General features: G+C 35.7%; 7 protein-coding genes across 13 annotated transcripts; 5 read left to right on the forward strand and 2 right to left on the reverse strand.

Annotated features, from left to right (window-relative positions):
• Positions 1-11,455: 11,455 nt before the first annotated feature.
• Positions 11,456-21,000, forward strand: LOC129002879 (prostatic acid phosphatase-like). The gene is made up of 8 exons (XM_054430989.1): positions 11,456-11,543; positions 12,411-12,541; positions 13,425-13,526; positions 14,292-14,528; positions 17,310-17,519; positions 18,043-18,178; positions 18,532-18,776; positions 20,685-21,000. The coding sequence occupies exons 1-8, from the start codon at positions 11,528-11,530 to the stop codon at positions 20,952-20,954; spliced, it is 1,347 nt and encodes a 448-aa protein (XP_054286964.1). The 5' UTR covers positions 11,456-11,527; the 3' UTR covers positions 20,955-21,000.
• Positions 21,001-35,676: 14,676 nt separating this feature from the next.
• Positions 35,677-49,551, forward strand: LOC129002933 (tubulin polyglutamylase TTLL13-like). 2 transcript variants are annotated; one of them, XM_054431064.1, is made up of 16 exons: positions 35,677-35,883; positions 36,381-36,522; positions 37,957-38,113; positions 39,221-39,351; positions 40,854-41,010; positions 41,307-41,407; positions 42,099-42,227; positions 42,990-43,215; positions 44,168-44,358; positions 45,364-45,559; positions 45,737-45,838; positions 46,169-46,291; positions 46,741-46,911; positions 47,074-47,143; positions 47,670-47,786; positions 49,287-49,551. In XM_054431064.1, the coding sequence occupies exons 1-16, from the start codon at positions 35,703-35,705 to the stop codon at positions 49,466-49,468; spliced, it is 2,376 nt and encodes a 791-aa protein (XP_054287039.1). In that variant the 5' UTR covers positions 35,677-35,702; the 3' UTR covers positions 49,469-49,551. The 2 variants fall into 2 exon arrangements, with proteins under 2 accessions (XP_054287039.1, XP_054287040.1); XM_054431065.1 differs by lacking the exons at positions 37,957-38,113; positions 39,221-39,351.
• Positions 49,552-50,926: 1,375 nt separating this feature from the next.
• Positions 50,927-69,803, forward strand: LOC129002726 (solute carrier family 2, facilitated glucose transporter member 5-like). Its single transcript, XM_054430740.1, has 13 exons — positions 50,927-50,982; positions 51,884-51,967; positions 52,399-52,503; positions 52,692-52,801; positions 54,395-54,519; positions 55,261-55,401; positions 55,856-55,993; positions 56,808-56,965; positions 57,307-57,510; positions 58,107-58,209; positions 67,923-68,079; positions 68,950-69,043; positions 69,483-69,803. Exons 1-12 carry the CDS (start codon positions 50,944-50,946, stop codon positions 69,029-69,031), a joined length of 1,446 nt encoding a protein of 481 aa, XP_054286715.1. The 5' UTR covers positions 50,927-50,943; the 3' UTR covers positions 69,032-69,043; positions 69,483-69,803.
• Positions 69,777-82,816, reverse strand: LOC129002727 (arrestin domain-containing protein 17-like). 2 transcript variants are annotated; one of them, XM_054430742.1, is made up of 7 exons: positions 82,435-82,816; positions 81,269-81,424; positions 79,950-80,158; positions 79,236-79,418; positions 77,915-78,103; positions 77,070-77,271; positions 69,777-72,996 (listed from the first exon to the last, which is right to left on the reverse strand). In XM_054430742.1, exons 1-7 carry the CDS (start codon positions 82,547-82,549, stop codon positions 72,953-72,955), a joined length of 1,098 nt encoding a protein of 365 aa, XP_054286717.1. In that variant the 5' UTR covers positions 82,550-82,816; the 3' UTR covers positions 69,777-72,952. The 2 variants fall into 2 exon arrangements, with proteins under 2 accessions (XP_054286717.1, XP_054286716.1); XM_054430741.1 differs by lacking the exon at positions 69,777-72,996 and adding an exon at positions 75,806-75,970.
• Positions 82,817-85,735: 2,919 nt separating this feature from the next.
• On the forward strand, positions 85,736-185,465 carry LOC129002291 (formin-like protein). 4 transcript variants are annotated; one of them, XM_054429977.1, is made up of 21 exons: positions 85,736-86,126; positions 110,212-110,295; positions 149,591-149,677; positions 153,268-153,362; positions 155,295-155,434; positions 156,242-156,435; positions 162,678-162,754; positions 163,593-163,764; positions 164,214-164,357; positions 166,382-166,498; positions 166,749-166,977; positions 167,553-167,815; positions 169,270-169,492; positions 172,968-173,095; positions 173,834-173,998; positions 174,796-174,903; positions 175,386-175,557; positions 175,983-176,251; positions 176,516-176,635; positions 180,023-180,236; positions 183,849-185,465. In XM_054429977.1, the coding sequence occupies exons 1-20, from the start codon at positions 85,980-85,982 to the stop codon at positions 180,233-180,235; spliced, it is 3,147 nt and encodes a 1,048-aa protein (XP_054285952.1). In that variant the 5' UTR covers positions 85,736-85,979; the 3' UTR covers position 180,236; positions 183,849-185,465. The 4 variants fall into 4 exon arrangements, with proteins under 4 accessions (XP_054285952.1, XP_054285955.1, XP_054285954.1 ...); XM_054429980.1 differs by having other exon boundaries at positions 180,068-180,236; XM_054429979.1 differs by having other exon boundaries at positions 153,283-153,362.
• A 2,060-nt stretch (positions 185,466-187,525) lies between these two features.
• LOC129002984 (uncharacterized) lies at positions 187,526-193,291 on the forward strand. 2 transcript variants are annotated; one of them, XM_054431147.1, is made up of 5 exons: positions 187,526-187,599; positions 189,315-189,430; positions 190,383-190,449; positions 191,249-191,299; positions 192,028-193,291. In XM_054431147.1, the coding sequence occupies exons 1-5, from the start codon at positions 187,569-187,571 to the stop codon at positions 193,233-193,235; spliced, it is 1,473 nt and encodes a 490-aa protein (XP_054287122.1). In that variant the 5' UTR covers positions 187,526-187,568; the 3' UTR covers positions 193,236-193,291. The 2 variants fall into 2 exon arrangements, with proteins under 2 accessions (XP_054287122.1, XP_054287123.1); XM_054431148.1 differs by lacking the exon at positions 191,249-191,299.
• Positions 193,292-198,816: 5,525 nt separating this feature from the next.
• Positions 198,817-209,716, reverse strand: LOC129004156 (ras-related protein M-Ras-like). Its single transcript, XM_054432599.1, has 5 exons — positions 209,599-209,716; positions 207,879-208,129; positions 205,137-205,290; positions 204,528-204,693; positions 198,817-202,251 (listed from the first exon to the last, which is right to left on the reverse strand). Exons 2-5 carry the CDS (start codon positions 208,066-208,068, stop codon positions 202,165-202,167), a joined length of 597 nt encoding a protein of 198 aa, XP_054288574.1. The 5' UTR covers positions 208,069-208,129; positions 209,599-209,716; the 3' UTR covers positions 198,817-202,164.
• Positions 209,717-273,272: the final 63,556 nt, after the last annotated feature.

The raw sequence follows: 273,272 nt of genomic DNA on the forward strand, positions 1-273,272 counted from the left end.
TCCTCACAATTTGCAATAAGTAGACAAAGAAACATAAATCCAAAACTACTCAAACAGTTAAATCTTGTTAGTGTTGAAAGCTTTCCAACAAAATTACTTAATTCAAAACCTGTTACATCTTGGAAATGTGTCTGAGATTCGAAGCTGTTTGAATCCAAGTGTTCCGTAGAAGGCTGGACGTCGTAAGCAGATACAATTATTGTGTTTACAGCCGCAATAACAATTGAGGCCGGGTTGATCCATTAGAAGAAAGGTTCAATTTGAGTTGTAAAAGGTTGTGTGATCGTTAGCACTCGGTTTTTCATATTGTACAGCGAGGTTAAGCCACACAAATGAACTATTTATGGGTTGGACGACAAGTTAAACATATTCTCTAATAGATATAATGTAACATCATTATGGAATAGTTTAAGTTACATGTATCATAAGCTAAATAAAACCCTCTAACTCATAGTTTATTTGAGGATTCGGTAAACGAATGAATCGATTCTTGCGACACATTTTAACAAAAAATTATCCAACAAAAACAAACATGATCATGGGTAGTCGTGATTTCTCTTCTACAAGACCATGGCGAGACAAAAGTGGCAACGTCGCAGCCCCGGCCTAAACAGCTGTTACAATAATGCACAAAGGAGCTTCTGCGCAATGTTTACACCTTTGTTATTACTATTATTACCAAGGCGAAGGCAATATAGGCCGGTGCGACGTTGCCATACACCAACGCCTGGTTTAATAAAAAATAAGGCCTATTGTAAGGTCCCTTAAATCTCTATGTTTTGTGGGGGGAAATAGGGATTGTGGATCTTCAACTCCGCCTCTTTTACATACTCGTACATTGTTAAAAAAATGTATTATTAGATGCCATATTTATTTAGGCATGCAAATAAATTGTAATGACAATCTGATGAGGAATATTGACAAAAAATGAATCATTTGTATAGAAAACTAGTGCAGAAATTCTATAAAAAAAGGTGAAAACGAGAGTCTTATGTCCTGAAATCCTTGGTTCAAATTCGGAAAATAATCAATTACTTTTGTATGTGATACCATAACCCAGTGGTTCGGGGCCCACCCCTGTATTTCCACCTATCTAGAAAACAGCAAAGAGGCCTCTCAAGCCATGAGAACCTTCTCTGGATCGGAGAAAAGACAAAATATATCAAACTAGTATACACTTTAAGACTTTAGTCTGCGGGTGTGGTGGTAGACAGTATACAGTAGACGTTAGATATATGGGGTGGTTTGCATGGCAAAGAGTCAATCCCATCAAGTAGGAACCCTAATGGTCGGTTTATACAGTGTGATTTGCATGTGTGCTCCTTGCTCCGTCTCAGACTCTTCTCTTTTGTTACAAAAGTAGTTCAACTGAAGGAATTTAATTGTTTGATGGTTGTTTGTGTAAATTTTAATATTTTTGCAAACGTGGACGAATGACGTTTGAATGATACTTTAAGATTACTATCGACACAGTTTACTTATTACAATAAGGGTTATCTCGGTTACACACCTTTTTCAGTAGCCCTACTTAACCGATTTTTTTCGGAGTGACGAATTGCAACTAAAAACATAATTTCTTTAAAGACTTTGTCCACATAGAGCTTTATTTATATCTAGAGTTCACTTTCAGAGATTCCAAGTCTGTGATCAACTTTCTTTACATGACTGAATGTGAATTTAAATTTGTACAGCTGATCATTCAGTTCAGTCGTATGGTAATATTCTTAAAATATGGAGCAATCCCAAAAACTCTAAAAGAAATTTAGGGAACTGCCCCATAAAAGTTAATTGTCCTTCACATGATAAAAATTTAGCTATTGCCACACTAACTTTAGCTGGTTCACCCTCAATAAAACGTATTAAGTTCTATCTAAAACTATGTAACTGCTGGCATAATCAACTAAATTTTAAATCCCTTATACATTTTTATCTACCTCAATACGCCCCAATTTACGTAAACAAGCGATAAAAAAAAACCACCCCAACACTTTAACTGACAAGTTCACTCTACTATGACTGATGTCAACACTTGCCTGGACGATTACTTAAAGGGAACTGAGGGAATTAAGTCATTATACTGCAAATCCCCGCGAAAAACTGTCAAGTGAAACGTCTAGGGTGAGTTACAACCCTCTTAACAAGAATTATAAATGTGTCGGGTTAAAAAAGTCTTGCTGGGGGTGGGTAATGGCGTGAGAGTCGCGTCACGTCGTTCAAAACGGGGCGCTTTTCAATAATTTCGAACTGACAGGGTTGTTTCTCGTGGGTAAACAAGTGTGTTGTTTGTGTAAAACTTGACGTATTTGTGTATATTCGTTGCTGATGTTGGATTTGGAGTATGGGAAGTGACGTTTGAGCAAAATGTTAAGCAGAGAAAATGGTCGTGCATTAGTTGCGCCAAGCCCTCAAAGGGTCCCAAAAAATATTCCCTAATTGCGGCCGGCAGAAGGAATGTCCTTGTTTACGTATCATCCTAACCTAACCTATCCTAACCTAACCTCTACCCTAGCCTAAACTATTCTAACCTAAACCAACCTAACCTAACCTACTCAATTATACAGTCAAAGAGGGCCACCACTTGGTGCAGTGAACGTATGGGGTGGCTCCCTGGAGTAGTTGGCGCAATTCAGGAATACCCGACTACCTGACTCAGGTCAGTTGGCGCAATTAGTAGCCCGAGGAAATAGTAGGAACGTGCATCATGTTGACGCGTTTTGCTTTTCATTGAAAGTAAATTTGGGTTCGGGGGTTGGTTGGGACCACTCGAAACCCTCGACGAATAGAAAATATACATCGATGCCCGACTCCAACTCGAAATTTTGACAACATTATTTCTCCATATACAGTGGAAGAATTCAGCTTTGATGCTTATATATCCTCAATGTGATAAATATATACTGTATGCCCCCATGTCAGTGCATAGATACTACATCGTGTCTTGTCACGTGTTGTGTCGTGTCGCGTGTCGAGCGTGTCGTGTCGCGTGTCACGTGACGTGAACGTGTTCCAACACGCGTGCGATATCTTGTAAGACACTTCCTCTGCTGACAGCCGAAACATACAACCTTCACAATCGTCCGTTGCCACGAACATTTGATATCTATCTTAATTTGTATTAGCCTGTATCTACCGTTGAGAATCTTAAGTGGGTGTGCTGTGTGTTTGTCGGATATGCTTGATTTGTTATGCATACGTATCTGTTATTATTTTAGGGGATGATTAGATTTTTGCTTTATCGCATGATTTTTATACATATTAAATGACGAAATTATTGTTTTCATAAAATTGTCAAGTTTGAATTTTGGGTGGTAATATACGTTTTTGTTCCCCTAAATTGATACCTGTGTGACTGTATGTTTGTGTAGATGTGTACCGAGATACAAACTACACCTATGGCCCGATGTTGGTTAAATTTTGTTTTTGTTGGTGTCCCCAGGTGTTTTTTTTTAACTTTTAATTTAACGGTGATTTAAAAAAATAAACTCATATCATAACGGAAATATTAGATTTTTACAGAAACGGTTAAACAAATGTTGATTAAAATTTAGTATGTTATGGTCCCTTTAACTTTTAACTCTAAACAAAATGGTGCAACCCCCAATGTTGAAAATATTAGGTTTCAAAGGTTATTGCACCTTTGTGATTTTCCTTTGTTAATAGTTATTTTTTATTAAGACTTAATCTTAATACACATATAACAATTTCATGACAAATAGTGACTTAGAGATTCTAAAACGAAATTGTGCAGTGGTTATACTGTTTCCCCTACAAGAAGCATTTCAATAATGATTTAAATAACTTATCATGTTAAAAGTATTATTCTTCTCTAGAAAAATGTTATAAAAGTTACTACTCCACCATCAACTCCCTAGATAAAAAGTTGCATTAACTTGAGCATGTCCTAAATCGACAACTTTAATTGGAATACAACTCAATGTATATCTATGGAATAAAAACGAACACTTTGGCAAATCAAAGCTTCGAACTACATGCGTTCTATTTTATTTCCACCCATGTGCCACTACTCCAAAGAACCTTCAAAGCTAAGCTTCGTGGGGAAGAAGAAGACCTTCTAATGTTTCCAACAACAGAACCATCTTTGAAAATCATAAACCGCCAAAGACAGCGACTGTTGCGTACTCTATCGATTTCCATTCTATTGTCATTGCTAATCCCACTCGGGGCATTTCCGAGTTGTTTGCACCGAACAATGCTACCCTCATAACCAAAAATGGAAATGATTTGGGGCGGCGGGGCATAAGCGGCCAAAAATGACAAGGGACGGAGCATCAAAAGACACCGGATCGAATGACCACCGGACATAAGTGTTTTGTTTTTGAATGACTGAGGCCTGGCCGGAGTCCTTTATTGATTCGGAGAGAGGACTTGCGTATAAGGTCGAATGAAAAGTTGCAGCGCGTTCAAGATTCACACTTCTTGTTTCGTACCTTCATCCCTTCCCAACTACCCTGATGTGGAACTATTGGTGCTTTGAGTTTAAAAGGTTTTTTCAAAGGGGTTTTAAGTATTGTTAAGAATGGTATAATTCAGGTCTTGTGAATAAACTATTCCACTAACGACTCGATCTTAAATAATAGTCTAATTAACAGTTCAGGGGCTACACAAAGGATTTTAATTGTGAATAATACTTTCGTACTTCATATGATTTGGAATTTGTGATGTTTTGAAAAGAGTTTTTTTTTCCAACATAGAGGGGTTTTAGGGTATAAAAAAAGAAACGAAGGTATCAATCGGTTCTCGTGATTAAAAACGCAAATCCGAAAGTAACCAGTTAAGATAAAAGTGTGATACAAATTAATAATTCAAGAATTGAAATTGAATTTTCTTGAATAAATTTGATAATCCTTATAAGTGTCTTTCCTGCAAGCGAGTGCACTAATTTTTCCAAACAAGTTCATGTAGGGTAAAAAACAAAATGTACTTACATTGCGTGAAAAGGTAGTAGAACAACTCGATCTTCAGTAAAACCTTCAGAGCTGTAGAAAAGTTTAAAAACGTATCCGGTGATAGTTTGTTGTACTATTACAATTAAAAAATTGTATACATATAAAATATTTATGGTTATAATTACGATTCAAATTAATGATTTTTGAAGAATTAAAAATACATAAAATGATACAGGTTTCTTTAAACTTTTGTAAATTGATTATTTCTCTATTAATTAACTAGTTAAGTTTAATAGTGCACGAAATGCAGTCAAAAAATTGTATCAGCTAATAGTAACTTTTTAAAGTTAAATATTAATTTGAAAACACTGCATGCTCTTTATTAGACGTTTCCATGTTTTTTTCTCTTCTATAAATCATTTGGGCTTTACAATTAAAACTAGTCTCATAACATTAAATACAAATTATCCAATACTAGAAGAAGCTGAATTAATTGATTTTATTTCCCCCCTTACACACATATGTCGAGTATTGTTTTATTTAAAACAATCGAGTTTGAGTGGAGTTTTGACTCCAATTAAAGAAACTGTTACATGTTAAACTTATACAATTTTTTACAACTGACTCAAGTAGGGTGCTTCAAAGCCCAAAAACGTTTGCCAAATTTCCAAAACAATATTTTTTAATATTTACAACACAAACAATTCGCAAGCCGTTTCACCCTGTGACACCCTAGTGTCAAGACGTGGGCTAGGAGGGGAGAGGGTTGTGTCAAATTGTCTAAAGTGAACTTTTTAAGTTGATATCTGTAATCTTATTTCCCGTTTCCCTGCTTTATAACTGACAAGAACCTCTTTATAAGAGCGCAACTTTTCACCAATCCTCTTTATAGGATTTCCATCATTAAAGACGATCCCCCTCGCTTCAATAGGCTGACAATTATTATCTACGTTGGTTTCTTGTTTAGGGTGTTGCAAATTTTATTATTTTTTAAATTTCTTTGTCTTTATGTTTAATTCACTTGTTGTATTTCCTTTCTCCCCCTATACCAAATTTTTTAACTAAGTTTATCTCAACACCCCCTTATACGCCTTTACATATTTCACGCAGACAATTTCTAAAATTCTAATTAGGGAAGCTTTTTTTACAATCATCAACTACAAGACTAAAGTTAACTTTATTCCAGTATTCACAATGAATTACGGTATAAGTTTGCGTATATGCAGAGTTAAACCTCTGGAGTGATTCAAATTATTTATTAAATATAACATCAACAAAAGTAAACAAAGAGACTGTTTTTACACAAAAGATATGGTGTTCACTGTACAGGGTTAATCTATCCAGACACAACGATTTGATTCTGAGTTTCTTTAAATATTACAAAAAATTGTTTTTAATTTGAGTTTTGTAGGGACCTACAAGCCACTAGTTTTATATTGATTTACCGTACTATAAGTAAAATAAAAATAAAATCTTTGGTTTCTCTTACATTATACTGAGTGCAAATAACAATTTCAATACTTACCTTCAAGTAAATATACTATATACAATTATAAATCAAAACCAACTCTCTTAAAATTTTCTTACTACTATCTAAATAGTGAGTGATTTATATCCGAATTTTACATTTTTTGCACATATAGCTCTTCTGTAGTCATATTACCTTAAGGAGTATGTTTAATCTAGTCGATGTGTCGATTTCACCACCTGTATACCCGCATTCCCAGAATTCCGTTTCCTGTTTCCCGCGGCAAGAGGTCCTATTCCGCAGTTCCACTACTGGAGTCGTGACCAGTCTTAGATGAATCACCATATCCCAGACACACTATACAGCATAGTTTGACATTTTCACACTCGTTCTTGGCTGCAATACTGGAGCGGATAGTATTTTCCTCAACCGTTTTAGAGCACTATGATATGGTATGAAGGTATTTTCAAGAATGATGAACATCACAACACTTATAATCTGGCATGATAGAATCGCTGACATAAGAAACATAGTAAATGTTGCAAGTTTCTTTTCGTCAGTGGAGCTATTATAATTTACAGTTTATGTGTATCTTGTTTTGATTCCAGTTTAAAATACCAAAATCTCACTAACTTATTAATTATAAACTAACCTAAGGGTGGTTAGGTTAAGTTAGGTTAGGTTAGGTTAGGTTATGTTAGGAAAATGTGTTATTTAACTAATTAAAATATTGTTTGGAAGTCGATTCATCGGCGTGTTCGGTGTAATACTAAAGTACCGGTACCAAAAAAAAAACAATTCAATTGTATATCCACAGTCACTCGGAACCTATAACAATACTCTGTTGAAATCAAAAAACAAAACAAGTAGTAACAAACTAAAACTACATCTGTTATACTGTATGTTGTTTTATATGGCTGCTTTTGTTTGACTATTATAGGTGTTCTCTGGGGTTTTTATTGCGAAGCTTCGACTGGTTTTGTTTACTTTTTTAAAGAAACTTCCTCACTTAGGGATGGAAAAAGGAATCAAATCCTAAAATTCATGAATTCTTTTACTAATCGTGAGATGGATAATGTCTTAAATAATCTCCTAAAAACCACAAACACGCCATAACCAAAAATTAACTTAAAACGAATTCAAGGCTGATGCTTCTAAACATAAAAAACACAGTAAAAGTAATAGTATAAACAAAACGTATCTGTTAAATCTATTCTACAAAAGACATTTTTAATCCTTCACACCAAAAGACAACCTAAAACATACGATGGTTGTCGACATCGGATGGACAAGAGAAACGATTTTTCAAGTCCCGTGAAGAATGACTCGGCCTAAAACACAGTTCATCAATCTGAGAAACAAGTGTTAAACAAGTTAGGGTGACTTTTTGTCAGGGGGGGGGCGGGGGGCACCCTTGTCTTCAGATTTCGACCTTATTGATAATGCATCACCGTGGAGCCTAAGGGACATAATCCCTTATCCAATACTGTGTCTACTTCATGCCATAATATGTGCTTATTAGTTTCATCTGAAGGCCGTAGTATTTAAACCATACAAAACCTATGTAATCTCATATACTAAAAAACTTTTGCAAAACTTATGACGGCTAGCCTGACCATACTACCAGACCGAATTACACGCGGTTGGTACCAAATGAAAGATATTTTCCTGAAGATGTGCAGAATAATTTTATAAATTAAAATATACTCAAAAATTAGCAAAAAAATGAATTTGAAAAAAAAATGACATGGGCTTTATGGGTTGCCATTTTGGTAACGAAATAAAAACAAAATATAAATAGAAAATCAAAACAAAACGAAGAATTTCCAATCGCATATGTTTTATTTACAGCGAGGGGTAAAAATTGAGAAGTTTGCACAATACATACTTTTAGTCGAGTTTTATACGGGGCGAGCTCTCGTTGTATATTTAATTAATTAATTATGACTAGTTGCTCTACCCGTGCTTCGCTACGGGGCGAGAATACAGAAAAGAATAATTCGGTTTTACTTTGAGATACTATAATATACTATAAGAAACAGTTACAACACACATAATAGGAAACATATAGGCACAGGCTCATTCGTGCTTATTGATTATTCAAATGAAGATCTCTCAATGTATTACAATACTATCATTTTATATAGTGTATAGCATTTAAAATATATATGCTAAAGTATAATTCATTAACCACATGGCACCAAGAAACAATTCTCCTAGTAAACAAATTAAATTAAATAGCAGAACAGCATTTCTGACATCAGCTGGAGTTTCATAACAATGTTTGTTCCCCATGTTAATCTTATGGAGAAATATGAAACTTTAAAGGGTCCCAGGGCCTCATTCTTTAATTATTTAGCTAAAAAGAAAGCTTCCTGCACAACTTCACGTTACGCTCTTTCAAATGACACCTAAATCATGTCAATCGGTTCAGTAGTTTCGGAGGAGTAATTGTCACAAAAAACTTGCTTGCGTATTAAATAAGTATAGATTAGTCTATTCTTTATAAGATAACTGCTTCTGTAATAACGTGTCATTCTCTTTATACATTCAATATTTTCTTTTATGTCCACAAAAGTATTTACCAGTTCCATAAAAATACAGATATTCATCCTTAAAAAAAATAACAATAGTTTAAGAATGCAAAATATACAGCAGGTATAATTCTAGGTGTATAACTATGTCCTTGCCTTGTGATTGTTCAAACTAAACTCAAGCAAATATTAATAGGCGTCAGTTTAGGTATATACATATCAAATATTTACTGTTAAGTCCATCTTGTAGAATTTTATTGTAATTTACTTAGCTTTTAGGCTTTAGACTTCTCATTGTAAATTTTGAAGCTCGTATTTCGTGTCTAGTTCATGGACCAACCCTGATCGCTAGTGTGGAAAATTTTGTTTCTATTATTTTAGTGTTATTTTCATGATTTGTGCTTTACTGTTTAGTTATATAAATAGGAGACCGGTTATTGTTTATGATTAGATCAATTTGGTTAATTGAGGTTTTAAGTGACTGAAATAACAGGAAACAAATTGTAAACTGAACACGACCTATACAGTGTAACGTACAGAACTAACGATAAAATTTGCTTCAGCTGTTCCATAACGATAAGAAATCTACTTAGATAGTGTGTTTATCTATGGTTTTATTTTATATTTTTTCCTCACTTACAATCACATAAATATTGAAAAACGTAATTAGAATAGTAATTCTGACAACTTTCCATGCATATGTTGTAAGTCCTATGAAAATAAAGCTTTTGAATTCCAATTTCTACAACTTAGGCAACAATCTTACCAAACTTAACCTAACTTTTTACACGTGATCCATGCTAAACAATTACTATTCCACCGCCGAGTCCACGCCCCTGACGAACCCCGTGTCAGCTGTCTCTGTATCTGATGACGTCACGATTTATACCTTAATTACCGCCCAATTAGCATCCATGTAAACAAGCCTTGGGTCAGAATAAGTCATAAATCCCGCAGTGTGACATGGACAAGCTCGCGTGTGTATAGATTTATGTGTTCTAAGCCGCACTACGGGGACCTGCTCTTCATTTGGTGGAAATAACGAATTTAAAGAAGTGGTGTAGCATACCACTACGGAGAATGAAAATTTCAGTGGATCAAGTAATTAGGACCACTATACAGAGTGTTTCCAAATTGTCTGGACATATTTTGCGAACTTGTTTCTTGGGCTAAAAACATAAATTGCATATAAGTATGGGTCTAAAATGCCTAGATTTGTGTTTGTCGGTCTCTTTGTGATTTTTAAGAATTATTTTATATCTTGTGCATTTTTCAAGGTATGAATTTCAAAATTGGTATAAATGTGTATTTTAGTAGGTAGTAAGAGCTTACAAAGTGTCGTTCCAATATCTCAAGCCGTTTCAATATGGTCATTTAAAATCTTTAATACAAAATTTCATAAAAAACGTAATATTAAGAATATTGTTTTTAGATAAAAAAAATTGAGAATTTAAATCCTGATCAAATGAGACCTTGTCAAAATCTTATGACAAACAACTGAGTCTTTTCTTCTACATTCGGTTATGCAATTTAATAGGACTTCCATATTGTTTATTGTTTGTTATTTTACAGAACAGTTTGCTCAGAGAGGACTCGCGTAGCTGTTACTTACTGTGTATTTAACCTGAAGTAATTATTTAAATCGTAACGATTAAGGACTGTGATGATTGTTTTAATCATAGATCTAAATTACCGCATTCTTCGGTGTCCTCTTCCCGATGCGAAGTACATGGAAGCTAATAACACAATCAACCGCAAAGAAAATAAATTAATAAAAAAATACGTAAGGATGGTAATGCATGCTTGGTGTTGAAACAGAGTTTAAGTCCTAAAACAACCTTAGTCCACTAGGGTTTCAGCTCACTGGATTGGAACGTCACGAAGAAGAAGAAGAAGAAGAAGAAGAAGAAGAAGAAGAAGAAGAAGGCTCCCTTCGACGCGGTTTTTGGCCGTGACGTCACAGAAGACTGTCATTAGTCAAACTATCAAAGACACATCTTATTGAAGGGCTTCAGCTAGAAAATCACGTGATAGGTTTTGTTAATGGAAATATTAAAATAGCTTAATTTAATTTATAGTGTATTGACAACAGTGGAATATTTTAATGGTAAAAGAGTTTTTTATTCGTGATTTTTTTATTGTGTTGCCAAGCTGTTTTATGTATTCTATAATCCAATACGAATCATGTTGGCACATTTAACTATAGATACATAGATAATGGACTAGTTATTCCAATAACATCTAAATGTTGTAGCTGGTATTTTTTTTTTTTTTTTTTTTTAAAAAGCTTGTGAAAAATCAAAATAAATATTTTTATGAACGAATTGCTTTACCGATGAACTAGTAGATGCAACTTTTAATTTTACATTTCAAACAAATATTAGTTGAGCTAGAGTATAGTGTTTGCATTTTCTAAACATAAGTTTTTAAGCTGTATAACAGATAGTTTTTGTGAAAGTTTCGACATTCACATCTCTTAGTCGTTTTGTACACGTGGAATGAACACAAACTGCCAGCTACACAATTTTTCAACGAATTAATTGGCACTAAACTGTATGACGGATGGGTAAATTACTGTAAAACATCTGCATGACCAGAATACGCAGAGCTCCGCTAGCATGTACGCCAAACTGAGTGAGTAAAAATTTAAAAAACTCAATCTATTTGTTTAATTTACAAGAATTTCGTCTATAGATTATTCATTGAATAGTGGGTATTTTACTCAACTTGCAGAATCTCTTTCTTGCTTATAAGTTTTTAACATGACATAGCTTAAAGGCAGTTAATATTTCTAAACCTACTGGGTTGAACGGGGTTCGTTTTTCTAATATGATTTTAAAATCTTAGAGAATAATTTGTATATAAAAAAATACGTTAGGTTTATTTATAACAATAAAATATGGTAATTTATTTTGTGTTTATTAATTGTTAAGTACGCTGAGAGTGATTTTGAACTTATTAATTTATTTAGGTGTTATCTAAATATAAAACGTATATAAAAATATATATTGTTATAAATATATGAATCATTGTTATATATTCTTGTTGATTGTAGTATGATATCGAAAAAAATTTATGTAAGTCATTTTTTGTCAGTTCTTATCTCCATGTATGACATGTATTAAGTCTGAAATGTAGCGTTTTGCCATCTTTGTATGAACATGCAAAAATTGAGTTTTCCGTCAATAAATAAACAATATGTATACGAAAATACCAGTTGACTTTTTAAAGTTTTTTTGCAAGGTAACGGTCCAAACCCTGGTCTCAACCTTTTTCTTATTTAGCATAATTAATTGATAGATCTGGTAAAGATCTCTCAGAATCGAACCAGTGGCTTTCATATTTGAAGGTGAGCACTATAATCACTCTGCTGCCCAGACTAATTGCACCGTGTATATTGTTTCTTAGTGTTCCTGTTTCCAAACATGGAGAGCTGGGTTAGTTCAGACGCCCTAAAATATATCAATTGAAGAAACTTTTGATATCTGCATTGTGTTTCAGCTCTTGTTTTAGTTTGTCTTCTCGCCAGAGCTTCCCACCAAAAGGAATTCTTACCTAAGTTGCCAGCTCTGGACAACGCACATCTTGACTACTTGGGAAAAGCACCGGATGATCTGCAATATGCATTTATCGTAAGGGTTTTATATACCTAAGTTTTTCTCGGGGGTTTTAAGATAGTACCATGGCCTCCTCTGACAGGGCGCGGCGAGACAGAAGTGGCAACGTCGCGTACCCGTCCTACTGAAACAGCTGTTGCACTACAGGGGCCACGAGAGTCTGCAGTTAGCGGCAGCCAATAGAAAGACTGGACTAGCGCGACGTTGCCACATCACCCTAAAATTCAACGATAATTAAAATATCCTTAACAATATTTTCGTAGTCATGTGGTAAATAGGCTCCTCCCTCAACTTCAGACTCTCGTGTACCATACTGTAATTCAGACCGTACTGTTGGCCTAATTCAATAGCAAATAGTTTGTAGTTACTTCTAAAGATTGGGATTTTCTATGTAGACACGATTACACCTGAAATTACCAGCATTGTAAGATAGAAACAATTTTAAGGTCATTTTCGTCCGGCTTGTCTAGAGAATTTTTTGTTCTCATGGTTTGTTTCTTGTTATTTGACAAGAAACATACCGTATATAAAATAAAATATGTGACTCTTATAAATTGGAAATGTTTTATGGTACCAAAACAAAGCGCCAGTAATACAATACAGTATATCTTTATGGTACATATCAATCGTCATTAGCGCAGCCAAGGTCTCTAACAACACAGATCAGCTTGAGGTTAAAAAGAGGGTATTGTACTATATAAAATAAATTTTAGTAAATAAAGCCTCAAGTAAGGTGATCGACCGAGCACCAAATCATACATTTAATCTTAAAACATCCTTCTAGTGTCCGAAATTGTCACTAAAAACATGAGTAGGTACTAGTATCTTTATTGTTTTTTTTCGAATTTGTCTTTGACATACTGTATAGCTGATAGCTACAACAATCCTTTACTTTCAGATTTTTAGACACGGAATAAGAAGTCCGTTCAGTGCCGACATTTATCCTTCAGAAGATGAATACGCACATCAATGGCCGGATGGAAAACAACAGCTAACTCAGGTACTGAATTATTTACAATGTAAAAATAAAAATAACAAAATTTCTTTCTTACTTTCACGTCCTAGGAAGATATATTCTAGCTCTAGGTTGTTTCGCACAATTACAGAGTAGGCATAGAAATTCACTTCATTGTCACTTTCAAATCCATTTTTGATTGGTGGTATTAGAACCCAGGACCTCAGGGAACGAAGTGTATCACTAGACCAGCTCCCAACCAAGTTCAATTGGATAGAGGCAGATTATATAGAGGCAGCGTAAAAACATATATTACTTTTATTACTACATTTTCCCCTGATTTCCCCCCAAACCGCGAGTTGACTTATTGCAAAAAAACTGTCAAAAAACTGTTAACTCATCACTTTTGAAGATACATGAACCCAGTCAGTGTACAATTTAGTGTTGTATTTGTATAAGTAGTTACATTTGTGAACAATTTATTTTTTCATTAACTTTTATTGAGGTTTTGTTCCTTAGTATGTCTTATATATTGTAATAGATTCTCGACTTTAAAAAATCTGGTAAGGATATTCATTCACAGCTTGTTTTTTTATGTGCGATGTAATTCCTAATAATAATAATTGAATTCCTAACAGTTCACAATTGCATAACCTGTATGTGTTGAACGAAATGTATTGAAATCTTTTTGTGTATTTGCCCCCACTAATGCCATACATCCTAAAATCCCAAAAAAACTTCAGTTGATAGGGTTGCCGGAATTGTACCCCTGGAATTAGTTGATGCTAGAAATTTCTACTTTCATTTCAGCTCGGCAAAAAGCTGATGGAACGGGTTGGACGCAGTCTGAAGACCAGGTACAAACGTCTGATCCCGGAGTTCCACAAGGACTACGTTGAAGTAACTGCTACCAAAAGTCCCAGGGCAAAGCAGTCTGCCGTGCGAGTGGTAGAAGGGATGTACCCGACGCCAGATAACGTAAAGGATATAACGAAAACCTGGGTTAAGGAGGAAGAAATGAAAGTGTTTGAAGCTGACAATTACGAGGTTTGAGTTTTACTATATTTTTTGCTGTCCCAGTTTTAAGAACTTTTAATATTAGATTTGCCTTCGTCGCTGGGTTCTTGTGCGATCAACCCGACCACAATACTTGTAACCACTTATGTGCAACTATTTCTGTAGATATATACTGTATAGTTAGTGGTAAGACTAAGGAATCACAAGACCCCTGAAGATCCCACACAGGTGAAATCATCGGTTGAAACCATCTTACTCACAAGAACAGAATAGTACATTATTTATTAAGTTTTACTTAGGCGGGTTAAGATATTATAAGTGGGGAAGTGAGCTCTTCAATCAATTAGAGTCCCATGCCCCTCTTGAAATAAAGTTACACTCGCTTGGCTGTACTAGAAAGGTAAAAGAGTGAAAGAGATATAAGACTGCTAAGGTGTAACTAAAAGTATTATTGATGAGGATAAATTATGAAAAAGAAAACTTACTAAGGGTGGAAACACTAAATAAGAGATTTGTATGATATTTAAAAAAGATTAAGTTACATAAAAGTAGAAGAATCAAAGATTGAGGTAAATTAACAAAATTCATATGACTTAAGCCTAAGGAGACCAACTTCGGATTTTTCGGCAGTTAGTATTTTTTGCTAAAAAGACGAACTTTCGATATATCGGCAGTTTAAATAAACGATAATCTAAAAAAATATAAAATTAAAAACAATCTACTACAGCATGCAAGAAATGTTAATGAGGGCTGCTATTACAGAATACAGAATACAGAATACAGAGTACTTTATTCATGAGCATCAAGCACAGAATGGTGTCAATACATTTTTTTTTTTTTTTTACATGAGAAGATTTTTAGTGTAACCGTAGATGGGGTCTTGCACGGGCCGTAAACTCCTCAAGGCTGTAGATTGGGTAGTCAGCAAGCCAATTCCGAATTCGCCTTCTCAACGTTGTAGGTGAGCCCTCTTTGACAATCTGGGGAAGAAGGTTGAAGAACCTCGCTCCAGCATACGAAGGCTTCTTCGAGAAGAGTGATGTTCTGTGGGAGGGCAGATGGAAGTCCTCGTTGTGCCTCGTATCATAACTGTGGAAGGCAACATGCTTCGACGAAGAGACCTTAATTGTGTAGGAAATTGCCTCCAAGATGTAGATCGAGACTGCGGTGAGTATGCGTAAGCTACGGAAGGTTTCTCTGCAGCTTTCTCTTGGTTGAAGACCGACCATTATTCGCATTGCTTCTTTCTGGAGCACCAAAACTCGATCCAGGTTTTCTTGTGATGATCCACCCCAAAAGATGATCCCGTACTTGAGGTGGGATTCAAACAAAGCATGGTAGCATGTTCGTATAGTTTCGGAGGTACTGACGGATCGAACCCTCCTTAAAGCAAATTTCGCAGAGCTTAGTTTTAGGCAGAGTGCGTCAACGTGTTGATTCCAAGTAAGTTTTTGGTCTAAAACGACTCCCAAATGCTTGGTAAAAGTGCAAGTTTGGATGTTAGGAGGGCCAGAGACTTGGTTTTGTAGTCTTCCTATGATGAGCTGGGTAGTTTTATCTTCGTTGAAGACCAAATCATTGTTATCACAGTAGTCCTGAGCCAGGTTTAGGGCGATGAAACTATCCACTTCTAATTCTTCTGCTGTCTTCTTGCAGGTCAACAGGACGGTGTCGTCAGCAAACATTACCGCTTTACAGAACGTATTAACATGGCTTGGGAAATCAGCCATAAACAAGGCGAAAAGCACCGGTCCCAAGACCGAGCCTTGTGGAACACCTCTATTTATTTTTAGCGGTTTGGATTGAACTGCTGTTGTTGTTCCATCGATGGTTTGTCTCAGCTCCACGATCTGTGCTCGGCCGCTTAAGTAACTTGAAAACCAGTTGATTGCTGTTCCTGCAATGCCGAGAAGTTCCAGCTTGCTCAGTATCAAGCTGTGGTCAAGGCAGTCGAATGCTTTGCTTAGGTCAAGGTAGGTGCTAATGGTTGTGTTTCCAGCATCCAAGTTGTCAATGATGTGCTCAATAATTTCCCCGAGAGCAGTCACTGTTGAGCGACCTGGGATGAATCCATGCTGCTCGCTGAGCTTGATGTCATTTTGATGAAGATGATCCCGAAGTCTATTCAACACAACTCTCTCCAAGACTTTAGAGAATGTAGAGACGAGTGAAATCGGCCTATAGTTCTTGATTTCATCCTTATTTCCTTTTTTGTAGAGTGGGTAGACTTTAGAGATTTTCATCTTTGATGGAAACACACCTTGAGCTAGTGAATTGTTGATCAGGGCAGCTAAGGGAGTGAGAAGTTCCTTCTCGCAGAATTTCATGATTCTTGATGAGATGTCATCCACTCCTGCTGAAGAAGACTATTCAAAGGTTATAGCATTTTTTTCCCAAAAAAATTGCAGAAACTTTTCAAGGTACCCCGTCCTACGCAGCGCGACATATACTTTAGGGTTGGACTCTAAAGGTTTAAATTTTACATCTTTATAAATTAAGCTATATTTTTTACATACTGTTACAAACAATGGTCCTTCGAATCACATACACCCACTCGCACTCCCAAACCTTCTTCAGCTCGTGGTCTTCTCTCATTTTCTTCTCAGGTCCACGGACCTCAAAAAACTGGTATTTGTTACAATTTGAAATCTTTGTATGAAACATGACTGTAAAGAACAACGATTATAAATTGGGTGAGTACACTGGCTTACCTTTTAATTACATAGGTCATAGGTCTTTCAACCATACAATAATTTAAGTTGAATGTAATAGGATAACTTTTGATTTTCAACCTTGAAATTCACGTTTCAGATTTTTGACGACGTCGAGGGCCACAAAAGCTGCAGACGTTACACTCTCATCAAAAATGAAATAATAAAAGAAGAGATGAAGAAACTGTCGTACGGCAAATCACGTCTTATCAAGGCCCTCAACAAACTGATGTCGTTGAATAAAGTACCTGCCACACCTATCAAAACACTGGATGAGTTTTTCAACGTGTGGGACGCTTATGAAATGACGGTGTGTGTTTATTCTCTTCAAGTAGAATAAGCAGACATTTTAGGAATATGCATCATTAGAAATGCGATATCACTCTAGTAGATTCATCAAAGTGTTTTTAAAAGAAGACTACTGCGTGAATGGTGGTTTTTTTTTACCATTGCCTCTGCTTCAAAAAACAAATTAAGATCAAGGGGTTGTGAATTTGTATCACAGAAAAGTTCTCAATAACGTACGAATATTTATGTCTCGAAAAATAACTAGCTCTAAGTTCAGTAGTTAGTGAGACTGAGTAAAAGGCCTTTCTTTGAAAAAGAGTCAATGCTAATACGTATCTTTGGGTTTAGCAAACATTTCAAACCAAGTTAATCACAAAACAGTATAGAAGCACATTGGGAGATTTTTCTAAAGAAAAGTAATATTTTATTTGTGTTGTTCTCATTCAACCCAACATCGCCAAAGTGGTCACTTAACAAGACCTAATAAAATGTATAAGAAAACAAACACTTTCAAATATACTATCCTTGATGTTTTTGTTTTTCAGTATTTCAACGGAAAGAAAGTGCCTGTTTGGGTAGCTCCAATGCTGGAATCTTTGACCGATATCGCTCAATACAGACTGTGGATGAGAATGCACGGAAAAACGGACAACGGAGATTCCATTCTTCAGTACTATACTGGTACTTTGTAACAAGTTTAATCCATTTTAGCCTGTTGCCCTCCCAGAAACTAGTCCCTTTTAAAGTGGTCATTGAAATATTTCCTTGTCAAGATTGGAGAACCTTAATTCCAAGTTTCATCGTTAACTGAAATTTTCTTGATCGTATCCCACAAGTTATAGTTCGGTGAAAAATTTTCACTCGCCCGAATTAACTTCAACCGGTCTTCTATATTCTTGAAAGATATATTTTGACAGTAATCCTTTTTGTTGATCACTCATTTTATGGGTACACCATAAGTTGAGAGTACAACACATCTTACAATATCATTCCAGATATTATATATATGTAGTCTACAACTTCAACTTTTTCAGGCCCGCTGTTAAACCAGATAGCGCTGGAGGCGGTGCATGCTGAAGAGAAATGCAAGCGATTGGTGTTGGAAAGGAAAAGAGGCGAAGACCGTAAGACTGCCAACAAATGCGCTAGTATTCATCTTCATGGCTCACACGATCTGACGGTAGGAGCGTTGATGTGGGCGTTGGTGGAAGACACTGAATTCATCGCAAAACCTGGTGACACGCTGATTATAGAAATCGACAGCGAAAGCAAAATCAAGGTAAGAGTAATAGAAAATTAGGAATTGAGTAGGCCTATTTAAAGGTTCTCCGAGTTCAGGATAGTATTTTTGTTTTTTGATGGTTCGAAACTATTGATTATTGTTGCCCCTATAAAAAAGTAATTTCTGGCCATATATGGCCATATCAAAATTCCATATATGGTTTCATAAAGCCATATATGTTTTTTTATGGACATATATGGAAGCAGATATGGCCAGATGTGGTTGTATCCATATATGGTGGTGTCCATATATGGTCATATATGTAGTCTATATATGGAATTATTGGCCATATATGGCCATACATGTTTTCTATATATGAAATGATTGTCCATATATGGCCATACATGTTTTCTATATATGAAATTATTGCCCATATATGGCCATAAATATCCTCCATATATGGAATCATGGTCTTTATATGGCCATATATGACTCCCAGGTATGGAATTAAATTACTCATATACGGAATAATAATTTTCCATTTATGCTCATGTATAAATGAGTTTTTGACAATAACTGGAATTATTATAAGGAATAGTTGCCACATTTGGATTTTGTAACTGGACTCCCAAACACTTCTTATAATATATATAATACTATAAATCTTAAAGTTTGTGAGTTTGTGTATTTTCTTGTTGCTCTCGGAAGCACAAACTACTGAACTGATTGAGTTGAAATGTGGTACAGTGGGGGGCAGATAATATAGGCATTTCTCATTTAAAGTAATTAGTAGTAAAGTAATAAAGTATCCAGATTTGAACCCAGATGACAAAATCCTGTACATACATCTATTGTACAATTTTACTATAACGCAACAAAATCTTAAAACTGACGTATAATTTTAAAATTGTAAGTGTAGTAGGCCTAAATAAAGAGAATATTATATTAATAATTAATTTATTGTACCTTTGCTATCAAACAGCTGCAAATATCTATGTCACGTAGTTAGGCTATATTAATAATAAAATTCTTCAAATGACATAAAATGTCTAAGAAAATCTTGTTTTACGAGACCAAATACAGCTTCTCTTATTCGTAATGGGTTTTGTAAAGACATCTGGTATGAAGAGGTTGTGGTGTAGTGGTCAAAGGGGTGGACTCCCACGCTGGAGTCCCGGGTTCAAATCCCAGTCGGCTACTTGAAAATTTTGTTTTGAAATTTTCAAATTAAAATTTTTTATTATGGTTTTAATGCATAGTTTATAAGATTTAATGTGAAAATATGTTTAATTGTAATTTTTTTTATTTATTTATATATTTTTTATTAAAAAATTTCCATATATGGGGGATTCCATATATGATCATATCTGGTTATATTTGGTCCAAAACCAAATATAACCAGATAAAAAAAATTTTATATGGCCATATATAAACTTTTTCATAAGGGTGGGCTTTAGAATTATCCTGAATAATAGAAAAACTCATCTTAGACTCCCTAGAAGCTAAAGAATATTTCATTCTATACTCACATTACGTTTATATTCTGCTTAAAATACGCTTGAAGTCATTTCTCGCGGGTACGGGCTACTACAATGTCCGCGCATTTCTCGCTGACGGACAGCCTTCATGAATTGTACTTTAAATTTACATTTAACATGTTAGTTGATAGTTAGTCCTAGTAAAGTTGACTTGGCTAATGCATATGTATAAAGTTAATCTAGCCAAATGAATGAGTTAATCCATTGATCCAAATCAATCTAAAATGAGAAGAAGCAAACTTTCCAAAGCCAGTAGAAAACTAAAAAGCAGCTTTCTTCTCTAGGGGAAATTCCCCGTGAAATTACAGAATTTAAATGGCAAACAATACCAAGTGATATATTTTATCAGATTAATCGCTAGTAGGCCTACTACATGACTCATGTAATCATTAGTATTTCCTAAAGTCAACACGACAATGTGTTGCAGGCCTACCTCTACTCACCATTGACCCCACTGCCGTTGAAGAATTTCAAGCAGCTGTCATTGAAAAATGTTTGCAAGAAAAAGTCTTGCGGCCTGTTTAATTTCATTGAAGTAATGAAGCAACGTGGGCTTATGTATTCGAAGGAGGCATGGGAAGAACAGTGCAGCAAAGAAGTGTTGACCACAGACAAACTCAAGTGGAGGGATCGCAAATCCAACTTCGTCATTTGGGTCCTCAAGCGAATCTTCTTCTTGTATTTCATGTTTGGCTAAACAAGATGGTTGTACGAGTACGGTACGAAATAAATGTGAAACATGATTTAAATAGCTTATTTACCGAGTGCGCATTTAGTTTAGTCTGTTCAAAAACGTCTTGAGTCTTTGATGCTGCGTTGCATTACGTTGCCTTGTTTGAAATCGCCTATATGAAATCAAACGATTGAAAGTAGTCCAGCCTCGAAATAGGTGCGCTGTAATGGTATTATAAGATATCACTTACTTGAAATAATTCTTTAAGAATGGAGAAAACTGAAATTAAGCTAGCCTCGTTGACAGCGTTTCCAAATTAGTAGATTTTGAATATGCCCCGTTAATATTGATGATGAAACTGTCACGGGATTTGAAAAAAAATGTTGATAGTACCAAGTTTCAATTTTGTAGCTTGATAAACCTGGTCATTGGCTTATGAGCAAGCCTACATTCTGTAATCATGATGTTGGAATCGAACTGTTTTGCCCTCCAAATCGATAAACTGAGTGTACGCTGTACCACCTTAATGATGACTTTGACATCATTTTACTTTTGATTGACCATTCGTCAGCATTGGCTACTGACTCCCTGAGGGTATCTTCAGGTGGTGTAAAATGTTCGACTAATTTAAAGTGCTAGCTTGTGAGTCATTAGTCACACTTTTACCTAAATATAAGTTCATCACCAAGATTTCATTAACTTCTTAGTTCTTTGCCTGCACACCGGCCTACAGTAATGTTCACATAGCAAGTAGGTTCAAAGAGCTTCCCACTGCCTGTCCTCAGTGTAATGGGAAATCAACGTTTCTACTCAACTCCAGAAAGACTAAGGACAGGTTACCGATCACGTGACGATGGCCGCCAATCGTGCTTACCAACAGCAGCCGGCAATTTGAATAATCTGCGTCCGCCTTAATAAACGTTCACATTGTCTGTTTCGAAAGGGTTTTTTGTGGCGCTACCGTGTCCGTAGATTATCGAGCCCAAAACACTTAATTCCCACTTGCGACTGCAGACGTACAATTGCCGGGAATTATAATAAACATAAAGACTGTGGGCCACTGGAGTTGTTTTATGTAAAAACCGTGACCCGTCGCGATCCGGCCGCGATAATGCGACCGATGATACCAAATTACAGCCTCGGCTAATAAAGGGCTCCCTTTTGTTCTGGGTCCACGGCGTCGGCGTTTCCTGTTACCATTACCGGAGCCCAGTTAGTAATTGAATTAAGCCAATAAACGCAGGTGAACTACAGGTGCATGGACCAGCGTTGATTATAGGTAGTGAGAATTTACATACGGACTGTGAGAAACTAGTAAATATATAGACGCGGATGAAGTGTTTAATGTGTAAGATAATTTTGAAGCAGGATAGGATGCTGTGTTATCTTTCTCGAGTGGGGGCTTGCTGGCTTGCAAAGTAATTTTTAATGTTGTTCAGCACAGACAACGTGTGAACGAGACGTAAAACACGACAATTTTACGTTTATCTTGTCTTGTCGGTTTCCAACATCCCCCTAAGGTGTAAAACAGCAACTTATTATATTCCGTAACTATTTTTCGCAAGACCGTTGGACGCGCCACGACCAATGCGACAAAGGGGGCCAGGTGACCAATGGGGACACAGTCGACTCGACGCAGGTGACACTTCTCATTGGCCGGGACTTGGACCAATGGGGAGCGAGTGTCATTGCGACCGTGGTGACATTGCGACACGCGCAGACTCGCGACAAAATCCATACCTGGCGACATTCGCCAATCTGGCTGCAAAATAACCCGGACCACCCACACTTCCACCCAACACCAGACCGCAGTCGAGTGGGACTGCACGCAAAACTGTGTGGTCGTCAAAAAATCTGTAAAAATAAATTGTAATTAGCCATTTAGAATTAAAAATCAACACATTAAAAAGTAACCAACTAGTTTAGAAATTAAAAAAAAACATTGCTAAGAGATTAACTGAAATGCTTGCTTCCTTTCCATCTGTGAAAGGCAACTGTGAGGCTATGGTATTGACTTTCATTTTGCGTTTCCAATGCATGTCTTTCTGGTATAACGATCACAGGTATATATATATATATATATATGAAGTTAATTTATTCATTTATTCATCCCAACGGTTTCTCCATTTAATACAGTTTTGACTAAACAAAATTAACAAGTTGGCAGAGATAACAATAATATTATTAGCTAACAATTAAATATCAACATATATACTGTACTGTACTTAGTAATAATGGTAACAAATGATGAACAAAAACAGTAACAAGCAACGATAGCAGCAATACCAACAAAATGGACTATGGTGATAACGATAACAAATGATAAACTATGCATTAGCTTTAACAACAGACTTTAAGTTAGCTATAACAATACAAGAATGACTAGCAAGACATTTTGTGGGTGGGTGTGTGCATGTATGACACCCTGCTGAATCACTAACTTTCATGTGTAACTCTTTAAAGGTAACACCTAGCTTGCACTACATCTATTTGAGGTAACACCAGACGGGGATGGTAACATTGGCTGGGTGAGCGCTCACCTAACAATCAAGAGGTCACCGGTTCGATCATGATATAAGTCAGTAGCTTTTTGATGGTTCAAACTTACCCAGATATATTCCTAATCATTGGGCTATAAATAAATTATCCTGGCTAATGAAACAGCTGATCTTAGTAACAACGCTACACAGATCATGTCACACCATTCTACACTCATCTCACTCATATTTGGGTTAGATACGCACCTAGGTAGCGTCCCCATATCAGTGATTGATAATTGCTCAAGTGAACCTATACACAAATGTTCAAGTGAGTTTACCATGTATTTCTTTCCCAACGAAAAACTATAGTTATTATCTATGCATCAAAATCATTATGGAGAGCCCAGTGAAACCATCAGTAGAGTAGAAATATTTCAATGACAAAAATAACGTGGAGCTCGAACCAGTGTTTCCTCTAGGTCACCACACACCACACATACACGACACATACACGACACACACACGCACACACACGACGGTCCAATAGGTCCAGTTTTCTCGTGCGTGATCTCACTCACCAGTTTCGAAGAAGTATCGTGCCCGATCTCCCACCAATTATCTTCAACGTGGGAAACAGAGGCCATTGATGATTATTTACATTCGTCAGCTGAGCTGGACCCATTATTGGATCAGCTGATCTCTTATGTCATTGCAAGGAGATGGGTTTTAGTCATTCATATTGTTTTTGTGTAGCTGGGTTTTATTGACGAGTGTTTGGTAATCAAAAGGCTGCTAGTTCAATCCCGGGAAAGTCAGAAGCATTGATAGATCGAAACTGGACCCTACTGTTCTTGAGAATTAAGCGTTTATAAGTTTCTTGCTAAAATCGGCTGGCCTTAGACAGTAAGCTACATGAGGAATCTTTGAGTCTACACTCATCCTTCACCCATATTTGCGTAAAGTACGCCCAGTTGGTTCCGCATCCCAAAACTATCAGTGGCTCAACTGAACTTTTTTTCAAGTTCTTTTTCATATTCAAACTGGCGTAAACTTTAACATGGAAAAATTAACTTTGACGTTATGGCAGTGTTACTAAGTTATATTAAAAAATATGTCGAACTAAAAGTAAGAGAATTGTGACCATTTTTTCTTTCTTTCTTTCTACGCCAGTGGCATTTCACGAGAGAGCCACTAGAGAATAAATGTTTAGTGGATGTGCCGGGGATTGAACCCTCGTCCCTTCCGCACCGAAGTCCGAGACTCTAACCACTAGGCTAGCAACACAACGAAGAACCACCCACCATTGAACATTCTCCAATCCAGAGGTCAAAGACACCATCAAAATTCATATATATATATATATATGTGTCCATTTATTTATTTATTTATTCCAACGGGTTCTCCATTAAAACACTTCTACTATTAACACATTAATACTATTAACATTTCACTAAAAATGCGCCTTAATAATTTTTTGAAAGGCAAAGGTAATGGAAAATTCTCTTAATCTGCAGGTTTGCTGCAGCAGGGGGCTCTTCTTACCAGAATTCTCTGCATCTTACGTGAAGTTTCCCACATTTCCACTCATGCCTTTTAAATGTAAACGTGTCTTCATGAGGCATTTCAATTTATTTATTTATTCAATTATCAATTATCAATTATTTAAGATGGGGACGCCACTATGTGCGTATTTTAACCCAAATATGAGTGAAGGATGAGTGTAGGATGAGTGGCGCGATCTTGTAGTCTTGTTAGTGACTAAGGCCGACATGTTCCTTAGACACAGCTGTTAATTAATAGCCCATACAGCTAATGGCAACTAAGGGACCTACAGTTTATAGTGGAATCCGAACCACATTTTTCCTTGTAATTTACGAATTGGTCTAATTATCAGGATAGTACTGCGGATAGTCGTAGTACTCACTAGTGCGGACGTTAATCCACACCAGTGAGCATCGCATCCACAGTGCATCCCTATAAATATCCACAATTCGTGACCTCCTAGTAGCTGGATTACAGGACGACGCCACCCGTCCCAGTCTTTCAACGGTAACACTATTTTTACATTCGAATATGCATAAATAGGATTAAATCATGATTAAATCACTTTATAAACATAGCATAATTAGGTAATAAATATGAGCAAATAATAAGAATAAATTAGAAAGCGGACATGACATGCAAAAGACATAACCAGTATAAAAGAAAACAAAAATACATTCATAGGCTGAATCATTTCAAGTGTAAGACATACATAAACATAGCAAATTAGGTAAAGGCTACTCAAATACGTGCAAGAAATAAGAATGAAAGTGAAAAGTAGGCATAAGATGCAAAAGACTCGCATGTAGACATAGGATGTAAATTTCAACCTTAGGTAACTATACACCGCCAAAGATTGTTCGATTACATCTTACACCCCAACTCCAAGTGCACCCGTTTGTCATTGAATAACCAGTTCCTACATACACTCATGTATCAGTATCGGTAGAAATATCGCTTCAGGCTCCAATAAAAATAGTCCACATGAGTATCGCCCATTAACACAGCCTAGGCCGTGTTTCTTTCCTAGAACATTAGCCGCCAAAAACACGAACCAGAAACAACCGCGGTGTAATTTGTCAACTAGGAACACCGTCTCGGACTTTCATTAGGCTATCCTCTCGAAATTTATTCGGAGCAGGGACCGTGGCATAAAACAAAACCCTTGATAAAAACATGGTTCGTTACCAGCCGCCTGACTTATGCGCCGATCTGAGTTATATCGGGGCCAAAATTACCATCGGGGGGACCCGTAAATCAAATCGGCTTAATAAGCTCCCTTCCTCCCCCAACGCGGGCGTCCAAAACCCAAAACCACCCTTATAATGAGTTCTCCTGCACCGTTAGACGATTTAGATTGTTAAAAATTGGGCTTGAATTAGCGTCAGAAGGTTTTTCAGCAAGATTTTTCGATCGGTTTTTTAATTTGGTTGATAAAATAGTGAAATGTATGTTAACATTGTTTATAGTAGTTGTCCCCTAAAATAACATTCAGAGCATGAACAGCTTGCCAACGCTTGGATCGAATTCATTATTTTCACATTGTGAACATACGAATATCTAAATTATTTAGAAAAACACTAAAACGTTTGGCAAATCCATTACATACGAGTTTCTAAAGAGCTATCCATTCAAAAATGAAATGGTTTCAGCTAACCCTTCTCCTGCACTCAAAACTTTACGTATAATTAAAATCTGCAACACCTAAAAATTTTCCATCCATAACCTTAAAAGGAAGCGAACTTATTTTGAGTTTATCCTGAGATTTCTTATTCGTGATTTTATGTTCCGCAGGAATTCTATGCAGAGTTCTAGTGTAGTCTGCTTATTTTGATATTATGCCATGTTACTAACTCCAAGGCAAGTCTCATTGGAACAGCTGATCGCGACATAACATCACACATGTTCATCAATTTGAACAATAATTAGACAACCACTTGCGCTCGACACATGACGTGGTTAACATGAAACATCGACAGCTTATCTCAGGAGTTGACTGTAACTAATCCACCACGTACTCTAACTCCTATAGTAATAATAAAATTGATGGTGTTTGGCTGTAAAGGCGTGTTTGGATAAAAACATCGTTGCATAAAATAAATTTAAAGTTTATATAAATATACTTGTTCTTATTTCCGTACAGTTTCTGAACACTTCGGCCGAATTTGTGAATCACTACTCAGGAAAAAATACTCAAATGGAAGTACTTCACTCTATTACTTTGCTGTTCATCACTGAAAATAGTTTGTTATAGTTATTTTTTACGATGCTGGTGCTTGCTAGTACAGCATAATGATAATGCCAACTCGATGTGTATGCTTTATTAAGACATGAAAAGTTCACGAAGTAGCAGGTCAGTCAGTTTCAATCGAACACATGTGTAAAAATAACGTATTTTAATTAACCTTGAAAGCATTTATATAAAATGTATACAAACAAAAAATGTCGAACAAGAATTACAGAGTTCATCCTAATTTAAGACGAAACGTGTAAATGGTCCGCTCAACCTTCGACAAAACGTAACGATTAGTCGTTGCAGACAAGTCGTTATGTTTTATCGGAGCGTGTAAACCCGGCTTAAAAAGTACAATTGAAAACATACAAAAGCGTAAGCAGGCCATCTGTGTGCTTCCGGGCCGATTTTACCCTATAATGCGTGACTTTGTCAAGCGCCTGACCATTGATACATAATCCGGCACGAAGGACCACAATGCTCGCCTCGCCCCGGGCCAAGTCCACAGCAGGTGTCCGCTTGTAAGGGCTGGTGGTGCGTGTCCAGCTTCCTCTGGATAAAAAGTATAATTGATAACCCCCGGGTTACGACCGAATAATGTTTGATTTGAAGATTGTGTTCACGCTCGCCGAATGTTTGAGGGCACGCAGGAGGTAGAAAGCCTGAGGAGATATCAGAGTCGGTAGCACTCAAGGAGGTTACTGTACTGAGTACAAAGAGGTTCTGGAGAATAGTTAGGAAATGTACCAGATGACTGTACAACGATTTTTTCAAGTATAGGAAAAGTACCAGGAGATGCTCTAGAAAGGTCTTACCGAGACCTAAATCTAGGTTTACACATGATTAAACATGTCCAAAAATGGTACCAGGAGAAGGTGGGCATTAAAGAAAGATTCTGAAGTATAGCTACGTATTGTACCAGGATAAGAAGGTAGGCAGTACCAAGAGGTTCTGGAGTATTGCTAGGAAATGTACCAGGAGAAGGTAGGCAGTAAAGAAAGCTTCTGAAGTATAGCTACGAATTGTACCAGAAGAAGAAGGTAGGTAGTACTAGGAGGTTCTGGAGTATTGCTAGGAAATGTACCAGGAGAAGGTAGGCAGTAGAGAAAATCAGAAAGCTTCTGAAGTATAGCTACGAATTGCACCAGAAGAAGAAGGTAGGCAGTACCAAGAGGTTCTGGAGTATAGCTAGGAAATTGTACCAGGAGCGGGTGGGCAGTGGAGAGAGGTTCTGGAGTATAGCTAGGAAATGTACCAGGAGAAGGTGGGTAGTGGAGAGAGGTTCTGTAGTATAGCTATGAAATGTACCAGGAGAAGGTGGGCAGTGGAGAGAGGTTCTGGAGTATAGCTAGGAAATGTACCAGGAGAAGGTGGGCAGTGGAGAGAGGTTCTGGAGTATAGCTAGGAAATGTACCAGGAGAAGGTGGGCAGTGGAGAGAGGTTCTGGAGTATAGCTATGAAATGTACCAGGAGAAGGTGGGCAGTGGAGAGAGGTTCTGGAGTATAGCTATGAAATGTACCAGGAGAAGGTGGGGAGTGGAGAGAGGTTCTGGAGTATAGCTATGAAATGTACCAGGAGAAGGTGGGCAGTGGAGAGAGGATCTGGAGTATAGCTATGAAATGTACCAGGAGAAGGTGGGCAGTGGAGAGAGGTTCTGGAGTATAGCTATGAAATGTACCAGGAGAAGGTGGGTAGTGGAGAGAGGTTCTGGAGTATAGCTATGAAATGTACCAGGAGAAGGTGGGCAGTGGAGAGAGGTTCTGGAGTATAGCTAGGAAATGTACCAGGAGAAGGTGGGCAGTGGAGAGAGGTTATGGAGTATAGCTATGAAATGTACCAGGAGAAGGTGGGTAGTGGAGAGAGGTTCTGGAGTATAGCTATGAAATGTACCAGGAGAAGGTGGGTAGTGGAGAGAGGTTCTGGAGTATAGCTAGGAAATGTACCAGGAGAAGGTGGGTAGTGGAGAGAGGTTCTAGAGTATAGCTAGGAAATGTACCAGGAGTAGCTGGGAATTAAAGAGAGGCTCTAGAGTTTAGCTAAGAACTTTATTAGGGGATGGTATGGTCGGCTAGAAAATGTACCACGATAAGGTAGAAAAAGAAAAGGTAAGAACAAATAAACTTCTAACTGTGCTAGACATATAAAACTGCACATAGACATATAAACTGTATATAATCGTACAACCTGGATAAAATTTCGAATGAAGATCATGAAATTCAAATCTCAAATTGATTTATGCTGTGGATTTTTAACCAAGTAGCATTTATTGTCATGCATGACAATTTTTCGAACATAATCGAATTCAAACCTAAAACAAAGTCTGGGTAAGAATTTTCTACATCACCTAAATGTTTTGTTGACCACCCAGACAATCGAAACCAATCCGTCTCCAATTGCGAGGGAACGGTAAATCTCAAGTTGTAGGGGAGGAGGGTGGTGGGGGGAGAGATAAACTCCGGTGGTCAGTGACGAATACACTGCCAGTGACCCCGGGTCGAGCCACCAATCTTTGGGTAATTACACAGGTCTGCCAACATTCCCACCGGGGAATACGGTTGGCACTACTACCCTGTACCTAATTATATGTATAAAAGTGTAACTATGATTGAGATGATTATTGATTGTAAACATTTTGAGGGTGATATTTTTCGTCATCATGTGGGTGGGGGTCAGCTAAAAACCACTCTAATCACTGTTACGGCATAAGAACTTAACTATAAGCAATATTAGGTGGATTTGGGCTCAGAACTCCAAAAATAAGTCTTGAGCTCCACACTAGTCCAGTCGCGCTCCTAGTTAGTACAACTGCGCATATTTAATTTACGCCAAAAACCACTACAGGGCTCGATTTTTATTCCCTCTTCATACAACAAAAGCAATACACTCTCCCCTTTAAAATACATACGCTCGTACTTTTCATTAAAATGTTTTAAAACTTAAATTTAATATTATTGGCTTTAATCGTACCAATCACCTTCGTGGTATTATCAATTAACAATCAATTTACATGCAACACGTTTATTTCTTTATATTCCGAGGTAATTCACGGAAATAAACTTATCGACCAATATTTTTAAAGAGTACCTTAAACAATTTAACAGATAATTTAATTTAATATAATTTCATATTTTGATGGTAGCCAAGAGCCTTTAAGTAACATTTTCATAAAAAAAATCCGGATATTTTAACAATTACAACCACGTGTTACTGCTAATCGATCGCGTTTGAGTGAGTTGAGAGGGGGAGGGGTAGCCGGCCCCAAAATTCGATGTTTCCGATAGATTTGTCGTCGACGACGATGTGATAGATGGATATCTGTCTCATGCAGCCTGCGTCGTCATGAGTCTGCAACATTAAAATTGAAACTGCACACTTGAAAGGGATCAGCCTTTTCTGTGTGGTTGGAAATATTATTCAAGTCCGTGTTCAGTACAATCATACACTTAATACTTTTGAAAAGCGTCTTCAAAATCTGTTTATTCTTAAAACAATGCAATTTGGACATGTGCGAAGAACATTTGAAATTTTGCTCCTTTTTGTCTGGACTCAAAAACAATAATGTACAGTAAAAATTTGATCGAAATAGGAAAGAAACAAGGCAAGTTTGATGCCAGTGTCAGGAGTTGACAGGGTGAGTAAAATGTTAAGTGGTGCTTTGTTGCTTAGATCAGCTGATTTTCATATAGGGTTATCAAGTTGATGATACAGGACTCCAATGGATTTAATTTCGGCCAAACCATCGAAAAACTTGTAGACTATTCTCATCTCAGGATCGAGTCGATCATAATAGTGCGGCCTTCTGATCATAATAGTGCGGCCACCGTAACCATTCAGACTTAACATTTCCCCATGAGATAACATCCCTGATAGATTTCTATGCTGTTACAGCTTCTTCCACAAGGAAAAATATCTCTGGTAGATTCTTGTCGGCTATAGCTTCTGTCTCAAGGGATAATATTTCTGGTAGATCTTTCCGGTTATAGCTTCTATGAGATAAACAGATAAGATCTCTGTATGGCTCTTGAAGGTTACAGCTTCTTCCTCAAGATATAAGATCTTTGATAGATTTCTTAAAGGTTATAGCTTCTTTTCCATGAAAGATAAGATCCCTGGTAAATTCTTTTATAGCTTCTTCAACAGGATTCATGGTGTATTCTTGAAGATTATAGCTTCCATCCTACGAAGAAAAGATACCTGGTAGCGTATACTCTTGAAGGTTACTTCAGGTTGCTTCTTCCTCAAGGGACAATGTCTTGATGGTCATGACCTTCATGACCAGGGTGGATTCTTGATGTTTATCGCTTCTTCCCAAGAGTTAATGTCCGGTAGATTCTTCGCAGCGTCTACAGAGGCCCACGAGCGATGGTCGCTGGGATAGGAATGTCAGTAATATATCAGACGACCGTCTGGGACACTGGCATAAACGTCATTGTGGCTGGGTAATATATGCTAAACACACACATAGCCTGTAGTTACCGGTAGTTAGACTCGGTACCGGTACAGTTCGTGCCAAGGCCGTCTGCAAACCTCCCCAACTCCCCTCTACCTCATGCGTGTACTCATCTTTACTCGAACCTTCTGGCCATCTTTTAATATGATTTTAGTGTCTTTGACTTACACATCAAAAGAATTTAATAATTTTTATGTGGAAACTGTCCAAGCCCGGGTCTTGTCGATCTATTTATTTGTGCAATCTTGGACGTTTTTGGGGATCGATCCAAACCCTAGGTTTTGTTAACTTCTAACCTGTAAAAAAAAACTAATTTAATTGATACCCCAATGACGAATGATGGCATCTGCCCAGAATCGATCTCGGAAGCGTATTGACTGAGTGAGGAGTTCTCTGCGGTATTGACCAGCGTTTGGAATATATAGATTTACTTTGGATTTAGTAGGATTTTTTCATCATATTGTAAAATCTTAAGTTTTTTTGAAAAATGTTATATCCAACTTATTAAAAATACAAACCCCAGTTATACGCGTGTTACTTTTACAATTACATGCAATAGAGACATTCTCGCCCTATGAAGCCATTTTGCATAGTTGATCAGACATAGGATGAGTCCGATTATATATAAAGGCGTTGCTTTGAAGCGTCTCTAGGGACATTGGGATGCAGCGCCTTTGAAGCCGTTTGACACCGGGGCTCAAATTGGCGCCAAATTCAATCACCTCCCACAATGCCCTTCGGCATCACTTTAAAGCGTTGGAAATTTTGTGTCAGAAGTGTCTGGACGGTGGTTCACGTTGTCCTTAGGGGTTTCAAATTATAATTGTTTAAGTGTTCAATGACTTTCATATTTTCCTATACAGTAATTAAATAAAAATCTATAATACAGGCCTAGTTTATTACACACATTCAAAATATTAAAAATAAAAACCCTCTGATTCGAAAATACGTAGATGATATGAGATGCCAGTTTCTATTTTTAACTATTTGACTATCTTAAAAGGGGTCAGATATGAACAATATTTTACTTCATACTTTAATGTTTTTAAAACGCTTTTTACAATATAATCGGTTGTTTTTGTTTTATGTTTTGTTTTTTACACTCAAAATGTAGCATTGCTGCTTCTGTTTAGGGTATTTTTCTTGTTGATTGAATTGTTATTTTGCTTGTGTTCATAGATCGTTTTTTATCCCCGGAAAATGTTTACAGAACAAGCTAAATTTCTGGACCTTTAGAAATTTCATATACACAAAATATATCCTTAAACTATGCAGTCTTTTATTATATGTCTGTATTATTCATAATTTTAAAACAATTTGATTATCTTTAGCATCTCGCTACAATGTTTCAACGTCAGATTAATTCTCGTACAATACAATCCAAAATTGTTAACTTGCACAAAGCTATTTTCATTACAAACTCTAATAAAATAATTTTTTAATTATTTTAACATTTACGAACATTAAAATCGTATTATCCGTGGTCTCATGAAAGCTTTATAAAACTAAAAATACATACGTTGCCAGTTTCCACATAGTTTTCTTATTTGTCTAAAATCGTCGTGGAATACAGCGTGTTTGACAAGACATAATTTAAACTACCAGCTTAAACTTTTCCTCTCTTGAATTAGTAATCAATAAAAGAGCACCTATTCCTAAAATGAATATTTAACATCCTTGTATACCAGAGCGAGCGTCTTGGTCCATCAACAATGCACCACCGCAGCGACCCTGATCTATTTATTATCGCGTCCATTATTAAAGGACAGTAAACCTTGATCTGTTTATTAGAGCCTTCATAAAGCCGAGAGTAAATGCCAGGTCCAGCTGATCACAAATGCACCCTAACAAGTCTCGGACCCTTGGACCACTAAAACCGACACCAAAGACGTCATAAACATCTGTAGCAACAAAAGGTGGAGATGCCGCATTTATATGTTCTGTATATTGTAACAAACTAAATAAAATTACTAAATGTAAATAAGAGTTGCCCTGTTAGGTGATAAATTATGTCTATTCGTGGGCAATGCCTCTCTGTAATAATAGAGGGGCCCTTTTAAGAGGCAATGGGCAATGGGTTAACAACTAAAATAGAGTCCACTCTTTGATTTGTACCACTAGTGAGCCAATTGATATCTACGTTAAATTTTCTATTTACTTCAGATTGTTTCTAAGCAAATCTTTAAAATGTTCGAGTCACTAGATTGGAGAATAAAGTTCCCCAAAATAAAATCTTTAACAGTTTCATTTTCATAGTTTTCTAATACTAATAAAAAGTTTTTTCATAAATTGATGTATTAAAAAAATAATAGTAAAATATTCAGATATTTCCTGAATGTCTCTGGGTAAAAATAATACAGATAACAATCTTAGATTTAGTGGGTGAGCGAAATCAACGGATTTACAATTATAATAGACCTAATCTGTTGGTGTTGTGGCTCATAAATTACGATAAATAATAAAGGAAGTGGACAGTTAATGTATACTTCGATATTATTTGTGCCTATTTGGGTTTTGTAAGATGTGAATCAAAATTTTAAAGTCTATGTATTACGTCCGTTTTAGGAATGAGATTATGGTTGTGCATCCTGTGGCGTCTCCATATTAAATAATTTGTGCTATGGTAAATTATGAGTTGATTAGGTCGTTTTACAAGAAAGCAAGTTTATATACAGTAGTAAGTGTATGTACTCTTTAGTTGAAACTTTCTTACTTTAACTTTTCTTTTGGTCTGTCTAACCTGCACGATTGTTTGATCGATCAGCTGGGGCTTGTTTGGGTTTGGTTGGATTTGTCATGGCCCAGGCCCAAACCCAAACAAACAAATTCAAACCGAATGATAATTTTATTTTCTTTCTAAAATATTTAATTTATTATTGTATACAGAAATCGTAATCCATCCAAGTTTTTTAGTTGTACAAACACAGAATACAATTTTGGTAAGTTGATATGGAAATGTTTTATGGAAATATAATCCTATCCTTGTTCTATCTGAAAGCTTAGTCTGCCAAGTTAACAATAATAAACTATAAGTTAAGCAAAATGTACATAACTTTTTAAACATTGTGCTACTATCGAATGTTCATAAAACAGATTAGGAAAACAAGAGGCAGGAAACTAATCCAATTGGCCTGATTAGGAATTATTAAGTACTCATCGTATTCAAGATAGGCAAAGTCTAGGCCTAATGAGCACTTATGTTCTGTTACGGTTTACCTTTATTATACATGGTACTCGAGGTTAAATTTCTGCAAATTGATAGAACAGGACTAAAACCTACTGAAAACTATTACCCATCCTCTCATGTCTTATTTTATGAAATAGGCCGAACTTATCATTTCCCCTAATCATAGACAATTTGAGCTATAGCACAACAAATAGGAGTTAAACAGAAGTTACAGTAGCCTACTTAGTATTCAACTAGTATTTGGAATGCACCTTCTGAGTAGCTGTTAACTGCACCTAAATAGGTCCTAGCTAACTTATTTAAGTAAATTACGGTAAGTTACATTCCTAGAATAGGCTTATTCCAAGCATAAATAATTTTATAATTTTTATGTGTGATATAAAATTTAATGTAGGCTACTTACTTAACTTATGGCAAATTAATTTGACAAGCATATTTCGTGCATCGTCGTGCTTTAAATTACCTGTATATAACTTATGCTTCAGTAAGTTTAGAACCTCTCTCAGGACTAGGAGCGTGATGGTTAAGGGAATAGACAAACATCCCGTTATAACCCTGTAACTTACATTAAGTAGGTTAACATAGATTTAAAAGGTTTTGGAAAAAATTCAACCCTGGTCATTAAGCTCAAGGTAATCACGGTAACCACGGACAGTCAAGTTCAACCACAATGGTGTATTCACTTTCTGCTGTGCTGTGCACACATTAAGTGCTGTGGCAAGGTGACGGATTTAACAAAGAGACGGTTAAAAGGGTTATGGTTGATCAAGTTTCTACTGAACTTTTCAGATCATCTTTTCCACACTGAAACTTGTTGATTATAAGTTAGCCTACGTGATTTGTTTAAGATTTGATGGAGAGTTAATATGGAGAGGTACAATGAGTACGGAGTCAACTTGTGATGAAACAACCAGCTCGAGCCAGCAGTCTACTACCGCTTCTACTTGCACCTCGCCCAGCTTCCTACAAGAGTCATACTCGTACAGCTCCTCCAGCCAGGCTACTCCAGTTTCCGGGTCTTTACAATGCTACAGCAATATCAGCACTAGCAGGGAAAATGGTAAGTTAAGATGATTCATTCTAATAGGCCTAAGTTAAAGTCTCCTAACATTTTTACACGGTTAAAATATGCTTTGCCTAAAGGTCACTCATCACTCATGGTACTCTCGGTTGAATTGGCTTGTGGGATCATGATGGAGGGTGTGGGCAACTGGGACTGCTGGTCGCAAGCTCAGAACGGCCTTTCTAGCTAAAAATAATTAGGTCTACCTAGATCGAATTGCAGTCAACATCGTACTAGAAATGAATGGCGAAAAATGTAGTGAGCCCTGTAGGTCTTGGCAAACTCGGTCTAGTTATGATGAAGTGTGAGAAGTGTTACCAGGCTCGTAGTGCCTATCTGAATACCAGATGAGGTTTTTAGTGAATCGTCTACTGGTTGCTATGTCCATTCATCGAATATTCCTAAACAAAGCGTCTAGCTCATGAAATTGAAGCAATACTGTGAGTTTATTTAAACTAATTTTGTAATATTTAACTTGTTTTGTTTCATTACAGAAATTTATGTGACTCTAAATAAGATCAAAAGTCCCAACCTCCTTGGACATGATGAGGAAAACAAACTCAAGCCCAAAAAGTCAGCGGCGTCGAGCAAATGTCCGAGTGCTGTGGCGCAGAGGAAAAAAAGGAAGAAGAAAAAGTATGTCTAAAAAGCTGTTCATAAGCCAATTTGTCTTTTAAGGGTTTATGTGTGCGATATTTTATATTTTTGTATACCGTACAGTATTATAATGGTATTATTTAAGGTGATCAGTTCTATTGAAATATGTGTCTGTGACAGAAAAATGACAGTGCTGTTATTTAAGGGACCTTCATATCTTGTCAAAGAATTTTAAGACTTTTAAAATCAGAATTATTTATGTGAACTGTAGGGTTATTGTGTAAAACTCAGCAAAACGTTGATTGTGTTGTAGGCCTAATGTTTTACAGAGGCCCTACACGTATATATTTAACCTCAAATGTGACAGTAACATCAGTGGTGGTTGTTTCAAGTATGTAGCGTTTTTGGCTTGCTTGATTTTCAGTAGGCAATAGAAATCAGGAAAAATGCAACATGTTGTACTTAGTAATCTGACAAACTTAAAATATAAATCGGCTGAAAAACGGTGCAAGTGGTTCAAGCTTAGCTTGTGAGTTTGGTGTTGGGAACTCGACAATTACTGACATAAAAAAACAGTGCAGACAAAGCTATTGCCTGTGCTAGACAGTGAGGATAGAAGCCTGCACATTATACTAGCATAGTATAGGCCTACTATGCTTAACGCTTAGCTTATGTGCAATGCATTAAAGTATGCTTTATTAACTTGTTTATGCTTTATCAAACATAAACAACGTATTGGAATGCAATTTTTTGTGGCCATTTTTTATGACAGTTTATTGCTCTATGTAGAGACAATCATGGTGATGTGGTCAGATATACCAAAGATCTTGGCGATATCATTACCTGTGCTGACAATCTTGGTAGAATTGCAGTAAATTAAAGTTTACAATGATCACAAATGTTGTTTGTAGGCCTACAGTAGTCTCCCTCTTATCCGGACACCTTTTAACCGGACATCGGTTTAACTGGACGACACTCGGCGGAAATGACATCTCCTTAACCGGAAAAAAATTTAACAGCACATTGGTTTAACCGGACTAGATCGGCAGGAAGTGGGCAGTACTGAAACGACTGTTCTCGTGGGAAAGATTTGGGACCAGTGATCACGTGTCTAAATACAATGCTCTCCTAAATTTAAGTTGAATATCACAGTAAAAAGTAAGTTTTAACGAGTTTTTGGGGACGTCGGTTTAACCGGAAAACCCGTTATCCGGACCGGCCTCGGTCCCAAGGAGTCCAGATAAGAGGGAGTCTACTGTAGCTCAAATTATACACTTTACGCCAAGATTAAGGGATTCTAATTACGCTTAACAAAGAAATACGACCATTTTACGTTGATGTGTGACCATCCGATCAATTTACTATCCGAACATCCCTCTGTCTCAATTGTTTCGGATAACCGACACTCTACTGTAATACAGAATTGCCTATTACTAGTTCAATAAAGGAATGATTACCTAACATATGTTTCAGAGCCACAATATGCACATCCTACTGCAAGTACGACATTATACGAAGGATTGCATCTAGCCTGGGCATGAGGGAAGTAGGAGAACGAGACCTATGGAACCTTATGTGGACTGACAGCTTCATATCAGTTGAACGAGCTAAGGAAATGAGGAGATTCCAGGTTATTCATACAAATATTTGTAGAAGGGTAAAAGAGACACTGGGTAATTTTTAGCAAAACCAATCACTGTTGCAGAAACCCAAGAAATAACAACTTTGTTTCTTATATATCATGGACTAGAATGAATTTTTATACTTATACTATAGTTCGGCCGCTTAGAAAACGACCTGCGCGCTAATGCTAAACCAATGCTGGAGGAGGTCGTTTTCTAATTGGCCGACCTATAGTTAGGGTCCACAGATTGGAATAGTTCTTTTTATCCTATTGTATATCTAAGTGTCCTGCCATTTTGACTGTTTAACTTTCCTTTGGGATATAAACCTACTGTAACGTTTCGTTGATAAATAGTTTGACAAGCTTAAATTTACTAGTTCTAAGTTTTAAGTTGTATTTGCTACACCTGATGTGACAACACCAATGTAATAGAAGTTAGTGAAATAATGATAACATAGGCTACATTTTTGACTTGTAAAGGAAGAGACATATATCAGTATTCAGATTCGTAAATCCAGCTTTAAGCTTGTAAATTGTGGCACCAATAGGACCAAACGTAGTAAAATTTACACAAGGTTCTATATTAAGTCATAGGTACACGTTTATTCCATGTTAGTTTTGTAAAAACTACAAACCATTACACAAATCCTTGTAGTATTATCAAATTGAAATCATTGTGCAAAGTAACTGCACTTGTGGAATAATGCGTAGAATCCTGCTTGGAAACAAAATCATCAACAAACAGCACAAGAAATCATATAACACAACCACCTGCCATTTCATCTACACACAAACATATTGTATATTGCTGTCGATCATAAACTATTTGTTGCTTACATACAAAATAAATTAATTTAACACCAAACACATTTTTTTTTTTTTTTTTGTAGATGAAAGAAACCTACACATATTTAATACACGGTCGTAACTTGGAATATTAAAAAAATATCTTCCATCATAATGTTTTTTTTTTATTTGACAATTTCCCTGTTGAAAGTAATTTCAACAAATTCATATTTTAAAATTGAAATAGTTGTTAAAATTAGTTTTTGTTTAGTGAATATCATATTTTGAAAACTTCAACAATATCTGTACAGCTACTGATTTTTTCAGAAAGTAAATCATTTTCCTGGAATGTCCGAAATTTGTCGCAAAGATCTGCTCGCACGAAATCTTAATCGCATGCTCAAATTCTTTCCAAAAGAATATAACTTCTTTCCCAAAACTTGGTGTCTTCCTTCTGAGTAAGTTTTTGTAGGTCCAGAATTATATTTTATTTAGATTTTCAGATTTATTGCACATTTTCTAATCTTTTACATTTTGTAAATTTAGCTCTCACCCTTTGCAACCCATTTCATATTGCACCAGCTGTTAATTTTTAGTTTGATTGTGATTAACAGAAAGATATAAACATAATCGGTTTTTACAATTATGGATAAAAAGTCCTACGATGTGAAGGAAAGACATACAAAAATAATGCTAGCCTATTCCTCGTCATATTTTATTAAATATTCATATTGTTATTCATCAGTTTTTTTTAATTTTAATCAAAATTCTGCTCACTTTATGATGGCTAAGAAGATATAAGACTGGTTATATTCATTAGGTATAAAAGAGGACTTTGAGCAGTTTTAGATTTGTTTAAATCACTGAATGAAATAGCTGTGTTGCCTTGTTTAAGTTTGCAGTTAGGTAAAAATATTAAATGATCGACAATCCTAGGCAATGGATTTTTCACTCAAGAAACTATTATATTTTTCTAATCCAAATACTGATTTAAAAAATAGCCATGCTTTTGCAATCTAATTTTGAAATTTAAGGATCGTTTAGAAAATAGTCTTCATGCTTAGAAAGCTACATAATTGTTTGTGCTTGTGTTGTACAGTTCTGTAGATATGCACAGTAATGGATTTAATATGTAGGCTAGATCATGCTAGTGTAGGCTTATATTAGTTAAATATTTGTTATTTGTTAATTAGCTCGGAAATGGTAAGTCATTTTGATATCTCACTCACTTTCTCATTAATTTTTAAATTCCTGCATTGTTAAATTCTTCGTAGTGTTTTCAAATAAGAAACATTTTATTATACTATTTTAGTCTACTGTTAGTGCTTCCTCGAGAATACAAGAAGTCAAAACAAACCTGATTAAACTCACTTCGCACTTGGTTAGTTGTGGGTTCATAAACCTGTATTCATAAACCTATACATATTTACCTTTATTTGATAGTTTACAACAACGAAGGTCCTCTTGCAAACCTCTTTGGACTTCAATCTACTGCAACTAGTACTCTTTCCACATTTGCTGGTGTACAAATAGTTTTACGGCTTCCCTCCGTTAAATTATCAAATAATCTAGGCCTATGCCTAGATTATTGGATAATTTAATCTGTTATACTGTACTAAATAAGTTTATCCTGTTGCTATCGTTTTTCAATCTGAAACAGCACCCTATCTTCCAACAATGGAATGTGGTCCAAGCAATCTCTGAGTGTATGCAAAGGAATCACTATTCTTAAAATAGGTTTCCACATCAAAATCACAGCTTTAATAACCCCATACCACCATGTTTACTAAAATAGCATAGTTTGATTTAGGTTATAAGCACAGCTGTTCATTCATTGTTGCAATACTATCATGTGACAAAAAATGGGGTCTCAATGCCTCACCCTGTATAATGACTTTGCTTTACTAATTCTCATCTCTTTCTTACCTAATTTTCAACTTGGATTGACTCGTGGTTTCAGCCTAGGAGAAGTATTGCAGTATTCTAGATCACATCGCAACAAAACCTTCATCTTGAAGCCTGACTTAGGCTGTCGAGGACGAGGCATCTTTCTAACACGCAACTTGAAAGACGTCAAGCCTTTTGAGAGGATGATTTGTCAAGTGTACATATCAAAGGTAAGAAGGTCTTAGGTGAACTTTATGTTAACGTTGAAGGAATATTTTGTGTCCCTCCAGTTAGTTGTGAAATTTAATTTCAAAAGATTTTGTTGTTTACAAGAAAAATATTATGATTCTTCTTCATGGAATTGATACAATTTGGCTAAACGAAGATGTTTGAAGGTTTTATTTATCCTTAAGTTATATATACGTTAAGTCAGCTTCGACTACCAATTGACTCCTGTAGTTGCGTCGTTCCCGTTATACTTTAGTTAAGGAGTGTATATTTATTTTACAAAAGTTTTCATTTCCAGCCGTTCCTAGTCGATGGTTTCAAGTTCGACATGAGAGTTTACACACTTATTTCTTCTGTGGATCCTCTGAGAATTTACGTATACAATGACGGACTTGCAAGGTAGGTTGGCTTTAAAAGTGTTGAATAAATAAATTAATACATTTTGCCACAAGTTAAAGCCTTGAGTTCTGCCTCTTGATATCAATGCATCCTAATGGATTACAATTTGTAAAAGAATAATGTTTTTATCAAATCAGATGTTCAAACAGAGATACAAATTCATTTGTTTACTAATTAGTTATCACATAATAGCAAATCTTTGGTGCTCTAGGCTCCCTATTCATGTCCTGTTGTGTCATCTTTTGATGGTAGCTCAATTTCTTTTTTGTTTTCTTTTTTTTTTGTATATTTACACCTTTGGCATTTTTTTTGTAAGGGAATAGTCCAAACCCTGGTCTTATTACCATCTAAAGTCGGGTAGCGAGCTGGCCTGGGTAGAGCGTGGGACATTGGTTCCCTTGGTCCTGGGTTCAAATCCCACCATTCACCAATGGATACCTTGACCCCCTGTAGACCTATCCTGAAGTAAAGTGGAAAACAATTATAGATTTGAACCTAGAGGAATTAAAAACAAGTTCTCTAGTGCTAGATAGTATCATTAATTGACAGCCCATTGACGGATAGCACATTCAGATTTGAAAGCGAGCACTATATCGGCTCAACTTCTAAATATTTCATTATGAGCTTCTGGGCTGTTTGAGTGTCATGGCTCTTAAAAAATATAATCGTTCTCCCACTGGTTTCGTTGCAGGTTTGCCACCAGCAGATATTGTGACCCAGCACCTCACAACATCACTAACATGTACATGCATCTGACCAACTACTCGGTCAACAAACACAGCAGGACCTACGTTGTGGACGAGGAGGCTGGCAGTAAAAGGTAACACTTGAAAAGGACTGAAGTTTTAAATGCAGTTTTTGTTGTGAGGAAAGGGAAAAGTTGTGTTTGATCATTTAAAAAACAACTAAAATGCTCAATAGTCTCACTTGGGGTATTTTCAAAAACTCTGGCTTCTCTTCTCATATACATAAGCATATACAGGGTATTCAGTAACAGTAAGTGTCAAACTCCTAGAAATAATTTCAATGGGTTAAAATATAAAGAAAGTGAGTAAATTTCATACAACCTAGATTTCTACATTGACATTTGGATTCCACATTTAATCTGCAATTTCAGTAAATTTAACTCACTCAACCACAAGTCATGTTAGCAGACCTTCCAACTCTTCCACATTCTGATGTCCACTCACGCTCTCAGTAGATAAACTCCCGCATATCTGATTTTATACAAATTTTACATACACAATAGGAAAATTTGTTAGAAAATCGGAATTTTTAATCGTGTTAACGTTAGGTTGGTAGCTCTGCAGACTCGGAGTCTGCCCGGGCGGGACAGTCTCACTTGTCTGTCGTTCTGGCAAAATAGCCAAGTGTGTAGTCTGTTAGTGTTATCTAAGTTTTGTTTTGTCGGTTAAGAAGTAGAGTAGTGTGTGATGGACAGTGATTCGGATGAAAGTGGAACCAAAGGTAAAGCAACTAAGTATAGTGAATCTTTCAAATACAAAACAAGACATGAAAATGAATGGACTGTTGAATGGCTGAAAGGTCTGTGTTAGATTTTTACACGTCTGTTACTTTCTAGACGTATATCGACGTTGAACAACTGGTTGGAGCGTAAGCAGTACAACGTTTCCCAGATCTGGGCGAGTATTGATGACATCATAATCAAGACTGTGATTGCTGGGCATCCCACGCTCAAACACTCGTATCACGCCTGCTTCCCTTGCCACGACTTTACCTTTGCATGCTTTGAGATCCTCGGCTTTGACATCATACTTGACTACAAGCTCAAACCTTACTTGCTAGAGGTAAGGAAATGTTGTAAGCAAGTGTTTTTTTTTTCAATTAAAAGTAAGGTTCTAAAGTTGTTTTGAAAGAATGTAACTTTCATGAGCATAGAGATATTCCTGTTTTAGACCTAAACCACAGCATCTTGTTTGAAGTTGTCCTTGTAATATCAAATTTAACATCATCATAAAAACTGTACAGATGCTTTTTAGTTATGTGTGATCATCAGGTTTCGAGATTGAAAACTCAAAACTGAAACTGGCGACATATTCTAGCTACAAATATTGGTCAATAAATCAGTGTTTTTATCTCATATTCATGTCATTATGTCTGTGAAGAGTTAAATTTTTTCATTATTTGTTGTTTATTAAACTTATTTTTTTAGGTTTTAGTGTAATAGTGAAATATTTATATTACTATGTCAGGACCAGGAGTCCAATTTATTTCAGTTTTGACTGCATAACAAACTTTATTGACCTGTATAATTTTGCAACCTTAACGAGGCAAGTAAAACAGTTTCATGTTGGGTTTAGAAATTCAAGATTTGCAAAGATATTTTTATGTTTCTGTTTCGAAATTACAAATTTCTGGTTTCGATAATAACTAGTGCTTTTATTTCTAGGCTAGACACACAACTGGCAGTTTTACGTTTTTGTAAGAGAAACGCTCCAAACCATGGTCTTTTTACTATCAAACCTCAACCTGTAGATAGAAAGCATCTTTATTTTTCTTCGTTGTAAATACAAAAAATTACATAGATATAATATAATACAGTATTAATAACCCTATGACAATGGTATCTTGGTCTGTTAACTATCTCGCTTGGAATCAAACCAGCGACTAGATTTGGGCAGCACTATTACCATTACCATTACCAACTGGCGATCGTTGACCAGATGTCTGGATTGATCTTGTCAAATAAAATTTACTTATTTACTCAAATATATTAACTAATGGCGATGCTGTGTACAGGTGAACCACTCACCGAGCTACCACACTGATGCGGAGCTGGATAAGGAGGTGAAGGAGAGTTTGTTGAAGGACACCTTCACTATACTCAACTTGACCAGGTGTGACAAGAGGCGGGTGATGGAGGAAGACAGACAAAGGGTGAGGGACAGGTTGATGCAAGCTATCGCTACAAGGGCTCATTTACCTGATATGTGAGTATAAAATGTCCCAAGCTGTGGAAGTCTAGGCTTGCTTACATTGTTAGTACAATGTTGCAGTAAACGTCGGCTAATTCGGTGTCTGATGGTCCGGTACCATCAATCGAATTGGCAGACGTTGGGGTGGGATCTTTACAGACTTATGTAGTGATTAGCAGAATCAGGTGCGATAGTTCAGTTGTTGGTAGTGATCGTTCCGACGCGGGAGTGATTGTTCAGAGGTCCATAGCAATCGTTTGCAGGTCAGGATCAATAGTTCGGACGTCTGAAGCGATCATTCAGACATCGGTGGAATTCTTTTTTCAGCAGTACTGTATTTCCACTTCTTTCATAATAACGGCAGTGTTTAGAAGACTTTCAACAATCCGACCATGCCAGTGTACGGAATGTGCCGGATTAGTGTGTGTCTACTTTACCTTTATTTACTATTATGCTAGCCAAGACGTGATGAGATCTACTAGACAGTCGATACCCGACTATCCACTATAATGAGTTGTGTTGTGAGTGATCCTGGATAATGCAAATGCACACCTAACCTAATATAAATAGGAAATAACTAACATTGACTATGAATAGTTTAGTAGTAAAGTATGATTAGTTAGGCCCTAAATACTAATGTAATTTAATGTAAATACTAATAAATGTAATGTATTAAAACCTTCACATTTACTCATCATGTACATTTTCAAATTTCTTCCTCTTTATTGGTTCAACTTATTTACTTAGACCTATGTTGTGAGCTTGTGAATAAGAAACTCATTCTGAGTGTCAAGTCAAAGGACTCTTTCCCGCAGCCAGTCCTTGTTGTTTACCAGTGGCTGGTTCATTATAAAATCAAGTAACTATTTTAGAGATTTGTTTATTTTTCTGGTAATAAAAGTCTTGAAACTTACCTCAGATTTTTTATACTGTTTTATTAATCCAGAACCTATGTCACCTTACAAACATTTTGAAGGTCCAAACTGTTGTAAAATATATTCATCACCGTTGTGTGTGCAGGAACCCGCTCGACTCGCTGGCTACACAGATCAAGTGGGAAGAGAGCCACTTGGGCAACTACAGGCAGATCTACCCTTCACCCTCTGACTCCAAATACCAGGTGTTCTTCACACAGACACAGAGCTCACTGTTCCAGGAAACGTTCGCGTCACGGGCCAGGGAGGAGGCAGGGCGGCTGCACAGGGAGGAGTTTGAGGTAACAGACCTTGTGATTGGCAGAGTAGATTGAGTTTAATTACGTATTACCAGCCATTAATGAAGCCATATTATACAGCAAAATCTTGTTGTAATAGGCATTGAAACTTAAACCAATTTAGATATCGACACAGATTTATATTTAACTGCAAAGTTATAGTTAAGTTGGTCATTTCAGATGAAACTGCGAGGTGAAGCCAACTTGCGCATTGGGAACAAGGAGAAACAACCAAACCCAGAGTCACCGCTGACAAAGCCTAAGATAAAAAAGATCCCAGTGGTGAGTGTATTGAAACTTACCTAGGTTAACACCATCTTTAACAATGGTCTGGATATCAAGTACATCTCGACAGAGAAAACACTTTTCACTCTGACTTGGCGATTTAAATAACTATTTTGAAAGTAATAAAACTCGATAAGAAAAGAATTCCTTGATATCAAGTTTCATGACTTCTCAGGTATTTGCAATTGTCATAAATAGTAGTATTCAGGAACAACTTCAAACATTTGCTTCCAATTCTGTAACCCTAATAATTGAATCACTTTTAAGTGGTTGAAATTTGTGTTAATATTTTTTATGTTTTTTTAAGTATCTTTTTGTTTAATTTAGAAAAAGAAAGCTCCTTGCAATTCCTTTGATCCGGTGCCAATCATCGAGGAGGAAGAAAAGGAAAGACAAGCGTTGATGGCTCAAAGAGACTTTCTAGTCAGGAGTTTCAGAGTTGAGGATCAGGTGAGTGGTGCTTTCAGTAATGCTGCCATTACAGATTAGGATTGTTTTCATTATACTGCTACCCCAAACAATAGTTAGGAAGGTATCTTTTTAGAAATCGTCAATACCCATACTTTTTTTGGATTTATAGTTGAAATGGTAATCTTAGATCCTCTTGGTATTCATTTGTGTATGACTAACTAGTGCTCGCCTGGTAATCAGAAAGATGAACGTTCGATCCTGAGAAAAGCCAACGTCTTTTTAATAATTCAAAACTGGACCCAGATGTCCTTGATCATTGATCTATGAAAACCAATTCTGGCATACGAACCAGCTGATCTTAGTCGGTCACAAAACTATCATATCATTCATTCAACGTTCATCGTTCACCTAAAAATATGCACACTGGTATATTACCGTTGTAAAAAAAAATCAAGTACGAAGAATAAAAAAAAAATTTTTTGTTCCAGGTGAAGTCTGTTTTGAAAAACATGAGTTTCGATAGACAGAAAAACAACGAAGGGACAAATGATCACAGAGAAGACAGTTTGAGTAACTTCCATCCTCCGTTACCTCCGAGAAAGTTGTGTTCCTTACAAACGAAGCAGAACACCGTAGAAAACTGTTCAAACAACTCTCAGGTGTGAAATTGTTTGTTTTGTTAAAATTGAATTTGTAAATTAAAACTGTCAAGTAAATTGTTATTTTTTAAATATTTTTGTTAATAAATTATTCTATTGCGTTTTTCAAATGAGTTTTTGATTAGTCTATGGTATTAGAGCAGGTTATTTTCATTGTTGCAGAAACTGAAAGAAAACTCAGTCAATTGTCAGCCAGTTAAAGGAACCGTTATTGAACCGCCTGTTTCATTGAGTGAGTATAATTTTGTTTTCTGTGAGGAACATTTTTATTTACTCTTACTCTTATAAGACCATAAGGAAAAATGTTTACACAGCCATTTTTACACTCCCTTACTCATTGCAATAGGCCCATAACCTTCGGTCATCTGGTGACGAATGTCAGCATTGGACATTTCTCTCGTATTAAAAAAAACGTATGACTGAACTTATCTTGCATGTGGTGGGAGATTTAATAACTAGACAAATGTAAACACACACCAAATCGTACTTGTAACTACAGAGCTAATGTTGCTGTACTGTTCACAAATGATGATAAGAGCAAAGAGCCCCCTTGTTGTGGTGTACAAGCAAACTACGGAGCTATACATTAAAACGGTCCTTACTAAAAAAACTGACGTTATTTAAAAACGCCCCTCATCCCCATCTATGTTTATCAGACAGAATATGTTAAAACTATCTTCAGATCGTCCACAACAGAGTATATGACAGCTATGCTGCAATATAAGCGTTACTGGACTGATCAATACTGTGTTTTACAGATGCCAAGGGCAAGGCTGAAGCTTATTTCAACGACAGGTGGCACACTCCTAAGAGTCTAAGTGCCAAACCATCTTCAGTGTTCCCTCAAAAGTTGACTCTCAAACCGTCTATCCCTGGTTTGTATTTGCCTTGAATACTTTTGATTTATTTGGATATTGTGGATTCATTGAAAGATCTCTTTTCCGTAAGCATACTTGTACTCTATCTCAATCGTCTCTACTCCCTACAGTTCTTAAAATATTTATTATCCGTTTTATTATTAACAATAGATCATAATAATAATAGTATTACACAGTGAAACCTCACTAACTCAAAAATTTTAAGAACTAGAGGTTTTTGAGTTTTCTGGCTGAATTATACAGAACCTTGAATTTTTTAATGGATTTTAATAAGTTAATACATATCAGACTATTTATTAACATAACAATTTATTACTTAGATGAATTTTTATGTATTAAATATGTGGAATATTCAACAATTAAAACTAAAGGTTCTGAAATGTACTTTTTTTGCATGCGCCCTTTCAGCCATTGAAGTTTTACTCTACTGTACTTAGGGATGGACGAGATTGGATTTTTAGTTCGAGACGAGACGAGACGAGATTTTTTATTTCTCATAAAATTTCGAGACGAGATCGAGACGGGATTTCCCTTCTCATACACAACGGGAAATGCACGTTCAAAATTTTTACCTGATTTTGTAACATTGTTAGATGACTGTTTAAATACAAAAATAATGACAATAGGCAAGAATATTTACAATCTTTTATTAAAAAACATCAGCATAACATTTTTTTATTAATCACGCCTAACTTATTAAAAATGCCTACGATTAGGAAACATAGTGATATCAGTTAGGAAGAGTTCAACTTATCCTAAAATAAAATAAATCATAAAATAAAAGCAATATTAATTTTTATAAAATAGTTACTTGTTTTGACTTTTTATAGTAATAAAACATTCCTCACACTGCTTACACTTAACAAAACTTCTCAAATGTTATTTAAGTAATATTATTAAAATAATTAAAGTAATATTTACATTTAAAGAATTAATTAAATAAGAACGCCTTCGCAAAGGAAACGCAACTACAACACGCACCTGTATTGCGGGTATTGCATTGACTTTCTGCAGGCGTTTTAAATTTTTTAAATTTTTTTATTTTTTTTTATTCTCGTCTCGATAAAAATCTCGGTCAAAAAGAAATCTTGTCTCGTGTAACGAGATTTAAAATTTCCCGAAAATTTCCCGAAATTTCGAGACTTGACCATCCCTAAGTATTTATAATTTTCATTTTCTAAGCAGTAACAGTGTTTTGGGTAATCTCTTACAAACCTTGTCGTTAACATGCAAAAACTCTTTGTAGTAATTTCAGAAGATGACTCATTTCTTGTTTTTATCCTTGTTTAGACGTATTTTTTTCAATGTTGCTCGTAAATGTGTTTCTAGAGTGTTGAACCTTGTAATTTCTATTTTTTGTCTACTTGTCAACAATAAAGATGTCTGTCTATTAACTAGTCGATTATAAAAATGCTTGTACTAAATTGAGTTATCATTGTAAACTGGTTATCTTAAATAAATGAATTGAATTGTACAAACGATGTACATGGGCTGCAGGACTGCAGGTGATGTGTAACGAGGCGACCATCAGAGTGAGGCCTGACTTGCCGGCGTCGGCGCAGTGGCCCACAGTCGGCGCAAAGAGCACCAAGACTCACATCGCGAGACACTTCTCTAACACTGTCAAGATTCACGGACTAGAGCGACGACTCAGCAACGAGAAGTTTATCTTCCAATGACACTTGCTCAATTCATTTTTGCTCAGTGTTTTTACGTTTGTTGTATTGGATTTTGATGAAATTTACTGTTGAAATTAAAGAGTTTAGAGTTCAAATGTGTTTTTGTACTATAATGATTAGTGTATGTATTTTTTTACATATATTTGACTCATAGACACCTAACCTAGTCGCTTTTATTTTTAGTCAGCATTAGCAAGAGGATTGGGGCTAGTCTTGTTTTTTGGAGGGGAAGTTGCTTGTTTTGAGAAGGTAGTCCTAGCCGTATTAAAATGTTAAGTAACAAGGTTTACTTACAATCTTTTTTTAAGTTGATGGCCTCTTTTACCTTGTATTTGCCTTTCCACTTAGGCCACAGAAGTGTGCGTGAAACGCATTCCGCAAAGCAAGTTGTGAGCCGATCTTGTACTAGGGTGAAGTGTACTGTTAAAAAAGTAGTGGCAAATACCAGGATCCGAACCCACGACATCCATACCTTGTACCCGAAGTCTTGTGGACCCACTGAGCTACCGATTCATCACCTTGTGTTTTTTTTCTTTTTTAATTTTTGTGTTCTATATTGTTCGATTTTGATTATTGTAAGTTCTAAAGATGTGTAATCATACTTTTTATTCTTATTAATAACTTTTATTCTACACTAGCTAGATATGCACCCAATTTAGGAAGGCAAATAACCAATAAAGCTTTTCCTTTTGACAGCCTGAGTTCAGGAGGCACAAAAAATTAAACATTACTAAAAAAACCCATCGACTACAAACTCAAACAACAATTTTGATAAAATAATACTTTTTCGTCTTACTGCAGCAAAAACAGCTGTTTTTAATAAATGTGTTGCAGGTCTAAAGCAGCTATTTTACTCCCTAGCTAGTAGAAAGCCTTTTTGATCCTTAGAAAGTAAAATTCAGCTCAATCGCAGGTGTCGATTGTTTTAATCTGTTGCAGCTTAGTGTAGCATTCTTGTCAATAGTTTGACTTATTGATATTGTAATGTATTCATTATAGTGTAAGAAATCAAACGATCAAATCACTTCCTAAACAGGTGCTTGTTGACATTAAAAAAATGTTAAACAAGCTGGAAGTCGTACTGAGGAGTTATCTTTACATGAAAAATATTTTTGTTTTGTAACTTAGTTTGCTTAAATAATTATGCAACCCTCGTTCATTTGGAAACTTGAGATCGGATCGAAATGAGATTCTTTATGCCCTAGTGATAAAATCTACCTTTTTATATTTTCTAAGATCAGAAAAAAGTCAAATGCTCCAAAATATTATTTTGTAAAGTAAATCCCAAAAGAATATAAGTGTAACAATTTCAGAGTTTTAATCACTACAGACAATGAACTATTAGAACCAAGCTAAATAGGTTTTAGGAACCAATTTTAAACACACCTGATGAAGTTGGACGTCACAAAACATCTGCTTTAATTTTCCCACACATTGAGTCAACCCAGTTGTGCAACCGGCGTGATCTAGGTGCTATGGAACAGGAGTCAAATATTTATGGAACAGTAGTTAAGGTAAATCAACATTTCAAGCAACTGTCAAAAATATTAGTTCTGTGAAATTGTTAAATAAACAAAATTCATCAGTACTTTTCAAACGGTGATTTAAACTCGTTAACCTTTATTGATCTCTTTAGGTGTGTGTCTTTATAGAATTAATTTATGTACTTGATTTAGTAAAGTTAAAGTGAATAAATTCTGTACTGCAAGTTTGGGATTTCTCTTGAAGAATTTAACAGATACAAAAATACAGCAATATTCAACTTATAAGTTGAAATTTTCTTTTCTTTTTAAGTACCAAACGCAATAATATTTATGCTGCAATTATTTATGTGATTATTTATTTATGAATTACGCAACTCTGATTACGTAACATTTGATACCTATAAGGTAACCATTGGCAGTTTAAAAGAATTATAATTTTTTGTTTGATCAAACAAATATCTTCATAAAGAGTTTTGTTATTTTATTCCGACTGTTAAATTAAATCCTAAATTGTTTTCAATACTCAACAATAGTTTTTTTTTAATGTAGAGGTTTTTCATCAATTTAATTTGATGAGTTCGTTGAGTAGCCTATATCAGAAAAGGATGAAGTAAGAATAGTAATACTTAAAGAAAAACTCTAAGGAAATTCATTAATATAGGTACTATAAAGATACAGTTACTAGGAGTAGGATTCTGAAACATAAGGTAGCCTATAATAGAGTTAGTTGTTTTGTGGGCTTAGACCTTTTACAAAAAAAAAAAAAAAAAAAATACTTTAGAGTAATCTATTTGACTTTTAAAGTTAATTAATTGTCTGAATTAAAAAATCTAAAATCAAAATCTTAAAATCTTAAATTGTCTAAATTTGTTTAAATTTATCTCCTTTGGCCGATTATTGAGCAATGAATTAACAACTGATGTTTTTACAGAGAACTGTAATGGAGGAAGGACTATATTACTCCAAATGTTTTACTTGCACACATTCCCCTGACACTATTCATCACACAAAAAAGGTATTTAGTACTTTATGATTGTCTTACAAAAGAGAACTTATCTGTGATTTATTTGTTGGCAATTAACTGGAAAAATAATTTTCAAAGTTAGATGCACCACATCAAAGTATTAGTTTATGTGAATGTTGACATTCCCACTCTTCACGTCAGAATCAGCATTTGTTTCATTAATTATCAAGACAGATAAATAATTTCTCAAAAGACTTTATGGCAGTACGCTAACTTTTGGACTTTAATTTATAGAGGTTTGGGGATGTACCATTTTGTTTAGAGTTAAAAGGACCATAATATACTAAATTTTAATCAAAATCATTGAGGCAGTTTTTTGTAAAAATCTGACTTTTCTGGAAATTACACTAGGGTTAAGAATTTGCTCAGATTCATGTGTGTGTTTTGGCTCTGGAGCAAGTTAATGAATGACATGTCTACAGCCAGGGAAATGGTCTCATGTGCTACTCCTGTCTGTTATCTTCCTCTCTCTCGGAGGTTCGATCCCCGTCGGTTACATTTGTGGAACCAGCACCAACCCCTATCATGTAAGTGAACTTTTATCTAAAAAATGTAGATTTTATGTAAGTATGTCTATGGTTATTTATCTTTTAATGTGACAATAACCTTAAAAACCTTTTTCTGGTTTCATCATGTTTGTATGTGTCATTCATAAAAAATATATTTATTTTACATTATTTTATTAATTTGCGTTTTACAAATTTACCCTTCCCAGGTTGAAGACTCTTGGGTAGAACTGCCGATGTCCAACCTCCGCACACTGTTGCTGGTGGGGGGAGTCGTTGGAACTGGTGTGTCGGCCATCTTGACAGACTGGGCAGGCAGGTAAGACATTCTATGCTTTTAGCTTATTTTGTGCTGTGTTAGCTTAGATATAAGATGTAGTAAGAAATTGTTAAATAATTCTTAAAACCATTGTAGATAAACATGACAACTTTTTCTAATCATAAATGGTCAAAGATTTTTTTTCAATTCATAATCAAGTCTAAGTCTGTTAACCCGGTTTCCGTTGGTCTGACATTTTCAATAATCCAGAATTGGTCGCAAGGTTTGAATGGTTATTGTATTTTTTTGTATGATGTTTTAAGAAACTTTAGCACGATAGGCAGACATTGGGAGAGATCCGCAGAGGTCAGGAGCTATCTTTCAGGCGTTGGTTTATTCAATGTTCAATAATCACCACTCTACATAAATAGGTATAAAGTTTATGAATATGGTTGATTAGCATGTATAAATATGGACAAATTACTAGTTTATTTGTTTTTTGTCATCTCAAATTAGAAAAAAAACTGTGGACACTCCAATAAAAATCGTGATACCAAACATTCTATCTACATAAGTTCTAAAATTACCTAAAACTCTAGATAACATCGAAAGTACCTTACCTAAAAAAAACAGTATAGTTTAATATAATTTTTTTCTGGTGGATTGTATATTCAAGTATTATTGTATATCTTATTTATGAAATGTAATTATTCATATTTGACGACTGAGATGTATGATTGTAACAAATTGTACCTATTCAGAGATTAAATACCACCGCCGCAGCAAACCTGCCGACTAAGCGAATTTCCATTTGTCTGAATTGATTTTCAATTAAATATATTTTAATAACATTAGGTTTAACGAGTACCTAGGTTTGCTGCTACAAGGAAACTAATAAAGTGTGTTTTATAGTAAAATAATGATAGCTTAGTACAAAATAAATAAATTTGCCAAGTTTGATCAAAATATATCCATAAACAAGCAAACTACAACATTTGACAATATTCTCCATAAGAATAACATGGGAATTTTAAATTTACAATTTTTTAAATTTTCTCCGTTACTAATAACCGAACAAAAATACTTTTATATACTAAATTATTTGTTTTTTAAGCTCCTTAAAAAGGTCTAAAGAGAAATTGGGAAACTTTGTGTTTTGAGGGTCAAAAGTGAGAAAAACCAATTTTTACCCCATAAAACCCCCCGTAAAGCCCCGTTCCCATGGTCCGATCATGCTGGTTGGCGAACTCATTCAAGTTTATCCCGCTTTACACCTTTAAACCAAATTTCATCAAAATCGGACAAAAATTACTCAAGTTATCGCGTTTACGGACATATATATATATATATATATAAATATATATTTCTTGATGAAAATGCCAAATGACTTTTATATTCTTTTTTTTTACATATATAAAAATTTGAACGAATGGTGTTTTTGGCCTCTGGGGAGATCAAAATGAAAAAGTAAATCGGTCCCGGGTCTACGTCATACCGTGCCACCTACGGTAATAGCTACTTCCCTATAGGGAAATTCGCTAATAACTATGAGTATGGCTAATTATTTTTTTTCTAAATTTCGTTAAAGCAAGAATTTTTAAGTGAAGTATTTTTCTTCAAGGGAGTCGTTTAAACTGTAACCCTTTGTTACAGGAGGTACACAACCCTCGTCAGTCAGATGATAGGCACAGTTGGGGCAGCGACACATCTTGCGGCCAGTCTTATGCAGTCAGAAACAATACTCATAGTTGCTTGGCTTATACTAGGACTGTTCATCGGTAGGTTCTGTTCAGTCATATGGTTGTAGTTACCGTACTGTGGTAAATGATCGGTTATGAGCTAAGTATAGCTTGCATAATGTTCAATATCGTTTTCATTTAATGTGTTTATCTAATTTAAATTTAACCTGATACATTTTTTTTAACAATTTTTGTATCTATTTACGCAAAACTACTGCCTTCATTTACCCAAACTCCCCCACAGTTGAAAGTAACCATCATTTTGGGCAGAAAAAGTTCAAAAAAATATTTGCAGGGCGGCTTTAGTAAGTTCTGGGCCCAACCATTTTTCATCGGGGTATTAGTTAAGGACGTTTACAAAAGGTCTATGTTAGTAAGAACAAGACTAGGGTTTGAACCGTCCCCTTAGGAAAAGAATAAAGAATCAAAAATTCTTCTGGCTTTGAAACATAAAATGAAATAAATAGTGAAGGAAGTGTGGTAATTGATTACCTGTATTCTGTCTCAAGGGGGGAGCTTTCTGGTAGCTGGTATAATGATAGAGTACGAGGCTTCCGTGTCCGAGGTCCTGGGTTCAATTCCCGCCAATCACCAATGTATTTTATCTATGTGATAATGCCACGACCCTCTAGGACTAGCCTGAAGTAATGTGTAAAACACTTCCAGGCTAGAACTAGCGTCCTAGCATGTGAAGATTGGACATAAAAAAAGTCCCAAGAGTAAGTGCGATAAAGTATACACTCTCTGAGCGTTACTGTAGAGCAGTATTGTTGTCAACAGGTGTGGCTGTCTGTGTGGTTCCTCTGTACCTGGTGGAACTCGCTCCATACCCACTCAGGATGTCCGTAGCAACCGTCTTCACTGTGGGAACGTCCCTTGGTCTCATGCTCAGCGAAACTCTTAGTCTACACAGTGCTTTGGGTGGGCAAGTGTGTTTACCATTCATTACAATTATTCAGAAAATAAACATTTCCTAACCTGCCAAGTCCAAGACATGTTTATAACCGTGGTCAACCGTTGACTTTTAAAAAGAACATGGTTGAACAAGTGACTGACTGAATGTGTTACAGTGTAAAATTCTATTTTATCCTTTTGTGGTACTGAGATAGTTTGTGACAAAATACCATGGTTTACCATAAATTTTCCTTTCAGATACTTGGTAAGATAGTTGGTGTACTCGACAGATATCAGTATTCAGTAATTTACAATTCAACCACCTTTCCATGGTTGGGTACTATGACTATGCTAAATTTCGTGCAGATCGCTTCAGCCGTTCAGGAGTATTTGTAAAATAAAAGCAGGAGTGAAGTGTAAGAGCTTTGCTCTCTTCGTTTCGCTTCGCTCAATAATGTTAGTTAACATTTTATTGTTCCAGCAATTGGGAAAGGACACTCATTTCTGGTGCCTGCATTTGCATTTCTTCTATTCGTATCTTGGTTCTTCTTCCGACATGTGCCAGAAAGTCCTTCATATTTGTATTTTATAGTGAAAGATAAAAATTTAGCTGCTCTGGGTGAGTATATTGTGGATTTCTTAAGTACAATACCAGTAGTATTAGTTTTGCTTTTTACTTTGTTTTATCCCCTAAACGTACAGTACAGTTCATACAGTAGAGTGTCGATTATCAGAAGCCTGGTTGTCTGAAATGTCGGTTAACTGAAAGGTGGATAGCGTTGTTGCTGCAATAACGAGAGACCATCAGCGGTGACGCTGAGACCGCAAGATATGCTCACCCATGGGTTTTGCTGCGGTTGTGGCCTCGTGGGAGACTATAACCATTCTGGCGGGGACTGCAAAATATGCTCATGGGTGTTGCCGTGATGTTAAGACAATCAAGAGCAGTAGCAAAAAAACTTGTAAAAATTTATTTAAATATTATCAACCAAAGTTAAAATTAAAATAATGCATCTAATTTTTACTCTCAATGAACAACTATCTTAAAAAAAATCAGTTATCTGAACACCTCCAATTTCCAATCGTTTCGAGTACCCTCTACTGTATCAGGTTATTACTATTTATAATCATAACAAAATAAATTAAATAGTAAAAACTTGACTCAAATTACATAATGATTAGGTTTGATATCGTAATTCTTAACTTCCTCATTTCTCATTGAAATACCAAAAGCTATAATAATAATAGATAACAGTGTAGAAATATACTGGGTCTTCTTTGAACATTTATCAATGTTGGGTAATTTAATGGTAACAGAAAACGTAGAAATACTTAAAGTCACAGTATCGTCTTCTCAAAACATGTTTGTTGATCTCATAAATTTATGACTGGACGACCAAAACTGTATGTCAACTTGAACAGACTATGTTTAGAGCTAGCGAAGCTGTGCGGAAGCGATGTGGCTTCAGCTGAAGCGGAGTTTGATAACAGATGTCTACAGAAAGAAACGTCTCATCCGTTGATGCATCTGATATTGCTCTTATTGCTGTGTGGGGCCAACACCAGCCAAGCACTAGGGGAATCAGACCAGGTGAAGAATCAAAGAAACATTTAATTAATTATCAAAATTAATTTAATCCAAACAAATTTAATAGTATTAGTTCTATAGATTTTGAAATGTATAATACTGTACTCTAAATCATAATTGTTTTATATAATAGAAAAAAGGAATCAGCCAGGCTCCTACTGGTAAATAAATTACTACTGGTTTTGGTTTAGTATTCGATGAACATAAAGTTATTTGCAAATCTTATGTGAATCACGAATCAGAAAGGATTATTCCTATATCTGTATTAAACTTACCCCGATACCAATTTAAATAATTTCCCTATACTAGATTAATCTTGCATGTATTTTAATCAATGTCAACAGTTGTACCACATCTCCGAAGCCCGGCCTAGACTATCAGAGTCAGACGTCGTAGCAGCTGGCTACACTGCTAGTGTTGTCAACTGCATTGTCGCGCTCATGTTGGTACAACTGATAACAACTGTTTCCTGGAGAGTTTTGCTCATAACCAGCTGTGTCAGCTCTTCAGTCCTGCTATTTGTCATGGCTGCATTTGCTTTACTGGAGGTAAGATTTTTAAATTTAGTAATAAATAGTGTATTTACAAGTTAGTAAATCATGAGGCAACTAAAATGTAAAAATGATTGAATTAAATTATTGTATAATTTTTAACTAAATACTTATTTTATACCACAAAAGAAAAATAAAAACTGGAAAACATAAAAAATCAAACAATTTTTACACAATAATTTTCAATACATAGTTGCAAACTAGCATGGAAAGATTAAAATTTTAATATGAAATTGTTTATCAACGACTTTTGTGTCATGTTTAGACTTTGTACTCATATACAAATTACATTGAACAATGCAATTATCTTAAGTTTATGACATCAACCTTTACTTCGGATAACAATCATAAGGTTGCCGGTTCAATCCTGAGAAGTCAGTAGGTTTTTGATGGTTCAAAACATGACCCAGCTGTCCTTGATCATTGCATTTTCAATAAATGAACTTGACAGATGAAACAGCTGATATTAGTCAGTGATAAAGCTACAAAGATCATCTCACACCTTTCTACACACTCATCCTTCACTCATATTTGTGTTAGAATACACACCTAGGTGGCGTCGTCATCTCAATAGTGATAATGATATGTTACAGGACACAAGCAATAAGACAGTTTACTTCATGTTGGCCACTCTACTCGTGCAGGTCATTGTCTTTGATCTCGGGTTAAGGGCAATCCCATGCTACTTGGCAACTGGTAATAATTTTGCAATTAAACTCATTATATTAAATTTTATACATGGCTCTAAAATTGTTTGTTTTAATCGTAACATTTTTACTTTCTCCCCCTATACCATAGTATATGGAGAAAGTATTGTTTTCGTCAAAATTTTCGAGTTTGAGTTTTGAGTGGATATATTCGTTTTGGGTCCCCCTGGACCCAAAAAAGTGGTTTTCGAAGTGATGTCTGTGTGTGTGTGTGTGTGTGTGTGTGTGTTGGGGAATGATACATTGTGAGATCCGACGTATGGTTACACACCAACAACGTGAGCTCCGTTTTCAATGTGAGCTCCGACCCCCCGGAGCTCGGATTGAGAAAGCCTCTGATTCGTTGTCCTAGTGACTTCGGCATCACGGAAATACCCGAAATAGCTCGAACTAGGTCGGAGCTCATTTTACTGCTTTTTACCAAAGTGTGCGAGTGTATAGCTTCATAAAATCGACACCACGTCGCGCTACGATCGCGTTTACACTCTTCGATGCACACCAACATGGTTCCATACAGTCAATGTGAGTTCCGCTATTGTTCTGACTTCCGCTCCGCATTTAGTCGTTTTCAGCGCGTTATTCTCGAATTTCTAGTGCCAGAACGCGATCCAGACTATATCCATGTCGTGTTTATAGGCACTGAGGAGGGGGGAGGTAGCTTCGCCGTCAGCATAGCATTATTGTAGTCTGTTGCGTTCCCCAGCTGTGTTTACCGCTAAAAATAATCTTTAAATAATCTTTAAAATAGTCTTTAATTTATAATAAGGATAAATTAAATAAACCAAAGCCTTCTCTAAGGGTATAGTAATGATTTCCCCGAGCAAAGCTTAGTACCCTGGTACTTATTTATTATTCAAGTCGCTCTACCAATTCTCCAAATCAGTAATCAATAGTCAGCCATCTTGAAACAGCTGTTCCGTCGTCTGTTCTTTAAAATGCTCAATTGTATCCACAACTAACTGTTTACATTTCATTTCAGTATTAAGTTTTTTTTTAATTTTTATTTCGGGACGTGATTTTTGTTTCCTTCCCGATTGTTTGGGGTAAAACAACTAGGTTAAATATTATTGCAGATAGCAATAATATTGAAAACAAGCATCGTACTAAAAAACAATTCTGTATAAAAATTAAACTAGTAACAAGATCTGTTGTTGACTAAACAAATTTAATTTTTGTTTCAATTAACTATGAAACATAAATCTAATTATAAAACACCACATGCTAACCTTATATAGACATTTAACGTGAATACGACACGAATACAACTACATAAAAAAAAAACTTGAGTAAAGTCTTAAGGCCTGATATATGGTTACTTGTAAAACAGCAGTAGAGTTTAATCAGGCAGGCCCAATCCTAAATATTTTAACATGTGCCTATCACAATGTCATTATTTTTGCATGAATTTAATCCTCAATTGTGACATCATTGTGAAGATCTCCCGTGATGACGGAGCCACCGTGACCATGTTCGCGGCGCTATATTCAGTTGTCCAGGCGTCTCAGCAATCAACACATCTCGTAATCTCGGCGCCTGATCCATAACCATAGATCTCTATATAATACAACAAATCTGTATTATATATATGTCCACAACACACCCCACGCTCGCGGCCGGATCGTCAACATGTCCCCGAATGTCCCGCGGTCAGAGCACCATCGTTTGTGAGCACGGTGCCATCATCAACATTTCCCGCGTTCACGGCACCATCGCAAACACTTCCCTCGCTGCCCACGCTCAAGGCGCGATCGTCAACATGTCTCATGGTTGTGGTACCATCGTCAACATGTCTCACGGGCGTGGCACCATCGTCAACATGTCCCTCACATCGATGTATAATAACTCTACACGGAAGTTATTATACATCGATGGTCCCTCACTGCCTACACTCATGGCGCGATCGTCATCATGTCTCACGGTTGTGGTACCATCGTCAAAATTTCTCACGGTCGTGGCGTAATCATTGACATGTTTTGCGGTTACGATGCCATTGTCAACACGTCTCGGTTATGTCGCCGGTCACGGCATTATCGTCAACATGTTTTGCGGTCATGGTACCAACGTCAACATGTCTCATGGTTACAGTGTTATCGTCAACGTTTTTGCGGTCATGGCGTTAACCGTCAACGTATCTTGCACTCACGGTGCCATCGTTGACATGTCTCGTGGTCACGGTGCTAACTTCAACATACCTCGTGCCACAGAAAACATATTAAGAACGTTTTCTGTGCTCGTGGTTACTTTGCCAGGATAAATATCTCCCGCGATTACGGATACATCATCGTCTCCTGGGTCCGCCGAACCATTTCGTGAAATTCTCTCGCAATCACGGAAGTGTCATCATCGTCACTCGCGACGCAGCGAATCCTTATTTTATCAAAATATACTTGACTATTTTCAAAACAATAGCTTCAACTTCGTGTAGACTTTATAGCCTCCGATTTATTTTATACAACCTTGAATATGGGCGAATTTCTCTCGTTTGTATTATAACGCAATAACACAATATGTATTATTCATAATTCGGGAACAAACCACGACTAGCTACCTCTAGTAAGATATAATCGTAGGCACCTGGTACAAAGTGTTCCACATATTGTTTAATCCAAGCAAACTCATAAACATTCAGTACTTGGACAAGTAAAGGAAATATGAGTGAGCAGAACACAGAAATGTCCCGTTAACACATTATTCACACGTTACTCCAAATGGACTTCATAAGCAATTTCTTAGATTTTCCTTTTGCTACAGGCCATCCCAGTTATTGGAGTGTCGGGTCACTCGGGTCAGTTCACTTTTGTGATATTGCGAGAGTGTGATTGACCTCCAATTTCCAACCTATTAATATTGTTTGGGTTTTACGTGGTAATAAATCGCAAAAAGGACAACTCTTAATTTAATCCGTATAAAACTAAGGTTCAGCTGTCCATAAAACTATTTTTTCTGAATTCTCAAAAGTGGTGGTAATTTAGGCCTAATTTGTTTGGTCATCAGTTTATAACTCATTAAAATGTTTTTATACAAAACAATCCAAATCACTGTTTTGTATGATATTGGATACGCTTTCTTCAATTCTTTGGTGCAAACGTCACTTTTCACCACATACCAATAATGTAACGAGATAACACGTCGACTGAAAACAAATGTCAATCGGTTGATCTGTTCTTCCTACAAACTCTAACTTTACACTTATCAGTTATAAGTAATTTACAATCAGTGGCGTGTTTTGGAATCTCTTGCAGTACAATTAATATAGTGACCAATTTTACACATTCTATTGGTACCAGGACCAACTTTCTAGTTGGTCCTGCATTGGTACAGGTGTTTGAAAAAAAATATTTTCGGTCCAAAGTACAATGTGCAAAAAAATATTATTTTATAAAGTTTATAGCAAGCCTACACAATCACAAGATTATTAAAATTTTTAAACTTCTAACGCTTAATTACGTCAGCATATCTTAACAATGTGTAATTATATTATATTTGGTAATATTATTGCATGGAATACTTTTATATTTTATATAATATATATTTAACTTATCCAAAATACGTAAAAATTAAGCTAGCAACCATAGGAGATAAGGCCTGGAGCAATCAGTACTTGACTGACTAACATTTATAAGTTTACTGTTTGGAAATAGTCAAATTATGATTTTGAAGTCAATGACGTTATTGTAGCTCTATGTGAACTGAAAAAGGAAAAAGGTCCGTTTTTAAAGAGTCGTTTCAGGGCCTAGTTCAGCTCATCTCTACATTCTCACCCCTATTTGTCCCTAACTTTCTTTCCTTGTCCGCATCTTTCCTACGCTCGAAAATCTCGTTTGAACATAGCAAAAAGCGATGGAAACCGAAGATTTTTTGGAGCTTGAAATTTTTACCCTACTTTAATGTGTTTTTATTATTATTAAACCCATTTAAAAAAAAATTGCTGCTAACAGTTTTCCAGCAAACGTCATTTTTACCCAGAAACCCAGGTTTTAAAATTCGTAAAAAATAGCAAAGTGCCAAAAATTACCTATTTGTGGGTAAACCAAAGTAATCCAACCTAGCTTACTCTAACCTAACCTAACCTAACCCATGCTTAGATCAGCAAAGTGCCGAAAATTACCGATTTTGGGTAAACCCAGCTTAGGTTAGGTTAAGCTGAGGGGCTCAGCTAAAGGTTATATAGTGAGTCCTTGGAGGCTAGTGGCCATCTTGGATAATTTCAAACAGCCGCTGAAGAGCGATTTATCGTCCAAAAATATTTTTTCAAACACCAAAGTGATTATAATTTAACATCGAGTATACTGTGAGATTAGAAATGTTCTTTGTAGTTTTTTATTGTTCTCCAAGGGAGTCAATGAAAGCTAACAGCCATCTTGGATTTGTCCACAGCCACCTCTAATACATTAGATCTAATGTATTAGAGGAGGCTGTGATTTGTCCCCCTTAAGAGCAATGTTAATTACGTTAATTTCAAACAGCTGCTGGAGAGTTATTTACAGTCCAAAAATGTGTTTTCAAACACCAGAGTGATTGTAATTTAAATATCTAGTATATTGTGAGATTATAAATTGTCTTTGTAGTTCTTTCATTGTTTTATGAGTTAGAACGTCTAGGCTCCAAGGACTCTTTTACACTCTTTTATTGACACTTACCAGTCAAATGTGGCGATATTAATGATTTATAACGCTTTTCAAACGTGTTTTTCGTGGTGAAATATGTGTTTGCTGAAAAAGTGCAAGAGGAAAAGAAGTTTGAAATGACTCGAATAACAAGAAAAATAGGCTACTATTAAAAGGAAAAAAGATTTTTCGAGCGCTTATAATTGCCTATTTCTAAAGCTTTTCTCGATTTTCAAACGTGGTTTTCAGGGTGAAATAGTCGTTTCCCCCTAAAGTGCCAAAGGAAAAAGTGCTTAAAATAGCATATTTTTGATAGATAAGGTAAAAAATGCGATATAACATAAGTAGTGCAAGTTCAGTATTGCCTCTTGGATTTCACCAATCACGTATTCAGACCCTAATTCCTAAATTTAGTTAACCTTGCACTGGATTTTGAGATAAATATTGCAAACCCACAACGGACCGTTACAGTTCTCCCTTATCTTTACCGCATATCTCTCTTATCTCCAAGACTACAGACTGCGCAATGAAGGAGGGTCTCGTGCCTATGCCTAATCTGATGAAGAATGAGCAAGAGCAATCGTACATTTGTTTTTTAATTGTCGTGTAAAACATTTTAATTTATGTTTAGATGTTATTTAATTTCTTGTTATGTGAGTTTGAATTTAGTATGGTAGCCATTTCATAAGAAAGTATTAAAGTAATTTGAGATGTTAAGATTATGAAGAAATGCCATTTCTTTAACAGAAATACTTAGATAACTTCTCAAAATGACTTCTAATTGTTATTTATTTTGCTAATGCAAACAAGCATTTGTTTAGTTAAATATAATTAAATTATTTCGTCTATTACGATTGTGTTAGTGTACATTACTATCGATATGTCGAACTATTGACAAGAATGCCACATTTAGCTACCGGTACCCCATTCAGTTTTTCATATTTAAAAATCATATCTTACAAACAGAACTTTCCAAATTAAACATCAAAATTATTTAACTGACCTTTACCCTATAAAATCAGGAATCCCCAAAGGAAGCGTACTTGAACCATACTTGAATATTCCCTATACATCGGACCTACCAGAGATTGTAAACACTATGGTTGCCACATTTGCGGATGATATGACCATTTTATCTGTCCACGACAAACCGGTTCAAACTACAGCAAATTTACAGTTAAACTTGGATGAAATTTCACATTGGTTTAAAACATGGAGGTTCAAAATTAATGAAAATAAATCAGAAAACATTACTTTTACCCTAAATCTGGCTACATTTCCTCCAGTATCCATGAACAATATTCACCACCCTAAAGTAACAGAAATAAAATACTTGGGCATGCACTTAGATGCAAAGCTTAATTGGAAGGCACATATCTGGACTAAAAGACAATATCTAAATTTTAAAATAACTAAGCTTAATTGTCTTCTTGGATCTAAATCAAAACTTAGTACACAAAATAATGTTACTTTGCATAAAAGTTATAAAACTAATTTGGACTTATGGGATCCAACTTTGGCGATCATCAAGTACATCAAACATTTAAATTTTTCAACGATACCAATCAAAATTGCTACGTAAAATTGTCAACGCACCTTGGTTTGTTACCAACAGAACACTTCATAATACTCTTAGAATTTGAAAAGTCAAAGAAGAAATTACAAAATCTAGTGAAAAAAGATTATCAAATTGGAAAATCATTCAAAATCGTCTTATACAAAACAACTTTTGCAAAACTCATGACAGCTAGCCTGACCATACTACTGGAACGAATTACACGCGGTTGGTACCAAATGAAAGATATTTTCCTGTAGATGTGATGAATCCCTTTATAAATTAAAATAGGCTCAAAAATAAACACAAGAAACGAATTTAAAATTTAAAAAATAACTTGGGCCGTATGGGTTGCCATGTAGGTAACGAAATAACAACTAAATGTAAACAGAAAATAAAACCAAATAGAAGAAATTCCATTTACATGTCTTATTTATAGCATAGGGTAAATATAGATAAGTTGGAAAAATACATACTTTTGGTCAAGTTTCCGACCACAGGGCGAGATCTCATCTTGCACTAAATTTATTGGACAATCACAACACCATTTACAGACTGAAGCGACTTACGATATTAAACCTCCCATTCAGATTCGGCTGTGTTATCAAAATTATCTTTGTTAGCTAGTGTTGAGAGTGGTAAATCTCTATACTTTTAATGTTGTATTATTGTTAATGTATTTGCTTATTTTTCTACTTTTGGAACAGACTGTAAATTAAATAATGTTGAAACCCGATTAAGCTACAACCCATTTAATAGTATATTTCGTACCTAGGGCCAAAAATAAGGTTTTGCCGGCTCGAGATAGTTTTTAAGTTCTCGACTTCGTCTCGATCGAGAGCTGCAAAACCATTTCGGTCCGTGGTACGAACGCTATTTTGCACCACACTATACCCTATTGCCACTATTCACCTCTATAATAATGCACACTGATGGTCAACACAACTACAACTTTAAGGTTATGTGAAAAAATAATTAGAGGAATCAGCAAAAATAAAAATAAATAGTTGCTAGGCAACGGTGACGATAAAATAATTCTATTGCAATGGATCTTTAATAATGCTATGGATACTGATTGTGTATTTAAGTAGGTAAGTAAGCGGGCAGCTAATTTTGCGGCCCTAGGGACCTGCTCGGTCCCCAAATAACGATGACAGCTGGCATGGCCAGCAAAACGTAACTTTCAGCCACCAATTAACGTATGTAAAACCACTAAAACATCATAGTGTGGTGAAAAAAATTATACATACTTTCGATACATGCGATTGCATACAATCGAAGCTCACAACTGAGTTTAAATCAGCTGATTTTCACTTCCTAGGGAGAAAAGTGAAAAGACCTACTTTAAGCTCTTTAAATACGGCTGTTTTTGCTGCAGTATGACTCAGCGTTTGCAGTATGCCTCAATGTTTTAATAAATATTTGCTAGTTAATTTGTCGATAGTGTAATGCAGGTTAATCTTATATAATTCATTACAAGGACCAACCACCAAACCACATACTTCAGATTCAGTTAAGCCTAAAATTATTCAAAGATCCCGTGGGTGATAACATAGGTACCAAAAAGATATTTTTTAGATTTTAAGATGAAAAATTAACTGATGAAGAAGTGGATGAAGCAACAGTCTGATCTAGAGTTAAGTTCACAAGAACAGTGGGAATGAAGCTAGTAATGCCTCTCACATTGAACAGATCCAAAACTGGGTTCCTAGGCAAGACTAGCAACTTTCCGTAGAACGAAGACGAGTATTGGTGTTAGCTTCGAACTTACCATTCCCGGAGCTCACATTGAGCATACACCATACCGGAGCTCACAATGAGCATACACACTTCCGGAGCTCACATTGTGCATACACACTGCCGGAGCTCACATTGAGCATACACACTGCCGGAGCTCACATTGACCATGCACACTTCCGGAGCTCAGGTCGACTTACATACCAGAGCTCACATTGCATTACAAAATCCAAGTTGTAAATTTTAATCAAACCTTAAGATTTAAGTGTCCACAGTTAAGTACAAGACATCTTTTAAAAAAGTGACATATATTTTCTTTAAATAACTTCTCCTTATACCGGAGCTCACATTACTGTGTAATACCATGGAGCTCACATTGGTTGCCAAACGCGTATGTGTGTGTGTGTGTGTGTGTCTGTGTGTCTGGATGTGTACAGAGCTAGAGACCACACCTGTGGTCCGATTTCGATGAAATTTGGTATGTAGGTTCTAATCCATGGTATCTCCAGGCGTTTTTTTCATTTTTTTGAAATTTTTATTTTTAATGGGGATTTTCTCATAAAAACCCATAAAAAACCGGAAAAATCGGATTTTCTCAAAAATGGCCCGAACGATTTTGATAAAAATTTAGTATGTTGTAGCCGTTTAAATTCTGAATAAAATGGTACAAATCCCATATCTGTAAAAATTACGGTTTAAAAGTTATGGTCAAATATGTTATTTTCCCATAAAAACCCTATAAAATAACGAAAATAGGATTTCAGAAAAAAATCCAAGTTTGATTTAACATAGTCTGTTATAGTCTTTACAGTTTTGATAGTTTTTTTTTTAATTTTTTAGAAATTTTTATTTTTAATGAGGATTTTCCCATAAAACCCCATAAAATAACGGAAAAATATGATTTTCCCAAAAATGGCCTGAACGATTTTGATAAAAATTTAGTATGTTATAGTCCTTTATATTCTGAACAAAATGGTACAAATCCCATTTCTGTAAAAATTACGGTTCAAAAGTTATTGTAAATTATGTCATTTTCCCATAAAACCCCAATAAAATAACAGAAAAATCGGATTTCCCAAAAATTGCCCGAACGATTTTGATAAAAATTTAGCATGTCATATAGAACATGCTACCTATTGGCCTATTGGTTTGATATGATAAAATGTTTTGTATGTGTGTTTTTTTATGTTTATTGTCCTTTAAATTCTGAACAATATTGTACAAATCCCATTTGCGTATATTTACACTCACCACTTACACATGATAAAGGTTGTTGACAAACTTATGGGAGAAAGTATGTGTCAGAATGCTGATACCGTTTATTTATAATGCAATACAACTTCATTTTACCATACATAAAATACTGTGCATGTACAACGTATATATCATAATTTTTAAAAACCAAATTATCAAGGTTTTTTCATAGGGGGGTTGTCAATGTTGTCATTTTAAAGATTAAATTTAAATACTAAATATTTGTATGCTCAGTACTGGACAATAAATCCTTCTTTCTTAACACTATGTCTATTGTTTTCACATTTTCAATGGGAAGACAATGGTGATGTCTACAAGACCGAAGATGTTTAGTATTTTGCCCTGAAAACGGCTTCTGCCTTCTTTAACAACTATCACTGTAGTTTTACGTTTTTGAAATTTTTTCTTTATACAGTACCGATAATCGGCTATTCAGAAATTTTGAGCTCTAGCGTACCTCTAAAACAACATTGTGGATCCCACAAATACAGGTGTATACACCAACTTAAAGATTATGTTCACAAATATATTTTCAATGTTTTGTTGTAGAATTGTTCGGTGACAAGACATCAACCATCATGATGAGTGTTGGAGGAGCTGTCAACTTCTTAGGACAACTCGTCTCAGACCAGATGTTTCTTCTCCTCGGAGTTGCATATTTCAGATTCATTGCTGCCTTGTTTTTGGCATCTTTCGCTGTGTTACTGTGAGTTTTGTTGTTCAAAATGCATATTAATAATTAAATATTAGTACTCAGCAGATTAGCACTTTTAATAATTACTAGTGTACATGTTACTCGAAATCGAGCAATTGCAAAGTATTACAGGAGTTGCTTGAAAACGAATGACGGTACATGTTACTCGAAATCGAGCAATTGCAAAGTATTACAGGAGTTGCTTGAAAACGAATGACGGTCATCATTTCCAATGAGTTTAAAAGAGTCAACTCAAACTACTCAATGATTATTTAACTAATGGAAATACTCACGATGATCATAACAGGTTAATGTAATCAACATTTCTTGTAAATATCTTATCATTTTTCAAAATCTGATCTCGTTTTAGTGTTTTCCAAAAATGTTTCCCACTTACAGCCACGTTAGGTTGTCCATGTTTATTTTCTAAATAATTTACATATTGACTCATGACTGTTTACAATTAATATATGTTCTTCTTCTCACTTTTAATTTCTGACAACAGCTGGAGTTTCATAACAATGTTTGTTTCCCATGGTAATACAAGGGAATGTTTCTTATGGTGAAATACAAAACTTTAAAGGGCCCCAGGGCATCATTCTCTAATTATTTCCCTAAAAAGAAGGTTTCCTGCACAACTTCATGTTACGCTCTTTCCAATGACAAAAAACATGTCAATCGGTTAAGTAGTTTCGGAGGCGTAATTGTCACAAATAACCTGCTTGCATAGATTTTTATGGGTTGAAGTTGATTCAAGTCGCCCTTGGATCACATAATTTGATAATAATGATAGTATTGTTAGGCTAGGTGGGTAGGAAAGTGTAGATGTTTACCTTATTTGCTTTTGGGATAAAACTATGAGATAAAATTTTGATTTTACAGACTGATTTCTCTTCCTAAAGACTCAAGCTCTCGTGACAAGCCAAAGGTTCATTCCAGTTTTAGCCATCTACCCAATCCTTAGTGACCATTACAGGTAATTTTATGTATTTGTCTGTATAATATAATTATTTTATTCCTTAAATTAGCCAAACTAACTGCATTGTCCACATTAAAACCATAGAAAATGCTAGAATGTCTTTGACATATCCTTGTGCAAACATAAAATATATTCTTAACTCTTTCAAAGTTTGGTTAGACGTGGAATATAAATTAGGTTGCATTAATTTATTACACTGTGACAATTTTGTTTCGAGCAAGAAGCCTATGAATTACTGTACAGTATTACTATTTCTTCTTCTTGTTAAGGATGATTTTGAACTCTCTTTTTGCTTTCATCTACGCCTGTGGAATTTTAAAGTTGTTTTTGTTAGGGAACGGTCCAAACCGTTGTTGTTACTGCTGTTGTTAACATTTGTGTACATTTACATACTTAAAGCCAATATTTGAATAAACTTTAGAACTTTGTATTTCAGGTCTGAAATCTCCTGGAGCCATCAAACGTGATGAAATGAGGCAAATCAGTGTACCAGAGACATTATATGACAAAAATACACCTAAACTAATTTTTACGACTTTCAAGTTTCAAGGTTTTATCTTTAAAATTCATTTTATGGACCTTCGATACAGAAACCCACTTTTAATCCCATGTCAACACAATGTAAGAAAGTTGTCCAGCGTCCTGTAATTGCAAAAAGGAGAGTGAATTCTAGAAAATAATTTGTAAAGGCTTTAAAGTGACATCAAAAGGTAAATTAAGAACACAAGTGGAATTCAAACAGTTATATTTCAACAAGCATATTAAAAGGTATATAAAAGGCACAACGTACACTAGAGTGTTAGTAGAAAACATAAAAAAACATTAACATTATATATAGGCCTATTTACTTAAAAATTCCTAAATAAGGTGATTTACAATTCTTATTGCTATAATTGATTTAAGCTCTTACTTGTCCAAACACAATTTCTATAAACATCTATACTCAACAACTTATAACAACTTACACAAATTTGTCAGGAGGGTCTATATACCCTTTACCCTTTAACAGATCGACCAAGAGAGATTATATAAGTTATGATTAAATTGAATCAATACAGTAGATCAGAGTTAGGCCATGAAAATGTTAAGTTCCCGTTTTTGGTACCAGAGAGCTAATATACGAGGTCTGTTCAGAAAGCAAAAAAAATTTCCATGTGACGTCAAAAATTTCTGGAGCAAACACATACGCCTACTCATTGACTGTCCAGACATCACATCGGGAGTGTTATTGTGCTACCTGTTGTCACAAAATTTTAAAAAGTTAAAAAAATATGATGCAATTGAAAATCATGGCAGTAAAGTGGTGTGGTTTGCCATGTTTTTTTTCCATATACTTAAAAAAGAAATTTCTGTCCGGAAATTGTGTGTTCAGATCCAAAATGACCAAACAAAAGTTGGGAGACCAACATTTTGTTCTATACATAAGGAGTTTTTTTCATTGCTTATTACTTTTTATTTTATTTTAAAACATTTGTTACTTACTGAACAGCCCTCTTTTCTACGTTATACCTTTATAACATGGAAGCACCACCATAATATCAGTCTATAAATTGATCTTACACCACATTCAGGGAGTTTTACATTAGGAAGACAATTATTCTCGTAATTGTGTCTAAATTATCAGATACATTTTGACTCTTTTGTGCGTACAACTCCTGTGCTATTTTTATCCTTATAGTAAAACTTCATATACATCTATAAACATCAACCAGTCACATCAAAAAGTCTAAAATAAATTGAAAGCAATTAATGAATTAATATAAATGTGGCTAAAGTAGTGTTTCCAATAATTTAATTTAGTATTTTAAATCTATTTGACCGATTAAATTTATAAGAAATTTTATTTAAACGTGATCAGTCATACAAGGCGTTAGTTCTTTTATGTACAAAGTGCTATGCCAAAATGTTTGTGAAATTGTGATAAAGTTTACCAAATACAACAGTCTTTTGTCATTTTTCCGACAACTACATTTCAAACAGAAATTAAATCTTGCCTACTTAACGTTACATATTAAATTAAGCTACAACTAAATAGTTTTGCCATTAATCTATTGAAGGATTAGTTTTTGTCTTATACTATTGTTCGCTCTGAATGGTTGTCTACAGTCAATGTATTGTCAGCAACCTGCACAAAATTTACAATCAAATGTTTTATCTGTAGGTTGTTTTAAGTTACCATTATCTGCATTAGAAGACTTTACAAATTCAATTTATTAAAAGCTTCAACTCCCTGTAATACCATAAAATATAATTATGAAACACAATAAAACAGTCCAACTATCAATGGTGGTGTTGAAGCCTCTAGAGTTTGATGCTTTTAGCGGTTTGACTATAATCTTCTCCCAGAGAATCGCCACATTACTGACATTAGCTCTTAAAGTTTCTTGATATTGATTCAAAATATTGGTTTTGTAACGCATTAGCTGTTTTACCTCATTCTCAATTTTAGTAATTGTGACAGTAATCGCTAAAACCATTACTACCACATTACCTAATTGGTACAAACTATTACATTTAAAAACATTTATAATTATCTAGACTCATAACCCACATTTCACAACACACAACGACAGAACAAACCACACAACTAAAAGTTCATCTAAATCCAACAATCTTTTTCACTAGAATCATATATAAAACTAGACATCTCATCCTTATGGATCAGCTGAAGACAATGTTATTGTTTGTTCCGTAGCACTGTAGAGCTCGTGTTTTGTTTAAAATTAGTTTCTTGTTATTTCAGTCATTTAAAACCTCGTTTAACCAAATAAAACGATCTAATCATAAACAATAACTCGTCCCATAGTTATATAACCACACAGTAAAGCACAAATCATGAACCATCAAATAATAGAAAAAATTTAGTCAACGTGAACTAGTAACAAAAAACGAGCTTCAAAATTTACAATGGATGAGAAGTCTACTTGTGTTGGTTAGTCTATGCTATGATTTAACATCCTTACACGCTAAGGTAATATATGGTTTGATTCTGGAGTATTACAGTTGCTTTCCAAGTCTTCCATGAAAATTACAACCACATAGCTTTTAAAGTTTAAGATAAACATAAATCAGGCTATCATGGTAACATGTGATGACGAAATAAAACTAAAACCCAGCGTAAGCTACATGTAAAAATTTGGCAAAAGCCAGACATTAATCAGAACATTAAAGAGCCCTAAACATTCCTACAGTATAATAATAATAAAATAAATAAAATTGTAACAAAATATAAATAATTGTGGTTATATATTAATCTTTTCATTACATATGGATTCTAACTCCCCGATAGTTAGTACAAGCGTATATAAAAAGGCAGTACAATGTGTTGATGCCGAGGTTAACATAAGCAGTCTTAGTGATTAAGTAATTACATTTTATATAACGCAGTGACGGATTTGATTCACATGATTACAATACAATTAAAACCTACAACAGTAGAGATAATGTGCGATAACCTGTGGAGTTATTAAATAAGGTAAAATCCACTTATGCCTACTAAGTTTTCACTTAAGATATAAAACAGTTTTTAATAAAAATAAAATAAATATTTATATAATAAGCGTCACTGTTAAAGTGTTCAAAATATAAGGAGGAGGCGTTTAAGCTGCCATGGATAAAGGAAATCAATTAAATTTAAAATTGTAGAGCAAGAAGAGAGGTAACAAAATTTATCTTATCTATAAAAATAAAATTTAATAATTTTAGATCTCCATATAAGTTTAAAACTCAAATACATAATGAATCTTTGGCATTAATAGGATAAATATAGGTTATAGAATAGGAAATATATTGGTTATAAATTTTAAATATTAGATAAGTTATAGCAATTTAAGGCAAAAATCTGACTCGAGAACCAGCTTAACTTTTACAAGATGATATTTGGTGATAGGAAGATCTTTGGGAGATTCATTCAGGTTGCACAGGCTCGGACGGAATCTCAGGCATAGGAGCTGAAAAATGGCGAAAAACATTAAAAACTAAAATACTATACAGGGTGTCACCTAAGTACAAAAAAATTAAGAATGTTTTATACCGATAGGTGATTAACTAATTAGTGAGTAGGTCTCGTTTTTTTTTATTATTTCAAATAATTTCTTGATGAGCATTGTACGTGTTGTTAGATTTACGTAAAGTAAATAAAAGAAACCTACTGTGTTTGCCGAAGCCAACACAGGGCAAAAAGACTGCAAACATAACTTTTTCTATTGAAAATTAAAATTGACTTCTAAACTCTTCTCCTCTGTAATTGTAAAATTAAAAATATTGTTAGTAAATAATTCAAAGGTTAAGTTTTATCCGATTCAAATAATTTGAAGCTTTTACAGATTAGGCTAAGGCATTCACAAGTTGACACTATCAGATCTTCATGCAAGAACATGTTATGACTCATAAGAGGTCATTAACGTACACAAACACACCAATGAACACGTGTCAACTAAGAGTTGCGACACCCATTAGGCTAGTAACCAACTACAGTACCCGGCAAACTGAGATTAAATTGTACTTTCTTTAGCCATTCAAAGACAATGAAGAATACAAAGGTTTGGTGTAAATTAAGTATTTTGATTACATAGAAAGTTCTATGTTTATTAAATCACTTTTAGTTGTAACTTGTTAACAGTTAATTCCTTGAACTTTTGCAAAAAACTAAAAAAAAACTATTTTAAATAAACACTAAGCAAAACTGTTAAATGAGTAAATTAATGAATAAATAATAAATCAATGAGATCTCTTAGTGAAAATTTGTTGAGTTGAAACTTGATCAACCAGTGTATTAGCACCCTTTGTCCAACTACTCGTCATGTTAATAATGTCAGTGAAAACACAACTAAAAATACTTTTTTACGCCACACTACTCTGTTTTAACGAGCGTCCCACTCAAGAATTTAGTCCAGAAAACAGCTGTTTGCCGCAAGCTTAATCAATGGGGTTACAGCCAAAGAATTCATGGCTATTCATGGGGGTGTTGAGTTTTTACCGGACACCAACCAAGCTGATTATATTTGGAAATGAGTGTTATAAACAAAAACATAACCTCACTTAAAATTTTTAGTCCTTTGATCGGTGGGAATATATGATGATTTGTACAGATTTCTTGTTGTTAAGATAACTTAAGAGAAGTATGGCGTAAAATATTGTACGTCACTCGTCCAAAATGTGTACCGGACTCGTATGGTAATCCCGCACTCGACTTAGTCTCGCATGGGAACGACCACACTTGTCCGGTACACATCTATTTTCGGGACTAGTAACGTAATATACTATAACACAAACACACGTAATGACTACTGTCGAGGAAAAAATATGTGCACTTGAGTCCCAAAACGCCATCTCATTCATTCTAGGCAAATAGAACTTCCCTTTTTGCTACAGCAGGAGAATTTCGTGAACAGTTAAAAATATTTCTGCTAAACAAGAAAATTATAATGAGCAAAAGTCCCTAAAAGTAGGTAGGCCTACTGGTTATGTAGAAGCGCTGCATTTAAAGTGAAGTTAAAACTTTATGTAAAGTAGAAACAACTTTACCAATAGTTTTAAAATTTAGCTTTCTTAGTTTCTTGTAAACGTTATATTGTCGCCTGGTCTTTATACATAATACCCTCTCCATGTCGGGCGGGAGCTCACACACTCTGTGATGTTGCCAATGTCTACCTGGCTACCACACACATACATTAAACAGCACCACCACAGAATTCACTGACTGCAAATGGTACTATCTTCAATTTGATTATTGCTTTAGCACAATCAGATAATTTCAGATATATAGTGCAAACTTAACTGCACATATTTTTTCCTCAACATTAGAAGTGCAATAGCCCTCAAAATGTGCAAAAAACTCTGACACCATTACCACAAAATGTGTGTGTACAATGTTTAAAATTAACTATGGGCATGATGAATTAAAATAACGTTTATCTTGTTTCTAAAAAAAATGGACAGATAGCTTTTACTTTACTATCTATTATCTAAGCTATTAGCCTATACGAGGGATGTCCATAAATTAAGATCATCATCGCTCCCGTCGCAGCCAAGCAACCGAGTTCAAATCTGAGTCCAACGTTGTGTTCTTTATTTCATCTACTGTCCAGCTGTTTTCACCCCTTTTGGGGCAATTAGTTTCATCATACTATCCAAAAAGGTAACGAAAGATACCCGCCTCTATCAGAAAATGTTATGGATCATAAACATTATCAAATGACGTCACAGGCCTCAAGTAAACATGTGTATTAATTTTTAAATAAACTGTCAAAAAAATATAATCCAGATGTTGCAGTTATTAGTATATATCAGGCCAGTGACGTCAATTTTTATAATCCATACTGTTTTCTATTCTAAAGTCCGTACAACCATGAAAATACCTACCTACCTACGAAAATAGGGGTGGTTAGCTGTTGAATGAATCCGATTGAGGTCAACTTTAAATCAAGAACAAAAGTAAGTGAAAAAATACCTATTAGTATATAAAAATATTATAATCACAAACTGTTATTGCCAATTAGTATTTTTTGTATTGTTAATGTTGCAAGGAAACAAAATCGCCCATATGGAGCAGACCACCATAACACAAACTAATTTATGTTCTTCCTACTATGAGTAGACTGAAATTTACTATGGATAAGAGGAACACAGTTTATGACTGAAACTAACACAAAGATAACCAAACAAATACTAAAATCTAAAGAAGTACGGCTATTTAATTTACAATACTTTTATCTGCACATAAACTATAACATTTTACGGGTGAAAAACAAACACACATAAAATGATATGATTTATTTCAATAAATAATGTATCTATAAATGTGCCCAAAAGCTCGCAAACACACCCACAACTTTCCTGAGTTTATTTGGAAATGTCCTTAAATCTTCTAAACTTCAGGATCAGCTTGGGGAAGTTGTTCATAGGAAGAATTTCCTCGCCACCCTTGAGTAAAAACATCCCAGATAATATTCTACAAAATGTTAAATTAAACATACCAAAATCCCAAAATATCAGGATTATCTCAAGAAATTTTACATGTGGGAGATTATTTTTGCGTCGGGTAGCCTAATTATTTACCCATTGTAATTTTTTTTTTGTCAGCTATTAATCATTCATTGATAGCAAAATAAATGATAGTCTACCTAGTATTATTTTATCTTTTGAATAGGTTGAAAAATTTAAACCAATAATTATCAATGTCACTAAATCGTTGAGCCCGATAGCTGTTGGGATAATACATAGGCCTGTAATGTACCTTGAACTGATAGAAAATTAGATCAAAATCCAAAATATTGACAGAATTCTAAATTTTATTTGTGAAAGTTTTTTTGAACATCTTCATTCATCTGGTGTGAAAGAACTCGTGTTTGAAGGCCTGAACTCAAATTCTGAAAAATACTGCTAGTAATCATGTTTGGAAGAGAATATCTACAGCAATCGTTTAACCAACAATATATTAAAGTTACTTTTAGTGTAATGAAATCAGAAACAATAATTATTCTTATGTTTTGTAATGTAAAATTATAAGGCCCCAGACTTCCATGGTCAAAGAAGAATTTTGAACTTTGTTCTTCAGGAGATTACTGTGTCGTTAGATTGGCAAAAATACTTGCAGACTTAAAAGAATCCGAAGATTAAATTGATGCAATGCATCAGAAGCGTCAACCTAATTTTTGCCAATTGATTGATGCAGTCATCTCTGAAGACCATGATTATATATTACATCAAATTAAAATTGTATCCACATCCCCAAGGTTAATTCTGCAACTACAACTATTTAAAAAACAGATTAGCAATGGTTTATTTTTGCTTTTAAAAGTTCAACTTACATTCATGCATTCCTACCATATGGTAAGAAAACAAACAAAACAAGTAGGCTACACTTGTTGAGCTACATTTAGGCGGCACAAATGAAAAAACCTATTTTTTTAAAGTTTATTAGAACATATACACAAAGGGCAGAGTTATTTTTGACCTAAGTTCTAAAATTAAAGATAAGGTTAAAATAAAGCTATCATAAAGTAATTTATTAAAAACTTACGCAATGTAGGATACATGTTTCCCTCGGTGGGTCCTGGGTTGGCGATAAATCCAACGGGGGCCCCAGGCGGGGGAGCGGAGGGGATGGTGTCTGGAGCACCTGGTGGTGGGGCCATGGGGGCTTGGTATACCGGCACTGTACCCAGGAATATTGGCACCTCACCATACAAGTTACTATGGCAACCGCTGACTTCTGCTGTCACCTGAAATATTACATAACCTAGAATAAGTTAAATATAGGGATTGTTCAGGTTTCATCTGATGCAATACCAAATATGCAAAAGGATTATAAGTGTCTAAACACTTTCTGAATCCATCGTTTTCTGAAATAAAACACTATGCAACCCTTGTGATTTGTTATATACCATGGAATGAAAATTTGGGTGTACTTCACAGCTGGTGAGTCAAAATAAGTTTAAGCCTTCAATTATAGAATCAAAAAACTATGAAGAGTGATTTACCTACCTTAATCAGGTTACAACCATCAGAAAAAGTAGCTTAGGCAGTTTTAAACCCAATTTCATGAACTGTTTCGTCTCCTATTTACTATCAGACTGTGATTAACCATTCACCTAAAGAGAGTCAACTGTTATTAAATTACAAAACTGAACTCTAGAAATAAATAAATCACTAGAGGGGCGAAGTACTTAGTGAATTTACCTTTTAGTTACCATTCATCACTCGGCTGGATCATCAGCTCTATAATGAACACCTTAATCGTAAAAGTCGGTTAATTAGGACGCGAAAAAGGATGTTACAGAGAAAACCCTTATTGTAGTATAGATTTTTTGTAAACTATCCGATGCGACAGAAGACGTACTCTGCACACTTGCCGTTGAAACATACCTGGAGTGAGTAGCCGCAGTTGATGATAGAGCACTGGTCCAGATTACAAGGAGGCATCATCGGCACAGCTATCTGATGCGTGTAAGACTTGGAGCCGTTAGCCTCTATAGCGTCCAAAGTCAACTTGACAATCTCCACCTTGTCCTCGCGCTCCTTGTTCTTCGGCTCTCGAGCTTTCCATTTGAGCACCTACAGAGGCGTCAATTTACTAACTCATTAAGGATGACAAATTGAAATGTCACTTAGACAAATGTAAAAGGTGTCAAGTAATGACAATAAGATAGTATAGTTTACCTCGTCAAGTAGGCCTAATCCAAATTTTAGAGATAAGTTGATTGACCTACATGTTTGGCGGTTGAGTAACTTATAATTTAATTTAAATTTTTTAACAGAGATTGGCAGCCTCTTTTAACCTTGCATTTATCCTGCCACAAAGGCTAAATCGGCATTGCGCGAAACTTATCTAGCAAAGCAAGGGGTGAACTGGTACACTGCAACAGTGTACTGATTAGAATGGGCCGGATATCAGGATCCGGAATCTTCAACATCGATGACCTAGCCATCAATTCACCATTAAAAGTTTAACGCTTTGGGCACAATGACTGGTTTTGTCTTAGGTACAAATGAAACATAGCTAAACCCTCATACAGTTAAAATTTAATCAGTGGTATGTGAGGTAAAGAATCCTTAAATACTTGATTGTCGATCACAGATTGTCTTCAGTTTTAACTTTTTTTAAAGGTTCTTTATCAGGGATGTAGCAGTATACAATATAAAAAGAAAGATTTTAAGGGGTCATGGTCATAATCACACCTATTTACAACATAAATTAATTATTCTTTAAATAGCTTGGACAAAGTTTTTTCTAGTGGGGTGGTATAATTAGAACCCATTTTATACATCCTGGAGTCATTTTGATAGATTAGGCTTCCTTACATTAATCTGTAGTTTAAATTTCATTCACCAAATGCTGCATGTCTAGTTTCATTGCAAGCGTAGCATTGTTAAAGCTTGCAACGCATCAAAATATATAAAAAAATATGAGACCAGCACAAAACAAAGGTAGAGCTAAGTGCTATTATGACGATTGCTGTTATAGAGTTTATTGCAGCTGCTGCTTAGAATGTTGCGTTACATAGATACACCTAATCGACATTTTGTTTGTACACATAAATGTAATAAAGGGAGTTAAGGAAGCATATTTATCACTAATATTCCTAGTTTTACATAATTAGGGTTTAATGAGCCCCCTCTCTCGAGCTGAAAGATATGAAGTTATAGGGAGCTTTGAAATTAAAATAACCCCTTAAAAACTCCTCACCTTCTCCAATCGAATGACCACGCTGTCCACCCGCACATTGCTGGCGTTATCCACCTCCAGGGTGACCGGGATGTTCTGTCCCGGTACATACCCGGAGAACGGCAGGTTGATGACCATAGTTAGAGGTCCGGACTTGCACCAACAGCAGCAAAAGTACTTCTCAACCTCCAACTTTACTGGTTCCTAAAGAAAACAATATCTGTTAGTAAAACCTGTAAAACTTTAGGCCTAATACTGTATTCTGAAATGGCCACCATACGAATTTAGGTATTTTTAGACCAAGTTGCTTAAGCAACCCAAATATGAGTGAATGATGAGTGTAAAATATTCTGAGATGATCTGTGTAGCTCTGTTAGATCTTTAGCCACCACCAATAAAAATTAGAGGGCAGCGTTAAAAGATAAATAGGTGCTTGTGATACTAGGGCATATGATAGGCAAACTTAACTTAACTTATAATAGCAAACTTGTACAACTGCACTAAAAAATACGGTGGGAATGCAGCTATAGGCATATATTGGTAACTCAAATAGGCCTATGAGGGACAAATAAGAAGGAGGTATCCTCGTAATCAGAGCTACATTCTTATTCTCACAATACACAACATTTTACTAGACTGTACCGCATTTAACTACAGACTACCTACCAATAAAGAAATTAGGCAAACATACCATTATTTAGGTTTTGCTAACGTATCATGACATTTTGTACACACCTTTGCCTTCAGATTGTAGTTCAGGTCAACCGGAGTGACTACTGTAAATACTTTCTCCACGTGTTGGTCGAATTTCCACGGTCGATCGAGGGTAGCCGTCACAGTATACCGAATGTTTCCATGCTCTCCCTCGAAAGACGAAGGGAGCATTGGCGGAAGAGTTGTACTGAAGGGATACACATGATCTCCAGGAGGAATCTCTATCTCACCTAACAACCGATGACAATTAAGGACCAATTAATTTCTAATAAGAAAAAGAAGAATAATTGAAAATATGTTGTAAATTTTTCTCTATTCACTTGTTCTACATGTTTTCCAGTGTGTGGAAGACATTTATTTTCATGAAGAAGTCGCACTATAGCCTACCATTTTGTTAGCCAGTCTATTCTTGCGGTTTAAACCGCAAAAAGCTTACCATAGCTCAAGAAATTTGAGTCAAATAATTAACACAGATAAATTTAGTGCCATGGTATTAACACCTAATTATAGCATATAATTAGCCTATGGTACTTCAAATTAATGACATAACGAAACTCTCCCTATTTTAATGTGATGTGGAAAGTAAAATAAAAAGTAGGCAATTAAAAATATGTCTTAGCCTACAACACTTAAAACATAATCAATTACACTTATAAACCTACTGTTAACTCACAAAACAGTAAATATCAAAGAAGGTTTCAAGTGGTATTGTTGATATATATTTACCGCATTGTGAGTAAATATGATTTGTGTTATTAGATGTATTTTTATTTGCTTTTCGTGAATCTAATAGCACATAGCATACAATGCTGATTAGGTCTGAGAAATTATTTAATGTGATGCACAATTTAATGGAGAAAAATAGGGTTTCCCCACCGAAGGTTTGACAAGTTCAGAATATTTGCAGTAAAAACAAGTTTGATTGGACATAAAGAGGAGTGAACTACAATGCATTTTTGTTCATTTTCTAAGTTTTGTTAGCCTATATTGAATTTTAGCCTCCTGATCGCATTTATTTACTGAATGAAGCGAGAAGACATCTGTACCGGCCTGACGATGACACTTATGTGAGTCAAAACCGGTGACAATTTAGCAACACATTGCATAAATGTAGGTATTTAGGCCAACACCAATTCTAAGTTTTACATAGTTCGCTCCTTCATTCTAGGCTACACAATTTAATCATGGATCCAGTAACTTACCTAAGTTAATTGTTATGTGATATTAAAAACAACATTAACTTTGAAGTTAGAACATACAATTAAATTAATACCCATTGGAAACTATAACTGCTGGTAAGTGTAATTGTTATAAGCCAGCAATAAAAATGTTACACATACTGTTTGGGCCTCCAGCAAGATTATATTTGTTGGAGAAATATTCCTCAGTTGCAGTGAAGGTGACTATTTCATTCCCCGTGTTGCCATCATTATTTCTGACGCTTTCAGTCTCACTCCACGATGTTTTCGCAACTCCCACGAACTGTATTACAATTGCTGTAAAAAAGAAATTACAAATTTGCCAAAGTAATTTAAACCAGGCTTAATTAATGCGCAAGTTAGGACTAAGATTTACAGTTTGTTTTTTATTATTATTTTTTTGACCCTTGTAAGTTATACATGGAACCTTCCAGGTTTTATGTGGGTAACTTACATGCATTATTCCAAAATCAAATTAAGTTACATTAATTGATCAGGGTGTCCACAGAAAATTTGTCATTAATTTCCATGACTATCCATGACCATTTACCATTGATTTCCATGACTCACGAACTTTACTCGAAAATTATAATATAACATACACACACATGATATTGCCTAGACAAGTTATTTCTCAGAAAATACTGAAACATGTATTACCGTAACAGAAAACAATAGAGTACAATAGGTAAAACAATGAACTATTACAGACTCAAAACTCACGACTGTAATAGGCCTAAATTGAATTGTCAAACATTTGTGAAACATCCTGAAAAATGAAACAATGGTCCGACTAGAGCATTGAATGGTCCCCTAAAATCCATTCATCATTGGGGATTTCCATGACTTTCCATTACTTTTTGTCTATTTCCATGACTTTCAATGACCAGAATTTTTTCCATGACTATCCCTGACATTCCAGAATGTGGACACCCTGATTGATGTAGGCCTAGTAGACGTTACTTGCGCTAGCCTAAGTAGGACCTAAAACATTTGGTTTGGACCTGTCACTAGGTCTAACAAAAAGCGTAAAAAGTGCCAGTGATGTAACTTAAAAGTTGTGAGGAGGCACAATACAATATGAAAAACACTGGCTTTTATAAATCATAATTTAAAATAACCAAATGATTTGGAACCATGGTCTTCAGTGTTAGGCCTATGGTTAGGTTACCTTGGTGAGTAGGTTAGGTAAAGATTTAGGATCTTAAGATCAGGTTAGAGTCAAAAATGTTCCTGTTTTAACTTGATGACTCAAGGTTGATGGGAGACGCCCATTTAGCAGCAAAAGTTACTAACTTTTAACTAACCTCTTATTTTCTTCGGTTTGTCTAGCTTAAATTGAAGCCTTCCAGTGACATTTGTACCAGCATAGTAAGCTCCAGTTGGGCTGTCAAGAATTATTTGAAAGTTCGTAAGGCCCATGATTCAAATTATAGTCTTATCCAACTTGATTGAAATGCAGGCAACAACTAAACAAATGCCAGACTTATTTCTAACTGTTAATAATTATCCGGTTACTCATTGAACTTAGTCTAGTAATCAAACAAATGCTGCGAATGCTTTTTTCGATCTATGCTCTTCTTCTATGATGGAATTTCAATTGAAATTGAAACCATTACATCATTTCTAAATATAAACACTTTCTCACAGACATGCATGCACTATTCATTCAATTCTCCAACCAGTCCACGCAATCGCAATCTCCTACCCTACTTCCCTTCCCTTGTTTGAAGTTTGAAGTTAGGCCTAGAGAACACAGAACAGCTGATCATCAGTTGAGCAAATTGTTCTTATCCTTCTCTTTTCCTATGGTTTGTTTAATGATTTGCGCAGACTGGTTTGTTAATCATGAGGTTTTTTTTATTCACTACTTATTACATATTAAATCTTTTATACCGAGTGTTTGTAAAAACCTATTTTGATAAACATTGATTTTAAAATATGCTAATTAGAAGAAAAAATCCAGTAGATTAACGTTTTCTTTTTTATTAACTACATTTTACATAAGATAATTAATTGTTTAATAGCAACAACATTAAGTCAATTTAGTCGTTAAAGACGCACCCGTTTCGGCCGTTTCCATTTGAGAATTCAGATTTTACAACAGGATTATAATTCTTTTTGTACTTTTGTAAATTATATAATAAAAGCATTTTGTCGTCATCAGCGCACTCAAACATTTCCAATATGAATATTGTAATATTTTTACTCATTGGTCAAACATCGTGTTCTATTACCCTATTCATAGCTTTCAGCTTTGGGTAAATATATCTAAATGTTGACTTAAAGGTTGTCTAGTAAGTTAAAATTAAAATACAGCTAATTTATTTAAATATTGTTTGTTTATTCCTAAGCACCGCGGGAGACCGAGCCGTTGGCTCGGTGCAGTGTGTAGTTTATTTCGATTCTATTCAATTAGTTTATTAATGGCATTAACCAAAATACAATGACATAGATAAAACATACCCTTTAGTAGATTCATGGACTAGCCAACAAAAGTAGACTTCCCATCCCATTGTAAATTTTGAAGTTCGTTTTTCGTGTCTAGTTCATGTCCGGTGACACTGATGGTGGCTAGTGACGATGAAATGTTGTTTCTATTATTTTAGAGTTAATTTCATGATTTGTGCTTTACTGTTTGGTTATATAACTAGCGGATGAGTTATTGTTTATGATTATATCGTTTTATTTGGTTAAACGGTGTTTTAAACGACTGGAATAACAAGAAACAAAATTGTAAACAAAACACGACATCAATTACAGTACCCGCACAGAACTATAACGATAAAATTGGCTCCAGCTGTTCCATAAGGATGAGAAATCTACTAAAAAGGGAGTATGTTTTATCCATGGTAGATTTCTCATCCTTAGAACAGCTGGAGCCAATTTTATTGTTACAGTAGTTCCGTCCGGTGCACTTAAAAGTCGTGTTTTTTTACAGGTTTTTTTCAACGTTGTTTGAACCCAGAAGGTTTTTTTGTTTTTTCAGTAATTTAAAACCGCGTTTGACCTAATAAAACGATCTAATCATAAACAATAACTCGTCCCCTAGTTTCACAAATCATGAAATTAACCCTAAGACAATAGAAACAAAATTTCGTCTACACTGGCAGCAACCACATGTCTGACAGTCACCAGACATGAACTAGCCATAGGAAAAACGAGCTTCAAAATTTAAAAAGGGGATGAGATGTCTACTTTGTGTTGCTTAGTCTATGACTATATAAAGACTTAAACTAATAAGCATTTAACAATAAAATTATTGACAAGAAAGATTTCGATTGTGAAAGCAATATAAAGGAAATTCACGATTTATTTTAATCTGATAGATTTTGGCTTTTATTAAGTTTTCAGTGGAAGTTCAATCTATTATTATGATAGAAATTTTTAGCCTATTAATCCACAACAGATTCATTTATTTTACAGTCGATGATAAAAATCCGTTTTTTATATTGCATAGCATATACTTCCATATATATACATATATATCCAGTAATCTTTCGGCAGAGATGACTAATCTTTGCGCAATAGTAAACTGATGTTTTTCTCTTTGTGCTGAATATTGTAATTATTTGCTAGTTTCATTGACTATTGGATACAAAGCTAGTATACTGTTGAGGCTTGTTATAAAAACATGTTAACTTTTTAAATTTACAAAATGAGTTGAGTATTGTTCAAAATACGAATTTTCCTGAGGTATTGGCTGCACCACAATCACGATTTAGGCTAGAAATAGTATATTATGAAACTAGTGCTGAAAATCGATGAAGTCGAGTGTGAGATTACCATACCATTGAAGTCCAATAAACACATTTTGGACGATTAATGTACTATTTTTTATGCCATACTACTCTAAGGTATAAGATAGAGACGATTGAAGAAAACATAACAATCCGCTCCAGTATGGCAGAAGAACGTGTGAAATGTCAGGCTACGCTGAATACTAGTGGATAGTGTGTCTGGGATATGGTGAATTATCGAAGACTAATCACGACTCAGTTGAACTGAAAAATTGGAACTCTGGCCGCGGGAAACAGGAAGTCATTATTTTATGCGATATTTTACAAAATACAATATTTTACACCATACTATTCTATAAGCTAACTTAAGAATAAATCATAACAACTAAACAAAAATATTTACAACATTTGAATAAAATTGTTGAAGCCGCTTTAAAGCCACTCAAACAATATCTGGCATATATCTGTCGAGGAATACATGCAACATTTATCTACTTTTGAATGCCTCTAATATTTTGATGCACGATTTTTAAACGGCTCCTGAGCAAGCTTTCCACGTCTTCCTAGGGCCCATAATTATTATGGATTATATTGATTATCATACAGTCAACTTTTCATGACATAGTTATACATATATATATATATACATGTATATATATACAACTGCTGACACATAATCATTGGTAACGTCATGATTATTCTAGACAGTTTTTTAATCGTGCTTCACACAGCTAGAAAATATAGTAAACGGAGATGCTGATTGGTTCGGTAAACGCCAAACGGTAGTGTCTGCATGCGCCGCCAGAGTTCTTCTGTCTGTTTTGTTTTTCTCATTTCAGTTTTCAACAGTTTGTAGTTTGTTTTGTTCTTCCAGTTCCAATCCAACAACAGTTCGTCTGTTGCAAGTTTGTCAAACGAGGTTCGTGTCCGCGTATGCTTGTTTCTGTCGAGTTTTGATAAATCTGGTTTGTGTTAGTATGAAGTTGTGCTTGTGAATCTAGATTAGCTACGCACATGTCTGTGTGAAATATCAAAGTGGTAGTTTGTTTTCGTACTTCGACGAACGAGGTAATGTGGGTGACAGTGCTTTGTTGTGCCGTTTCAGTGTAAACATGGGGAGTACTCAGAGTTCGAAAGTTGAAAATCCTCCTCTTCCAGTTGAGTACCCAAGAACTAACAATGTTAGGGCCAGCATACGATCGGCAAGAGTGCCGATGCCAGACCAGAATGAACTTGAGAGAAGGTTCAACAAAGTTTTGGTAAGCAATGGAATATTATCCTAACCGTAATATACTGTAAGTTAACTTAGTTATTTATTTGGCAGAAGATACGCGTGGAATCCACGCCGTACATTAGGCGTCCGGCAGTTACTGTCATAACCTAACCTAGAACTAACCAAACTTGCTGATAATGAAAAAATCGAATAAAGGTTAAATTCTGTTCATAAAATGAAATTATAAGTGCCTCACGTTCTATCAAAAGATGTACAGTTAAGAAGAAACGGCATTCTAAGCAAAATCGTTGACAAAATGTTAGTGTCACCAATAGGATTTGATCACCTAGGCCTACCTCCTGTACATCAGCCGAGTAGGCTTAACTTATTCTATCCACTACACCAAGAACATCGATGTCTGTACATCGTGTCGGTTGTGGTACTGGTAATGGTGTTCCAGGGCCCACAACCCACTGACGGCACTGCTGGACGCCTTATCCACGTTCTGTCACCAGACGCTTATCCTCTGCGTGTTTATTTTTGTTTCATCGGTGTAAGCAGCTTATAAATGAATTAAACATTTTAAGATAAGTTTAAAAACCACGATGTCTATCTAACTTGGTTTCAAAAGCTGTTAGTGTGTTTGCAAATACACTCTTTCAGAACATGAAACATAAGTAAACTTGTGGACTTACTGATAAAAGTTACTAAACTTTCAGGTACAATACCGGTACTCAGTTCACAAAACTTAACTTGTGGTTTTAGGGAATATCCCCTCCACGTCTTGATTCTACGATTAAGGCATTGCTCAACAGCTGAGATTTGTCAAAACGTCAATCAGCTGAACCTAACATCAACGCAAAAAAGTGGACGGGAGAACCTTCTCTCAAACCGCCTATATTTTTAGAACGGAAAATAAGTTTTTTTAATACAGAAAACAACAGTGGAGTGATTTAATGATCTGGATGACCGGGATTGTTCCGGGTTTTGTCACAATACACTAAAGTTTGTCTCGGAAGAATATTTGTCCTGTGACACTAAAAAAGATTCCAGTAACTTTATAGGCTAGGTCTATTAGCCTAACTTGGCCGTGAGGGGGGGGGGGGGGCAGAGAGAGACAATAATAGCCTATAGTGCCCCGGATTTTCTCCAAAACGATTTTAACACAAGTGAGAAAAAGACAATGCTCACTAGTTTTTACATCTCATTCTTTATGATTTGTGATCAACACCTTTGTAACTGTTCCTAACTTGATATGCAGTACCGTAATTTAAGTTAAAGCTTTTCAAACAAAGCCTATGAGGTAAAGCCTGTCAACATAAGAAGTAGGTTACGTACACTAGAAATTTGGCTTGTCAATTTAATATGAAAGCTGTATCGTCAGCTGAATTGACCATGTGTATGCTACGGTTTTTTTCAAACGACGTGATGTGCGGCGATATGTGTTTGAACGATAGGCCTATTTTAGATGGATCCAGTCTTGAACTGAGAAGCCGAATTGAACAAGTGTAGGTCTAGGTTTAGACTTTTAGAGTTTGTCAAAATTGTGCCCTCATTGAGTTTGTATCTTGCTACAACTTAGGCCAATTGTTTTAGGTAACCTAATAATGTTTTGAGTCTGATTATTACTTGAAGAAACAACTAGTCAGCCACTAAATTAAATAAGGATCCAAGCCTTTCTCTTTTTTAAGTCTACCCAATTGTAAACCTGCGTACAGTAACTTTCAACTCTAAGTATGTCATGCCTCATCCCGATCTTTTTTTACAATATTTTTCATAGTGATTGTAAATCATTGTGCAAGACTCTGTTTTAACAATAACTTAACAACCTACTGTACACTTTTGAATTTTTCACACTTTCTGTAATTTAAGATCGTTTTTAGACCCAGATGTCACTTGTCAGTGGATATCAGTCATAAGGTCGACATTAGCTTACATTGTAACTACAGAGTCTGGACTGTTCCCTTAGGCCTACAGTAGCACAGAAAACGTACTACTATAGTACGTTTTCTGTGACAGTAGGTGGCACGGTAAGACCTAGACCCGGGACCGATTTACTTTTTCATTTTGGTGTCCCCAGAGCCAAAAAACACTATTCTTTCAAATTTTCATGTAGGCCTACGTATAGGCCTATTATGTGTGCGTGAACACGATTAGCCTAACTCGAGTAATTTTGGGTCGTTTTGGATTAAATTTGGCTTGAAGGTGTAGGGCAGGATGAACTTAACTTAAGAGTTCTAAACCAACTAGATTGGGTCATGGTAATGGAGTACCGGTAGCCTACCTAATACTTAGTGGTTTTAAAAATAATAAAAAATTAGGGTTTTCAATAATAATTTTTCCTTAAAATATAAACATGTCCATTTTTATTACAGCCATCGTGTAAGTTAGAGCATAAAAAACAAATAAGTAATTTTGTATACAGTAGTACCCCGGTTAACCGAAACCCGGGTCAACTGAAACGGTTCCTTAAATTAATTCAGGGCTAAAATATAAGCGCAATTATATGTAAACAGCAAGGTGTAGCACCGAGCACCTCTCTACTTTCCTAACACATTGTAACATTTTTAGCCTAAATAAAACACTGTATTGTAGCCTATAGACATTGTTTTAAATTCATTTTTCCTTCAGACCGTGGTGATACATAGGCGATATCCATATTACAATAATCAGCAATAAAATTGCGTAGGTACTACTTACATACATGCTCAAACCCCCTCAGCTCCTGGACTATTATCTAAATGGGGAACAACTAGCCTATGTCTAGTTTATGGAAATATTTGGGTAAAAATCCAATCAGACAAATTTAAATTCTCTTAGAATGCAGGTTTGCTGCGATTGATATATATTTGTTACCAATTTGAATTGACCATGGGCGGGGGGGGGGGGGGGGGGGGTGAAAACAATGTCAAATGCTATCCATGAATGATGAACACATTTTGCTGCCAATGTTAAAACGATGTAGTTTCTTAATGTCGTCTTTTCAACATGAATAAAAAAAAATTGTGTAGTCTATGTTGGGACTAGTGGACGTCTATTGGGCGCCCAGTGCACGATGTGGCAACAGCGCTCCGTCATCGTGCTCCGGGCATGGCAATCATCGCCGGCATAACACATAACATCACACCCTGTAGCGGTAGCGTCCACGCCTACAATCGACACCTAGTGCACAATTTGTATTCAAGAGAAACTGTGCTCGAACTTGCGTGCTCGACTGCGATCAGGGCCTACAAAACATAAACATAACGGAAATGTTAAGAGAAATTTTTAAGTGTGGCATATATGCCTATGTGGGTTATAAAACCCAGAAATTTATTAGCATTGGTTTATTTTCTGTTGTAAATTCTAGATAATTATAACGTCTAGTGCCCAATTTAGATGAGGATTCTTTACTCTCCAATAATTATTACCTCTTAACTCTTCAATATCCTCTTGACAACAATCCTCTTGATTTAGATGATTATGTCGTCTGCAATGGTAATTTTTAAACAAATTAGCTGGAGACCGGAAACCCGATTGAAGTATGGATTCACTTTTCTTCATCTAGGGTATTCGCCTCTGTTGTAATTTGGTAAGGTCATTCAAGTTTACAAACTGAGAGTTCATCGTATTTTTGATAATTTTAAAAATTTGGTCTAATGAGAGAAAATGGCACTAATATTGAATCGAAATTTTGTGCTAAATAAAAAATACGTTAACCATAGACTTTAGATAGGTCTAGGTACGGTACTGTACTGGACGAGAAGTTAAGTTCCTAAAAACTCCGAATATAACATGATTTTAGAGTCGTAGGGATGGCTAAGTTATGGGGTCGTTCAATATCATAGCTGATAATGGTTATAATAAATACGGTAATGAAAATACATTTCTATCAAGATTTCGTTTCACAGAGTTTAGAAAACTTAAACCCAGTAGAGCCACTCATCCAAATATCGTGTTAAGAGTACTTAAATCTTAAAAACCCCCAACATGTGGTCTTCTTCGGAATCGTTCTGCGTCAGATGTTCGATGTAAAAACTCGTGTCGTGCATATTGTTGGCGAGAGTAAGAAGAAGGTGCATGTGGGAGTGCCGGCAGATGGCGTTGCAGCCGGATGTACTCTTGTACGCACGCGCGCCCACCAGCTAAATGTCAGGTTTAATGCTAGCTTGACATTAGGAAAATTAAATGGGATGAGTCTGACGGATTCGTCAAAGCCCTTGTGGTAAACTGATCGGCTTCAAGTTTCCGCTCCAATGTCTTTTCGGTGCCTTTGATGTGGGGGTTGTGGGTATTTTCATCAGCTGTTAGTGGTAGCATTGACTATATAGTCAATGGTGGTAGTGTTGGCATCTCGGTCGATGGCGATGATGATGTTATTTTCTGAACACTCAAACATTCGTAGAAATAGTTCGATTTGGTTACGGGATTCCGTCACTCTCAACGTACGGTACCTCAAGCTTAGTAATTGCGTTATCATTTGCTTTTGTCGTGCATTTATAAAAAAAATTAATGGTTAGAATAGTACAGTAACAGATAACGTTGAAACTACATCGTGTTGTTATTCATTGTCTTTCCAGATAGTAGGCTAACGTAGAAAGGGTTTCAAAAATATTTGGACAAACGAACACGTATTTATTGCACCCGAGGAGGGTTTTTACTCATTGTCACTCAATAGTTCATTTCAAAACTATAAAACCCTCCAACCCTCTTAGTTTCCAAATCGTCCCCGGGCTGAACGACTGTCATAAAACCTGTAGTGTCATGTAGGGGATGGTCAAGGGTGACAGTCACTGCAGGTGGTTAGGTCGTGATTTATTTTCTACGTACGACCACACACGTTTAGATGTGCAAGATAAGCTTGACAACAGTTTCTTGTTAACTTGACGACCTAGGTTTACGTAAAAAAATACAGTACGTAGTTGGCTTGAGTGTTTTTTGACATATGAAACATGTGCAGTTACAACAAGATGGAAACTTATATTTAGAGAGAATAGAAACACGCCTAGATTGAAAATGTTGAAAAAAGTGTGTGTTTACATCATAATATTAATATCCCAAGTATTGAGAGTCTGATGGTGCTTCCTCAAAAGAAGTAGGCTTTAGAAAGTAAAACGATTTGAAAGAAGCTATGTTAACGAATTACCTTTTTAACCCATCTACGTATGTAATCAAACATACAGTGGAAACTCGATAACAAGACGTTCAAGTCACCCTTGATGTCATTTTCAAATATCTAAAATCTACACAACCCTAATTACATGTTATTGCATACCTCGATGAGAGGTCAACCTTGATAACAAGTCATTTTTTAAATAATCCCCATAAGTCTTGTTATCGAGGCTCTACTGTATAGACAACGTGTAAGCCTAAACTTTCAGGTACTGTTAAGGGTTGGCAACAAATCAATGCAGTTTTGTCGTAAGTAAAATAAGTTTTGCCTACATATTCAAAAGAGTAGCTCAAGTCCGATAGTGTTAACTTTTCCTCCGTTGTTAACCCATTCAACTCGGTTGTCATTGGACACTTCCGTCTCAGCACTAGGTGCAGCAAGTCAGCGTCAGCAATGCAGAATGCTCACTGCTGAAGCGACGTTTTGTAACCGACTGTACTTGGTTTGCGCAGTTCACCTAGTGGCATTAGTGGTATGAACATGTATTTGCCTATGTTCCATAACTTTCCGCTGCAAATTTAGGCGTTATCGGGTTCGTTCTGAAATAAAAGTAAAGAATTTGCCAATAACTGGACACTGATCCGGAACATCTTGAGCCAGTAGACAGGCTACATTACAGAACTATTACGATCTTATTCACCCAAGAAAGTTAGCTGTTTCACCTGAAATAGGTACTGAAGCTGTAAATTAAATTTATTGTTGTTCAGTATTAGTTCTATCGTTTTGACCTGGTTCAAAAATTTAGCCCACAGAGAGCCTGCGTGCTAGAAAAATACAAATTAACACGGATACCTCATTTTAGGCCTATTTTTTATTTGTGTGCAACGGAAACAGTTTGTTCATGAAATACTTGGATTTATTTTCATCTCGTATAATCTGCTCTTCACTTATACTTAGACTCCATAATTATACACATTATACTGTACTGTAGCCTAATTACAAATCATTTTCACTCTTCGAACACATTTCCAATAATTTTGTTAGAGCTAAAGAAATTAGAAGTGATTTTCAGTTAAAGTGGAAGTACTTAACTGTGTGATTGTTCTCATAATACATCTAGGCACTGATTCCTCAAGAGCTGTAGGCTACTTACTGAGAGAACATAAAACAAATGATGGTCCGTTGAATATTGATTGTAAATATAATCAGCTGTCTTCATTCCCATTGTTGTCATATCTTAAGCCAATCATATAGAATGGTAAGAAAAAGAAATACAGTCGAGTCTGACGCTTCAAATTAGTACAAAGTGGTGTAAACAGTAAATTCGCGCGTCATCAAAATTACCCAACGTTTTGTAATCAAACGTCCAATTAAATTACGCTCCAAGCCGAATGTTGATATTGGTCCTGAACCCACATCTGCTCAACATCTGCCCCCCCCCCCCCAATCGATCTGTCTGGCTGTCTAGTTATTGCTGATCGAATCCCTCCACAATAGCAGAAACAACAGCTGTTTCCGATATCGAGGTTCAAAGGGGTCCTTCCAAGATTGGTTCAAATGTCAATAAGAAAATTTAGAAGCAGCTTGATATTAACACAAATTAATCTTGAAAGTGGGACAAAAACTTCAAAGAACACCTTGGACAATTCAGTTTCTTAATGTTTTATGTTTTAATTTATGAACATTATGTAAATTTGTGGTAGGCTCCAACTGTTGATCGTGAGATACTTAAATCATTCATCGATCGTGCATCAGATTATTTCCGCGATAAGGTTGTCTATAAACGCCGGAACTTATTCTATGTTGTAATAAATTGTAATTTGAGTATCGTTTTTGGACCCAGATGCAGGTTATCAATTAATTAATAATGCTATCTAACAAAAAGTTGACTTAAGACGGTATTGATACCAGGGTTCGGGCCGTTGCCTTGCCTCAAAAGTGTAAAATGCAAGTGGATTAGATATACACACTAAAATAAATAGAAAAACAATATGTGAAGTAGATATAAATTAAGAAACTATACAGTATCAAAAATGTAATGTTAATAATGGAACCCCCTCCTAGGTGTAATAGGGAGCCCCCCTATTATACCTACTAGGTTGAAAGTTGTTCAATCGGAGTTTCGGTCAATAAATTATTATAAATGTTTTCATCGTGGTGTTTAAACTGCACAAAATGATTAAAAAACGGATGGCTAAAAAAAATGCTAAATTGTTATAAGTTCGCTTAAAAAGTGTGCAAGTGACTACCACAACGAATTTGTCATACAATTAATTGTCAGACAATAAGACAAGCTCCCACGATTGTGATAAAGTGTACAATTATTCATACAATGCAAGGCCGGCCTGTTCACATGTAGAACTTGTGGCTTCATGCACCCAACGCGAGCCATCCTTGTGTGTCTTGCCCTTGCATCGAACACGACTTCCGGTTAAGTGATTATTGCCTGTTTCCGGTGTGCGAGAGGGAATAGTGAGTGTGGAAGCTCAATAACGTGTGACGCACGAAGAATCCTTTCGTGACTGTAGGAAGATTATATCATGTTATTAATTTACATGAGTGACAGGAATAGTACGACAAGTATATTCTCCTCTAATACAATACAAGACAGCAAAAAAGTAAAAGTGGCAACACCGCAGTAGCGGCCTATCGACACGGCTGTTGCATGATGGCGCCTGGGCAATGTTTTTGTTTACACAGTAGTGCCAATACGCCGGCCGGTGCGACGTTGCCAAACACTAACGCCTGCCCAACGATCACATATAAGACCAACGCCTGCCCTGCATTAGAAGGCTATGCTTTGGGTTTAAGATATCCTATTTTTCTTGTACTGGTTTTGATGAGTTTGTCAACTAAGGGATGTGTTTTGTAAGTGGTTACCTATACACCTTATTGATTGTAATGCTTGCTTTTCATTACGAAAATTGAACTTACCGCATGAAAAATTAATTAGTTGTTGCTCACGATGAGTGAATTGGACAGTTATAGAAATAGTGTTTAATTTAGGAGGTTATACATGTCTAAGGTAAACTATTGTAGATTTTAGTGCTCAATGCGAATTTTAGGCACCACAGGTGCTAACTAAGCTAAATCTGTCCACTGTTGATTGGGAGTGTCTTTTTAAAGAGATTCTTAGATTCTTAGAAATGTTAGGCCTATACATCAATTGCCAGGTTTTCTGTCTTCACAAAATTGCACGTATCTTCAAATCTTGCTCGATACGAAATTTATTGCAGGTTCAGTGTGTGACGCCTATTTTCATTGTGAATCGTGATGCTCTCAATACAAATGTTTATAACAAATTTGCAGGCATGGTTTTGGTTCAAGGAGACCTTTAAACTACCCGATTATCCAACTTATCAATGTTTCAAGTTTCAGTAGAACCCTTGACGACATTGACGTGAACGATGCGAAGAATGCAGCGTTATCACATGTCGTGATGGAAGTAGATAAGATTCCCGTTCTATCGTATATTTGTGACAAGATCCAGACAAGAGTATATTATCACTGATTATCGCTACGTAGGATTCCACGCAATCCACTGTGGCAAGCTTCTTATCGCTGGTTGTATGTTGGATGGTTGGAATCCAGTGGATAGTGTTTGTAGATGTTAATTAGATTTCATATCATTCGTGAGAGATTACGCTGCAGATTCCATAGTCTGTTATCACTGATCATCTGGTGGATTCTGTGGTTATTGCTTTATTAGTTCTGTTGATTATCTGTTGTGGGAAGATTTTGCTTTTCTTATACTTAACTCAGAATAGGTGTTTTTATCACTTGCTTATGAAACAATATGATTGTGATCGACTTGTGATGCTGGATATTTTAGTTCTTAGTTCAAAATGGGACTTATAAACGAATTATGTATTTTTTAAAGGAATCTAATAGTGCATGTGTCCTTGCATACAAGTTTAATAGTTTACCTTCTTACACCCTTACTGTATTTACTGATTTATTTTCGTAAATGCGAAATTTGAACGAAAACGTTTTTTTGCATTGCAAGTAAAAATGTTTGATTATTGTTAGCTGTAGACCAAAATGTCACCACATACTTCCAATTGGACTAGGTTTCAAAACAGGAACGAACCATTTTATCTTTAAATCTATTAACCTCAGTGTGAAATAATAACACCGTCTATACTGTATCTCCAACGCGAAGGCCGAATCTTGCACCTGAAGGCGCGGAAGCGGACCGCAACCGCTTCAATTTGGGCTAATCGTCCTTCGCCACAACCTATTACTTGCAACCTATTACTGCCGCAATTAAGCAAATTTGGACGGTTCAGCTTTCTGTTTGCTCTATTTGACTAGAACTTCCGTGAAGGTATGATTGTCTATAAGAATATTTCCTGTGCAATAGCTACGTTCTGTAGCTATGTGTACGTTCAAGTACCTATTTGAACATTGGCAAAAATGTGTTAACTGCAACATTAATGCATTATTGCGTTGGAATTCAGAGGCAATGCGTATTTTAACATATCAACGTACTACCATTGAATGACGAACCAAAATGCATATCCATGGGTAATTTTGAAACACTAAATTTTCATATTCACGGGATTTTACATTTTTAATGTAGGCCTATGGTTCGCCTGAATCGCACAAGATACGCTCATGTCGAGTTGAGATATTTGACCTCGGGATATTGCAATAGCGTGTGAGGTCAACCCAATTTGTGTCTATTAAAGCAGTAGGGGAGCCGCATACGCGCTGTTGTGCATGCAAGCTGGATGTCCCTTTAAACGGGTTTAAACCGAATATCTGGTCAAGGGAATGTAAACAAACGAAGATAATAGTTGGAGATAAATGACGTGGTAATATTATAGGACAGTATGTATGTAATGTAACTGACGAGTCTTTGAATCATGCTTAGTTTGGAAACTCAATATTTTTACAGTATGTTACGCTAAATCTCTGAATTCGGGTCCGGAATTTTTACAAAGTTCGCGATGTGGTCAGTGTGGCATACTCACGTCGTGGAAAGGCATTTTATTCGAACTTTGGCCAAAGCCAAATGCCTACAACGGGTAGGTAAAATTATCTACTCAAATTCCGAAGTTCCAAAGTTCTTTGGGGATTGAGCAAATCAAAAATACAACGCCACATGGTGTGGACAGAAGTGATTGCCCATATTAGAATGGGGGTATGTTTAGTTAATCTTTACTTCATAATTGTTAGTTAATACCCTGGGAATTTACCGGGCATAAAAAATAGTTCAAGCGAACCTGCTGTATTAGGTTTTTGCGTTGTACTCGTGTAGTATAGCCTCTACAGAAGTCTTTTGCAAAGCTCCTGACGTGCCTCCAGTATCTTTGGGAGGATAAGGATTTTGGAATTCGGGGCTGGGCTACTGTGCTGTGGGGAACTAGCCGAGTATAGTGGAGACCGATACGAGTTTTTGTCGCGGTAATCTACCCACGGGCTGACACATTTCAGATTATACCAGCTTTCACTTGGGGATCTGTTATGTACTATTAGACGTTCTTTGGTGGGTTGTCAGCAGCTTGACAATTTTCAGATTTACCTCTGGATTTGTTGTTCGATTTCGTGCGTACTCAGTGAGGTATGATGGGATTTCCATGAAAGAAAAGCCTGACAACACTGTACATAAATCTAACAGCACCGCATGTTACGCTGATATGAGCATTTGTCTGTAAAAGAACATGGTTCACCCATATTGACAATATGTGATGTGTAAATAGGCGACCGAGTTTGCTTAAACACTACAGTACAGTACATAGTAGTGTTCAACACTACAGTTCAGCAAAATTAGTATTCTGTACTAGTAGCAGCGACGGTTTGTTTCTGTAGAAAGGCGAACTGAAAAAATAATTATTTGTGATTTTAATTCCAGCATAACCTTGTTCTTATCAGGTTCATTACCGGTAATCTTATAAAAAAACTTTCGACAAAAAACTCAAAAAATTAAGATGGCATATTAGATTTAAATCAATTCCTAATTTAAAATCCAGTTCTCGTCATTGATCTCTACTTCAACAATTTTCTTGACGCTACAGTGTTTGCTTTGCATCATGTACTTGTGACCTATTTAATAAACATACTAGCTGTATAAAGTATTATAAAACAAAACCATTTCACTGTACGTAAATTTTCGTGAACAAGATTCTCCGTTATATTTTCCAAGTAAAATTACGACCTTGTTAAAACAAGTCTGTCAAAACTATCCTCACTTGCCAAGATATTTTCATGCCTCGTCAAGCCAAGAAATACACTTGCGGTTATATCAGTTTGTTGATAATTCCAGTGTTGTTTCAACTATATTTAGCAGATCTGCTTCTTGTACGCAAATAGTTTATTCTCTGCGTCGTGTTGTGTTTATTTTGTTAATTGCTTGGTTATGATGCTCTCTTCTCTACACACTAGTTGAAAAGATTTAAGAGAAGAGACTTTATTGTACACTCTTTATTCTGTGTTAGTAAGTTGCTGCTGCCAAATTTGCTGTATGTTATGTATAGGACGAGTTGGAACCAACTTCCATAGAAAGTGTAAAGTCAAAATCAACTAAAGGTACAAAACTGTGTTTCTTATGTTGACATAGGTACTTAATTAGGGGTGTTCAGCATGTTTTTCGTCATTTACTTCCTAAAAAAATTGACAATTTTAGATGGATTGGACCACTTTAAAATTCAAACATAAATACAATACCCCTAATGTAACCTTAGCAACATGGATGAGCCACTGAACGCTTAACATTCATGGGAACTCTAATATTGCTAAGGATATAATTACTTTAACGAAATATTTTAAACTGGACCGTTTTGGCCATATTATTTAGCATTTCACAAAATTCTTTCAGGTTGTGAAAACCATTTAGAGTAATGAATAAAAACTAGAGAGGTCGTCCAGTGGTCGAAAACTCGACCAAAAATATCTAATGTACAGACTTTTCTATTTTCACCCCACACTGTAAATGGAACATGTGATTGGAATTTCTTCCATTTGGTTTGATTTTCTGTTAATATTTTGTTGTAATTTCGTCATTAGCAAGACCCATGTTAATTTTTAAAATTTAAAATTCATTTTTTGTGCTTTTTTTAGCCTATTTTAATTTAGAAAGGGATTCTGCACACCTACAGGAAAATATCTTTCTAACAGTATGCGTAGATCTCCCCTATGATGCACACGAGCTAAGAAAAAAGGTTTTAAAGAAACTTGCCTATTAATATATAGAGATAGTTGAGCAATGAAACTATAGCTTTGATGGTCCTGACTCTAGCACCCTCTCAACACAGAAGCCAGTTAGTTGATGGTCGATGACTACTGGACACATTCTCACTAGGAACGGTCGTACTCGTAAGGACCATTTGGTCGGTGGTTGCTGGGCAAGGCGGGTCGCATTCCTTGCCCACATGCCCCGGTGCCCCGTGCCCAGTGCCCGGCCCAGCGCTGTGAATCACAGACCGGTCTTGCCCGGTATTATTGTCTATTGTCTGACAGTCGGTCATGTTTGGTACGCTACGTTGTACACACGCCGCCGCTATACGGGTAGAGGTCACGGAGATAGCCACTGATGGAAAATACATCGAGTTATACTTTGAATACTTTACAATGAAATGGCGACCATACAAAGTAGGTAGCCAAGTATGAATGGAGATGAGTGTAGGATCTTGTAGTCTTGTTAGTGAGGCCGACTTATTCCTCAGACACAGCTGTTAATTAATAGCCCATTCAGCTACAGTAATGGCAACTAAGGGGCCTACCGTTTATAGTGGAATCCGAACCACATTTTTGCCTTAGTATATACGAATTGGTATAATTTTCAGGATAGTACTTATACTTTATACTTTTATTTGAAATGGTGACCATACAAAGTATGTATTTTAAGCCAAGTATGAATGGAGATGAGTGTATGATGAGTGACGCAATCTTGTAGTCTTGTTAGTGAGGGCCGACTTATTCCTGAGACACATCTGTTAATTAATAGCCCATACAGCTAATGACAACTGGACGTACAGTTTATAGTGGAATCCGAACCACATTTTTGCCTTGGTATATACGAATTGGTATAATTTTCAGGATAGTACTGCGGATAGTCGTAGTACTCACTGCGGACGTTAATCCACACCAGGGAGTATCGCATCCACAGTGCATGTCTATAAATATCCACAATGTAACCTCCTAGTAGCTGGATTACAGGACGACGCCACCTAACCCAGTACAGCCTGTGGTTAACCCCTATAACATAACCGTTAAAAATGAATTCCCCAAGAGCCAGGATGCGCTTTAATATTCTTTAGGTCATAACCAGTCCTTAAAGAACCCTAGTAAACTAACAAACCCAAACGTCACGAAACGAAAACATCACCCCCAAGCCTCAGTGCTAAGTCCGCTTTAATGAATGACCTCTTTGAATTGTGTGCAGTTAATACGGTATACAGGTATTTCGGTGGTGTACTCATTGTATACCACCTATTAATATTGTTGTTGTGGTGTACCTATTGTTTACACGTTATAGTTTTTGTTCAAATGATGGTCTGGTGATATTATATTTTGATATTAGGATTTCGTTAAGCAAATTTGGGTTTATGGGGTTGGATACTCTATTTTATAAGGTGTATAAGTATAAAAGTTTATAAGTATAAAGTGTTATAAGTATTGAACGGTGTTACTTTTTGGTTGCTGGCTCTTAGTCTACCATGGTTTGGTTTCATACTATTCATACTAGGAACCACCAACATAACAACATAAACGGCACGGATTATAAACATAAACAAATTACGTCATTGGCCCTAATCATAAATACTAATTGTACCGCAACAGCTGGCCTGGCATTTTTTAATAATAATACACACGTGTTTACTATCGTGCAAGTGACGTCATTTGTTTCAAGTTTGTGATTCATACAGTTTCTGCTCTAATTTTCGTGCTAGAAACCTATGCATCTTCTAGACTGCGTAATTTATTTTTGAATATACCAACCAGAGAGCGCAGAATAGAAATTCTGTGCTTTCTATTCTGTGCTCTCTGATACCAACAGTACATTGTGGTATATCCACTAAACAAGTGAGCGAGTTTTAACTATGTGGTTATGTTTCAATGGTTTTCGTAAATAGTTCAAACAAAACTATCGAAATCAAACAAATATTTATAAGTGACTTCCGTTGTATTTTGATTGGCTTTCCTACAAATTGGCCCTCGTTTGTGAATGTTCACACTATTATAGTCTGTATGATGGAACCTGTCTGACCCACCGTCTACCTGGGACTGGCCCATGACCAGGAGACGGGTTCCACCATACAGACTATAGCCGAGAATTGAGTTACTATCTCTTGTATCGCAGTGTAGACGAAGGATGTAGATGAAGCACCAACATCTGTAGAAGGGTGCGAGCGCAGCTGCCGTGCTATTAGGAGACAGGTTCCACCATACATACTATAGCCGAGAATTAAGTTATCTCTTGTATCGCAGTGTAGACGAAGGATGTAGATGAAGCACCAACATCTGTAGAAGGGTGCGAGCGCAGCTGCCGTGCTATTAGGAGACAGGTTCCACCATACAGACTATAGCCGGGAATTGAGTTACTATCTCTTGTATCGGAGTGTAGACGAAGGATGTAAGATGAAAGCACCAACATCTGTAGAAGGGTGCGAGCGCAGCTGCCGTGCTATTAGGAGACAGGTTCCACCATACAGACTATAGCCGGGAATTGAGTTACTATCTCTTGTATCGGAGTGTAGACGAAGGATGTAAGATGAAAGCACCAACATCTGTAGAAGGGTGCGAGCGCAGCTGCCGTGCTATTAGGAGACAGGTTCCACCATACAGACTATAGCCGGGAATTGAGTTACTATCTCTTGTATCGGAGTGTAGACGAAGGATGTAAGATGAAAGCACCATCTGTAGAAGGGTGCGAGCGCAGCTGCCGTGCTATTTTTGCCGCGTTTGGAGCCAGAATGCGCGGGTAAACACGGAAACGCCGAGGGCGATCCTGAAATACTACGAGAGTTGACATTTCCGCACATCTCTGCGTGTACATAGAGTAATGACTCGATACGTTGGTCACAGAGTAATAACTCCAGCTCAACTTTCCCATGGCGTGCTAACTGTTGGAACATTCTTTCACACAGGAGTTGTTGCAACATTCCAATTTGTAGGTTACATGCTGTATACGTCTTTATTATCAATATTGTACATTGTAGAAAGTAATTGCTTGTCGTTTCCGCATGGCCTGAAATTATGTATCAATTTTATAGTAGTGTTTCTTTTGGCGAATTTTCCAATAGGGAAAAAGCTATAATTGATGTTGGATTGGAAAGATCTAGGCCCGGAACCGATTTAAATTATCATTTTGATGTCCCCAGAGGTCATAAACAGTATAGGTTAAAATTTGTCTTGTCCGTTTTTTTCGAAATTTGGCTACACTTGCAAGATCGGTAATGGGAACAGGTTAATATGGAGGTTTGAAGCTTTTCAAACATTTGTCTTTAAAAATTTCACCTTTTACACATAAAAATGCCCGATTTTAAACAATCGTGATCTTTTAAAGAATTGCTGTAAGATTAAAGGTCCGAGAAAATAAAAAACACCCTGTAGATTTTAAATTCTCATGTTATTCTTATATGTTCTTGCGGAGAAAATGTAAACTGTTGTAGTTAGCTTGTTTATGGATACATCTTGTGTATTTTATTCTATACTATTCATATTTTATAAAAAAAAACTTTTCCCTCTCCTGTATGAGAAAACCTAAGTGCTACTAAATTGAATTTCATTTTACTGGGTAATAAATAACTTATTTATGAAATATCAGCCTAAAGTAGAAATCAAATGAAATTCGCCTTAGTCTGCAGGTTTGATGCGGCGGGGGTAATTTAATAAGTTTTGACACAATTATGAGGTTTAGCAAGAGGCCAGTAGCAATAGCGATAGCGATAGCCTACAAAGGCACTCCCACGATCAATTAACATAAGGTAACGGAGCCGTTTGTCAGACGTTGCATGCATAATGTATGAGTGGCGAACTTCGTGGACCATCCCACAACCTCCGGGCTCTGGGCTCTGTGCAGTATCAGGACGATCCTTTGTGCTCTGGATGTTGTGGGAGTTTTTCGGAAGCCCTCATGTCAAACAGACACTGCAGAAGTGGACTATGGTAGAGGGTCGCGCCTCTCAAGATGATCTGATTCTTTAGACAAGGGGCAGCTGGGTCCAGACTCGAAACTTCGAAAATACTAGGACCATTTAACCGCACATGTCCAAATTTATCTTATTGATAAAAAAAGTGCCTTACGTCTTGTGTAGCCCACAAGTAAGCGAATCACCAGACATCTTACATGAATGATTCTAGAGTGACGTGATCGTTTGTTTGGTCATCGCAGATGATTGGCGCCGTCAATGCGGAATTCCGGTCCTACACGCGCCGGTCAACCTTGGGCTACTTGTACACACTGGACCATTCAATATTGTGGTGGACTACAGTCGGATACTTCTGACGTTGTGTTTGGCTAACCAGCTACTTGTACACACTGGACCATTCAATATTGTGGTGGACTATAGTCGGATACTTCTGACGTTGGGCTGCTTGTACATTCTGGACTAATAATATTTTGGTGCACTATAGTCGCATACTTCGGATGTTGTGCTACTTGTTTACACTGGACCATGCAATATTGTGGTGCACTACAGCACTACAGTCGGATACTTCCTACGTTGTGCTGCTTGTACATCCTGGACTATTAATATTTTGGTGCACTATAGTGGGATACTTCTGACGTTGTGCTACTTGTACATCCTGGACTATTAATATTGTGGTGCACTACAGTCGGATACTTCCTACGTTGTGCTGCTTGTACATCATGGACTATTTAATATTGTGGTGCACTATAGTAGGATACTTCTGACGTTGTGTTCGGTCAATCTTAAGCCACTTGTACACTGGGTAATTTAATATTGTGATGCATTTTAGTCGGATACTTCTGACGTTGTGTTAACATAAATGTTTTTTACGTCGTGCCCCTGAACATATGTGTTTTACCCTGTTCAGAGCCAATCCCATATTGCTGAGATGGCTCTAACGGCCTTTGATTGTCATATGTCTGCAGAGAGAGATGGTCTAGTGGTAGAGCGCGGGTCATCTGTCCCCGAGGTCCTCGGTTCAAATCCTGCCAATCACCAATGGATTTAACCTGAGTTATAATGTCGCGACCCCCTATAGACGTAGTCTGAAGTAAAGTGGAAAACGTCGGGCTAGAATCTAAAGGGGGACAACTATCCTAGTGTCAAAGTTTGAATTAGATTTGAATGTCGCCAATCAGAAGGCTGGTCACGGGTTGCGGTGCTCGCGGCAGTTCATGATTACTCTATTTCTCCGTTGATAGATCAGTGCCCGAGGAGGTCGTCTTTATTCTTTCAAATTAATTCGTTGGGAGGGCCTTGGAAGGCAGGTCCTTGATTTATGTCGCTGGTTGAGTCATTTAACACGCAATTCTAAGGAGGAGGTGTTTTGGATTGATGTGGGGAAATTGAAATTAGGAAAATAATATTAATAGGAAAAAGGGTCTAGATGACAACAATAGATATTAAAGTTGAGCATTGTGGAGGTATCAGTTTACCGAAAATGATATGTTTTTTTCGAGAGCAGTCCCGAAATCTGCGTACAAAAGCTTTATTTACAGCGACTTCATTATCCAAAATAATGAAGCGTGACACATTTCACCTACGTGATGGAAGTCATTAATTTATTTTGATTCTTGATTCAGGGTTTCAATTGAAGTACATATTTTCGTTCGCAACTGACCTGCATACATGCCGTCAAGACCTAAAATACTGTAAGCTTTATTAGGATTAGGTTTTTTGTTAATTATTTCAACAAAGATTTATTTTTAGCATCGATTCTTTGCAGGTAAGGGGAGGATAGTTAATTTAGTTAAAGTTTATCTTTCGTTGCATGTTAGTAAAGTACAGTGAAACGTATCTTCTCGTCACGCAAGTGAGACCGTCCAACATAGTTTATTACCGTTGTAAAATATAGAGTGAAGTCGGACGAGTCGGACTAGAGAAGGCAGGAGTTTGTTTTACTTTGCTTGAACTCGTGGATTTTGAGCTATAGCACAGAGAAGTAGTATTTTCTTGATTGATCAGCACTTTCTTGGTTATGTGAATACTGATTTGTTTTGGGTTTTTTTCACAACGCTCGTGAGCTATTTAAAGTCTTTCTCATACAATAACACGATTAGTATATAGTACGATCTTTAAGCGAGCAAAACAGCTTGTAGAAAATGTTACGATTAACTAACAGCTATTCCTTCGTACAAGAAAACCTAAAGAGTGTATTTGTACAATTATTCGCACATTTTTTTATATTCGCCTTGGTCGCTTATGAAAAAATTGGCGTTTATTATGCTTGCAGCAAGGATTAAATCGCACGTAAATACATCCATAACTTGTGGCTGATTAGCACAATATTCATATCGGAGCTGAGTACATAATATATGGAGAAGGTCGACTACTTCATATCACCACTAAACATTAAGGTACAACGTTCAATGTTTAATGTTTTATTGCTTGATAATTAGTTGTTTCGAGTATAAACGTTTAAATTTTAGTTTACGATTCCTTCTTTTTACTAAGTATTCAAATTAACATTAAAAAAGTACCTAAATGTTGCAACACACTACCTAAAAACTAATTTTTTTTTTTAATATACGTGTTCGAATTTAATGGCTTAATAAACTAGTTTTAGTTAGGTACACTTCTCTGTGGTTACTTGATATAAGTTCACAAATTATAATTTTTTTTTTTAATTCCACTTTTCTACAACAGGTTTCATGGATAACAACCGATACACCTCAACAATAGATGTTTGAATACTAGTAGTCGTCCCATTTAATGGACCATCTGTAGGCAATTTGTGATTACAATAGAACATACAGTACAGTACAGTAGTTTAAATGAGCAGCACAGAATGTGCTACGACCAAAATTAAAGTTTTCTCTTATATTTCTATACTTTTATTATTTTTAGGACATAAAATACGTAGTTAAAATTGTTTTTCTGTTTGGTTTGGGTAAAACACTTGCCCTTTTGACACTATTCAGTAACTTTCATCAACGCAATCTGTCGGTGACTAAAACAACAATTTCTTTATTATAAAAGTTCCTACAATCTAAAATGTGAATATAACATCTAAATTTATTGATGAATAATAAACCTAACACGTAAAACATTAGCCAACAATGCAACAATTTTAAAAACAGCTGACCGTCACAAACAGCTGGCCAATGCTGGATGTACTGTATTTAACCAGTTGGAAATGTATGCACTTTCTCCATTCTATTTCCGATGCTTTGCTCATCCGTTATCAGTAAGACAGTCCCTCGGGTTTCTGCTGAGTGGGAAATGCTGTTAGCTTTCCAAAGGGTCCTTGTAAGTGAGTGCTGGAAGGTAGTTTTGAAACGAATCTGCACATTGGTGTAAAGACAAATTGGCATTGCCTTCGTTTGCAAGTGTTTGTTTAACTCTAATTTGACAATGGTGTTATACAGGGTGTTCATTTGAAAACTTTCCATATCTGTTGTGTGCAAAGGTAAGGCTTTTAACACTTGTTTGTTCTCAATTCCCCCTAATTTGGACATGCCAAATCCAATAAAATTATTTTCAATTTTGAAAAATGCCCCAAAAGGGTCCAATTTGGGGGGTAGGGGTTCTTTTTGAGAAATTTTCAAACGTAAACATGGGTTGTGTGATACATCAATTTAAAGGTCTAATCACCCCGATCATTTTGGTGCAAAAAAGTTTAATTATCTTTAACCGTATTTACAGGGTGGGTCAAAACGTTTTAAAAAAGGACTTTGAAGTTCAGTAACGTATTACCCTAACTACTGAACGGAACAGCACCAAATTTCTTTCCAAGCTTATTCTTGAGCTACTCTTTAAGATCACTTGTAGTAAGGGCATTTTCCATGTTATTTTCTAATTTTAAAAAAATCTCAAATTTTAAGAATAAAAGAAAGCTGAAAACTCAAAATTCTCAAATAGCAAGGTATGACAAATTTCATACCACGTGAAAGGTCCTTTTTTAACAAACATTTTACGTATTTAAGTTTTCTTTCTATCTCTTACCATTTAAAAATTGCAGTAGAAAAACATAATTTTCTATGGTAAAATTGTAACTAGTTTTCTAATAAAACAGCCAAAATTCGTCTCTAGACACATTAAATGGTTGGTGCAATAACTGAAGAAACAATTCATAATTATTTTTATGCAGATAGGCAAACAAGTCATTACGTTTTACTTTGTGAAAAACAAGTTTTATAGCTGATGAGAAAAACCCAAGCGTGGGCCGCTTTCTGTTGTACCCTAGGAGGATTAAACAAGGAGAGGACACGCTGTAGTTTCGTTGAAGCCAGCGTACTGGGGAGGGGGGGAGGCAGCGCTACTCTCCCGCCCCCCTCTCATACTGCGTTGTATGCGTTACTGGAAGATTTGGTAACAGAAATATCAATTAACTATTTAAAAATTAGACTTCATCATCCTACGAAAATTAAAAAGTTAAATTCTAACCGTAATATTAGGAACCTATTAAGAGGAAAGTCATATTTACGAACCAATAGTACGTTCAAAGGTGAGTAATTAATTTACACAAGGATGACTTATTTTTTGGAATTCGTTGTCCTTGTTTTTATTTTTTGCCATACTTGTATTGTGTATTATTTATAATACTCTAACCAGAGCGCGGGACTCCGGTTCATGGGGTCCCGGGTTCAAATCCCGCCATATCACCAATGGATTTTACTGTTCATAAATTTAAACTCAAATCATGAGTAGTACTGTATGTGTATTTGAACATTTTCTTAAAGAGAAATAAAATAAGTTTTAATCCTTTAAAATAATGATAAACGCACTTTGGCGGTCAGAAGACGTGATGATTGTTGAACATTCACACTTTTTACTCGAAGTTTCTTTAGGTAAACAGATCAAATATAGTTCAATATGATATTTAAAAAATCAAGAATTTGATTGCCAAGAAATTGTTTTACTTTTTATGATTGTAATTTAATTGTAACGAATGTTGGTGTAAAAAAGTTAGAGCGCAGCTTTGCATTTTTTCTTAACTTTGGCTATTTAAAATCACCTGCCTAGCACATAAATGACTTAAAACTAGAAAAAAATTATATTAACAAATCGAGAAAACTATGAAAAATTCAAATTTAAAATGTATTTCATCACCCGAATTAAAATTTTCATTTTAACCTATTATTAGTAAAATTGTTTTATAAACTGGAAAAATAAAAAAAAACTTTATTGTAATTATTTTTCTAAATACCACTTTTAAATATAGGTAAATATATATTTTTTATTTCGAAAAACTCTTAAGGAACACGAATAAATTGTTAATTTGTGTAGATACATCATATTTTTTTCAAAAACGTAATTAAAGTAATCATATGTTCAAAGTCCAGGTCATTTCTTTCAACTTTGATCTTCAATAATAAATAATAAATAATATTTTTTATAGGAATGATTGACACTGTTCGATAGGAAATTTAATTTACTTTAAGAATGCCATCGGTGAATAACACAGGTGTTTTAGTTTAGCGGCAATTTTAATTCGAAACAGCGCGCGTCGCGTTTTTCCCTATCTCTCCCATGTTATAGCCGAGGCTTTTTGCCACTCTACGGCTCCGCGTGCCCCTCTAGTGTTCTGCTAAAGCTGGCTTCACCGCAACACGTGTATTCCTATTCGCGTGCCCTCTCCTTAATGTTTAATCCTCCTAGGTTGTACCATTGACTAGTCAATGGTAGTACTAATTTCAAAAGTACCATTTCCTGTAGTACCTAATCAAATATGGTGTAAACTAAAAAAAATAGACTTTATTTTTACTTATTGGTCATAACAAAAGTGTTCCAGGATAACTGCAAAGTGTTTAACAATAGATATCCAGGTATAACCTTGAGTCATATGGCTGTAAATGATTTAGTTAGGAAGTTTTCTGAAACTGGCTCAGTTACCAATGAGAAAAGAACAGGATGAAGAGTCCAAGATGAATTCTGACACACGTAAAAGTAGTCGATCAATTTGTTATGAATCCTACTACATCGTTGTACAAAGTGCAATGTGTTTTATTAGAAAACTAGTTATAATTTTACCATAGAAAATTATGTTTTTCCACTGCAATTTTTAAACGGTAAGAGATAGAAAGAAAACTTAAATACGTAATATGTTTGTTAAAAAAGGACCTTTCACGTGGTATGAAATTTGTCATACCGTGCTATTTAAGAATTTTGAGTTTTCAGCTTTCTTTTATTCTTAAAATTTGAGATTTTTTTAAAATTAGAAAATAACATGGAAAATGCCCTTACTACAAGTTATCTTAAAGAGTAGCTCAAGAATAAGCTTGGAAAGAAATTTGGCGCTGTTCCGTTCAGTATTTAGGGTAATACGGTACTTAACTTCAAAGTCCTTTTTTAAAACGTTTTGACCCACCCTGTAAATACTGTTAAAGATAATTAAACTTTTTTTGCACCAAAATGATCGGGGTGATTAGACCTTTAAATTGATGTATCACACAACCCATGTTTACATTTGAAAATTTCTCAAAAAGCACCCCTACCCCCCAAATTGGGCCCTTTTGTGGCATTTTTCAAAATTGGAAATAATTTTATTGGATTTGGCATGTCCAAATTAGGGGGAAATGAGAACAAACAAGTGTTAAAAGCCTTACCTTTGCACACAACAGATATGGAAAGTTTTCAAATGAACACCCTGTAGTTATTAGTGAAGTAAATAAATAAGTAATGTAACGGTATGGCATGTTGTTGCTTTGATGAGTTAGTTTGGGGTTGACTAAAATAGTTTGTTAGGGATTTTTCCAAAATTTTTACGTCAACCTCAATACTGGTAACATAAAAGAGTTGAATTGTATTTCTCGGCTTTTCTCTTGCCGATTTTAATACATATACTCTGTATGGTGGAACTTGTCTCCTTCACATATTTCTTGTTTCTGGTGACTGCCCAATGGGTTAATGTCTGGGCGAGTCTCAGGTAGACGGTGGGCAAAGAGCCAAGTTCCACCCAACGATCACATTCCACCGCACAGAATAATATGACAATATATCAAAATGTCGACCACTATAGTTTGTTAAATTATCGAAGGCAGTTGGTGACCTACCGCGGCCAATAACTACGAACCGTATTCCACAAGTAGATCCCATCCTCCACCGCCTTCGCTATTTGAACATACTATAACTAAATTAAATAAGTTAGTCTAAACAAATTTATAAATATTTTCGTTTTAAAGCCACGAGGCCTACAGTTTTAATCTGATATATTTTCTTATTTTTGGACAATAAACCTTGGTTAACATAATCCATATAATTTATTTACAAACAATTTTCTTTTCCTGTCATCGAACATAATGTATCTTCAATTTCGGGGCAGTAGGACAAGCGACGTGTATATGAACAGCTGATGTCAGAGAAGCTGTTGTGTTGTGGGAAGACTCGAGGACGGGCGAAAGTTCAATGCCGACCTCTGATTAAATCATTCGACCTGTCGTTCAGGGCCCCTCATCTTTCACGTCTGAAAGGTTGTGTCCATATTACTTGGGCGTGGAATCGTCTCGCTGTGGAGGAACCCGTTTCAGTTATAGTCTGTATCATATGGCCTGGAACCTGTCTTAATGCCCCACTTTAGCATTTAATTTTTTTCTTAATTTGGAATTTTGAATTGAATCGAGTTAATTTAGATCTAACATAGGTTTCTTCTACCTTGCCATTTACCAAGTTTCATAGAGATTGGTTAGGACAATCGAAAGATAAAAATGTCTTATGTAAAATAAAAAAATGGCGGATAACTAGTTAACGAAACGAGTTGGAAAAAAGTTTCATTCGTGAATCGTGATTTTCTATTTATTTTGACCCATAGAAACATTTCTTGGAGTTTGGCTGTTTACTTGCAGCGCATTCTGTAGGTGTTCTTACAGATTATTGTTTTGCAGTTATCTCCCTCATACTTTTAACTGCATTTTCACTGTTGTGTTGGGTGTTGCATTTTTTCACAGTTGTGTGTTTTGTTGCAGGCCTCCATGGACCTTCCTCCTGACAAAGCCAGGGTCCTCAGGCAATACGATGACGAGAAGAAGTGGGATATCATCTGTGATCAGGTTAGTTATGTTTTTGTTTCTTTGAGTTTGTTTTGGATCTTGTAGAACAATTATCTTACAAGCTCAGGGATTTTTTTGTCAAGGTTCGTCTTGTGTCAAGCCCATAAGTGGATTATCAACCATTTCCGCATTTGTAACGACACATTTAGTTAGCTTAGCTTGGCGTAAACACAAAGATTCTATTACATGTTGGTTGTGGTAACACTTTACATAATTGTTGACCACAAAGTCTCAAGAGTTTCGATTATGGTGGAAGATGTGTTTATACTAATAGAGGTAACAGACAGTTAAAATAGAAACCTTTTTGATTCATTTTCGCAGATGTGTTTCTCACGATCGTGAAATGTCATTAGGAAGAACCATTGAAGTTACTCTAGTGCACAGATTCGTTATTTTCGTGAAGTTTCAGCACCCTAACCTAAACCCTACCGTAGGACCATGTCCTCTCCAGCCTCCACGCACAGGTTCCCTTGACGTGATATTGTTCCAGTGGTCGATGAGCCATCTCGGTCTGGCCTTAGGTCTTCTTTAGTTTTTACGTCCCTAAGATGATTGGTATGCGGAGGACCTAGTGTGACAGGATGGCAGGACTGAGCAGGATATGCAGGACAATGGTCTGGAGGAAGTAGCGGTGGACGCCCTTCCACAAATGGTACATGCGTAGCCACTAATGTGCTGTATATACAAATGGACAACTGTAGGGTGCAAATCTTCGCCGAACAAAGAGGCGATATTCAACTAAAGGGGGTTTATCCAGAGGCTGTGATAGGTCCAGGACTGCGATCAAGTCATTCTGTTCGAGTACAGTATTCGAGTATGATTCTGTTAAGATCAAGATTTTGAAGCGTTTAAGGGTCGAGAGTCTTGACATTTCTTGGTTTGAAGGCATAAGCCCTATTTTTGGATGAATATGTAGGATGTAGTTCAAATCACAAGACATGATTCCAAACTGGTCGGTTACTCATAGTTTACTAAAATAACTCCATATCGACGATTCATTTAAAATCTGACTCGCTTTGATATGCAGGAAATTTGATATTAGATAAATCATAAAACAATGATTACACATGGATTTTTTTACTACTCTACTTGGGAGCAATGGTGACGTGACAATAGTCTATTTTTATGTTGTAACTTCGATTCGGAAGTCGAATTAGAGCTTCACGATCCTTAATTTGTACAAATAGGAATGTAGTCACGCAAAGCATGTTTAAATTCAACCCAGTCAGTGCGTTGACAAGGTAGCAACACATTTATTCGCTCTTGGTCGTCTTTCTTTCCATTCTTTCTAAATCGTTAAAAAGCTGGAGTTTTTCGATAACGTAGTCACAAAAAGCACGTGTAAATTCATGCTAGTCCATGCGTTGACAAGGTAGCAACACTTTTATTCTCGCTTGACCACAACACTTTCCATTCTTTCTACAATCTCCACAAAAGCCGCAGTGTTTCGATAACGACAAATTGACAATCGCACAGTCGTGAGAAACCGCAGACAATGACGAGTCGTTTCTCCACGGTGACGTCCGGACGGTTGGTTGTGTCAACAGAGATGACGTGGCGATGAGCGGAACAGAAACAGCAGGTCTCGGTCCGCGGCGCAGCTTGTCGGACAAAGCGCGGGCGAGAAGATGGCATCGCGGAAATTGCCCAAGCGATGCTTTCACGCTGCAGAAGGTCCGTGGTAACTGGGGTCGCCACAGATGTAATATGTTGTGATGACAGCCTTCCTCTGGTGACGTCACTGGAGATGGAGGATTGGTTGAAACTCTTCAGGTGGCTGAAGAGGACATAGTCCTAAAACAGCCTCAGTCCAGTAGGGTTCCAGCTCACTGGACTGGAACATAATGACGACGGCGCTTCAGAAGGGTTGGTCGAAGTGTTGTGTTATATACTTCGATGGTCGAAGTGCAGCATCGTCTTCGATGCTCATCGTGTGTCTTAGATGAGCACCGTGCTTAGATGTCGTTTAGATGGGTCTGTTACCATTAAAATGAAAATCCTTCTTTACAATCACAAACTAAAGACTGTGTTGGGTGAAATGACAAGTCTAGAATCTATTTCAGTTTTGATACATTTTTCATATTGCCTTTCAACAAGTTCTTCTTGACACTTATTGGAAACTTCACATTTCGTTCAATTCATTTAAGGACTTTCCAGGAAGATGTGTCTTTGGTATGTTTTGCATCTCCCTTTTGCTAAAATTAACCCTTTTGACACATTTTATAACAGCCATATACAGTAACATCTTTCATGCGTACTCTGGGTTTGAAATGAGATTCAGATTATGCTATAGGATATCGATTATTTACTTAGTTGAATTTCTAACATTATTCCTTGCATGCAAATGAAAGGAATGTCATTGAAAACCGATCAACCATTGTGTAGTAGTTCCAAATGTTCTTCACGACGCGGCCCATGTAAAACACGACGTCTTCAATGGTAGATTCAGTGACCTAATTCAAAATGTGCATTTAATCGCGGATCATCAGAGGTCTCGGATGTTCAGATACCGTGGGAAGACCTATTTTACACTTCCTTCCTCCAATTCACCAGTTGAACTAGATTTTGCTCGGAAGTGCCGAACAGGTTGTGATTTTTCATTGAAGTGTTATCTAGGTACTTCAGCCAATATGAGCAGATTATTCAAGACGTTGTAGAGGTACTTGCTCTAATCTCGTCGTGTAGTCGTTTGTTCAATCACATTTTAATCACTTAAACACTTGCAACCCGTTAATCGTAAGTACATTGTGAACTTAAACGATTAAAAATAAGTTGGGAAACAGCTTTTTCTCAGACACAAAAATAGTCTACATACTTGTCTGTAAATGGCCAGTAAACTATTGTATTGCTGTGTGTTGTGATGTTTTGCCTACTTCTAAAATATTTAGTTGGTGTGCCAAACTTGAACATGTCAAACTTCTAATACATACTCAGTAATTGCAGTTCGATGCCGTACTTTACAAGTTCTTGCAAGTAAAGGTTAAGAATTACACGAAGACAGCCTACACATTTTATAAATGTGAAAAGAATTTTCACGGGTACAACATTTTGAAATCGAATGTTAATTGGAGGCCTCTGCCGAAAATATAAAATCACTGTTGATACTGATCATGTTTTTGGAAATCGACATTGAGTTACATTGCGTCCCCTGACAGGAGATTTCGATAACGTCTTACACTTGTGCATCTTTTTTGACTGGGATCCGCCTTTACGGAGTTATTATAATGTCTGCGATTCACTGCTCATTAGAGAATCTCCCGCACATTCTTTTATTGCTTGTTACAACGCTTGTGTCAATCGATGGTTTTGTCCGGCAACCTTGTTGGAGTTAAACGAATACGTGGTGCATCTCATCACATTGCAGGATATTCGGTTTACCTCATGTTTCGTTGTTGCATAATGTTTTGTCTGTGAGTCACCTTGTCGAAGCTAATTATATCTGTGATTCATTGTCCCATGAAAGAATTCCTAGATTATCTCGTATTGGACTTGCTCAATTTTTGTCTAGAAATTGCTTGTAGTCGCGACTGCGTGGTTAAATTATTCTATTTAAAGAGTCTGACGTTTATTCTCCATTTGCACTATTGCATTGTTTTGTCTAGGAATCACCTCGTAGTCAAGTCTGCCTGAGGTACGTTGCATCACAGGATCTCCCGCTTAGCTGTGACTAATCGCTTTCCCGGCCACGGCTCGGCGCCCGCGCTTTCCTCGGGTCTTTACACTTTCTCGCCTCCCGACGGGATTTGGACAAGAAAACTACTGTCGATTTTTATCTTCGTTGGTTATGCAAGCAATGACAAGTTCGATTGCAGTATTTCGTAAAACACAATGAAAAAAAAAACAACGTGACAGTAGTCTTGTAGAATTACGGATTGCTGTCCTGCCCATGCTAAAATTCTCATTATACGTCAGAAGCCCCAATACATTTTTCTGTTTTCAATTTAAGGCTTGAATGTGACTATGTTTCAACTGTGGCGATAGTGTCGAGGAATTAGATATTTTTCATTTTCCATTAGATATAATTTCCTCTTGAGGCCTGCTGTGTCAAGGAACGTCGATTTGGATGAAACGGTATTTTCCTAATTAAATTCATTGTTTGGCCACTAGAGCTGATTTTGAAATTAGTCATTTATGTTTACAACTACTGAAACTTCAGCCAAAATCCTCTACATTTTTTTACAACGACCCAGTCTTCTACAGTATAAAATATTTAATCAATAAGCACTCCACAGCCTGGCTAAGTTGTTATTACTCGAAGTTGAAGTTGTCTTTTAACATTGAGTCATCGTTATTCTTTCCTGTTTTAATAGTTTTTAGGTGTCAACATTGTTAATAGCAGCAACTCAAAGTGCACTGTTGCAACAATGTGCGTGTGTTGTGAGCCATCCATGGATAATAACATAACTTCTCCATGTGTTGTGTTATTTGTATGATTGACAAGTCAAGGCCTCGCCAAGATGGCAGCTCACTGTGTCATGACTGACATGTGGTGTTCATTTGCCATCGTATGTTTGTTTTGCATCACCGTTGTCATGTCAGTTTGACAAGTGTTTTAGCCAAACAGCGGAAACAAGTATTCCAGGTGATTTCACTAAACGTTCACACTAGTAAAGTGACGTTTTTTTCTGTTGGGATTTGTTGTTTGTCAATTAATATTTTAAACGTTAATTTTTTATTGTGTGAATTGTTTTGGGTTAATTGTTTTATTCTTCTCTCTATTCGTAGAAGTGTTTGTACGTTAACTTAACTTTGACACCAGCTCGGTAATCAAATTGATAGTAAGATTTGCTCATACTATTATGTTTGAAAATCTTCGATTCCTATCTAGCAGAAAAAAATGTTTTGTGTAGGCCTACTACATTCATAAATTTCGTGTACGTCCTTCCAAATACATAAATATCACCAATGTTTAATTAGAAATTCATGTTAGTTTGACAGAATCGAGTTAAACGTTCCCTTAGAATATTTTAAAGAATTTCTCTGATGTGACCTTCCAACGATGATGACCTTCAAAATTAAGTGTATTTTACCTTTATTCAAAACAAAAACAAATTTTACTTTTGTTTGCTAAAACGTCTGATTTCTAAACTAGATTTGACCATGTCATGATACCTGCGGTGTCGAAAGAGAATTTAAAATCTCAGTGGGTGTCCAGTAGCTAACTGCCTCCCAATTTGGATATCTTACGTTCAAATCAGCAGCCAATGGACCACGACCTTTCCTCGAAGTGATCACACTCTTTAAATATTGATCCTTGACTTGCGTATACAAAACCTGTTTTACACTTGAATTTTGTTTGGGAATTCCCATTTTCCCATACACTGTAATTTAGACTGATTTTGAATTTAAACATGATGGGTCCAGATTAGTAGCTATTGGAATACAACCTCCCTCAACGTAATTATTGCACGTATTTGCATATCCCGAGCATACACCGGTCACGATAAACAAACAATTTGACCGGGAAGATCCCAGTTTTTTCCCAACACATTTCAACAATCGTCTATGGTTACTTAATAATTTAAAATTGTTTGTTTGCTATCAGTTTCTATATGTTCAAAGGAACTCTGTTCGGTGTGATTTGCATTAGTTAAATAATTTACTTAGAAAATTACCCTGAAACAGCTAAAATACCCGTACCAAGGATAAATTACCCTTGGGTAAGTTGATATTATCCCCGCTGCCCTGAAGGCCTCCCACTCCCACTGCTCCCGGTATGAGTCATCGTCTCCCACGATTCGCGATCTCCTCTTGTGTTTGCCCTCTCTCACTCCCCCATATCTTGACAATACTAGAGGATGATTTGTGTATGTTTTGTCTTTAACGTAGATTGTTTTGTTGGGCATTTTCATTTGGAATCTTTGGTTTTCCAGAAAGTATCGTGGACTATTTGACAAATTCATGTCGTTGGCCTACATCCACTTCCCCTTTCTTTCCTATATTCCCTACCTCAAAAGTGATGTTTTATCGTTCCGGTGTTCCTTAAATCGATAACTATGCAATCTATTATTCATTAGGCCTACTTCTTATAACAAGATCCTAGGAACAAATTTTGCAAAAAAAAAAAAATAAATAAACAAGATATTAATTGTCAATAAGGTGACTTAATAACATAAAACAATCTTTTAATACCTTTCTAGCAAAAAAATAATAGGCCTACATTCACCTAATGAAGCGGTTCATTTTATTAATTTTTGTAGTAGAGATTAATCTTCAATTATAGACAAAACGAGACAATTAATGCCTGTGTTAGTTTTTGCCAGATTTATTACTAACTAGGCCTCTGACAGAATCCGGTGATTTCAATCAGTGGTTTCAATTCAATCTATATTAAGCAACAGTTTAAAGGTAACTGCAATTTTTTGGTGATCTATTGTGTCTTAAATCATATAAACTATCTTCGTATCAAAAAATAAAAGAGTGAAAAAACAAATTACAGTATTGAAGTGGCCCATTCAACAGTTCCATATTGATGGGATGTTGTCACATTCAGTATCAATGAATCAATGGTGTAATCATGTGAAATTTGAATTAATGTTCTAGTTTTGATGTGTGAACTGAAATTGTAACATGTTTACCTACTAAATGTTTGGTTAAATCCGTGTTAAGTTGAAGGTTTCTCAATATGTACTGTGGTTGTTACGTCTAACCGTGTCATGCCACAGCTGGTCCACAGGTGTTGTCGATTTGCAGTACATAGTGTAGCTGTACACTATTGTGACTTGTGTTTGTTTTAGCCTCGCTAAATGTACGCCACGCCAGATGTGTTGGAGCGAACAACGCAAATAATATACCTCACGTTGAGGAGCGAACAACGCAAATATACCTCACGTTGAGGAGCGAACGACGCAAATATACCTCACGTTGAGGAGCGAACGACGCATATATACCTCACGTTGAGGAGCGAACGACGCAAATATACCTCACGTTGAGGAGGGGAACAACGCAAGTATACCTCAAGTTGAGGAGAGAACGACGGAAATATTCCTCACGTTGAGGAGGGAACGACGGAAATATTCCTCACGTTGAGGAGCGAACGACGGAAATATTCCTCACGTCGAGGAGCGAACGATGCAAGTATACCTCCCGTTGAGAAGCGAACGATGCAAGTAAACCTCACGTTGAGAAGCGAACGATGCAAGTATACATCACGTTGAGAAGCGAACGATGCAAGTATACCTCCCGTTGAGAAGCGAACGATGCAAGTAAACCTCACGTTGAGGAGCAAACAACGCAAATATACCTCTCGTTGAGGAGCGAACGACGGAAATATTCCTCACGTTGAGGAGCGAACGACGGAAATATTCCTCACGTTGAGGTGCGAACAATGCAAGTATACCTCACGTTGAGGTGCGAACAACGCAAATATACCTCTCGTTGAGGAGCGAACAACGCAAATATACCTCTCGTTGAGGAGCGAACAACGCAAATATACCTCACGTTGAGGAGCGAACGATGCAAGTATACCTCACGTTGAGGAGAGAACGATGCAAGTATACCTCACGTTTAGGAGCGAACGACGCAAATACACCTTTCGTTGAGGAGCGAACGATGCAAATATACTTCACGTTGAGGAGCGAACGATGCAAGTATACCTTACGTCGAGGAGCGAACGACGCAAGTATACCTCACGTTGAGGAGCGAACGATGGAAATATTCCTCACGTCGAGGAGCGAACGACGGAAATATTCCTCACGTCGAGGAGCGAACGACGGAAATATTCCTCACGTTGAGGAGCGAACGACGGAAATATTCCTCACGTTGAGGAGCGAACGACGGAAATATTCCTCACGTCGAGGAGCGAACGACGGAAATATTCCTCACGTTGAGGTGCGAACAACTCAAATATACCTCACGTTGAGGTGCGAACAACGGAAATATTCCTCACGTTGAGGAGCGAACGATGCAAGTAAACCTCATGTTGAAGAGGGAACTATGCAAGTATAGGCCTACCTCACGTTGAATAGAGAACAACTCAAATATACCTCACGTAAGGAGCGAACGATACAAATATACCTCACGTTGAGGAAGAAAGACGCAAATATACTTCAAGTTCATGTTTTTAGAACTGTGTCGAGTCAGCTTACGTTGAAATGATTGTTCACGGTTGCACCGGTTGTCGTGGTTATGGTGATAAGGATTTATGATCGTGTTGTAATTGCTTCAGAGAATGGTTCGTTAATGGAGCAGATTGCCATTAACTAAGTCTATACGAGATTGAACTCGATGCTGTTAACCCTTTTTAAATGGTTGGGAAACGAAAACTACGAATAAACTTCCCAAAATTATTTTTGAAATTATAAAGTAAACAAATAATGGAGGTCTAAGATTTGTTTGCGCGTGTTATGCTGCATTTATATTCTATTTTTAGTCATAACTGGAATGACGTTAACGGATGAATGACTTTTTATCTGATATTAATTAATCCGATTGATCAGAATGTCATTACTTATCAGCCTATTAGGTCTGACGATGGGAGTCTCCTATTCAAACAACGTTTTACCTTTTTTTGTATTTTTTTAATGTGTAATTTAGGTGATGGCGGGTTTACGGTGTTTGATGGATTATTGCGGACATTTCCCATCACGATTTGAAAAAAATGTTTCTATGACGTTTCTTGATCTGGAATCTGACCCCTTCTTCAGATGAGGATGTGCCTGAATATTTCCGTGAAAATCAATCAGGTAAATGGAAATTCGTTTCTGCAGGTTTGCTGTGTCGTCGGCGGTATTATTTGTCTTATGGAGAATAAATAAACTGCCGTTTGCTTATTTTTTGCATTTATATTGGGCGAACATGTTCATTTCGTACTAAGCAATTAACATTTCCCTAAAAACAAACTTAAATTCTTTGTAAAGGCAAACGTGGTAGAAGAAACCGTATGACGAATTGATATTTAAATTTTAAACAGAACACAGTGTGTTTACGAAATGTGTTTTCGTAGTCCAATACGACATTTGATCATGGCGTGGACGTGGTAGAAGAAACCGTATGACAAATTGATATTAAAATTTTAAACAGAACACAGTGTGTTTACGAAACGTTTTTCGTAGTCCAATACGACATTTGATCATGGCGTGGAAATACGTTAAAAAATATATATTTTGGAATTTCTTTGAAGTATATATACAAACACTTTCGAGCACCCTCCCAATTTCTTAGGCTACTAAAATTATTTTTTCTCTATGGAAATAAGTATTATCTAAAGTTTCAAATATACGAAGAGCTTCTATACAGGAGTGAAATAATCAACATTAGTTAAACGTGTTTGTTAGCGGTGCGGTGAAAGTATATTAATCCTTCTTTATTTATTAGTGGGGCGTGCCTTGGCGTGCGGCTATGATAATATTGATAACACGAGGCCTGGAACCGGCTACGTTATGTCATGGTTACATGCAAATATGTTCAATGGCGACACTTTCACAGTGTGTGGGGTCGGTGAGTCAGTGTGTGGCTGGCTCACACCTTACACTGTATACTAATTGTGGTTATGCAATAATTAGTGTTAACTCTAGGTTTAGGCACGGTTTTTGAGGGTTTAGGGTCACCAATCTGGTTTTAGTTTTTTTCTAATATAAGTGCGGGAAAAAGCTATTATCGTAGATCTCATGGTAAGACCTGGACCCGCGAGCGATTTACTTTTTCGTTTGGGTGTCCCCAAGGGCCAAAAATGTTATTCGTTCAAATTATCATATTTGTATGTGTGTATACATAATGTGTCATGATATAATGTAAATTTATCACTACTTTTTAATTTATCGCTATGATATTTTATATTTTGGAAGAGTGAACTGTGTTTCAATATCCTATCAAGCTATTCAAATATTTCAACTTAATTATTAACAATTTTGTTGTTTTACTTCATTCAGTTGACTCCAGCAAAGTTTCTTGGTACCGTAACGTAAATTATAGTTTTTTAACCAATTTTTTAAATATTACATTCACAAATGGTGCCATAATGATCTGACTGGATCGAATGCATTTTGAACCATGTGGGTTATGTATCGATAGTGTCCGTATTGATGTAAAACAGAACTAACGAAATCAAACAGATATTGAAAACAAATTACTTTCATTGTATTACTTTTCTACAATTTGGCACTCGTTTGTAAATTTTCTTTCTTCGTTATAGTCTATACGATGGAACCTGTCATCTCACTCGAGGTATACCTGGGTATTAAACAATCTGCCAGTCCTCAGGTAGACGAAGTGTCAGGGAACAGGTTCCACCATACAGACTATATTGCCATATCTATATAAATAAAATTAGAGTTTTGTCTGTACATTTCTCAGAATCATTAACTTTTAGGTTATTTTTACGTTTCATACATTAGAGAAACCGAAACAAGTCTCATCTAAATTTCTGTCTGTCTTCATATCTGTTACGACCCAAGAGCCATTTTACGCGGCCTACTCCTGAAAAACGAGAGTACCTATCAAGTTCCAAATCATTTTAATGTATTCACTGGATTGGCGAAATTGTCTTTAGCCATTAAAATATAGCGTCACCACTTTGTAAATAAAATAACGGACGTTTAAAAACCCAATTTTGTGCGATTTTTTGTAAAGTTTTCGTGGTTTTCTCCCAATGTTTAGCACTTCTCATTCAGCATTCTTCTATGAAATAACGAACAGCTGTTCAAATCAAGATTATTTCTTCTAGCTGTCACTGATATGTTTACATTGAATGTTGTTTACAAATACCGCAACCATTTCCGATCACGTCTTGAAAGCAAATCCAAACCAATTAAGATTAAAAACGTTTTTCCTTACATAACGGATTTAATTAATCGCAAGTGCAATAATATGTAGGGTAACAGTAAATGAAAATAGAGTTTCTTTGTGTATATAAAATTGTTCTTGAGTTTTGATAACCGGGAAATAGACCTTGAATCAGTGTTGTATATTGCTGGGAAACTTACATTTTTTAAATGAGCGTTTTCAGTCGAGACTCGGCACACGACCGACGCGCGTCTACTTGTCTATAGTAAAAATAAAAGTAGGCCTACTGTGTATTTATGTTTTATTCGTCATGTGTATAAGTGTACAGTTCGTGTATGTGTTTCAAAAACTCCAAGACGCACCTAATGGGGAAGCTCAAGACCTTTAGGACTGATGATGGCGATTTAATTTCGCCGAAATGCATCTCTTGTAATAGGATACATTAGGATCGACCGGCGGACACAGGTATTTAGCCTTTTATTGATTGTCATACCGATCCGGAACAACAACAAACGACATAAAATGAAGTTATGTATAATAAATAGTTTGGCCAGCATATCTGAAAATATGCAAACCAGTTACTGCAGTAGTTACTATATAGTAGTTAGTATATGCAGTAGTTACTGTTCTTTATATAAGAAGGTTTCAACTGATTACTATAAGATCCCCGTGCGTAGAACGGGTACACAGCTAGTCTATATTATAATCGTTTCGGAATTGTAAATTTCGGCGTAGAATGTAGCAGTTTGACCGGGTTATGTAGGCTGGGCAGAGAGACCAGGTAGTGTTTACTTCTGGCCTCTCGCCCACTATACGATTTCGGTCGTACGACACTGTGTCGTACGATATTCTTATCATATGTGTGGTCCTCGCCCACTATACGACACTTTGTCGGATAAATGGCCAGTTGCTCGGTAGCCCTGGAAGAGTGAGGTGTGGTTGTGTTGCGCAATATCTTAAAACAGTGGTTCTGTATCAAATAGTAAAACAATGATTCCGTACCTGTTGTTGCAATGTGGCTGCTGTGGCGTAGATTAAGCGATAGTGGCCAATGTAGGCCTACAGCATTAAAGAAACATTTATTTTTATGTGTAAATTATTTTTTAAGTTAATGTATTGAAAGAAATTTTCAAATTATATTAGTCCATGCATTCTACAAGTTTTTAAATTTACCATAACTATCATAGGGTTATGGGATAGTCTGGTAAAAAGTATGTATGTTAATTGTTTTTGGATTAGTTTTTAAATAGATTTAATTTTATCAATATAATCTACAAAAAATATATTTATATGTTTTAGTGAAACTTTTTTACACAATTTAATTAATAATTGAGATTATACAATAATAATAGCCAAACTCGCATTTTTCAATAATTATTTCGGTATATTTACTCATAAGTGATGCAGCATTTAAACGTAATATAAGGAAAAATCTAAACAAATTGTAAAAAATAAATAGGAAGATCAAAATTACGCAAAATAATGGTTGAAAAATAAGACCAAGTGATATGTCAAACATTATAATAAAAAAGTATAAATGAATTGTAAAAAATATTTATTCACGATAAGAAATACGCAAAGTGATATAACAACTATAATAATGACTAAGTATGAGTTAATTGCAAAAAGTATATATAAGACTACTGGGGAGAACGCACGACATACGATAAAAATCGTATAGTGGGCGAGCGCCCATTTGATTGTGTACGCCACTGCGAGTGAAACAGTCGTACGACAGTCGTGTATCACAGTGGCAGTGGACGACTGCTTCACGACAGTTTGTCGTAGTCGTGAGATTATCGTACAGTGGGCGAGCTCTCATAAGATCCAATGGTTCACTGTGGAAATGTTGTCGTTCCGACACAGTGTCGTACGACCGAAATCGTATAGTGGGCGAGGGGCCTAATCCGTAGGTTAGGTACCGGAGTTGATGTCATCTGCTGACTCAGACTACCTCCCCTCTCTCCCGCCCCTCCACTCGAAATATTCCAGTCTGCTGGCTCCAGTCGCGTCATTCAATGGTAATAAGCCAGCATCCGTCAAGGCGTCAACCATCCCATCACATCATGTCGACATGTGGATGGATTATGTCCTCGGTGTAGATGCAACGCTATGGTTTAATTGGACTTTGGAGTTTTTTTGTACGGATTGATTTTTTTTGTATGTAAACAATGTGATGTGGCATTGTGTGATTTCTTTTGTGTTTCAACGCCAGTGTCACTTAATGCCATTTCATTGACAAATGGGGGCAAAAAATTAACTGGGTTGTAATCGAAGCAGTGATACTCAGGTTTGAAGGCGAATACTATACGACTCGGTGACCCTTAAACTTCATGTCAGGATTATTTATGGACCGCTTTTCCCCCAAGTAGTCTACGCCTGTTGTATTTGTACAGGAGAAATAAAGGTGGAGTATTAAAACGTTTTAGGGAATGTGGTCCTAACCTATATGTGTTGATGTGCCGGGAATCGAACCCGTTCCTCCCAGGAGGAACTCCCTCACCCAAGTCCGAGACGCTAACCTCTAGGGCCTAGCTACACACAGGTTACTATCATAAGCATTATTAATTATATAGTATTGTGCAAAATGCCACTGGCGTACCAAAACCAAAGAGGCTGGAACCGGTGGTGTTTGGTATACACGAGAGCACGCGCAAACTCGTATTTTCATCCACTGTTTGGTTTGTTTATGACTGTTTCCGTTACCAGTCGCGTGCGGAGTGTAACATTGTTATCTTGTGCGAGAGAGGGAGAGATATATAGAAAGTACACCTACAATCTACCTACTACCTGTGGAAAGGGAAACTGACTACGAGTATCGACTAAGTTTATATAAAAAAAACTCCAAGAGCCTGCTGAATCATGTATAGGTGAATCATCGATCTCTAGGTCAATCCATTGGTGATTTGGCGAGATTTGAACCTGAGACCTCAGGGACCGAAGTCCCGCGCTCTAACCACTAGACCAGCTCGCTCCCCGCAAGGGGTGCAATAGGTACGATATATGCGTAACGACAATAATAAGAGGGTTGTTTCCACATACAAGATATTCAACACAATTTGTGAAGGTTTTTAGTAATGTACAAAATTTCAGTCACACTTCGTGTACACTGCATTACAAAATTGTGGCTACAACTAATATGGCCTTTTTGTACAATACTGAAAGTTTTCACCGTCTCAATACTATTGTCATTGCTACCAATCTTCCACTGTGACAAGTTTGAACTTCCCATGGTTGTTTGACGGTCTGTCATCTCTGTTTGACCAAACCCATTGGTCAGCCTCTACGCAAATATTAGCGTCCGTGATGACCTTCCAGTGATAGTGATAGCGTTATCACCAGCTAATGAGTGCACAGCACACTGTTTTGACCCTTCCACAGTAGTTCCCGGAACGGTTGATTTAGAATGTTCTATGTTCACTGTCTGATGAGTATTCAATGAGTGATGTAAAAGAGATTGTGAGAGAAATTGTTAATTGAAATGGGTAAATATGGCAAAAAACGTATTTAGCGTTATAGAATAATTTCTGTTAGAAACTTTTGGATTTAGGGAGAGCTAAACATATGATGTTTCCATATTACTGTAGTGTGTTTGCAAAAGAAAAGCTTGAAATTGGGGTGGAAAACTATTTTTGAGTAAACAAAGAATCGTCAGAAAAAGATAAGAAAACAAATCAAGACTTGAAGGCCACCAAGCCTACCTAAATCACACTGGGGGGGGGGGGGGGGGGGGTTGGTTAGGCTTACCTTAATCACACCAGATATTGATAAAAAAGGTTGAACAACCGAGGACATTATAGATTATTATTGTTGCGTCTTGGAATGAAAGATCCGTCATAAACAGAGAAACTTGACAGTGGACGTCCTTGGAAATAAGATCCTAATCTTTTTAACAAACTTTAGTAAATAGTTAATCATAAAGGTAAAAGAACTTGCACTACTAGATAATTTTGGAGGTTGAAAGAACATGCAAAAAAAGACAATTGCGAAGGTAAAGTACCTGTGAAAAAGAAACTCATGAATGTGAACATTATGATGGAAAACAAATAATGTCAATGATACTAAATTTAGAATCTTGGGGACAAAAGATCTCGGAAGTTTAACAGAGCGCCATAAGATCTACATTAGGGTTCTTTTTCATACAAGTTGTATCAGCACCTTATCGAACCTCAGGTTCTCACCGGTTTGTATTCCTCGCCTGCCTCGTCTATGTGAGTCAGGCCAAGGCGAAGACGTTCTTTCTCTATTCCGTAAACGGTGAAGCCAAAGTGGACTTGACTTTCTGTCACATCGCTGTTGTGAAATTCCCATTGAGGAGAATTCGCTTTGTAATCAATTCAGTAAGAAACCATCGTATATTGGCTGCAAAATTCTTAACTCCCGCACACTAAGAAGGGTGTTTTTCAGAACAGGGCCGCCACTTGCGTGGAAAGCCACAGCTGAAGGAATTCTTCGACCTATGCAGATACTCTAATGGCAAACTAAATAAACAAAATAATTATTCCAAACAACTTTCTAAACCACGTATTTGACGCTAATGCATTTCGAAAAATACAACCAGAGATGATTGTGTATTCATCGTCCATGTTATAACTTCTGACTACACCGTGAAAACTAGGCTACATGGTAACATTTTGCCATATAATCAACGCTATATTGTGCCATGGAGCCCTGCGGTCACGGTAGCTACTGTATATTCACCAGTGACCTCGTAGACTGACTGTGGTCGGTGTCATGTTTATTTTTGCCGCTTCGCCGCGTCCGCCCCCGTACTGTATTGTGTTAAAATATGAGTAGGAAAGTATATATACGTCTTATGTGCCTTTGTGTTTAACTCTCAGTCTCCATAAACGAGTAAAACTTAAATCTTTCTTGTATGCTGGGACAAACACTCATTCCGACTTTTCTGTTTGAAAAAAAAAAGAACTAAGGAAAGGCTTAAAGGAATTAGTGCAGTTTACAATGTAAATACAAATCTAATGGTCGTGAAAGAATGACTTTTGATGGCAAATGATTGTGCCTATGCGACGCCACCTCTTTGAAATTGTATTACTTCTAAAATTAGACATAAAATGATCACTATTGTAATTGGAAACAAGGCTGTTACTAATGTAAAAGTGAAGCTTAATTATATTAACGCCGCGTAATATAAATATACGAGCTGAAAATGTGATGGAACCGATATAAGTCTACTGTGATAGATTGTGTAGCCTATCCCCTCTCATCATGTTGTATAAGAAATAAAAAAAAAATGATCCCCAAAATTAAAATGAGAAGAGTTGTTCCAAAATTTAAAAATAGTTTCACACAATTTACTTACAAACAAGTTTACAATTTGAATAGGTAAAGTAACTAAATCGTCCACAGATTTCTCTAGATGATTCAACACTATATTTACAGACAGATGATTGACGATGGTTGGAGTGTCTGGAGGGGAACTCGTCACTTTGGCGCCACCCCCCCCCCTAACGGGCCAGACTGATAGTGGCCATTGATAAAAAGCTTGGCAACATTCTGATAAGTTGCCCCCCTGTATCTTTATGGGTTAACTCGCCCAGCGCCAGATACATTGGAATGATCGGTCCCAATGAAAGTACTATTTTAGTGCATTAGGAAAGGAGTGTGTTCGGATTGTACAGTGAGAATTAAACAGGATATTTTAATTTTGTCCCCTTTGACAATGTATTTATGATTCGTTGAAAATTTTACGTGTGCTTAAAGAGGTCGCAGTGTAGTACAATTTAATAACCTTTTGGAAGGAAAAGGGTTAAATTACTCGTTGGAAACTATTATTTGGAAATTATCGTATTTTGTCCAAAGATTAAAGTATTTTTTCTCTAGGGACTCGAGTTCGAATCCAGTCTTTCGCCAATTACGATTTGCTGAGTGACAATGCCACGAATATGTGGTTGCAGATACGCAATACAAAAATACACACTCACGACAGAACATTTTCGGGTAAAATTGCTCGCGACGATAAAACCATTCAGAATGCATCTTATTTTAAATTCCTATTAAATTCGTCTTAGATGTCGCCTAAACCTAAATTCTGCTTCAAGGCGTATTTAAATATTTGCACAAACCTCCTTTGTATATAACATAGATGAAGATTTCTTGAACACAAAGAACTTGACCTACATTAAATATGGATAGTGGCCATTTTCTGTGTTGGTAGTGTAAACTAAAATGCTTTGCACCCTACTCTATTTGAGCTCTTCTGTCGGTGTACTTATGATAGTCAAGATTTACATAACTTAGTGGAACTTTACAGATGTTATATTTAAAGGGCCGCATTTGATAATTTAGTTTGGTTTAAGTTAAGGTTTTTCATTGACTTGTTCATGCTAAAGTAGACATTCTATTTAGGACCAGCTTTAGCCATTTTTTATTAAAAAAAGAACACACTTGAATCAGTCATTCAATAATATTTGAAGGTCTATTCGTTTGTTAGCACCAATTTTCATGAAGGTTGGATAATATTTGCTTGAGTTATTGTGCTAACCGACATAGATATTATTTTGGATGGTTAGTGTTTTGGCCTCCGGGGACATCAAAACGATCAATTAAATCGGTCCCGGGTACAGGTGTTACTATGGGACCTGCGGTAATAGCTTATTCCTTACATTGGATATTCACTAAACACTTGTTGATTATCTAATTAGATTATGTCTGTATCTTGGTGGTTATGAGTTTCTAAGAATGGCCATTTTACCAGCCCTGTATGTGTGTAACCGTGGTACACAGATATAGGCGCTACCAGCCTACCAGTTGCGTGTACAAGAGAGCCTGTGTAGGATACTCTCGCACGCTAGCTTGAGTACGGTCGATTGAAATCGGAAAATTGCTTCCTTCCTTTCTTGTCTTGCCATCTTCTAAAGCGGCGCTATGGAGCAGTTAGTTTGTGGATATAAATCAGAAACATGCACAGAGTTTTGTAACGACCCTGAGATGGTTTTATTTATTTTAACGCAATAGTATGTGTATAGTTTAAAGTTATATTTCAAGGAATTGTTCATCTCTATCCGATGAAAGCTAAGCTGTGATTTTGTTCTCGTCTCAAGACTACATACATCTATGGTTTCAACAACGGTTAAAAAGTATATTGGTTAAAAATGACACTGTTTTGCAATCGAAAATTGCTCTCAGAAAATAAATAGTATAACTTTTATCGTCTCAATTATGAATTAATATTTGTTATTTGTTGTTTGTTTGTTATTTGTGATTTTTATAAAATAAACGTGGTAATATAACTTTGTTGAATGCTATTCACTATAGATTTACAGTATATACTGGAGTTGGATACAAAAAATAACGGCCATAAGTGTTTTATTTTGACAACTTTATTGGCGTTTTGAAGAAGCAAGCATGATCAAGAAACGTGCGCTCATGTTATCCAAAAACCACGATTTGGGATACCCCATGGGCGGTAGGAGGAACTATGATATTGGACGAGGGAAATCACAAAAGTTGCAATGAATTTTGAATCTTTTTTCACAGCATTGGCTGTTATAGTTTTGTTTAGGGTTAAAAACCATAGAAATACTAAACAATCAGAATCGATTCAGTCGTTTTGGTGAAAATCCGATTTTCCACAATTTTATGGGGTTTTGTCAGAAAATTACCTTAAAAAAATAAATATCACCAAAAACGCCTGATGATACCACGAATCATCGCGTACCAAATTTCATCAAAATACTATGTACACACCATAGCCACACACAACATCACTTCGTTAATGTTAACAGAAACAATACTTTCTCCTTCCAGGTATTTTCCCCTGTAGGTATTTTCCTTTGCAGGAATATATGTGCAGGTATATTCCCCGCATGGCGTGCCACTGCCAAGGTTGGGTCATAGATATATAATACATAACAACATATATCTATGGGCAATGAATACAAACCACTTGCTATGGGTTGGGCGCGCTCTGCCCGCGTGGCGTCGCGGCGCAGTGTCCTTGCGCCTACTTTAATTAACCAAACCAGCTGATTGTTATCCTCCCGCCTAGTTTCCGCCTGTTTAATTATTTCAATGTCGCGTTTCAGGCTCGTCGCTCGTAACGCAGGAATTTCACACGGACAATTATCTTGTGCGGATTGTAATTGATTTGCAATTCCAGCGTTTTTAAAGGTTGTAATTAGCGGTTCGAGGCGTTTGATGTAATTATGTGTTTTTAATGGTAATTCAGTAATGGACTAATTTGGAGCTCGTGTAGGTAGTTGATTGAATATAATTGAATAGCCTACTAGCTTACATTTCGCTACAACAGTTGAAGTAATCGTTTACTCATTTACAACATCGGACCCGATTTATATTCATGCGAAATTTTCCCTCTCAGTTTCTCTCTATTTATTTTACTTTTTTTAGATTACATTTCGGGGTATTCACAACATTTGTGATGGACAGATTTTTTGTTATAGGACATTTTATTGCGATAGATTTTAAAGGGGTGAAAAAGTTACAAAAATATTCAAGCGGTGTAATAATAACATAATTTAAATTTGTGTATGAAATTATTCGTTTACTGTGCAACTGGCGTTGGAGTTCTGGGTTTGAATCAAGCCGGTAACAATTTTTTGTGAAAATTCTGCGTATTGTTGATTTGGTACCAACCAACAAACAAAAACTAATTTGTACCTTGGACAAAACGCTCCCTTGCTGTTTGCACAGATGAAGCGCTATAGTTAAAATAAAGGTTTGTTCAAATGTATGATACAAGATTTTACACGCTGGGTTATCTGTCGCGGGGGGCCACCAGTTGACCGACAAGATACTTGGTCGTTTTGCCACTAGACCGTCTTTTTTAATTAATTAGATAAATACTGAAAACCAGTACGTCGACAAGTTATTTCATCGTCAGTCCAGTTGACCGGCCTGTAAAACTAAATTATTATATACGAGAAACCCACTTGTCGTCAATCGACCCGGCCGACATACCACTTGCTCGTCTTTTAGGTGGGGATGTGTTGAGCAGCAGTGCCAGCGGTGCGCGCAGCTGTGGAGTGCGCTGTAGGCGTACCAACTTCTTTCTGTATCTTGTAGCGGCGGTTTTTATTCCGACGATTTCCAGCTATCACAATGCAGCGGACTAGTGAGGTTTTTATTACGTGTAATTGTTTGTTTCTCAATCGATTAGTGTTTATATACAGTACAGTGAATATAAATATGCCTATATTAATTTACTTCAATTAAATACACGTTTTTTAACATTTAAATTATTGAAGAATTACATGAAATCTAGAAAACTAGAGTACCGTTTAAATCATTTTCTGTATTTACTGGATTAGTGAGAGTGTCTTTGGCTATAAAAACATGGCTTCGCTTCTTTGAAAACAAAATAACGAACTATCAAGAACACAATTTTGTTCGATTTTTGTCAAATTTTCTTTCAATGTTTACTATTAAATTTTATGAAATAACGATCAGCTGTTTGGATTAGTTCCCACTTCTAGCTGTCACTGATATGTTTACATTAAATACTGTTTACAAATACCGCAACCATTTCCGATCAAGTTTTGTAAGCACATCCAAACTAAGTGAGATTAAACATGTTGTGCCTTACTTAATCGGTTTAATTAATCGCAAGTGCAACGATTGTACTTGAGTTTTGATAACCAAGGAAAAGACCGTGAATCAGTGTTGTATAGTCCTGGGAAACTTATATTTTTTTTTTTAAATCGTCACCAATAGCTTACAAAAAGGTTTCCACTCATTGACTGCGTTTCAAGGACAGTTGTGTAAAATTCAAAGTATAAAAACACAACTGCAAGGGTGATCGTGGATGTTGCTGTGATCTTTCTGATTTCGCTGTGATCGTAACAGAGGTTTAACTTACAGATGTAGTTAAACTCGCTTTTCCAATGTGTCACTTTTAAATTCTTCTTACCTCTTTGTGCTGCAATCGCTGGACCATACCGCAAATCTTGGCCCATAGCCCATCTCTTGGGCAGGCCCTACGTAGGCCGAATTATTCACAACCAAATTTCGACAACGATATCGGTACTTTTAGAATACATAGCCTTCCTACTTAGGAAGTAAAACTACAAACGTCAAAAATCCCAGATTTGTGCGTTTTTTGTCACATCTCCTCCGAATGTTTCCTTGATATATCGATCTACGTTAGGTTTAAAGATTACGTAATCTTTTAAATAAGAAACTTTTGGTTGGATAAAGGTGGTTTCTTCAAACTGTCATTAATATGTTAACATTAAAAGTTGCTTACAAATAATCCTATTAATGGGAAATAACTTAGATTTTCGAAAACTTAAAAAAAACCAAGGGAGATTAATAACTTCGGTACTGATACCACATCAAGTGAAAGATTTTTTGAGCAAACCATCATGAAATTTAAAGCTTTACGTTGTTAACGTATCAATGTTTTGTCCCCTGTGTATTTATTTATTATTTGCCAACGGATTAACACCAATAATACAGTTTGATTAGAAGGGCAGTTTGAATTGGTCGTTAGTACTAATAGTTCTTTTCTTAACTGTAAACGTTGGTTTTTGGTACTGGTACTTTTTCTTAGAACCTGTGGTAGCAGTAAGAATCATTTTTACGTACAAACACTTCCCTATTTACAACTTTGTTATCTTTAGTGCTGCACCTTATTGCTTTTTAAGTTTAATTGATGTCTTACTGTATATTTTTTTGGGATTTCTGTCTGGACTCAAAAATGTTAGTTCAGCTATGAAAGTAATGACACATTAGTGAAAGATTTTTTCAGCAAACCATCATGAATTTTTAAAGCTTTACGTTGTTAACGTATCAATGTTTTGTGGACTGTGTATTTATTTACTTATTTATATATTTGCCAACGGATTTACAAAAATTTTACAGTTTGATTAGGCCTAAATACGATTATCATAAAATTTGATGACACTATCAAAACTTTCAAATAATTATTTTGTTTGTAATTTGCTTTGGCTAAAGCGTAGCAAATCACCTAATTCAATTCTGCATTTGTGTGTGTATGTTTGTTGGTAACGCATTAATGTCCTTATTTTTTTGTGTTTCGTGGAAAAGACAAGAGTGCCTTTGTTAATGAAAATTTCACCCCGAATAAAGTGTACAGTAGTGAGGTTGAGGTAGTATTTTAACTACTTTTAACCAGTGTGAAAAGTAACTTCCAATTACAGGCCTACCTTAGGGCTATGCCTCATAGATCTATAAAGCAATTATTTTTATCATTAGATATAAAATAAGGACTAACGCGATGGGGTGGCTTTTTTTGCGAAGCATTCATTTTGGCTTGAAACTGTCAGATATTGTATTTGAGAAGGTTTATATGTATTGGTTCCTAAACAAAAATAGTTTTTCCAGCATATCTGGAAAAATGTACTCTAAATATGCAAACAAACTCCTGTTCTGAATATAAGAAGGTTTCAACTTACTACAAGATTCCTGTACGTAGAACGGTACTCTGCTAGTATAAAATAAAATCGCTGTTTGTATAAATAAATGACGTATACAACTGTAATAGATCGTTAATCAGAAATGTGTAAACCAGTTTAGAAGTATATTAAATAAATAGCAGAGCATATATACAATTCTAATAAATCACTTATCATTCATTAATTACAAACCAAAAACATACTATAGATTAAAGCAAATTAATTTGTCTCTATAATAATTAAATAGATATCCTTATATTTAATACGTGAAGGCGATTTATACGAAACACTACTCCTCCGTTAATAATCGACGGAGTTTTACAAATGATGTGTAAAAATTAAGTATTTTTTGTGTAGACGCCCCCTTTCACCAATTCCAGCAATAAAAGTCCTCGGGCTTTGCCCCACAGACCATCTAAATCCCAATGTATTTCTTATGAAGCAAGAATTTTGTTTACTTAAACATACTAATAACTAGCAGAGCACCCGTCCTTCGTACGGGGTTGTTATATAAGTATAAAATGCTTATTGCAGCTATACTTAAGCTTTGAGTTTGCAATGGGGGGAGGACACAGTTTGATCAAATTTACGGTATGATATAACACATCTACCATTGCCATAATGTTCTACCACTGCACCTAAACAATAGAAAAGATAAATTATCAAACATTCGCACAATATCTCAAATTATTCATTAAATAAAAAAATCAAACCTAACTGTAAACAATCCTATTTTGACTTGACAGTTCTCATTGTGTATCACAGCTTTTTGTTGCTGCTTAGTTCAAATTAGCTGTTGTCATATATGCAAAAACGAAATAATAATAGTGCTGCACCCAGTTGGGAAACCTTATAACTTTTTAATGCTCTTGCATATTAGAGAACAAAACTTGTAAAGTTGAAACAGCTGACTAAATTCTTTAATTCCCTTTAAATATGAATACTCATAAGGTTAACATGGGGAACTACAGAGCCACTGGGGCGGAGCCCGAAATGATTTTTGAGATAAGAATATGCCTTAATGTCAATAGGAAATGTTAGCTATCATCATGCCAAATTTCAGACCAATCCGTCTAGTAGTTTATGCGTGATTGAGCAACACACAAACATACACACAAACTCACAAACTTTCAAATTTATAATATTAGTAAGATTTGTATAAATTGCATACTAACACAGCTGTTCAAAGAAAACACATGATACACACAAGAGCGTTCGTTTTCAGAGTGAGTTCGTTTTGAGTTTCGATAACCGGAGTGGAGTAATTGATTACATTATCTTTGAGCTGACTCTTTTAAGTCATCGGGAAGTATGGATGTTATTAGTTTTGAAATATCGCCTGTAATACTTTACAATAATTGCTCTAATTCGAGCAACAGGTGCATTAGTATATAGTCATAGCAGTAAAAATTTTACGAAAAGCGTTATTAAGAGCCATAATTGTTAAAGAAAAATGAAAAAATGTAATTTTAAAATTCCCATGTTATTCTTATGGAGAATAAGTAAACTGATGTAATTTCCTGTAAAAGGAAAATATTTTTGATAATATTTGGAAATGCATTTATTTTACACCTAACTACGGAGGGGCATTTCACAAAAACACTTTTTACCCTGCCTCTTGCAGTAAACCTATGTGTACTCGTTAAACTAATGCTATTTAAATAGGGAATAAATGTGATATTTTTATAGAGATATTTTATTTATTTTATCTTATTATTATTTAATTTATAATTTTATTTTATTTATAGAGATGGTTGTATTTATTTGGTTTGAATGGAAATACATATTTGCATTGTTTTGTTGGTTGAAAATCCGTGTTTTACAGCATAACACTTTTTTAAATCGTTAAATGAATTTACAAATCAACATTTGTGCACTATTTGTTGTGGTTCTTAATATCAGCGTTTACACACAACTAAATAACAGTAGGCCTATATTTTTCAATGTGTCCAGAATACGTGAAAGGTACGATTATTTTCACTAGAGTTTATCTAGTATTTTTAGGGAAGGTCATCTGCCTTCTTCACTTATGATGTTAATCACCTTATGATTATTTCATGACTGTGGAACAAACGGTTTGTCTGAAATCAATAGTGGGCACCTGACGTGATTCACCCTGTGTAGTAGGCCTACTTCATCCATATCCTTCTAGGAACATCGGAGCAGTTCGCGCTTTCTCACCGAGACTACTTTCACTTCCTACCCCATTCGGAACCATCGACTGATTGGCACCCCTAATGTGCCGGGGAGGGCCATAAATCAGGGAATTAGCTTTAACAATGCCCGGGTGATATTATAACAAAACTTCTGTCTACCTTCGACTGGTACGTTCTGAGTTGCATATTCACGTTAGAGCTTTTCTTGCCACCATTGAAATTTTAGTTATATCGATCTGCAGGGTGAAGTTATTAATTTCATCCAAGATGGCTACTTTTTTAATTGAATCAATGATTTTTAAAACACCAAAGAGCGGGTTTTCTGAATAAACCTAGATAATACAAAAAATGCTATTGTTGTATGGCAATAGGCCCTTTTGTTGTATTGCCCTTTTAAAACATTTTTAGTCTGATTAAACCAAAATACAAATTTTAACTTAATTGCGACGCTGCACTATAGCCAGCTTTTTGAAATCGACATGTTTACTTTAGGCAACTCACCTTTCAAGGTGTAGGATTATTGGTTTTCTTATTTGACTTTTGCAAATATTCCTTAATGCGTTTTGTTGTAAATTTATTTTTCCGAAATAAATTTTTTTTGTAATGAAACATAAACACATTCAATACATTTCAAGAAAAAAATACATGATATAGTCGTCTAAAAAACATTTAAATAAATACACAAACACAACGCACGCAAAACATTTAAAATTTAAAGTAGGCCAACTATTAACCGGTCACGGCACGGAGGCAGACTCACTCATTAGTGGAAGTTTGCAGATAAAGCGAAGTCTAAAACACAAAATATAGCGAAACAATTTCAGCAGCATCCGTTAACATCCATGAAGATCACGATGATATCGTAAAATCTCCCGTGACCTTAGCTACATTTGTGAAACCCTCCACAATCATTATTTTTACTTTACGCGAAGACGTTAAAAAGAGAGCCGAAAGAAACACCGTTATGAGTGGACGCATGATTGTAGGTTATTACAGCTGATGGTTCAATATGTACAACTTTTTCAGTTGTATTAATTAAACGAACGAATATTTATTTATTTAACCTTTAATCTTCATTTTTACATACCTACCAACTATTCTATATATATTTAACAAACCCATCTTCAAATAATATCACCTCTTATCTCTTCTTTACAACAGGTTTCAATGAATGGTTATGTTGGGTTGATTTCGTTACCGACAGGAAACGGCATTTATCAGTTTTGATTCGGTTATTTACCAAGGGACGTAGAACGCTCTGTTGTATGCATTCGAGTTTTTAAGCCCCTTAGGTTAGTTACCTCATTACACGCTAAAAAGAACTCTATTATCATGTCGATGAGAAACCTAAGCACTATATAAGATTGGTTGTAGCTCACTTACACTATCAAAGCGAAGTTGACCAACTTCGGTCAAATTCTCATACTACGCAATAGTCCGTATTATGAGAGTATGTCCAAACATATCAGGTATGCTGAGTTTAGTTTTCCTGCTATAACCTGTTAAAAAGTTAATAAGGGATATTTCAAAATGACTGCCATTTTGATTAGGGATGCGATATTGACCTCTAGTTTGCGCCATTTAATTTGTCTTGAGAAACCCTTTGAAATGAGGGGTCACATGATAGGTGTTTAGATTTGAAAATTTGGTGCTGCCCCCAAAATACCCCATTTTGTGGGCCGGGTACAAGTTCTAACTTAAATGAAAAATCCCATTTTTATGTTTTAAACATGTGCCGAGTTTGATTTTCCCACTACCACGTTATAAAGTTAAGGGGGTGTCCAGGCTTTATCTTGGGATGCGATTTTGATTACGGGTGCGATATTGACCTCTGGTTTGCGCCATTCGATTTGTCTTGATAAACCCTTTAAAATTAGGGTTCACATGATAGGTGTTTACTTTTGAAAATTCGGGGCTGCATTGTAAAAACTGGGGCAAAGTTGTAACTTAGATGAAAAAGTGCCATTTCTTATGTTGTAAATATATGCCGAGTTTGGTTTTTCTACTGCAACGCGTTAAAAGATTAACTGGGGGGTTACAGACTTTTGCCTAATCCTGTATTCGGCTATAGTTCTGTACGGTACTGCAGAGGCCGTGTTTTGTTTACAATTGGTTTCTTGTTATTTCAGTTATTTAAAACATCATTTAACCAAATAATACGATCTAATCATAAACAATAACTCGTCTCCTATTTATATAACTAAACAGGAAAGCACAAATCAAGATATAATAGAAACACAATTTTGTTGACACTAGCGCCCAGTGTCACCGTACATGAACTAGACACGAAAACGAGCTTCAAGATTTACAATGGGGTAAGAAGTCTACTTGTTTTACTCCTAATGAAGAAATTTGGAAAGTATCAAATTCACTCAACCGGGGAGCGACCTAACATAACATAGCATATAACGTATATAACACAATGTGTACCCTATATCGATTCTTTATCAGCACATATGTTTAATACCCCCACTGCAGCAAACCTGCACACTAAACGAATTTCAACTTGTCTGATTACATTTTTACTAAAATATTTCTATAAATAAGACATATTTATTCCAAATTTAAATATCATTAGATTTAACGAGTGCTGCTATGGGGAAGGTAAAAAGTGTGTTTGGACCATATATGTCAATAGTATAGGATGAAATAATTAATTTGCCAAATTTTATCAATATATACCCATAGACAAGTAAACTACAGCAGTTTTCATTTTCTTCATAAGAATAACATGAGAATTTTAAATTATACTATTTTTAAATTTTCTCCGTAACCGTTAGGCATACAACAGCACTTCAATATACTAAATTATTAATTTTTTAAGCTCTTCAAAACAGTTTAAAAAGAAATTGCAAATTTTTTTGTTTTTAGGGTCAAAAAATGGAAAACCCCATTTTTACCCCATAAAGCCCCCCATAAACCCCCGTTCCCATGGTCAGATTATGCTGGATCGCGAACTCGTACGAATAAACGTAGGTTTACACGATTGTACAAAATTTCATCAAAATCGGATCATGTTTGCTCGAGTTATTGCGCTAACGGACACACATATATATACATATGCATTTGAACGGATGGTGTTTTTGGCCTCTAGGGACCTCAAAACAAAAAATTTAATCCGTCCCGGGTCTAGGTCTTACCATGAGTACTACGGTAATAGCATATTCCCTATATGGTAAATTCACTAAAAACAAACTAACTTCGTTATAGTTTTAGCTGTTCTGACAAATACAGATCGTAGAAGTAGAACACACTTGCATGGCATGTCCCACGTATATACTCAATTCATTATAAAAAATATAAACTAAACAGCACCATTGCAAAAAACACCAGTTCAAACCACACACCCGTGCTGACGACGTACAGATATACGTCGGCAACCCCAGTGTTTGACCGGACTATGGTGTCTGGGCGTCCGCGTTTTGGCTCACGTAGCGCGATCCATTGTGTTACATATCGATGGGAGCGACATGCTATCACGTTGGCAGCCTCTCACACACTGCCACTGCCTTAGCGGCCGACACGACGTTGACTTACTACGGAAAGAAACTATTTCAGCGCTCCAAGCGCCCGGTGTCTGGAACTATCCGAGGCAAGATACACCAACTAGGAAAGAGAGAGGCTAAGATACAACAATGAGGAAAGAGGAGGTAAACTGAGGCAAGATACACCAACTAGGAAAGAGAGAGGCTAAGATACAACAATGAGGAAAGAGGAGGTAAACTGAGGCAAGATACACCATCGAGGAAAGAGAGAGGCATCTGAGGCAAGATCCACCAATGGATCTTGGTGGATATCCACCAATGTGATATCCACATATCACATTGGATATCTACATATCACACATATCAGTGACAGCTAGAAAAAAATAATCCATCCAAACAGATGTTCGTTATTTCATAGATGTCGTATTCTCCAAACAGATTATTAGTATTTGATAAAGACGTATGTGGTAGACATGGGGAGAAAACTTGACAAAAATCCACAAAATTGGGTTTTGAACGTCATCAGTCAGGTTATTTCAAAAGTAGCGATGCATGTTTTAATGGCATACACTCTTGCCAATTCAGTGAACACAAAAAAACTATTTAAATCCCTATCGTATTTCGTATTCGTATTTCAGGAGAAGAACTCTTGTTCATTTTTACATGCAAGGACTACGTAAAATGCCTTCTGGGCCATGACAAACAGACAGACAGAAAGTGAGATAACACATTAAAAGCTTTTTAAAGTATAAACTCAAACATAACCGAAAAATACATAATTCTGAACAATGCACAGAGAAAATTCTAATTTTATTTATAGATATTTTATATACACTTTCACTTCTATCAAAGATTTTCTTTATCATGACGCTTGATGAACGGCTTATACACGTAATAATAACTTTCTTAAATAGACAATCCTAACGAACTACTGTTGCAGTAAACTTGCGAATATTTCTTACTTTACTCTTACACATGTTTGAAATTTACATCTTGCATAATACACTACTTTGTGCATGTTGGCTACTATGAATCGTTCGGATTAATTTAAGATATTAACATTTGTTGATATACACGAGGTAAATTGACCTCCATGATACCCATAATTATACACAGGTACCATATTACCACACTACAAATTTGATTCAACAATATACGGTACGTAGTTTTATCCAAACAAACGATCAAAAACCCCGAATGAAATTGTTATTTGACTCAATAGTCAATGCATATAAGCGAGTCTTATCTTTCGATGCAGATTAAATAATACAAAGGCAGAGGAATGCGCGAGACCAAGGACAAGGTCACGGCACGGTTGCTATAGAAACGACGAAACTATCTATTAGAATTGCGCGCCAACGTTAACTAAACGCCAGACTGTACAATAAACACGCCGCGTGTGTAGTGTTCGACGGAGCTATAGTACTTTCAGTTGGCAATACTGGCTTCTAGCCTCGAGCGAGGTGGTTCAACCATGAGAAGCGCCTCAAACTCCTGGGTAATCCCCGGTTAGCTCCTCCCACTCTGCCCCCTATCCCCACCTAAAAGACGAGCAAGTGGTAAGTCGGTCGGGTCGATTGACGACAAGTTGGTTTCTCGTATATAATAATTTAGTTTTACAGACCGGTCAACTGGAATGACGATGAAATAACTTGTCGACGTACTGGTTTTCAGTATTTATCTATTTAATTAAAAAAGACGGTCTAGTGGCCAGACGACCAAGTATCTTGTCGGTCTACTGGTAGGCTCCCATCTGTCGCCTGTCAGGTAAGTCGAACTGACCACAACCAGGTGTTTGGTGACATTCGACCATGAACGACATACCAGAGCCTTCAACACAAGTTACTAGCAATAGACACTGCAGTAACTACAGTAGTTAGTAGTATAACTTCAGAGGTTTAGGGTTAACTTACCAAACATTGTATCCAACAATGTATAATCTACTGCTCGGGGATCCTCCCCCGGAAAATTTTGTATTAGCAGTTTGGTGAGTGTTCAAAGCTTTTTTGACGTCTATAATTTTTTTATGTTTTAACTTATATTTCCAGGATCCATAGGTTAGGGGGGGGGGGGCTTTAGCCCCTACAACCTCCCCCCTTGGAACCGCCACTGATACACCTCATTACTTTTATTGAACAGGTTTAACTGTCGATTCTTTAATCACTTTCGAAACTTCCGAATAGTCTTCAATGGACGGATGTCTTTGAACTGCCGTATGAAGTACACGGTCGATTGAACTAGAGAAACAATAGAGCCGTGTGTGAGAGTGTTTTTGTTGAACAGCTGTGAATGACGACATTGCAACAGCTGTTTGATGTACACAACAGCGACGCTAGGCTGCTGTGTTGCTTTCAACCTGAATATGAATATGAATATTTTTACCGCGAGATTAATTTTAATGAGTCGCAAAGACGGAAACCGTTATAAGATTATTCATGAGAAAGTTCATGAGGGGATTAGGTTATTCTGTGGTTGATTTAATTTGGAAAATAAACCGCGTTTACCTCCAGTTGTAATGACTGATGTTGTATGCATTAAGTTAATTTGTGTGGTAATCAACTGAATGCTTAACAGTTCAGTGTTTAATTAAATAAATTGTTTATTCCCAAAATTTGAGATGGATTGAATTATTATAATATAATCTTAGCATACAGAGTCTCTAATTAGGATAGAGATTAATTTGGTGATGACTAATGTGAATTTTCGATGTTGATCGTCATTGTGGCATATTTTGCGTGTATTTACCATTTATTATAGTATTGGTATTTGGGTTTACCATTAATCATGTACATACTTTTAACGCCGATATAACTCTTTACTACGACTATGTAATTGGACTGTCAAACTTAAACATACACTGTATAATTGATAGTATTTTGTGTGTAATACATTCTCCTACTAATAATTCTCATTTTAATTAACATCAAAACTTATGCGCTGTTTGAACACATTAAAAAACTTATACCTATATAGGTCCATCATCCTTAAATCAGTATATTAATGCATCTCTAACAATTTCATGGTCTAATGACTGCGTTAATTACATTTTTTTCTATTAGGGACTTAAGGGCTATTCAAACTTTTACTCTGGCCACATTATTACTATCTTCACCATGTAATAAATGACACTATGCTGGTGTTTATTTTTTCGTATGCTATCACGGTTTTTACCAACACTCATATGCTATTTGTTTATCAATGTCTTCAGATTTTGGCGATTCTCACAGCATCGCCTAGGCACGTGTTATGTATGGGCGCCAGTGATGGGTGCGCCGTGTCGACGGCCGAGCCGCCGAGGGGCTTAACCGAAGTGTCTGGGGGGGGGGGGGGGTAATAGAACAATTTGGTGGTACAAAAGACCGGAAGTGTCACGATGCGGGAGCAACAGTTCCGGTGCGCCCCTTTTGCATTGAGTATAGATGGCTTGTTATAGAAACAGCTGTTGATTAGCACGCTATGTGTATTTAGAAGTCAGCTGATTTAAGTTCATTTGAACTAGGGTTGTCTTTGTCTTTGGAATATATTTACGTACTATAATATCTGTTATGTTTGTCCGTTCACAATATTTAGGTGGTTTGAGGAAAGTTCCATCATCACCCTTTTTCTGTTTAATGCATGTTGTTGCATGCAGCTGATCGACGTTTTGACAAACCTCAGCTGTTGCGCTATGTTTTAACGGTAGGGTAAAGACGTGGAGGTGATAGAATTACACCCCTTAAAACAGCGATTTTTTGCCTCATTATGGATAGTTGGAAGTTCTCTATTTTAATTGCCACACAGTCAAACACTCGTATCTACTTACCATATTTTAGTATTTAGTAAAGTTGAAACACCATGCAGTCTCCAAAAACAAAAGTGTCCATTGCTTTGGAATAATTGTTGCTGTATAGTAAAACATCTTTAATGTAAATATTTTCATTTAATTGAAATACATGTATATGAGACATCACTAACCAATGCGTTAGTGTCCATGGAAGTGTATAAATAACATAATATACATTGTCAAGTTCACCGCCAGCCCGCCACTGCAGTATTGCAGTAGTGCAGTATGTCACCGCAGACCCGCCATTGCCGTATACAGTAGCGACGTATCATGCAAGGTCGCACTATCGACTAACCTCAAGGTCGATGAAGAATGTTGTAGGCCAAGGTCCTTCCGACATCGCGATCCTTCCGGAAATTCCTGCGGTACAACGCGGGGGTTCACAGTGTGGATTTAAATTTCAACATTCGTCATCATTTCATATCTAGTTTTTGTTTGTATTATCTTTCCAGGATGGAATAATCCATCATCATTCCATATGTACCTTTTAATTTAAAACTTCTTCCAGCCTGGAATAGTTCATCAACTTTCCTTCTATACTTTTCAATTTTATTGTCCTTACAGCCTGGAATAATCCATCACCATTCTACATACTTTTTTACCGTCCTTCCATCCAGGAATAATCCATCACCATTCCATATAAACCTTTTAATTTTATACTCCTTCCAGCCTGGAATAGTTCATCAACTTTCCTTATATACTTTTCAATTTTATTGTCCTTACAGCCTGGAATAATCCATCACCATTCTATATACTTTTTACCGTCCTTCCATCCAGGAATAATCCATCACCATTCCATATAAACCTTTTAATTTTATACTCATTCCAGCCTGGAATAGTTCATCAACTTTCCTTATATACTTTTCAATTTTATTGTCCTTACAGCCTGGAATAATCCATCACCATTCTATATACTTTTTTTACTTGATTATCCTTCCAGCCTGGAATAGTTCATCAATATTCCTTATATACTTTTCAATTTTATTGTCCACACATCCTGAAATAATTCATCATCATTCCACTTATCTACTTTTTGATTTTTTTGCCCTCCCAGCCTTAAAAATTCATCATCATTCCATCCATATATCTACTTTTTAATTTGATTGTCCTCCAAGCCTGGAATAAACTGTCATCATTCCATACACTTTTTAATTTTGTTGTCCTTCCAGCCTGAAATGTTGGACGTAATTTTAAAATTTGCGTGGTATTTTAACAACATTGAGGTGTGTGTAGTCCTCGATTGCATTGTTATGCAGCATTTCTTTGTCTAAAGCACAAAGCTGGCGATTTCGTTGTATGGAGGGTGGAATGTTTATCTGTTTACGCCCCTCAGCACGTATGTTACGACCAGCTGATGTGATAAGTGATAAGACACGTCTGTCACACGCGTCTGATACCAGCCAGTTTATCTAACAGCTGATAACAAAGTTTCATACAAGCAAACCTGCAGACTGGTGAATTTCCACTTCCCTGTATGGATTTTTACTACGATATTTCCATGAACAAGTCGTATTTATTCCCTATTTGAATCATATTTAACGAGTAATTTACGTTAGCTGCTAGAGATGGGGAAAAAGTTTTTTATAAATGTTAATAGTATAAAATGAAGTTTTCATGTTCTACATAACAATAACCAAAGATTTTAAAATGTTCAGTTTTTTAAAATTTCCGTAACTTTTAATTGTTCAATAGCGCTTCAAAATACAAAAACATTTTTTAAGCTCTACACACTGGCTGTAATAGGAATTGAGCATAAGTAACATCGCCAATCTTATTAACAAAATTGCGAACCATTGTTACATCAATTATGCTGTATGAAATATTATAAACAATTCTTAAAGAGTCCTGTGTCTTGGTTTACCAAGGTTTTAGGAGTTTTCAATGACATTTGCTACCAGTTTCTAACACATCAGTCTATAAACTCCAATTTGTAGTAGAATGCAATAAAAAGCCCATAGGAACAATTCTGAAATACACTACCTACTAAGAGTATATTACATTTGAAGAATATACATCCCTTTAATTAACTTAAAATTTCAATTAAAACAGTACTTAGCCTAACAATGCATTTTAATAATTGAGTATGTAGGAATAAATTATCTTGCAATTTGCAAGTTTTCAAAGTTTGATTCATTCTGAACATTACTTACAATTAGATTCACACCTATGTATCATTTTCACAAATATAGTTTCACTTAGTCAGAAAATGCAACATAAAGCATTATTCATGGTAGGATATTCATATTCCTCAGTGTGTATTATTATACATCTATAGACTTCATACAGCAAGGGATTTCTCTGTAACATCCCTTTCCAGCCATCCTACTATGGTGTTGTACTAAAATCAACAAATTAAATTGTTTTAAATTGGTAGTTTCATTTACCTAATAACTGTCTCTAACAAACATAATATTTAAAAAGTAAAAGGGCATTGCATTATTCGATTTGCCTTGGAATCAATTTCTGAACTCTATTAAGATGCGCAATTTGTACAGGTCCCGTCATTTATAACAAATCAACAATTTTCTCACTCTGCATGTTTTCTGTGATTCAGATCATAATTCATGTTTTGTACCTGAATCCATTACCTTTACAAATCTAAATCTGTGAGCTAAATTCCACTTCAAACCAACGATTATACTTTGCTTTTATGATTGGCACTTGACTGTTAAGTTGAAGTGTTATACAGTCTAGTGTCAGAGTTGAGCTATCAAATCAGCTGATAGGTGATAACTCCAATGACTCATAGGCTATCTGTCTTCCTCTTGTACTTTGGTGCACTTCACAATGTTTATTTTTATTTAATGCCCTCATTTCATGACTATTGTGGTTCAAGTGTACTCGATTAGAATGGAGCAATTATCAATTGAGATGGGGACACCACCTAGGTGTGTAACCAAAATATGAGTGAAGGACTAGTGTAGAATGTGAGATTATCTTTGTAGCTTTGGGAAACTTAGGAATAAGTTAAAATAGTTCTGTATGATTCTGCTATTGATAAATGCTTATTTTGGGCAGGTATCAGCAGTTGGAATATTATTTTTTTAAGTCTTGGATGAAAAAGAATTAATAGGAAACACTTTTTTAGCTCAATATAGTTAGTTTTAATGAAGAAGTTCAAACATCGGAATTTCAAAATTATATGATCAATGATTTTATATTTTTTATAAACGTAGGTCTATTTGATTATTATTGCTAACTATCATTTTCAAACAAAGATAGATTTAGTATGTTACAAACATGAACTCAAACCCATAATCACTCCATTTTGAAATACCTACTACAGTTCTTTTAAATTTTTATATTTCCAGAAACAGTAGCCTATCCCTTCAAGTTCATTTGTGTGTGTTTTTTTTCTATTTGGCCCTCAAAAAATTATATTTTTAGAAATTTCTTTCTAAACCATTTTATAGAGCTTAAAAAACAACAAATTTTTTTCACTCAGCGTTTTTGTATGGTTAATTTAAACAAAATAAAATCCAAAACCCCTAAATTTTAAACTTTCTATGTCGTATGGGGAGTATGTATACTGTTGTAGCTTGCATTTTTATGGATATATTTTGATCTAATTTGGGAAATTTATTTAATAAGTAATACCATCAGGCTAAAGGAAATTGTCTTAGTCCGTAGGTATGCTGCAGCGAGAATATTTAATTAGAAGGTGAACACTCTTTATCATAACCTCTGGGATACCAACCATGAAAAATTATAATGATGATTTACAGTTAACTGGTCCATCTAAATATGATCTTGCTTGATAAACATTGTGAAACTGTATTTCCAGTAGTGTAGTGGAGCAGAACGCATCTGCTTGTTAAAACTATCCTATATATAATAGGCAACCTGTGTTTTTCCCGAGATTGTAGAAATCGTTCCGGCATTGGAAAATCTACACGTGATAATTTCCCAGTAAGGCTGTTGACTGTTATTGGTATTTGTCACGATACAGTTTTAACCTCAGTGAGTCACTTGTGCAGTGTTAGTGTCAGTTTTGATATGAGAATGTGACTCAGACACTTGACACAAGTGGTATAGACAAGTGGAGGCCTAGAATGTTGCGAGTCCTCCAACTCCTCAATGTTGAGTGGACGAATATCACCAGTTTGACTAATTGTGAAAACTTTGTTGAAGTTTGTCATAAATACGATGAAATATTGGAATATTCGGATGCATATGAGTTGTAAAAACCCCTGCCGCAGCAAAATTCGCAGACTTAGCGAATATTCATTTGCCTGATTGGTTTTTACTAAAATATTTGATTAAATATGTCAGAACTAATCTCTATTGAATGAGATATTTAATAGAGATATTAAATATTTAACAAATTACTCAGGTTCACCAATTCAGGGAAGTTAAAAGTGTTTTTCTTTTTTAGTAAAACGAGATGTTGGCCCGTCCTACGTACGGGAATCGAGTAGTCAATTAAAACTGAATATGATTCAGAACAGCTAGTTTACAACTTGGTGGCCGATTCACACACACTGGCTTTGAGTACAGTAGCTACATACCACCTTCCACTGCATAGGCCTACTATCACTTACCGTACCTTATTTTACCACCTTGGCCACTAAAACCTCTAAAATGATCCTGGCCTCCCGTTCTCTTCTATCCCCTGCCATTTCTAGATGACAGGAAGACAGTAAGATACCATTCTGAAGATGTCTTTCATTACTTGGTCTTCCAAGTGGTCGTCTACCTTGTAGTACTCCTTGGAATACACTTTTAAAAGTTGAAGTATCTTCTCTCCGCCATGCAAAGCCTGCCCAGCCCATCCGAGATCCAAGCCTTTTGGTCTAGTTTTGGAATGTACCACTTTTTTAATTTTCTGAATCATACAGTACTACTGGGATAGTTATGATATGGTATGAATCGATTTTGGTTTCTACTGACACCCTGCAGCTTACTGGTCAGTTTTCTGGAGACCTACTACACCGGTTGACATTTTCATTACGAATAAAATGTGTACTGTATGCAGTCATACTTATATTCATACATCTAGAAAAAGATGTATCAACACGTAAACCACTTATATCCTAAAGGATTAAGCACTTACACTTAGGCTAGACGGATTGCATTAATGAAAAAACTTGATTATACGTTTAAAATGTGTAGTTCAAAATTACACAATATCCTGATAACATATAGATCTTTTACGGTAGAAAATAAACTGCATTTTAAAGTAAAATAGTGTGTAGGCAAACTCTGACGATCAATATTTTTGTATACAAACAACTTGTAACATAAACATTTCAATGACAGTTAGAAACCGGCTGTTAGTTAAACCACCACTAAAACGACTTTAACTCGTCCGTCGGCTGCTAGACTTTTTGAAAATTAAAACTTAATTTCTAAAAAACTGAAACCCTAAACTAAAATTATGGCTTCAACATTCCCTACTTCTCAAAATTATCTTTCTTTCAACACAAAAATCATAAAAATCCGTCAAGTGGTTGATTCAGAATCGTGAAATAAAAAAAACCCTGTTTCGTTTTAATATATAGGATTTTAATAATATTTAATAAATTGTAGTAAATCATTGTATCAAATTTGATAAAAATGTAACCATCAACAAGAAAACTACAACAGTTTACTTTTTTCTCATAAGAATAACAAAAGACTTTTAAATGTCCAGTTTTTTTGGGGAATTTTGCTCCATAACAATTGATTGAGCATCAAAGATTCAATGTACAAAATTGTTTGTTTTTAAGCTCTACAAGAATGGTTGTATTGAAAATGGGCCATTCCCCATAACAACCCGTTTCCACCATCGGATCTTGCTGGTTTGCGAACTTATTCAAGTTTATACCTCTCTTTTTCTTCATGCCAAAATCCATAAAGAATTGACCAAAATTACTCAAGTTATTGTTTTTACGAACACACATATTGATCTCTTTACAGTTTGCCAAATTTTATTTAACTAATTAAAGCAATCGTCTTGATTTTGGAAGGTAATTTAGTGAAATCACGCCTGTGTTTTACAAAACATACTCAAAGCCTGTATTTTAATTGGGTGTGATGGACAGAGAGGCTGGGGATCAGAGATTTAAACAAACACCAGACATTGTCTGCGGAAATGTCTGGCCAGTGGGCAGAAGTAGCCAGACACTAGACACTGGCCGCATATACCAGGCTCATTACCAGAGAACAACACACCTCTGTTATCTCATCTGTGAACCATTCTCAACTTTTGCACTGTAATAAGTGTGTGTGACTGGCACACCCTTGACTTAGTAAAGCAGACTGATTTTGGCTTAAATTCATGTTAACATATATTTGAGTTGAAATTAAGGATGTTAAAAAAGTCTTTAGTAATGTGATATGCCTCTGATACTTCATGTTGATCAAACTATCTCTAGTACTGTATTATAAATTGACGTTGTTGGACTAGGGAAACATTAAAGTGACAGATAGTAGGGTTTTCAAGTGTCTTACAATTATTATTGTTTGTTTAAAGGACTCAATTGAAAAAAGAGGAGCTCCTCTTCTTTCCAGCTGGTTTAATTCAAAGCACAAATTTGTGACTTGGGGGTTTTAAACAGTTTATGATTAATAGCGTTTGTTTTTTCTCATAGCCGCCCACATAAATTAACTTGTGTGGTTAAATCAGAAATTAAGCATATGTAGTTATAAAATATTTGATAGTTTAGGGTGTTCACTGTTCAATCAGTAGTAAATTTAAGATTTCCACCAAATAAGATCAGAGTTTTGCTGATACTCTTTGACCACTAGTTTTTAGGTCAAAGGTAGTCAATGAAGTATAAGTACACATTAATTTGTTAATCAGTTTCCTCGCTATTTACGGGTATTTAACAACATAGCCGCTTATTTCTGTCACTGCCTCAGGTTGAGTGTGTTTCCTGGTTGTCGGTGGAGGACAGTGAAAGTACAATACAGAACACAATTGCATTACCACGCCAACAACTAATATTTCAATATCGGTATGCACTTTCTCCAACTCTATCGCTACGAGGAACAAGATTAGAAAATGCTGTTGTTGTTCTAGTCAATAATTCTGTTATTGTGTAGTGATGTGGTTTTGAAAATATTCTAATTCTTAAGGTCCTTTTAGTAAGTTATTTCTGAAATTCTACTTCAACACACATCCATATGGGTTGTGGAAATTTGAGCCAATATAATGTAAAGGAATTTGGTTTAATAACTTGGTGTTCAGCTCAAACGTAAAACCTTTAGCTGTTAAACTAGTGGTTGACTTGCGAGAAAAAGAAAAAAAATCACTTGACAGTATTGCATGTATTATTAACCTTATATATTTCAAGAGACTAATAACCATTGGATTTTACTATGATCTGTTGAGTCAATGTCATTATGTTTAAAAATTGTTTTCAGAATATGAAAATTACACTACTGACCATCAGTGGTAGTTTTGATAATGGGCCTAGGACCTAGGACCTTGTCAAGGGGGGGGGGGGATACTAGGGGGGTTCCCGAACCCCTAAGAATGCAGGGGTGTCTTGGGTCCTTCTGGGTAAGATTTGGTATTTTAAACTCAGTTTTGTGACTTTCCAAAGCCATTTTAACGTCATGAACTGTAACAAAAAACCTCAGTTACATTTCTAGGATAAAATGTATTTTTCCATGGTCCAAGGTTGGCTTTAGCCCCTGTAGCCTCCTCCCTTGCAACCACAACCGGACCATCTTGGTATTCAGACTATTTTGTGAGGTGTCATTTGTCTAACCTCTCTTTTGTTGTTGCAGGAGAGAGTACAAGCCAAGGACCCACCGGCCCACTATCTCAACAAACTGCGGACATACTTGGACCCTACGGCATCTCGGAGCTCTAGGGTGAGTCTAATGGAATGTCTTGTGTATTAAGTTGACTCTCAATAGGCTCGAACACTCTTGACAGTCAGACACAATATCAGGTGAAACATAATGGTAATGAATATCCCTTACGGGCTCGCCATTCATTACCACTTGGGATGGCTCGATTCTAAAACCCAGATGAAGCTGGGCTGATTTAGATTAGATACGTGGATCATTTTTATTTGTATTTCTCTATTTACTTTACATAGGTTGAGAGGACAGTAATTTTAAATGATGTATTATTTGGAAAGTTGCACTGTACAACTAATATGGATACTACCTGACAAGTCACCTCTTTTATTGTGAATCGGTACTCTGTATGTTCCAACAGGGGCCTAGTCTAATAGACCTTATACAATTTTTAAAAGTTTTTTTTTAGGCTTGTATTATTGTAAATACCTAACATGACAAATTTAGTCTTTAAAGAATTCACAATACACATCAACCATGTTAAAGCTACAACAGTTTTAAGTAAAGGTTAGAGTTAGAACAAAAGATTAGTTTGAATGAATCTTTATCTCTCCCAAAAATATCAATATTTATTTCCCGGATACTTTGTGACTGGTAAAAAACTTAAGATAGGTCAGAAATATATTTATTTTTCAATATTAGGTGATAACCTACAAATAGATAGGCTACTTGTAAACATGTCTGTATTTACATAAGGATAAGGCTCCCATTTACACCATACTGAAATTTGAATCACAAAACCATAATGAAGCCGCTCTAACTAATGGTGTGACCGAAGCGTTCTTAGTAAGAAATGTTCCTTAATTTGCCCTCCAAATTTAACTTTTTCTTGTTACTGGTGGGAGCAAGCTGGTCTAGTGGTTAGAGCGCAGGACTTTGGTTTCTGAGGTCCTGGGTTCAAATCCAGCTGAATCGGCAATGGATTTTATCAAAGTGATAATGCCTCAACCCCTACGTCTAGCCTGATGTAACGTGATAAACAATTCCAGACCTGTGCCTAGCGTTGTAGAAAAAAAAAAAAAAAAAATTAAACTGGTACTACAAAATAAAACACTGAACTAAGACACTTATACACTGAAAATTCTCCTCATCTTGACTGCGTCTTAAAGCAGAAGTACAAAGAGTCGTGATTGAAGAGTAATGCCCATGAAAGAGGAATCAATGCTGGGGGACATTATGTGCCAAACAGGGGAACCAGGGGAAACTAGGGGAACCACCCTAGTGTCTAGGGGATGATCCCTGCTCTTGGCAGATACATGTTCATTGTTCCTCCCTCTCTTGACCCCTGTAAGGCCGGGGCCACACTCATCTTATCTCACTGAATTTTTTTCACGGGCGTTACCCGTGGGTTTGAGAGATACATTACGGTATATGGGGCAGGCCACACTAGAGTAAAAACGTCCGTGAACGCGTTTGTCAGTCTCGCTGGTTTTACCAGCGAGACTGACAAACGGAATTGCACGTGTATTCTCTACTAACATTCCACGGGCGTTGCACGTAAAACTAGTCGCGGGGCATTGCGGCTTATGGGAGTGAACACACTCATCTTATCTCGCTGAATTTTTTCCACGGACGTTTCTATACTGTACAGTGAGCGTGGAGGGGAGGGGGCGGAACACGGACACGGACGATTTTTATTGCCAGTGTGGCATGCTCTATCAGTGTCACTGGTTTGCCCGAAAAACCTATCTCGGAAGACGAGTGTGGCCCCGGTCAAACTGTTTCACGTGCGTCGCACGTGAAAACGGAAAAAACAGTCTCGCTGGTTAAAAATTACAAGTGTGACCCCGGCCTAAGGAGGAAGGCGAGACTCGCTCGTTGATTGAATCGTTCCAGAAAGGCTTAGTGTGAGAAAAAAATATAATTATCTTGTAGAATTAGAAAGTTTTAAAATTGTGCAAAGCATGTTTAAAAACTTTTTGAAATTTGTTTTATTTTTACAAAGTAAGTGCAAGTCCCTGTAAATTATGGTAACTATGCCTATAAAACATTGATAACCTTATAAAGATAGGTTAACATCTTTAAATAAGCAATTTTTGGTAAAAATTATTAATTTGAAAAACAAATTTAAGCCTTTTTTGTAACTAAGTACAAATATTCTTGCAGACTAATATATTAAAATTATTAAAGTGAAAATATATCGTAGTAGACAGACATAATTTAGAACCATATAGGTTGAATTGTATAAAAAAAAAAAACTATAAATTATAAATTATACTAGAACAAAGAATACAAAATAATAATATTTTTTTGCCAACTTCAATACCTTTAAGCTGACTAGCTCTTTCCAATTTTTAACAATGAATTGAACACATTTCTAAGGATTCATCCTCCAGATTTTATACAGACGTCTGACACAAACTGGTTTAAAATCCTAGTCCTGAAATAGCTAATTTTTATTCCACTAGTAATTTCTTACTCATTAAAATCTCATATTTTATTTTAAATTCATATTTACCGTCCTAATTTATATGACTGACATTTGTCATGTGTTTTAAAATATTTACTTATCTCTACTCTTGTTGGAGTTAACAAAAAGCAGATTAATGATCCACATCTGGTTAGTAGCAACTGTAAATGACTTCTCACACCATTTAGAAATAGAGAAACGGAGATGGAACAGTAGGATGCACAACCGTTTCTACTGTTTCATCTAATTGTGCCAATTAGCCATTTAATTGACTGATTCAGCCAAGTTAATGTGAGATCTGAATCATGTAACCTAACGCTTCAGGGTCTGTTCATGACCTGTTTATAAATATTTTGACAGTCTTTACAACAGAGTGTCTTCTGTCCATCAAAGTCATTGACGTAAATGAAACTCTGATATTGATGTGTGGATCACTGGATCCACAACATTAATTTTTACAGTATAAAGTTACATTTTTTCTGAAAAACATGATGAAGTTAATTGAACTACTAATTGTTAACGTGAAAAACGTGCCCAAGATGAATACTTGGTGAGGTTAATTCATTGTTTTAAATATGTATTTACATGAATAAAATTTGATTTAACCTTTATACTCCGTTCACAAAATTTAGGCCGTTTGAGGGGAAGTGAAAAAGATTCCATCCCCTCCATCTCACTCCAACTTTGAAACAACAGCTGACAGCTGATCAGCTGATATAAATCAAGCTTAAAAAGTGGTGGGGGAACCCAGCCAATGTTCCCCTTAAATCGCCTTAATTTTGTGAACAGACTTAAACAAGTTGACATATACTGTAATGTTCTTTTTAAAGCATTTAGAGGGAAGAGTGACAACCAAATTTGTGAGGTTGAATGACATGTTAGATTTTGATGTAAAATGTCGTTAACTACTGGCACAGTAGATGTTTTTCTTTCATATGAATTTACTTTTTATCTAATAATAGTCAATAGTACTAAGTAAATAAACTAACTAAATTTGTCTTTTAGGATCCCCGATGTGAAATATTTCAGTCACAGAATTTATTAAAAGTTACACTATTTCAGATTCATTTATGACAGTAAAGCCAGTAGTAACTTAATTATAGCTTATATTTAACCATTTCCAAGCTTTTGCTGTACTCTATGTTTGTTCCTAGTTGGAAAGCCGTTTTATAAACTACAAATAACTCAGTTTTTACTGTTGCAGAAACGAAAGATAGTTGGGGACGCAACATCGACACAAGTCCTGAAAGATTTGGAAATTTCTCTGAGGACTAACCACATAGAGTGAGTATAAGAAGAGTTATTCTTTAAATCTTGTACAATCATGACTTAAACCTGGTCAAATACAAGCTAATTCTTTAATCCATAATCCAGGTATTTACAACGTTGAGCCTACATAACAGCTTACTCGTTCAATGGGCCGTAACTGACACAACTCCCCTCCTTGTTGGCAATTCTTCCATCCATAGTGGAATTTACTGGTTACCACGAATAAGTGGAAGTAATTATCGCTAGCCCGATTGTTGTATAACTAAAAATTAAGTAAATACGCTCAAGACACCCGAGTTCTGACTTTGATTGTCAAAAATTTTCATGAGTGTGATTGTGAAAAATGATATGTTTTCAGGATGTTCGTTGTGAAAGTTGTGATGTTTTTCTTATTCTCTACAGCTAAATAAATTGACAAAGATTTATCTATTAAACTTATTAAAAAAAAAAAAATATTAAAAAATTTCAAATATGTTCAAGAAATTGAGCTTGTACTAATAATGTAACTTTTAGTCATATTTTATCGCTTTAAAACACACTGTAAAAAAAGCTTCCGTTATAGCAAACATGTTTCTTTCTGAGTTTATATATGTGTCAGTATTTAATAAAGTTTTTTTTTGCTTTTGAATGAATTGACTTTTTGGCTTAAAATTAAGGCATTTTATACTGTTAAAATTTAATTTTGTAGAGTTTACTGGATGTTTTAAATTTGATTTATGAATGATACATTCATCAGTATTGAGTTGGGTTCAATATTTATTATTTTTTAAATGGCAATTTTTACCCACTTTGATACAATGAATTTAGTTATTTCCCACCAAGAAAATATATTCATGTTTGCATAAGATTAGAATGTCAGTAAGCGGATATGAAGTATGAAGTCACAACTAAATTTATGTTAGGACAGAATGAGTCTGACTGTGTTATAAAATGTTAAGTGGTGTGCAAAATGGCCATAGAGATTAGATATTGCGAATAAGATTGGTCTTTAAAGTTTGAAAACATGGCAGTTTGTTTTTATACACCAATAAACTTAATAGTACAAGTTGCTGTTATTATGAAAGACGTCTTTATTAATTTTCCCATTCATATTATTCAAATTAAGATGTGGATATTATTTTAGTTTTTCTTTACACATACTTAATTTTAACATAAGTAACAGTTTTGTTTTCAAACCAAAAATCTATTATTTTCTTTTTAGTTTAAAAGTGGATAGAAAGTCAACTCTTAGACTAGGATAAATGAAATAACTTACAAATAAGTTCTGTTTGTGTTTAAATTATTATTTTTATGAAACTGTACGGACACTCAAAAACTAACCTTATGGTATATCGCGGCCTTTATCGGGTTATTTGTTATTACATTAAGTTTTGGGTTAAATGTACTCATTCTAATCTAGACATTTTACTTCAGAAGATAAAATGTTATTTTAATTTTAAAATGTATGCTTTGAGCGACAGTAAAATTCTTTCAAAATTGTAACACTGCTGTTATTAAATCCACACAACTATAAGTTCTAAGGTAACCTTATTTTGTTTGAAAGTATTAGTATTACTCCAAAAAGAGCTTTGGAAACAAGTTTTAGTCTTAAGCTTTCCAGGGTTAAACTGTTTGTGAACATGTTCCGTTTGTTTACCAAAATTGGCATTTATACCAATTTTATGGAGTGGTCCAAAATATGGTATTGTTACTATATAATCTTGAACTTTTATTAGATAATGTTTCATAACCCAATGACCCAATGATTTGGGTGTGGTGCTAGCCTAGTGGTTAACATCTCGTTTGGACTGCTTTCCCAAAAAGAATTAGAATAACACCTCTGTCATCTTCTAGCAAATGACATCAAGGCTCAGATTTGACTTAATTTGGGATCAAACCAATAACCTACAGATTGAAGGCGAGCAGTTTTAGTTTTGGTCAGTGGTCAGTAATGTTTTGCTGTTGTAGATGGGTGCGAGAGTTCCTCAACGAACACAATCAAGGACTGAACTCACTTGTGGACTACCTGAGCTTCCGACTAATCATGTTACGGCACGAGCAAGAGTCCCGATCGCCATCCGAGGAGAGAATCAACGCTTCTATCAACGGTAAATATCGACTGACTGTTTTGTGATTGCTAAATAACAGTTAGTAACGATAAAGGGATCAAGATAAATGTTGAGTAATGCACACCTTTACCTACAACCGTGTTTAAACTAGCCTTTTTAATTTAATTTTTTGAATTGTAAAGATTTACTTTACTGCACTTTTAACTTACTTTACAGCACTAGTGTGGTAAAGTAACCGACCAATGGGATTCAAGGTTTGAGTGAAAAGAAAATTGTAATGTTTGGAATGCAAACTTATTGCTGGTAACGACCAATTCATTCGTTCATCTGCTGACTACCGCTGGAAACTTGGGCATTCCATAACCACTTTTGACCACAATTAATGTAGTTAACCTAAAACTCACCTGAAAATTGAAATAAACGATTTGCTAACCAATAGTTGCAGTTAGGTTCATTGACAGATTTAAAAAATGTCAAGTAGTAAACAATGCGGTCAAGTGAATTTTTTTAATTTAATAAATTTAATTGAGAAGGCTAGTTAAAAAAAAAAAACAGTTGTTGGTAAAGATTTTAGACTAACTCAAAGGCGGATGTTTAAAATTTAACCCAAACATTGGTTGGTGTTTCCACCCAACACAACGTGGTCATCTCCCAAAGCTCAAGACGCAACAGTCTATTATGATCATAGCAGCTTACCTTATGGTTTCCATTCTCTTTCGGTAACAGAACTGTCAGAATAAGAAAATTTCGGTATAGGCTCACTCTGTAGATTCCTTATCCAAAGCCAACATGTTAGATAACGGATATAGTGGGCGCTGCTTGCTAATATTACTTTGCGTTGTACAGGCAGTGCCGGTGCTGGGGTGTGTTCTCTCCTGTCAGCCACTCTACCCAGCAGCCACTGTCGGACGCCGCTCGAGCCACTCGACTCCCCCGACGTGCGGAAACGCTCGCGTCACGCAGCCAGACTACGGATGGGCGACCCTCGAGATGACATTCACGTCTGCATCATGTGTCTGCGGGCAATCATGAACAACAAGGTACCCAAATCAATACAATACAATACAATACAATACAATATTCTTTATTGTTAATTCGTCAAGAATTACAATAGTGTCAATACAATAGTGAATTGTACATGTTAATTTTCATAAAATTCCTATATTGAGTAGAAGGGTCTTGCGATTAGCCACTTCTTCAGCTCCTGGTGTAGCTTGTTGCCAGTCAGGTCTCTCAGGTAGTCAGGTAGATGGTTCCTCAGCTTGCAGCCGGTGTAGGAAGGTTTTTTCTCCCAAAGAGTTGTTCGGTGAACTGGTAGTGCAAATTTGGAGCCGTGACGGGTGTTGTAGTGGTGCAGGTCTTGGTTTCTTGGGGGGTTTATTTCATTCACATACTTAATGGTTTCAAGTATGTAGAGAGACACCACTGTGAGGATTCCTAGGTTTACGAATGCTAGTCTGCAAGTCTGTGGTGGTACAAGGTTGGCGAGGGCTCTTATGGCTTTCTTTTGAAGGACAAGAATTTGATTCATATTTTTTGTTGAAGTTCCTCCCCACACTGTCAAGCCATGATGCGACTCTACCAGTGCGAAGTAAGCTGTTTTGGCCACAGAGAGTCCGCCTATGTAGTTTATCCTTCTGACGACATATATTCCAGTACTGATTTTTTTGCTTAGGTGGTTGATGTGCTCTTTCCATGTTAGTTTGTTATCAAGGATAACACCGAGAAATTTTGTGTAGTTTTCTAATGTTACATCCTCTAATTGAGGGACTATGTCTTTTTTCTTACTGAAATTCAGAGTTGTAGTTTTTGTGGGGTTTATTGCTAAGTCATTGTTCTTTGAGTAGAGGATAGCTTTATTTAAGATCGATTTTGAATTAAGGTAAAGGCTTTGGGCTGTGTTGTCCTTGATCAAAATGGTTGTGTCATCTGCATACATGATTGCAACAGCATTTTCACTCTCAATTTGTTTGGGGAAGTCATTAGTCAATAAGATGAATAGAATCGGGCCTAATACAGAGCCTTGTGGAACTCCTCTCGTCAGCTTGCTTTTTGAAGATTTGAAACTTTCTGTGACTTCATTTGATGAGTTTTTCAGTTCCACGACTTGTGAACGTCCCGTTAGGTAGCTTTTGAACCATTCTAGCGCAGAGTTTCTTATACCGAGTCTTTCAAGTTTCTTGCCTATCAGGTCGTGGCCCAGGCAGTCAAAAGCCTTACTGTAATCAAGGAAGATGGCGGAAATGTATTGTTCGTTTTCTATCTGGTCTAGGACGTACTCAATTAGTGCTGTTATAGCTGAGGATGTAGATTTATTCTTCCGAAAGCCATGTTGGTTGTCAGTTAAGAGTTTGTTATGATTAAGATGTGCCATTAATCTAGCCAGAGCAATTTTTTATATGATTTTAGAGAAACTGGAGATGAGAGAAATGGGCCTGTAGTTTTGAGCATTTTCAGTTGGTCTTTTTTATGTTTGGGGTATATTTTACTGACTTTTATGGCGGATGGGAATTTGCCTTCTTTAAATGATTTATTTATAAGATAAACCAGAGGAGAGATGAGTTCTTGAGAGCAGTGCTTTATCATCTTAGAGGAAAACTCATATATTCCACTTGATGTTTTGGCTTTTAGGGAGTTTATTATCGTTTTAACTTCTTTATAGGATGTTGAAGTTAGGGTAAGGTGTATTGGGCAGACTGGTTCCTCTCCACTCAGCACTGTTTCAGGGTCTATAACGATTGCTCTGTTTTGGTCAAGGGTATTTTCTGCTATATTTGAGAAGAATGTGTTGAAGTGTTCGGCCATTTCTTTTGTGTTGTTTGTGAGTTTGCCATTTATTTCTAATTCTGCAAGGGTTTTCTCTTCACATTTTCCTTTCCTTTCCTTGTTTATAACTTGCCATAGTGCTTTTGGTTTGTTGTCAGCTTGTTCTATGAAGCTAGCTGTTGAGGACATTTTTAGGTTTCTTAGTTTCATGTTGTATGTCCTTTTTCTATTAATCATTTCTAATTTGTCTTCATTTCTGTTCGTTAACTCAAACTTTTGCAGAGCTTTCAAAAAGTTCTCTTTAAGGTATTTTGCTTCAGGATCGTAGTACTTCATATGTTTTTTGTTTTTAATAATTTTAGTTTTCTTTAATGGGCATGTATAATCCAGTGCTTTTTGAAGAATATTATGAAATTTGTTGTAGGAGGTTTCAAGATTGGGTGAAGAGTAAACATGTTCCCAATTTTGTAGATGGAGGTGGGCCTTCAGATTGTTTAGGTTTGTGTTGTTTAGGCTTCTTTTCATTACAAATCTTTGGGAAGTGTCTTCTTGGTGTGTTTTCAGCAGGCACAGCTGCGCAGTGTGGTCAGATAGACCAGTATGCACAACTTGTCCAGTAATATACGCACATGGTATGTTTGAGCATATACAGTCTATTGAAGTGGCTGTGTGATGGGTTATTCTGGAGGCCTCTAGAGGAAATCTCCAGATGTTTTGTGTGGTTAACTCTTCTTCCAGCATGGTGTTTTTGGAATCTTGGGTGAGCCTGTCGATATTTATGTCACCGATAAGTATTAGGTTTTTCTTGTGTACTTCTTGTAGTTCTAGCGTGTCTGATAGGAGGTCAAGGGCAATTCTTGCATTTTCGATTGGTGGTCTATAGATTCCCAGAATGTAGAGATATCCTTTTTCTTTGTTGTCTGCATGCGAATCATTGCTGCTTCGAAAATTAACTCCTGGCATGTGTTTGATATGTTAATAGCTGATACTGTATCAGCAAGGGATTCCTTGGAATATATTGCAACACCTCCAAGTTTATGTTCTTCTCTACTAAAGTGGGTAATTAAAGAGTAGCCGGGAATTTTTGTAGCTTCTAGCTCTGTTTTTTTCAGTCCGTGTTCAGTCAAGACTAGAATGCTTGGTTTTGTGTCATTGAGAATATGGTGTAGTCTGTTCGTCTTTGTAGCAAGTCCTCTAATATTTTGGTGCATTATTGCTGCACAAGAATTATTTGGAGATTTGCAGATTTTTCTTTTGCTTTTTTCAGGCTGTTTGTTTCTAAAAAAGGGGTTATAGTATGGGGCACTGTAGAGTGATTAGATTGTTGACTTGAATTGGGTTCTTGCAGCTGCTCATGTTTCTGTTCTCCTTGAGAAGAGAGGCAGTCCATCTCGGTCATGTTTAGTCGCTTTATGTGTGACAGAATATTCTTTTTATATAGGTCTATATTTTTCCAAAAGGAGTCTTCAATGGTCTCTCCCGGCTTAAGAAGCTTGGCGGTGATCGGGGGTTTCCCTGTGTTCTTTGGTTTAGTTGATTCTTTTGGGGGAGATATAGTGCCCTTGAAAGTAGAGCAAACTCCTTTTGGGATTTTGATGGCCTTGGGTTTTTTAATATTTTGATTTTGTGTTTGTTGTGGTTGACTTTGGTGTTCTGGTGCTTCTTTCCTCAACTTGCTTTTTGCTATTTGCAAGGAAACACTGAAATGGGTTTTCTTAGTAGTTGCCAATTTGTTTTTATTATATGAAACTCGTCTTGGTGTGTTAATTGGCTTGCAAGGAGTCTCCTTTTTCTCAGTTATTAGTTGCTAGGAATCTTCTACTGTTATTTTATCTTCTAATTTCTTCATTTTTGACTCCATATTATTCTGTTTTTCTTTTAGGGCCTTTAGTTCAAGTAGAATTAGTGTTTCTGTGTTTGATGCTTCTGGATTTTTGTTGTCTGAAACTGTGGTTTTGTTTGTGAGGTCCTTCGCCTCTGTAGTGTTTGTCTGTGTGCTTGTCTCTCTGAATTATTTTGTAGATTCTTCTCCGGTGTTTATTCTGCTGCATGTATTTTTTTGCTTAAGGCATTTAATTTCATTCTCCATGTCCTTTATTTTTGTGTTGAAGCTATTAAAAGTTTCTTCCCTGTCTTTGTCATAATCTTCAAATGTTTTTGTGAGAGTGTTTCTCAGGCTTACTTCCTTTTCCAATTGGTGTTCTAGTTCAGTTATTGTTTCGATTAGGTCGTTGTTTCTAATTAGAATAGTATTTTTCTCATCTTCTAGTTGTTCAATTTGAGCGTGGTAGTTCATGATGTCGATGGTTTGTATGTTTGTTAGTTTCTGGGCCAGACTCGAGTTTTGTTGAGTACTTCTTCTCTTAGTTTGCTATTTTGTGCTAGAAGTGCGTTTCCAACTTCTGCTGCAAGTGTTAGAGAAGTTTCTAAATCGGGATCTTCTGAGTTTTCTAGTTCTAGAATTTTGTTTTCTACCTCGCCCATTTTGTTACCCTGACTTTCAGAGGATATTTGATTTGGGGGTGTGGGAGTTTGGTCTTCTTTTAGTTGTAACGCTGGCTTTCCAGAGGTGAGGGAAAGATCACTACAATTGTTACACCTCCATAGGAAAATGTCTTCTTTAGAAAGGTTTTTTAATTGTTTTTCTGTGATATTGACACATCCACCATGAAACCAGGAGTTGCAGGGACCAGTACATTTTATACTGGAGTATTTTACACCGATGTTGCATTCACCACAGGGATATTTTGAAACTTTTTTGTTCTTCGACATAGTTCAGGTGTAAAATTGTATCAGTTTTGAAAAGTTTGGCTGGTTCTTTATGTCAGGAATCTTGAGGTTCAGGTTAAAAATTATATCAGTTTTGAAAAGTTTGGCTGGTTCTTTATGTCAGGAGTCTTGAAGTTCAGGTGTAAAATTGTATCAGTTTTGAAAAGTTTGGCTGGTTCTTTATGTCAGGAATCTTGAGGTTTAGGTTAAAAATTATAACAGTTTTGAAAAGTTTGGCTGGTTCTTTATGTCAGGAGTCTTGAGGTTCGGGTTAAAAATTGTATCAGTTTTGAAAAGTTTGGCTGGTTCTTTATGTCAGGAATCTTGAGGTTTAGGTTAAAAATTATAACAGTTTTGAAAAGTTTGGCTGGTTCTTTATGTCAGGAATCTTGAGGTTTAGGTTAAAAATTATATCAGTTTTGAAAAGTTTGGCTGGTTCTTTATGTCAGGAATCTTGAGGTTCAGGTTAAAAAATTATATCAGTTTTGAAAAGTTTGGCTGGTTCTTTATGTCAGGATTAGAACTATTTAAATAAATAAATAAATTTATTTCTGTTGTCAAAAATTTGTGTAGAGTAATGAAGAATACAGTGTTGCACTGTATTACTGGTTGGTAGTAGGTTGTAGACACTGCTAGAAGTGGCAGTGTCTGTGGTCAGTTTGCTGAGCGTCCAGTCAGCAACTCTCAGTTCAAACACTCCCAGGCAGCAGGTGTCGTGTTGGAAGTGATGAATGTGTAAAGCTTACTCAACTCATAGATGATAACGTATTGCTACCACAATATTTTTAAAATTTTTCTATTCATATTTTTTTAATCAATTATCAATTATTTAAGATGGGGACGCCACTATGTGCATATTTTAACCCAAATATCAGTGAAGGATGAGTGTAGGATGAGTGGCGCGATCTTTTAGTCTTGTTAGTGACTAAGGCCGACATGTTCCTTAGACACAGCTGTTAATTAATAGCCCATACAGCTAATGGCAACTAAGAGACCTACAGTTTATGGTGGAATCCGAACGACATTTTTGTAATTTTTGAATTGGTCTAGTTATCGGGATAGTACTGCGGATAGTCCTAGTACTCACTAGTGCGGACGTTAATCCACACCAGGGAGCATCGCATCCACAGTGCATCCCTATAAATATCAACAATTTGTGACCTCCTAGTAGCTGGATTACAGGACGACGCCACCCGTCCCAGTCTTTAATAATAAGTCTTTAGGTTATGTCTTTAATAATATATGTTGATATGTCCATTTCAAATCAAAATACAAGTCAATAAGGGAAAAATGTGTCCACCTCTATGTACTAATGTAAAAATGAGAAGAAATAAACAGGTGTTGTGTGCAATCCTTATTGATCTCTCTAATGTTGTAAACTTCCACCCAAGCTGGACACTGTTTATTTAAGGTAGTCACCACTCCAGACAGCTAAGTCACACATTAGTAAGCTCAATATGGATTGCATATCTAGGTAATTTGAACCCGTGCATGTAGGAAGACCTCAAAGTTACACTTGTCAGTGCAATACAATTTAGCCACAAATGGGTATGAGAAATAGGCACTCTAAATAGATACCATTTAGGTATACTTATTTTGTCTTAAAAGTTAAACTTAAGTTTGCCCCAATAACAAGTGATAATTTTCCTTTAATTTTAATTTCAGTTTTGTATTTTGTTCTGTGTGTTTGTAACTCTTATGTAATTCTGCACAAACTCGTGTGCTTAATTTATTTCTTTTGTTTCAGTACGGATTCAATATGGTGATTCAGCACACGGAAGCAATAAACAGCATCGCCCTTAGTCTGATACATAAGAGCTTGAGGTAATTTGGTAATATTACTCGGGTATTTTAGTAAACTTTATTTAGAAATTAATGTAAAAAGACATTCAATAAGCTCCTTTACTACCACTTATCTCACTAGCTCCACGGCAAAAAAATTATTTAGGATAAAAATCACTTTAAATGTAACCATGTAACAGTGTATTCAAGTAAAGTTGATGCTTAAAACATACTCTAGATAGTTCTTGGAGTTAAAGATATCTAGTTTCTTCCATACATGAGTGTAAATATGTATGCAATCGTGGGTTCCTAACCTGGCATCCAAAGGAAATCCAATGATGGTACACTCTTATGCTTGGCGCCAACCACATTGAACACTACAATACACTTCTAAACTTCTTCTTACACTAAACAAAAAATGGTACAACCACCACAATGCTGTAAGAATTACAGTTCAAAAGTTATTGCAATTTGTGATTTTACCCATAATGTATCATAGTTACTCCCACTGTTTACCTATTATAAGGGGCTTGACAGACTAATAGTAGAAAGTATGTGTTAGTTTGCTGATACAGTTTGTATTATTGTTGATGTAGATTTGGAATATTTTTGTTTCACGACAAACGTTATATAGCTACTGACAGCTCTCTGTGTATATGTTGCTAATCACACGATAACCTCCTCTTACTCAGTTGAAAACTCTCCTTTGAAATCAGATCAAACCAAAAGAACACAACTCGTTCCCCATTTTAAACTTATTCCAAACACAAATCGTCTTGTCATAGTGGATGTTGTGTGCGTCCGGTTTTACTCTAACTGACAGAGATCGGTAGATTCATAAAACACAACTGCTGGAAGGCTAACTTATGCTATTTTTCAGGACAAAAGCTCTGGTCCTGGAGCTGTTGGCGGCCATCTGTCTAGTCAAAGGAGGACACGAGATCATCTTGTCCGCCTTTGACAACTTCAAGGAGGTCTGCCATGAGAAGAGACGCTTCCAGACACTCATGGAGTACTTCATCAACTATGAAGTGTTTCACATTGAGTTCATGGTAAGAACAAGTTTCAAATTGTACCCGCTTTGAAGTTTTTTTGCAATTTATTCAGTGTAGTCACAGAGAAGTGCGTTACAGAGGAAACGCACCTTGCATTTACCCGTTGCACTGGGTATGTTCCATGGGCTTTGAGGTCCATACCTCAAAGCCCATGGAACATATCAAGCAAAAGCAAAGGGTGACCCAGTGCAGTACAAAAATGAATTGTACTTATAAAATTAAATTAGCGTTACTGGGACGCAAACCAATGACATCATTTCCTTGGTTTCATATTCTGTCGCAATGACTTGAGCCACTAAATACCAATAAGCTGATGAATTTGAATATATGTTACTAAATAAGGATATTCATGTTTTAGATACAACTTGCAGCTCTTCAACTAGAATACAACTTTCTATACCATCACCTAAGATTGTTCTTTAAACTCACTAGCGGTCGTTTTGCAGGTGGCGTGCATGCAGTTCATCAACATCATTGTCCATTCCGTGGAAGACATGAACTACAGGGTACATCTCCAGTACGAGTTTACCAAACTGGGCCTGGACGAGTACCTGGAGAGGTTGCGCAACACGGAGAGCGAAGATCTCAAGGTATACATTGTAGGGGGTCCCCTTACGTCGAAAATGCTGGAACACTTCTTTAACACGCCGGTTGGTACTCTATGTGAATTGTGAATGTTGCGGGACGATGGGAGCGGAAAACTGGTGTGTATTTCCTCATTTTCAACTCGATTGTAAGGGGACGGACAAAACTCACTGGTGTTAGGAATCAGGCTGTGTTTGGTGTTGTGTATGTTTTCATGTCATTCATGTTCATTATTTTTTTTTAACTACCAACATTTTGAGATTTCCCTTGTTAAATAACCATTTATGTTTAGGTGTATTATTTTAAATTCAAAATTTCTTAATGGTTTTAATTCAAATTATCATTCCTTGGTTGTATGTTGAATGTTGTTTGTTCGAGAATGAAGGGTTTTAATTAAGATACCAGGAACTATTTGTAAGATTATATGCTCACTGGATTTGAGCCTGAATCAAGTAAACAAGTCTAATTTTTAATCTCAATGCTCATAGCTCAAGCAATATTCGCTGAATTCCATTACAATAGTATGGTTGAAAACTATACAAATAATGAAACAGAGTGCGTATATGGTATGGAATTAGTCTTATCTATACATTTTTAAGTAAAGCTCTCCAGATTCCAGTAATTTGGGAATTGAACTTGCCCTTGAGAGTTTTGATATTTGAGACATTAATATTGAGTTAGAAATAAACCTACACCACACATTCTGATTTCGATAAATCAGATTAAACCTAGCCTTTTTCATTGGCCTGGATAGCTTTACAAATGAATAGCACTTATAAGAAAGTTATTGCCTATTAAAATACCTAGAACTTAGACTTACGTTTTGTTAGCTCATCTCAGTCAAATTAAAACACGCTTAATCAAATTTGACTTTTTACATCAGTCATGTTTTGAATATAGCAACTAAAAGTGTGCAATACAAATATGTTTTGTTTGGTGAATTGATTTTATTTAAGAACTAAAGATATCTGAAACCATCCCATAGTTGTCCTCCGCAAAATAAATGAACATAAAATAAATTATATGTTTAAGACTATAAAATCAACTACCATGAACATTAAAATTAGCGTTCTGAATGTTTTGTTATCCAAATACTGTAATATACAGGGTGTCTTGCAACCATATGAACAAACTTGTCACGTTATTCAGCATGTCAAAAACAAAAATGTAATATAACATGTGTCCTATCTCATTCCGTTTTCGTTCTATCTGTCTGTATGTGATTTTTACAAAAACATTCATAACTCCTTAACTGTTTGAGCACTATTAAAAAATAGTTGCATCAATTTAACATTACTTAAAAGGAAAAAAACTAAATGGCAAGAAAATAATTTATTGCTAAGTTATTCTTTGTCCAAACTAAGGCTTATACGATATCGTTGTAATCTGCATAAAACTTACTAAAGTTTACATATCCTGCAAATATTTGGTAAAATTAATGGTTTTTTTGGAATTTGGCATCAAAATTTAAAAAAAGCAGCCATTTTTAATACTGTTCAAGAGTTTTTATTCATATTTTGCAAAAAAAAATAGTGCTCAATAGGATAACAAATTTTACAGAATTTCAACACTGTAGTTCAAGCAATTAAGGGGTTATGAATGTTTTTGTAAAAATCACAAATACACACAGATAGACCGAAAACTGAATGAGATAAGACACATGTTATTACATTTTTAGTTTCTTTTGACATGCTGAACGTGACAAACTTGGCTCATATGGTTGCAGGACACCCTGTATACAAACTAATATGATTAAGATTACGGATATGTGACATGTTTGATGTTTAGACATGTGACATGTGGTAAATATTTTTGTTAGCTTGTAGTGGCTTAGAAAAAGCTAATATAACTCTCCCCAATTCTCTTTAGTTGTGTTCAAAATACAAACAATATGACAAAAGAACCCTAAAATGAGTTGAGCATTTTTCCAAAACTTCACATGATAATTGGTTATTTTGTTTTCAAAACAATGACTCATTGTAAAACAACTGAACTATTTTTTTAACTTGATACGAGTTTTCCTCTACAGGTACAATTCTCTGCTTACCTAGACAATGTGTTTGATGTGGCCGCTCTCATGGAAGACAGTGAGACGAAAACCACAGCGTTGGAGAGGGTTGCCGAGCTTGAGGATGAAGTTAGCCATGTGAGTGTTGTTAAAACTGTACCAAGACCTTTGTTTACCTCTATTAAGTTTTTGCGCTCAACATTTCTATCTGTTTAGTGGAGACAGACTAAAACCAATTTCCACTTTAATATATAGACTCTGACCTAGAGCCATTGACCAAGATTAATCTACCCAATTTGGTTTACCCTTAAGCTATAAATATAAATTACATGGATAAGTTGATCAACAAGAGACCATTACGGAGTGTATAACATGTTTGTCGGCGCAGGCTCATGACAGGCTGGCAGAGATGGAGAGGGAGAGCCTGGCGCAGTTGGCCACACTGGAGGCGGCGCTGGGGGCGGCCAGGTCGGAGCTGGAGGAGGTCAACGAGGGACGGCGCAAGGTGGAGGAAGAGGTACATACCCTGAGGAAACAGGTCCACTCCCAGAGCAGACAGTCCAGCATGCTGGAGGACAAGATACAGGAGCTCATCTCCAGGACATCTCCTGACTCTGGTAAACCACATGGACAAGATGTTTTCTTATCACATGGTAATTTCACCTAAGTGGTCAAAGTGGGGATTTTTTAGTGAGAGTCAATTTGATCGAGTTGAAAAAAGACACTTTGAACACGAGTTGTACATTATATTTTGTCCTCAGTTTTTGGTATGCGACGAAAAAAACTTTTTAGGGGGTGCAGTACAGAAAATTTAAGGTTAGTTTCGGTACGTTATATTGGTAACCAACACACGTTAACATTAGTTCTCGGTACAAAATTAGTACGATACGCAGTTACCAGTAGTTACGACAGAACTCTAGTACTTTTAGGAATTAACTAAGAAAGTAGTAAATGAAGGTTTGTGTTTTAGTTATTCTTCTCTCTATAATAAGTTGCGGTTCAAAGCAATTTAGAGAGAGATGAAGATACAGAAAGGAGACTTGTTGCGCAAGTCGTACTCTCAAGTTGTATATTATCACTGTTTAACAAGTCTAACAGTTTTTTATTAACATTAGTGTTCTATTGACATTTAACCATCGTAAAAAATTAATTTCCTTCAAAAAACAAATCTAAAACTTTTTATTTTGTTCAGGTGTCAGCAGTGCTCTGTCGTCTTGTTCGACATCCTCCACCAGTTCCTGCAATAGCAACTCCACCCCTGCCCCGCCACCCCCACCAGCAGTCATTTCACCGCCTCCCCCTCCCCCACCACCTTGTAAAGCCTTCTCCCCACCTGCCCCTCCACCACCTGTCGGCATGATGCTGCCACCCGGGGATGCTACGACCATCAAACGCAAAGTCCAGACCAAATACAAGCTGCCTTCGCTCAACTGGATCGCACTCAAACCAAACCAGGTAAATGTTTTGTTTTATGATTACTAAAGGTCGCCCCGTGGTCAAAAACTCCACCAATAATATGTATTGTGCAAACTTCTCCATTTTCACCCCTCGCTGTAAATAAAACCTATAATTGGAATTTCTTCTCTTTGTTTTGATTTTCTGTTTATATTTCTATGTTATTTCGTCACCAGCATGGCAAACCCATAAGGCCCATGTTAATTTAAAAAATGTTTTAATTCATTTTTTGTGCTTATTTTTGAGCCTATTTTAATTTATAAAAATGGATTCTGCACATCAAAAGGCAAATATCTTTCTAACAGTATGCGTAGATTTTCCTTGCGATGCACACGAGCTGAGAAAAGAGGTTTTAAAGAAACATGGTTGCCTATTACTATGTAGATGATAAAATTAATGTTTGTTGGATTGTGGCAGCATTAACTTTTGGATATTTAAGTAGACATCCCACCATAATACTGTTACACTCTACAGTAGGAAGGGATCTATAAAATAGTAGGAAACTTTAGACTTGGATTAAAGGTTTTTAATTTACTTAAAAAAAAATGGGAGACTGAAACCAACTATTTACAACATAGGAACAATTACACTATTAATACTATTTAACATATGAAAAAATATCATCTGTTCCAAATTCAAATACATTTAAACAATATTTTCATGGGCATTAGAATTGATATTCAACAAATACCACCATACGGATCAGCTGTAGGTAGTTTGGGTCCAAAGAGAATTGGCCACTCAAAATTAATGAGCCACATGCAGAATGAGCTGCTGTCAAAATCATATTTTTCTAAATCTTAAAACTGTGAATGGGCTTTTATTTTTTTAAACTGTGAAAATCCCTCTAATCATTAATTTTACAGTTTAATTGTTGATAGGGTGGGCTGATTCTTGTTCTCAATTCCAGAAAACTATATGGTCTAACGGAATCTTTGACTCTCGTCACTTGGAACTTTGATTCGGTACCAGTTCCAGAATCTCCCCCAATGGTGGCAAAACCACAATATTATTGCAAATTGTGTTTGCAATAATATTGTGGTTTTCCGCAATCATGGCAATACCATGAAGTCTGATCCACTGTCACCAAAAAATGATTGAACATAATAAAGTAGAACCTTGATAACAAGACGCTCAATAACAAGTTACCCTTGATAACAAGTGTCATTTTCTTATCCCCTTGAATTTATTTTACCCCTAATTACATGTTATTATAAACCTTAATAAGAAGTCAACCTTGATAACAAGTCTTATTTTACAATTCCCTTGAGAGTCTTGTTATCGAGGCTCTTCTGTATTGCTTATTTTAGGTTTTCAAAGGTAGAATGGAGATTTAATGTCTTTTAGATATGGGTTATTATTATTGATATGCTATATTTGCTTTACCTGTCAACCAATACACTCTGACTCAAACACTACGCAGTTAGGCCTACTTAGTTGTCCGACTTGTGTAGGTGCGTGGAACACTGTTCAACGAGTTGGACGATGACAAGTTGTACAAGGTAATAGACTTTGCGGAGTTCGAGGAGATGTTCAAGCTGCCTGGTAGCGGCGGCAACATGCTGACCAACGGTTCTCACGAGGTGGACGGGCTCGGGCTGTCGTCACAAGCGAGCAAGCGGTTCAAGAAACCTGAGACTGTCTCACTGTTGGAGCACACTAGGCTGAGAAATATCGGTAAATATACACTTTTGTGAGCGTAGAATGATTAGTTGTTGATATTTTGAACTTGGAACAAACATTTGTACTGTCAGAACGGGAAGGATCTTGTTTCGACACATTCCTTGGTTCCAATGTCTGAAAAATTCTATACCTTAGGTGCAAATATTAAAAACACACATTATTTGAGCAAAATTACAGTATTAATAGGGGTGTGCGAATAGTGATTTTCAACCTCGAGCCGAGCCGAGCCGAGCTTTTTCAAAAATTTTCGAGCTCGAGCTTTTTCGAGCCGAGCTTTTTCTAGCGCCACCTTATCTAAATTATTAAACTTTTTTTCCTAAAAAATTGCATAATAATAATGTTCAGTCAATTTTTAAATAAACACAATGTTATTTTAATATGTTTAAAAACATTGAGAATTGTCAAGACATCAAATAGTAGATAATCACGATAAGAACTGAACTGAACTAAATTAAGATGCAAGAAATAAAAGGATAATTGAAGGCCTGACGAGATATGCATTGCAGACTGAGCTGAGACAATCAGATTGTCTTTCATAACAGAACAGCAACGCGACCTTGAATGACGACAAAACAACTAGCAAGTCGATTACATTATTATGTATATTGTAACTACTATGAATATTTAATTCTATTTTGTATAAATACAAAATAAATTTAAAAACACGTGATTATTCTTGTTGTTTTCCATGCACAAAATATTTTAGTTTTATCAATCGTATTAATCAAAAAAGAACATAGTTGGTTTGGATCCAAAAAGGTGGAGAGACAAGTAAAAAGTAAACTTATATTAAAAAAGATATAATTGACATATGGAGGAAATAGACCAAAACACTAAAATTAATAGAATAACACACAAAGTAAACAAGAAATGAAATAAAGAACACAATGAATTAACACTGTCACTCAATTTTGTTATCTAGAAGGGTTGGCGAACTAATCAATAAATAGCCAAAACCAGTTTCCTCCCCTTCTTGCAGTCTCACCACCACCCCTCTCCCCTAAACCGGGAGGCCCAACACTTTGTCCTTGAAACACCCACGTCCTTTGTACCCCTATGAAACAATAAACCCTTACACCCGTGTTGCTGTTTTGACAACAGGTTTATGAATGCGATCACTATTTTTCATTTTCCAGAATTAACTATCAATTATTATTATTTGCAAGTTACTGAAATAGGAAACTACATCACATTATGGTATTCAATGACCCATGTATTATTATCAAAAATTAATAACTCATTACTTATTTTGATAATAAAAAGCATTCACTACAGCACGCACCACTTATTGATAAATATAATCATCAAGGTAACTGTTACTTTATACAAAATAAAAAAAGGTACAAAATTGTGTGGCCAGTCAAACTTTATAAACAAACATTTTATTCTATAAAATACATATGGTAAATAGGGGTTGGTTTAAAGGAAATAAAATACAAAACAGATAATTAATTATTTTTATAAACATTAGAAAGGTTATAGGATTGATTGAACTAAAATAAACTTATAAGTAGAAAAGTCTTCAACCACAATCTGTTTAATCAGTACATTGTTAGAGAGAGATAGAGAAATAGAGAGATAGCAGATAGGGGCGTTTGATAAGGAATCTGAAAAAGTAAACAAACAAGGAACAACGACACGACGATACTCGTTTACAGCCTTATTGTGTCGCCCACTACATTTGCTCATGTGACCACTTTTTGTTTCTTCCTTATCTTTCATCCGTCCCAAAATAGAATTCCTGAAATTGTTTGTTGGTATAATCTTCCCTCCCACACAAGGCGCAGTGCTCAGTGCGCACTGTAGGTTGTCATGGCAACCGTGTGTCGTCATAGCGACAAGCCAATCACGCACTCGCACTGCGTTGTATATTACGATACGAATAGCTGTTAGAAAGACAACGCGATAGGTGGACGTTTGTCTCTTTCCTATCTCCTCAAAATTACGATCGATAATCATTGCGTCTTGACTGAGCTGAGGTTCGTGCTTATCATAAACCTCGAATGCATGAACAACGTAGAATTGTGATAACATTGTTTTCAATTATGACCCAAATTAAGTGTTTTGACTTAGTATTAAAAGCTCGGCTCGAACTTCGAGCTTTTTCAAAATGTCTCGAGCCGAGCCGAATAATGAAAAGCTCGACCAAAAAGCTCGAAGATTCGAGTATTCGCACACTCCTAAGTATTAAATGAAACAATGTATACTACAGGTTTTCTGTATAATATCCCTTTTTCACATGTCCTACTTTAAAATTGTTATCATTGAGGTGTCATTTGATAGCTTATTATCTAGGGGAGGGACGAATGGCAATTAGAAAAGTAATTTCATTTAGGGTGTCAGTGTCACCTCCCCAAGGCCTTGATTTATTTCTAGAGGTTAATTTCAAAGGTCCAGTGCTGCTGACTAACTTTCTTTACAGCAGTTTTGTAATGATTTTTTTCCATCACAGAACATCAGTGCTAGACGATTATTATCGACATGCCTCTGTTCTGAAATGGCTAGCTCCAGTAGTCTATAACTAGCAAGAGCTGTTTTGTTCTTTAACACGTTCGCTGCGGCCCATCAAATGGCAGGCGTAGCCCCAGTGCAGCGCAGCCCGCAGCGTCGAACAAACCCGATTGCCGGGTGATTGTCTTTCATATTTCGGTATGACTAATAGCAAATAACTTGAGGTGATGTCCTGCTTTATGACAAGAGTCAACTTAGTTCGCTAAACACCCACAGATAGCAGCACTGCTTGGAACGTAGTCGGTCCCATTATATTGCCAATTGGAGGGGGGAGAAAGACGGGACACCAAGTTAATTTTTAAGATTGCCAGATGGGGATTTTATGGGGAAATTTTACCACTAACCTACAACTCAACCAAAAGCAAGTCACCCACTACATGGTAACGTGGTATAGGTCTGCCTTTGACCGACGCTAGAGCAAAAACAAAGATATACGAAAGGCATTGCCGAGCGTATCCGATTGGTTACGGCAGCATCTGAACACCGCTCGGCCTGTATCCTATCGGATACGCCCGCAGTGAACGTGTTAAGTGATTTATTGTTAAATTTTTGTCAAGTTGTTTTTGTTAACGTTGTGATTTTAAACAATACATTTTTTATATTTGAACCAAGATTTATGACTTAGACTATCATGGTGATCAAGTATTATTGATTTGTGAAATGTTATTATTTTGGATGTAAACCTGCAAATAATAAAATTAATTATTGCCTATTTACACAAGATTACGTTGTTTTAATGTGTTTGTTATGTCTTGTTATACCATGTTGGATATACAGTACCGTGTTTTTCATTATTCGTGGCTCCGTACAACTACCCCGGATTTAAGTTCTATATTGTTTTTAAATTATCTTGGCTAATCTGAACAGTCAGCTGATCTGATCATTGGTCCCAATTAGTCCAGTAAGATGGACTCAAGTAGTAGTTTATCTTTTTAATCTTGTCCATTTCCTTTCACAGCCATCTCTAGGCGGAAGATAGAGATGCCAGTTGATAAAGTGATTGCAGCCGTTAATGCTCTAGATTTGAAACAAGTTTCTCTGGAAAACGTCGAACTGCTTCAACGAATGGTTCCCACCGATCAAGAAGTGAGTGATAATCACAATAACGTGAATAAGTATCTTGAGTTACTATATGTTGCATCAAATGGGAATTTTAAGATTTCTAAAATTTCATCATATAAGCTACATTTTGATATGGGTCTTAAATGTACATTGTAAGTATTTTTATCCCCAGTAAGGTCAATTCTGGACCCAGATGCTATAAGGTCTTTGATATTTCAATTAAAGACACTATCCACCAAAAAGGCTGATGTTACCCAAGGACCAGGGTGTGGTTCGTTTCCTTACCCTTACTTTTGGCGTTAAATAAAAAAATACATTCTATATCTAAAAGTGCCAAACAAAATGTTCCCAAACTCAGTACTTTTGAGGTAAAATGTGATTAATGTTGGTAAATTTGTAGAAATATAAATGCCAGTTTTAACAGTCAAAATAGGAAAGACTGCTTTTAGCAACAAACAATCATTTCCTAATTGTTAGTTTCCAAGTTTCTTGATATTAAACTATTCTTATACAGTTTTTAGTGTAATGCACTCAAATAGCAATGTTCCTTACTTATGAGGCCACTCAAACCTATTAAGGTTTTTGGCCTCGCTAATAGCTCTCGGCCATCCATCACAATCTTGACTTTTTTATTTTACCTTTAGCGGGAGAAACAACCCGAGCCGGTTTATTTAACCTTCTTCAGTTTTGCATTGAAAATCATCATGTCTTCCTGCACTTGATCATAGTGGAAGTTTTGAACTCTATTTTGTATTTCTCCAGGCCAAGGCGTACCGGGAGTACCAGCTGGAGAAGAAGGACATTTGCTTGTTGACTGAGGAGGACAGGTTCCTTATGCAGCTTACTAGGGTGGAGCGGCTGTCCAGCAAACTGGCCATCATGGCGTACATGGGCAACTTCCTGGACAATGTGCACCTTATTACACCGGTGAGTGGTTCTATCCAGCTAGTAGACATCGTAGGCTGTACATATGTAAATTTGTCACTAAAATCCACGGAGAGGTAGGTTACTGAGGAAACATTTAATGGTACACTTAGTGGTCCAGCACTAGTCGCTGGTGTCTAGCGCAAAGTCCAACACCGCTCCTGACCTTATGTCCTTACAACGCTGACAGTAAATGAAGATCCTGTCCAATAGGAATTTCTGCACAGTGCTCGCCGCTCGGGCTCTTCCTTGCTCGTCACGAGTATATTTCCGGCACAACATACCAAAACTGGAAGCACATCAATGATAAGCTCGTTTCCTCTGTACCTTACTTCTATGTGACATAAGAATGAGCTACTACTGTCAAAACTATATTTTCTCTGTTAGTTACTGTCACTGTAATTGTTGATGTGTCAAATTACAAGCTAAAGTTTACAGTTAGACAACTACTTTAGCTTGGTCAAAGAGTTGCTTCAGTTGGTTTCAGTCAGTGTTCCGTCACTTTGTTCGCAGGGATGTTACAGTCAAGAACTTTTTCATTTAAACAAAATATTCTATCAATTATTTATCATTCATCTCAATGACTGTTACTAACAGCACTTAAGATATAAACACAATCAACTAACAACTAAAAACAAAGATCCTTATTATAAATCAATTTTTTTTTAACCAGAATCTTTGCTGCATTTTGACATACAATGGTTTAGTAGATTACAGGACTGCTCAATTTTAATTTCAAAGTGTTCCATTTAGTTTTTCATCAAAATGTTCCTAATAATTAATTAAACTGTGATTTTCAGCAAGTGCATGCAATCATCTCAGCCTCATCGTCAGTACGAACATCGCAGAAGCTGCGGCGAGTGCTTGAAGTTGTTCTGGCTTTTGGCAACTACCTCAACAGTGCCAAGGTATATTTGTAGTCTTTAGTATTTTTGTCTTCATTATTTTTTGTCTTTGGTGTCTTCGTTATTTTTTGTCTTTTTAGTAATCAGATTATGTTTTTAAAAGGCACTTGTTTTGTAGGTAGATCAGTTGACCAAACTCCAAAAATAAGCTTTTGTTTAGTTGATTAATGAAAATAAGTGTAAAAGTAGTTTAAGGATTCTTTTTTGGTTTTAAAGTTCAAAAGCTCCTCTCATTTTTTCAAATTAGGTCTAAATATTTATTTAAAATAATTTTAATTTTGTCATACAAGTTAAACAATTTAAAATAACCACTAATTATAAATAACTAACCAATAAGTGTAATAAATGAACTTAAAAGTACAAGAGGCAAAAATCTTTAAATTACTCTTGTTCATTAATTAGGTTTTTTATTCCACTGGTAACGATGTTAACAAACGTATTTTGTCTGAATTGTTTTTTGGTCACCAACGATGTTGTTTGTACAGCGAGGACCAGCCTACGGCTTTAAGCTGCAGTCGCTAGACACATTAGGTGACACAAAGAGCAGTGACAAGCGATGCTCCTTGCTGCATTTCATCGTAGACACCATCAGAGAGAAGTTCCCGGAGCTGCGTAACTTTGACACAGAACTGCTGCATGTCGACAAGGCAGCCATGGGTAAGGGTTCTAACTAAATTAGTTTCTCCTACCGAATAATTCTTTATGCCAGTTACAGTGTTTGTAAATATAGTTTTTAATTCTCAGTCAATGTGATTTAGTTAGACAGTGATGTTTGTGACAGGTTTGGCAAACCCTTCATAGCTAATTCAAATGTAGATTGGAATTTTTTTGTTTTTATATCTCAAATCATCAAAAGGCACATTGGTGAGTGCCATATTCCTATCAGATTCTTACAACCTAAGAAGATATAACTAAATAAATTTACTGGTCAATAAATTTGTTTCTATCCTGGAAGTTAGCGTCTCAGAGTCAGACTTCCCTGTGAGAGAGATAAGTTCAAACACTGGCTTATCAAAATAAATATAGAGTTGATCAAGACCCAATTACAAAAATGGCAATTCTAATCCGGAATTCTTTTCCAGCGTCACTCGAGACAATAGTGGCGGACGTGGCAGAGCTGGAGAAAGGCATGGAGGCTGTGCGCAAGGAGTGCAGCAAGGAGCGTGCCAACGCCACGGTGCTCACCGACTTCCTCACAAACTCGGAGGAGAAACTGAAGAGGCTCAAGGCGGAGACCAAGCTTGCGCAGGACAACTTCAAGGAGTGTCTCGAGTACTTCGGAGAGTCCACTCGCACATCGGACGCCAACACGTTCTTCTTACTGTTCGTCAGGTTCATCCGTGCGTTCAAGGTAAAGGTTGGATTTGGTTAGACACTATGCTGTAAGCATCTAGTAAAGTTACTTAAGTTTGTATAAGAACAATAGTTTCTGCGTTCACTCAGTACAAAAGAACAGACACCACCTCTTATTTATAATGTTATAGATTTTATATGCCAAATATTTTAATATTAGACTGAAATGTTTATAAATTTATTTTCTAATTTTGTTAAAGGTAATTTGTGGATACCTCCAAATATCCTGTTTTTAACTTTTAACATCATTTACGGTTTTCAGGCGGCAGAACAAGAGAACGAACAGAGGCGGAGGCTAGAAATGGCCGCTGCTCAGTCCATGCAGAACAACAATTCCGAAGAAGTCATCAAACGCAACAAGCTCAATCAGAAAAGACAGCAGGTAACATATGGCATTTGAAGCTCGGTGAAATGTTGCTGCATGGTGCTCACTATTTCCTGACTTAGTAACTCATTATTAGCTTTCTACCTGAGCTAAGGGGAGTATTTATGCTTGTTGTACACTATACTCGCTAGCATGCTTACTTAATTTGCTAGTGATCGCACAATGAATGAATTAGTATTTTGCTTGCTTCATTATGTTGCATTCTTAGTTTTATAGCTTTATCAAGTGTGTTTTAACCCTCCTTTTATACTATACATGATAATTATATTTTAAATCAGTATTTTACTGAATTATTTCTTATATTGCTGTATATTACAGTCTTGTTATCAATTTGGTTTTACAATATATTTCTTCAATGTATTTACATTTGTTTTCTTTCCCTTTTAGAGGTCTGGTTCCAAATTACGTTTACACTTTTCACAAACCCTAACCTTTTTGTAACACAGTTTTTTTATTGCATCATGCTTTACTAAATTTAAAATATAATATCTTTTTTCAAACAATTTTACTTATTTTAGTTGAAATGGGTTTAAATGGGCATCACAAATGTTTTTAAGGTTGTGAAATAATGTTAAACTTTCATAACGTGATATTCCTTTTATTGTGTTTTTCTCTTGTGAACAACAATTTACCTAATTTTAGAACTGAATAATTTAAAACCATAGTTGAAAATCCTCTAAGCGGAATTGAACTTTTTTACTTTCAGTTCCGATTTGAAAACTGCAATTCAAATCTATGGAAATTAATCTCAGTTTTCTTCATATTAAAAAAAAACAAAAAACCTTGATTAATAACTTCAAAATAAAAATAATATTTGGTTAATTTTAAATTCTGTACAAACCACAAACAAAATAGCCTACACAGCTGAGTTCTCTATGGGTAAAAATTTAATTGTAAGTTTTGAAATTAAATTGATATACTCATTTATTAGTAATTTTTGATTGCCTCATGAATTTTTGAAATTTTCATTATACTTTGCTATGTCATCATTATTATCAACAGAGTTACTTTAAGATTTCCCACTGGAAGCGTCCCTGCGCCGTGGTTGTTGTCAGTCATTTGTCTTAAATTGAATTCTGTTGTATGTTTGTTTTATATATTGTGGAGTAGTTTGAACACCAGTAGCTAATATTTTATGAGTGTTTAACACAAATTAAAATTTGTAATTAATTAATTAATTTCTTAGCTTGCTGTACATTGCTTGTAGTTTCTTAAACGTATGATTCCTTGTAAGCTTGTATCCTGTTGAAATTACTGTTTATTTTCCTTTCAGTTTCCTTCTTGTGTAAGTGTTAACGATTTGTAACCTTGTATTTAAGATCTATTTTTACACTTTGTTCACACTGGATTAACTGAATTATAGATTCATTTTTTACATTAATTAACTTTGTACCTAATGAGTAACAAGTAAGTTTCTGTACCTATTTCTGTATTGTTGACTCTAATCCAGTGTTTCAGTGTAGAAAGTATAACATAACTAATCAATAGCATGGTAATGTGTATAACTCGCATGGACTGTAACTGGTAACCAACTAGACTTGCACGTAGCTAGCTACAAAGTTCAGGTCTCTGGCTTCTTTAGTTCTTTTACTATTTTGTTATTTTAGTTTTTAGTGTTTAGTTATTTAGGTTTATTATTTTAATTTCCAAGAATATAAAAAAAATTTGGAATTTAGGGAAATTGTTTACCCTTTTCACTGTTATATAAAGTTTTTCAGTTTTTAATCAAGCCGGTTTTTACTTTTATACTGTTATTTTTCACTTGAGTTTCAAGTCAATAAATTTAGGAGATTAATTTATTATGTTGGATTTTAGGTGAGGGATGATAATTGGCCTGTTGTTATAATATATTACTAGTAAACACGTTGCTCGAAATCGAGCAATTGAAAAGAAGTACTGTCAATTAGTTATTTAAAGACAAATGAAAGTCATCATAATTTCCGATGAGTTTAAAAGACTTTGAATGGAAAAATAAACAACAGAAATTAAATTATACAGCTGATCAAAATGTAAACAATTATGTTCTTCATAAGGATAACATGGGAACTTTCAAAGCCACTGGGGCAGAGCCCAAGGGACTTTTTCAAAAATGTAAGGCCAGTTTGCAAATCTACGTGACACGTTCTTTCCAATGAGACGTCAATGGATAAAATCGGTTAAGAAATAGCGGAGGAGTTCAACCGACAAAGTTTCATGTAGCGTATTAATTATATAGATGTAACCTTATTTGACTAAAATTTCTATAAAAATTGAACTAACTTGGTACTAAATGTTGCTGTGATAAGCAATTTTGTTATAAATCGTATAGTTCAAGTAATGAGTGTAACAGTTAAATTCACTTTAGTAAAGCAATAAGATCAAATGTTCATTAATGCATACAGACAAACACTGCTCCTTTAAGACTGTTAAACTGTTGTTTATAGTCTATTGTTAGACTCGATATTTTTTTTAATAAAGTGATCTAATTCTCAATAAAAAAAATAATTGAGTGAAAAATGAATTCACCCACCCCTACTAATTTGCTATGTTAAACTAGCAATTGATGGGTCAAAGTAAACTATTCAATTCATTATTAGTTTATGAGTTTATTAGTTTGTGTTAGTTATGCTATAGATTGTCTAGTTTTCAATTTTATTTGCTTTTTATCTCAGGAAATGGCCATGGTCGATAATATTATGTTGGAAATTGAAGTTTTAATATAGGCTACTTACAACTCTTGTGCCTATAGTAGGGTAATTATTTTTAAACTTTCTTTGTGAACATAATCACCTGTGTTTCCCGTAGCAAAATAACAGGTGACACTCACTAATCCGGCTCTGTTAAGACTTTAGAGGTGCCAGATTATTGAAAATGCTGGATTACTGTGCATCTTATAAAAATATCCTTTATTGCAAGTTGAGCGAAAATACCGCTAAGTTTGCAGCTCTTTCCGACGGTTACCGACTCTTATGATCGCTACAGAGGTCTGCCAATTGCTCTCAACCGCTACGAACTCTTCCGATAATTTAGTCAGTGTCTTCCAATCGCTCCCAATTTCATTTTATTGGTTCTGATATTTGTTAATCGCTTTCGATATCATCCGTTTGCTCTCAATGTCTGTCCATTGGTCCCTATGTTTGTCAATTGCTCCCGACCGCTACCAACTCCATGGTTAAAACTATACATTCCTTTTCCATGTTGATTTTAACCACTGACAGAATGAGTTGATATAAATGACTTTCTGTCGAATAAGCCAACATTTTAACCAAGCCGAATTGAGTACCTAAATGAAATTATAGTAGGCCATCTTACTAACAATAGTAGCAGTTATCAGTGTTTGAGTCGACCATGGCCGGGGTAGGGTAAGTGGCTAGTAGCGTTGCACGGTAGTCTGTTGGTTGCCAGGACGCAGTGATCAGCGAGCTGAAGACCAAGTCTCGTCTGGTACAGGAGAAGAAGCTGTTGCACCAGGACGAGGTGTACAACGGTGCCTTGGAGGACATACTGTTGGGACTGAAGAGCGAGCCGTACCGTCGGGCGGACGCGGTGAGACGCAGCCAACGGAGACGGATAGACAGCAACCGGCTCAGCCGCACACAGGACGAGCTCGAGATATGAGGTAGGACGAAATTGGTCAGTTAAAGAAAGCTGCTATGTTAAAACAGTTTTCAATTTCTCAGTGGGATCAGAAATTGAAACAATTACTATCATTACACACAACCATTTCCCATTTTAGGTATGGGATTTTATTCTTAGCATTATAGATGGGAAATACCGTTATACATAAAAAATAGTCAGGAATGTTCCTTAGCTTTTTGGTAGTAGATAAAATAATACTATTATTTTTGTCACCTATTACTTCCTCGTCAAAGACATTACAGTTGGTTAGTGTTGAAATTAATAAGAAAACAGGATCAGCGTTATCTCCGTTTCAGCGTTTCACCTACTCATATTAACAGTTCAGATGACATTACAAAAACAATCCTATTACCAACATACTTACTATTTAGTGATTCTCGCCGTTAACAGGAAGACACACTCAGCGTTATTTCACTCACCCGTTCTAACGGTTCCAACGACTACAAAAGTAATGGTATTCTCAGTAAGTGAACTACTAAGGTACTACTTTCATTTTGTGATGCTCACTGTTATTCGGTGCAATCAGTGGGATAGTTGTTTTATTTATTCATTTAAACAGTTCAGATAACGTTAACAAAATAAAAGTGTATTTTTGGTAATCCATTACCAAAAATAAGTATAAAGTGGGAACTTTAAAAGCCACTGAGGCAGAGCCAAGGTACTTTTTTGAAAATGTAAGGTCAGTTTGCAAATCTACACACCTAGACAAACATTTTGGTATATAGGTATGTGGGGTTAAATCTTAAAACAAAAAAGCCTTATTGTTTACAAAGTTCTATGCTATGTAGCGTATTGATAATATAGATTAATTATTTCAAATACTAACCTTCTATAGAATATTTCATACTTTTTGTATATATCATAGTGTGTTTGGGAATGTACTTCATAACACATCATTATGACTGTGCATCTTTAAAAATCATCTATGTTCTTGTCTGTGGTATGCATGTAACAATATTCATAATCTCACAAATCACATTTCATTTGCCTGAGGTATTTTAGCCATAACCAGTATGACAAGAAAATGTCTTTAATGAGAAAAAAATTAAGTTTTTCTGTGTGTTTGAAAAAATATTATTCTGTAGGAGTAATCTTAGTAAAATACACTTTAATTTGAGATTGTTTTCAAAGCAAAGAATTAAATTGCCTTTACAACAATCAATAAGTTGATTCATAAGAGTGTTGTTTTATTTACTAATTTACTTTGATATTTTTAATATCTTAAAGTAGCCAAATTAATTCATTTATATGACTTGAGAGTTATTTTAGTTTTTCTTTAAACTGATTCTGAAATCCAAGAAAATACATAGAATTTTTAAGATGTCCCAAATGCGTTAGCCCATCTTTAAGTTTAAAATTAAGTATAGTATGAGTAACATCTTTGACTATTAATACCAAATTCAGCATCTAATAGTCAATGGTAATATTCATCTCATAATTCCATATTTCTAATTCATATTGTTATTTAAACATCAACTAAAATTGTAGCTAACAATAATGTTTGAAGTCAAAAGTCAACAATATGTGGCATAGACTTTAAATGCTTTTAGCGAATTTCCCATATAGGGAATATTAGCGAATTTCCCATATAGGGAATAAGCTATTACCGTAGTACTCATGGTAAGACCTGGACGCGGGACCGATTTTTTTTTTTCGTTTTGAGGTCCCTAGAGGCCAAAAACACCATCCGTTCAAATTCATATATATATATATATATATATATATATATATTTATATATTTATATATTTATATATATATACTAGCTGACCCGGCGAACTTCGTATCGCCTAAGTTATAGGTTTCCCCTAAGACAGACCGATGGAAAGAAAGTACCGTTACGTTTAATTTTCAAGATGATCTCGTTCGCATCGCTCAATCACGTCCTGGTTGAAGTTCGTTCGCTACGCTCACTCACCTTTGGGTTGGAGCTCGTTCGCTACGCTCACTCACCTTTAGGTTGGAGCTCGTTCGCTGCGCTCACTTGCCTTCAGGTTAGCTCGTTCGCTACGCTCACTCGCCTCTCTCGTTCGCATCGCTCAATCACGTCCTGGTTGAAGTTCGTTCGCTACGCTCACTCACCTTTGGGTTGGAGCTCGTTCGCTACGCTCACTCACCTTTAGGTTGGAGCTCGTTCGCTGCGCTCACTTGCCTTCAGGTTAGCTCGTTCGCTACGCTCACTCGCCTCCAGGTTAAAGTTCGTTCACTACGCTAACTCGCCTCCAGGTTGAAGTTCGTTCGCTACGCTCATAAATGTAAAAGAAATAATAGTGCTGCACCCTGTTGGTAATCCTTGTAACTTTAATGCTATTGAACATCATAGAACAGAACCAACTTGTTTAATTGAAACAGCTGTTAAGATTCATTAATTCCATTTCTCATAAGGTTAACATGGGAAACTCCAGAGCCACTGGGGCGGAGCCCTTTTAAGAATTTCGAAACGGGAAATAGTTTACGTCCGATTCGCATACCTACAGAATTTACACACCAAATTTCATAACGATCGGTGAAGTCGTTCCGGAGGAGTTTGCAGACAAACACTGTGACACGAGAATTTTATATATTAGATATATATATATGTGTCCGTCAGCACGATAACTCGAGCAAAAATGATCCGATTTTGATGAAATTTGGTACAAACGTGTAAACCTACGTTTATTCGAACGAGTTCGCGATCCAGCATGATCGGACCATGGGAACGGGTGTTTACGGGGGGTTTTATGGGGTAAAATTAGGTTTTTCCCATTTTTGACCCAAAAAACATAAAATTTTGCAATTTATTTTCAAACCATTTTGTAGAGCTTAAAAAAACAAATAATTTAGTATATTGAAGCGTTATTATGCGCCTAATGGTTACGGAGAAAATTCCAAAAAATTGTAAATTTAAAATTCCCATGTTATTCTTATGGAGAATAAGTAAACTGTTGTAGTTTGCTTGTTTATGAACATATTTTGATCAAATTTGGAAAATGTTTTTATTTCTTACTAACTATTAACATTTTACAAAAAAAACAGTTTTACCCTCCCTGATGCAGCAAACCTAAGTACTTGTTAAACTAATTCTATTTAAATCGGGAATAAATGTTATATTTTTAAGTAGACATTTCAGTGTAAATCAAATCAGTCAAATGGAAATTCGCTTAGTCTGCAGGTTTGCTGCGGCGGGGGTATTTTCCTATTCTATGGGCATATTTACTTAAAATAAAAATGCTTTTAGATAACGGTAAAATGTATTGAAAATGGTCTTTTATTTAAAATTATTGAATGAATGGGTTTACATTTCCACTAGCAGAAAAGGTCTAGCTGCTAATATTTTCTATATTTGCCAAAATAAGGTGCTGTTAACTTAATGTTGCAGGTCTAAATTTTTTTCATCTATGAAAAAACTGTACAGACATCCCAAAAATTCAAAAAAAAAAACTCAGAATGCAAAAGAATTATTAAACTAGGATGAAAAAATATTAAAATCTGTGGTTTAAGAATCAAAAACCTGTTGGAAATCTGTTTTTAGTGCAAAAGATTATTTTATTTTATTATCAGTACTGCTTACATGCTTATATGTTATTTTTACTTAAATTCTAATAAATTTTTCAGATAGATGAGCTTGATGTCGATTGAATCCAAAACGAGAGACGGACGTGCCTTCACAGCCTATCTTGCCTTTTGAAAAGACTGCTGAATCATCTACGCACATTCCAAGCACAACTCAAGTTTTATACATGTAGTCTTGTTTGTCCAATTGTGACAGTCTAACATTTTAGACTTGATTACTTCACTATTTGTGACGTACACTTTTTAATCTACCGGTATATTGTGTTTACAATTTAAGCACTGCAATAATCTTTTGATTATGGCGTAAAGTTATGTACAAATTTTGTGCAATTGATTCACAGTGGACAAATTAATATATACTTGGCTTGAAAAGTATCTTATGTATTAGGCTTAATATTAGAGCTTATAAAATTTTGTATTCATAAACTTTTTTACAACTTAACAACGCACAATTGAAACTATTGAATGAAACAAATAAGAATAAGCAGAAGGCCTTAGTGCACAGTATTCTTTTTTGCAAAAAACATATTTTTGTACATATTTGGGATTTATTTTTTTACGGAAGGTAGTTTTAAATACTAACCTTGAAATTTACTAATAATTATAAATAAGAATATGCATAAGGCATTTTACACAGTATTTTTCAAAACAAGAAAGATATTTTTGCATATATTAGGGATACATTTTTACGGAAGACAATTTTAAATTAAAAATTTTGATGCTTTATTTTATTACAGGTTACCAAAGAGAAATATGTTTTATAATTCGTTTAGTAACTTGTTGGCTAATTGTGTATCTTAAACTGATTTCTAACTATAATATTTGAACTTGCTAGTAATGCCTAAATAAACGGATCTGAATGGGATATTTTAGATCTATGAAGACATGATCTTATTCGCTTTGCCTTATAACAACTATTGTTAGAGAGAGCTATTTAACAGCATAAATTAGTGTTAATTTAAGTTTTGTTGGTTAAGTTACTCCATGTGAAGTACTTTATAAGTAAATATTTCTTTCAATAGAATGAATGACTAAGTCCGACAAGGACTTTGAATGTAGGTCTAATAATGCTTTAATCATTCATTTAACGATTTTTTTAAATACAGTTCTCACAAACTTTGTCAATTAAAGAGCTGTCATAATTGTTTATATTTGCATTTGGAAGTACACATTCCACAACTTTGTACAAATGTACTATATTGGATTAAGTTACCTGGGCTCCTTTTGATGCCATGCATTCATTTCATTAGACAATGAATCTCATATTTACTTGATTGGTTTGTAATAAGTGACGCTTGTTGCACAATGATCTTATAGCAATTTTGTAGTATAGATTTATTATAGTTATTCATGTAGAATTGCTTTAAATATTTATTTCTATGGTGCTATTCCGAGTTGTATTTCAATTTGTAATTTGTTGCCAAAAGAGAGATTATGAATTTAATTTATACATAATAAAAAGCGTTGTAACATGACATGATTTTCAAACTTTCAGTTCTAATCAAAACAGCCAAATTTTGTAATTTTTGTACATTAAGGATTTGTATAAAGGCCCAAGTTTATAGTTTTTAGTAAGATTATTTTTGTACATGTTGTATAGATAAATTGTGATTTATATTTTGTAGTTATGTAAATAAGACATTCCTTATTATATTATGTTCTTGGCACATTGTTGTCTTATTTAAAACTTCCTTCAACACATTCTACACTTTGTCCATTTAAAAAATTTCTTTTAGACTTTTGTATCCTTTAAAAAGAAATTATGCAAGTTTCACAAAGTTACTTGATAAATTATTGTTAAGTTTTACATCAATTTTTTTTAGAAAAAATAAAAAAAAATTAGAAAATCAAGATGCTTACGGTACTCTTACTATACGGTACTTAATCCTTGTCATTGCTACATCTTCATGTAAGACGTTAAACCAAAACTAAGAACAACACAAATTTACTATACTAAATAAATATATAGGATGGAGAGGACACAGCTAACTCACCTGATGAAAGGTTGCAGACGAGTCAAAGAACACATAAAACACACACATAATAATACTTGATATTTCGCCTCTTTCAGAGGCTTCTTCAGAAGTAGGCCTGGATGGCAGTTACAAGAACAATCTTGAAGAAGAATTACAAGAACATCTTGTAACTGCCATCTAGGCCTACTTCTGAAGAAGCCTCTGGAAGAGGCGAAATATCAAGTATTATTATGTGTGTTTAATGTGTTCTTTGACTCGTCTGCAACCTTTCATCAGGTGAGTTAGCTGTGTCCTCTCCATCCTATATATTTATTTAATCCAAACTAAATGCTTTTTCCTAAAAACATAAATTTACTATACTGTAATTTAAAACAACTTCATGAAAAATATCACAGCAAGTTTTAGAGGAATACACCTCAAAATCGAGCATACATTTTGTCTTCACCTACAATCCAGTTGTGGAAAAACTCCGCTATAGATCCAAAAGTAAAACTGTCTTTTTTCAAACAAACTTGAAGAGATGGTGTCTGATGAACTCCGTGCGGCGCTCGATAGATGGCATATATTCATACTTGATTCTTCCATCTGCTTGCACCAAGTTGTACCTACGATGTTGTACCAAGTGCATATGCAGACGGAAGAATCGAGTGAGAAGATAAGCTAAATTAGGCCTACACTTGGACATCATTAATATGGCTATTTTACAATATCAGATTTTCCCAACTGACAAAACCTCCATTTGACCTTTGGATCACCTGAATTAGCTAATAGGTGTTTAAATTACCTTGTTACTGCCGAAACGGCCCTTGGTAGTTTACAAAGACTACAGCTGTTCTGTGATGGGGATGGAGCATGTCATCAGTTCAGAATGTGTATATCATTAAGATTTTTTTCATATTGTAAATTATTTTTCAAGGGTTTAGGTCTTGGTTTTAGTACTTTATAACATTGACCTTTTGTTAAATAGCAACAGTAATTGATAAGCCTTTGACAAATGGCAGCTTGGTTCAGAATCAATTTCATTCAGGATCGAACCAGTAAACTTCAAATTTGAACTGTGAACATCTTTTCAACATCATACTTATATTACTTATATTCCCGTTACATGAGAGCTCGCCCCGAGGTCGAAAACTTGACCAAAATTATGTATTGACCAAACTTTCCTATTTTCAACCCACGCTGTAAATGAAACATGTGATTGGAATTTCTTAAATTTGTTTTTATTTTCTATTCATATTTTGTTGTTATTTCGTCACCAATACAGCAACCCACAGGGCCCATGTTAATTTTTTTTAAATTTAAAATTCATTTTTATTGCCTATTTTTGAGCCTATTTTAATTTATACTGTAAAGGTATTCTGCACATCTACAGGAAAATATCTTTCATTTGGTACCAACCGCGTGTAATTCAGTTCAGTAGTATGGTCAGGCTAGCTGTCATAAGTTTTGCAAAAAGATTTTTAGTATATAAGATTGGTAAGTAATTGTTTGGATAACATAATCACATTTTATACCTGATGGCTCAGCTGTCAACCTTTTTGTCTCAGTCACAGTATTTATAATTTTACCAACATATTTGTTTAGCTTTACATTTTGTCACGAGGAATACTGAGCAAATGTGAAGTATGTTTGCTCGGGCTCCTTTCATTTATGATAAAATCAAGAACTTCTGTTTACCTCTGTGTTTATTGTTCAATAAATTACGACTGATAAAGGGGTGATATAAAACATTAGCTGATAAGGGATCTTTTGGGTCAATAATTATTGTCAATGGTGCCCCGTCATCATGTGGGACAGATTTCATGTTTTAGTGATAGGTAAGCTATTTTTTATATTTTTAATCCCATCCTAATCTAATTAGCATAATTCAGTGTTAGCATAGTTCAGTCGCAAGTGGAGATCTCCACGGACTAACATATCAAATAAACTATCAATAGCTGTTGAAAACTATGGTTTACTAATTTCAGTTTGGTTATAGATCATTTTTTTTGTGTAGCTTGCAGGATTCATAATAGTTTTTATAAATAAAAATTTTTATTAATGAATTTCTTCTAAGGGAAATGATGAAAAGAGTCGATACAATCTAAAGTTGTGCAATTAGACCAAAATATTTTTTCATCCACAAGTTTCTAACTTGCTTTAATAAAAAATTTTAATGTTTCAAAAATATTTTATTACTTTATATCCCTTATATGGAAAAAATATTTATGATTAGATTAGTTTAGTATAAGAAATAGAAAATTTTCAACCTTATTTTTTTGCGCTTTGTTGAGTACACTTAGTACTACAAGTACTTCAATTCAAACAGTACAACATTTTTTTTAAGGAATTCTAAAATTAATCTGTGCTCTTGCAACCATGAAATCATGTTTGACAACAAACACATTTTTGTAAAAAAAGTTACGTATTTGTGCACTAAAATATATCACTTGAAATCCATTTCAATAATATTCCCAACCAGAATTCAGTGTCAGAAAAATTTAGCTATCTTATTTTTCATCCTCATCTTGAGAAATTGTGATATACCTAAATATTATAATTTAGGTTATCAGTAAAAAGTTTATGCTTGACAATGTAGATTTACAATAACGTTAAATTCTTAAGATAAAAAAATTCTATTTAGGCATCCAGTTCTAAATATAAACTACATAAATTGTTTTTTAATTTAAAATCTGCAACTAAAAATTAAAAACCTTTCGGTAAAAATAAAAACCAACTCCAGTAGAAATGATATATAAAATTACTTCATAACCATTCATGGATTGCAAAATAGTATTTTGAAATAGTAACGAATTGCCTACTTGCTTTTAAGTAAACAATACAAAATACACAAACACAAATTTTTTCATCATGACCTATGCTCTAACCATGTAATCAATGTTTATTAAAGATCAGTTTTATACCACCAACTAACTACTAATTAATTGGTAACTACAAAATTGTCATCATCCTACCCGGTTAAACGGTTTTGAGTTACATTTCAGCTGGGTTCAGAGGGTTCTACCCGGTCAATTCAAGATGGCAGCTAGGCTACACATGCTAATGTTCCTCATCATGCCTCTACGGTACAAGCTCTCAACATTCTAAAACTAATTTGTTTCCAATGATTGTGTGCTTGTTGTGTCCTTTACATATCAGGGCTTGCAGTGGGTGGCTCAAAAATAATTTTGAACTATTGTTTAGAAGTTAAAATTGCATGTGAAAAAGACTTATTTACGGATTTTCAAAATGATTTTATAACTTAAAGAAACAATTAGGAGGTTTCAGTTCAGCCAGTGCATAGTTTGGATCTTTGTGAATATTTTACAGTTGATATCAACTCGATAAACACTTGAATAATGCCAGGAGTTTCTTGTAGGACCATGTGTATGTGGTAAGCAGCGGCGGGTGGAACCTTCTTAAAATATTGTATTGCATTGTAACAAAACTCTACATTAGGGTCCAACCTGATATTTCGGGGGGAAACCACCCCCCACCGCCGATGAACCATGGTATTCTTGTATGTTTTGCTAATAGTCTCTGTTGGTTTGAGGTTTACTGGTCTCACACAGCTCGCTCGTAGCCCCGCAGTACCTCACATCATTTGACTTTCCCGGGGGCTTTGAGTTAGCCAACGGATATGGCTTAGGGGCTTGCTCCACAGATGTCGTAAGTAAACCGTTTGATTGCTACTATTATTATCTCTCCATATGGTGATTTATAATTGTAATTGAGATCTTCTCTGAAGCTAAATCAGTAAGATTGGTTTTGAGAAAAATAAGTAGCGCTATTGTACAAAACTGGACTGTATTTATTTGGACAGTTGATACTAGGCCTTTGGCAAATGCTTACTTCTTTTACACTCATGTTGTAAATTATTTTGCCTATAAGAATATTTTGTTATGTAAAACTGTAAAAAAAACGTAAAGAAAACTGTAAATCCTTACTTTGTCAATAATATGTTATGCATCCTTACGGCAAGTAAAGATTGATTGATTCAGGTTAGAATATACAGAATTGTGTACCTAACAAAAAGTAAACATAAATGACTTGGCATAATGATGTAATGATCACTATTCAGGCTGTTTTGTTTTAACACAACCCAAATATAACAAGTACTTTGTACTATTTAACAACACCGTTCAAGAACAATACACAGGTCCCATTAGCAATAGTACAGTATATTAAATCATTGGTTTTATACCATGAACAGTTTAAAATTAATGTGAATCCAGTATCTAACAAATGCACTAATCATAGAATTGTCAAAATTTAAAGAAAGCGAATCTGTAGAAAACCTAAAAAAAAGAACGTTAACTTGCAGCACATATTCTGTTTGTGCTTGCTTAAAAACCTTGAGATTTACATACAATAAATTGTTAATAACACTAAACCTTTTCCTATGCAACAATGCATATTAGCTGAACAGCAATGAAGTACTAAGTAAAAACAGGGATACCAACATATGAGATTGTTTTATCACTAGTGTCTCACAATAATTGTAATTATTTGGGTTGCGTAAAAAAAATACCCTAAATCATGACAACTAAGCAGCGGTTTTAGCAATGTTGTATATGAATATCAAGATTATTTGTGTATCTATGTTGGATCAATGTTTTAGTGTGGACCTGTAGAGGCCTGCTGTGCGGGTTTCAGGTGCAATGAAGGCCTCTGCATAGACCTTGTGGGTAAGTATATGATATTAGTGTCCCACCAAACTTTAAACTGTTCTCCATATATGAACATTTTTCTAACCTTAATTGCCTGTCACCATGTACATTTGTGCACCTTAAGGCAGTCAAGTACCACAATTGTATTAGTCACATAGGTGGCCAGTATATTGGTTCTTATACCAGGAACCTCTGCTGGTTAGCCCAAGACAACAATGCTACCAGATTTGATTAAAAAATCACACCTAGGAAATTGATTTATAAATTTAATAATATTCAACTTTTAGTTTGAAAAACAGCTCAGGTTTTGTAACTTACGGTAATTATTTTGGTCCATAATATAAATTGAAATAACTAAGGATATAGCTAAGAACCATTTTTGAATACCTCGGTAAAATGCTTTTCACCTCTTTGACTAAATATTTTCATCCAGATGAAAATATTCAATAATTTTAAAACTGAAGAATGGACTTGCTAGCATACATTTAAATGTATATAGGTACAATAATCCCTTAACATGAGTGCTAGAAAATTATCCTGTAATTCCTTGTGTTTGATTTTATAATAGTTACGCTGTCAGGTTTTGGATTTTAAATATGCTTAATTACTCATAACAAATATTTCTGTATACTTTTTTATGTACAGAAATAATATTTTTAATTAATGTATCACTTTGATTCGATGTTCTTGATAAAAATCTGTCACAATCTTAATAAGAAGTGAAAACCTTGAAAAGATGGAAATTAGTTTCTGGGACAGAAAGTGTCAATAAGTATTATTATCATGCTGATAAGTTTTTCATTCTCAAACTGTGTAGCTCAGCCTGAGATCGCTACTGGGCCATATAGAAGGCAGCGACCCTATACAAGTAAGGAGTCAATGTGTGAGACTAACATTTTGTGTTGTCATTAAGTGAAAATAGTTTTAAATCATTAAAAAAATCAAAGTTCAAATTTAAAATATTGAAAGATTTCAACTAGTTGGAAATAACTAAAAAGTAATAAAGTTTTCACAAAACTAATTAATTTAGGCTGTTCAAACGTTCTAAAACAGATCATATGCTAGGTACAATAATTAAAGTGAATATAAAAAAATTGAGATAATATAACAATATACAAAGATATATAGTTTCTCCTATAATTTGTTTTACCATACAATAAAATAATCATATATGTTGTCGAATTAGGGGGTGAATCTTTTTACCACCATACATCATTAACTTTTTGAAAATGAAAAATTTATGTGAATTGTAAGGCCTGATCTACTTAAAAATATGATTTGGCATAGTTCCATAATTTTTGTACAAACATTTAAATACTATAATTACTTTATAAAAATAAAATAGCATATCCCATCAAAAGATGAGAAACTTTACACAATAAATGCCTCTTTTGATAAATTTTTGCCAAAGCAAATATAACATTCCATAATAAATAATAATCAAAACAATTAATCCAACAATAATTAACAGCCAAAGCTTTAACCAGTCCAACAATTAATTAACCACATGTTTAACCTTAATATCTTGCACTCAGTGTAACCTTAACCCAAATGGTTAACCACACAACTCTGTAAGCTTTTAATTGACAATTTCAGAGGTGATCGAGCCGCCCCACTACAGGCCGGGGCCCATCTTCGCCCCGCCTCAAGTCTACACAGACTACAATGTGATTGAGATTGAGAGGACCATAGTGGAGCCATTGCCGCCCCCACCTCCACCTCCGCCTCAGGTCATTGTGCCACCCCCGATTGTCCGCACTCAAGATGTGTACCAGGTCGACACCACTGTTATAAAGGCTATTCCACCCCCACCACCACCACCGCCTCCAGTGGTGCTGCCCCCGCCTATCATCAACGCCTACGATGTTTACAACATCGAGAGAACCTTCGTCGAGGAATTACCTCCGCCACCACCGCCTCCACAGCCTATCCACTTGCCTGCTCCTATCACCTACGAGTACGACATCGTGCAAGAAAACAACAGGCTTATACAGCATCAGCCACCCCCACCACCTCCACCCCCACCAGTGGTTCTACCTCCTCCTCTTCACAACAACTACGACATCTACAACTTGGAGCACACGGTCGTGCAGGAGATCCCCCCGCCACCACCTCCACCACAGCCTGTACATTTGCCTGCACCTATCTTCCAGAACTTTGAGATCGTTCAAGAGAATCTGGCCCATTTCACCCACCAGCCCCCACCACCACCTCCACCCCCACCTGTGGTTCTACCTCCTCCTCTTCACAACAACTACGATGTTTACAACATCGGGCACACTGTGGTCCAGGAAATACCACCTCCTCCTCCCCCACCACAGCCCGTTCATCTCCCCGCTCCTATCACCCGGGAGTATGAAATTGTCCAGGAGAACTTGGCGCACTTCACACATCAACCTCCCCCACCCCCACCACCACCTCCAGTGATTCTTCCTCCTCCTCTTCACAACAACTATGATATCTACAATATCGGACACACTGTTGTGCAAGAGATCCCCCCACCACCACCCCCACCACAGCCCGTTCACTTGCCCGCTCCTATTTTCAACAACTATGAGCTGGTACAGGAGTCACTTGAGTTCTTGACTCATCAGCCACCGCCCCCACCACCTCCTCCAGCTGTTCTGTTGCCGCCTCCGATCCACAACAACTACGACCTTTTCAACTACGAACACACCATCCTGCAGGAGCTCATTCCCCCACCACCACCCCCGCAGCCCATCCACCTGCCCGCTCCTATCTACAACGAGATAGAAGTCATCGAACCCCTGCCATTCGCCTACGGACATTACAAACACATCTGATTTGCTAACACTTTTAGAAACATGTAATTTATAGATTAAACTTTTTTATTATTAGAGGTTTTTTGTTACTGAGGAGTTTTTTTTTCTAAAGGCACCTATATTGTTCAAAGATTATAGATTATGGAGTTAATATTTATTGAACTATCCTCTTTGTACATAACGTTTAAATTATTATTGTGAGTCAATCAGAGTTAACAAAAAAACAAAGAAATGTTCCAACTCTTCTTTTTATTTATCCTGGAATTAGATGATCAGCTTTATTACTCAAATTATATTTGTAATTTTAGGCATGACAAGTTTACAGCACTCTACTTAAAGTATTACACTTTATATTTTGTAATAATGTTTCTTTTAATTTTTTATTCCAACGCAAAACCTATTACATTCTTAACAAGTCGAGAGATATTAAAAACCTCCGGGTTGTTTCAACAGTAAAAATATCATAAGCAATGATAGAAAAAAATATCTACCAAAAGGTTTCTTTAGTGATGAGGGCTTTTCTTGAATTTGAAAGGGAAATCTTGATTTAACAGCTGTATAGTTCTCCACGTCTCAAAATATTCAAAAACATTTTTTTAAAGGCTCTAATTTAAGAAGGTTAAAATATCAGCTTAAAATATTAGAGCTTCCAATGGATGAGTATAAATTAATGTTTAACTATTATTTAGAAAGTAAAATCATATGTGAAAAAGATTAAATTACAGATTTTCAGATTGAAAATTGCATACGCAAACAACTTGTGTAATCACACATTAAATCTAACAAGAAAATCAGGTGGAAAAAAAGTCGTAACTAAAAAATACAAATATTTTTATTTTGACACAGTTTAGTTTGTACACAGAAACACATAATAAGCTTGGGTCTCTGTTTTTTGTGCACATTTCTAACATTGAGCTCTTTGTAACCATTGCCAATTGTTATACCATAGACAACCAGCACATTAATTACTTAGATGTTCATACCATTATTTAAGCGGTGTAGTGATTAAGGGTTCGATCCTGAAGGCTGGGATTAAAATTGCCAATAGTTTTAGATAGGTGATTATGAAATAAGGCCGGGGCCACACTCATCTTATCTCGCTGAATTTTTTCCACGGGCGTTACCCGTGGGTTTGAGAGATACATTATGGTATATGGGGCAGGCCACACTAGAGTAAAAACGTCCGTGAACGCGTTTGTCAGTCTCACTGGTTTTACCAGCGAGACTGACAAACGGAATTGCACGTGTATTCTCTACTAACATCCCACAGGCGTTGCACGTAAAACTAGTCGCGGGGCATTGCGGCTTATGGGAGTGAACACACTCATCTTATCTCGCTGAACTTTTTCCACGGACGTTTCTAGTTTTAACCTGTACAGAGAGCGTGGAAGGGGGGGGAAGTGCGTATCACGGACACGGACGATTTTTATTGCCAGTGTGGCATGCTCTATCAGTCTCGCTGGTTTGCCCGAAAAACATATCTCGTAAGACGAGTGTGGCCACGGTCAAACGTTTTCACGTGCGTCGCACGTGAAAACGGAAAAAGCAGTCTCGCTGGTTGAAAATTACAAGTGTGGCCCCGACCTAACATGGTCTATCAAAGCTCACCCATCAAGAAAATGACTAGGATAAGTCATTAAAAAGAGAATTTTCCTTTTGCTGCATAAATCGTTTAAATTCTACTAAAATCCACGTGTCGATTTAGTTATTTAACATTATTCATAAATAAAATGATAAGGAAAGGAACTTTTCATCTTTCTAATAAGAAAGAAAAGAAAACTCAAAGACTAACTGACATAGATTTCAATGGGCGCCTAATGTTCAGCGAACGTAATTTAATCAGAATATGAATAGTTAATATATTGTATCGGTTATTAGTTAATACGATTTTTACAAGAAATCTAAATTTACTCTCTTACAAGAATTCTTTAGCAATGAAGGCAGCCAATAAGAGTTTTCTTGTTTTTCAAAAATTAGAGAAAAGGATGTATTATAAAATATACAAATTTTATATACTTTAAATGTAGCCTATATGAGCTTAATACTATCAGGAAAGGAACAACTGAAAACCTTGCTGCAATTTTAGTAATTTATCATAAATTATGTAGGAAACAGACCTCTTCATGATTGTGTTTGTTCTTAGCCTTTATAATTTATCTACAGCACTGCATTTGATAATTTTTTTATTTTGTTTGTTTTTTTCCTTTGGTTAGCCTTATCATTATCTATGTTGCATTCTACCATTTGTAATTTTGTCCATAGAGTTCTTAGCCTACAACTCTGAAATGTACCATTTTTCATTTTGCTTGCTTGTATAATTGGGACCAGTATACAGTTAGCAGTTTATTCATGGTAGGCTATCGTTTATGCTTTTACCTAGGGGCGTTTTTTAAAGTAGCCGTTTCAGTTCAGTTCTTGGAATTGAAAAGTGTCCAATAACAGCATTGTTTACTTTCATAACAGCATACTTTTACTCATATCAACACAGGTAACGGACCAATGAGGTTCAAGTATTGAGAGAGAAGAAGTAAAATTGAGAGTAAGAAATAAAATTGTCTTATACAATTTTAATATTCAAGAAGTGATCCTGGACCAAAGAACATCAATATGAAGTAAAATTGTATTGATTCAAACAACTAATCAGCTGTTCAGGCCAATTTAATTGTTGAGTGGTGCAATTAGTGTTTGGTACAATGTTGCCTTGCATCACTGTCAGTGGCAATGAGAGGTTATAAACGAAAACACTATTCTACTATTCCCTAGACTTAACTGATTGTTATCAATCTCACTTTAATCCAAATTCAAAACGTTACAATCTTGATATATCTTAAATGAATAAGGACCAAGAATACATGTTTATTTGTGATTTAGTTACAAAATAAACCTAATACATTAATTTACCTGAAAATAATGGTATGAACATTGTTATGAACAGTTATCACAATAAATTACATATCCAATAACACACAACATATTCTACACAACGTAAATTATAGTTTTCACGGTTAGTGTGAAGTATAACTACTTTCTTAGATCTAAGACATATACAAAATCAAAATTTGCATAACCAATCATTACTTAACATAATTAACTCATTTAATAAAAAAATAAGACAAGTTTGCATGTAATTTTACTTTCAATAATCTTGGAAATAGTTTTTAAAATTGCTCAAGAATGAACAGAGAATTGGTTTTACCACAAAAAGTGTTAAACAATTTACAAAGAGTGAAATAATAACACAAAATAAGTTAGGTTTTAAAAAGATAGATCAATACTTATATTTTACCATCAGTAAATACTAAGTAGTTTCAATTTTATCAATGTTAGGGTTATGTATTTTAGATTGTAGTACTCCTATTTAATCACAATAAAAAAACAAACTTTAAATGAGTTCAATTAGAATGATTTTAATTAGAAGTTACCATTGTTTGGACTAAATTAGTGTAGTTTAAATTGTAACCATATTAAACAAATCCAAATATTCTTTACGCACCATTGGTCCCAAGTTTGTGTTTTCAAAAAGAAAAAGAAGTTTTGCTTAGGAGTAAAAATGTTAATTTGTCATGTTTACTTGTTGACAAAAAATACGTAAGGAAAAAATTAAACTGTAATACTAAGATACAGTTTTAAGAAAGCACGGCCAAAAATATTACTTTTATCGTAATATTTACACGTACACTTCAAATAAAAATAGTGATTTTATATATTTTGTTATTAAACATATATGTTTACTACATTTTGTACATATATAAACCTTACTTATTGTACTAGAACATGGTTTGTTAGTGATACAAAACAAATTGTAACAAAATGTTACAGTTGTAACAATATAAAATAAATAAGCAATAGATAAACAAACAGTTAAACTCTTGCTGTCGCAGGAAAACAATCATAAAATGTAAAGAATTAAAACAAAGTGTACAATAATACCTCTCTAGGAAAAAAAACTATATGAATGTAAGAACTATAATAAAAATTTTCACAACCAACACAAAAATAAAGACCGATTAACATAAAATATATAATTGGTGGGTATATATACCCTCTATAGGAAGCGTTTTATAAAACATAATTACATAAAGATGAATAAAATAGCACCATGTTTTACTTCACTTCAGAAGTGAATTCCCGCTGCCATTTGTAAGTAACTTAGTATGCATAAGTCTTTCTGAATTATAATGCGTCATAAAACTTCAGTATCGAAAAATAATAGGTTTCTGCTAACATCTAAATTTAACTGTTTACTGTCTGTTGGATCCATTTTTGAGTCGCCGGAAGTCTGCCCCTGGATAACTACCCCCCAAGCAGGTTCCTACGTAATTCTGACGTCAGAGATGGGTGGGGAGGGGGCAGTTTTCAAGTCACGGACACTCAAGTTTCCTTGTCAAACTGGTCTAAACTAACCTGACCAACTAAACTTGCTGTAAGATTCCAAAATTCTGTTTGATATTCCTCACATGCCTTTTAGCGAATTTCCCTATAGGGAAGTAGCTATTACCGTAGGTGGCATGGTAAGACCTAAGCCCGGGAGCGATTTACTTTTTCATTTTGATGTCCCCAGAGGCCAAAAACACCATTCGTTCAAATTTTTATATATGTATATATATATATATAAATAGGTATATATCTATATATATAAAAGGCAAAGCCCTCACTGACTGACTGACTGACTGACTGACTGACTGACTCACTCACTCACTCATCACTAATTCTCCCACTTCCCATTTACCTAGGAGGCTGAAATTTGGTACACTGATTCTTTAGGCATTAAATAGGAAAACTAAGTTGTTTTTATTCTGATCGGACTCTCGGGCTCTGCCCCAGTGGCTCTGGAGTTTCCCATGTTAACCTTATGAGTACTCATATTTAAATGGAATTAATGAATCTTAACAGCTGTTTCAATTAAACAAGTTGGTTCTGTTCTATGATGTGCAATAGCATTAAAGTTACAAGGATTACCAACAGGGTGCAGCTCTATTTGTTTTTTTTTTTAATTTATGACAACAGCTAATTTGCAACCAAAAGGTGAGTGAGCGTAGTGAACGAACTTCAACCTTGAGGCGAGTTAGCATAGCGAACGAGCTAACCTGAAGGCAAGTGATCCCAGCGAACGAGCTCCAACCTGAAGGTGAGTGAGCGTAGCGAACGAACTTCAACCAGGACGTGATTGAGCCATGCGAACAAGCTCACTTATGAAGTAAAACGGGGCAAAGCCCGTGGGTACAGCTAGTATATATATATATAGATTTATATATATATGTATCCGTGAACGCGATAACTTGAGTAATTTTTGTCCGATTTTGATGAAATTTGGTTTAAAGGTGTAAAGCGGGATAAACTTGAATGAGTTCGCGAACCAGCATGATCGGACAATGGGAACAGGGCTTTACGGGGGGTTTTATGGGGTAAAAATTGGTTTTTCTCACTTTTGACCCTCAAAACACAAAGTTTCCCAATTTCTCTTTATACCTTTTTAAAGAGCTTAAAAAAACAAATAATTTAGTATATAAAAGTATTTTTGTACGGTTATTGGCAACGGAGAAAATTTAAAAAATTGTAAATTTAAAATTCCCATGTTATTCTTATGGAGAATATTGTAAAATGTTGTAGTTTGGTTGTTTATGGATATATTTTGATCAAACTTGGCAAACTTATTTATTTTGTACTAAGCTATTAATATTTTACTAAAAAACACACTTTATTAGTTTCCTTGTAGCAGCAAACCTAGGTACTCGACCTATAATGTTATTTAAATATATTTAATTGAAAATCAATTCAGACAAATGGAAATTCGCTTAGTTGTCAGGTTTGCTGCGACGGGGGTATTCTGTTATCAAACAGAATTATATGAATTAAAATTTTCTGTTATCAAACAGAATTATATGAATTAAAATTTCAATATTGCATCTTATTTTGATATTTTTTTTATTTTGCTATTATTTTGCATCTTATTTTTTTATTTTGGGTAGTATTCCAGTCACAGACATGGCTCCCATATTGATTAGGTGGCAGATTTTGTGAGTCACATTTCACCTGAGTAAGTGGTTTTCCAGGGGATAGTATTTGGCATCTTCCTGTTTTTGGGGGTTTTCTTTTATAAAAGTCATGATAATTAATTAGTTTACAGTAAAAATTAGATTTCAAGTTTTTTAAGGGGTTTTATAGCTAAAATTTTGTAAATTTTCCTTAGTAGGAAGGTTCATGGCTTTACCAAACTAAAAATGTCTAAACACCTAAGAAAGGTTTTGGAAAAGCACAAACTGACATACCTTTCATCAAAGTAATTCAGAAACACTGCAAACATTTGAAGAGACTCACAAAAAGGCAATGTAAAATATTTGATAAAATAAAAACACAGCATAGATTTAAGTTAACATAACAAAATTATTGTTTTGTAGAAATTATAAAGCGTTTATATTTAATAATACTTATCTTATTACAATACCAACCAAAATAACAGGGTTGGAATTACATGGTTTAGTAGTATAATTTAAAACCAACATTTTCTACAAAATTAGGAAATAAGATTATACAAACCATAAAGCATTTACTGTTATGATAAAAAATTACTAGTCAATAACATCTATAAAATATTTTAAATGCCGAAGTTGTTCAGACTGATCTCATTTACTTATTCAATAATCTTTATCTTTCTTATAGGTAGAAACATTTTATGAAAAATATGAAGTCACAGTAAAAATTGTTCAAGGAACTAAACAAATATTTGACTATAAGGGTGTGTTCGTGTCAGAGCTGCGATTAACGATACAAGCTCCGATCCTAGCAATGCGTAGATGAAACAGACGTACTTTTGTTTAAGTCTGTGGTCTGTTCCAATAGAAGCAAAGCGCTACTTATAACAACAGAACTAATTTACCAACATCCCTGCTCTCATCGTTTCGTTTATCACAGCTCCACTATGAACGCACTTAATAACACAGCATACACAGCATCTGGCCTTAAAGGCCCCACAAAGATGTAACAAATACAGAGTAAATATTCATAAAATAGTACCTCATACTCGCGTCTCGTTTCAAAACCGGTAGGTGTAACAAATGTACTTAACAGAAATCGGTAAAAGTCATACACTTTTGATTGATAGGAGAAACACAATCAATGATGATATTTGTGATCCAACTTGCTCTGACGAGTAATCTGTATTTAGTGTATTTATTACTTCTCTATGAAGCCCCAAGCTTATGGAAAATAAAAAATTATCCTTAATGTTTCCTACATTTCTTGCATCATGTTAGCATTATTCTCCCTTCACCAAATAGACAGATAATGGACAATTTAACAGTACGTACATTACATTACCCTATAATGAATAAACACATTCATAACATGAGTTGACAAAGAAGTTAAAAATGTTTGGCTAAAATTGTATATGGAATAAAAAATTTAAACAATACGTAAATAAATGCAAAATTTGTAAGGTTAAAAACCATTCTGTTTAAAAATAGTGATTTTTAAATGTAAAAATATATTAATGAGTAGGAACATTAGGGCCACCGCATAATCCAGTTTCCTGCTAATCCGTAAACCTCAAAGAAAAGGTTATTATAAGCACGGAGAAGTAAGGTAAAGAGGAAACTTGCTTAGGAAGACTGTGTGCTTTCAGGTCTATTATGTTGTACCGGAAATATACTTGTGAGGAACTAGGAAGCAAGTACCCTGAGGTAATTCCGTGATCGTTGTAGTACATGATGGCGAGAGGGGCGGTGTTGGACTTTGCCCTAGACACCAGCAACTAGTGCTAGACACCAGCATCTAGTGCTAGACACCAGCATCTAGTGCTAGACACCAGCATCTAGTGCTAGACAACAGCAACTAGTGCTAGACACCAGCATCTAGGGCAACAACAACTAGTGCTAGACACCAGCATCTAGTGCTAGACAACAGCAACTAGTGCTAGACACCAGCAACTAGTGCTAGACACCAGCATCTAGTGCTAGACACCAGCATCTAGTGCTAGACAACAGCAACTAGTGCTAGACAACAGCAACTAGTGCTAGACAACAGCAACTAGTGCTAGACACCAGCAACTAGAGCTAGACACCATTTAAGTATACCACTGAATGATTCCTCTTTATCTTACTTCTCTGTAGTGGAGTCATAGAATCTTGCATTAATTTTATGGAATATTTCATCATGAATGTGGGCTTAGGCATTAGGTTTTATTAAAACCAAACAAAGGGCAGTTAGCTAATATTAAACTCACAAACCCATATTAAGTCGTAAATGACAACACTTAAATTCAATCTTTGGTTGATGGATTTTTTAATGTAATTAATTGGTTTATATTGCATTCATTAAACTAAAGGATTCTACTGTATATTTCTATTATTCATTAATTCTTAAATCACCTCAACAGATTAAAATAAACAACAAATTTGAAGTTTGTAAATACTGTTAAAATTAGAAAATAATAAACTATTGAATTCCCACCATTTTTCACACTTCCTCAAATAGGCTATAATAAAGTCACTCTAACACAACCCTTATTGTATAAATGAGACTAGAAAGTCTGACTATCAATGGACAACAAACAATAAAATTCTTGTTGGATCAACTATTGACTAGAAAGCATTTACAATTCAATTTTTGTACAGTAAAATGCATGACAGAAACAGTTGTTACAACTGTAGGCCTATATATTACTGATTTGATAGCAACTGAGTAACAAAATATATTTCACCATCTGGTGATGGTTAAAATAAGAAAAGTGTACAATAATAAATGTAAAGAAAATGTCACAAAGAAATAAAAACAGTATAAATATGGGCAAATATAGTAGGCTTACAAGAAGCAGATTATCAAACTCTCAATGGGCGTTAAAGCTCATTTTGATGATGAATCCTTATACAGTTTCTTACGTAAAAACATTATAAGAATACCATACCGACAGACTTGTAGGTTTTTGAAGAATCGGAAGTAGGTTACATTCCCTTTACATCAACACACATTTTTTGGATCGGCGACGATGGCGGTTTTTCTCTGCCTCTGCCGGGGGCTGATTTCTTATTATTCTCACAATCTGAAATCCGAACATTTAAAATCAGCTGTGAATGTGACGACAGGAATATTGCCTATGTGTAAGGGTTGTGATTCAGTTTACCTTTTTTGGCATCCAAGCCTGTTAACAAAACTCTATTAGGGAGGTGAGGCTGGTCTAATAACTATGACAGCATGGAACTCATTTTGTGTATGATCATGGGCCAAATACTGATATTGGAGAAGCAATGAATGGAGGACTAGAAATGAATCAAGGAAAAAATACAATATATAAAAGTAGTCAAAACAGCAAATGAGCATAATAAACTAGTAGTGTCAGAATTTAAGTATACAAATGATATTAGGGGGCCTATACAGTAGAACCTCTATTAACTAAAAACCTTTTAACAGAAATACTGATTAAAGGTCGATTCACACACATCAGTTACAGCAGCTCCAGTCACATCAGACACGTAACAGTTAACAAAAATATTCGTTAATGGATTTTCTATGGCGCTATCTACACTCACCCATTGCAGTTCAGTCAGTCGCTCTGCCGGCATCCGTCAGACAATTGCAGATTTCTTTTCACCGATATCTTTGGATTGTTCGGACGCCTGACGGACGTGTTTGAGATTAGAAAAAAGTACTTTTTATTTAAATGATCAAGTTTATATTTTAAGTAATGTTTGTAACAATCAACAAGACGGACGATGAACATTTGATAGAATATTGTGTTTTAATTAAACATTTTTGACTGTAACAACACTGTAAATAAAGTGGTGGAAGAGTGACTGCAACCAATGACTGACAGTTTGACTGAGAAATTGCGGATGCAACTGTGACTGGACTGATATGTGTGAATCGACCTTAACCAAAACAGCCCACAAAATCATTTTACAGCTATGGCAGAATGCAGTGCTGGCACAAAAAAATCTAGCTGCCACATAACAAAAAAAAAGGTAAGCGTGTCGGGAGCACGCTATAGAGGGTTATGAAAACGTTTCTGTTTGAGCGCACTACATATTCATAATTTTGCCGCGGCTATCGAATACATGCGAATGTAAAAGAGACACTGTTACATATTTAGGATTTTGCTTTGACTGTGGGCGACAATTATGATGTCCCCGTCACCGTGAGCGATGCTGTTAATATCACCACGTTTGCTGGAGTCAATGATAATGTCTTCATGATCGTTACAGCTTGAGATTTTGCTGCGATCGTGAGCAACAATGATGACATCTCCCCAATCATGGCAGATGTTTCAAGATGTTCTTGCACTCAGTGGAGACATTGAAGATGATATACATTGCAGGAGATGTATATGATTTTGCTGGATAAAATGATAATGCCTTCATGATCACGGGAGATGTTCAAGATTTTGCTTTAAACAAGGGAGACGATGATTATTAAAGTCTTTACGATTGCTGGATTATATTCATGACGACATTATGGTAATATTACCACACCAAATTTATGGATCAAACCCATAAATTTGGTACTGCTTTTCCATTAGCATCCAATCCATACAAGACAAACTTTACATAGTTATGAGTGGTTGGAAATAAATATTAACTGATTTTATTGTTATTTGTCTACGATTATTGCATACATTTGTTACAAACATTTTATTGAAATTAAAGTTTTACCTGCAATTATCCCAGTAACAACATGAAACTACCTTAACTAATAGCATACCTTGCACAAAGAAAATGATCATTACTGTGGCTTTGGCTAAAATATACGCTAAGTGTATGGTAATTTAATTCATAAAAAAAACAAAAAAAAAACATAAACTAACTACGGATAAAACAAAAACCAAATCTATATACCATCCTAAACGCAACTACCACCATAGGCCTAAGTACTAAAAATAAGTGGCCGTGGTTAAATACAAAACCCAGGTGGTTCTTATCCATTAATAAAGCTAAAATGAGCATAGGAGTAACTAAGATGATCCTAAGGGGGGGGGGGTTACACCAAGGGGCGCTCTCCTGGAAAATGTCTGAAAATTATACCAATAAACTTAAGTTTTTAGGCTATTTAGAGACACATAAAACAGGTTTTTTAATTGTAGAAACAATTTTAAATGTCAATTTTATTGTTTTTGAGGTCAAAGGAGGGGGGGATCAAACACCAAATAACACCCCCCCCCCCTGGATACGCTACTTACAATGAGCATCTCACCTATAACACACATCTTTGATTGACACTCTTGGCATGAATACACCTGTCTGCATACCCATTTCAATTGCAATTTTTGAGGTAGCAATAACAACATTGAAGTTCAAGTAAGCATATAACTTTAAGAGCTTTTACCTCCTGGAAGGCAGTGTCAATGTTGAGTGGAGGGTCCTTAGCGCTAGTCTCTATGTAGGCTGGGACGCTCAGTCTCTGCGCCAGCTCACGACCATGGTCCTCAGACACCTTGCGTAGATGTACGAGGTCTACCTTATTAGCTACCAGGAGCATCGGGTAGGTATCTCTGCGAAAGAGGGTAAACATGTAGAAAAACATGTCTAAGCTGGGATGATCAGTCTCTGCGCCAGCTCACGACCATGGTCCTTAGACACCTTGCGTAAATGTACGAGGTCTACCTTATTGGCTAAAATTTGCACTTTACATCACCACAAAGCATACAGCAGTATCTCAAAGGGATTTTAAAGACATGAATTGGTCTAACTTAGGTGGACCGGGTCCATCATCTACCTTTGCGTGAAATTTCCGACAAATTTTTTCAGTAGATTTAGCATTCGACCGGAACAAATACCCAGACCTTTTTTTATCAGGTTTTTTTAGGTTTAATCAACTGTTATTTTAAAGTGTTTAAGGCTACTGATAACCTCTAACAGTGCAGTGGTCCCAGATAGGCCTATAGTTAGCTGACAATAGCCTAATATGCATAAGCAGTAAGCATATTACACTTACCTGTCTTTTACTCGGAGAATCTGTGTGTGGAAATTTACTATATTTTCGTAACTTTGCTCATCAGTTACAGAATAAACCAACATGAAGCCATCGCCTTTCCTCATATACTGTTCTCGCATTGCACTGAACTCTTCTTGCCCAGCTGTATCTAGCACTGTAAAGGTTTTTAATAATGTTATAAAAAAAGTATAATAATGATCTACCAAGTATAGTTTTTAAATTTTTATATTCAAAGGGACAAACATTATTTTGTTGTATGGCTTTTGTTTGGCATAAATAGACTGCTGTATACAAGGCCATAGTGTTGGCACCGGCCGGCTTATTCCCATGATGATAACAGGAATAACATGTAAGTAAACATCCTACTTTAATAATATATATATATATATATATATATATATATCTAATATATAAAATACTCGTGTCACAGTGTTTGTCTGCAAACTCCTCCGGAACGACTTCACCGATCGTTATGAATAGTGTTGGCACCGGCCGGCTTATTCCCATGATGATAACAGGAATAACATGTAAGTAAACATCCTACTTTAATAATATATATATATATATATATATATATATCTAATATATAAAATTCTCGTGTCACAGTGTTTGTCTGCAAACTCCTCCGGAACGACTTCACCGATCGTTATGAAATTTGGTGTGTAAATTCTGTAGGTATGCGAATCGGACGTAAACTATTTCCCGTTTCGAAATTCTTAAAAGGGCTCCGCCCCAGTGGCTCTGGAGTTTCCCATGTTAACCTTATGAGAAATGGAATTAATGAATCTTAACAGCTGTTTCAATTAAACAAGTTGGTTCTGTTCTATGATGTTCAATAGCATTAAAGTTACAAGGATTACCAACAGGGTGCAGCACTATTATTTCTTATACATCAATGACAACAGCTAATTTGCAACCAAAAGGTGAGTGAGCGTAGCGAACGAACTTCAACCTGGAGGCGAGTTAGCGTAGCGAACGAGCTAACCTGAAGGCAAGTGAGCGCAGCGAACGAGCTCCAACCTAAAGGTGAGTGAGCGTAGCGAACGAGCTCCAACCCAAAGGTGAGTGAGCGTAGCGAACGAACTTCAACCTGGAGGCGAGTTAGCGTAGCGAACGAGCTAACCTGAAGGCAAGTGAGCGCAGCGAACGAGCTCCAACCTAAAGGTGAGTGAGCGTAGCGAATGAGCTCCAACCCAAAGGTGAGTGAGCGTAGCGAACGAACTTCAACCAGGACGTGATTGAGCGATGCGAACGAGATCATCTTGAAAATTAAACGTAACGGTACTTTCTTTCCATCGGTCTGTCTTAGGGGAAAACTTAGGCGATACGAAGTTCGCCGGGTCAGCTAGTATATATATAATATTATAAATGAGAAAGTTTGGATGTATGGATGTATGGATGTATGTTTGTGACAAGTGAACGCGAAAAATACTGTTCGGATTGGTCTGAAATTTGGCATGATGATAGCTCACATTCCCGATTCACATATAGGCATATTATTATTTCAAAAATCCTTTCGGGCTCTGCCCCAGTGGCTCTGGAGTTTCCCATATTAACCTTATGAGAAATGGAATTATTGAATCTTAACAGCTGTTTCAATTAAACAAGTTGGTTCTTTTCTATGATGTTCAATAGCATTAAAGTTACAAGGATTAAGAACAGGGTGCAGCACTATTATTTCTTTTACATTTATGACAACAGCTAATTTGTAACCAAAAGGTGAGTGAGCGTAGCGAACGAACTTCAACCTGGAGGCGAGTTAGCGTAGCGAACGAGCTAACCTGAAGGCAAGTGAGCGCAGCGAACGAGCTCCAACCTAAAGGTGAGTGAGCGTAGCGAACAAGCTCCAACCTAAAGGTGAGTGAGCGTAGCGAACAAGCTCCAACCTAAAGGTGAGTGAGCGTAGCGAACAAACTTCAACCAGGACGTGATTGAGCCATGCAAACGAGATAATCTTGAAAATTAAGAAGTTTAACGGGGCAAAGCCCGCGGGTTACAGCTAGTGATAATATATTGGGCAGAATGTATTAGTGCAACAGCTGTTTCAGTAGTAGGCTGCAGTGTTGCCACTTATGTGTAGGTAGCTAGAGTTCGTGCGTTTCCTGGTGAAGCCTGGAGGGTGGGTGGTTAGAGTGGCTCTAAACCGGTTTTGTATGGGCTTCAACCCTACCCCCAGGCTTCACCAGGAAACACACGACCTCTACCACCTTTCATGCTTCTGGTGGAGGCTCAAATACAGGGTGATTTGTACTCAGTGTGACAAATTTTTTAATGTAGAACTTGAAAATGACATTATCTACTCAAATCCATACACAGGTAATTGAGAAATCGCTGTATTAAGTTTAAAAGCATGGTTATTTTTAAAAACATAAAATAATTTTTTGGGACACTAATTTTGAGACTTGGAACATTTGATATGCATCATCACACTTCATTTACTTTGCACTTACATAAAAAAAAATTTGTCACGCTGAGTACAAATCACCCTGTATAAAAATGCTCTTCTCACCTAAACGACCTACCTTATTTCTGTCACGAGCTTAATGGATCAGACTCATTAAAAACTTAAAATATCATGAGCAGTGTAACTTATTTACCTTGAGCTCAAACTGAAGTGACTGAGAAAAAAAATAGGTTTTTTTGTTTTTTACTTAGTTAAGATTGATTAAAAACTTATTTCTGCAGTCTAAACTAAAGGTGAAGATATTTTTCAATTGGTGATACCCATTTACAAATACTCACCATCTAATATACACATTTGACCATCCACTTCTATGTGTTGAATGTAGCTGTCTTCAATAGTCGGGTCGTAATCGGTAACAAATAGCTTTTGGAAAAACTGGATGGTGATTGCACTTTTGCCAACACCTCCGTCTCCGACCACCACCAACTTGTAGGTGGACAAATTGTTGTTGGGAGCTGCGCGCGCCATGCTAGCCCTTGCACGTCTTCTACCTATTGTTGCGGCTGCTACGCATCAATCAAAGATCAGTCTGAAACCAAATATTTTAAATAAAATAACATTTTTTTTAGAAGTTGGCTGCTTTTTTAACCTTACATTTGCCTGTACATATGACTAAGGTGAGCCGGTACAGTACAAGGGTGAAGTGACTGATAAGAAGTAGTGGCAGGTAGGCCTACTAGGATTTGAACCCACAAAATCGCTGCCTTGGGCCCAAAGTTCATGGCGCTACCGACTAACCTTACAATAACTTAGTAATGCTACAGAATAACTTAATTTAACAAAGGTTAATTTAATGTAACACTTTAAAAAATATTAACTGCTAGGCCAATTGTACATTTTAAAAATTTAATAGGTCCTTTTAATTAATTAGAACAATTTTCTTTAAAGGATGATAATTGTGTAGGAAGAAAGTTTAAGATATGTTAGAGAAAAGATAGTTTTTTTGTCGTCGATTGTCAAATGCTAAGCTATTTCCAGATTGTCTCAGGTAGTGGTTCCCAGCCTGGGTGGGATTGCCACCTATCACACAGTTTGGGTTGTCAAGGGGCAATGATAATTATAAACTTACGGTGTAAAACTAATACATACTATTGAGCCTATCTCTTTTATTTCTTTAACATGTTCGCTACCGCAATAGTACTACATTTTTCATTCATATGGACCAGCAACACACATATGCCACAGCTGGTTTCTATCCATAGACTGCATATATGCGACAGCTGGTCACATTTAAATAGACTAATGTCACCAATTTTTGTGTTACCCAATGTTATTAAAACAAGCTTATCTTCGTAACAGTCTATTTGAAGGGCCCCAAATTCTCTGCAGCGGTCTACAGTGATGTATGTCACATATGTGCATCACTTGGTCTGCGGCTTAAGTTATAATGACATGTTATGATGATTAGTGACGTCATATGATGGTTGGAAAAACTGATTTTTACTTGGCTGCATAACTGGCCCGCAGTATGTGTGTAGGCCTACTGTTAACCAAGTGACACCTGGTCTATGAGTAATATTAAAATGTATATATACCACGGGCCATGGCAATGACTTTGGCGTCGCAAATAGCCTATGTGGTGACAGGTAGCGTACGTGTTAATTAATAGCTTATAACCAGTTGGATTCAAATGTGTATGGATGAATATTTAAAAAATCTTCTGTCAAAATTAAATTCGTTCAATAGGCCTATCTAACTTACAAAAGTAAGTCCCTAGCCTGAGGCAAATTGAGTCCCCTAGGTTCTTAATGATACATTATGTAAATTAAAGCATTATAAAATCATCCTAAAGTAAACCTCGCTGTTCAAATTGTTATAAAGTATAATTAAAGCGTTGATGATTCAAATTAAACAAAAGAAAACATTGTCTACCTTTAAACTTACTTTTCAATAATTATGGTAGGCCTATTTAATAAATGGTATTTAAAATCCAAAACTAAAATGGTATACAGAAGGATCCACTCACAGTTATGGAAATGAAAAACTAACTGTACTCACCTTTCTAGTTAATCTTTTTAGATGACAAATATAAAAATCTAAAATAATATAAAATATAACTTTTTCTACTTCCTAATTAAGGGCTGTCGACATTTGTCGTCTGCCTGCAATGTACAAGACCTCAGCCCAAGACGACGATGCTTTGCTTGACATTTGGATGAGACAAGGCCAATAAAAAAGACACCAAAAGCTTAAAGCATACTGTAAAAAGATGTTAATGTTTAATGATTTTCAGTATTATATAAAGTATTTGTAGTTATATTAAACACCACATTACAATCCTTAGTTAATTTTTAGCTATTATTGCATGTTAAATGCAATATGGTTAATGTTTAATACTTTAATCTGAAATTGTGACCATATTAATGTATGCATTTAGATCACCTACAATAATTTGAAACATTGATTGAATCTATAATTTCATACTCGTTTATAAATTCACTATATTTGGATCAGCTGAAGTGAAGTTAGTTTTAAGGTCAGTTCTGTCATTGATTATGTATTTATATAATGTATACATATAAGCAAGAAAGATAATATAATCAATGGTTCTGACCAGTTAAAGTAGAAGGCGTTTTGTTTTTTCATGAATCAAGAAGTTTACTTTATTTCTTGACATTTGATCAATTTCAAAACTATTTTGGCCGAAAGACTAATCATTTACAAAATTTGATATTACCGTAGACTAACCAACAAAAGTAGACTTCTCGCCCCATTGTAAAATCAGAAGGTTGTTTTTCATGTCTACCGTCCATGTTGGTTGTGAGGTATTTTCTCGAAGTTTACCTTACAAGTTTGACAAACTGTTTACAAGTTTGAGCGGGGGAAGCACAATTTTTATTTCAGCTGCAGTTTTTAAATACGGACAATATGAGAGTTAAAAAATGAGAAATTATAAAACAAATTTTAATGATAAAACTAAGAAAAAATATAAATATAATATTTGGTTATAAAATTGAACTGTCATAACCTAACCTAACTAACCAAACTTACTGATAAAGAAAAATTCGAATGAAGGTTTAGGCCTACTAATCGAAAACAATAGTTCTGTTCATATAAAATAAAATTATAAATGCCTCGGATTCAATTTTATGATTTTTAATTATAAAATTAAACTGTCATAACCTAACCAAACTTGCTGATAATGAACAAATAGAATGAAGGTTTAATAATCGAAAAAAATAATATTTTCATAAAATAAAACTAACTATAAATAGCTCGAAATCAATTTTATACTGTTTTAATTATAAAATTAAACAGTCATGACCAAACCAAACTTGCTGAAAATGAAAAAAAATATTAGACAAAAAGTTAATTCCACCAATGTGATTCGAACTGGCTACCCCAGTTTCTCAGCACCGCACGTTATCAATTAGACCACCGAGGCCGATGGCTCCAAACCGTATCGTTGCGGTAATGGTGTTCCCTCAGCCAATAGAATGCTCTCATTATTTTGTCCGTATTAAAAAACTGCAGAAACTGTACGAACTGTCTATAGGCAAATATGCACTTTTCTTTGTTAAGTGTAAGTCCTGATTCACTCAGCTTTGTCATTACTTCATTCGTGATCTTTTGCAAGTCTCTTTCATTGTTACTGTGAATGAGTATATCATCCATTGAATACTCTACATTCTTAATTTCTTTGAGCAAGTCTGACATAATATACTGGAACACTTCAGGGGCCGATACCAAACCAAAGGGCATGCGTAAACAAGAGTAGCGCCCCCAAGGTGTTGAAAAAGTTAGTAGTTTGGATGTTCTCTTCGTAACTTTTATCTGCCAGAATCCTTTTTTACAGTCAAGGATGGTGAATAAAGTAGAACCATTCAATCTAGCTGAGATGTCCACTAATGTAGCCAATGGGTAATGTCTACGCTTCACATTTTTGTTAAGATCAGTTGGGTCAATGCATAGACGTATTTTGTCTCTTTGTTGGACTATGACCATAGGAGACACACAAGGAGTAGGCTCACTTACCGGAGTAATAATCTTGTCTTTTACCATTTGGTCTATTTCTGCTTTCACTGCGTCACGTATTGGATGGGGTATTCGCCTGGGTGGGTGTATTTTGAAACTAGGATTTTCCACAAGATCAATATCATACTCAAAAGACTTTAAACACCCTATTCCATCATATAATCGACTTATAGACTGATCAATTATACCAGCAATCCGTTTTACGAACCCTAGGGTTTCACATGATACTCTTCCTAATATTGATTGATGCCCATTTGGAACTATTACAAACAAGACAGTGTCTTTATGAGACTTTTTGGTTACAACTGGACAAATGGCTTCACCAAAAACTGGCGTTTTTTGGTTGTTAAAAGAAACAAGGCATTTAGTTGCAGAAGGTACAATTTTCAGATTACAAGCTAGTGCCAAATCATGGGAAATAACATTGCACTGAGCCCCAGTATCTAATTTAAACTGCACAGTTTTGTTATTTGGCAATTCTAATAATTCTGTCCAATCTTGATTGTTGACTGGGTTAGAGATGCAATCAACATGCAACGGATAATCAGAATCTTCAATCTCTACAACCTCTAAAATATCAGTATTTTTACTCTTACTAGGGAGATTCTTTCGAGTTTTACACATCTTAGCAAAATGACCTTTAGTCAAGCATTGATTGCAAGTTCGATTAAAAGCTGGACATTGGCCTCTAGAGTGTTGTAAACCACAACGTTTACAGTCAAAGACTGAATTTTGTAACGTAGGCCTAGAAAAGGAATCGTCCCTTTTAACGACATTAACATTTGTAGGGCTGTCAGAGGCTATTTCTGCTAGTTGTTTCTTAGCTTGTTCATGTGCCCTACACTTACTAATTGCATCATCTAGGGTAAGCTTATCAGTAGAAAGTAGCTTTTCCCTTAAGCTAGAATCTGATATGCCAATAACTATTCTATCTCTTATCAAACTGTTTTTTAGTTGCTCAAAATTACAAGAATTAGCATGGTTAACCAATTTTGTAAAAAAATCTTCAAAACTTTGATGGGTTTCTTGTGTAATTTTGTTGAACAAAAATTTCTCAAATACTTCATTAGATTCACCAACAAAAAACTTATCAAATCGTTGAACAACTTCATCTAATTCAATATCTTCATCATCCATGAAACCAAAACTGTTATATATATCTATAACATCTGGGCCTAAACTAGACATAAATGATGCTACCTGTACTGCATTGGATTTCCTATCAAGGCCAGAAGCTGTGTAGTACCAGTTCCACTGTTGCTTCCATTTCTTCCAAGAAGGAGCCATCTGAGTACTTGAAACCACAAGACATTTTGGTGGTTTTCCATTATTATCTTTGTCTTCTGTATGGTTTGTATGGATATCATCATCTTCCTTAAAGTCATACCTCTTATTTCTATTCCGTGTGGGTTTCGGCACCATGTCATTAGATTAATTATTAAATAATTGTACTGAACTCAAGAAAGGTTGTTTATTTCTAATTTAACAAAAACTCAATCAAAATATAAAAACAATAACACAAAACATATGTAGAACAATTACCATATGTTATAAACATATTAACTACTACTGTCACTAACTATGGAACAACGGAACAACAGGAAATCAGCTGTTTCCCCGTCCTCGCTCGCGCGCTCGCAAGGGCGGTCCTAGACATATATTTTGGGGCGGGGGGTCACCGGGGGGCCTGGGGAGTAAAATGAGTGGTTTTTAAGCTATTTTGAGGACCTAGTTTAATAATGTGTTCAACCTTCCCAGTTTATTTAAAGGTCAAAGAAATGTCTAAAAATAAACTTGTATAATGTCATGTTTTTGCATTATTGAGACTTGTGGTTTTAATAACAAAGGAATGCCGCAATATTACAACACATTCAAGCATTATATTGATTTACGAAAACACCCTTTCAACTGGTGCCGATGTGCATGCTAAACAGAAAATATCCAAAATCAGACCAAGATTTCAAAAAAGAGAACTTATTTTATCTAAGAAGTGTTTAAGAACTTGCACCAAACACGACTGCATTTTACCTGCCCAGTAAGCAACAGTTAACCTACACAAAGTACACTACCCAACTAACGTTGCGTCGGCGTCCCGTCACTGCTACCGCCTGAAGAATTGGTTCTCAGTGCTCTCATTTTTTTCTACGCCATTGCCAGTGGCATTTTACAAGGGGTCAACGTGGGAATAAAGATTTTGTGCAACGTTTTTGTGGTTGTGCCGGGAATTAAATCCGTCCCTTCCGCATCTAAGTCTGAGACACTACCTCACTACCATTTTGTTGTTGTTTTGTGGCTAGCAACATGCATATTGGGTTGTGTTATTCTTATGTATGATATCAGGTGCTCTAAATATGAATACTATTTAATATTGAAAAATTTGAAATTTGCTACGGTTATCATTGAATACGGTTACATTGAATATCATTGAATGTAATTACTGTAATTACAATTTCCTAACGCTGAACTCAGATAAATTAATATTCAACTATCTTTCAAACTTTTACTATTGATACAACTTCTTTTCTTTATCCAATACCCAATTCAAGTTTTCAATCATCTGGGTTAAAATGAATTATAACATTAAATGCCGAAAAATTAAATAAGAAGAAGAATGCAGCCGAACGTCGAACGTCAGCATCGGACACTGTTGTTGCCATATGTGGCTGAAAGCGTCCGTTGTCTGCCTATCTTCCCTACTTTTCATAACGTACAAAAGCATAGTCAGACTTGAACGATCCAAAGTTTTAGGTTAGACTTTGTAATTAGTCCTTTCGTTCGCTACAAGTGTAAAGACTACAACGAATTTGAATTTCGTAAAACGATTTGCAATAAAAATTATTAATGTTTCCCTGGTATAATAGTTTATGTATATAAAAAATATTTTGGGGGGGTCATGACCCCCCCCCCTGGGACCGCCCTTGCCCGCTCATCGATATATAACAAACATGTTGTGTTTATATATCGATGTGCGCGCTCGGCGCTCGCCTTTGCCCTAGCATGTCAACAGCTGACTGCTGTAAAAATTGGATGATGAGTACAACCTTCCATAGCGTAATATTGTTTTACGAGTGCAGCTGTTGCTCGAATTCGAGCAATTGCAAAGTATTTCAGGCATTCAAAACTAATAACAGTTGCAATTTCCGATGACTTAAAAGAGTCAACTCAATGATTATGTAATCAATCACTCTACTCCAGTTATCGAAACTGGAAACGAACTCACTCTGAATACGAAAGCTCTTGTGTGTATCGTGTTTACTATGAACAGCTGTAATTAACACAAATAATTCGTCTGTTTAAGTAAGCAATAGTTATTTATGTAACTAGTGGTGAAAGTGGCACTTTGCTGCACACGAGAGCAATGTTTACGCACGAGCCGCAGGCGAGTGTGGAATGATCTCGAGTGCAGCAAAGGCCTTTTTCACTCGTGTTACACATTATATTTTTCCTACAGTCACTATAAAGCATATAAATAATTAGTCTTTCAAACACTATGCAACACGTTTTTAGGTTCAGCTGGCAACACAAATGGTGCCCTAGAGAAAGTAGTACCCAGGGTCCATATCATTCCGCTATTTTTCCTCGGCAAGAAATGTGCTTCGCGTTTTGAGAATATAGTTCCGTATGTTTTTGTAATTTGAAGTGGTTTCCGTGCCTAAAAAAAATGCTTAAAAGGTATTTTCTTGTTTATTAAGATCGTAGGAAGGTTTTAAAAACGTTTAAAAGAAAAGTCCAGAAAGTTCAGAAATACCGAAACTATAAACACGAAATGACAGGTTAAATCGTAGTTATAATAGTCAATCAGCCGCTCATAGGATAATTATCCAACCTATTTCCAAGCGTACACGGATTACGTGCATAATGGAACCACGCTGTTTTGTGTTGTTTCGTTGGAATCCTGATGTGCGGCAAAGTATAAACCGTACGGCAAATTATAAATATGCAGCAATTAGCAGCTTTCTGTACTATAAACAGTACAAGGAAGCCAACTTTGTCGGGTGACTGTAGGAAAAAGCTTTTCTTCATAAGAAATACATTGGTAATTGGTATTTTGATGGCCTCTGGGGCAAAGCGGCAAAGGCCGAGGACTTTTATTACAGGAATTAGTGAAAGGGGGCGTCTACAAAAAAAAAAAAAAAAAAAACGTTATTTTGACACATTGTTTGTAAAAATCCGTCCATTATTAACGGAGGAGTAGTGTTTCGTAGAAATCTATGATAAGCTGGATAATTTAATTGCTGATGTTAATAATGTATTTGAAATCTAAGGAAACTAGTGCTACAAACATATTTTACTAACTTGGTTGAAATGAAATATTACTGTTTGAATTTGGGTTGGCGTAAATAATACAATGAAAAAAAGCAAGCCTGGACAATTTGTTATACTATGTATTAAAATAAAACTGAATTAACACTTTGCTGCATTTCTTGAACTATGGAAACAAAGGAAAGTCATGGAACACCAAGTAGAAGAAATTTAAATGATGGTTTTTAGCGAATTTCCCATATAGGGAATAAGCTATTTTTATTTTCAAGAGTAGTAAAAAAAAATTAATCGTTATTATGAACAACTTTATGAGTGGGAAACATTTGTAGAAAACTCTAAAAAATAAGTTCAGCTTTTGAAAAATGATAAGATATTTACAAGAAATGTTGATCATATCGAACTGTTGTGTACATCGTGAGTATTTCAATAATCTTTGAGTCGACTCTTTTAAAGTCATCAGAAATTATGCCTGTAATAACGCCTGTAATACTTCAAAATTTCTCGAATTGGAGCTACTAGTACACTAGTAATTGTTAAATAGTGCAATGAGCAATTAATCAGGAATATAATTATCTTTAATAGCGATCGCAATAAAACAAAAACTCGTGTTACAAAATAAAACGGATTTAATCATGAACTTAATATAAACCAGTAAACATTTCAATAGGCTTGGGATTGCATTTGAGATTGAATTTCACTGATCAATTTTTGTTTTCTCGCTTCATGTCTGGCCACCATCGTATCTGTGAGTTTGTGCGTCACCCGAATCACTGGGAGGGACAGTATCCTCTTGATCTCTTGATATAAAGTGTAAAAATGATTGTCAACATGCAACGTCATTAACTCATACCTGACTGACTTGTAATGGTGCACAAAAACACAAACAAACATCGCCATAGCAACAACACTGCTGCGACTCAACATGTAACATAACACGTACAATCCGTTCACTTCGGTACTGCAGGGGAAGTATGGATAGTTGTATATTATGTAGAACATGTTTGAGGTGGAATACACATTGATGATGTTAGTCGAGATGTACTTCACAGGGAATGTTAGCAGTTGAAACAACATGAATGTTACAAATATCCAGTATATGTGCATAAAGGAACGAAGACCAGTTAAGAAGAATCTGAACACTGTACGTCCGAATCTCCAAAATGAGTAGAAACGAAGCAAAATCAAAATATACAAGGTGCAAAGTAACGCTCTAGTAGTAAAATAATAATGCGTGATCTTGTAGAAGTCGAAGGAGTTGAGTTCGTCAGCGTGCAGTTGATACTCGGTGACGTAATGAAGAGCGGTAAGTTGATGAAGCAACAAATAGACAAGCACAGCCAAACCGTTGACTGTCATCAGCAGCTCGTGCACGCGATGCCAGTTCTTAAACAGAGCCAACACTCCGACAAAGTTTGTCAGCATGACGATTCTGACGCAGAGCATAAACACCATTAAGATGAACACTGTGAGCCACCAGTCCAGTTGCAGATTAGGGTCAACCGAGTGGACCACTGTTTTAGGCAGGATCTGCCCTGTGACTGTGTGTTCTGCAATCAATGTAACCTCCGAGAACAGACGTGTGTTGGTGTTGTACACCTTGATCTGAGCAAGGACCGCTCTGGTGTAATGTCCCAGCCATCCCTTCCGCAACAATTTGTTCAAAGACGCGCTAAAGTCTTCTCTAGACGCCTTAAGATCCCGTTTGTACCCTCCACTCGTGTAAGTCAATCCTGTTTCACCGTTGAAACTGAAGTTTGGATCGTCTAGAGGCCTGGTGTAGGACCAGTTACCCAGTAGTTCAATCCCAAGCCATTCGTCTGTTTCATTTAGATCTCCACGTCTCAGCCAGTACGGAATATAATCATTTGTGTCTTCAGATCCTCTACCGAATGGAGCTGCACAGTCCTTTGACGAATTCAAGTACGTTTTGCAATATTTCGGTTTCACTCTAAACTGTCTCAGTCGAAACTTCTCAATCATCCTACTGACACTGTCATGCAACCAGTCTTGTCTAAAGTACTTCAGTTCAGATTCTCGACTAAGAGGTATGTAGTTGTACCAAGAGTACCTAAAAAGATAAGGCTCGCAGTGTTCCTGCAAGTAGGAGTAGTAGTCCGATGTGTTGTGAACTTTGTCAAAATCACCCATCAAAGTGCGCAGATGTGCATTGGTTTGGTAAACAATGGACATATTTGACGTTAGTATCGCACCGAGCACTATGAGGAACAACAACTGTACTAATAGTTGGTACAACCTTTGAAGCCTGCCAGTCCTTAGCATCTTCTGTCTGTGTTCTTCATGGAAGACTTCATTCGGTGATCGATAAGTGGGTTGAGATCGTAGGTGTACGAGATTAGACAAGTATTTAACATTTCCAAATAAATTAGTCTGTTTGCCTTCTGAAGGGTCAAAGGTGTAAACGTCCTTGTAAATTATGCGTTTGAAGAAGACTGCTAACAGAGCTGAAATACATACAATTTTTAAAGGTAACAAAATAAACACATGGAATATTATTGAAAGAGCCACAACTGTTAACCACTTTTCAGTCTTTAAAGGAGGAAGGTTTTTTGATAAAAGAATACTCATTGTTAAGCAACCCAGTGTGATTAAGGAAACTGTAATCCAAGATGTGTATAACCAAATCTTATCAATAACAACGTTAGGATCATCTCTTTCCAGCCGGACAGGAACTAATGGCTTCGGCATCAACATCAAATTAACAGATTCACACAATGTCCTCTTCTTCAGAACCCCAGTCTCTAGTTGATGTCTCCGGCCGTAGTGAATATAAGTCTTGTCTTCAGTCAGCGACATAGTCGAGGGCGAACACAAATAATCCTCATGTATACTTATTCTAGTGACTCTTTTCGTATGTGCTTTACCTTCTCCATGTGTTTCTATGTAAAATATTATCTTGTATATCTTTCTAAACAAATGCATCAATACAAATGCTACAATAGCAGCAATGATACAGGTATACATGCCCATTTCCACCATCAACCATGTCAAAGAATAAGAGAACTCGTCTATTTCCAAAGCCTCGTCGTACATGTTGATAAGTGTTATGCTAGCAGCCATTGATACAACTGTGTAAGACACGATGATAGCTAGTCTGTCTACCCGAGTAACTGGGTCTCTTGCATGTCTTGTGACTGTGGCGAGCCAAACATGGGAGAGATGAAACTCCAACTTTAAGTAGTCCAGGAATACTCTCGGTGGACTCTTTATTGCAGAATATGTTGATGGTAATAAACTCGCCTGAGGGAACCTCTTTGAACTTAAAGTGATCCAGTCATTTACTAGGAAATAGTAGCAGTTCTTATGGTGTAAATCATAAATAATTATAGAATCACAAAACCAGTGAGGTCTGGCTCCTGCATTGTCATGCCAGACGTCCAAACAAGATATTTCTCCAAGAGATTCAGCTTCGTAGATCAAAAACCAGTCCTCTCCTCTTGTACCCATGACCTCGTGTGTTTTACTTGTCAAAACGTGTCTTCGACCATCATTCGATGTCCCATAAATTTTGACACCCACAGCTGCGTCCGTGCCAGCTCCGAACCGTGCTCCAGTCATAACGCAGACTAGATATCCATGACGCTCACCTGGTAAGTTATCCGGTAATATTGATACTAGTCCTGCAGTTCTTTCATAACGGTCGGCCTTCCAGCAGATTAGTGCAAACAGAAGTAGTGAGAGCAAGAGAAGTAACAGCGTTAGATGTAAAGTTGTATTAACTCCTCTTAAGGTAAGGAACAATGATACGTCACTCACAACATCCAGAGATAGTGAAACCTCTTTTACTAGTCCACCAATCAAAGACAGTCTGCTACACCTACATGCAAGATTGTCTGTTAGGTTATCATGCGTTGCCAAACATCCTCTAGTTTCCCACACGTCATGAAAGGTGTAACAATTCTTTGAATACATTTTTACACCAAAGCTTATTGTACGAGTTTCATTTATGTGTATCTCGTCGCTGGGTTGAATTGCCATGTAATAAAGATGCTGGACATGCGAGGATTCAGTAACAATATGGAGCTTTGGACTAGCAGCCGAAATATTCTTTCCCTCCGTCATAAGCATTTCGTAAGTCGGTCTGATGCCTTTCCTTATAAGCACTACTATATCCACGTTGTCGTCCAATTTAAATTCAGCCTCTACAATCGCTGAAGGCATTGGATCAAATCTGTAAACAGGCAAGTTCTCGTCCAATACATGTCCTACCGACGGATTCAGCCTTGTGAGTGAAACGTTTTTGAAAGGTATATTTGAAATCAAATTAGACACATTAAATTTTATCATTATTTCATCTCGTAGAAAAAATGGTTCACGACAAGTGTGATAGTTCTGGATCCTATAACAAACCGACACATCGATTGTGTATTCCGTGTTTGTTTTTATCACCCAAGTTGGATTCTGTCGAAAAGTTGTTATAATCAAAGTCAATGTGTTTTCTATTTCTAGTCTTGATTCTAACTGAATTAATTTTTTGAGTAGTTCTGGGTAGTCTGCTTTAACCCACAAATCAATTTCCCCCACACTTGTTTTTATCACTTCATGCAACTGTGAAGGAAGTTGTCTGTACATTAGAGATGATTTTATGAAAGACAAGGTTTTCTGAACATGTTGACAGATATTCTTTATTTTCATGTATACATTTAGTATATTTTCATGAATGTGTAGGTCAAACTCGAGTGGTGTTGTTTCGCTTCCATCGTAGAATTCTTTAACTTCCAATTCAATAAAAATACAATCCAAAACATGTCTTATGAGTTTGTAAAGGACCTGAAATGTGCACAAGCGACCCTCTAATATTGCGCCAAACAAAGTCTCTGATAAAGTGTGTAGGGTTTTAGCCGCGTACCAAGCACTGTCGAGGTTCAGAAATCCTCGACCTGACATCAGTATATCGTGCAAAGTAAAAATACCAATCTTTGCATCGTCAAACCTGGTAATTGCCTGTAAACTCATGAAATGGAGTAGACTGTTATAAATGTCACTTTTCCTCAAATGGTAATCACTTGCTGCATATAATAGATCCGATATGATAGAGGCTGTTTCGAGGGAATCGCCAACACTTTGTTCGCTAGAGTATTTGATTAGGTCGTCTAACATAGTTTTGACATCCGCAGTTGTGTAGGTAATCATTAAAAGGTAGGTTTTAATAATAAACATGGAATCCATTCCGTAATCATCAAATGATATTATTTCTAGCCTACCTCGTGTAAGAACGAATTCTTCAATGTCACTAGTCTCTTGCGACTTAAACATTCTAGTCCTTGAGCCTGGCTCATATGTGTCATAGAATTCGTATAGTTTAGCCGAAGAGGATGATGAACAAGATAGTCTGAACTTCGTTAGTCCTGTTGACCCTATCTTTGGTTCAATCTCGCACTTTAGAGAAGTGTCAGTCACCGTCGTAGTTATTGGATACATGGCGAACTGCGAAGTGTTGTTGGGGCGAACTTTGAATTGATACGTTGAGTTTTCCTTTAGTTTTCCACTATCTATTATAAGTATGAACGATGGCGAGTCGCTTGGCTGCCTTAGAGATTCCGCAGAACTTTCCTCTACTTTGTTTTCAACGAACTTATAATCAGTCCATTCAAATTTCATTCTTAATAAAAGTCTCCATGGACCATCAACTCGCAAGTAAACTATATCATTAGGGTTGGTTTTGCTTCCACAGTTGTATATGCAGCTAATGATAATGTTCTTCAAAACTGTTTCGTTCTTTCCCAGTTCTCCCACGAAGATGATTTGATTCGCGAAGGCTGGATTGACCTTTGTACTGTCCCTAAACGTCATCATCAATGTAAAGTTGTATACTCTATCATTTTGCAGAACCATAGGGTCGATTTTGTAAAGTGTATTGGACTGAAAGTTCGTCGAGTAAGGTTTGCAGACAGCTTCATCAGTCCAGTTGCATGTAAATGTAAATTGACATTTAGACTTGCCCGGAGCTGAGTTAAAGTCTTTGGACTCGGAAGCGTCCAGCTCCAAACCGTGTTCTCTGTAGACGAACCTGGATATACCCCCTGAGATCACAGCCACCAGGGAAGAAAATTCGACATTCAACAAACAAATGTTGAAGTTGGTCTCCCTCCTCTGTCCATTGTTGATGATACCAGTCGCTGACAGATTAACAAGGTAAAGTCCTTCCCATCGAAAAGGTCCTACGTTCCACGATAGTGATCTGAAGTAAGACTCTGCAACCTTTTGCGCTAAGGAGGTGTCACCTTCTAATTTATAAGCTTCCCATTTGAAAAAAAGGTTCTGATTCAACTGTTTCTCTGGATATTTTGTTCTTGTGTAGTTTTTCACGTAGTAAATATTAGCTTTCAAACTAATGTCGTCCCCGAACTTATACTTTTTAGTAGTTTTCAAATTATGACCACAATCCGTGAATCGAATGATGGGTATGTCCTCGTAGTTCTCTGGATACCATACAAGGTAGTTGCGGACGTGATCACCCAAAAATATGCCCTTCCAGTACGTGTTCAGTTGGATCTGTCGAGTGAAAGACATAATCTTTTCACCTGGTGGCGTGGTCCAATCAAACGGGATTGTGAAACTAGCCTCATAAAACTGTTGTTCGCTGACTTTTTCACCGACTTTGATAAAATCACACACGTCATTTTTAAATGATTTTACACCTAAGAAATAATATTCACACAATTCCATTGCATTGTCCACTGCATTCGAATGCATTCCAACATTGCCCTGGTTCACCTTGTTTTGTATCGACGCTACGTATCCTCCGATCTGGTCGTGCACTAACAACGTAGGGGTTTCGGAAGTCTTCAACATGCTTACTAGCAGTTTGGCCGGTTCGTTGAAAAACACATGTATCTGGGGAATGAGCTGAAACCCGCTCGGGTAGGGATCCCCGCTGACTCGATCCACATGCTGGAATTTATCTACTCGCCCTCTGTAATGACATCTGGGCCCGTACCATCCTGTCGGCTGCCCCAATTTGTTCAAACAGAAACAAATACAGTCCCCGTAACCCTCGAATTCCAGGGTGGAATAAGGCCAATTACATTTATCCATGAAATTTTCGCAGTGCTTCCTGTTGTACGAGCAAGGCAATTTGTGTTCGAAGAGATTCGGGTCAATAAGCTTACAAATCCCTCTATCACAGTAGCCACATCTTATTAATAGAGCGAGGGGTCCGTTGCAGTCCAAGTCTTTACTACACGGACCCCCTAGAACACTTTTTAATTGTCCAACTCCAATGTAACTACGGGAAGTTACAAACCGGAGAGAACACAGAAATAGTAAGACAGTCGTCAACTTTAAAACCATAACAAATTAAAATAAAAAACGTAAAAAACTAAATTAAGAGAATAACATTGTTGACAACGTTGTAAGTAAAGAAGTGCGTATGTTTTGTTTCCTAAAACTGACAGTATTTTTAACAAATTTTAAACATATGTTTTAAGTAATTAACTGAATAAATCCCCTATGCTTGCCATAGAAGAGCAATGAATATTTTTGTTTGAGCTAGGAGTCGTGAAGAGTCTTTAGTCATGATAATAGAGTTCTTCAACATGAGTTTATGAAGTGACGAACCTAAATGGCTGAGTTCAAACACTCTAATGGATACAACAGATCATTCTACGTCCCTTCGTAAAAACCGAATCAAAACTGATATAAAAAGTCATGTTTACGGGAATCTAAAAAATACCCCCGCCGCAGCAAACCTGCAGACTAAGCGAATTTCCATTTGCCTGAATTGAACGAGTACCTAGGTTTGCTGCTACACAGGGAATAGGGAGGCTAATCAATTGTGGTTTTTAGTAAAATATTAGTAGCTTACTATAAAAAAAAATAAATTTGCCAAGTTTCATCAAAATATTTCCATAAACAAGCAAACTGCAACATTTTACAATACTCTCCTTAAGAATATCACGGGAATTTAAAATTTTTTGAATTTTATCCGTAACCAATAGCCATACAAAACACTTTGGTATATTAAATTATTTGTTTTTTAAGCACTTTAAAATGGTCTGGAGAAAAAGGTGTTTTGAGGGTCAAAATGAGAAAAACTATTTTTATCCCATAAGACCTCCCGTAAACCCCTGTTCCCATGGTCCGATCATGCTGGTTCGCGAACTCATTCAAGTTAATCTTATAGCCTACTTATACTTTTCTTTGAAATGGCGACCATACAAATGTAGGTATTTTAAGCCAAGTATGAATGGAGATGAGTGTGGGATGAGTGGCGCGATCTTGTAGTCTTGTTAGTGACTAAGGCCGACATAATCCTTAGACACAGCTGTTAATTAATAGCCCATACAGCTAATGGCAACTAAGGGACCTACAGTTTATAGTGGAATCCGAACCACTTTTTTGCCATGGTATATAGGAATTGGTCTAATTATCAGGATAGTACTGCGGATAGTCGTATTACTCTTTCGTGCGGACGTTAATCCACACTAGGGAGTATCGCATCCTGCCTTTAAACCAAATTTCATCAAAATCGGAGAAAAATTACTAAAGTTCATGGTTCACTGACGTATATATATATATATATATATTGTTATATATATATATATATATATATATATATATATATATATATTGTTATATATATAACAATTTCAAAGAATAGTGTTTTTGGCCTTTAGGGACTTAAAAATGAAAAAGTATATCGGTCCGGCTCCAGGTGTTACGTACTTTTTATACTTGATTGAAATGTCACAACTATGTGTGGTCGTAAATCCCAACAGTCACTAATGGGTTTTAGTTATGTGGCAATGACGCAATACAACATATCTATGGTCTGTATGATATAACCTGTCTCCTGTTCCTACATCTACCTGGAACTGACCAATGGTAAGTTAATACAAATAAAATAAACTAAATTAAAAAATAAAAAAACCAATGGTAAAGCACATCCACTGACCTCTTTTGTGAAAGTGCCTCTGGCGTGGAAAAAAATGGTTTAAGGGTTCAGGAGATAGGTTCCATCATACACACTATAAATGAGGTTCCTTAGGGGCCTCGGCCCACCACTTCTAGAAAAACGGTACTCATAATTTTGACGGAACCTACTACTTATGGTACTTTCCCATCAATCAAACATTGTCAGTTTGACCTTGAAAAGCCAAAAATATGTTTAGTGGTTTGAAACTGGACCCATCCGTCCTTGATTATTTTTTGAGCGGAGCGAGCGAAGCTCTTATACGTCGACTCTTATGCAGTTCGTAATACGCAAACTCCTCCTAGACGGCTGAATCAATCGTTTTCAAATTTTGCATGGTGATAAAGACCATATCGGTGAGTGCCAACATCTATATGGCGTTAAAAAAGTCTCTCAGGAATCCGCCCCACTGGGTCTCAAAGTTTCAATGTAATCCTTATGGAAGCAGTATTTGACACAAAAACAAAGACATATGATCAGCTGTTGAATTTGAATGCAGTAAAGAAAGAGCCGATAGCATTATTCCACAGATATTAGAACAGAAACGGTATGGAGCATAAATTTAATCAAATAACGACACTAGCTTGAGGTCCGTGACGTAGGAAGTGGTGAAGGAAGTAGTAAAGGTGAGTTGGTTGGAGTGTGGGATCTGTTTATGACGATTAGATTAAGGTATCTGCAATCCTAAAATGCTATGGAAAGGGAGGGAAACAGGTCCGTGACGTAGGAAGTGGTGAAGGAAGTAGTAAAGGCGAGCTGTCCGGACTGTGGGATCTGTTTATGACGATTAGATTAAGGTATCTGCAATCCTAAAATGCTATGGAAAGGGAGGGAAACAGGTCCGTGACGTAGGAAGTGGTGAAAGAAGTAGTAAAGGCGAGCTCTCCGGAGTGTGGGAACTGTTTATGAGCAATAGATTTAGGTATTTGCAATGCTAAAATGCTATGGAAAGGGTGGGAAACAGGTCCGTGACGTAGGAAGTGGTGAAGGAAGTAGTAAATGTGAGCAGTCCGGAGTGTGGGAACTGTTTATGACGATTAGATTAAGGTATACACAATTTAATAATTCTATGGGAAGAGAGGGAAACAGGTCCGCGACGTAAGAAGAGGTGAAGGAAGTAGTAAGGTGAGTAGAGTGGAATGTGGGAACTGGAAACCATTTGTAGCAGTTAGATTAATGTATCTGCAATGCTGAAATGCTATGAGAAGGGATGGAAGCATACCCACGACATAGAATATGGTGGAAAAAGTAGTAAAGGCTAGCATTGCGGAGTGTGGGCAATGTTTGTGGCAATTGGATTAACGTATCTAAAATAATAAAATGCTATGGAAAGTGATGAAAACAGGTCCACGATGTAGGAAGTGGCTGAGGAAGTAGTAAAGGCTGGCAGTGCAGAGTGGGGAAACCATTTGGACAGTTAGATAAATGTATGTAATACTTAAATTCTATGAGAAGGGAAGGAAACAGGTATATGACTTAGGAAATGCTGAAGTAAGTAGTAAGGCTTGCAGTGCAGAGTCTGGGAACCGTTTGGGCAGTTAGATAAATGTATCTAATACTAAAATGCTATGAAAGGGGAAGGAATCAGGTATATGACGTATGAAAGGTGAAGGAAGTAGCAAGGCTTTCAGTGCAGAGTGTAGGAACTGTCTTTGGCAATTACATTAATGTATCTGCAATCCTAAAATGCTATGGGAAGAGAGGGAAACAGGTCCATGACGTAGGGGGTGGTGAAGGAAGTAGTAAATGTGAGCAGTGTTTAGTGTTTGAATGGATTAATGTATCTGCAATGCTAAAATGCTATGGGAAGAGACTGTAGACTGTAGGTTAAAATGATTACGAAGTACGAATCGATACATATTTCGATACATGCAATCGTTTACAATAGAAATTTACAACTGATTTGACAACAGCTGATTTTTAATCCATAGAGGCTAAAAACTATTTTTACTCCCTAAAGAGTAAAAATGCTACTTTAGACCCGCAACGCATGCATTAAAAACGACTGTTTTTACTGCAGTATGACAAAAACAATATAATATGAACCCTTGATGACTCCGCTCAATTTTGTGGATGCCTCTGCGAACGCCACCTAGTAATTGAGCGAAGCTCTTATACGTCGACCTTATGTATTTCGTAATACGCAAACTCCTCCTAGACGGCTGAATCAATCGTTTTCAAATTTTGCATGGTGATAAAGACCATATCGGTGAATGCCAACATCTATAAAAATGGCGTTAAAAAAGTCTCTCAGGAATCCGCCCCACTGGGTCTCAAAGTTTCAATGTAATCCTTATGGAAGCAGTATTTGACACATAAACAAAGACATATGATCAGCTGTTGACTTTTAAATGCAGTAGATAAAGAAATAACTGATAGCATTATTCCACAGATATTTTTTTAAACATTTTATTTCATTTACAATCTGTTCAACAAAAATAGAACAATAAGCAAATATGATAAAACTAGCTGTACCCACGGGCTTTGTCCCGTTTTACTTCATAAGTGAGCTCGTTCGCATGGCTCAACCACGTCCTGGTTGAAGTTCGTTCGCTATGCTCACTCACCTTTAGGTTGGAGCTCGTTCGCTGCGCCCACTTGCCTTCAGGTTAGCTCGTTCGCTACGCTAACTCGCCTCCAGGTTGAAGTTCGTTCGCTACGCTCACTCACCTTTTGGTTGCATAAATCACTCAGCTGTTGTCATAAATTAAAAAAATAATAGTGCTGCACCCTGTTGGTAATCCTTGTAACTTTAATGCTACTGCACATCATAGAACAGAACCAACTTGTTTAATTGAAACAGCTGTTAAGATTCATTAATCTATCTATATAAATAAAATTACAGTTTTGTCTGTACATTGCTTAGAATCATTTTGGTTATTTTTACGTTTCATAGCCTAAGAAAGCCGAAACGAGTCTTATCTCAATTTCTGTCTGTATGTCTGTTTGTCTGTCCATTCTGTGACTTCGTCTGTAACGCCAAAATGTCATTTTACGCGGCCTACTCCTAGAAAACTAGAGTACCGATCAAGGTTCTAATCATTTTTCTGTATTTACTGGATTGGTGAGAGTGTCTTTGGCTATAAAAACATGGCCTCGCTTCTTTGAAAACAAAATAACGACCCACCAAAAACCCAATTTTGTTTGATTTTTGTCAAATTTTCTCCCAATGTTTACTATTACATTTTATGAAATAACGATCAGCTGTTTGGATTAGTTCTCACTTCTAGCTGTCACTGATATGTTTACATTAAAAGTTGTTTACAAATACCGCAACCATTTCCGATTAAGTTTAATCAGCACATCCAAACCAAGTGAGATTAAAAACGTTGTGCCTTACTTAACCGGTTTAATTAATCGCAAGTGCAACGATTGATTGTTCTTGAGTTTTGATAGTGGGGAAAATACCATGAATCAGTGTTGTATTAGTGCAAGGAAACTTACATTTTTTTAATCATCGCCACCAATACCGTAGCTTACAAAGGTTTCCACTCATTGACGGCGCTTCAAGGACAGTTGTGTAAAGTGCAAAGTAAAAAATCACAACTGCAGAAATCAGAAAGATCTTCCAAGACAGTTTTTTTTTAAATCGTACCGTAACGGAGGTTTAACTTAACAGATGTAGCTAAACTCGCTTTTCCAATATGTCACTTTTGGTTTCTACTTACTTACATTTCGACAACGATATCGGTATTTTTCCTACTTAGGAAATAAAACTACAAACGTACAAAACCCCAGATTTGTGTGTTTATTGTCACATTCCCTCCGAATGTTTGCTAGATATATGTACCGATTATCGTTTACGTAATCTTTTAAATAAGAAACCTTTGTTTGGATAAAGGTGGTTTCTTCAAACTGCCATTAATATGTTAACATTAAAAGCTGCTTACAAATAATGCTATTAATGGGAAATACTGTACCTTTGATTTTCGAAAACTAAAAAAAAAATTAAAACCAAAGGAGATTAATAACTTCGGTACTGCACCACATCAAGTTAAAGTTTTTTTAGCAAACCATAGTAAGTTTTCAAAGCTTTGTAGTTGTTAACGTTACATGTTACATGTTTTGTGGCCTGTGTATTTATTTATTTATATATTTGCCAAACAGATTAATTAACACCTATAATACAGTTTGATTAGAAGGACGGTTTGAATAAGTCGTAAGTACTACAGTTCTTTTCTCAAATGTAAACGTTGGTTGTTGTTACTGCTACTTTTCCTTAGAACCGGTGGTAGCAGTAAGAATCATTTTTACATACAAATACATCACTATTTTCACTATTTATTTATAAACACTGCACCTTATTGCTTACTAGCTGTAACCCGCGGGCTTTGCCCCGTTTAACTTCTTAATTTTCAAGATTATCTCGTTCGCATGGCTCAATCACGTCCTGGTTGAAGTTTGTTCGCTACGCTCACTCACCTTTAGGTTGGAGCTCGTTCGCTACGCTCACTCACCTTTAGGTTGGAGCTCGTTCGCTGCGCTCACTTGCCTTCAGGTTAGCTCGTTCGCTACGCTAACTCGCCTCCAGGTTGAAGTTCGTTCGCTACGCTCACTCACCTTTTGGTTGCAAATTAGCTGTTGTCATAAATGTAAAAGAAATAATAGTGCTGCACCCTGTTGGTAATTTTTGTAACTTTAATGCTATTGAACATCACAGAACAGAACCAACTTGTTTAATTGAAACAGCTGTTAAGATTCAATAATTTCATTTCTCATAAGGTTAACATGGGAAACTCCAGAGCCACTGGGGCGGAGCCCGAAAGGATTTTTGAAATAAGAATATGCCTATATGTTAATCGGGAATGTGAGCTATCATCATGCCAAATTTCAGCCCAATCCGACCAGTATTTTTCGCGTTCACTTGTCACAAACATACATCCATACATCCATACATCCATCCATCCAAACTTTCTCATTTATAATATTAGTAGGATTAAATTTAATTGATGTCTTACTGTATAATTTTTGGCGTTTTCTGTCTGTACTCAAAAATGTGTGGACTCAATTCTGTATTTGTGTGTGTATGTCTGTTGGTAACGCATTAATGTCCTTATTTTTCGTGGAAAAGACGAGAGCACCATCGTTAATAAAAATTTCAACCCGAATAAAGTGTGCAGTAGTGAGGTTGAGGTAGTGTTTTATCTACTTTTAACCAGTGTGAAAAGTAACTTTAAATTACAGGCCTACCTTAGGGCTATGCCTCATAGATCTATACTGTAATGCAATTCCTTTCATCGTTTGATATAAAATATGGACTAACACGATCGGGTGACATTTAATTGCGAAGCTTTCGTTTTGGCTTTGAAACTGTCAGATATTGTATTTGAGAAGGTTTATATGTATTCCTAAACAGTTATGGTTTTGCCATCATATCTGGAAAATTGCACTCTAAATATGCAAACCAACTCCTGTTCTGAATATAAGGTTTTAACTTACTACTAGATTCCCGTACGTAGAACGCGCAAACAGCTAGTTCCATTTAAATATGAGTACTCATAAGGTTAACATGGGAAACTCCAGAGCCACTGGGGCGGAGCCCGAGAGTCCGATCAGAATAAAAACAGCTTAGCTATTTAATGCCTAAAGAATCAGTGTACCAAATTTCAGCCTCCTAGGTAAATGGGAAATAAGAGAATTAGTGATGAGTGAGTGAGTGAGTGAGTGAGTGAGTGAGTCAGTCAGTCAGTGAGGGATTTGCCTTATATATATATAGATTTCAACACAGTAGTTAGTCTTTATCCAACAATAAAGCTAACACACAAACTTTGCATATTGGTACAAAGTTTAAAGTCCATAAATCTCTAAAAACGACTACTCAGGCCCAAAACATGGCATCTTTTCAATCTATATATATACAGTTGCTGTTGTCCAACAAATTCAAAGCAAGGTAGTTGGGATGGTACTCTAATTTCTTTGGGTATTTGGCACTTAACCTTGAAATTTCTTCTTTGACCGTTGGGGTTCGACTGTCTCTATGGAGCACTTCGTTGTTAACGAACCATGGTGCCTGGAGAATGTGCCTTAGAACCTTGGATTGGAATCTTTGTATGACGTTCAGATTTGATTCACTGGATGTCCCCCACAGTTGGATATGGATACCATACGTCCATACTGGTTTTAAAATAGTTTTATATAAAAGTAATTTTTTATCTGTTGTTAATTTAGAATTTTGATTTAATAGCCAAGAAAGATTTTTAAATTTTAAATTTAACGAAATTCTCTTGTTCCAGATGTGGCTTTTCCAAGTGAGTCTTCTATCAACGGTCAAGCCCAAGTATTTAACCTCATTGCACTGTGGGATTTGAACGATGTTTAGGGTAACTGGACGACACGTGTCTAATCTTGTTGTAAAGGTTGTATGGACAGATTTACTCTCATTTACTTTGCTCCCTCATTTCTTCAGCCAATCGGAGATATCATCGAGTCCAGTCTGCAACATTTCTGAAGCTATAACAGGGTTTTCATGAGAGGCTATAATAGCAGTATCATCAGCGAAGGTTGCAATTTCGACATTAGGATTTTCAGGGTGGTCCGCCGTGAACAATGTGTAGAGAACGGGGCCCAATACAGTTCCTTGGGGAACTCCTGCTTGAATTTCGTGAAGTGGGGTAACAATATCACCAAATTTTACTCTAAAGTGTCGGTTGGAAAGGTAAGACCTCATGAGATTGAAAAATGTGTGGGGAAGATTAAGTTTTAGTTTGTAGAGTAAACCAGTATGCCAAACTTTGTCAAACGCTTGACTCACGTCAATGAATACAGCAGAACAAAACTTCTTGGTCTCGATATCCTCTTTGATAATATCCACCACCCGATGAACCGGCTCAATGGCAGAATGTTGCAAAATATTGATTAAACGTAACTCAACTTTTCAACATGGTTTGGATGTCGAAATTCCCCAAAAATCTTTATTAACATAATAAAAAAGTGATAACTTTCAGTTATATTATACATATATAAATACATCTTAGTTGTTCAAATCTCATAATAAATAGCCAGGATGAGACAGTTAACCCTATTTATAAAAACATTACTAATTGAAAATATTAAAAAAATGTCTATTGTAGATCCATAACGCAAGGAGTTTAATTTGAGAACATCAGTCCTGTTTCAATCCATTTATCTACTGTATATATAATATGCAACCCAACTGATGTTCTTAATATAAGACGGTTTCAAATGACTGCGATAAGATCCCCGTGCGTAGAACGGGCACACAGTTTATCAATAAAAGTAGTCTATCTATATAAATAAAATTACAGTTTTGTCTGTACATTGCTTAGAATCATGCAGTTTTTGGTTATTTTTACGTTTCATAGCCTAAGAAAGCCGAAACGAGTCTTATCTTAATTTCTGTCTGTATGTCTGTCTGTCTGTCCATTCTGTGACTTCGTCTGTAACGCCAAAATGTCATTTTACGCGGCCTACTCCTTGAAAACTAGAGTACAGATCAAGATTCCAATTATTTTTCTGTATTCACTGGATTGGCGAGAGTGTCTTTGGCTATTAAAATATGGCCTAACTACTTTTGAAAAAATATAACAAACCATCAAAAACCCAATTTTGTTCGATTTTTGTCAAATTTCCCCCCAATGTTTACTATTACATTTGATGAAATAACGATCAGCTGTTTGGATTAGTTCTCATTTCTAGCTGTCACTGATATGTTTACATTAAATACTGTTTACAAATACCGCAACCATTTCCGATAAAGTTTTGTTAGCACATCCAAACCAAGTTAGATTAAAACCGTTGTGCCTTACTTAACCGGTTTAATTAATCGCAAGTGCAACGATTGTTCTTAAGTTTTTATAACCGGGGAAAATACTGAGAATCAGTGTTGTGAATCAGTGCTGGGAAACTTACATTTTTTTAATCATCGTCAGTGACGAATGATTAAATGTGATAATGATTTATTATATCACGAACTCATTATATTTATTATGAATGAATGAATTATATATTTATTCCAACAAATCGTCACCAATAGTTTAAAAAAAGGTTTCCATTCAATGACGGCGTAACAAAGACAGTTGTGTAAAGTGCAAAGTAAAAAATCAACTGCAGTGGGTGATCGTGGATGTTGCTGTGATCTTGGAAGATCTTTCTAATTTCACTGTGATCGTAACATATGTTTAACTTACAGATGTAGCTAAAATCGCAACTCGCTTTTTCCAATGTGTCACTTTCGGTTTCTACTTATTTCGACAACGACATCGGTACTTTTTCTACTTAGGAAGTAAAACTACAAACGTCCAAAACCCCAGATTTGTGCGTTTTTTGTCACATTTCCTCCGAATGTTTGCTAGATATGTGTACCGATTATAGTTTAGAGATTACGTAATCTTTTAAAAAAGAAACCTTTGTTTGGATAAAGGTGGTTTCTTCAAACAGTCATTAATATGTTAACATTAAAAGTTGCTTACAAATAAATGGGAAATAACTATAATTTTCGAAAACTTAAAAAATTAAAACCAAGGGAGATTAATAGCTTCGGTACTGCACCACATCAAGTGAATGTTTTTTTTAGCAAACCATATATAATAATATAATAGTGAGTTTTTAAAGCTTTACGTTGTTAACGTTACATGTTTTGTGGCCTGTGTATTTATTTATTTATATATTTTCCAACGAATTACCACCTATAATACAGTTTGATTAGAAGGACAGTTTGAATTGGTCGTAATCGTAAGTACTATAGTTCTTTTCTTAAATGTAAACGTTGGTTTTTGGTACTGCTACTTTTCCTTAGAACTGGTGGTAGCAGCAAGAATAATTTTTACGTACAAACACATCACTATTTACAACTATAGTTATCGTTAGTGCTGTACCTTATTTCTTATTAAATTTAATTGATGTCTTACTGTATATCATTTTATTGCGTTTTCTGTCTGGACTCCAAAATGTTACTTTATGCTATGAAAATGATAATACATTAGTGACCGATTTATTTAGCAAACCATCATGCATTTTTAAAGCTTGGCGTTGTTAACGTATAAATGTTTTGTGGGCTGTGTATTTATTTAATTATTTATATATTTGCCAACGGATTTACACCAATTTTACAGTTTGATTAGGCCTAAAAACGGTTATTATAAAATTTGATGACACTATCAAAACTTTCAAATAATTGTAATTTGCTTTGGTTAAAGCGTAGTAAATCCCCTAATTCATTTCTGTATTTGTGTGTGTAAGCCTGTTGGTAACGCATTAATGTCCTTATTTCTCAGTGTTTCGTGAAAAAAGAGCACCTTTGTTAATGCAAATTTCAACCCGAATAAAATGTGCAGTAGTGAGGTTGAGGTAGTATTTTTACTACTTTTAACCAGTGTGAAAAGTAACTTTCAATTACAGGCCTCCGTAAGGGCAATGACTCATAGATCTATAGAGCAGTTCCTTTTATCATTAGATATAAAATATGGACTAACATGATCGGTTGACACTTAATTGCGAAGCATTCGTTTTGGGTTTGAAACTGTCAGATATTGTGTTTGCGAAGGTTTATTATGTATTCCTATACAGTAATAGTTTTGCCAGCATATCTGGAAAAATGCACACTAAATATGCAAACCAACTCCTGTTCTGAATATAAGGTTTCAACCTACTACAAGATTCCCGTACGTAGAACGGGCAAACCGCTAGTTTAACTTATTTTTACTATCTCTTATGTCTCTTGTTTACAATCTGACTGTTGTTAAACAATTAACTAACGTAACCAGCTCTTAATCTAATCCACTTGAAAACCCGTTATAAAGAAAGTTACCTAATCATTAAAACTGGACCTTTGAAAGCATTCTTCAGACATAAAACAAAGCTAAGTGGCGAAAGCAAACATGTGTCTTTTTAATTACCACTCATCAATTCGCCAGATCATTAAGCTTTCAAATAACACCTCATTCGTAAAAATCAGTATACACCAGCACGGCCTGTATATCAAGTGCAGCCTTATCTCACCATCAACATTTTTATTTAGTTTTTCTCAAAACTAATAAATTTTAACTAATATTCATTTTTACCTTTTGAACAATACCGTGCGGGAAACTTAAAAGATGTCAAATAAGGTAAATTATAATGCAGCTCAAGAAATAATTGTTAAATGCTGCTCAAAAAATAATTGTTGAATGCTGCAATAGAAATTAATCAGGAATATAATTATTTTTAATGGCTATTGTAATAACACAAGAACTCGTGTTACAAAATAAAACAGATTTAATCACGAACTTAATATAAGCCAGTAAACATTTCAATAGGCTTGGGATTGCATTTGAGATTGAATTTCACTGATCAATTTTTGTTTTCTCGCTTCATGTCTGGCCACCATCGTATCTGTGAGTTTGTGCGTCACCCGAATCACAGGGAGGGACAGTATCCTCTTGATCTCTTGATATAAAGTGTAAAAATGATTGTCATCATGCAACGTCATTAACTCATACCTGACTGACTTGTAATGGTGCACAAAAACACAAACAAACATCGCCATAGCAACAACACTGCTGCGACTCAACATGTAACATAACACGTACAATCCGTTCACTTCGGTACTGCAGGGGAAGTATGGATAGTTGTATATTATGTAGAACATGTTTGAGGTGGAATACACATTGATGATGTTAGTCGAGATGTACTTCACAGGGAATGTTAGCAGTTGAAACAACATGAATGTTACAAATATCCAGTATATGTGCATAAAGGAACGAAGACCAGTTAAGAAGAATCTGAACAGTGTCCGTCCGAATCTCCAAAATGAGTTGAAACGAAGCAAAATCAAAATATACAAGGTGCAAAGTAACGCTCTTGTAGTAAAATAATAATGCGTGATCTTGTAGAAGTCGAAGGAGTTGAGTTCGTCAGCGTGCAGTTGATACTCGGTGACGTAATGAAGAGCGGTAAGTTGATGAAGCAACAAATAGACAAGCACAGCCAAACCGTTGACTGTCATCAGCAGCTCGTGCACGCGATGCCAGTTCTTAAACAGAGCCAACACTCCGACAAAGTTTGTCAGCATGACGATTCTGACGCAGAGCATAAACACCATTAAGATGAACACTGTGAGCCACCAGTCCAGTTGCAGATTAGGGTCAACCGAGTGGACCACTGTTTTAGGCAGGATCTGCCCTGTGACTGTGTGTTCTGCAATCAATGTAACCTCCGAGAACAGACGTGTGTTGGTGTTGTACACCTTGATCTGAGCAAGGACCGCTCTGGTGTAATGTCCCAGCCATCCCTTCCGCAACAATTTGTTCAAAGACGCGCTAAATTCTTCTCTAGACGCCTTAAGATCCCGTTTGTACCCTCCACTCGTGTAAGTCAATCCTGTTTCACCGTTGAAACTGAAGTTTGGATCGTCTAGAGGCCTGGTGTAGGACCAGTTACCCAGTAGTTCAATCCCAAGCCATTCGTCTGTTTCATTTAGATCTCCACGTCTCAGCCAGTACGGAATATAATCATTTGTGTCTTCAGATCCTCTACCGAATGGAGCTGCACAGTCCTTTGACGAATTCAAGTACGTTTTGCAATATTTCGGTTTCACTCTAAACTGTCTCAGTCGAAACTTCTCAATCATCCTACTGACACTGTCATGCAACCAGTCTTGTCTAAAGTACTTCAGTTCAGATTCTCGACTAAGAGGTATGTAGTTGTACCAAGAGTACCTAAAAAGATAAGGCTCGCAGTGTTCCTGCAAGTAGGAGTAGTAGTCCGATGTGTTGTGAACTTTGTCAAAATCACCCATCAAAGTGCGCAGATGTGCATTGGTTTGGTAAACAATGGACATATTTGACGTTAGTATCGCACCGAGCACTATGAGGAACAACAACTGTACTAATAGTTGGTACAACCTTTGAAGCCTGCCAGTCCTTAGCATCTTCTGTCTGTGTTCTTCATGGAAGACTTCATTCAGTGATCGATAAGTGGGTTGAGATCGTAGGTGTACGAGATTAGACAAGTATTTAACATTTCCAAATAAATTTGTCTGTTTGCCTTCTGAAGGGTCAAAGGTGTAAACGTCCTTGTAAATTATGCGTTTGAAGAAGACTGCTAACAGAGCTGAAATACATACAATTTTTAAAGGTAACAAAATAAACACATGGAATATTATTGAAAGAGCCACAACTGTTAACCACTTTTCAGTCTTTACAGGAGGAAGGTTTTTTGATAAAAGAATACTCATTGTTAAGCAACCCAGTGTGATTAAGGAAACTGTAATCCAAGATGTGTATAACCAAATCTTATCAATAACAACGTTAGGATCATCTCTTTCCAGCCGGACAGGAACTAATGGCTTCGGCATCAACATCAAATTAACAGATTCACACAATGTCCTCTTCTTCAGAACCCCAGTCTCTAGTTGATGTCTCCGGCCGTAGTGAATATAAGTCTTGTCTTCAGTCAGCGACATAGTCGAGGGCGAACACAAATAATCCTCATGTATACTTATTCTAGTGACTCTTTTCGTATGTGCTTTACCTTCTCCGTGTGTTTCTATGTAAAATATTATCTTGTATATCTTTCTAAACAAATGCATCAATACAAATGCTACAATAGCTGCAATGATACAGGTATACATGCCCATTTCCACCATCAACCATGTCAAAGAATAAGAGAACTCGTCTATTTCCAAAGCCTCGTCGTACATGTTGATAAGTGTTATGCTAGCAGCCATTGATACAACTGTGTAAGACACGATGATAGCTAGTCTGTCTACCCGAGTAACTGGGTCTCTCGCATGTCTTGTGACTGTGGCGAGCCAAACATGGGAGAGATGAAACTCCAACTTTAAGTAGTCCAGGAATACTCTCGGTGGACTCTTTATTGCAGAATATGTTGATGGTAATAAACTCGCCTGAGGGAACCTCTTTGAACTTAAAGTGATCCAGTCATTTACTAGGAAATAGTAGCAGTTCTTATGGTGTAAATCATAAATAATTATAGAATCACAAAACCAGTGAGGTCTGGCTCCTGCATTGTCATGCCAGATGTCCAAACAAGATATTTCTCCAAGAGATTCAGCTTCGTAGATCAAAAACCAGTCCTCTCCTCTTGTACCCATGACCTCGTGTGTTTTACTTGTCAAAACGTGTCTTCGACCATCATTCGATGTCCCATAAATTTTTACACCCACAGCTGCGTCCGTGCCAGCTCCGAACCGTGCTCCAGTCATAACGCAGACTAGATATCCATGACGCTCACCTGGTAAGTTATCCGGTAATATTGATACTAGTCCTGCGGTTCTTTCATAACGGTCGGCCTTCCAGCAGATTAGTGCAAACAGAAGTAGTGAGAGCAAGAGAAGTAACAGCGTTAAATGTAAAGTTGTATTAACTCCTCTTAAGGTAAGGAACAGTGATACGTCACTCACAACATCCAGAGATAGTGAAACCTCTTTTACTAGTCCACCAATCAAAGACAGTCTGCTACACCTACATGCAAGATTGTCTGTTAGGTTATCATGCGTTGCTAAACATCCTCTAGTTTCCCACACGTCATGAAAGGTGTAACAATTCTTTGAATACATTTTTACACCAAAGCTTATTGTACGAGTTTCATTTATGTGTATCTCGTCGCTGGGTTGAATTGCCATGTAATAAAGATGCTGGACATGCGAGGATTCAGTAACAATATGGAGCTTTGGACTAGCAGCCGAAATATTCTTTCCCTCCGTCATAAGCATTTCGTAAGTCGGTCTGATGCCTTTCCTTATAAGCACTACTATATCCACGTTGTCGTCCAATTTAAATTCAGCCTCTACAATCGCTGAAGGCATTGGATCAAATCTGTAAACAGGCAAGTTCTCGTCCAATACATGTCCTACCGACGGATTCAGCCTTGTGAGTGAAACGTTTTTGAAAGGTATATTTGAAATCAAATTAGACACATTAAATTTTATCATTATTTCATCTCGTAGAAAAAATGGTTCACGACAAGTGTGATAGTTCTGGATCCTATAACAAACCGACACATCGATTGTGTATTCCGTGTTTGTTTTTATCACCCAAGTTGGATTCTGTCGAAAAGTTGTTATAATCAAAGTCAATGTGTTTTCTATTTCTAGTCTTGATTCTAACTGAATTAATTTTCTGAGTAGTTCTGGGTAGTCTGCTTTAACCCACAAATCAATTTCCCCCACACTTGTTTTTATCACTTCATGCAACTGTGAAGGAAGTTGTCTGTACATTAGAGATGATTTTATGAAAGACAAGGTTTTCTGAACATGTTGACAGATATTCTTTATTTTCATGTATACATTTAGTATATTTTCATGAATGTGTAGGTCAAACTCGAGTGGTGTTGTTTCGCTTCCATCGTAGAATTCTTTAACTTCCAATTCAATAAAAATACAATCCAAAACATGTCTTATGAGTTTGTAAAGGAGCTGAAATGTGCACAAGTGACCCTCTAATATCGCACCAAACAAAGTCTCTGATAAAGTGTGTAGGGTTTTAGCCGCATACCAAGCACTGTCGAGGTTCAGAAATCCTCGACCTGACATCAGTATATCGTGCAAAGTAAAAATACCAATCTTTGCATCGTCAAACCTGGTAATTGCCTGTAAACTCATGAAATGGAGTAGACTGTTATAAATGTCACTTTTCCTCAAATGGTAATCACTTGCTGCATATAATAGATCCGATATGATAGAGGCTGTTTCGAGGGAATCGCCAACACTTTGTTCGCTAGAGTATTTGATTAGGTCGTCTAACATAGTTTTGACATCCGCAGTTGTGTAGGTAATCATTAAAAGGTAGGTTTTAACAATAAACATGGAATCCATTCCGTAATCATCAAATGATATTATTTCTAGCCTACCTCGTGTAAGAACGAATTCTTCAATGTCACTAGTCTCTTGCGACTTAAACATTCTAGTCCTTGAGCCTGGCTCATATGTGTCATAGAATTCGTATAGTTTAGCCGAAGAGGATGATGAACAAGATAGTCTGAACTTCGTTAGTCCTGTTGACCCTATCTTTGGTTCAATCTCGCACTTTAGAGAAGTGTCAGTCACCGTCGTAGTTATTGGATACATGGCGAACTGAGAAGTGTTGTTGGGACGAACTTTGAATTGGTACGTTGAGTTTTCCTTTAGTTTTCCACTATCTATTATAAGTATGAACGATGGCGAGTCGCTTGGCTGCCTTAGAGATTCTGCAGAACTTTCCACTACTTTGTTTTCAACGAACTTATAATCTGTCCATTCAAATTTCATTCTTAATAAAAGTCTCCATGGACCATCAACTCGCAAGTAAACTATATCATTAGGGTTGGTTTTGCTTCCACAGTTGTATATGCAGCTAATGATGATGTTCTTTAAAACTGTTCCGTTCTTTCCTAGTTCTCCAACGAATATAATTTGATTTGCGAAGGCTGGATTGATCTTTATATTGTCCCTTAACGTCATCATCAATTTAAAGTTGTATACTCTATCATTTTGCAGAACCATAGGATCGATTTTGTAAGCTGTGTTGGACTGAAAGTCCGTCGTGTAAGGTTGGCAGACAGCTTCATCAGTCCAGTTGCATGTGAATGTAAATTGACATTTAGATTCGCCCGGAGCTGAGTTAAAATCTTTGGACTCGGAGGCGTCCAGCTCCAAACCGTATTCTCTATAGACGAACCTGGAAATACCCCCTGAGATCACAGCTACCAGGGGGGAATATTCGACATTCAACAAACAAATGTTGAAGTTGGTCTCCCTCCTCTGTCCATTGTTGATGATACTAATCGCTGACAGATTAACAAGGTAAAGTCCTCCCCATCGAAAAGGTCCTACGTTCCACGATAGTGATCCTATGTAAGAATCTGCAACCTTTCGCTCTAAGGAGGTGTCACCTTCTAATTCATAAGCTTCCCATTTGAAAAAAAGGTTCTGATTCAACTGTTTCTCTGGATATTTTGTTCTTGTGTAGTTTTTCACGTAGTAAATATTAGCTTTCAAACTAATGTCGTCCCGGGGCTTATACTTTTTAGTAGTTTTCAAATTATAACCACAATCTGTGAATCTAATGATGGGAATGTCCTCGTAGTTGTTTGGATAGTTTAAATGGTAGTTACGGACGTGCTCTGTCACTTTTCTGCCACTGGAGTACGTGTCCAGTTGGATCTGTCGAGTGAAAGACATAATCTTTTCACCTGGTGGCGTGGTCCAATCAAACGGGATTGTGAAACTAGCCTCGTACAACTGATGTTCTCTGATTTTTTCCTCATATACGTTAAGAAATGTATATGATAGGTTTTCAAATTTAGTGATAATAGCACACACTCCCGGCATAAAGTGTACTTCATTTGCCAAATAAGATTTACACAAGTCTGTTGAAGTCTGTTTGTACTTGTTCACCTTCTTTTGTATCGACGCTACGTATCCTCCGATAGGGTCGTGCACTATCAACGTAGGGTTTTCGGAAGTCTTCATCATGATTACTAGGAGTTTGGCCGGTCGGTTGAAATACGCATGTATCTGGGGAATGAACTGAAACCCGGTCGGGTAGGTTGCTCCATAGTATTGACATCTGCGCCCGTACCATCCTGTTGGCACTTCCCAGTTGTTCAAACAGTAACAAACACAGTCCCCGTAACCATCTAATTCCACGAAGGCATAATAAATAGGACGGGTTCCTGTCCAAGGCGATACACATTGTTTCCCGCAGTGATGATTCTTTAACTTGCAAGGTAAGTTAGGTTCAAAGACATCCTGGTCAATAATCTTACAAATCCCTCTATCACAGTAGGCACATCTTATGTCATGCAACCATTCGTTGCACTGCAAGTCATTCCCGCAAGTGCCATTTATTTCACTAATGAAACTAGTTACAAACCGGAGAGAAAACAGGAATAGAAAGACAGTAGTCAACTTTAAAACCATAACAAATTAAAATAAAGAAAATACTTAAAAAACTTACTAAAGAGAATAATATTGTTGACCACTTTGTAAGTAAAGAAGTGCGTATGTTTTGTTTTCCAAAACTGACGGTATTTTTTTACAAATATTGAACATATGTTTTTAGTAATAAACTGAATAAATCCCCTCTTCTTGCCATAGAAGAGCAATGAATATTTTTGTTTGAGCTAGGAGTCGTGAAGAGTCTATAGTCATGATCATAAAGTTCTTTTTGTCATTAAATTAATTATTAAATAATTATACTGAGATCATGAAAGGTTGTGTATTTCTATTTTAACAAAAACTCAATCAAAATATCAAACAATAACACAAAACATATGTTGAACAATTACCATATGTTATTAACATATTAACTACTACTGTCATCCCTCCTTCACAAGTCAAAATGATTTGGTTTTCTTCTAATCCTTTCCCCTCGTCTTACAACAGGAGCTGAGTCATTGTTTTGTAATTCTGACCTGGACGATTGACCTTTATTAACATCATGGGAGATTCTGAATGACTTGTCTCTTCTTAGGAACCATGAGTTTCTTCGGTATTCTCGTCCATCACCAGTCTGGATTTTGTACGATCGAGGTTCAGGACCAACTTGAACAATCTTTGCTCTCAGCCAACACTTTGGTTTGAATCTGAAAAGCACTGGTTCATCGAGTTGAAACTGATCAGGATCTGTCTTCCTCATATCACCGTATAGCTTCTCTCGTCTTTTAATTTTTTCTAGCTGTTTTGAAACATTTTTTATGACCATCGGAATAAGGTGGTTGGTCGTAGATGGAAGTAGAGTCTTTGTCCTCCTACTCATCAGCCGCTGAACTGGGGAACCTAGGTTACCTCTTGGTGTGTTACGGTGATGAAGAAGTGCAAGATAAATATCGGACTGTTCTTCTTGACACTTGACAATTAAGTTTTTTCCTTCTTGGACATACCTCTCCGCTAGCCCGTTGGATCTTGGAAAATGAGGAGATGAAATTCTATGATTAAATTTCCATTCCATTCGGATACGAATTTAGTAAATTCCATAGAAGCAAAACATGGTCCTCCATCAGTTCTTAGTTCATCTGCAATACCATGAGTTGCAAAGTACTTTTTTAGGTGTGTAATAACAGTGATGCTACTTTTGTTCCTAAGAATTTTAACACTCAAAATATCCTGAGTAACTATCAGCAACTACTAAGAAGTCTTTACCTCCACATTCAAAAACATCAGCTCCGATGAACTGCCATGGCCTCACTGGTACTGTTTCTTGAAGGATCACATCTTGAGGTTTATCTCGTTGATATTTGCTGCATACATTGCACCTTGCTACATACTGTTCAATATCTTTTTCCATATTAATCCAATATACATAGTCACGTGCTGTATTAATTGAACTTTGAACACATTTGTGAGGACGGTGAATATTCTGTAACACTTCAAGTTTCATTTCATCAGGTATAATGAAACGGCTTCCTTTAAACAAAAGACCATCATAGCAACTTAGTTCTTCTCGGAAAGTGAAATATTTTATTAATTCCTTGTCAACAGTGCTTCTTTCTTCGGGCCATCCATTCAAGATCATTTCCTTCAATTTAGAAAGCTCTGTGCATTTTCCAACACTAGTTCTGATTCGAGAAACTGTATCAGAAGACATAGGAATTATCAACTGAATATCAAAGCTGTGAGGTTCATCATCTTGGTTGTCATTGTAGCAATCTCTACTCAAGGTGTCAGCCAGATGAAGCTCACAACCCCTCTTGTAGACAACTCTTGGTCGATACGGTAATATTTCCAAACACATTCTTTGGATTCTGGGAGGAGCGTCAGACAACGGTTTCTTAAAGATAGACTCTAAAGGCTTATGATCTGATTCAATAATCAACTCCTTGCATCCCCATACATACTCATGAAACCTTTTGCAAGCAGTCAGTATTGCGAATGTCTCTTTTTCAAGTTGACTGTAGTTCTGTTGCGATTGAGTCAATGCTTTGGAATTATAAGCTACGGGCTGCCCAGATTGTAACATAACAGCACCTACTGCATAACTGCTTGAATCCACAGATAGAGTCACAGGAGAGTTAGGGTCATAGTAACGAAGCACGGGAGTTCTTTGCAGTTTTTGCTTTAACTTGTTGAATGCTTCTCGTTGTTGTGTATCCCAGAACCAGGCCACATTTTTCTCAGTGAGAACTCTTAGAGGTTGAGTATCAACCGAAACATCTGGTATAAACTTTGACAAGTATGTTATACAACCTAAAAATCTCTGAAGCTCAGACAAACATGTGGGTTCCTTCATTCTTGAAATGGCTGCTACTTTGTCAGGATCAGCTTGTAACCCTTGGTCTGAAACTATGTGACCAAGAAATTTCACCAACGGTTTGGCAAATATACACTTTTCTTTGTTAAGTGTAAGTCCTGATTCACTCAGCTTTGTCATTACTTCATTCGTGATCTTTTGCAAATCTCTTTCATTGTTACTGTGAATGAGTATATCATCCATTGAACACTCTACATTCTTAATTCCTTTGAGCAAGTCTGACATAATACTGGAACACTTCAGGGGCCGATACCAAACCAAAGGGCATGCGTAAACAAGAGTAGCGCCCCCAAGGTGTTGAAAAGGTTAGTAGTTTGGATGTTCTCTTCGTAACTTTTATCTGCCAGAACCCTTTTTTACAGTCTAGGATGGTGAATAAAGTAGAACCATTCAATCTAGCTGCGATGTCGTCTAATGTAGCCAATGGGTAATGTCTACGCTTTACATTTTTGTTTAGATCAGTTGGGTCAATGCAAAGACGTATTTTGTCTCTTTGTTGCACTATGACCATAGGAGACACACAAGGAGTAGGCTCACTTACTGGAATAATAATCTTGTCTTTTACCATTTGGTCAAGTTCTGCTTTCACTGCGTCACGTATTGGATGAGGTATTCGCCTGGGTGGGTGTTTTTTGAAACTAGGATTTTCCACAAGATCAATGTCATAGGGTACTCAAATGACTTTAAACATCCTATTCCATCATATAAGCCACTTAAAGACTGATCAACTATACCAGCAATCCGTTTGACGAACCCTAGTGTTTCACATGATACTCTTCCTAATATTGATTGATGCCCATTTGGAACTATTACAAACAAGACAGTGTCTTTATGAGACTTTTTGGTTACAACTGGACAAATGGCTTCACCCAAAACTGGCGTTTTTTGGTTGTTAAAAGAAACAAGGCATTTAGTAGCAGAAGGTACAATGTTAAGATGACAAGCTAGAGCCAAATCTTGGGAAATAACATTGCACTGAGCCCCAGTATCTAATTTAAACTGCACAGTTTTGTTATTTGGCAATTTTAAGGGTTCTGTCCAATCTTGATTCTTGACTGGGTTAGAGATGCAATCAACATGCAACGGATAATCAGAATCTTCATTCTCTTCAACCTCTAAAACATCAGTATTTTTACTCTTACTAGGGAGATTCTTTCGAGTTTTACACATCTTAGCAAAATGACCTTTAGTCAAGCATTGATTGCAAGTTCGATTAAAAGCTGGACATTGGCCTCTAGAGTGTTGTAAACCACAACGTTTACAGTCAAAGACTGAATTTTGTAACTTAGGCCTAGAAAATGAATCATCCCTCTTTACGACATTAACATTTTTAGGGCTGTCAGAGGATATTTCTGCTAGTTGTTTCTTAGCTTATTCATGTGCCCTACACTTACTAATCGCATCATCTAGGGTAAGGTTATCAGTAGAAAGTAACTTTTCCTTTAAGCTAGAATCTGATATGCCTATTACTATTCTATCTCTTATCAAACTGTTTTTTAGCTGCTCAAAATTACAAGAATTAGCTTGGTTAACCAATTTTGTAAAAAAATCTTCAAAACTTTGATGGGTTTCTTGGGTGATTTTGTTGAACAAAAATCGCTCAAATACTTCATTAGATTTACCAACAAAAAACTTATCAAATCGTTGAACAACTTCATCCAATTCAATATCTTCATCATCCATGAAACCAAAACTGTTATATATATCTATAACATCTGGGCCTAAACTAGACATAAATGATGCTACCTGTACTGCATTTGATCTCCTATCAAGGCCAGAAGCTGTGTAGTACCAGTTCCACTGTTGCTTCCATTTCTTCCAAGAAGGAGCCATCTGAGTACTTGAAACCACAAGACATTTTGGTGGTTTTACATTATTATCCTTGTCTTCTGTATGGTTTGAATGGATATCATCATCTTCCTTAAAGGCATACCTTTTATTTCTATTCCGTGTGGGTTTCGGCACCATGTCATTAAATTAATTATTAAATAATTATACTGAGATCATGAAAGGTTGTGTATTTCTATTTTAACAAAAACTCAATCAAAATATCAAACAATAACACAAAACATATGTTGAACAATTACCATATGTTATTAACATATTAACTACTACTGTCACTTTTAACATTGGTTTATGAGGTGACGGACCAAAATAATGGCTTAATGAGTTCAAAAACTCTAATATATACAACAGAGCGTTCTACGTCCCTTGGTATCAAAAGTGGTATAAACCGTTTCCTGTCGGTAATAAATTTGACACAACAGAACCATTCATTGAAACCTGTAATAAAGAAAAGATAAGAGGTGATGTTTGATGATGAAATTTTTAAATATAATGGTTGGTAGGATGTCTAATGGTATGTAAAACCTAAAGAATCCATGCAGTTCTTACTTTTAAGCTGTTTTTGTTTAAAATTCTTTAAAGTGAATAATAATATTTCATATCCTGGGTTATTTATTGTAGAAAGCACAGACTAAGTATGTTGGTCGTCATGGATGAGGTAAAAACAAATCAATTGGATTTGAAAAGTAAATATTAGTTTGTTTTGATTAATTATTTTCTTACCTAATCGTGTGAAGTAAACATGTCCAGTCTAAGTTACTTGCAGAATGATATAAAAGATCATTTTTATGGAAAATTACAAAAAAGGGTTTTGTATTAAATTCTTCTGGTTTAGTGGGTAGAAAAGCTTTAAAATGTCACCTCGTTTATTGAAATTGGCGAAGAACGAAGGACGTTATGGCATACAGATAAAAAAGTACTTAAGAAATTACAATAAAGTAACCACTATAAACCCTCCCTTGCAACAGGGTCAATATTCAAATGATACTATTTTGGTACATTGAAAATGCCACATCCAACATTTAATAAACGAAATTGAACTGCAATCTATTCTATAGAAACTTCTAGACAAACTTTGTCGGTCGAACTCCTCCGCCATTTTATTTTATCCGCCGATTTTATCCATTGGCGTCTCATTGGAAAGAGCATGTCGCGTAGATTTGCAAACTGGCCTTACATTTTGAAAAAGTCCCTTGGGCTCTGCCCCAGTGGCTTTGAAAGTTCCCATTTTATCATTATGAAGAACGTAATTTACTGTATTATTTATTTTTCAATTAAATGAAACGCATTGGCTACATTTACTGGTTTTGTTGAAGTTAAATATTTACAATTTTAATGTACACTTCGAAATATGTTTTTAAAATGATCTATTTTATGTTACTAAAACAGTGTTTCTTGTTTTATATCTTGGGTTTCCTTCCGTTGGAGTCGTATATTAGTTGCTTCTGACGTGTCAATGAAATACAATTGTAAAATAATGATTAAATCAATAACACAACATATTAACAAATGGAAACGTGCACACGGTTTGGCCTGAGCCTGGAGAGCGACGAATCAGAGCTGAAATCATACAGCCAAACTTGGACATCTTTTTTAGTTTAAAATTGAAGATTTGTTTTGTAATCTTACGAATTCTGTTATAGTTTCCATTTTGAGAACCAAATGTAAAGGTTAAAATTATTATTAATTATTATGAAGGCAACTCCCCATTTCGCGGTAGTAGGCCCTAATTCATAAATATATCTATTAATTTCGTAATATATCGTTCACTTATGGTCATGATTTCGTCCTTAACTGTAGGCATCTTAAGGTCTTGATGTAGTGTTCTATCTCTATTGCTGACACATTCAAATATAAATGACAAAATATAAACACAATTCATTTTAAAACATTTTTTACCAACATTGGCTTTTGAAATAAAAGTAAACATTGCAAATAAATAAGTAACAGCTGATAGAATGCACACGTTTTTCAGTCCCCATGCATTTCTTATGGTGGATATTTTACGTTATATCTCGTTTTCTGGTATGTTTATGGGAATTCTGCTATTTTTCCCGAGTCCCTGGGGTCAAGACCTTTAATTTAAGACCTCTCCCAATTTTCTGCGACTTACCAGGCGTCCACAATTTTCTGGTAAAAATTTGGTCTTACAGAATTATATAGATAGATAGATAGATGTAGATTCGTACATATTACGACGTAAAAAAATCGAGAAAACCTAGACAATTTGATATATTTTACCGAATAAGAAAAATGAATCGACATAGTACTGTATTTCTTGAGAAATCATTGATAGAACCGATTTGTTAACCATGGAAACATAGCCAAGTCATAGAACGCCACCAAGTAGAAGAAATAGAGATAAAAAATAATTACCATCGTTATCAACCTTAATTATGTACACCTACAGCTACATTATGAAGATTACTACAAACAATGAACAAGGATGTTGCCGAAGTGCTACTATTTTGTAAGAAACATGGACCTAACTTTATGATGACGAGCTGTTGGCCCGTCCTACGTACGGGAATTGAGTAGTCCATTAAAACTGTATATAGTGAGTCTTTTACTAATTCAAGCATAGTTTAAGCAGTTCAAAAATTTATTGTAAAGAAAAAGCTGCCAAGATCAGTTAAAACATGTGATCATTGTTATTTCCCAACCTGTCCCTAAAAAGTCTGGTAGTAAAATAATTTGCTTAGCTTTCCTTTTGTGAGCTTCGATTCGTATACAGCGATGGTTATATAATCAAATTACTTATTTCCTATAATCAATGACAAATCACAGAGTAAAGAAACTAACCTCATAGTTCCATAGAATATTTTTATATTCAACCAGCTGTTAGTCATAACAAATTATATTGCACTAAAACAAACGTAGATTTTAAAGACTGCTAAAAAAAATAAATTAGAACATCTAGGATTTTACTATGTATATTTCCTGTCCTCTTAGCGAAAAAATTAGCGTATCAATGATTATAGCATTACACATAGTATAAATAAGTCGACCCTATGTAGTTTCATTTTCATCCAATTGCTGAATTTGTGTCGAATACACTGAATGTTTACAGCTGTTAAGATAAGCGAATTGTATTATACCAAAAGCTATAGTAGAATGTTAGCGTCGGCTGCTAGACTTTTTAAAATTTTAAACTGTCTAAAAATATGAAACCATAAACTAAAATTATGGCTTTGACATTCCCTAGTTCTCAAAATTAAATTTCTTTCAACACAAAAATCATGAAAATCCGTCGAGTGGTTGATTCAGAATCGTGAAATAAAAAACCCTGTCACGTTTTAATATTAGTACCTGGAGACCTAGCTTGCTCGGGAGAAATCGTTGGTTTACTCTGAAAGAAGTCTTAGTACTGGTATTGCAGATACATTAATCAATTCCCACACTACGGACAGCTCGCCTTGACTACTTCCATCACCACTTCCTACGTCACGGGCCTGTTTCCCTCCCCTTCCATAGCATTTTAGGATTGCAGATACCTTAATCTAATCATCATAAACAGTTCCCACACTCCACACTGCTCACCTTGACTACTTCCATCACCACTTCCTACGTCACGGGCCTGTTTCCCTCCCCTTCCATAGCATTTTAGGATTGCAGATACCTTAATCTAATCATCATAAACAGTTCCCACAATCCGGACTGCTCACCTTGACTACTTCCATCACCACTTCCTACGTCACGGGCCTGTTTCCCTCCCCTTCCATAGCATTTTAGGATTGCAGATACCTTAATCTAATCATCATAAACAGTTCCCACACTCCACACTGCTCACCTTGACTACTTCCATCACCACTTCCTACGTCACGGGCCTGTTTCCCTCCCCTTCCATAGCATTTTAGGATTGCAGATACCTTAATCTAATCATCATAAACAGTTCCCACACTCCAGACTGCTCACCTTGACTACTTCCTTCACCACTTCCTACGTCTCGGACCTGTTACACTCCGCAATAATGGTTACCGTCACTTCAATGTATCGAGTAATCTTCATTATAAACTTTGCTCAATAGCAACAACTGATGTTTTTCCTTTTGTACCGTTTGTAATTTGCTAGTACACTGTGGGTAGATCAAAACGGCACACGGAAGATTTCTCAGGTGCCGTTTGACGTCACTAACTGCTGACGTCACTTTGAGGTAACACCATTACCGCAACGATACGGTCTTCTTGACCCATCGGCTCTGGTGGTGTAGTGGATAGAGTGTCGGGCTGATAATTCGAGAGAAACGGGATCGAATCCCGCTGGTAGCACTAAGTTTTTCTCGACAATTTCTTTCATATCAGCAAGTTTGGTTGGGTTGGTTGGGTTAGGTTAGGTTATGACAGTTTAAAATAATTATAAAATAGAATTTTAGACATTTATAATTTTATTTTATGAACAAAACTATTTTTTAGATAAGTAAACCTTCTTTAGATTTTTTCATCATCAGCACGTTTGGTTAGGTTATGACAGTTTAGTTTGATAATAGAAAAATTATAAAATTGTCTGTTTCTTCAGACGCACCAGTTAGTGACGTCAAATTGCACCTGAGAAATCTTCCGTGTGCCCCACCGGTGGGTAGAGGTAGAACCTTTTTATGAACACACTAGCTGTACCCGCGGGCTTCGCCCCGTTTAACTTCGTAAGTGAGCTTGTTCGCATGGCTCAATCTCGTCCTGGTTGCGTTGGAGCTCGTTCGCTGCGCTCACTTGCCTTCAGGTTAGCACGTTCGCTACGCTAACTCGCCTCCAGTTGATGTTCGTTCGCTACGCTCACTCACCTTTTGGTTGCAAATTGGCTGTAGTATTGAATTTAAAAAATAATAGTGCTGCACCCTGTTGGTAATCCTTGTAACTTTAATTCTATTGAACATCATAGAACAGAACCAACTAGTTTAGTTGAACCAGCTGTTAAGATTCTTTAATCTATTATATTATTAAAGTGATACAATCAAATTTCATGTAAACGGTTAAGGTCATTTACCAAATAAAAATATAGGCATATGGCACATCAAAATGAAGCTTAGAGTGTGTAGATTTGCCGAAAAGTGTTGATATGGACAAATTTCCTAAGGGCTCTGCTCCACAGGCTGATTTCCAAAGGGCTACGCCTGGCATGCTTCTAATGTTTAAATGGTTTAATTTAATTTAGTTAATGAAACAGCTGGTCAGTACAGTGAACTGGCGTTTGTTTATTTACTCGAATAAGATGTTTGTGACGCTTTATGTAGATTAAGGAGGGTTATGTTTGGTTTTAAAGTGAGGTTGTATATACGTTTTGTAAAGTATTGCTCAAAGTTTCATTTTTTAATTTATATAGTAAGCTACATGTGAAAAGGCTTGACTTAAATTGAAGAATTATGGTAAAACATGTAATTCAAGAAGCATCAATATGAAGCAAATTGATGATATTGCTACACTAAGGTATGTTGTCATATTCTTGGATCTATTAACATCAAAAGTAGGGGTTTGAAAGTAAGTAGGTTTACGCTTCTAAATCAGTTTATGTTTTCAAACTAAATCATAGAGTTGCTGTATTTTAAAACACAAACCAGCACTACTTTAATAGCTCTCTAGGTCACATTTTCTTCCCGTTGCAAAGCACGGGTATAGCAGCTTGTTCCTTTTAAATTTGAAAAATCATTAGGTTAACATGGGAAACTCCAGAGCCACTGGGGCGGAGCCCGAAAGCCCGATCAGAATAAAAACTACTTAGTTTTCCTATTTAATGCCCAAAGAATCGGTGTACCGAATTTCAGCCTTCTAGGTAAATGGGAAGTGGGAGAATTAGTGATGAGTGAGTCAGTGAGTGAGCCAGTGAGTCAGTGAGGGCATTGCCTTTTATATATTTAGATGTTACAACTTAAAAGTTTTTTGTTTACTTTCTCATTGTTATTCAATTCAACCAACATGGTTACTTAGCAACCCAGTAAGACTAAAGTTAAAAAAATGTGACTTTCAGTTTCATTTCCTAATTAGATTTTTGTTGGCAGTTCTAACTGCAGTAAACTCGTTTAAAGCAAAAAATAAACTATTCACAAGATTTGAAGAAAAATCGTCGGAGCTGTTTTCAAGATCGTTCTGCAAGCAAGCAAGCAAGCAACCATACATACATACATACAAGCAAACATTGCTCATATTAGAATATAGGATAGATTGGCAAAGGAAACCCCTCTAAGTCTGAATTAAACTGGTACGGCAAGGACATAATTATTAAATATATGTTTTAATAAAAGTCAAGTGATTTTAAAAGAGTGTGACTGCATCCAAGAATTCTTAAAACTTTCACGAAAGATTCACATTATTCACATTATTATTCACAATTAAGGGAAAAATAACTATCTGAACGATATTAGGCCTTTCAATTCTGTATTTTTTCCCATCGATATAATAGTAATTAGCCAAATGAATGCCTTTGAGGTAAATAAAATTGCGACAGAGGTTATGCAGAAAATCATGTAGTTCTTAGTCATATAAACAAAATGTTATCGCTATAAAAAGTGACTGAAATTTGTACTGAAACGTACTGGTGACAATGGGTGGTACCATGCAGACTACATTATCATTGACGAAGATCAACAGTAGGGTAAAAATGAGAGAGCTAGCACCACCGTGTTATTAAACGGCTGAGAGAACTGGCACGGGGAGAACGTACATGGGTGAGAGAGCTGGCACGGTGAGAGAGCTGGCACACGGTGTCGAAAGTTTCCGTCGGCGTGTCGGGGTGGACGGTTGAGAGAGCTGGCACCGCGGAGGCTGGCACACGGTGTCGAAAGGTGTCGGTGGTGTGTCGTGGTGGACGGACGAGAGAGCTGACACCGTGGAGGGTACAGGTGTGACAAGATGTATTATAAATATTTAAATTAACATTTGATTTTTAAGGTGGTGATGATTAACTCGCAAACCGTTTAATAACACGGTGGTGCTAGCTCTCTCATTTTTACCCTACTATCAACATAGACAACCTAATACGGCTATAAGTGGGAAACATTAAAAAAACAGATCAACTTTTGAAAAATGATAAAATATTTATAAGAAATGTTGATTATATGGAACTGTTAGGTACGTATCTATGAGTTGAGTCTTTTAAACTCATCGGAAATCATGATGACTTTTATTTGTTTTTAAATAACTAATTTACTTCTTTGCAATTGCTCTATTTCGAGCAACGTGTACACTAGTGTATATAAAACTATGTCATGCCCAAGTTAAGTAAAAATAAGATTAACTATTTTCAACAAGCAATGACATACATTTTTTAAAGCATGCATGAAACGCAAGTAAAAAAGCTTAAGATAACAATAGGATGCAGAACATAAACTTCTGTTTTTTGCAGTATCCAAGTTGCACATTTTAAGGTATGATCAAATAACATGTTGAGTAGTTTGTACTGTAAACTAAAAGCTTTCACAATGGTTCCAAAACTGGTAATAGAATAGTTTAATAACGTTTTAAAGGAGACATTTTAGTGAAAATATAATCAAGAAATGGAAATTCGCCTATTCTGCAGGTTTGCTGCGGAACGGTCATTTTATTACTGTTTCCACAAAAATATACCTAAAAAATAGTTCTCACAAAACTCAAGATAACAGCCGAGGTTGATACGGCAACGGTTATAGAATCTGACTTATTTAATCAATAAATAATTTCTTTTATCAATCACTTCACTATTAAATTTGTTTAGGTCAAATGTGTGGATTGTTTTATCAGTGCATTTGACGGTTCTGCTTGTTACATAAACATTATTAGTTTGCTTTTTGTTGACATGGATAGGTCTCATCAAGGTAAGTAACTAGATATTCTTTGTGTATACAATCTTTCACCGGGGAAAAACCTAGAACATCGTTCTCTATTATTAGAATCAGTGTTGTATAGGGCTGGGAAACTTACATTAATTAAATCATCGTCACCAATCGCTATTGGTGACGATGATTTAATAAGTGAGTGGAAACCTTATTAATGAGTGGAAACCTTGTTCGCAAACAAGGTTTCCACTCATTCATTGGCGGTTGTGTAAAGCGTTAAGTAACAAATCACAACTGCAGTGGGTGATTGTAACAGAGGCTTAGACCTACGGATGATGCTAAACTCGCTTTCCAATGTGTCACTTTCTGTTTCTACTCGCCGCTATGATACAGCCGACAGGCCCATAGCCCATCTTATGGGTACGTATGCCTACCAAACTATTCATAACAACCTTTTCGACGACGATCCTTGATACCTGTACTTTTCCCAAGAATAGGCCTACATGGCTACCTACTTAGAAAATACAATTACAAACGTCCAAAAACCCAACATTGTGTGAGTTTTGTCGCATTTCCTTCTAATGTTTACTAGATATACCAATAATTGTTTAGATGTTTAGAGAATACGTCATCTATTTAAAAACAAAACTTTTTTGTATAAGGTTGTTTTTTCAAACTGTCACCGATATGTTAACATTAAAAGTTGTTTACAAATAATGCCATTAATGGGAAATAACTTTGATTTCCGATAACCTTTTGTGAGAAAATCCAAAACCAAGGGAGATGAATAATCTCGAGACTTGATTAACGAATTTAATTGGTCGTATGTACTATAGTTCTTGGTGTAAACGTTACTTTTCCTACAGTCACCCGACAAAGTTGGCTTCCTTGTACTGTTTATAGTAGAGAAAGCTGCTAATTAATTGCTGCATATTTATGCTTTGCCGCACATCAGGATTCCAACGAAACAACACAAAACAGTGTGGTTCTATTATGCACGTACCTAATCCGTGTACGCATGGAAATAGGTTGGCAACACTTAAAGATAATAATACTATGAGTAGCTGATTGACTATTATAACTACGATTTAATCTGTCATTTCGTGTTTATAGTTTCGGTATTTATGAACTTTCTGGACTTTTCTTTTAAACGTTTTTAAAACATTCCTACGATCTTAATAAACAAGAAAATACCTTTAAAGCATTTTTTTAGGCGCGGAAACCACTTCAAATTACAAAACCATACGGAACTACATTCTCAAAACGCGGAGCACATTTCTTGCCGAGGAAAAATAGCGGAGTGACGGACGGGGTACTACTTTCTCTAGGGCACCTATTTGTGTTGCCAGCTGAACCTAAAAACGTGTTGTATAGTGTTTGAAAGACTAATTATTTATATGCTTTATAGTGACTGTAGGAAAAATATAATGTGTAACACGAGTGAAAAAGGCCTTCGCTGCACTCGAGATCATTCCACACTCGCCTGCGGCTCGTGCGTAAACATTGCTCTCGTGTGCAGCCAAGTGCCACTTTACCCACTAGTTACACAAATAACTATTTCAGTATTGGTTCTTTTCCTTGGTAGCAGCAAGAATCATTTTTACGTACCAACACATCACAATTTACAAATTAGTTATCTTCGGTGTTGCACCTTATTTATTACAGTCGTATTCAATTTAACTGATGCACCAAATAAAACATATTTTCCTGAAGATGTGCAGAATCCCTTTATAATTTAAAATATGCACAAAATAGGAAACAAATGGACGTTAAATATAAAAAATATAACAATTTTGGTGACGAAATAACAACAAAATATAAACATAATAAAATCAACACAAAATGGAAGACATTCCAATCGCATGTATTATTTACAGCGAGGGGTGAAAATTGCACAAATTTGCATAATACATACTTTTAGTCGAGTTTACGACCCTGGGGCGAGGTCTCGTAAAAATCGAATAACATTTCCAATGTATAAAAAAAATACAAATAACTATAACTAAAACACCATTGACGGATTAGTAACAATTTATTTCTTTACGTGTTGTTAACCTGGAATGTTGGTTGTATGGCAACACCACGCAGTCCATTGGTCATATTTACAACCTCATTCGCATTACCGGTCGCTTCTAATTGTATTTGTCGTCCGATTGTTTGGTTTGCCTATTAACGGCTCTTAATGGTTCATGTATAACCACAACACAACATACTAATGTACATGTAAATTAAATTATGCAGCAAAAATTGTGATATAAGTATTTCCGTCATTTGAAAATCAGTTTCACTATCTATATGAGTAAAATTATAGTTTTGTCTGTATATTGCTAAGAATCATAAACTTTTAGGTTATTTTTACGTTTTTGACATATGGGAAATTCGCTAAAAACATTAATGATATATATATAGAGTTGTGGCATTATCACGTGGATAAAACCATAGATAAAACCATAGACTAACCGGAGTATGTACTAAGGGAGTGAGTATGTTTTATCATAGATAAAACATACTCACTCCCTTAGTAGATTTCTCATCCTTATGGAACAGCTGAAGACAAATTTATTGTTAGTTCATGTACGGTTTATGTAGAGGTCGTGTTTTGTTTACAATTTGTTTCCCGTTATTACAGCCATTTAAAACCTCGTTTAACCAAATAATACGATCTAATCATAAACAATAACTTTTCCCCTAGTTATATAACCAAACAGTAAAGCACAAATCAAGAAATTAACCCTAAAATAATTGAAACAAAGTTTCATCGACACTAGCGCCTTTGTGTCACGTACATGAACTAGACACGAAAAACGTGCTTCAAAATTTACAATGGGATGAGAAGTCTACTTGTGTTGGTTAGTCTATGATAAAACCCATTGGTGATTGGTGGAATTTGAACCAGGAATTTCGGGATCCGAAGCCCCACCCTTTACCTAAGAACAGTAAGAATATATCCGGCTTACCAACCCTTATCATCGATCTACTGTGTATGACCATGGTAGATACATCTATTGTTTATAGATAAAATACCAATTCCAATTTACCAATTTACCAATTCAAACAATGTTGTATAAATATTTTCTAAGAAATAATTTTATAAACAATTGTTAATAAAATTTACTCTACATTTTGTTTTTAGTTGTGGACAGCAGCTCTAATGTAGATGTAGTGCCATCAGTGAGTGTCATGTGATATAACATTAGACAATCTGTAGCCTCATCACTTGCTCACTGATTGGCAAAGCGATTTGAATCATGGTAAGTATAAGCTTGGACTAGAAAAACGATCTTAATTTTTAAAGACGATTTTATCATACGAAACAAATTTACGAAAAAATTAAACTTTGAAAAATATATATACATTAATATTTTAGAAACTTATTAATTGGAAATATGAAACTTATAGATTTTCCATTTCCCACAAATATTTAATTCATACAATTCTGTTCTGAAACTAAGGTTTGTTTTTCTACCCAACAAATCACAATGGATAGCCCCATTTTGGTAAGGATATAAATAAAATTGTATCATGACCATCTGTTTTGATGTAAACAAATAAAATCTTGAAAGAGTTCAGATGATTGACAACAGAATTCAGCACAAACTATGAAACATTAAAAGCCTATAGGACGAAGGGCTTTCACGGGATATCTTCAAAACCTGCAAAAGGCATATCTAGAGGATAAGAGATTTAAATTGATACCCAATATGCCAAAAAAATACATATTTATGATTCGATTTGCTGCACAAAAAAATCCAATATATTATTTTAATAATATAGATTGTATCACTAGGGCCTAACGTGACTCTTTTTGAGCCGAGGTAAAGTTTCATTTACATGAGCCGAGGTAAAGGTAAGTTACATCATTAATTAACAAAAACAAAGCTAGAAAAATAATTAATTTGTATATAAAGATAACCTCTCAAAACGACTTCCAGCTTGCTTTAAATTCTAAGCAGCTGTTTAGTAAGTGATTCAATTATTTCGTCTATTACGACTGTGTTATTATACCATCGGTATGTCGAGCAATCGATAACAATAGCCTAAAACTTCAAATGATTAATCAACCGATAAATCATTTCTACCGATACGATTGCCACGATTTAAATTTACAACAGGTGATTTTTAAAATAAACATGATTTTTCACCACACTATGATGTTTTAGCTGTTTTACATACGTTAATTGGTGGCTGAAAGCTACGTTTTGCTGGCCATGCCAGCTGTCATCGTCATTTGGGGACCAAGCAGATTTTTGCATCCCTAGGGCCGCAAAATCAGCTGCCCGCTTACTTTCTTAAAACATAAATGTATATTAAATACACAATCAGTATCCATAGCATTGCAATAGAATTGTTTTATTGTCACCGCTGCCTAGCAACTATTTATTATTATTTTTGCTGATTCCTCAAAATATTTCATCACATAATCTTAAAGTTGTAGTTGTGATGACTATCAGTGTGCATTATTATTGTGGTGAATAGTGGTAATAGGGATTAGTGTGGTGAAAAATAGCGTTCGTACCACGGACCGAAATGGTTTTGCAGCTCTCGATCGTTTCAAGTTCTCGACGACTCATTTATTTCTTGATTTTTAGATATACACTTTCTCAGCACTAGATTTTTAACAACATATAATCATTGATTGTTTAAAATTATGGGTTTCCCGGCATTCGTATATATTGTGCATAAGATAAGTTTACCTGATGTTAAAAGCACATTGTCGAACGTAAACCTCCAGGGTGCAATTTAATTAACGTAACATTGTCTGATTCATGGCGCGTCGTTCTCTCCCTCGGAATAAACGCGAGTGTAACTCGACAGGCCATTGTAAAACACAGAATGCTACAATACTTTTCAGAGGAATGCTTTACTTACAAGTATTATTGGGTTGAATTATGGCTTTTAGTGAAGGAGTACTCCGAGATAAAAGAAGGGTTTCACCTCTGTTACAGACAAATATTTCGTATTTTCTGAATAGATAACCACGGGTCTACTAAAGCTCCAAACTACAAGACTACGACATTAAGTTTTACACAAGAATACTGTACTGTAACCCTAGCTGTATAGGATTGTTAATGCTATAAAAAAATGGTTTAAAAATGAATGAGCTATGACTTGATGGGGGTTTATATTTATAAATTTTTAGTTGCCCCCCGAATCCCCCCTTTCGGGGTACTCTGAAATGTTTCAAAATCATAAAATAAAACTTCCTGCTAAGATTGCACGACCAACAAAAGGATATCTCTGTATATTTACTTAGAAAAATATTGGAGGGGGCGGGTCTTGACTTTTTATTCACCCTGTATTATACCTATAACATAGTTTTATATTTAAAGCAAAAATATCCAACACCTGATTAAAATTTAAAAGCTTCAGCTTCATTATTCCAAGACTTACCGAGGCAGTCTTCTCTCACAGACTTCTAATTAGATGATCAGGTTGCACGTAACGCGTATTAAAACTACTAGAAGGAAATATGTAGTTCCTTCTATATTTTAATTGTAAAAGCCGGAGGTGTCCGTATTATTTTATAAATTTATCCGTTTTATAGGGTAATTGAATAACCATTGCCATTTATTCTATCAAGAGTATGTCCATTGATCATGGAGATTCCGTTTTAGTTTTCAATGCATCATTGAACTTCCCAACTTTAAAATTACAATCAGCAAAACAGCAAAATCGAACGGAAAAGTTGGATAGAAGTGTTTTCATCCTTAACACAGTCAACCACTAGAACTAATCTAAGCCAAACATTGAACCGTTCCGTTTCATTTCAACTCAAAGCCCCTGTCTAGGAACATGCTTTTGTTTAAACATACTTGTATATAATTAGAACATACAATATACAATAGATAGTATACAATATAACTTCCGTTCCGTTTCAACTCACAGTCCCTGTCTAGGAACATGCTTTTGTTTAAACATACTTGTATATAATTAGAACATACAATATACAATAGATAGTATACAATATAACTTCCGTTCCGTTTCAACTCACAGTCCCTGTCTAGGAACATGCTTTTGTTTAAAAATACTTGTATACAATTAGAACATACAATATACAATAGATAGTATACAATATAACTTCCGTTCCGTTTCAACTCACAGTCCCTGTCTAGGAACATGCTTTTGTTTAAACATACTTGTATACAATTAGAACATACAATATACAATAGATAGCATACAATAGAACGTTCGGTTCTATTTCCACTCAAAGTCCCTGTCTAGGATCATGCTTGTGTTTTAATATACTTGTATACATTATACAATAGAAAGAATATCATATTTTAGTTTGGTAATTTGAATCTCACTCTAGTAAAATTACATTTTGTGTCTTAATTTCTCTACTTAATGAATTGCATATTTTTGATATTTAAAGAACTTATGTTCTCCTAATGTGATTTACACTCACCCAGGGTTGTTGTTGTAAAACTGCGTATTAATAAAGACTAAATTCAACTTTAAAACAGCATGAAATGTAAAGTGCTACTCAATGCATGTTTCTACAAGGTGAGGCAGTTTAAAAACCCCGATTTTTCGTTATTACATAATAAGTAAAAAACAATGAATGAACAGCTGTGCTTATAACATGAATCAAACTATGCCATTTTAGTAAACATGGTGCCTGAGGCTTGTAACACTGAGAGTTTTATGTAGGAACCTATTTTTAAATTAGTGATTCTTGTACCCAGAGATTGTTTGGACCACATTCCATACTTGGTCTATATGGTGCTGCTCCATATTGGAAAACAATAGGGAACTGGGTACAATTATTTAGGATAACAGATTTAACTTAAAGCTTTACCCATAACAATTGTCGGTGAAGCTGCAAAACTCTTTGTACACCAGTAAATGTTGAAAGAGAGTGAGTCGCAGTGACTCAAAGTCCAAAGAGGTTTGCCAGGATGCTTTCGTTGTTGGAAGCTTTAAGTTGGCTCTTTGCTTTCTTTTTGGGTTTCCCCATAAGCTACTTGAAATTTAATGTTTTTTTTTTCACAGTTACCCTAGAGATTATCTTGAATTGTCCAAGAAACTAAAGTGATTTCTAAAGAAATGTTGGATGGAGTATGTATTGGCATTTTCAAGTGACTGAAAAGAAATGTCAAGTAGGACAAGGACGTCACTTGAAGGATTTTTATTTAAGAAATGGAAAAATGACTTTGTTAAGTTAAATTGGCAAAAGATAAACTGTGTTTTGATGCGCTATTTATATATATAGGGTAAATGGTATTGGATTTGTACTATTTATAAATTAGGACGCTTTCATTGCCTCACCCTGTCTAAATTGAAATTATTCGTAACAACATATCTAGGCATATGTTTACAATTGATACATTTTTCAGTAACAAAGTTAATTAAATATATACATTGTTAGTTAAATTAATTCATTAAATACACACACAATTTGCCCCAAGCTATCAAACTATTAGCTCAGCTGGTTAGAACTGATTGAGGTTGAACCTCAAGGCGGATATGGGATGGAGTCCTGATTACTTATTAGGATTACCCAGAGTGCCCTTCAAAACTGACAGCTGTGATATATAAACGGTATCAATAAATAAATAAATAAATAAATAAATAAGGTCTTTATTCATGAGCGAATTTCAGTTACAAAACTGTTTTACAAATTGACTCAAGTCAGGACTTAAACTAAATAAAACCTCTTATAACTACGAAACAAAATAAGATTAGTTACAAACTCTTAAGGTGATTCTTAAAACTGTTGTAAGACAGTGCTTTTAGCTTGCAAGGAAGTGCATTGTACTGAGCCGGCCCGAAGTAAGAAAACCCCCTTCTCCCAGCATCAAGAACAACCCTTGGTATGTCAAGCAACAAGTCCTGTCTAGTTCTGCGCTCTCTCACGGCCGACCTCGCTTTCAGTTTTTCCTTCAAGTACTGTGGTGCCTGAGTGACCAGTGTTTTGTGGACGATACATGCAACCTGCTTATCACAGCTCTCTCGGATGGACATTGTATTTGAGATCCTACGGTGACTTGTTATATGATCATATTTTTTAAGTTTGTATACGAACCTTAGGGAGCAATTCTGTAGCCTGTGAAGTATTGTGATCTGTTCCTGTGTTAAGCTGTATCCAAAAACAGGTAGGCAGTAATTTAAAGTCAATATATCACTATGTATTATGAGAATTGGACACATCGAATTAGTTTAACCCAATTACCAATGGAGACAAATCTCAGTAAAAAATGTTTTCCCACCTTTCCATCCTAGTACGCTAGGTTTACTATTATATCTGGAACTGTTTTACACTTTAGGCTAGTCATAGAGGGTCACGGCGTCATCGCATAGATAAATCCATTGGTGATTGGCAGGATTTGAACCCGGGACCTCAGGCTCTGAAGCCCCACGCTCTACCACTAGACCAGCTTGACCCCCCCACTACTTTGTGAAAGATAAAGATAAGCTTATTTTCCTGTCAGGACCAAGAATTGTCAAATATAGAACAACAATTATTAACTGTTCCGTGTTTGTTGTTGGGGTTATTGTTGTTGCTCTTGAAAATTTCCAATAATCAAGAACAGACAACCATCGTGGAGCAAGATAGCTCAGATTTAATATTTTGTTTTCATATTGATTTATACAGACATTCGACTCGCAAACTTTAGCATTTTTTTGCCTTTAATCTTTTAGTTTCTAAGATTAAAGTTTAAGTTCTAGTTTGAAGTTTTCCTGAATAGGAACAACTAATGTTTGTCACCCCCGATCTTTTTTTCAGTTCATGGTTCTGTTTTTTAACAAAAAGATAAATGTTTAAACAACATCTTTTTTTCAAACTCATCCCTAACAAGTAGGCTACATAGTCTATTTGTTACATAGTGGCTACATAATGACTATTTGTTATACATAATAAAAAAATGAATAAATAGTAAAAATAACATTATAAAAGAGGGTATAGTCATTTAATATAATATTTTTTAATGAATAACCTTCAATCTTGTCAAAGACAAGTGATTTTCAAATCCGATTATTGCTCATTTCAGTAGTGAATTTTGACAGGTTTGGAAAAGTTACAAAGGCGTCAAATGTTTTTGAAATTCCGATCCTTTGATGTTTCTATTTGTAGTCTTAAGTATTTAAGTAGGTAAAAAAATAGTTTAGACGAAAGAAAATAATTTCGATTCCCTTTCAATTATGTTCCAAGGAGAAAACAGTTTTTATTAATACGGTTGATGAAATGTTGTGCGTCTTAATAAAAATACTTGTATAGTTTTCAAAGAATGTGTTTCTATAATATATGGCTAAATTTTCTGTTACAAGAAATCGTTACAAATAATATATGCAATTTATCTTATGTGACACTGTTTTATTAATCTGCACATTACAAAGTTAACAGCAAAGTAATATGTAGAAAAGAGCAACTTTGTGCCATTTTTCTACTGTTTTTGATGATTTATATTGAAGGAAATTATCACGAATATCTTCTGGAATTTATTTGGTACACAAACTTCTAATCATCACATTTTAAATTTGCCCGAAGGTTTTGGCTAAGCTACAGCTTTTTCATTTATTTTAAGAGGAATATTTTTTAGTTCTTACTGTTTGGAAAGTTGTACATAAAATATTATAAAACAAACTATTCTTTCATAAAAAAATATAATATCAAACTCATCCTAGGTATAATAGTATGTCATTCTTATAAAATATTTGAAACTTAGATATAAAACGTAATTCTAAATGGGTAAAAGTAAAAAAACATCTTAGCATAAAATTTATAATAAATGTTTGGTATTTAGATGTCAAGCCAAATGTGTACTTATGAACGTGTTACGTTTGCATCCTTTTACAAAATATTTAACTTATCTGCTAAATACATTGAAAACCCTTAATGATATGGATGGTTCAAAAAATATTTTGATTTAAGATTTGAGGTAGAAAACTGGTTGACATAAAAACAAATCTCAGTAAGCAAAAGTAACATTCGAACCAACTACAAACAGTAATCAAGTAGATTTCTCCAAGGAAAAGAATACTTTTGTCATTTGTCTTAAACTGGCGCTGAAGATGGGCTCTCCCTTGGGTTCATTTTTCTTTTCAAATAATGTTGTGTGAGTTTTTATCTAAATGTATGGCTTACTGCATACAAAATATGAGCTTTAAATTCTAAAATACAGTAGTTTATTTTATGCGGTTTACAGTGTATGAAGATATTTTGTGGCAAGACTGTAGAAAAGCTAGAGCATTTCATTCGTTCCAATGATTCAATTTAATTGAAGATTCCAGTAATGCAATGCATTCATTTTATTCTTTGATTAATTCTTGATCAGAATTTTATTCATATAAAAAACTGAACCGTGACGGAAAAAAATACAAAGACGAAATAAAATATATCTTTAACTTACTCTTATTCTGTAACCATTTACAAAACGGGATGGCTGTTTAAAAAATAGCTATCCATTTTTACCAGCCTGAGTAAAGACACCAGCAGGAATTTTCATCGGGCAGGGGAAACCGTATATTGTTCAATGGGTCAGGAAAAGGTCCTCCGCCACAAAAAAGTCAATGTAAAAGATTTAAGTCATGGTTGAAATCATTAAAAAAAAAACTTAATTCTTTGTAGATACATTTTGTTTAAGCCATTACTGAGTGTAGTTAACTTTAATTAGTAAAATAACTTATATGTCAAAACCAAGTTCTAGCATCTATTGTTTAATAAGATAGGTAATGCTTTGTTGATTAATGTTCTCTTATTTTTATACTAATCGGTGTTGTTTATTCCTGTGACGTGTGTGTTTGTGTGTGAAGGTTAATTAGGTAAATTTCTTCTTCCTTGTTTCTAGATGCTTGAATCACCGGCGTAGTCTCCCTTGATACAAGTTCACAGCGTGGCGTGTGGTGTGGCAACGTCGCACAGGCCGGCTAGTAAGTAGAATGTCTAACCATAAACAGCTGTTTCAGTAGGCCGGGGCAGCGGTGTTGCCATTTTTGTCTCGCCTCGGCCTTGAGTTGGCAAAAAAGTTGCTACCTCTGTTGTGGTCAAAAAATTCAGCTAATTGTGTTACAATTATCATTGACTCGTGGTGAACGCATTGAAACATTGTTGGGTTTATATTTATTTTGTAAATTAAAGCATTGATTAGAAGATAAAGGCAAGGAATTATTTTATGCAGAAGTTTGAACGTGAGCGAATCGTGACCAGATGATTAAATGAACAGCTGATTGCGTACTTTACGACGTTGAACGCGTAAAACAGAATAGATTTCATTTTATTTTCAGTTTATGTCTGAAGATTAAATACAGGAACACGTAATGCCAATCTGCTTCGATTAAATACAATAATATTTTGATGTTCGCAATTCTATTGAGCAAGATCATTAATTATTGTACCCTAATGTTTCTAAATATTTATTTAAGTCTCAATAATATTCGAACCAATGAAAATTATTTTAATAAAAAAAAAACTAGTTTGATTTAAGATGCCAAAAAAAGTTTCAATTCCAACATGTACACGAGTACAACTACACTTTGTTCTTTGTTCTTTGAGGCATTACAGATCCGAAGTGAAGTTAATTGTGTTGTGTATAAGTTCCGATTACTAAAATAAATACTGGTATCTGTTTACAAAATATGTTAATTTTTGAAAGGTAACAAGTTTTGCCTTCAATGTGAATAATTGATTTCATATTACTCATATTACTTTCATCATATTACTTTGTTATTAAGTTCCAAGTACATTGTAACTGTTTTATTACATCTAGTGATGTAGACATGCTGTGTAACAGCTAACGTACATGATCACATGAGGTAATATTGTAGTGTAGTCCATGTACATAGAACATGTTATGTACACAGTGTCTAGACACCAGAGAATATATCCGATATTTTACAGAGGTTTGATTGGTAGTACTGTAAATGGTTTATAATAAAGGAATGATATTGTTTCCCATTAAATAACCGCATGTTCAACGTAAAATTCTGTATTAGCTTAAACTATGTAGTGGTATACCAACAATATTATAGCCTATTTTCATATCCGTGCTTTGAAATGAGTTATGACGAAAATTAAAGGGTTGTGTTTTGAAAAAAACTACTTCAGACAAATACTTATAAGAATAGATCCACAAAAGAACACTATGTTGGATTTTTAATTAATGCTATCTGCAGAATGCATAGAGGTTAAAATTTAATTCCTCTAACAAATTATGTAATTTTACTTTACACCATAATTTTATGGATAACTGGGCGTTTTAGAATTGTTTATGTGGTTTTTAGCGAATTTCCCTATAGGGAAGTAGCTATTACCGTAGGTCTCATGGTAAGACCTAAGCCCGGGACCGATTTACTTTTTCATTTTGATGTCCCCAGAGGCCAAAAACACCATTCGTTCAAATTTTTATATATCTATATATATATATATATATATATATATATATATATATATATATATATATATATATATGTGTCCATCCGCACGATAACTTGAGTAATTTTTGTCCGATTTTCATAAAATTTGGTTTAAAGGTGTAAGGCGGGATAAACTTGAATGGGTTCGCGAACCAGCATGATCGGACTATGGGAACGGGTGTTTATGGGGGGTTTTATGGGGTAAAAATAGGTTTTTCCCATTTTTGACCATAGAAACACAAAATTTCACAATTTCTTTTTAAACCATTTTGTAGAGCTTAAAAAAACAAATAATTTAGTATATTGAAGCGTTATAATGCGCCTAACTGTTACGGAGAAAATTCAAAAAAATTTTAATTTTAAATTCCCATGTTATTCTTATGGAGAATAAGTCAACTGTTGTAGTTTGCTTGTTTATGAACATATTTTGATCAAATTTGGAAAATACATTTTGTACTAAACCACAGTACTTTTTAACATTTTACATTAAAAAAAATGTTTACCCTCCCTGTTGCAGCAAACCTAAGTACTCACTAAACTAATTCTGTTTAAATAGGGAATAAGTGTGATATTTTTAAGGAGACATTTTAGTTTAAATCCAATCAGGCAAATGGAAATTCGCTAAGTCTGCAGGTTTGCTGCGGCGGGGTATTATTGTTTGGCCTAAGGAGCAAATATTTCCAGGGAGTTTGTATACACCCTGTAGATATAGATGTGGTCCTATAAGCGTTAAGTCATAGTCGATATTATTGTAAATTCCTTCTTAGCCTTGTATAATATTTTATACATTAAAATGTATAAATTAAGCTCTACTAGGTCTTAATGTGTTCCTGATAGCTCTGAAAAAGTCCAATATTGAATGAAAACCTACCAGAATTATACAATTAATTAAAAATAACTTCTTACCTTTTCCTCGAAGGAAATGAAAAGTTGGCCAGCCAGATGTCGATTTCTCTAATTAAAATTAAAACAATCAAGATAAAACTTTTCTGACTGGAATAACTTAATCTTTGCTTTGTCATTTGGTTCTTAAATTCAAATTTCCTTAAAAATACTCTTGCTTGTTTGCTATTATTACTGTACTGTATTTAAGAAATATGCTAAAACCTTTGCAGTGTAGTTAATTTGTACTATACAGTAATACACGTAATAAGTTATCAATAAGCAGAAATATTAATAAGCAGATAATAATCGGAATGTGTAACTGTGAACAAGTTTACAGCAATTTTACTAATTCAAACAGTTAACATTATTAAAATACCCGCAACACAGGAAACCTAAAAACTAAGCGAAATATGTGAAAATACATATTCTCTTTTATAAAAATATTTCCTCAAACTTGCCAAATTTATTCTTTTTTAAATAACATTATATTTAACGAGTGCCTAGATCTGTTGCTACAGAAAAGGAAAAAGGATGTTTAGTACAATGTTTACGGTATAAGTTAGACAAATTTGATTAAAATTGTATCCATAAACAAGCAAACTACAACATTTTATTTTATCTCCATGAAAATAATGGGAATTTCATATATACAGCTTTTTAGAATTATCTCCTTTATTTGTACAGTTCTTTATACGAAATGAATGATTTTTAATAGAAACTTAATGGATATTTTTTTTTCTTTTTTTCCGTCATGTTTCAAGGGTAAAAATGTGGAAAATCAAATTTTAGAAAATTATTAAAATCCCTGTTCCCACTACCCAATCTTGTTGATTCGCGAACTCATTCAAGTGAGAACAGCTGTAGCTCTACACGTCCATGCCAAATTTCACAAAAATCCGACTAAAAGTACTAAAGTTATGGTGTTCACAGACACACATACATATAACAGGTTTACATGTAGACAAATGCTGTAAATAGTGTTCGTAACCTTCGCGGACATCAAAGTAATAAAAAACAATTGGTCCCGAGAGTAGAACCGTGTCACCTACGGTAATAGCTTCTTTCCTACATGGAAATTCACTAAGAATAAAAAAAAAAAAACATTAATGATGTCGTGTTTGTATAGAATAAACATATATGATTATAAAATGAAGTTAGGAGATATAGAGATTGAGTGACCTGTATCTATAACTATTACACCTATAAACCACAAAATTTTCATTTTCAGCTGTCACAAGCAAAGTCTACTTTAGCTAAACACAAAAAATACATAATTTTTCACCCAGCTTCTCTTATTCTACAAGCCGGAGATGGACGCAGGTCGTTTGTTACTCTCGGCTTCTCGTTGTCAGCTCGGGTGAAATATCAACATCAGTCTGCCTCTGTAACTTAGCCTGATTTATATCTTCGTTCAGAATTTTTAATATAAGATTGTATATAAGAGTAAAGAGAATGCTAACATAACTGTTGTAGTGTTGTACTTTGCTTATAGAGGGTTATTTTGATATAATTTGCAAAACTCATTTATTTTTTCTCAACAAACTCTGTATTATCTTCCTGTGGAAGAAAGCCCACATTTCGTTAATCCCTAAAGTTGCTTGGACATAGTTTAATTTCTTTAGGAAATATCTGACTTTAAATCCAATCGGGTAAATGCATGTTTTTTTAGCCTGCAGAATTGCTGCGAAAGTTATTTAATATTACTATGGATTTTTCTATTCATTAGTTAATGGTTATCTCCAAGATGAGGTTAGGCTACCAAATTTCCAAGTAGATTGCGTTGAATCTTTTTCAATTAAGTTAACAGTCTGCTTTAGTTGTTGTGTGATAAGTCCTAAAGGTCTGCAACTACTGCCAACCGGCGCGTCTAAAACTTTCCAACAATAACAGTTTCTTGTGTGAAGACAACAGTTACTTCTTAATCCTGTCCATTCACCTGTCTTGGACTAACAAGAGTGGAACAGTTACAAAATGATTAATAGGTGTCTTTCTATAAGGGTCTACCATGAAATTATCTTAACACTCCTCAGACCATAATATAACATAAAACTATGTTTCGTAATTGTCTGGATATCTGACCTCTCTCAACTCAATTAAATTGTAGTGGGAACCGATGAGTTGGGTATAGATATCAGATGTATTCAACACATTTAACGTGTGGACAATTATAGTGTATGTAGCTTATTAAACTAATTTTTAATACTTAACAATTTGATTATTCAGTATTAGAAATACAAAGATTTGTCGATTGATGTTGGGAATTCTAGATGCAAAAAAGTGGCACTCTGAAATGTTGTAGTGTGGTCTTTTATTTCCCCAACATCCAAATCGTGAGCCATGAAATCCTGTAAAATAAGTTAATACAAATATCGACACGGTTTATTGTATTGGCTAAATGCTCGAGCTTACGATATGTAGACATTGTGTAGAGTAAGATAATACAATACAAAGAAAAACATTTGCCAGAGTAATATTAAGGACTTGCACGAAATAGAATACAAGTATACAAAGATAAAAGGTTGAATTGCAAGTATAGGTCGCAGCCCGCTATTTTTTTGACTGCTCAAAAATGGCGACCTATAAAAAAAGTTATCTTTGCGGTCAAATGGCGAGTCGCCGTGTACCATTTTCCCGACTACTCGAAAGGCAAACTATACTTGCTGAAAAATGGGGAAAAACTTTGACCTCAAAGGGTTAACATAATCATTCAACTAATACCTTTGCCTTGTGTTTTGAATTCGATGTGGCAAAATCCAGGTTCAGGAAGAGTGTTTGTCGATACAAACACTCTCAACGGTTATTGCACACCTTCCATCCTTGGATGATGATTTTCCTTCCTACTTGAAAATTTAAATTGATTTTATGTTGACTTTAATCACAAATCACTTTTGTTGATACTTTTGTCAGTATCATAAAAACTAGTGATTTTATACTAGGAACTAGTTTTTATGGATACAAAAACCAAGAGATTTTCACATTGTTAAATATGGATTTTTTCGATGACAGTAAGGTACGTATGTACTTTGCCTTGTTGTAATGTATGAACATGTCACAATACACTTTCTTTTAATCTTATCTACCTACAAAACCAATTTAAAATCAAACATGCAAAAAGCTAGAACGTAAACGAATCCTGATCAGACGATTGATTAAAAAGTTGATTGCGAATTTTACGATCTCAAACACGTAAAACAGTATTGATTCAACTCGATTTCCAGTTTATACCTGAACATAAGACTGGAACAGGTGAGGCTAAGCTAATGTAACGATGAAATACAATCAACTTTTGACGTCTTTATTTGTTATTAGAGGGAACACTCTTATTACTGTACTAATGTAGATCAACCTGAATTTAAGTTTAAGAATACAACACGTGTAAATAGACCCAATAGGTTATTTTGCATTGCTAATTACGAGTGTCAGATAATAAGGCTGAAAACATAGTTTGAAGGTAGTAAAACATTAAAAATCCAGGCAATATATTCAAATCAATTTATATTTGTTTACTTTAAACAATGCTATAAACATGGTGGAGTTAAAGGGTTTTCTTAGTTTTTTGATCATTAAAAAAATTCATCTGTGATTTAATAGCAAAATAATATTAGTTATTTAAATGTAAATATGTTGATCTTAGATTACATTATTATATCTACTTCAGCATTTTATACTGAAGTCAAATTCACAACTAAATGCTTGCAGAGGCTCAAATGTTTTACACTTTAGCCAAAATATCACCGGATTTCATTAATCTGTTATAGAGCAAGCTTTGCATTTGACAGATTCAACCAGGACGTGATTGAGCCATGCGAACGAGCTCATCTTGAAAATTAAGAAATTAAACGGGGCAAAGCCCGCGGGTACAGCTAGTCTGTTATAGAGCAAGCTTTGCATTTGACAGATTTTAATTTGAAAAGAACGACAGTGATAACGACGGTTCTTTAACATCCATAAATTATTTCCTTACATCTTTTTTACATTTAAAAATATTAGTTCTTTGCCTACTTCAAGTTTCATGGCCTTAAAATTACCATGTTTGATTAGTTTTGTGAACAAGTACCTGTTAAATTCCTTATAAATTTCAAGCATAGCGAATTTGTTTGGTTTTATAAATAACAAATACCCAGTGTCGAAACATAAATTTAAGAAATTTTTGAAAATATACTACATATCGGTAATTTTTTCTATTTTACAAACAATTTATAGTTGTCTCACTGGTGAGATTAAAAAAGGAGTTAAAATTTATAGAATTTTATATATAGTTATAATATAGTTTTTTAATAGAAGCGAAGAACTCCCCACACCTCATTAAACTTTGAAAGCTTCAGCTTCATTATTCCAAGACTTACCTAGAAAGTCTTCTCTCAGGCTTCTAATTGGATGATCAAGTTGCATCTCTTATAAGTATACAAAGTATTAAAACTGTAATTGAGTCCCTTAAGCGTATACTCAATGCTAAAAACCCAGATATACATGCTTTGTTGAACAAATAAAGACATTTATTAATTGAAAAAATACAAATTTGCTATCAACTAAGTAGGTGAATATTTTGTAGGTCTTTGCCTAAAAACACCATCTAAGTTTTCTATTGTTTTTATTTTTTTTTCACGATAAGAAGAGGTCACTTACTCCTGAACTAATCTAAAACAGGTGTAACTCTATTTTAATAAAATTAGATACTTAGCTTGCGTACATTTTAAAACAATACATTAAGAACCCCCCAAAACACCCAAACTAGAAGCTAGTTAATTTTAGCTACCAAAAACCCCTTTTTTTAATATTTTCGTTGGAGAACGAAGAGAGCAAAGTTCAAGTAAGGATTCAGATCACTGAGTTATTGAAACTTCTTTAGCATTCTGTTGCCAACAATTTCTTATTTGAGAAATAAAAATGTGCATTCAAGTTAAACCCAATTTTAATTTTAATTCGCCCTAACCAAACTGGAGACTTATTTAATAATATCTTTCCGTCCTTTCGGCCGTCTTGACGACGGAGTGTTATTTAATTACCTTGAGGTCAATTTACTGAATGAAATTATCATTGCCTTAAAAAATTGCCCATCTTATCCAAGATAATAATAATTTGTTATACAATATTTACTTTTTTCTGATACAACGTGTATTTTCACTCGTGGTTTGTATACCCTACATAGTCTGATAAATTATAATCTATTTATTTTTTAAGTTTTTTAAGATATCGTAAAAAACACATCAAATCATAACCAGTAAAACCCTAGTTCAGTGCAAGTATGTAACGTAAACAAGTTCAATTTTTTCAAAAATGTGTAAGAACCTTTTTTTAAAGATACACACATTATTAATAACATAATATCATTTAAAAATAAGATTTTACAAGTGATAAGCCAGTGTAGGAGCTCCTAAAATTTGGGTCGTCAATATGAAAATTAATGACTTCTTGGAGAAAAAAGTGTGTTAGTTTGCTGTCTTTTGTGGGAGAAGTAAACTTATATACGATTTTTTACTGATACATTATTAGGCTGGCGAAATACTACTCTAGACTGGCAAGTATTAATATTCGCTACACCAATTTTTAAATAATCAAATTACTTAATAATAAAAACGAACAAAGGCTACAATGTTTATTTTGGAACTTACATGAGTTTATTTTGTAAGCTTTTTCGTGTTAACCTTGCAAGAATGAAATGAAACACGTATCAAATATTAAAAATAATAATTTTTATATTTAAAATAATCTTTAATTTTATAAACCATACACTTACAGTTGCTTTTGGCTCTTTTTATCAAGGGGTTTTCTAAGAATTACATAATTCAGTGTTTCGTGCATTATGATGCTTTTTTTCCTTCCGATTTTGTTATTATATTTGTGAATTAAGGCATGAGAACCATTTAAAAGTAGCTTTTCATGACTATAATTAGTTGACCTTTTAAACATCATCAAAGATGTATTGAAGAACGGATCAAATTCACAACCTCAATGAACTTTCTTGATGATTTCTTTAGGGGCGACTTTATGAGACAACATTAACATTGATTAAAAGTTCCATCAGGAAATAATATCTTTAGACATAAATATATGAGGTGTTTATTCTTTATTTTTCCACAGGTGCTGTCCAAATACATGTAACAATAGCTATTTTACTTTTGCGATATGAAGTGTTGGTACAATAACTCTCATCAGAATTAATTGATCTTCCCATCATCGATATAGATAGAATTATACAATTCTATCCAATATTTAAACTCTTTACTTTAGTACTAGTAATACTTAGGACTTTCAAAAATATGTAGTGTAATTTGTAATCTTATTTAAATGAATATAGGACTTTGAAACAAACGTTTGGTTTTTGCAATGTTCAAAATTTTTCAAATAGGTTTTACGGCTATTTAAAATGAACTCTTGTGGTAAGATTACAAAAAATTAAAAATAACGAAAGACGCTTAAAATATAAATCAAACAGTAATATTAAATTATTTATCAAGTTTTATACCTTTCTAAACAAAATATTTAATTG

This window comes from Macrosteles quadrilineatus, unplaced genomic scaffold (assembly GCF_028750875.1).
Source record: "Macrosteles quadrilineatus isolate MER2022 unplaced genomic scaffold, UCM_ALF_1.0 Scaffold_9__3_contigs__length_116548681, whole genome shotgun sequence".
NCBI lineage: Eukaryota > Metazoa > Arthropoda > Insecta > Hemiptera > Cicadellidae > Macrosteles > Macrosteles quadrilineatus.

Bases quoted from the DNA above. Each gene is read 5' to 3' on its own strand.
- LOC129002984 (XM_054431147.1), top strand. From the start codon at position 187,569: ATGTGGGACAGATTTCATGTTTTAGTGATAG. The intron at 187,600-189,314 runs GTAAGCTATTTT...TGTTGGTTTGAG, and splicing joins ATTTCATGTTTTAGTGATAG to GTTTACTGGTCTCACACAGC. The intron at 189,431-190,382 runs GTAAGTAAACCG...TCAATGTTTTAG, and splicing joins GGGCTTGCTCCACAGATGTC to TGTGGACCTGTAGAGGCCTG.
- LOC129004156 (XM_054432599.1), bottom strand. From the start codon at position 208,068: ATGGCGCGCGCAGCTCCCAACAACAATTTGTCCACCTACAAGTTGGTG. The intron at 205,291-207,878 runs GTGAGTATTTGT...AAACCTTTACAG, and splicing joins TCAAATGTGTATATTAGATG to TGCTAGATACAGCTGGGCAA. The intron at 204,694-205,136 runs GTAAGTGTAATA...CCTCTTTCGCAG, and splicing joins ATTCTCCGAGTAAAAGACAG to AGATACCTACCCGATGCTCC.
- LOC129002933 (XM_054431064.1), top strand. From the start codon at position 35,703: ATGAGTACGGAGTCAACTTGTGATGAAACAACCAGCTCGAGCCAGCAG. The intron at 46,292-46,740 runs GTGAGTGGTGCT...TTTTTGTTCCAG, and splicing joins GTTTCAGAGTTGAGGATCAG to GTGAAGTCTGTTTTGAAAAA. The intron at 46,912-47,073 runs GTGTGAAATTGT...TCATTGTTGCAG, and splicing joins ACTGTTCAAACAACTCTCAG to AAACTGAAAGAAAACTCAGT.
- LOC129002726 (XM_054430740.1), top strand. From the start codon at position 50,944: ATGGAACAGGAGTCAAATATTTATGGAACAGTAGTTAAG. The intron at 50,983-51,883 runs GTAAATCAACAT...ATGTTTTTACAG, and splicing joins TTTATGGAACAGTAGTTAAG to AGAACTGTAATGGAGGAAGG. The intron at 58,210-67,922 runs GTAATAATTTTG...GTTTTGTTGTAG, and splicing joins CCCATGCTACTTGGCAACTG to AATTGTTCGGTGACAAGACA.
- LOC129002291 (XM_054429977.1), top strand. From the start codon at position 85,980: ATGGGGAGTACTCAGAGTTCGAAAGTTGAAAATCCTCCTCTTCCAGTT. The intron at 156,436-162,677 runs GTACCCAAATCA...CTTTTGTTTCAG, and splicing joins GGGCAATCATGAACAACAAG to TACGGATTCAATATGGTGAT. The intron at 175,558-175,982 runs GTAAGGGTTCTA...ATTCTTTTCCAG, and splicing joins TGTCGACAAGGCAGCCATGG to CGTCACTCGAGACAATAGTG.
- LOC129002727 (XM_054430741.1), bottom strand. From the start codon at position 82,549: ATGGGCCTTACGAACTTTCAAATAATTCTTGACAGCCCAACTGGAGCT. The intron at 78,104-79,235 runs GTGAGGAGTTTT...ACGCCTCTGTAG, and splicing joins TGGTCATTCGATTGGAGAAG to GTGCTCAAATGGAAAGCTCG. The intron at 75,971-77,069 runs GTAAGTTTTTAA...TTTTTACTCAAG, and splicing joins AAACATGTATCCTACATTGC to GGTGGCGAGGAAATTCTTCC.
- LOC129002879 (XM_054430989.1), top strand. The intron at 13,527-14,291 runs GTACTGAATTAT...CTTTCATTTCAG, and splicing joins GAAAACAACAGCTAACTCAG to CTCGGCAAAAAGCTGATGGA. The intron at 14,529-17,309 runs GTTTGAGTTTTA...TTCACGTTTCAG, and splicing joins TTGAAGCTGACAATTACGAG to ATTTTTGACGACGTCGAGGG.